This window comes from Amaranthus tricolor, chromosome 7, assembly GCF_026212465.1.
Source record: "Amaranthus tricolor cultivar Red isolate AtriRed21 chromosome 7, ASM2621246v1, whole genome shotgun sequence".
NCBI classification, from domain to species: Eukaryota; Viridiplantae; Streptophyta; class Magnoliopsida; order Caryophyllales; family Amaranthaceae; genus Amaranthus; species Amaranthus tricolor.
Genome location: NC_080053.1, coordinates 31,604,640 through 31,873,698, shown reverse-complemented (window position 1 = coordinate 31,873,698; position 269,059 = coordinate 31,604,640). Strand labels below are relative to the sequence as shown.

Below are 269,059 nucleotides of genomic sequence, written 5' to 3'. Positions count from 1 at the left end.
AAACCCTAAACCCTAAACCCTAAACCCTAAACCCTAAACCCTAAACCCTAAACCCTAAACCCTAAACCCTAAACCCTAAACCCTAAACCCTAAACCCTAAACCCTAAACCCTAAACCCTAAACCCTAAACCCTAAACCCTAAACCCTAAACCCTAAACCCTAAACCCTAAACCCTAAACCCTAAACCCTAAACCCTAAACCCTAAACCCTAAACCCTAAACCCTAAACCCTAAACCCTAAACCCTAAACCCTAAACCCTAAACCCTAAACCCTAAACCCTAAACCCTAAACCCTAAACCCTAAACCCTAAACCCTAAACCCTAAACCCTAAACCCTAAACCCTAAACCCTAAACCCTAAACCCTAAACCCTAAACCCTAAACCCTAAACCCTAAACCCTAAACCCTAAACCCTAAACCCTAAACCCTAAACCCTAAACCCTAAACCCTAAACCCTAAACCCTAAACCCTAAACCCTAAACCCTAAACCCTAAACCCTAAACCCTAAACCCTAAACCCTAAACCCTAAACCCTAAACCCTAAACCCTAAACCCTAAACCCTAAACCCTAAACCCTAAACCCTAAACCCTAAACCCTAAACCCTAAACCCTAAACCCTAAACCCTAAACCCTAAACCCTAAACCCTAAACCCTAAACCCTAAACCCTAAACCCTAAACCCTAAACCCTAAACCCTAAACCCTAAACCCTAAACCCTAAACCCTAAACCCTAAACCCTAAACCCTAAACCCTAAACCCTAAACCCTAAACCCTAAACCCTAAACCCTAAACCCTAAACCCTAAACCCTAAACCCTAAACCCTAAACCCTAAACCCTAAACCCTAAACCCTAAACCCTAAACCCTAAACCCTAAACCCTAAACCCTAAACCCTAAACCCTAAACCCTAAACCCTAAACCCTAAACCCTAAACCCTAAACCCTAAACCCTAAACCCTAAACCCTAAACCCTAAACCCTAAACCCTAAACCCTAAACCCTAAACCCTAAACCCTAAACCCTAAACCCTAAACCCTAAACCCTAAACCCTAAACCCTAAACCCTAAACCCTAAACCCTAAACCCTAAACCCTAAACCCTAAACCCTAAACCCTAAACCCTAAACCCTAAACCCTAAACCCTAAACCCTAAACCCTAAACCCTAAACCCTAAACCCTAAACCCTAAACCCTAAACCCTAAACCCTAAACCCTAAACCCTAAACCCTAAACCCTAAACCCTAAACCCTAAACCCTAAACCCTAAACCCTAAACCCTAAACCCTAAACCCTAAACCCTAAACCCTAAACCCTAAACCCTAAACCCTAAACCCTAAACCCTAAACCCTAAACCCTAAACCCTAAACCCTAAACCCTAAACCCTAAACCCTAAACCCTAAACCCTAAACCCTAAACCCTAAACCCTAAACCCTAAACCCTAAACCCTAAACCCTAAACCCTAAACCCTAAACCCTAAACCCTAAACCCTAAACCCTAAACCCTAAACCCTAAACCCTAAACCCTAAACCCTAAACCCTAAACCCTAAACCCTAAACCCTAAACCCTAAACCCTAAACCCTAAACCCTAAACCCTAAACCCTAAACCCTAAACCCTAAACCCTAAACCCTAAACCCTAAACCCTAAACCCTAAACCCTAAACCCTAAACCCTAAACCCTAAACCCTAAACCCTAAACCCTAAACCCTAAACCCTAAACCCTAAACCCTAAACCCTAAACCCTAAACCCTAAACCCTAAACCCTAAACCCTAAACCCTAAACCCTAAACCCTAAACCCTAAACCCTAAACCCTAAACCCTAAACCCTAAACCCTAAACCCTAAACCCTAAACCCTAAACCCTAAACCCTAAACCCTAAACCCTAAACCCTAAACCCTAAACCCTAAACCCTAAACCCTAAACCCTAAACCCTAAACCCTAAACCCTAAACCCTAAACCCTAAACCCTAAACCCTAAACCCTAAACCCTAAACCCTAAACCCTAAACCCTAAACCCTAAACCCTAAACCCTAAACCCTAAACCCTAAACCCTAAACCCTAAACCCTAAACCCTAAACCCTAAACCCTAAACCCTAAACCCTAAACCCTAAACCCTAAACCCTAAACCCTAAACCCTAAACCCTAAACCCTAAACCCTAAACCCTAAACCCTAAACCCTAAACCCTAAACCCTAAACCCTAAACCCTAAACCCTAAACCCTAAACCCTAAACCCTAAACCCTAAACCCTAAACCCTAAACCCTAAACCCTAAACCCTAAACCCTAAACCCTAAACCCTAAACCCTAAACCCTAAACCCTAAACCCTAAACCCTAAACCCTAAACCCTAAACCCTAAACCCTAAACCCTAAACCCTAAACCCTAAACCCTAAACCCTAAACCCTAAACCCTAAACCCTAAACCCTAAACCCTAAACCCTAAACCCTAAACCCTAAACCCTAAACCCTAAACCCTAAACCCTAAACCCTAAACCCTAAACCCTAAACCCTAAACCCTAAACCCTAAACCCTAAACCCTAAACCCTAAACCCTAAACCCTAAACCCTAAACCCTAAACCCTAAACCCTAAACCCTAAACCCTAAACCCTAAACCCTAAACCCTAAACCCTAAACCCTAAACCCTAAACCCTAAACCCTAAACCCTAAACCCTAAACCCTAAACCCTAAACCCTAAACCCTAAACCCTAAACCCTAAACCCTAAACCCTAAACCCTAAACCCTAAACCCTAAACCCTAAACCCTAAACCCTAAACCCTAAACCCTAAACCCTAAACCCTAAACCCTAAACCCTAAACCCTAAACCCTAAACCCTAAACCCTAAACCCTAAACCCTAAACCCTAAACCCTAAACCCTAAACCCTAAACCCTAAACCCTAAACCCTAAACCCTAAACCCTAAACCCTAAACCCTAAACCCTAAACCCTAAACCCTAAACCCTAAACCCTAAACCCTAAACCCTAAACCCTAAACCCTAAACCCTAAACCCTAAACCCTAAACCCTAAACCCTAAACCCTAAACCCTAAACCCTAAACCCTAAACCCTAAACCCTAAACCCTAAACCCTAAACCCTAAACCCTAAACCCTAAACCCTAAACCCTAAACCCTAAACCCTAAACCCTAAACCCTAAACCCTAAACCCTAAACCCTAAACCCTAAACCCTAAACCCTAAACCCTAAACCCTAAACCCTAAACCCTAAACCCTAAACCCTAAACCCTAAACCCTAAACCCTAAACCCTAAACCCTAAACCCTAAACCCTAAACCCTAAACCCTAAACCCTAAACCCTAAACCCTAAACCCTAAACCCTAAACCCTAAACCCTAAACCCTAAACCCTAAACCCTAAACCCTAAACCCTAAACCCTAAACCCTAAACCCTAAACCCTAAACCCTAAACCCTAAACCCTAAACCCTAAACCCTAAACCCTAAACCCTAAACCCTAAACCCTAAACCCTAAACCCTAAACCCTAAACCCTAAACCCTAAACCCTAAACCCTAAACCCTAAACCCTAAACCCTAAACCCTAAACCCTAAACCCTAAACCCTAAACCCTAAACCCTAAACCCTAAACCCTAAACCCTAAACCCTAAACCCTAAACCCTAAACCCTAAACCCTAAACCCTAAACCCTAAACCCTAAACCCTAAACCCTAAACCCTAAACCCTAAACCCTAAACCCTAAACCCTAAACCCTAAACCCTAAACCCTAAACCCTAAACCCTAAACCCTAAACCCTAAACCCTAAACCCTAAACCCTAAACCCTAAACCCTAAACCCTAAACCCTAAACCCTAAACCCTAAACCCTAAACCCTAAACCCTAAACCCTAAACCCTAAACCCTAAACCCTAAACCCTAAACCCTAAACCCTAAACCCTAAACCCTAAACCCTAAACCCTAAACCCTAAACCCTAAACCCTAAACCCTAAACCCTAAACCCTAAACCCTAAACCCTAAACCCTAAACCCTAAACCCTAAACCCTAAACCCTAAACCCTAAACCCTAAACCCTAAACCCTAAACCCTAAACCCTAAACCCTAAACCCTAAACCCTAAACCCTAAACCCTAAACCCTAAACCCTAAACCCTAAACCCTAAACCCTAAACCCTAAACCCTAAACCCTAAACCCTAAACCCTAAACCCTAAACCCTAAACCCTAAACCCTAAACCCTAAACCCTAAACCCTAAACCCTAAACCCTAAACCCTAAACCCTAAACCCTAAACCCTAAACCCTAAACCCTAAACCCTAAACCCTAAACCCTAAACCCTAAACCCTAAACCCTAAACCCTAAACCCTAAACCCTAAACCCTAAACCCTAAACCCTAAACCCTAAACCCTAAACCCTAAACCCTAAACCCTAAACCCTAAACCCTAAACCCTAAACCCTAAACCCTAAACCCTAAACCCTAAACCCTAAACCCTAAACCCTAAACCCTAAACCCTAAACCCTAAACCCTAAACCCTAAACCCTAAACCCTAAACCCTAAACCCTAAACCCTAAACCCTAAACCCTAAACCCTAAACCCTAAACCCTAAACCCTAAACCCTAAACCCTAAACCCTAAACCCTAAACCCTAAACCCTAAACCCTAAACCCTAAACCCTAAACCCTAAACCCTAAACCCTAAACCCTAAACCCTAAACCCTAAACCCTAAACCCTAAACCCTAAACCCTAAACCCTAAACCCTAAACCCTAAACCCTAAACCCTAAACCCTAAACCCTAAACCCTAAACCCTAAACCCTAAACCCTAAACCCTAAACCCTAAACCCTAAACCCTAAACCCTAAACCCTAAACCCTAAATCTCAAAAATATCCAACTGAAATCTCATTTTCCAAATCACCATTCTAGCATCAAATAGGTGGAAATAGAAATTAATATCATAAATATTTCTCTTCCAATTTAAATCGTATCTAATTTTGTTATATAAATTAAAAAAATATAAATTTTATCAAAATAGTAATTATAAATTCAAGTTTGTCAAAAATAATAGTAAATATAATTTGAGAATATATAAAACTTAGTATCATATAAAATAATGTCATATAAAATCATGCATCCAATTAAACACATTAATTATCACTTAGCACATATTACTAACGGGATAGTCCTAATTAGATGGACATTGAGAATTATCTTGTCACGCGATTCTAGACAACGTACGCTCCTAATAATCTCTGTCTACTAATCCGTTGTCTTTAATATCAAAATCTTGCCTTTTTTGATTAAATTTTAAGCAATTGGAGGACGGAGGAAGTAGTTTGTAGGAGAAAAGAAAGTGTGAGTAATAATGTGAATGAATTAAGGGTGAATGGTTTAATTTATAGTGGGTAACTGAGGTTAGTTATAAGATTTAGAGGGAGAAGTTATTTGTTAATGAGGAGTTATTTTATTTTATTTTATTTTTTTATTTATAAAATTTCTGAAATTTATTTATTTATTTATTATTATTATTATTTAAAAAAAAAAGACGGATGTTACAAAACCCTAAACCCTTACCCTAACCCCTAAACCCTAACCCTTAAACCCTAACCCTAAACCCTAAACCCTAGAATAAAGAGCATTCTTTAGTCTTTTATTGGTTTAAGTCTCTCAGCATTTATTGGTTTAAATTTATCCCAAAATCCCAATACTAATGTACAACTGACAAAATAATAATCTTCTACAAAAATTTACCTCTCTTATTCATTCCATATCACAATAAAAATCAAATATTCGTTGAACATAAAGGATAAATCGATAAACATAAACCTGTAAATGGGTTTGAGTGTGCTGTTTATTTTTATTATAGTTGGTGGAATTCAGGTTAAGTTTTTGTTGAGGTGGTGGTGATGATGGCGATTAAGTCTTTGAAATCCTGACTCGAGGGAATTTGGTGGTGTTGATGTCTTAATGGTGAGAGGCCTAAAAAAACCCCAGTTGAGGAAACATGAAAATAAATGGGAAATAAAACAAAGCCAAAGTCTTAATTCTAAAATATAGGTTGATTACGCAATCCAAAATAAATCAACATGAAAAATCATTGCCAACTATAATTATACTCCATTTCATTTCATTAAATGTACAAGATAAATAAGTCGATAATCCTTTTCCCATTGTTGATTATTATAAAACAAACAACACTTTAAATGTTGTGTTTGGACGAAAGGAAATAGAGAGATTGTATTTTCTTTATTCGGATACTAAAAAGGGAGGAAGGGCCGGTATTTGAAGGGAAAACTTATCACCTTTTAATTAAAACTAATCCTTTCAACATTAGAAAAGATTTGGAAAAAAACACTCACCAACCTTACCTTTCCCCTCACATTCTTGTCTTTAAACCAATACTCAATTTTGACTTGTTTGATTGATTTAATATGACAAATCATAAATCGCCCCTTTTTTGTTTCACCCTTTCCAACTATTAACCAGATTCCAAATCTCTACTATTACATTCATGCCTAACACTTGTAATTCTTCGTTGCCTAATACCACCACCGAAGAAACACATGTAATCTCTCTCCCTTTCTTGCTCTCTTTCTCAATTGCTTCTTTATGATTTCAATTTTCTTTGTTTTGAACCTTCGATATTTTTTATGCGATTAGTAATGCATATTGTTAATTTTCTGAAATGTAATTTTTAAAAGATTGATTCTATATAGGTTAGAATTGAAAAAAATAGTCATATGCTTATAATTACGTGCTAAGTTGCGATTTTAAGGGTTTTTAAGCATTTTTTGCACTTTCGCGCATAAATAAGTTGCGATTTTAAAGGTTTTTAAGCGTTTTTGGCACTAACATCTATTTTCTCTTAGTGCTTTCGACGTGGTAATAGCGTTGATTGCGATTACTACACTCTCAAATATATGGATGATCTCTTACAAGCCGTGAAAAACGTTGGAGTTAAAAATATTAATGCCGTAAGTATTTGTTACGTTTATATATTTACTATTGGTAAAGTCTAATGTTTATGTGTATCATATACGACACTCCAAGGAAAACACGCACTTTGAGAGATGAAAAAATGCGCGAATCAAAAGACAAGATTGCCGTGTATCTAATGTTTATGCGCGAATTATATATGTATTTGTTTATTGTTACGTATTATATATACAACTGAGAGTGTATCTATATATATATATACATATATATATATTAGTTGGTGATTATATATATATATATATATTTGCAATATTGTTTATTACATTATATATTAATCATTGGACTATTTATAAAATGAAAAAAATAAAATAAAAAATCTATGCTATATGCTGCGGTTCTCCCAAAACCGCGTGATTTAAGAATAAAAGACTATATGCTGCGGTTTTGGGAGAACCGCAACATATAGTCTTTTTTTTAAAATAAAAAATACACTATATGCCGTGGTTCCCCAAAAACCGCAGCATATAGTGCACTTTTGTGCTGCAGTTTTAAACCACAGCATTTAAAATAGACCATCTACTGCTATCACTAATGCTCGGGGTCAAAACCGCAGCATATTATGCTAAAAAAACTGCAGCAAATAATGTTTTCTTTCAGTAGTATATTTTCCAGTAGAGTCTAAAATGACACGTGTGACCTGCCCCTAATGTATTTAATTTAATTTTTCGGATTAGAGTCTAAGATGACACGTGTGACGTGCCCCCTAATGTATTTAATTTAAATTTTAAAATAAAAAAATTAAAGTCAGATTTGTCTCCTCTCTTCTCTCTCATCTCATCAGTTATGTTTTTGAGATTCAGAAACCAAAATCTTAAAACCCAATTACCCAGCCAGAAACGATCGACCCGCACCCGGCACTCATCGTCAGCATCGCTCGCCACTCCTCGCCGGCGTTTCTCACCAATCACCATCACTGTCTTCTCTCTCAATCTAGTTGTATACTTGGAGACTGGAGTTCCCGTGCCCAACTTCCGCTAGTGAACCCCCTTGTCGGTCGTCGCAAGGAGTGTTATTGGCCACTGCAGTGCTGCCGTGAAGTCAAGGCCACCACCGGCCACCGTAAACACTACCAGACCACCCCACCTTCAATTTAATTTCAGGTATTATTTTGAATTATGAAATCCCAAAAGTTAGGGTTTTTTATTTCAAAATTCAATTTTATTTCTTCAATTGTTAATTTTTATCACTTATACTTATTAGTCTTGGGAATTTCGAATGATTATTTTGGATGATGCATAATAGTATTAATGGATTGTTTACGAATGTGCTTAATTAAATAGTATAGATCTAGCGCAAGGAAAGGTTTACAACTAATTAAGGAGTGGAGAATGTAGTGATATGGATTGAAGAGAATCACAAAGGAAGTAGCTAGCTAGCGAGCCTAGAAAAAAGGTAATAAAGAAATACGAGTAGCTAGTAGTAGCCAGTAGGAGTACAATTCAAATTAAAGGGATTGAATTGTTTTTCATTCAAAAAAATAAATTAAAGGTATTAAGAGAAGTTTCTGATAACAGAGATTTTGGGTTTTAGTAGTGAATTGGAAGAAAACAGGGTGAGGCTGCTGCTGTAGCTTGTAGAATGTGATATGTGGAGTTGGTCATTAGTGGACTCAACAAATTAAGATCCCTTTTTGGACGACAATTTGAAGATTGAAGATTAATATTATCTTTAGGGGATTGTCGAAAATGTGATCTTTTGTATTTTTAGCCATTACTAATTTATGATGTATAGTATGAAGAGTGAAAATATAACAAAAGTTACTATAGCCTAATGGATTGAGTAATACATTTATATCATAAGGTCTAGAGATCAAATCCTAATTTAAAGTATTCTTTTTTTAATCAACTAATAAATTTATACTCCTTTTTATTTTTCATTATGTTACATTTATCCTTTTTCGTATGCATGTATATATTTTTGCTATCTTAATTTTAATAGTGTTTTTTTTGGAGACTTACTATGGGAATAATAGAGTAAAAAAACATTTGGGTTTTTTCAAAAGTGATGGTGATTGGTGAGAAACGCCGGTGAGGAGTGGGTAGAGATGCTGGCGATGAGTGCTGGGTGTGGGTCGATCATTTCTGGCTGGGTAATTGGGTTTTAATATTTTGGTTTTTGAATCTCAAAAACATAACTGATGAGATGAGAGAGAACAGAGGAGGGAAATCTGACTTAATTTTTTTTTATTTTTAAATGATAATAGAGATTTTGGGTTTTAGTAGTGAATTGGAAGAAAACAGGGTGAGGATGCAAAAGTAAATGGAGTATAAACCAAAGGCACTAGCTATAGCTTGTAGAATGTAATATGTGGAGTTGGTCATTAGTGGACTCAACAAATTAAGATCCCTTTTTGGACGACAATTTGAAGATTGATGATTAATATTATCTATATCTTGCCACTTTAAGATTGTTTTTGATATTGACATATTGTGAAAGATAGTGTTATTATCAATAATAATCTCAAACGGATAGTTTCTTAACAATTGGCGTGCTTTATAGACAAGGAAGAACAATAGCCAACGGACAATGGTCTTCTCCTCCTTGTTTTGTCCTGCAAGTTTATACTAGTAGTAACTGGTGAAGTATTTGTGATATACTCCCTTTATTCCATTATACATGTTATATTTTACTTTTTACTCAATCTAATGTGATATTTTTTGATGCTCTAGAGACTCTGAACCCTGGATAATGGTTAATTTATTGTTTGATCTACTCCTTGCAGTTGGAGATCTCAACTCTCAAGTATTGTTTTTGTATTTTTTTCGTTTCATGGCTTCCACGGAGGGTTTGGTTCCCATAACTAGGGCTTATTTGTCTACTTACTACGACAAATATCCCTTTGTTCCGCTCTCCGATGATGTAACTAACCTCTCTGCCAAGATTCGCTCCATCATCACTGACTTGCAGACGTATAGCTCGCTTACTGAAGGTTTGAATATTTTCATTGACTTTTCTAGTAGTAATTTTTACGTCTTTGAATTGATGCGGATAACAATTCAGTGGAACAGATCGCAAATAGTGTTTCTAGTGTCACGTTACCTAAAGTCTATATTTACATTGCTTATAATGTTATTCTTTGCAATATGCCATCTCGTTTTTTGATGAGAATCCAGAAGAGTGTGTATACAGTGTGGTAGTGGTGGATATGAGATATATTTCCCGATGAGAAGGATATGAGATTGATTTTAGTACTTTTTGATCTTTTGAATTGAATTAATCAATCTTTCAATGTGGGCAGAATTTAGAAGTAGAATGCTGCCCCCACCCGTTGCATTCACTATATAGTTTGAATTAATAATCAATCAAACTCTTTACAAGTAAGAACATTTGAAGGGAAGTTGCAAAATCATTTTCCCTCCACTTTGATTGCTTTTCTACTACATTGTTTTTCATTCCTTGTTATTCTTGGTCGTAATCTATCCCTTTATTTTTCTACTGAACAAGTCTGTTGTGATCAACATTGAACTTAAATGATGTTAAACTTTCACTTCATTTTCTACTTAACATGATTTTCCATTGTACGTTGAATTTGATGGTTTTTTAGGTGAAAGTTTTGTGATGGAAGAAGTGGATCGAGAACCTCCTCATAAAATTGATGAAAATATGTGGAAGAATCGTGAGCATATAGAAGAGATCATCTTTTTGCTTGACAGACCTCATTGGCCAATAACGGTATTGACTAAGTTATGTGCTATTTGGTTAGCTATTTCTTATAGGTTTTTGAAATATTTGTGGGACTTTAAACTTTGATGCACTTGTCTATATTTGTGGGATAAGCCTTTTTTAGCGTCAAGGCATTAAAGTTGTGAATTGGCCTTTTGTGTGCATACAGCTTCAACAACACTCTAGGTTGGAAGATGTGGAACTTGCTCCCATCTTCGAGCAAATGAAGATTAAATTTGAGAACACCTTAAAGACATTGGAGTATTTTCAATCAAAAAATGCTGATTCGATTTTTAATACAGGTTGGATTTGTTTTTTTTCCTATGCGTGAAACTGCATATTTGTAAAACCATGTGTAACTTGTTTGTATTTATTAAGATTAATGTCTTCTTTTTTTTTTTCTCCTGCCTTTTGTTTCTAGTACTGAATGTGTTTATATGAGACATTACTCAAATTTTTCTTTAAAAAACACATTAGGATGAAAAAACATGTATTTGGGTTGTTTCCAAAGTAGTGGTTGCTCACTTCTACTCTAGTAGCATCTAGATACCTCGAGGGTGATTTTGTTGTCCTTAGCATACTATCTTTCACAAACATCGTGTTCTATTGTGATCCTACATAACTTATCAATTCCGCACAACATATATGTGCCATTTTATTAACATTGCTTGTTGAATTTGTGGTGTGCATGAAACTGATTGGGATCCTTTTTGTTCCATGAATATTTGATTTTTGTTTTGATATGGAATGAATGAAGGACGTGAATTTTTGTAGATGAACATTATTTTATTAGCTGTACATTAGTATTAGGTATTATAATTATCAAATATGGTCGAATATTCTTTATTAGCGACATTTTCCCTTACTAATTTGTTTTGGTTCATGTGACCAACCTTATATTGTTGGGATTAAGGGTTTACATTGTTATGTGTTGTGTTTTTTTGTTGAAATGTTTCAAGTTATCCATGTTCTAGATTCACGTTAGTATATTTTACGAATGAGCCTTTGGATTTTTGATGTGGAAGGATTTGTATATCTTATGCTTAGTTTTAAGAGGCGCGAGGTGTACTAATGCACAAAAGGTCTTTTTTCCGAGGTAAGGGCGCAAGCAAAGGCGTGAGAATTTTATATTCGAGGCGCACAATTTTACTAAAAAGCTCCATAATCAATTTTAGAACATTTTTAATAGTTAAAGCAACATGAAATCCATATTATTATACTCCCTCAGTCCCTCTTATTTTGCACCACTTTCCATTATAATTTGTCCCACTGATTTTGCACTCTTTTCTTTTTTGGCAGTGGTCTCACTCTCTTTCTTTTAATCTCATCCACAAGATTATACTCTCTCTATCTCCACTACTTATTTTTGTCCTCTACTTAATTTTTGTGTAATTCTCCAACCTAATTTTTCCTTTTCACTAAATTTCACCTATTTTACTCTAGATGCAAAATAAAAGGGATAGAGAAAGTAACATAAGTAAGATATACACTAATTTAGCACATAAAATTATACGATAACTCTGTATAAGTCGATAATATAGTCTAGAGTTATTAAAAAAATAAAACTAAAACATAGAAAAGGTAAAGAAAGCAAACATTGGTTCTTGATCATTGCAATGTTTTGTACAGACTTAAATAAATCACAATCATCTTCCTCATAGGCATCTTCACCATCTCCAGTAAAGTTCTCATCATCTCTAATATCCTCTTCAAACTCCTCCTTATCAACTTAAATTACATCAGGAATATCATCCTCATAAGCAATCCATTTTCCTTTATCTTTTCTCTAGAGGAAGTATGATCTCTTATCCTTGAAGCTCTAGTAACATAACTCGAATCATTTGCACCAGAAGCTCTAGCAACTTACTCGCGTGTCAAATCATCATTACCAAAGACATACTCTACTTCATCACCAAAATTATCATCTTCCATCCTTCTAAGCAACCACTTGTTGCTTTCATCTACATCTTGTAGAATAATTGGATCCATGGTATCATTTTTGATGAACCGACGTAAAGACACCCCAATCAATCTCTCTTCTTTGTATGAAGTTCGAAAAAAAATATTGTAAGGTGTAAATAAAGTAAGTTTTTTTCGAATATATGAAATAAATCATATAGGAAGAATAATGCTTACATGTTGAAAGACACCCCAATTCCTTTCACAACCACGGGTACTACAAGTGAGACTAAGAATCCTTATAACAAACTTTTGGAGATTAGGAGTTGAAGCTCTAAAAATTGACCACAACTCGACTATTGAAATACGAAGCATTGTCATTTTCATGTTAGTTAAAACAAATGCAATTAAGATTATCTACTATTTTAGTTTTTTATACTTAGGGGACTTGTTTTCTTTGTCTAATGGCCATTTGTATTTCAAATAGACCTAACACATTTTTTATTTTTGCAACTCGATTGAAATCTTTAGTATCTGCATCTTCAATCAACCTTGAAATGCATGCAATCAAATCGTCCTTTACTTCTTTACAACCTGTCGCCTCTGGGTTATCATAATAGATGGCCGAGTTTAGAAAATACCAGTCCCCTGCAAAGGGCGAGAACGATAAAGTTGACAATTCCATCTATTATCTATGTACCCTAAGACCTCCTTGTAATGCTCCTCCTTCATTTGAGAACTCATAGAAACCCCCTCCTTAGCTCTATCCATGACTTTATAAATATACCACTTATACGAAACCAAAACCACAAAAGACGAAATGAAATTTGGGTGTTACATTAAAATAGAGTAAATAGAATAATAATAATAATAATTAACTTTCAAGATGTGAGTTGAAATTTCGACAACATTTCTACTTAAAAATCGAAGAGGTGAAGAGATAAAAAGCACAATATAATGATAAACTAATCTAAGGCCTCATTCAAAGTTGACCACAACAACATGGGAATATGTCAAGTAGCACTTCCACCAATAGCTCACAACAACAATAACCAGAAATTACTTCAACAATATCAATATCATCACTAACTATACTTACGAGAACAATGACAATTTCTATAGCACAATAGCTAGCAATCAATAAACAATAATCACAATTATCAAGCTTAACAAAGTTAACTCCACTAATAACAACATCAACCACAATGTCAACAATAATGGCCTAAAATAACTCCAACCGAACAATGACAAAGCTGTCCTAGTAACATAATACCATCAAAATATTCCGATTTAACATCCTAAACTTTCACTCCCAATCAAACTTTAACCAACTTATGTTCAGTTCACACCAATTCTTACCCATAAAAAGGTCATAGTAAAAACATCTCAAAGTAATAATAGGATTGACAAAATTGACAAGAAAATAACAACGAACCAAGAAATTTACATGAATAGAGTAGCTCACAATAGGGGATGAACAAGAAAGGAAGTTGGCGGTGGAGGATGTTGTGGCTGGTGGTTGCACATGTGGGGGTGCTCGTGTAATCAGGGAGGCAGGCGCCTAGAGGGCTGGGTGGTGTGCATGTAGCAGTAGAGGCTCGCTGTGATGATGATGGTGGTGTGGTATGCGATGAGTAGGAAGATGTGGAGAGGAGTTGAGATGATAAGGGAGGCTAAGAGGAAATGAGAGTTGGGTTTTTCTTTAGTCTCCCCTTTTTTTCCCAATCATCAAAACCCTAACCCATCTAATATAAGTCAAATATTTACTTACAAGCCCAAAATATGTAAGAGACTTTGTTATTCTTGCAAATTCTAATATCACAATTATAAGTTTAATTAAAATCATTATTTTGGTAATTGAAAAACATAATTTATATAAATGAAAAGCATTAAGATACATAAAATAGATAATCGATAAACTGATTCAAAATTGTTTTATTAAATTATATAAAAGAAGTTTCGTCCCAGAAATCAGAGTAGCAAGGATCGTGACTTCATTAACATTACGCACAACAAATTTTCGAATAAAGCTTAATCACTGTTAAAACTCAGGGATTGTGACTTCATAGTTCATTTACATTATTAAACAACAAAAGGATACTTAATCGATCAAAATAGTCACACATATTTCATTCAAGTATTTATAATCACACAATTTGACTTAAACAATCAATCAAAAGCATGTAGACCTAGCATCCTTTGGCTACTTGGATTGTTTTCACTCTTTTGAAACAACCATCTTCCTCAAATTTCCCTTTTGCTTTTGCCATTGTGAAAGGGTGATGAAAGAAGTTGCAATTCTAGCCTATGAGAATTTCTTTGATGCATGAACTTTCTCATTTCACTAGTGGAATATGGTTATATATATAACCATTCATGTAAATATAATTCTTAAGTTCATTCTTTACTTAGGGAATTCTCCAATATCCTCCAACATGAGATCAACGCAATGTGCCGCACAAGGAGTCCAATAAAGATGGGGTCTTTGGGACTCAAGCATTTTTCCTACTTTCTCCGTTCCTCAAAGTTGTTCCCATTTGCCATTTTGGGTTGTTCCATTAGTTGTTCCCACAAAGAATCTTTCTATGTATATTACAAATTTTGGACAAAATTAACCTTATTCATCCTCCTTTTAATATTTTAATAATGCTTATGGTCCCCACGTTTCTTCCACTAACTTCATAATAACATTTTATATTGCATGGTAGGTGGTTTCAGTCTTGAGCCATATTGTCCAATGGCTTCACACATATCTCCAAAGCTAGGATAAATGGCTGCTTTAAAAGGAATGTCATCATCATATAAAAAGCCTAACTATTGTGTTACGAAGCCTGTACTTATCATTGAACTTTCTTTTTATAGTATTTTATTTTCTTTGGGATTTCATTTGTTCTTTTTTTTTCCCATTTGTGATTATCTTTCAGTTATGACCTATATGCCTCAAGACTTCCGCGGTACCTTGATTAGACAACAAAGGGAGCGTTCAGAGAGGAATAAGCAAGCTGAAATTGATTTTTTGGTAAAGGCTGGAGGCAGTATTCGTGATCGATATGCTTTGCTGTGGAAGCAACAAATGGAAAGGTGGATTGTCTTAGATTTTGTGACCCGATTCTTATCATTTCCAACATAACAGGATTATGATACATGTATTTAAACAAAGAGTTGCACTTTTAGGAGGAGACAATTGGCTCAACTTGGATCTGCTACAGGTGTCTTTAAAACGCTTGTGAAGTACCTAGTTGGTGTACCACAGGTTTGTATCATTCTTTCAGTATTTGTTTTTCCTTAAGTGCAGGAGCAATTTTCGGAGGTTTGAGTTGGGGTAAGCGAGCTATTGCTTGTTGTGTTTGCAGGATAGGGTAAACAATTGTCTTTTTGTTAGGATAGAAGATAATATATTCAGAAATAAATGTCAATAGCAAGCAGTTGCTTGAAGGTTGGAGGATTTAGATTTTCTTTTTACAAGATTATAACGTCAAAAGGTGCCTAGAGTTTGGGTTCTTGTCTAATTTTAGTGTGAGGTCCTCAAGTATGGGTTGGTATCTTTTTGTTTTCTCCTTCTAGTTTCACCCTTCCACCAACTTATGCCTGTCATTTGTTCCCTAATTTTGCATTATTTGTTTTTGGTTAATATGGTTTTGTTTTTTCGAATAATCTTGGAAACACTTTCGTAAGTGTGAATTTAATATGAAATTAAATTCTTTTGTCTTAATTAATGATTTTCGGGAGCCAAGGGTTTATAAAGTGGACGTGGAAAAAGCAAACTGGAGGTGAAAGAAGATTTGAAGAAAATGAAACAAGAGAAAGCTAATGGTATTCCTATTGAGGTGTGAAAATGTTTAGGATATATAAGATTAAATTGGTCAACTAGTTTCTTTAACAAGGTATTTATAACAAATAGGATGCCAAATATTAGAGGATAAGCACTATAGTATATACTATATAGTACCTATCTACAAAAATAAAAGGGATGCCAAGAATGTTCAAACTATATGCTTATGGGTCACACCATGAATTATGTGAGAGACTAATATAACACCGCTTTTACGTGATATTATGTGATTGAGGTGTGTCCCAAAGCTAAAGGACAAGTTTTATGGGTCTACCATTAGATCAACGGTTTTATATTAGTCAATATGTTAGGGCTTTTAGAAAAAATCATTGTAAGATGAAGGGAGTAGCGACGAACAAATATATTTTGAGGGATATAATTCAAAATGAATACATAAGAAAAAGGTTTACGAGTCCCAAATATTGGAAAGAAGATGAAATGTTTTTTTTAAGATGGTTTAGATATGTGCAACGACGAGATGTTGGTAAATAAGTTAGTAAGTTGGATTTTTGGAACTAAAGAATTTATAAAGAGGGCGAGAAAGTTGAAGATTACTTGGATGGCAATAATGGATGATGATATGAAAGATTTAAATTACATGTTGAATGGTTGAAAACCAAAATGAATGGTGAAAAAGAATTCGTGTGGACGAACACTGAAACTCAATTGGTTTATGATCGAGCCTAGTCTTTTTGGATTAAGGTTTCAACATTTTTGCTGTAATAGAACGATATTTCCGAAGATGCGCAAGAACCAATTTGGGTTTATGCTAAAGACAATTTACGAAGTTATTCATCTTATTTGACAACAAATAAGTACACATGGTACAAAAAAAAGATGATTTTATTTAATGTAGAGAAGACGTATGACAAAGTATTAAGGGAAGTACTTAGGTGACTTATGGAGAAAACGCATGGCACATACATATATAATTATGACCTAGAAAGCGCATGATTTGTTTTGGTTTAAGTGACTATGGTGGTTAAATGACTTAGAAAGCGCATGATTTGGAGCTTTCATGTTCGAATTTGAGCATATAAATCCAGTCATGGGCTATTTTTGGATAACGTTGTCTCCCTTCTCTTTCCTTAGGTCGGGTGGGCTTTAGAGTGCTCTATGGTAGTTGGTGGAAGCTAGGTTGTTGAGTAGTTGTCGAGGTGGTGTTGATAGTGGTGATTTCGAGGGAATTGGTGGTGTTGATGTCTTAATGGTGAGAGACTCAAAAGCCCCACTTAAAGAGATTGCATTTCCTCTATTTGGATACCAAAAGGGGAGGAAGGGGAGGGATATGGAGGGGAAAACTTCATCACCTTTTAAACAAAACTAATCCTTTCAACATAAGAAAAGATTTGGAAAATACGCACACCAACCTTACCCCTCCCCTCCCATCTCCTTCCTTCCATCGTCTCCCTTCCCCCTCTTCCCCTTCCTTTCCTTTTCTTCCTAAATTGTTATTCAAGCATAGTGATAGTATTCTTTTCCTCGCAATCCCTCTGCTTTCCAATGAAATGCCACTTAGGTTCTTGTACCAAACATGGGAAATTGTTTACTTTCTTTCCATGTCCTTTATGATCCAATGATCCCTCGAAACTCTTCTTACGAAATGCGTTGCAAGAACTAAACTATTAGTTATTGCTCCAAGATAATGGCATTTCATACATCCTTGTGGAGATTGCCTCCTAATGTAAATTCTGTTGTGATGACTATTGACAAGGCATATTTTGGTTAAATCTGACCTAGACACTACTTAGAGATATTATACTAATAAAATTCATATACTAGTTTGCTGCTGTTGATAAACCGGAATCTATTTTGGAAAAAATTTCTGACTGATCACAGGTTTTTTTTTATAAAATGCACAATAGAACTCAATTAATTCTTGAGGGAATAGGGTTTTGAATGTCATAACATGCTATGTTTTCTAAGTTGCCTTCTTGCTCTCTTGATCACTCCCCCTCCCTTTGAAATCTCATTGCAATTTATAAAGAAAGATATGTTCAGCGATAGCTTGAATCTGACGAGGAACTCAAAAGTGCATTTTGGAGTCATGAAAATGAATTTGATGGTTGAAAAACACTAGCTGGGTAAAATGTCTTGGCGTATCAAAGGTTCAAGCTAAACTCATATTTCCACCTCCAGTTGCAATTAATTTTGTTCAGGACCCTATGTGACACGTTGGAAGAACAACTCAAGATTAGAGGCAAAGTTGACCTTAACTCTGTATTCCATATATAATCATATTTTCCTTTATTTTTGGGCAGGGGGTTATGTGCTGCGTAAGACTCTAGGTTAAAAAAAGGTCCAAAGCCCCTCTCTCAATTGATGAAGAGGAAATAGTTACAAAAAAAGTTAATGAAGAGGAAAGTGTAACCTCAAATTTGGACGTGGTTGCAAAACTTCAGAAGTTGTACTTGTAGATTGGAACTTCAAAAGACACACCTAGAGAGATTGCTAGTCCTATAAGAGTTTGGTGATCTATACACATGCCATGCTTCGGGTAATAATTTCTTTCTGATGTCTCTGGATGTAGGTTCTGCTGGATTTTATTCGACAGATAAATGATGACGATGGGTATGTACTTCATTGAAATTGTTGTTCGTTTCACTTCATCTTTCTTATTTTATTCTATGTGAATGTTTCGTATGTGGATATATTCAATATTTTAAATTGTTCACCTTTTTAATGTTCATTCATAGATCTTTGGGGTTGGGAATGATGTGTCCTTTTGGAGCATCTTTTTCTACTAGTTTTTGCTGTCGATGGTTAATGCTACCGTGGTCCCTGATGTTAACAGTGCTATAGCAGGATCAATCCTGGCTGGTAGTTAACGATTTATGAGCTTTCGTAATGATTAGTGGAAGTTAGCTATTTCCAGAAATCATATTAGATTGTACTCAGACTTGGACCTAGTTTATCAATTAGTTGTTACTCTTTTTTAAGTAATATAGGATATGACCGTATCAGTCAGTTGGAACTGACCTTGGGTGTGCTGATATTAGTTAAATGGCAGACCGTTAAGTAATCACCTGCTTAAAGCTACACTTGGTAGTTGCTAGTCATCATCTCCTCCTTCCCTTTTCAGTTCTATCAACATGAATAATCCTTTCCGTAATTTCATATTGTGTTTGATGTTAACCAATACAGGCCCATGGAAGAGCAAAGACAGCGGTATGGACCACCATTGTACAGACTTACAAAGATGGTGCTCGCTATACGACTTTTCTTATTACTTATGTGGTCACGTTTTGATGGCAGAAAATTGTGAGATATTCTTTGATCTTTTTTTCTATTGTTCAGTATGAGTCTTGTAACTTGTTTGATGAATCTTTGATCATAGAACAATGCCAAATCCTTGATTCCAAAATATGAGTTCGGTTACATGAACCAAAACAATTTAATGTGAGATTTGTTGCCAATAGAGATTATGAGTCTTATCTAATGCTAATGTAATATAACACGAGTCTTCGATTATATTGCTGCAAAATTTAATAATAGTGCTTCTTCTGGCTATCTGGGTCAAATCTTTTAAGACCTGATTCGTTGCCTAAATTTTTACTTGAACCAAGGGTCTAAAACTGTTGGACCCTAACCAGACACGTTTGGATCGTCTAAGGTCCAAATATTGTGTCCAAACTTTTTGCTTAACATATGTAGTAAATTTTTATCTTTTATTTTTTATACTTAACTTTATACAATGTCTATTTAGAGAGCCAATATTGAGCATGTGAATATGATAAATGATCTAATCACACAATACTATACATTCTAAATCAACAGTTCTAAATTATCATATTAATTTAACATATGAATATCTCAACAAGTAAACATTACTAAAAAAACAAATTAATACAATAATAGTTATGGCTTAGATATTGTAACAAATGATGATAGAAGTTTGTAGGGTTTTAATATTAAATCAATAATAAGATATTTACTTATGATTAGAGCCTAGGGATAAATTTAAGTTTGAAAATTTACACCTGGAGTCTGGACCCAGACTTTATCTTTACCGCCTAGACTCACATTCGGAGTCATTGTTAGACCCGGATTCTTAAATCAGTTTGGGGTCCCCAATAGAGTTTGGGTAGCGTCATGAATCCATGGCCCATGCCCATCTCTGAAATTTGCTTGACCATTCTTCCCGTTGCACCGTTGTCGTACTTAGGAGCTTAACCGTTGATAGTTGTTTTCTTGATATACAGAACAACAGATGAATTAGCCATTTTGGAACAGGCTGTTAATGTTTATACTAATGAGTTTGAGAGGTTCATCACCTTTATGGGGTAAACACACCATTCTTAAGTTAGTTATTTTTCTTTCTGGAATTCTTGGTACTTCAATTAATTAATTTGCCTTCCATTGTTAGTGAGGTTTTTGCGAATTCGCCTTTCTTCATTTCTGCCGATGAAGTTGGTGCCGCTGATTCAAGGTCAGTACATTCACTGTTTTCTTATTATGGAGGGGTTAGATAAGCCTAATTAAAATAGTTAGGGTTGCTTTTTTGTAATGTCTTTAAATTTTATTTGAAGTGTTGAATAATAGTTTTTTGGGGGTTGGCAGAAATGATGATTACAAAGAGATAAGCATTCCTGCCGGGAAAACTCATGAGGTTTGTTGCAATAACTCCTTTTAGATATCTTCACATTTAAAGATGGCATTTTGTATGTGGTATGGATTATGGATTCCTTTTGGTTGGCCTTCACTTTGTAGCTGAATAGTTTACCCATTTGGTATCTGGCAGACTGACACTCAGATTGAAGAGTGTTAAGAGTGATACTTATGGCATATGATGTGTGCTTTGTGGAATCAAAATTAAGGGAAACTCATGTGCACTATATGCAATCTCTATAGAACCCTCTGTCCCAGGAGCCACCACCACCCTCATGGTCTCACCATGACACAACTATTATCAGTTATCACCACAAAAGCCCTTGATATCTCAGTCAGCAGCATGCTCACAGTAACCCTGCTGACACTTAAACCAGCACTGTTCCACAAACAATGCCCCAACACATAGTAACCCCACTGTCCCACTCAATGTCACACGATTCGCGATTCAGTTTGATTCGTTGTACGGATTCGCGATTCGCTAGTCGGCATATTTGTTCGTTCGCTTAGGTTGTTTGGTTCGATTTTCAGGTATTGTTTAATTGTAAAAAATATAAGGAGTCTTGACATTAATTTAAATTAATTGTATTATTTTATAAATAAAATAAAAAAATAATGTGATTGTGAGAAAAAAATAACGACATTAAATAATAGAAAAAGAAAAGTTAAAATGGGCCTTACCCACTAAGGCAAGGAAAAAGAAAGAAGAAAAATAAAGAAAAGATAAAATAATAGTTAGATGATTAGATTGCTTTTAAATGGGCCTAGCCCACTGATCAAATGGAGGGATTTTAAAAAAAAATCTGCATTATTATAAGGTCAGAGTAAAATAAAGGGACAAGACCGAACCTTTTAATAAAAAAAACCCTAGAGTGGCGGTTGAAACTCAGCCTTCAAAGCTTCTGTCCTTCTATCTTCTTCTGTGTTTTCTGTCCTTCATGTAAGAAAACCCTAGAGATGGCGGCTGAAAACCCATGATGCATCTTTGTTTTTCTGTCCTTCTATCGTCTTCTCTTTAATTTCTTCTATATCTTTGCTCTTTTCTTAGTGTCCATTTTCATAGTTTGAGAAAGCTTCAACCTTCGCAAATGAGAACGTTGCCGCCGCCGATTTGATTCGTGCTTCAAGGCGATTCAGTCGGCGAAAGAACCCCGGTTCGGATCAATCGAACCAAATCGTGATTCGGGGGTAAAACCACCGAATCATGTGACACTGGTCCCACTTCCACTCAATGACGAGAAAAAGGTAAAAACCATCCATCAACCTTGAACCCACCACATAGCTACCATCACGCAATCCACCACTTTGGCCTTCCCCATAGAATAAAAATCATGCCTTGTACTTCCAACACCATTCCGCTTTGAATGTATCCCTTTTTATGCAACCGCAAACCAAGAACCTCCACTTTGACTAGTAGCAATGACAAAATTCCATTATTCCAATGTTATTCAGTCGCTACAGGGGTGTTCAAACCCAACCCATTGACCTGACCCGTTGACCCATTGACCCAAAGCCACAATGGCGACTCAATTGAAATATGGAAAATTTTTATTTTTTAGTTTTTTAAGATGTAGAAAACCTATTATCACATTTCAACTTGTTTTTATAAGCTGTGTAAAAAACCTATTTTTTAGTTTTATAAGTTGTAAAAATCTCCATTGCAGCAGAAAATCAATGAACTAATTTTTTTTTACCTTATAATACTATCTCTTGAACTCATCAGCTGGACATTTAATTTTAATATGCTCCCCAAAAGCTGCATTGCTAGTTACTCCATTTTCATGCTCATCTTACAGATAATGAATGACCCTTATCCTTGTACACAACCTTATCCTCGTGGAAACAAAAAGGTCTGGTGGTTGGATGTACGCAACCTTGCCCTTGTAAAAACAAAAAGGTTGGTTCTAATTGGCCCTTGATGACAAACCTCATATGCAACTTCACGCAAATTTGAAGAGTGAGGAAGAGGATAAAAAGAATGTTACAAGGAGAAGCACAGGGATGGAAAAAAACCAAAGAACTTATGTAAGTTGATCATATAATGGTTGAGTTCGGCCACAAAGGATCTTTGGCCAAATTAAACCATTGTGTATTCAAATTTTATCACCATGAGAACAGTGTTGGTGACCACGTGACTGTGGTTACATAATTGAAGTGGAAATTATGGTAGTGGTGGAGGAAGATGATGGAAGAGATGGTGCTTTGTTAGCATATAGAGAAAAGAGGAGCTAGTGAAGGTGTACTCAGTGAGAAAGATAAGAAGTGGCAAAGCTGGTAGTGATGGGGATGGTTTGAGAGAATGCAAGAGTGAAGAATTGGGAAATGAAATATTGGAAAAGCCAAGGGAGGAATCAATGTTATGTGGAGGGGTGGGATAGGCTTATGTAGTGTGGGTATCTTCACTTGTTCAGCCCCTTATAGTTTATTCTTGTTCTAGGAGCTGCTTTTAGGTTTCAAGAGAATCAAAATGGTTGATTCTTTGATTTCGTTTTTATCAATTGTTTATATCCAAAATAGTTTGATCTTGAAAGGGTAAGAGCAAGTAATCAAGTATGTGGTGGGATCTTGAATTGAGAGCATGAGGCTATTAGACCTCTGTATATTGATTATGGATTTGAATAATGATCTCTTGCTCCTTTTAGTTGAGTTGGTAAGATTGGTAAAGTGCTTGCAACCCACGCTGAAAAATTGAAACATTTTGTCTTGGATTTAGCCTGGTGGTATTGGTATCAAACTTGTTGCTCAAATGCCACTATCAGTTAATTACTGGTTTGTTGGCCTAATAGCAGCTCTTGTATTTTATACGTAATCTTTCATTCTTCCCATGAATTTCGTCTTCGCATATCTGTTCTCTATTCAGCAGCACCAATAACTGATGACTAGGATGATCAATGATTTTGGGGGGGGGGGGGGGGGGGGGGTTATAAAGAATTACACTGGGAATAAGCATCCACTTTTACATAAATTTGTGCTGGACAAAGTCACCTATTCATTCATTGTATATGATCAATGTCGTGTACCAAAACAATAATATTATTTCCAAGTTATTCTATTCATGTACTGTTTATATAATTATATGAACCAAACTTTTTTTAGATTTCAGTGATATTTGTGGTGCTAATCTCACAAATTTCAATTTTAGGTGGTGTTGTCTGTGGATTCAATAAACTCCTATATTGCTTGGGATTTCTCTTTGGAGCAAAGCAAAATGAAATTGGTAAGCCCTGGTACCTCTCTATTTAGTATGTACTTGTGTGTTTTCAGTAATTGTTATGCAAGATAATTATTATTAGCTGACCTCATATTGCTGGGAACTTAAGGTTAAGGCTTTGGCGTTGTTGTAATATGTTAGGTAGTGCATGAAGTTGACTGTTGGGCTTTTGGAGATCATGGTTAGGACAGTGTGCTGGTGTTTGGGTACAGTTTTCAGTGGCTGTTGGTGTAGGTGGTGGAAAGTTAGGATGGTGAGTAAAACTGAGGTCAAAACTTAAAAATGATCAAGGAGGAGAGGAGTTGGGAGTTTTTTTCTGAACCCTTTGTTGGTGAGAATGAGAGTTGAGAAAAGGGTAAATGAAAACCCCATGAAACTAAGCATCAACCAAACACGGTCCAAGTAAATTAAGGTCTTTAATATGTGGGGCTGAACCTTAAAGGTTCCCTTTTTGTTAAGAGTACTCAATTCGTTGAAGTTTTTCAATAGATCTAACTCTTCAAAAAACTGAGTCTGAGTATATGAATGGGAGATGACGGCTGGAAATTTTTCTCTCTCTTTATAACTAGTATTGTATACATTAGCTAATGGAAATTTTTTAGTGTGCCAATGTAAACTGTATTGGACATCTGAAACTCGTCAATTTACATGGGTCTTTGCATGCAAATGTAGGCATTGATTGAGCAATGATTCCTATAAAGGTTTTAGTACTGCTCCATGCTCCTTGTCAACTATGAAGCTATCAGCTTTATGAGCGTCTCTTGCACCATTATCTTTTCTGATTCTTGAAAACAGAATTTCAGACACTTGTGAAGTGCATTATCTTCTTTCCTTTGAAGTAAGAAGCCAACTTGTTCAAAAATGAAAGGTGCAGTTATCAACTGAAAATTTGATTACTTTGAGCTGCTTTATGCGGTTTTTTTACACCATTACAACGCGGAATTTATCGATTCGTTTATTTTGAAAACCTTTACAATGTGGCCGATGTGATGCAATGCAGCCTTGCTTTTACACTATGAGCTTTACTGGGCTGATTTTAATCTACTTGACCCTAGTCCACCCGTCAGATTTGGCTTCCAGCAAACTTTTTTTCTGATGCCCACTTCACTGTTGTGGGATTTTGTTAAATTTCTTTGCAACATTTTGTTCCTGCACACAATTCTCATACAACTGGAAAACCTAGACAAGGCATTCTCAAGATTCGGCATGCAAGAGCTAAATTAGCATGGCTTGAAGGTGTAGAAAACATAAAATTAATGTAGATAGGTCAATGCTAATTCTGAGCCATTGAGGTAGCAAGGTGGCATGACAAAACTCACTTCTTATCAACATTATTTCATTATTGCAATATCATTAAGTGGCTCCTACCTAGGCTTCCTCCTAGTATGGGTTTGTGTTGGATGTATACAACCTTAACTTTGTACAAAAACAAAAGAATAAAAAGGCTATTTTGGGTTGACCCTTTATAGCAAACAACCTCATATGGGGCTTCTATTCTCTCCTGCTTATCACATAGAGATTATTATATCATTTTTTCTTTGTTACACTGCTTCTCATGGGTATGATTGAGATTTGAGCCTCGTATTGCTGTATGCAGGATATTGGATTCAGTGTGGAATATACCAGCTCTTCTGGTGAAAAAGTTGTAAGTTATCAATTAAGCGGATTTTTTTCTGTAAACTCTTTATCTATAATGCATATGAAGCATCAACAAGACAACATTTTTTAATTTGTGACTCAAGTGTTATTTAATATTCATGTTACAGCTTATCTTGCCCTATCGTCGTTGTGACTCTGATCAAGTAAGTAATTCTGCTGACTATTTTTTTTCTTACCAATGCTCTTTTCAATTACAAGGGGAAGGCAGCCTAGGCAGGAGCCACTCAATGGCTTTGAGTAATGGAAATTTGTTGCTGTTGTAATCTTCTTGATGTTGCTAAAGTGGCTCTCGCCTAGAGTGGGGTTTGGGAGGGTCGGATGTATGCAGCCTACCCTTGTTAATGATAAAACTAAGAAAGAGGATGTTTCCGATTAAATCTTGGTAGCAAATGTCATGTGCAATTTCACATAAACAAGAAGTGGTCATGATTTGATGCTGCTGTGTATTCAAATGAATTGATGAATTTCAGGGCAACTTTTGCACATGTATGGCTGGGACTTACAAGCTAATATGGGACAACTCATATTCAACCTTTTTTAGAAAGGTACAGGTGCTTTACTTTAAGTAGTTTTTCTTAATGAATGTCCCTCCCTTTCAGAAAATAATCTCTGTTTTGCAGTATGTTTACGATTGATGTTTACTTTTTCTCTCTTCCTCTTATAGTAAAGTGTTTCTTTCACACTCTTCTACCTTTTGATCTTTCTTTTCCTTTCTCTCTCGACATTTTTTTGTATCCTTTGGAAATGGAAATAGTAATTTGTGGCTAATGAGTGCATATATCTTTAATTGCATGTGCCATTGATTGGTGTGTCTAGTTATGGACTCTTTGTCTAGAAAGGATCATGGATTGGTGGGGTAAACTGATCAGTGCAATGAGATAGGGAGAGCCTTGATTTATGATGTCTTGAAAAGTTGAAGTGTAATCCTCAGGTGAGGGTTTTGAGAAAGCCATTGAGAAAGGCAAGTAGATGAGGATTTTAAGAAAGTTGCTACTAAGGGTTTTAGTAGTGGTATGTTTTGGACCTCTTCATAAAACAAATTGTTGCTTTTGAGTTGTCACTGGTTTTATGGGTTCTATGTTGTTGTTTAAGGTTGTAGCTAGCGCAAAGAAATCACATCTTGTATTTATTGTTCGTAGATTTATTCTGCAATTATTGAGTGATACCATGCTGCTCTTGTTGCATCTAAACTGGTTGTTGCTTCTATGTCTACAATGAATTGATAACAGCTGCTTTCTCTACTTTGTAACAGGCTTTGTTTTACAAGGTAGATTGTATACCCCCTGTTGTAGAACCAACACAACAGTGATTCAGAAATCGGATGGTGAATTTCCTAGACGTTGGGATGGACTAGGACTCTCAACCCATTGTTCTTAGATACAATTATGTTGTATATTATGATTGACATCTCATTTGCGGCACGATGTTGAGCTATGGCAAAAAGGTGTATGGATGAAGTTTGGTTCAGTTGTATCTTGCATGGACTGAGTTCAGATCAGGTGATGTTCTTGTGGTAGGTATGCTTTGGGGCCAGGTCAAATGATGTGGCATAGGCAAGTCTACGTCAATTAGTTTATCCTAGAAGTCTGTTGACAGATTTGGTCACTTTGACTTTCTGATTTTATTATTTTGATTCAAGCCAAAATTTAGCTTACCTAATGCTTGGTACGAAGTGGTTCATGTAATGCTATCTCAGGATGGGAAAGGCACAGTTTGATGCCAGGTGAAAACTCCAGATTACTAAGTCTGAAGGTGTGTCCTGTTAAAGTCAGAATTGGGAGATCCACCTTGGTTCCCAGCTCAAGAACAAACTATCAAGTACCAGCCAAGGGCCTGCGACCTTGGGTTGGGAAGATAGTCTGCCTATCGCTGAGCAGAATGTGTATGGATTATTGATGGCCATTGGTGTTAATATATCGACAATCTACTTCCTGTCAACTTTCTGACGATTACTAAAATACAATAACCGTTTGAGAAAATAATTAAGTGAATAAGTATACAAAATTATCAATTTTTAAATACAAAATAAGCTGTAAATTTGAACATGCAATAACTAGGGAATGGCACTTACATCATAAAACTTGCAGTATCGGCAACAAACTTGATCTTAGGCGGACACGAAAATACTTATTTTTGGGAATTAAAATCTTCCAAAACTTATCTTGGAAATTTTTTTAATAGAACAGCTTCCCCTGCTCCTTAATCAATTGCACTTTTTTTTGTTTCACTGTATGTTCACGCCCACCAACTTTCATCACATTTTCTGCCAACATTTTTTTTTGGTTTATTTCTTACATTGCAACATTTTTATTTTGGATAATCTATCCAAACCCACCACTTGCTTAATTCTTATATATATATCTTTTATTTTCTCATTTTTCATCTTATCTACATAATTCCATATAGTTCCATACAATAATATGTTGTTGCAAACTCTTAGGAGCTAAGACATAAATTCTACCCAAGATAAAAAGCTCTAGATGGCACGGAATACTGGAATTGAATTTAGTTGGAAGACAAAAGCAAGAAATCCCAAAAATCATCTTCAGTGGATTTTAAATTTTCATATTATAAGTAATACAAAAGTAACATGAATAGAAGATTTTAGTACGAATTGATCTAGCAATCGAAGGCTTTTGCTCAGGAATTCAATGATCATTCTCCATTTCTCCCTCATCCTATAGTCAGAATTCTCCTCACCCTAAATCAAAAAAAATAAAATAAAATTAGTGAGAAGAATATCTCATATTATATAATTGTTACATTAGAATGGACCGATGGCCGACCTTCATCCAAACTTAACTCCACCACTGCTTCGAAAGAGATGAGATGATCTTATCGAGTATGCAGTATGCACAGCAAATTATTTATCAAGACATGTATGAACTACACAAAACAGCTTCTCCCAAATCATTTGGAAGAATACTTTAGGTAAAATAAGGTTTAGAACCTAAATGTTTCTCACTAGTACACCCACAGTCAACAGCTATGTACACGAACACAACCCTTGCCCCCTCCCCCCTGTTTTCTATTACCACAACCGAACTTTGAATTATGACTATGCAAGGAACATGTATAACAATCCTCAAGTTTATAGTTCCATATGGCGCTGTACAGCCTCAAATAACTATAGCTTCTGCTTGTCAAGTTCAGAACTTGACCATTTTGATCCATTTCATCCAAATAAAATTCAATTATGACCTTAACAAGCAAAAGTTCATCCGGCATAGAGAGCCGTCTATTTTTAGAAGAGAATGTGGATGTATAGCACAATCCATCCAGCCATTGAAATAATTGCAAAAATATGAACCCAAAACAGTATTGCAGCAGATTCCTTTCCACATCCTCTTAAGTTTGCAACAGCACCTACATAGAATACAAATTCATTACTTAATCAATTTCAATCATTAAAAAGGGCAACAGGAAGCTTTAGCGTCACTAGATTGAAAATCTGCAACAATCAGATGAGTCAGAAGCTTGAACTCAAGCACTCAAGTACACAACATTAACAACATTAAGACCTTCCAGGGAAAGAATCCATCATAAAGTACCTGAAAGCACAGATGTGGGCATTGAGTACTGGAGCAGCAGCACAAATTTGAACATTTTGTCACCAGCAGGAAGGAATCCTAGCTTATCAGCCAGAGTCACAATGCCAAGCCCCGATGGTGGTACTAAAACCAACCGCCCAAAAATAATTGCAGCAGTTGTTTTAAGCCCTAATTTTGAGCTACCAGGCCCTGCAATTATTATAAAGTTTCAGTTCTGATTGACCAATTCCTCAGCAACATACAACACCTTCAACAAGTAAACTTACCATCCACAAGATTTCCTCCCAATGCCAACAAAATACAAGGTATCATAGCCTCCCTGACATACAAAATTATACATCAGAACTTAGAGAGAAGTGTAGCATAGCCTTGAATACTTCATTTGCAGCAACATTTTAAGTTATCAGATGGACTTATTACAATATTAATTTACTTGACACCTTTATAGTGGTCAATGTATTTTTCCATGTTATGTCCTTCCATTCCATACACGGTACCAAATAAAGTACAAGTTCAAGCCATGACATTTTGATAAGAGAAATAAAGAGAAGGAAAACAAATTATGAACGAACTTAATCCAAAATGATATGTTGACATTTATTAAATTATTTAATGCCCTTCAAATATAAGAGATAAAAAAACGAAGTTTACCCAAGAATCATGCAGCTGTCCGTGAAAAAATATAGTGGAGCATCACTTGTAAAGATTAAACGCTTCAAGAATGGAACACATCCAAATATCATTGCCAGTACCTGCAGAAAAAAAATTCAAAATTCAATATCATGATGGAAGGAATAAACTAAGTAAATTATTATGAAAAGAAATGTAAAAATCCTTAATTAGAAAGGTATGGAACCATAGGATAAAAATACAATAAGGGTCGTGTTCGCGGTAATGAAAGCGTGATGCGATATAGGGAGTGATGCGGTTCTCGTAACACAAATATCAATCAAATCATAAGATATCCCTTGATACGGCTCAATACGCGGCTTTTTACACCTTTACAACACGGTAAATATCCATTCATTTGTTTTGAAAAGCTTTACAATGCGGTCAATGCAATACAACCTTATTTTTACACTATGAATTGGAAAGTATTGTATTAGTCTGTACAATGGAAAAGCAAAAAGGATAATGATATTTTTTCATTCAAAAGCAAGAGTTTGCAATTATATCCATTCTCAATGGAGCAAAAGAGTTAACGTTCTTTGATTTTGAATAATAATGTCCTATAGTATTATGACTCAGAAAATCATGCGTACTCATTATTTATGTGAATTTGTAAATAATGCTTGCAAAAAGACAATCAAATGAAACCTTCTTGCGATTATTACAAGGGTAATGTTGTGTACATCTGACCCTCATATTTTGCCTAAGCAAGAGCCACTTGGTATTCAGGTAATGGTTTTTCTATAGCAAATAGTAAGACTTTTCAATTATCATCAATGTAAGCTCCACTTAGTTGCACAATGTTGGACCTATCAAATTTTCATTTGGCCTAAAATTATAGGTTAGAACTCGAAAATGACCAAACCTTAAAAACTAGGTCAAACCCGACCGTACGTATTTTTGATTGCAGTGGCATGCACTCTATTTTTAGTTGATTTTTGTATTTTTAGGTTATGTTTATTTGTTCAAGCCTATATATTAATCCTTTTTTATAAATGTTTTATAATAACCAAAAAAGCATATTATTTTATTATAGGAGTAGTTTTTAGTAATAAAAATGTATTTCTTATGAAAATTTTTTAAAGAAAGATTTGTTTTAGATGTTAAATTAAATACAATTGTATGTCGATTTCAAAATATGAGAACTTGACGAGAACATTCCACTTTCCACAACAACATTCCACTATCCCAATGTTTATTAATTGGCTCCCACCTAGGGTGGGGTATAAGGGTCGAATGAATGTACACAACTTTACCCTTATTAGTGATAACACTAATGAGGTTATTTCCGATTGACTATTGGTAGCAAACACCGCGTGAAACTTCACATAAAAAAGAAGCACATATGATATAAATAAGAAATGAAAACTGACAAGAACGATTAAAATAATTTATTTTATATTTTTATATTAAAACTTCTATAATAATGCGTTAATATTTGAGTTTTTTTATACTATAAGTAATATTTCCCCTACCTCTCCACCAAATCAAATGGCAACCATTACTCAAAGGAGTTGAAGACATGATTAATATTGCAGTTTATTAATATCTATTCATGAGATTAATGAAGAATAAACTCTAATAATTCCCAACTTTAATAGCTCCTACCTCACCAGTTTCTTTATATTAATTAATATTATGATTCTTTTCTTCCCCATTCCCTTTCGTACTCTAATTCACGCTAAATCTAAGGTTGGTGCTGATTTTGATGATCCTATATGTGATCTAACCTTTCAAATCTATTATACTTGACCTTTACACAACCCTTTATGTATGAAGGCAAATTTTCTTATTCATGGAAGCTCCCAACGATTGTTGTAAATAATGGTGTAGAACTTTACAGTGTAATATTTTAGTTATTGCAAGACATAGAAAAGAAAATATAAACATAAATTTGAGAAGTATAAAGTTAAAATGACACAAGATCTACGAGATTTAGTCAACTGTGACCTACATCGACAAAGGCACAGCGATAGATTGCTCAATATCATTCAAAGAAGAGACAAAAGAAATTGAAAAACAAGAGAAGATAAATAAAGAGCCCTCAGATTTCGAGTATTGTAGGGTTTCTAAAACTATTGTTGAGGATTTGTGGCCTAGCTGCCTACTGCATGAGTTACACTCCCATGGCTCCAATTCATCATGCTAAACTAGGCTTTGTAATAATGTGAGTGTTGTGCACTCCTCAATCCACCAATGCACTAAACATGACGAGATAGATATACATTTAGTAAACAAAGGCCTCTCCTTTGTTCTTGGAATTTAGCTACATTTTTAACATTCTTTGTCTTCTCGTTTCAATTGCGGGGTGTAAAGATAAAAAATATGTTAAAAATTAGTTTCTATAGTTTCATAATTGAGTAGTCTAGGATTTCATAAATATTATGGTGTACCCAATAATAGCCCCTCTCTCTCTATATATATATATGAAGAAGTTTAAGTGAGAACCATCCTTATATGAGAACCGTGAGAATCAATCTGTCTGACAAAAAAGTGTTACTTTCTTACTAAAAAAATGTTACTTTTAGGCAAAAAAATATTACTTTTTTCTAAAAACGAAGATGATACTTTTAGACAAAAAAGTGTTATTTTAAGAAAAAAAACTCACAATAAAGTGTTACTTTTAACATAAAAAGGTGTTACTTTTCGAAAATAATGTGTTACTTTGTATATACGTATTTTTTTAAAGTAACACTTTTTTAGCTAAAAAGTACCAGATTTTTTTTAAAACAAAAGTAACATTTTTTTGTCCAAAAGTAACACCTTTTCTGTGAAAAAGTAACACATTTTTATCCGAGAGATTGGTTCTCACGGTTCTCATATAAGCTTGGTTGTCACTGGAACTTGATCCTATATATATATATATATATATATATATATATATATATATATATATATATATATATATATATATGGTCAAGTTCCAGTGACAACCAAGCTTATATGAGAACCGTGAGAACCAATCTCTCCGAAAAACTTTTTCACAGAAAAGGTGTTACTTTTGGACAAAAAAAGTTACTTTTGTTTTTAAAAAAATCTGGTACTTTTTAGCCGAAAAAGTGTATTTTTCTCGAAAAGTAACACCTTTTTATGTAAAAAGTAACACCTTATTGTGAGTTCTTTTTCAAAAATTTTTTCTTAAAGTAACATTTTTTTGCTTAAAGTAACACTTTTTTAGTAAAAAAATAACACTTTTTTGTTAAGCAGATTGGTTCTCACGGTTCTCATATAAGGATGGTTCTCACTAGAACTTCTTCATATATATATATATATATATATATATATATATATATATATATATATATATATATATATATATATATATAAACTAAAACTGAGCCTCCTTTGAGGTACTTTCACAATCTAGCTCAAACATAAATAACCTTGTCAGAGAACTAAATTTGCAAGTTTCAAACAAGTTTTTTGGCTGAAGGAGGCATTCAAATGTGCATTGATAAACGTACACGTATGCATTTGTAAATTGTAAATAACACATAACTTTTTTTGTCCATTCTATCACAAAAACAATTCTTTAATTATTGCTCCAGAACTAGCCAAGTTCTAAGCTTCCACTGAACTATATCTCTTTAACAACAAAACACATTTTCATGTTGATTTGGAACATTCTGGAGCATAAACATGACAATGTTCGATAATCAAGCCATGCTCTTTTCTTCATTTTTTTTCTTATGTTGCTGTAGCAGGTGGTATATAATATGAAAGTGCAGCAGTTCCAGTTTAAAAATGCACCAGTTTTAATTCGCAAATTAGCTGTACGTGCAAAAGCACATGCTATTATTTTTGCTGAACCATAGAATGCAATATACTTTAACATTTAACATATGAGACGAAAAGGCAGTAGCAGCCTGCCAACCACTTCAGCCTCAGCTATCTAATATTAATGCACTAGAAAGACTACACAATTGCAAGTTGCAAACCGAAAAGTTAATATTAGCCAGTAAATAAGAAAAAACTTACAGAAGCTATGATAGGAGGTTGAATGAGTTGTTTCAGCTTAAGCTTGTCATATACGAACATCAAGAATTCCTTGATCTACAATACAGCACAACTTAAAGCTTAGTATAATAGAGGTACGACAGCTTAAAAACAATATTCTTAAGCATATGCACCTCTAGACAAGTTGACATGTAATAGAATGAACCTAGTGTATGAGACTATGAGCAGTAAGATAATACTGTATCATCATGGGACCACACCACAGAGTCCAAGTTGAAGAGACATGAAACTTGTTATACTTTTCTTGTGACTGTATTCTGAAAGATGGGACTACAAATCATTCGGATATGATTGACCATACAGTGAACCCTCACAAGATTTGAAGCCAACTTCTAGTTAGCCATACGACAAAAAAGCAGTATTCTGATAAGTATAACAACATATGACCCGTGGAATACGATCAGCGAAGTATAGGTGAAGCAAAGACTTTGTAAATGAGGAAATTGTAAAGACTTCGCTTCTTCGTCAAGAACAGTCACCAAGTTTAATTCAACAGAAAATGAGCTATAAATTAGTAACTATTAGAAAAGAACAAAGAGTCTTGCCTTTCCTTTATTCGACACATTTGATATGTTCGACCCTGGATCTTGAGATAGTAAAGGAACTTGTTCCGGAGCTGTAGTTCTATTGTGTGATTGATTTTTGATAGGAAGAGGTCCGCCTTCAACATCAAAGGTACCTTCAGGAGGGGGTGCTAGCATTTGGAATACAAATGTATACAGAACAATTGCACCTACCTGGCAGACAAAAAGGACAGGCTCAAACTTATGAGCTAAAAATCATGTTGAAACGAAATAAGTCGTACTCGGAAGCAATACCACATCATAACTTCACTATGATGAAGAGCGAGATAAGTAAAGCTGAAGGGAGCATGGATGGTTAGCATGTAACACAAGCAAGACTAGTGACCATTATTTATATCAAACCATTAATATTAGTGAAGGCTTCTAACACTTGTTTGTTTTGTCCAACTTTTATATCATATTAAATACAAGCTATAACAATTATACAAGAAAAGATGCATATATACTCTTTGTCAAACAAAATCAATATGGTTTGTATTATAGAACTCACTAAATGATTCTCTTTTCTTAAATCATGTGCTAGCATCCAACAAATCGTACGAAAGTGCAAAATTCAAAATGGATTCTTTTTGTACGTTTCTAGTAACATTAACAAAACCTCCATGGACGATTTCGTAGACACTGCGACTTACTCCTAAGTGTCCATTTAAATCACCTTAAATATACAACTTCTCGATCATACAGAGACATGTTCCTTTATAAAGTGATCATGTTAGGTCTGTGATCAAGCAAATACGTAGGGAACCCTTATTATCTTGTCTTGGCCGACATAGGCATACGTATTTACGACGACTGATGATATTATTGATTGATAATTGTGGTGGATATTGTGTACCCTTACTTGATCATTTTGGTTCGACGCTTTCTATTGTTTTGTTTTAGGTGACATGTATCAACACACGTGGCGGAATTTTGTTAGCAACGATTTTAAAACATCTATATTGTTGATTCATTAGTCCTTTGGACAAGTATGATTTGTTGGAAATCTTTAGAGTTTGATTACCTAGACACGTCGGACCGCTGAAAAAGACATGTGGCAGCCTATGTCTATGCATACATTATTATGACATCTTGAGTTACTCCCTCCTATCCACTATTATGGTCCCATTTGATTTTTAAACGTTTGCAAATGAACATATTTAATCGTAAATATCTCAAATTGTGTTTAATTAAAATTTGTTAAATATTGAAGTAAAAGTTACATCGAAATGAATCAAACAAAATCTCATTTAACTATGTTTTGACTTATAGATTAAGAATAAAATACAAATTAAGAGTGATCAATGAATAGTATCAAAAATATCAAATAGAACAATAATAGTGAATAGGAGAGGGTATTATTTTATTTAGTTTGCTTTATTAAATTATCAAAAATAATAGATTGGTAGAAACCCAGAGTGTAACCACAGGAACTTGATCATTGAAAAACATGGCAGTTCAAGCATTAGTTGGGCAAAAAAGGAAAAACATACCCATTGACCAAATGAAATATATGCGGTTCCATCTCGGCTGCACTTGTCTGAATCCCCAAAAGGATTAGATTGATCTCTACACAAAGCAGCAATCAAGACAAGAGGTACATTGCCAATGTTTCCTGCAGAAAAGCAAAGAGTTAATCACAAATCACAACTGACGACATAAAGAGGCAGAGATGTATTTTAGGCACCAGCATATAAATACGCTGAGTTACATAGGACTCATTAATCATTATACTTGCTACATTATAGTTATTCCACTCTTTATCGTTCAAGCTTATTTTATATATTGCAATTAATATGTAAGAACAAATATAGTCAAGTGGCATTTTAAATCATCTAATTGCGTATTTTAATAATAACTAGGTGATCACCCGTGCTAAAGCATGAGACATAATTTAGAAATTATTATGCATGAATAATATAATCGTTACAAATAGATAAAAGTTAAGGAAGAAAACTACGGATAATAATTTTTAAAAAATCACAACAATAAAAATTGAATAATAAATAACAATATTTACACATCATTGGAACATAATTGTCGATTACTCATCCTAAGCATGAGCTATTTAATAATCACTATATGTAAGATGTATGTATGTAATAATAGTTGATTACCCGTGTTAAACACGATATACAAAAATTCATTTTATCAAAAATTGAATAGATTATAAATACTCCAACGTATGTAATGGAGTAGATACACAAGATACATGCTTATTTTGCTTTGTAGACCAAACAACTTATACAAATGAATATAAAGAATACTTGTAAGATAAGGAAAATATATTCTTGAACAACCCAAAACACAAAGCTTCTCTCTCCTTTCGACGTTCGAACATAAATTCAATTTCTTATCAATTTTCAACTTATCTTTTAATCAAATCTTTCCTTGAGATACCTTAAACTCCTATACCATATTTAGTTTTTAACAATTCTAATTCTTCAAATTCAACTATACTTATAACATACTCCCTTCATTTACCCAATTTAGTTTTTAGCATTATTTATAACACTCATAATTTAAATCATTTCAAATATATAAATTACATCAAAGTCAATTGTGATCTTAATTGATTCATTACAATGCAATTTATTAATATCAACTTTTCATAATTTTTAATTATGCACAATAAAATGCATTAGGACATCAATTAATATATTTGAAAATGGGCACAAACCAAGTGAGACAAAGATAGTAAAGTCAACATATCATATCATACAATATACTAAAGAAAGATCTCTTAATTTTAAATGACACTTTTTCAATCACTGAGTGATTGGCGAAATATAATTAACTTAAGTTGTTGATATATTTAATGAATTTCCACATAGTAATATTTTTGTAAAGAATTTCAAACGTAGCAAAATTATCAAATTACAATTTTATCTCATTTGCCTTCCTCTTTACTAGGAGGACTTTTCTTTTGAATGTGACATTTATTTTCAGGTGCTGATAAATAGAAATGGTGTATGAAATTCATAATCTTGCAAATGACAACATTTATACACCTTCACTTTGCTACCCACCTTATTTGAATAGCTTTAAGCCTTTGAGTTATCCATTTCTTATTTATTTTTGTTTGACCTCTTTTATCTTTGCTTCGCAATAGAAGAAAACTATTTTTGCAATAAGCCACTTACTCGATAAGTTATTTATCAACCTCATTTAGTAAACCATTTAGTATATAGAATGATGACTAATTTATTTTAATTGATTCATTACAATACAATTTATTAATATCGATTTTTATAATTTTTAATTATGCACAATAAATTGCATTAGACATCGATTAATATATTTGAAAATGTGCACAAACCAAGTGAGACAAAGATAGTAAAGTCATCATATCATATCATACAATATACTAAAGAAAGATCCCTTAATTTTAAATGACACTTTTTCAATCACTGAGTACCAGGCGAAATATAATTAACTTAAGTTGTTGATATATTAAAATGAATTTCCACATAGCAATATTAATAAATGTAAAGAAGAATTTCAAATGTAGCATAATTATCAAATTACAATTTTATCTCCTTTGCCTTTCTCTTTTCTAGGACTTTTCTTTTAAACGCAACATTTATTTCCAAGTGCTGATAAATAGGAATGGTGTATGAAATTCATAATCTTGCAAATGACGAGATTTTATACACCTTCACTTTGCTGCTCACCTTATTTAAGCCTTTGAGTTACCCATTTCATTTTTATAATAATGTTTATTTATTTTTCTTTGACCTCTTTTGTCTTTGCTTCGCAATACAAGACAACTATTTTTGCAATTAGCCACTTACTCGATAAAGTTATTCATAAACCTCATTTAGTAAACATAATACTCCCTCCGAACCAATTTAGTTGTCCCATTTCCTTATTTGGCAAAGTCCTTTTAGTTGTCCCATTTCTATTTTTGTCAATCTTTTTTTACCTAAATATCCTTAGTTCACACAAGTAATTACAAATATACCCCCATGTACCTTACTTACCCAACTACCCTTCATTACTTACCCTTTTCTACTTACCCTTTACTACTTAACCTTTTTAATGGACCCCACACAATCCTTAATAACCGTGCCCAAGCAAATGGGACATCTAAATTGATTCGGAGAGAGTATTATATAGAATGATGACTAATAATATAATATACAGTATAAATAAAGAGACATACTCAATTTAGAGCTAGAAAATGTCACACTAATTTGTAGCAATATATAGATGATAAATATTAAATAGAAAATTTATTTTCAATCTTACTGAAATCACATATAAGATTCCAATGCATATAAAGGGAAAAAAAACTTATTTTCAATCTTACTAAAATCACATATAATATTCCAACGCATATAAAGATATAAATCTCCTTAATCTTAAATAGTCAAAATTATTGCAATTGTATGCATTAATGTATAGTAATTTTGTCATGAAAGCTACAATAAAGTTATAAGAACGTGTATGTGAGAAGCTAATTTGAGGGGGAAAAATTTTTACCAGAGGATAACACATGTCATTAGGTGGTCTTTGCTTTAATATATAGAATGATATCCTTTTATAATATTTGGTTATGCATAATTCAATATATAAATGATCAAAATAAGTATTGAGTTGCGCAAAAGTCTAAATGTAGCATAATGGACCAAGAAGTATATAATTAATAGATGTACATCAACAAACGAGCAGGAAAAGAAACAGTCCAGGGGTCAGAAATAAGATTTTTCTTCTAAAAATGAGAAGTAATACCAATTCCAATATGTATAATAGTGAACTTAAAGAATGGGTATGGAGGGCGCACAATAGTTGCAACGATTAGGCCAATGAGTGATCCTGAAATCGTGGCTAGAACAACGTTGAAGGGGATGAACCACCTGCAAAAACAAATCACTTTCGATTAATAATTGTACTAGGTGATTTTATTTGTAAATTTTGAAGTTATCCGAATGAAGTACTATTAAGTATTAAGAATGGAATGTAACCAACCATTCAAGCATTTTCTGGAGAGTAATAGCTTGCCCTAATTGGGAGAAAATCAAACAGGGGAGAAGCAGAGTAAAAACCAGCTGCAATTTCAAAAATCAAACCCGGTAAATAGTAAGATTGAGTTTTTTTTTTTGGGTAATAAAAAAATAATTAAAAAAGCAGAAAATGAAACGGACCCCATTGAGCAATTTGCGGCCGTTGGCAGGGAGGATGTTGACATACTTAGAGGCCATAAGAAAGCCGAGGAAGCACATGGTAAAGACCTTAGCAATGGGGAGGATCGCGATTTTGATGGTGGAAAAGAGTGACTGACCACCTCCTTCCGTCCCCATCAAGACTTGTGCCAACATTCTCAACATGGAATATTTGCAATTTCAGAAAGAAAATGAATTAACCTGGTGACTGGACTGATTGGGTTTGGAGACAAATTTAGTTATAATAATTCTCGGTAAATAAGTACTCCGGTCCTAATCCATAGAAAAAATAAAAAATAATTAAAAAAATTATAAATAAACATAAATAAAATAAAATAAGTAGAGCGGAGAAAGAATCGAACAAGCAGCTACCTACCTGTTTGAAAGAACGAGAGGAATTAGGAGAGATCTGTAGAGAGATAGAAAGAGAAAGTCGATCGGAGAAAAGGAGGAAGAAGATGAAGATTCAGGAGAATCAGAATCCTCCGTTTCTCTTTTTCCCTTCTCACTTGTCTGTTTTGTGCTGTGTAGTTTCAATTCTTAAATAAGATCGGTGAGACTAAATCTATTAGAATTGGAACATATACATTTAGTCTATTAATATAATTACATAATTTTAATTTTATAGTAATTCGTTTTAGATGAGATCGTCTTATTATTAATTGGACTCATATATTTAATATATATTTTTAATTAATTACTATAAAATTATAAATAATTATTTTAATACTCCTATATTAAATATATGTATATAATATATATAAATTAATCAAATAAAAATAGTATCAAAAAGTCGTCTCATTTCAAAAGTGTGTAGTTACTTAGTGTAAATTATAAATGGCTCTTCATTTGAATAGAAAACAACTCTTACTAATTCATCAGAAAAAAAAAAGACAAAATTGATGAAAGAGACCTTACAGATAGAGACAAAGTTGATTTATTAGCCAGGTTGATCCTGCTGCTTCCTTAAGCCTCACTGCCTCAGCCTGGAAATGTCTCAAAATGTTGAATTATGTGGAGGTGGCCTTGTGTATTATTCAAGAGTCGAGTAAACTCGTACTTCCTCCGAAATATTTGCACTCTACTAAAATATTATTATCAATAGTATTTATAGTGGAATCATACATTATACTAAAAAGCATGAAAAATTTCAATATAACTAAAGTATTTGTCAAATAGAATTCATTTATTGGCTAAAGAAAAATGATATGACCTTTGATCTTAACCAATTATTAAAGTATCTTTAACTAGCATTTATTTATAGTTAAATTGAGTAATTAGAGAATATAATATATTGCATAAAATATTGTTGAAAATTTTTTAAATTATGGAGATAATTTATACATATACTTGTCAAAATTGAGTGTTTCTATAGCCTAATATTTCTAGTTTTATTTTTTTAACATCATATGTTTATATATAAAGATGCTAAAAAATCGTGCATTGCACGGGTTTCTACACTAGTGAAGTATATTTCTTTTGCATGGTACACACAGATTTTAATTTTTATCGACCCTGGAGATAGACAAGGATCCAAGATCCCACTCCGACCCTATCAACCCTATTAAACTCTATCATTTTATAAGGATAAGGGTCTATTTTTTTGGACCCTATGGGTCTGCATTCAAAAAAATATTTTTAAGGCTTCGGGTTCAGATAGACTTAAACCCAACCTTTTGACCCATTTTTTATACTTTTAGGGGGTGTTTGGTATGGAAAGAGAAAATGTAAGGGAAAGAGAATTAATAAAGAGGGGTAAAAGTAAAAATAATGGTTATGGTTATATGTTGTTTGGTATAACAATGTAGGGGAAACACTTGTTTACGTTTCCCTTACTTATTTTTTGGTTTGTCACATAAGTTGAATCTTTTCCCATAATATTGCTCAAAAAAAATAATTCCCACTTTGCATTATGTGGGAAAGTATTTCCCACAATACCGTCCACGTGGAATTTTTTTTTTTTTTTTTTTTTCAGACAAAACCGCCACTTGAGATGGCGGTTTGCCTTAAGCACTAAACCGCCACATGAAGTAGCGGTTTGTTTACTATTTTTTTTTTAAAAATAAATTAATATGACCTGCTGTTTTGTACTGCTACAAAACCGCTACTTGAAGTGGCGGTTTGCTTACTATTTTTTTATTTTTTATTTAAAAAAAAAAAATTAATATGACCTGTTGTTTTGTACTGCTACAAAATCGCCACTTGAAGTGGCGGTTTGCTTATTATTTTTTTTTTTAAAAAAAAAATTAATATGACCTGCTATTTTGTACTACTACAAAACCGCCATTTCAAGTGGCGGTTTCCTTACTATTTTAAAAAAAAAAAAAATTAATATATATAAAACCGCCATTTAATCTAGCGGTTTACTTAGTTTCCTAAACATAACCGCCATTTCAGGTAGCGGTTCTATTAAAAAAAAAAGAAAAAAAAATTTTCTCACATCTATCCTACGTGGACGGTAATGTGGGAAATAGTTTTCCATTTCAAGCAAAGTCGGAATTTATTTTTTTTGGGCAATATTATGGGAAAACATTCCACTTAAGTTTTCACAATGAAATTTTTTTAATTTCTCAAACAATAAAAATTACTAACGGGTTGGATGATTAGCTTTTGATGTGGAGGCCTGGTTTGTGTGGAGCATAATCAGTAGCCAAGAATGAGATTCGGATTTTAAGAGCAATGAGAAAAAAATTTTAGAAATAAGAGTGAGATGAAAGAATACATGAGGATTGAGGGAGAAAGATCCGGAAATGTAAAGTGTTTCTCCAACATTTTGAGAGGTAACAAATTAGGGGTATGTATTACCTCTGAGTAACGGTAATTGTTACCCATCTTCTTAAACAAACACTAAATAAACGGTATCAAGTAATTGAATTCGTTACTTGCCCCCTAAAATATCAAACCAAACAACCCCTTAGATTTTTGGATTAGAGGACATATTTATTATTTAGAGTTTCTAATCAGATTTTCTAACTCCTGTACAACAATCTGAAACTGTTGAGCAACGGCTTGACAATTGTCAGAGGTTCAACCTACAGCTGAAGAAAGTAAAGTGCATGTTGAAAAGAACGTTTAGAAAGTTGTTAAAGAAGTTACTTGAGTCTGACAAAGAACAAGAAGTTTTATCTAGCCTTAGTGGGAAGGTGAAATACTTGGAAAAGAAGTTGCCCAATAGAAATACAAAATTCGCAAAGCATCCAATAATATGTTTTATGAGAAATATCTTGGCAATACAATGCTAAAATATTATGTGCTTTTCATGGGCCTATTATCTTTTAACATAACTGTAAAAGTAACACATGTAAATAGTTGTAACTGTCGAGTTTGTTAGAGAATTTTGTAATAAACAAAATTTGTTAGAGATAAGTAGGCATAGAAGAATGGAGTTATAGTATAAGTCTAAAAAGCTTGTAATTCCTTCATTTCTTAATAAGAATATATATTCAATTTCTATCGTTGTTCTTTCTTTCTCTCCTCTAGTCCTCTTCTTTGCGGTACTTCATTGAAGATTCTTTCTCTCTAACTTTCAATTTTATCTTTAATTTACCATTATTTTCAGATGCAGAAAAATTCTGGAATATATCATTTAAAAAGACTTTGCAACTTGTATAGTCATCAAAATAGCTCACTGGTCACCCATAGTTTATCAAGTTCTTGTTATAAATGCAAAAACACAGGTATAAAATTTATAGTTACTTACATTTAGTTATTTTTTTGGTAATTAAATCAGGTGTTTGTAGACTTATACTTTTGCTTGGTTAAAATGAATGCTATGTATACAGCTAGAAATCAAAGGAATTTGATTTTCCGGCGTGCACAACTAATTTATTTGTGTGATATCTCAACCTGAAGGCATAAGGCATCGGTTGAAGTCTGAAAAGATTTCTCATCATCTTTTTCCTATTCAGCTAATTAATACAGCTAATTTAGAAGATCCTCCACGAAGATTTATTTATTTATTTATTTTTTTGGTTCTTGAAGAAGCAAACTTTAGCGAGGTGAAAAAAAAATATCATTGTTTGCCAATGCTATGGTTTCCTTCCAGTAGCTGGTAAGTGATATTTTCTTATCATGGATCATTGGTGTTGGTATTGATCTAGCGAGTTCATTTAAATGCTTTAGGCTTTCAGATTTTGTGGATGAGTTTCCTTTTAAGTATAATCGAATACACATGTGAAGGTACTAAGACTTTGCTTGATTGGGGGGCTTGGCCTTTCCTTAACCATCATATTAAAACTACAATAGGATACATGTTTACATTGGGGGGGGCTTGCCCTCTCCTAACACATTTTCTCACAAATTTATTTTGGTTTAGTAACACCCATATTCTTAGTAACACATTTTCTCACGAATTCTTCAATTAAATCCAGGCACTTTGACTTTTGAGATCCGTCGAGCATGATTTTTTACGGTTTTTCGATCTCACGACATGGGAGAAACCTTGTATTTTCGACCGACCGTCATTTCTTGCTCTATTTATGAAATTGAGCATGTAATATATCGTTGGGAAGCTTTTGAAGTTTAATTTTCATCCCAATTGGTCTTGCATCAATATGGTTTCTGTAAAAAAATTATGATCAAAGAGTGAACATATGTTAAAATTGCAATCCAAAAGGCATTGCTATCGAACACTTTTTAGCCTTTTACTTCTCTTCTTTTTCGAACTTCTTCAACCCAACAAAAATTGTTTTTCAAATTCTTTTTGTTTCTCTTTTTTATCTTAGTATCTTTGAACTCCCTATTTAATTTAATTTTATATTTCTTTCCTTAAATATATTATAGTTTTTTTTAATCCAATTTTACTATGAAAATCATCAAATAATCAATAAATCAAATCTAAGGCATAGAAAGAGTCAATCATGACCATAATTCACCAAAATACATTAGATAACCATAGAAAAATACAGTAAATTACACCAAATGTTGCTAAAATTTTTCTAAAGAGATTTTTTTTGCTAGGCTATCTGTTTTTAGTAAAAGAAAATAAAAATAAGTAATCTTATTTTACTCCTACAATCATTTTGATTACACAAAATTATAATCTTAACAACCTCACTATTTTAACATTTTTTATTTAAAGTAAAAGATGTTGAAATCATTATCAATTTATCTTATTAATAAAATTATTATCAATTTATCTTATTAATAAAATTAATATATGTGCACTTTGATCCAAAACTTTATTACTAGAATGTGTTGCTACAACAAATGTAACAACTATTTTAGATGGAAGTGGTGTAGATATAGGTACAAAGAGTTAGAAAAACCAATATAAAAGTTAATATCTATGATACTTCGCTCTAATTATGAGCGATACAAAGATTAAAAAATCAAAATATAGTAAGTTAAAATAATGTAAATATTTAAAAAACAAAAAAAAAAAAAAAAGAAATTCCACATGATAGCATCCAGTTTTCATGAAATGTCAATGATAGCACTTTTTAAAGAAAATTCCACTGGCATCCAGTTTATGCACAAACTAATTGCCGTAGCATTTTCTGTTAAGTTCTTGTTAAATTCCGTTTAATTCCTCATTTTGTAAGTTTTTTCCACATGGTAGCATCCAGTTTTTGTTTAATTCACAATTTTAACGTTTAATTCACCAATTTATTAATTTACTGTTTAATTTATTAACGCCAATAAATGCTGTAATAATTTTGTTTTCATTTAAATTGTTGGCATTATAAAGTTCAAAAGGTAAGTAGCTAAGCACTAATACTAATACATATTTTTACTTCAAGCAAAATTAGAGATAATTCTAATAATAATAAAATGATGCACAAGTGGATACAACAAACGGCTAAAATTTTGTTAGAGGTTATGACGTTAATCCTACTTGCCATCTTCCTTTTTGTTAATGACGTTAATCATTAACTTTTTGTAATATTGATTTATACCATTTTTTTTCATAAATGGTAAAGAAAAAGATAAATAAATAAGTAACTTTTTTGTAGCAAATCTTTTTTATTAGCAGGAAAATACTTGCTTTTATTATTAGAATTATCTTTAATTTTGCTTGAAGTAGATATGTATTAGTATTAGTGCTTGAGTCTTGACTACTTACCTTTTTAACTTTATAATGTCAACAATTTGAATGAAAACAAAATTATTACAACATTTATGAGCGTTAATGAATTAAACATTAAATTGGTGAATTAAATGTTAAAATTGTGAATTAAACAAAAACTGGATGCTACCATGTCAAAAAAAAATTACAAAATGATGAATTAAACGGAATTTAACAAGAACTTAACGGAAAATACTACGACAATTAATTTGTGCATAAACTAGATGCTACCATGTAGAGTTTTCTTAAAAGAATGTTCCATTGACATTTCAAGAAAATTAGATGCTACCAAATAGAATTTCTAAAAAAAGCCAATCCAAAAAATAATAGCGGAATGTTGTTTGAAAAAAAAAAAAGTAAAATAGAACAAGGGTCTCCCATCTCAAAAAATAAAAAATAGAACAAAATAAAAGAGTAGGAGGAAGGAACCGAGGAAGTATTGAGGGAGAGGGGGGTAATTGGTAAATAAAGTGTTGGTAAAAATGTGTTGGTGAATGTAAGTGACGCTGACGGCAGAGACCACTGAAAGTGAATTTGGAGGGGTTTGTGTGTACTGACTTTTGAGTATCGAGAATTGAGAATTGAGAATTGAGAATTGAGAATTGAGAATTGATTGTTTTTCAACTGAACTCAAATCAACTCTCAAAGTTGAATATCACTGATTCTAGTTTCTACAACTAATCAACATATGAGAATTGAGATCATCCATCCCTCACCATTTTTATTTTGGACTGATTACTTTTCTCTTCTTATTCTTTAGGGATTTGATTCTCCTCTTCTGATCATCTTAGGGTTTTTTTTCCTCCGTTCTACTGTTCAATCAGGTTTGTCATTTTTCTTTGTTATTCTTATCTCATATCTGACTGCTTTTATTTTATTGCTTATTTTATCTAATTTTGCTTTTTTTTCTTGATTCATGCAATCTGATTTTTTGGATTGGAATTTGGATGTATGTTCTGATATCTTGTGCAACCACAATAACTGTTGATTGCTGAGCTCATCTACTGATCCTAGTTGCTGTTTGTATCACTCGCAATTTTAAGCTGTATCTTTTTTTTTTTTTAACCTTTATTGCCTATTTTCGGGGACTTTTTTGACGAATTTCTTTGCAAATTTCGGAAAGAGTTTTCGTTTCACATTTCTAAACTTGATTTCTTTAAGTCAAATAATGGAACAAATTACTATGTTTTTAGGTTGGTTTCTAATTTTAAATTTGACTTGATTTGGGTGAAAATGCATTTGTGGGTTTGGGCTTGTTGATTCTGTTTTATAATTCTGATTTATGCTTGCCAATGCAAAAAATTCTGGTTTTGGAGGATAGTAAACACAGTCACACTGCTTATCTTGCTTGAATAGGATATGCAGCATGCAAATTTTAGAGAAATAAACCGGTGCTTGTTACTTGAGCTTGAGCTTGAAAATTATCTGTATCTGTCAGTTATGCAGTTCTACGCCAGGGCCTTTAAATTATAGTGGTAATGGATGTATCGGAAACATCACATAAACCAGCAAATCAATTTGAAGAGGCTCTTTGGTCCAGGAAGCATTACTTAGATACTGCTAGGGGACACTATTTAAGCGCACTTGCGGTGCTGAGTGGTAAACAAGAGCAAACAAAAGTTTCACATACCAGTAATTCAGCTTTACTTCTAGAACCTAATGCCTTTTACCCATCCACAGAAGTAGAGAAAACTTCCACTTCGGGACAACAAACCTTTGCCGAATTTGATGTACGAATTCAAATGCCTAATGGTGTCCTCAAGTCATCCGAGAAAGACTTCCAAGCTATAAAGCTACAATCAAATAATACTCTTGCTAGAAATACCAAATCTCAAATCACCAATTTTTTTTGTAAACTTGGGAGTACTTTTAGCAATGAAATGAACATAGATGATGCTGCAGATCTTAAAGCCATGATCTCTTCAGATTCCGATGAGGCCACAGAGTCACTGCCAAAAACGGTGGTAGAGAATAGCTCCCTCCACAGAATGGTAGAGTCTCTTAAAGCTGAGCTTGAACATTTGAAGAAAGAACATGCAGATATAAAAGGCATTGATGCAGGAGTAGAATTTTCTGCTAAGAATGTGCATTTTAGACTCCTAAAAACCAATCTGGAGGATCAAGGCTGGCTTTCAGAGAGAGATAAAACTCTAGAGACTTCTCAAGAAGTATCTCAGGATAAAGATGAGATAAATGACTGCACTAAAGGTCTGAAAAGGGAACATGAAGCTGCAGAATTTTCTACTCAAGTCGAGAAGAGGCTAAGAACTGTTCTTGATGTTGATAAAGCAAAACAAGGTTCTGTGAGACCATTCGATCAGGCTCAGAGCTTTCCTGAGGGAATTTATCCTGCATGTGTATCGTCTGAGTCTAGTGCTAGGATCATGATTTCTGAAGATGAGCTTGAGTCGTCAAGTCAGCAAGCAGGGAAGGCATCTAAGTTAGGAAGGGGATTTTTCACTGCAGCAATGGGAGGAGTTGAGGTGGGAAAATGTGATCACTCCTCTGACTTCTCTATACGGTGAGGATTTTGTACATTTTTGAATTTCTTCACTAAAACAAAATCAGGAACTTAAGTGCTATTCTATTGTTTTCTTTATATGTCCCTCTTGAGCCGACTTGGGATTAAGCCTTTTGTATTATTGTGTTCCCTTGTAATGCATGTTTTTGCTTGAATGGTTGTTCATCTTTCTGCAAATGCTGCATTTTAATTTCCTTATTTTTGTTTTTGGTTTATTACGAAAATAAATATTTTCCTTACTTCAAACTCAAATAAGCGTGCTTTGCCCTGCCCCTCCTTCCCGCCTCCAAAAGCTCTCTTTTCTAAGAGAGAAGAGAAGCAGGTTTCCAGATGTCAATTTATATGTTGATGAAGAATGTTTCCCATAAAAATTCTAAATTCAATCCAGAATTCCTTTATTTATTGAAAGTATATATGAGATTTTATAACTTTAAACACTATCTTACTGCGTAAACAACGACAATCACTCACGTTGATTTTTTTGGTTGATGTAGCTGTCCCCTTGTTGTTGGGACTAAGGGTTTGACATTGTTGTTGTGAAATACTACTTAGATATTAAGGAATTGATCTAATATCTTGATATAATTATTATTCTGAAATTTACTTATCTGAGAAAAACACCCCTAAAATTATATACCCAAAATGAAGATATTCCAAACAATTATGCAGTACTTTAGAACCAGTAAATAGGTCATATAATTCCTGATTTTTGTCCTTTCTTGCCACCATCTGCATCACTTTCCTTTTCTATTGCGGCTGTCTTTTCCAATTATCCTTTTTTTTTATTACTGTCCATTCTTGGTACGAATTAAGCCCTTTCTTTGGTATTCTTTAACTTTAATTGGAGAATATATGGTTTGTATCTGCAGAGACTTTGTCTTTGCTGCTCGGAACAAAGATATCAGTCTGAATTGGCCCTTTTCACAGAAAAATTTACAACTTTGTCTGAAGCATGGTGTGAAGGATGTATTGCCTCCTTTTCAGCCTATTGATTGTCTGAGAGATAGTCCCACGGAAAGGTGTTTGGCTGAGAAAATTTTGCACAGTGAAGAGAGTAATCATGATGAGAAGCCGTCTTTGGTAAAAAAGAATAATGGACCTGGTACAATGTTGGAAGTTGATCATTCTTGTAACCAGGAGCTTGGGCTTGGTGAAGATTACAGAGATTCAGATTCATTTCCTAATGAAAGGGATAGAAATTTGGGGTTCAAGAGTGTTGTTTTCACTAATTCTCAATCCGAAGTAGAATCCGTTTCCACGAGCAACCTTCCGATGTCAGAAGTCTCAGATGAGCGAGAAGCTGCAGCTTCAGCTACTGCTGCTAACGATAAGACAAAGAGTTCAGCTTCACAACCATGCAATAAGAAGTGCCGATTGGCGGTGAAGATACGCGTTAACGGTAAACGCAACACACCTGAAGATATTTCTTCTGCTTGTACTGCCCCCCCTGAAGCAATTTCTTCGAAATTATGCCCTGTTTGTGAAAATTTCTCATCATCTTCAAATACTACGTTGAATGCGCATATTGATCAATGTCTCTCCTCGCAGTCTCCACCAACCTGGATGAAGAGTTCTAAGGTAATCAAACCTAGAATAAAGCCAAGAAAGATGAGACTAATGACTGATATATGCGCAACTGCTCCTTGCTGCACACTGGAAGATTTAGATAGAAGAAATGGTACTAACTGGGCCACAAATGTAGACGTCTCATTGGAGGATGCTGACATGCCTTCTGGACGCACACATCCTGGAGTATTGTCCAGGCATATTATAAATAATGTAGACGATGATTCTGTGTATATTGATTCAAGTGGTAGGAAAATCCGTATCATCTCGAAGTTTAGTGATATGTCTCCATCATCATGTTCAAAGGCTAGTGAGGCTGTAAGGTCTAAGAAGCAATCAAGAAAGGGCAATCTAAGCAAGTTTTTTTCACCAAATAGAAAAAAACGTCTTGCTAAACATTTGAAGTATCTTAAAGTCACCCGCCAAAGGAAACAATATTCCTCATTGAAGGTCAAAGGTCACCGGACTGAAGTATGAACAATTTGTTTCCTGTTCTTAATTCTGGTTGCACAACTGACTGTCTTGGTTCCTTTCTTTCACCTTTTTTTTGTACTTAATGTAAATACATCAATACTTTTGTGATTTGTGAGTCTGGATAAGGGAGGAGGGCATGAAAAAACAACAGAAATAATCTAGGAGTAAATATACAAATTCCTTTGTGTCATTGCTGTAGGAAAAAATTATCATGCTGTTGGGTTTGATGAACTCCTATAAACTTGATTTCTTCTAGTGCGCCTTCTGTGGTTAATCTGTGCAAGACTGCGTGTGCGTCTCCTGATATTCTCAATGAAACTTTTGATTAATCATCTTGTTGAACTTGCTGTGTTCTCCTTTTCCAGATGTGCAGGACTGAAGAATCTATGCATATAGTGGGAGACTGGCATATAAAGCAGCAACAACCAGCTTCATTTGGCAAGGGACACAAAGCTCAAAAGCAGAATCATCCTGGTTTTGACACTAGTCAACAGTCTGATGTTATCATTGACCACCTTAAAAACAGCAGATTTAGTGACTCTTTTGGCACAGGTAGCTTAGTCCTTATGAGGCAAAAGCAAACATTGGATCACAATGTGGACACGTGTAAAGATTCCCACAGAAATGATGTTGCTGATGACACTTGTGGTAATGATGGTTCCATTAAAGATCTTCATAATGTTGGGGATTTGATTGATCCTGTTTCATCCTCCTGCTTGGCTATTGAAGTCAATGAGATAAGTATGAGGACGACTGTGGATCCTGAGCTTGCAACTGTTGCTGATGTGTCTCTGCTACAATGTTCAGACAAATTTCAGGGTCTTTTATGCAGGGTTGGAGCTACGGGTAATTTAAGTCCACCTGGTCAGAGTGATGAACGGGAAATGTTTTATGGAAATATAGCTGATACTGAAAGTTTGGAGCTGAAAACAGGCGATTACATTCTGAATTTTGGGCTAGCAAGTTCCTTTCCTGAAGTTGATCCTATACCCATTCCAGGACCACCAGGATCAGATTTGCCTAGCTTCAGCGATATGGACTCTGAAGATCTTAATAGTTCACCAAGTAGAAGCTTGGCACAACCATCTGGGGATGGTGATCATTTGGATGATGAAACTCTATCAGAGTCCCCATTATTTGCCTCATCAACTGTCTCAAACTTGGGAAAAATAGATAATTTTACTTCGAACGAACAAGAGTCCCTGAGTGCTTCTTTTTCAGTCCGCAATGATGTTTATGCAGGATGGTTTGGTGCCAGCTCTGGAAAATTGTCGGGGAATAAAGCATTATGTTCACCTTTTACTGCTGCTCAAAGTGAAAGGGTTACTATTTTTGGAGGTAGTTCAGAAAGAGGGATGATTGATCTAGGTGAAGGCTCTGCCATGCTTAATCGTGATAACCAGCAATGCTGTTGTTCCTGTGAAGAAGGACTTACTTGGATGAATTCTCTGAAATCGCAAGTCCAATGGGAGAGACCAACATCTTCAAAGAGCTTACGTGGAGGAGAGTGTACAAATTTCATCTTGGATGGACAGTCAAATGATCTGAACAAAGAAATAAGGGTGTTTTCTTCCAGCGGCTACCATAGGAAAGAGTCTTCTCTGGAAACCTCTGCAGAAGCAGTTGATCCGTTTTCGAGGGCTAGTGATTATGATTCTGCATGTCCTTCGGCCCCCATTCTCCGGTTGATGGGTAAAGATCTGATGGTGAATAATAGGGTGGACTCTGATAACTCAAGGTCTCCAAGTGTTGTAAATGCGGGTATGAATAGACTGGGCGTCCTGACACAGAAATTTCTTCCCAGATAAGAAGTCAGGGAATGCCTTGTTTGAACATTAATTAGTGAGTGGCTCTACGGTGACGTTGTTTCGGAATTTGCCTTAAAAGTATAACCACAATTGTCTTGATGCATATTACAAGAGATGATCAAAGAGAACGTTTAGAGACTTTAGTTTTAATGTATAAACTTGTTTACATTGTTTTGGTGTTTGATTTGTTCTACTTAAAAGTTCATTTTGGATCAAAAGGCTTTTCAAGGTTCCTCACCTATATATTCTATATCAGTATTTGTATTATTTTCACTTGCAAATAGTATCTCGTTAATTTGGTTTCAAAAATACTCTTAACTTAATCACTTGAAAAAAAGAAAATTAACATAGTACGTGAATCCAGTCATGTTTTAGTTGGAGTAATTACTACTTTTTTTGGAGAAGATTATGGGTTTGATTTTTGCTTAGTCTTCTCCTTCTCTTAGCCTACCCTCTAACCCAAAAAAATTACACAAGTTAATGCCACAATCATCTAATAAAAAGGTCGTGGAATATTGTTAATAATAAACAAATTTTTACTTGATCCGTTAGATAAACTCATTTATTTTTTATTGTTAAATAAACTCACTTATTGGTATAATTGTTTGACTAACAAAAAAATTTGAAAAAATAACGTGCTATCATTGACTTCATTAGGTATGGAAAATTTGAAATAGATAAGATTAATTATTAAAAAAAAAGCATCGAATAAGAGCAAAATCAACTTATTTTCAAATGTAAGCGCCTAATTCTCAAACCTGAGGTATGGGTTTGCTCGCACTTACTAACTGCGAACAAAAGGTTTTATTCGAAAAAAGCCAAGGGAGTTGTTCGCACTTACTAACTGCAAACAGAGTTGTTGACTTTTTTTGACCAGATACCATGTTCGCAGATAGTAACTGTGAACAACATCGTACTAAATACATCAGCTTCTTTCTTCCTTCCCCATTTCAGTAAAAATTTAAAACCCTAAGTCCTAAAAGTCAACTTCCCCCTTTCAAAAACCACTCTTAAACAACCTTCAATCCATCAATTCTTACATTTCTCTTCCAAATTTAGCTCTTCCAATTTAGTCTGGGATAACCTAGCTTGCACAAAGGTAGACTTTTATGCGTTTTTTTGAGTTTTTATTTCATTTTTTAGGGTTTTAATGAAATTTGCTTATATACTCAAATGTAGGTCACTAGTTCTAAAATCAACACTCTTCTAAGTCATCCACAATTGATCAAGGTATTGTTTAATTATTTTAATAGCTTTATTTTGTTGTTTTTGAAGTATTGTTGATGAGCAATAGAATTTTATGTACATTATATGTTATTAAAAATTTTGATGTTCTTATTAGAATTATTATTTATGAACTTATTAATTGATTTATTAGTTGAATTTTATCTACATTATATATTATTAGAAATTTTAAAGTTGTTATTTATTAATTGATTTAGTTACATTATATGTTAGAAATACTATTTATTGTTTATTACTATTTTAATATTATACATGAGGCTATAGATGCTATGTGGGAGCATTGAAAGTCTACCTGAATTTCCTCTTTGGAGTTATATGTAGAAGAAGTACCCTTAGGGAATGTAATTGCTTATAATCCTACTCTTATGCCTATGCCTATTATCAACTTAAGAAACTCAAAATACTTTTGTTCCTTCCCCATCTTGTACTCCTTCTCAACCCCCTCCGAATCAAGTTCCAATTGATTCAATGGTTAACTTAGGAGAAATTAATAAGATGGGACCATGTGATGATGATAATGAGAGCAATGAGCTTGTTGACGATCCTTCTGAAGATGATGTGGATGTGGATGTGGATGAGGATGCCCTAGCAAATGACATGACCCTAGGCAACATTCCTACAATCGTTGCTCCTACACCTTATACCCTATGTCCACCTTTAGATGAGTACATGGAGGACAAATCTTGGAGGACCTGGGCTTGTGATACCACTTACACTGAAGAAGGGGAGTAGGAGAAGGGTATAATGTTTGATAGTTAGGAAGCATTATTGGAAGCTATTAGAGTGTATCATATTCGTAGAAATGTGGAGTATAGAACGGAGACTTCAAACCAAACCGTCCTTACCTTGAAGTGTAAGCGGGGTTGTTCATGGAGACTTAGGGCTAGGCTTGATGCATATTCATCTTCATGGCATATTGTTACATATAAGCATGGGTCTTGTGTTTTGGGTAGTGACACTGTCTCGGCTGGACACATTCACTTGACATCTTTTGTTATTAACAATGTGATTAGAAACTGTGTTGCCAAAGACCCATCAATTAAGGTATCTGTCGTTCGGTAGACGGTTAAAGATCGTTTTGATATAGAAGTGAATTATAAGCGAACGTGGTGTGCTAAGCAACAAGCTTTGTTGTCCATATATGGAACTTGGGAAGGTTCTTACTCTCTCCTTCTACGCTTTTTAAAAGCTTTGCAACATTCTAATGCAGGCCTAGTAGTTGAGTGGTTTTTTAAGGTAGATAATGATGCGGGTGTATATGTGCGACCTAATATTAGAACCTTCCAACGTGTCTTTTGGGCTTTTAAACCTTGCATTGAGGGCTTCAATCATTATAAACCTCTTATCGCCATTGATGACATATATTTGTATGGTAAGTATCGTCATAAGGGAATCTTTCCATTAGCGTTTGCCTCGGTTGAGAAGAAGTGTATAGGTGCATGGTCATGGTTCATGGCTTGTATTCGTAAGCATGTCACACAGAGGATGAGTTTATGCGTTGTTTCTGATAGACACGCGGGAAATATAGCAACCATGGAAGAGCTGGGGTGGCAACCACCTTATGCCCATCATAGGTTTTGGTTACGTCACTTGCTTAGCAACTTTAAACGTGTTATGGGTAATGTTCAACGGAAGAAGTTGTTTGGTAGAACTGCTGAGCAAAGATAACAAGCTAAGTTAATGAATGGCTTGAAGGCAATCGGGACTGCAAAACGAGAGGCAATTTTCTGGATTGATGACGTAGGTGAGATGTCTTAGTGGTCGTTGTGTCATTATGGAAGTCATAGGTATGGCGTTACTAACACGAACTTAGCTAAAGTTTTCAACTATGTGATGAAGGGTGTACGTATCTTACCTTTGACAAAACTAGTTGAATTCACCTTCTATCGGGTAAATGATTATTTTGTTCAAGGACGTGAAGGTGCTAGTGTAACATTCGGGAATTTAAAATAAATAAAATCATATTGGGCTTTAAACCAATTAGAAAATCTACCATAAATCAAGTGAGTTAAATAAGTTTTAATAATATATATAAATACCACCGATGTGCACGTCTCATTTCCTCCTCATGACGTTTATTTGGAGGAGATGAACTTGTCATACCCCAGTGACATTGCGGGGACCCCGCAGGCTGGGCCATCTCAGCCATCACAGTACCAGTTTCTCTCCTCTACTAGAGCGACACACGAACGCCTCCTAGGAGGTGTAGGAGACCAACTCAGTTTGATAGGGTAGATGAGCGTTAGGTTTTGATTGACTATGTATATATATGTTTATTCAGTTGTACATGTTAAACATTTTACATTTGTATATATATATATATATATATATATATATATATATATATATATATATATATATATATATATATATATATATATATATATATATATATATATATATATATATATATATATATATATATATATATATATATGTTTATTTAGTTTATCATAATCTCCAAACTTTGACAAAATTACCTTAACTTAGGATGATAAATTTGTGAATATGAATGAATGAATTGAGTTATAAGGTTTTAGTATTTATAGAAAATTGGTTTAACGGCTAGTTTGACAATATAACGTAGGGGTGTTCAAAAATATCCGTATCCGAAAACCCGCTTTCCGATTTTTAAAAGCGGATAAATTACCCGGTTTCCAAAATTCGGATAAACTGGGTCGGGTACCCGGTTTTAAAACCGGGTATTCGGGTCGGATATGGATCACGAATTTTGGAAAACCGGGTACCCGGTATCCGGTTTTTTTTTTTTTTTTTTTTTTTAATATAAATTTGAATAGTTTATGGAATTGTGGTTGTATTTTAATTAACTAATGCTTGTATTTTAATAGTTTATGACTAAGTTAGTTAAGTATTTTAATATTATTTGAATTATATGTTTAAAAAATTGTTAAAAGAATTAAGAAAAAATAAAAAAATAAAAAAAAAAGCAAAACCGGGTACCCGGTTTTTGACCCGGTTTAAACCGGGTCGGATCCGGAATACAATTTTAGCTATCCGGAAAACCGGGTACCCGGTTTTTCGGAACCGGGTCGACCCGGTATCCGGTTTTGAACACCCCTAATATAACGGTTAGTTTGAACAAGTCAAAAATTAATCAAACAGGTTCTTCCCAATTACTTAGTGCGAACAGAGGAGCCTGATCAAACAGGGTCAACTCCCTGTTCGCAATTACTAACTGCGACAGGGAGTTGACCCTGTTTGACCAGGTTTTCCTCTGTTCGCAATTAGTAAGTGGGAACAGTTTGATTGACTTTTTTTGACTAGTTTGCCAGCACTGAACCTAAGCTCTGGGGCTGGAGGCGCTTACATTTGGAAATAAGTTGATTTTGCTCTTATTCTATGCTTTTTTTTTAATAATTAGTCTTATCCATTTCAAATTTTCATTGGAAATGTATGGCACTTCATTTGGTTGTTTGCCCAAACTATTTGGGTATGCTATCAAATGAGAATTGAAAACTTTTGTAATAAGTGAGCTAGTTTTAATAAATAAAAAAAAGCTTTAATTGATACTTCAAAGTAACTGTCAAGAAAAATGGCTGTGGAGACGGTGACAATGGGTTGAGGAATGAGAACCCGAGAGGTTAAGGTCAAAAGTTGTTGCCCTTAAACAATGTCAAGGAAAGTGTTTTTCTTCCCTAGTTAAGCGTCTAGGAAAGTGCTACCATATAATTAGGAAATACGTGGTACATATACTTCATAAGTCAAGGAGATGTCATCCAAAATCATATAACAATGGGGAAAAGCTCCATCGGCTTATAAAGTGTGCACAACATCTTTAATTCATAATCACCCCAACATTTTGTTAGATATTTAGAGTATAATAAGCATAAAGTTGAATACCATGTATCATGAAAATAGGGGGACAAATAAGTGTTAAAACTTAAGTCCAAAAGAAAAGGCAAACAAAGCAACGAAATGCACAAATCAAAAGATCAGCAATGACTTTTCGATCATACTCTGGAAAGCGAGATCACAGTTCAAAACATAAGCGACGAGTCGTGGCTTAAAAGTAGTGACTCGCCGCTCTTCCTCTGATTCTTGATGGACACATTTCTTTCCGTTTTGTTGGTTATTTTTCTTATGGAAGCTTGTGTGCTTTCGTGAAATCTGATCAAATGATCAATTATAATCTAGAATATGTGGTATTAAAAGCATGCATACATCATTATATGTATGGGTTGTTGCATTAAAAATTAAAAAAGAGAAACATAATCATAATTTTTGATTTTTGTGTTCATCTTTTTTTTTTCCCCTTTTTCCCTCTACATAGATAGTAATCAAATCTAGCAAACTCTAATGCTATATCTTTGATTTTACTTCTTAGATAATCTTTTGTTCTTTCACGTTCTTTGATATATAGTGCTTATATTGCAATGTAAAAACTGTCGTATCTCAAAAGCGTATTCTATGTTTAAACCCAAGCACCATGTAAGCGAAATAACGCTTTTAGGAAAACTTTTAAGAGCCTCAATTTAGTATCAAGATTCCGAAGACTTTTTAGTCTAAATGATCTTTGTTAGTGTGATTTTTCTACAAGTGCAAGTATATATAGATTTTTCGGTTTCGTAAGTTTATTTTCTTAGTATTGTAATAGTTTATTCTTTTCTAGTAATATTCATAAGTTTAGTGCTTGTATATTTCTCTTTGAGTGTATACCATATACATAACAATCTAAAAGTATTAAGTAACTATCTAAAAGCGTTATAATCTAAGAAGATGGTAAGTATAAAGGACATGACGACAAACATAGTTAAGTTAGAGGAAATCGTCAGTGTAGATTTCCGAAGATGGCAAAAGAAAATGCTCTTTCTTCTCACTACGTTAAGTGTGGCATACATCATTAGCACTCCGAGGCCGAAAGAACGAGAAGATGAGACAATGGAGGAAGTGCGAAAGCGAGGAAATTGGGACAACAATGACTTCATTTATCGTGGACATATTCTCAATAGTATGATCGATTCTCTCTTTAATGTTTATCTTATCAATACATGTAATCCACTAAGGGTTTATGAGAATTGTTGAAGTACAAGTACTAATTAGTAGTTTAAATCCTCTATATGTAAAGTGTTTGCAAAGAATGGATGCTGTTCATCAAACCCCTGATTAACAGTGAAAACACTGTATGCTTTGCTTTCCACTTTCCTTTTCATCTTCCATTTCCACTTTCTTTCTCATTTCTTTCCCCGTTTTTCTCTCTTCTCCTCGAGCTTCTTCTTCTTCCTCCTTTGACCCACCATCAACTTTGACGATTCTGCATCGCCGGAGAATTTTTTTCAGAATAATTCAATTGCTGATTGTTTTTTTGTTTCATCTGGTTTCGTTTGTTCATTTCTAGATTTGGGTTCGTTTATTCTTGTTTTTCGTTTGTTCTTCAATTGTTTTTTTGTTCATTATATGTAGTGTTTCTAGCATCAGTAATCAACCGTGTTGCTTGTCGTTGCCACTCAAGTTCATGACTCCTACTTTCAATAATTTTGTTTTGTTGTTTATATTTAAGATTTTCACCATTTTTCAGACACTATATCTGCTGGTGTGCTTCGGAATTACATGGATCCCAATAGCCGGGGTTTTGTTTCCTCTTATTATCATGCTTTTAGTTCCTGTAAGACTATACATTCTGCCCAAGTTTTTCAAAGGAACCCATCTCCGGGATTTAGATTCAGTCGAATTTGAAGAGTCGCCCGCTTTACCCTTCAATCTTGCAACGGTACTATATATTCGTGTATACTCGAGTGTCGAGACTACATTTACTGTTTATGTTATTGAAAGTTAGGATTTATACGAGTAGTTGTCTCAAGGTAATTACTTTACTAATTACTTCATTTCAGTTTTTTGCTATTTAAATTTCAACTTAGTTCGCTTTTCTTCACTCTTTTCTTCCTTTTTTTTGCTATCGAGAACTAATGGAGGCTGGAATTATTGATCCTACAAAGGTATAGTGAGTTTCGTTCATCTATAGAACAATCAACAATTTTTATAGATTTCAACCAGCAAAAGTTAGGGTTTATACGAGTCTTGTCTCAAGGTAATCACTAATTACTTTATTTCAGTTTTTTGCTATTTAAATTTCAACTTCTAAAATAGGATTGATGAAGCTTGAAGCAACGAAGGGTGAGCCAAACACTGTTTTACAAGAAAAAAGTTCATATTTTTTGTGTTGTTTTAGTGGTTGATTAATGGTGTGTCTTGAATTTGCATTAGTTGTTTGAGTCTAAAGTTTGTTGTTTATGAAACTTAAATTTGACTTTTTTGTATATTCTTGTGTTCGGGATTTATTAGGATGATGATGATGGTGATAATTGTGGGTAAATTTAAATTTCAACTTGGTTCGTTTTTCTTCGCTCTTTTCTTCTTTTTTTTATTGATCCTACAAAGGTATAGCGAGTTTCGATCATCTATAGAACAATCAACAATGTTTATAGATTTCAACCAGCGAAAATTAGGGTTTATATGAGTCGTTGTCTTAAGGTAATTACTAATTACTTCATTTCAGTGACCAGCATAAGACAACATTACTCATCATAATGCTTATGATTCCTACTAAAACAACCACTAAAACAACACAAAAATCTGAACTTTTTTATTGTAAAACAGTGTATGAATGCAGTCTGAGTAGTGTATTTGCAGTGGATTAGTTGTATGAGTCTAAAGTTTGTGCAATGATTGTTGGTAGCTACTTTAAGTTCTTAGCCAATTGCTAGGGACATCCTCAACTGAGGCTTAGTATCTTTGTGTAAATGCTTTGTATTTATTTCATTGATCGATTAAGTTGAAATTGATTTTAAGTGATTTTGCAAAATTCCAATTTGTTTGTTGAAAACTCTTTGTAGGGTGGGATACGAATATACATCTGTGATCATGAGACAACTCCCCCAGGCATGTATTAGCATTGTGTCATAGCTTGCATGATGCCGTCATAAAGTTAGTTTGTGGAATGTTCCCATATTTCACCTTATTCTCATTAAACTCAGTAAACGTGAAATTAGGTTGTGTTTACAAGTTGTACTAATTTTTTAAAAGAAACAATCCTTTAGAATATAATTAAAAGTTTGAAATAGAATTAATGCTATTACAAATCATTAAAAAAAGGGCATCACAATGTACAATGCATCCCCGCAAAGGTTCCCACCAAGAGGCGTACCGTAGGAAAACCTTTGCATTTTTGCAAGAGGCGAACCGGTGCGCCAAGACTCCCCTTCACTATTATTATCCTATTCCTATATCTTGAACAAAGTAAGATGATGAATTACGATGATGAAATACAAACCTAATCTAGGATCCATTTGTGGTATACATCGTACTTCAACTTTTATATCTCTTCCACTTTAAGTTTTACAAGAATGACATTAGCGATTCAATCAACAAAAAAAAATGAAGATGTCGAAGAGTGTGGAAGTCGTTTAATGTTCATTGTCAACTAAATAACACTACTTGATGGAAAACTTCCTAGCCAAAGAGTGACTAGAAATGAAATAAAGAATCTACATTGATCTTTTCTATTATTTTGAAATATAGAATAAACCATTAATAGGCATACAAGTATTACTTATTAAGCTAGAAAATAGGATAGTGTAAGTAGTTAAAGACCCATTACATGATACTGTTCCTAATAAATCCTAACAAAACTAAATAATAAATTTGCACACTTAATACTACTAATTCTTAAAAGTAATTGCCCTTACAATCTAAATCATTAACAAATATTTTGACAATAATCATCTAACAAAATAATCATGAAATTAAATACAAAAACTCCCCAGTTAAAAAGGAGTTAATCAACACATAATTTAAGAATGATACATAGAGTAACAAAGATGACTAAATGTGGTATCAACATTTTGAGTGACTCAGAGGTGAATTTGTCTAGAAAAAAAAAAGGCATAGATTGCTATTAGAGAAGAAGTGTTCAGGAACATATGAATTTGAAAATTCCTCTCAACATAAAACATTTGCAAGGGAAGAATATTGTTCATCCTAATTTTTATTATGAGATTTCTAAGAAAATTTAATTTAGGTTCAAGATCAAAGACACGATTAAGATCAGATTTAGGGTTTTTTTTGTCATTTTTGTTCTTCATTATTTTTGGGTTTTTATGTTCGAAAACTTTGAATATTGCATTAGGGAGTGAAGCTTTAGGGTACTACTGAATAATTAAGGTCTGATTTTTAGGTGCCCAGCACAAATGGAATCGTGTAATGACTTCTTTAACTTCTTTTGTTTTAGTGGGGATTTTTGCACGTCGTTTACTTTTGAGTTTTTATGATTTTAATGTTTTTTAAGATTGTTTTGATATGTGATTTTTAATCTGAGTTTTTATTTTGGTTTTTTGCCTTAAATTTATTATGAGTTTCAATTAGAATGTTTACAATACATTTGTTGTGTGATTCATGGTAAGATTTGAGTTTTTGTGATTCTCCATATTCAATAAATAGGTAATTTTTGGTTTTTGATTCTCCGATTTCTTCATTTTTCTTTGTCTTGAGTGTAATTGGGTAAATACTATGCTATTGTTGCTGTTGTTGTTTTGTTATTTTGTTGAGGTTGATCTATATCCTTGAGTGTAGACAGACTAATTTCCCACGCAACACAAGGGTACAACCAGCTTCCATGTAGCCTTATTGCTTGACTGCTATTGTGCTGCCCTGTTGTGTTGTCTTCACCCAAAGGTGAAACATCATTGGTTTAAGTGTGTGCAAACCTGTTATGTTGCTGCGTAGGTGTTGGTGTGTTGGTGTGCAACGTGTGCAATTGGTGAGCAGCGTTGGTGTTGGTGTTTGTAGGTGCAATAGCATATGCAAAGTACTGCTTTAGTTATGAAAAATGTATTTGAGCGGTTAATTTACATTTTAGTTGTTTCTCTATGGAGTTCTTTGTTGGTTTAGGTTATCGTTTTGCTTTGCTTTGCTTTGGTTCTTGTGTTATTTACTTTGAGATTACATGATGGTATCTCTAATGATAAACATTATAATGGTTTAGGTTATCCTTTTGCTTTTCTTTTGTTATGAATAATGTACTTGAGATTACTTGACAAAGCGTATTGATTTTATAGAATTGGAAAGAAGCTGAGTTTCAATCTCTTTTTATGCTTGATGAAAGGTGACCTTGGCTCTCTTTATTTTTTTCCACCATCAGAACTACTTGCTAGATCTTGATTAGATTTGATTTGTTTTGATTTGATTTGTTGATGTAGATTGTTAAAATGCTCTGCAGCTAATATAATATATACTCCATTTTATATTGGTGTATGGCTGTTTTCCTCTGTTAAAATCTATGAGTATTCAGAACATTTTATCTATTGCTTTATTTGATAAGTTCGCATATTGTGTATGCAATTTCGTTTGAAACTTTTGAAAAAAAGTATGCTTGAAATTTGAGTTTGAAAAGGATATTCAAAAAAATTTGGGTGTGTTCATCGCTTTGTTTTTTATTCCTTTTCAAAAATGTAGTTACGTTAATCTATAAATAAACGCTTCGTCGTCTTTAGAAATAATCATAAAGGGAAGAAAGGAACAAACACTAATGCACTCCACGTAGCCAATTAGCGCTAAATCTAATATTACAAGATATGGTTGGAGAGGTCTACTTACATTGTACTTTTATAATTATTAACACTTCAAATTCAAGGTTAAAATTTTGAATTGTTTCTCTCACTCATTCTTCCGACAACAAGATTGATAACATATGGACCTATTTTTTCTGAGCATAAGGCTTTGTGCAGCTATGTACAGCAGGTGATGGATGTGGGCACAGAAGGACTAAATGGGGTGCACGAGGGCGCCAGACAGAGAGTGTTGGACGCTTACTGGCAAGGTAATGGTGATTTTTCAAGAAGCTTTATCTACTAAATCTATTGTAATGAGTTTAAGTTTGGTTACACTATTTTTGTCAAAGCAGCCTAAGATTTGTCTTTGATTTGAGTGTCGTTTGTTCGAAATGTTTAGTTAATTTTGATTGTAAATGATTGCCATTGTCTTGCATAATCAAGTAAGGTTCACGTGCTGATCATTTGACAGCAACGGAATAACAACAATAAAGAGCAGTAACAACTCAGCAGAAAGTCTCTCATAACCAAAATAAGCATCTTTATCAAACCCCCAAAGTCCTTTATGTTTTAAAGCCTTGCAGACAAACACTTATAAGCATGACTTCATCGAAATCCCTTTTTTCTACAATCACGATTTCATCTCAACTTTTTTTCTCACCACTCCGAAAGTCTCACATTGGCTTCTAGGCATGCCAAATTCCCCACATTTTGATCTTTTTCGCTTTGTTATTGAAATTTTAAATTTCTTATGTTGATATGTTGATGAAGTTTAAATTTGACATTTCTATACTGTATAAATGATGAAGTTTGCATCTTTCATTGTTAATTTAATGGATAAATGCTATATTGATGATTATCGTTTGGATCTTGAGTCTTTATATATTGGGTAAGTTTCTTTTTTGATGACCACAACTGATAAAGTTTGCAACTTCTATTGTACGGTTTACTGGATATATTCTGTTTTGATGATTATTAGTTTTAATCTTGACTTATCATATATTGATTATGTGTGATATTTATAAATGATAAAGTTTGTATTTAACGGTGTGATTAATTGTGAGATATATCATGTAATGTTTCAGTTTGAATTTAGTTCTTATGGAATAGGCGTCTGCTGATTATGTGCAGACTGGGAGTGCTGAATGTGACCTCATTTTAGTTACTTTGTGTAACCGGATTGATGCCGTGGTGTTCTTGTCTGTACTCTGTTCAAGCTTGTTGGGTCAAAGTTGCTGCTCTGTCTTGGTGTAAATGTCAGGATTCCATGGGTCTTTGAAAAGGCAGCAAAGATTTAGAATAAGTTGGGGACACTCTTTGTTGTGCTGTATGCAGTCTGTCCTATTGATGGTCATTAGGTATTGTGGGACATAATTAGTTTACTAATTTCTCAATGGGACTGTTGTTATTGGGCTGGTGCCAGTGTTGCCTTTGTAAAGAACAAGGCCCGAGAGACTAATTTGTGCACTAATATATGTTTAGCAATTGAAGGTGACTGCATTGCTGCTGGTTGCCCCTTGAGGATCTAATCAGTTACCCACACTATTGGCAGTTGAAAAGGTAAAAGAGCAGCTGATTCACCTGTGGTAGAATACATTTGATAACTTTTGTCTTGTATCATAGCATCGAATAGTTGCAAGTGAACCAGAGCCGAAGTTGTATAGTAAACTGCTGGCAAGCCTCAAAACCATTCGGATATGAATGGGGTACCATGACCTGTGTTTACTAGACACACATGAATGAGATCCGAAACTGGCTTGTATATGATTTCCTTGACCACGTAACCATTACTCACGGTATCCCAAAAGTTGACTCCAATGTACAAATCAAATTTGGAGGTACATTAAGTTATAACCTTTGCTCTAATTAAAATACTTGCTTTCTATCCCATTTTTAGCTTTTATTGAGTAACAGTTTCTCTTACCATCTGGAAAGCTTCTTAGTGTTTTTAATGGTTCTCCATCCAAATTATCGTATCTTTCAGTGTATCAATATCTCCTCGTTTGTTCCAGTGTATATGTATTCTGAATATGACTTTATCATCTTTTTATTAGGTTGGCTATTGCCGCAGTCGATACTCGATACTGATATAACTGGTACTTATGCCAGCCAAAAATAATGGAACTTAAGAACTTAAATGTTTCGTAATCCAACTAGCGAAAGTATTATTTTTCCTATGCATTATTTTAGGTTAAGGGTTATCGGGTTTATTCTAAGAAAATACCCTTTAAAATTGAGATTATTTATATTAAAGGTGGATTATTATAGGAAAATCATAAAAAGGTTGGATTATTCTAGATAATTTTCATTTATAAATGTTAAACTCAATTAGATCAAAGGTATATTTACATTTACATTTGAATTGGTTGATTTTTATCACAATCTAGCTATGCTTTATTGTTGAATATATAAAGCATTTGATACTTTCCATCTACTTTAATGTTGTTGCCCACTACTCTATACATCTCCGGTCCTTATATCATTCTTACATTTACAACATATTGACATTTTAATATTTCAATTTGTATTATTATTAATAGAAGTGAATAAAATAACAATATAAAATTTATACCCATGCGGCCCCAACTAATTATAAAATTGTGGACTCAAGATCTATCATTGACCAATTTAATGAGATCCAAAGCATACATTTTAACCTCAAGCATCATGAAATTAAAATGGGCGAAGTGGATAAACTACCATATTCATAAATAGATGTCAAGAAAAATCTTAAAAACGTAAGGAAGTGGATATGAATCTTAACCAATTTGATACGCATACTAGTAGAAAAAGTCTCATTCGTATCTCTTTATTTGTATCTTTTATTGAAATAAAAGATACAAATAAAACGATTTGTTTCCTTTATTTCTAACAAAAGATTAAAAAAAGCAAAAAAACTTATTTGTATTGCTTAATTAAACAAAGAATACAAGTAAAGCATTATTTGTATCGTTGTTGAAACAAAGATACAAATAAGCTTTATATGTATCTTAAACAAATGATACAAATAATACTTCCCCCATTTAAAATTAGACCTGACTGTTACAAACTACAGTACTGCTCCATTTCAAGCGACATTTCATCTGCTTCCTCCATCCTCGTTCATCTGCTGCTGAATTACACAACAATTGAAAAATAAAAACGAGCAATAGACTTCTGATGTTAGAACTTGCCCTTTTCCCCCGCTCCCTAAATTCAGATTTGAAAAGGGATGTTCTAATCAAGAAAATGCAATCAATTACTTTATTAGAAAGCTAAAAATAGAGTATGTAGAGTACTTGTTTAAGACCTCTGTACAAAAGGAAAAACATCATCCTCAATACTATTTGTCTGATAAAACCAAAATCAATCAATAAATAAACAAACCGAGATCAAAACTTAGGTATCATCAACTTGAGAATGGAACACAAAGCTCGGAAATGTGATTGTAATTTCCCTGTCAATAAAAGCAGACACGACAAATCAGAAAATTAAACATCATCATTCTAGTTTTTGTGATGGAATGCAAATGTCAATTGCATGGACTTACTGCAAATATTGTAGGGTCATATTTTTTAGCAGTGATGGATGTCTGTACACAAGGTTTCTCCATTCTTCCTTGTCAATCTTACCGTCTTGTTTAGTATCTGTTTCAGCAAAGGTCTGCACAAAGTATTGGAAATTAATTTGAAGATGAACTTGATAAAAGCTAAAGGATTGTTCACAAAAACTTCAGTGTGAAGGTAATAGTGTTTTAAATAGGCAGTTGGTATAGCTCAAGCTCTAACAAGCAAGCTTCACTACAAGGGTGTAACAATCTAGCACATAAATACTATGGGCCTTTTTATGTACGACAAGTTTGACAAGGTGGCTTACAAGCTCTTTCTTCCCTCTCATGTCAAAATACACCTAGTTTTCCATGTGTATCAGCTCAAACACCATGGTTTAACTAAGCTACTACCTCTATTGACCAATCCAGCCAAAAAAAGAAGCAATCTTACATAAATCATGTTGAAACTGAGTATTAGGATAATACTTCTACTGAAATGGTACGTGGGTCAATGCTAAGCATAGTGCAAAGATAAAGTCGCATCGTATCCTATCGTTCGTATCATAAAGATTTTCAAATTACAGAATTGGTATTACCCGCATCGAAAAGGTGTAAAAAATCGCATTAAGGTCGTTCCAAGCGATAGTTCATGATTTAGGCTGATATTTGGCGGTAATTCAACCGCATTATCCGTGTTCGGTTGTTGCATCACTATGTTCGTCACCACATTTTTGCACTATGATGCTATGGCCTTTTAAGATAACTTTCCTGATAATCTATCATCCTAAATTGCAAACTTGGGGACAAGTTTAATTTTAAAAGGGTAACAATATTATGGGATATTATATAAATGGAGGGAAAGAAGTTTAGGGAATAAAAATTGTTAAATATCAAAATTCCTGAAGAAATATATTTCTATTAATCTGTGGTTTGTATATGGAAATCATGAATGGAAATATCTTTTTATCTCTCTATTTCTCTTTCCCTTATTTCTCTAATTTCCATGTCCATTCTTCCCCATATATTGATGTAGTGTACTTGTTGTAATGGAATTTTGTGCATTTTCTATTCATATTCTTACAGTCCAATATAAGGAATGAATTATCTTAACAAAGGAAAATACGGAGATTCCTTGAAAATGACAGTCACTGAATTTCTCAATATTTATGCTACTAGTTGCACTTTAAACATTAGTGTTCACACCCATTCTCATTAGCTTGTATCGCCCTTCGCACCCATCTGATTACTTTGTGTTGCCATACACACTCACCCTCATTAGTTTTTGCTCCACTTAGCACCAATAAGGCCATTAGTTTGTGCTGCCAATTGCATCCAGGTCTATTTTCTTGTAGTTGGTGCTCTTGTGCCCAATTTTACCAATTTTCTCTCTATTCCTCACCTTCCACCTCTTACCTGCCTCTACAATTAATGTTAAGAAACTAGTCATAAGAGGTTTCAAATTTTCTCTCCATTCCCTGCCTTCCACCTCTTACTTCCCTCTATAGATAATTTTAAGCAACCAATCATAGAAGGTAACAAGAATCACATCAAATTGTGTCTGATTGAAGCAGACTCACCCTTAACAAGCAAGGATACAAGGTTTTTAGGGTATCAACATAGTGCAAAACAAAGGGGCATTGTATTGTATCGGTTGTATTGTAAAGGTTTTCAATTCATTCTTGAAGAGGATAAAAGCTGCTACAACGACAACATAGTGCATGTTTATTCTCAATGGGGCCAAATATCTTAGTTCTTTGATCTCAAATTAAATAAAACAACATTTGAATGGCCCAACAAATTATGTGTGTTTCTTACGTGAAACAACATCTTTAATATCACTAACAAGAGTAAGTTGGCATACATTAGAGTTCGACCGCCCAACTCCGCCGAGGTGGGAGCCATTCAATTTCAATGGCAATGGGGTACATAATGAATGATTACAAGAGCATAGTGCTTTAAAAAAAATATTAAATCATGAAATTAGTCAAGGGAAGATTGATGTAGCACCTTGGTAATAATTTCTTCGATGACATGGTCTGCTAGATTCATACCAGTTTCAGCCAATGTAGCCACAACCATTTGTTTCACCTGAAAAACGAGTTATTAAAATCTCCAACTCAATACAGACAACTGAAGGTAAACCTAAAGATAAACAGAAGCTCAGGAGGGGGACAAGTCATCATCCCCCCTCCCCCCCCACTTGGGACAATATATACAAACTTCAAAGTCTATGATTTCAAATCTAATGTTGCCACACAAGAGACATGGAGATGGTTCATGGCCAAGCATACTATTTATCCATCATGATATACATCAGAGCATCTGTCCCACTACAGAAGCATGCTATGAACCAAATATGTACTGCCATAACGTGCATATGCACTTCAGCATTAGTTTTAACTTCAACAGACCAGTTTCCAAAATTATTTTAGTTTGATAAATCTTTTTCAAAATTGATCAGTAAGTTATGTCTATTGATGTTGTACACTATACAGGTGCCTCGGACTTCCCAACATAGTATCAGGATCCTCCTTGACAATTTGGAAAGGCTCGTTTTACCTTATGCTAGATTGGCAAAAAGACACAATCTTTGTCATTTGAACCTAGAGAAAAACTACCAAAATTGATACAAATTTACAACTGTATTACTAGCTTTAGTTATATGTCCATTCTACAAGCATATGATGTCAGAGCCTCATAATTTATTCCCTCTATGTAAAGTCAAAATAATATAGACCTGCAGTCACCTCTAAAGAGCAGCAACACTTCCAACTTGAAACATATCGCGCGACATGAAATTTTATCTACATTGTTTATAGCAGCAGGGGCCTCCTTTTTCTTATCTAGTCACTACAAAAATATAACTCTATCTCATTCACTCTACCAAAAACAATAAATCATGGGCAACCTTCTCAATGAAAAAGATGTCTAACCCCAGGGGTGGATCTAGGACTTTTTAGTAGCATAACATATGCACCACATAATTCATTTATGTTCCATAACTTATATGGCTCCTATACCCTAGAAGCCACCTAACCAATTTCCTTAAGCGACATCTTCATTTTGGTTATTATACTCTAATTTCTATATGGCAAGAAAAGAAAATGATTGCGCACACACACAAAAGTAGTCTTTTGGTCAAGATGTAATCTTGAATGTGTAATGTGATTTTAATTTCAAATAAACATTATGGAAATGGGGCAAGTCAACAGAGAGAGATCAAAAATCAATGAGGGAAGTCAACTGAGAGATAATAACATCAAAGGAAACAAAAAGCTTCTGGAGTTGGGTGATTAACACAAGATGAAGAAATCATATAAAAGGAAAAAGGAAAAAATATAATGGTACTGTGACAACGGGAAAAAGAAGGAATTAAAGGAATTAAGGAAACATAACAAGTCAAAATATAAACAATAATACACAATAATGCCAAAGCCTTAATCCCAAAAAATTGGTTCGACTACACAAAAAAAAGTGCAAGCCGCAGCAAACGGAACACAAGTGCATACACGAGATCAAATCTATGAGACTCTTTTAACACTTCTCTTTCATCACTGAGCTCAAGTGGCATTGTAAATTCCTACTAGCAATAAATATTTAAAATAGTTTTAAAAGCATGCAAGAATCACAACCTTTGTATTAGCTAAATCTGCCCTTTCTAACCCAGCAGTATTCACTCAAGCCGGTTTAGGCAAGTATATCAGCTTCAAACAACTCAACCGTAGCATGGCTTCATAATCCTAACATAACTAAAGAACAAATGTAAAAGAGAAGAGATAACGAGGAATTTTAGATCATTACTCGTACTTCAGCGTTTAGACACTTTTATATGAAAAGGGTTTTTGAAAATCACATAACCTTATAATTTTCATACACAGCTAAACATGAACTTCCATTATCTATTCAGTCGGTTTTTGCTGTTAAAGGAAAATGCAACTTAAAAAACCCCAGTTTCACAAAATCATTAAAAAAAAAAAAAAAAAAAAAAAAATCAGCAAAACATCTAATGTTCCTCTACTTTTCTCCTTCCTTTACCCATTTAACTGTGACCGCCACCGAAGTGTTGTGAGAGCTGCAGCCACCAAATGCCTTTCTATTCAGAAAATGCACCGGTGAACTTTAGAACTTAGGTTTAAAATAAATCTAGTCACAAAACAAGGAAAAGTTGAATAACAGTGAGATAAAGATTAGGAAACTTTAAATGCTACTCACTATCAATTTACATATACACACAAATCAATTCAGATATGGTAAGCATCATTCAGACTAAAATCATAGAGCGCCATGCTAAAGAGGAATGTCTGTTGTATAGACTATAGGGTTATCATATGAAATCGCAAATGTTGGGTGCATCAGCACAACTGTGCACCAAATACAATTGCCACAAGAACAATTATGCCATATACACTTCCCTGAAGGAAGGACTGAAATTTCATTTTGTGGAAATCACCAATGCTTGACAATGTTCAAAATAATAATTACATGACAGGTTACACAATGACTCACCTGCTCTCTCTCAATATAACCTTGTTGCTTGAGATCATACAGCTTAAAGGAAACTGCAAAACCAATATAGGTAACTTTCATTTATTACATTATTCACGCTCAAAAAGTTGTCATATAGAAATACACATGCCAAGAGATTAGCCCCAGATTTCCATACTATTTGTCCTGATTGACGTTTTGGATTTTACTAACACTAAAAAAATTGGCAATGGCAATAAAACAGGAAAGTAGGATAATCAATTTTTTGGAGGGGGTGTATTCTGATACTTTCCTACTACTTTACAAATCCCAATCTTCTCAATTTCAACTGCAGAAAATAGAGAAAACCAAAAACATCAGGACATCATAAAAGTCCAGAGACATACAATCAATTTTTTGTTCAATGGGAGCTTGTGGATGGAAGACAGAGAGTCCACGAGCAAACTCTTCAAAACCTAGAACTCCATTATGCTTTGTGTCAAACAAATCAAAGACCTGCAAACAAAAAGAGACAATAGTTGGAAAATCTGAAATATAGGAGATTAGAAGTTAATAAAGCTCAGAAAAATTAGAACGCCAACAAGTAAAAATTGTTCTCATAGAGAACTACACTGAAAAGGAAACAAAGCAACAAATTTGCATAGAAAATAGCATCAAACAGTCAGTGCAAACTAGAGAAGTGCTTCGATTTCATGCCACTAACAAAAAATATAAAGAAGCTTTCAATATTATACCAAGAGGACTTACCCTATCAGCAAACAAGCTTTCCCTTCTGTTTGTCCTGAACAACGCCAACTGAAATTCTTCCTGCAAAGCATACAAGCCACCGATGTAAACGTTTAAGGTTTATCGGCACAGAACAGTTCTCTCCATGATCCCATCCTCTGTCATGATTCATAGTGAAATGTGGAGATGATATAGATTTAATTTTTCTAGTGACATTTGCACACAATTTTTTGTTATGCCGAGATTAAGGAATTTCTAAATACAGCCCATTATTAGAAATAAAAAATCTTGGGGCATTGTTGGGAAATAGAAAAGAAGTTAGTTGTTTCCTAAATCTTCTATGATATCTTCCATTTAGTTAGAAAATACATTTCCTTAATATAGGAAATTCGTTAGGGCTCTCTACTATAAAAAGAGGTCAATGAATGCAGATCAAACTCACAGAAATACAAGCAATCAAAAATCTTCTCAAAAAATGTTCTCTTTGTCAGTCATGGTATCAAGACCTTGTACACATCTGAGCTTGTGAGATTCAAGAAAGAAAGAGAATATCAAGAAAAAAAATGGAAAAGTGTTTATGAAAACAACAATAGCATCTCGGCCTACAATGAAGAAACAACAGAACCAAAAACAAAAAATAAACCCAAAACCACTCAAAATACGTTACCCCTCCTACCATTTTCCTACTAAAAATAGCCTAAAACCTTTCATCCCAAAACAATCGGAACAATATTTGTAATTATAATTAGCCTAAATTTTCCTTTGAAAACTAAAGTAAGTTATGTATTAACCCAAAATGAAAAAAGAAAAAAAATAGGGTTAGATATCAACCAAATTGGGGTAACTTGTTCTATGTTCAAACATAAATGGAATTTTTTTACTTTGGAGTGTATGACTGATGTGTTTGAAAAAATGACGGTCTCATTCAATCATAAAATCGGTGCTTGGTTAGTTCAAAAAGTGACGTACTTGTAAGGGTACTAAAAATTCATGTATAGCATAGTGAGTTAAGAAATCATGACCTTGGTTAGTTTGAAAAGAATGATGTTCTCATTCAAATTAAAAATACCAATGTTTCGCAGAATTGAAAAGAGTGTAATTCCCGTTCAATTAAAAGATAAATGAAAACAATATGATCTTAGTAAGTTCGGAAATAGTGATGTTCTCACACAAGACAAGGCATTTCATAGAGAGTATCCTAATTAGTTTGCGTGATCAAAATAAGATGATATCCTAACTAAAGGAACCCAAGCATTTATAGATACTCTATGCAAGTAATGTGCTAAAGATCCCACGATCTAACTTAAGGGCGAGCGTCTGAAAATTAAATAGAACTTAGTTGTTTCCTAAATCTTGTATGATATTTCTTAGTTATAAAATATATTTCCTTAAAAATAAGAAATTAGTCAGGAGACTCTAGGTCATTCAATGTAGATCAAAGACACGGGAATACAAGCAACAAAAGAAATCTTTTCGAGAAACTTATTTTATCGTCTATTAGGATTATCATAACTTCAAAAAATATTTGTGAGAAAAAAGAACCAACAAAGAGTGAAAACGGAAGTATAACGGAATGTACCTTTTGGATGAGACCATCATCAATCACAGCACTGCTTATTCTTTTAAATAGCTCATAAAGAGCTTCTATCTCACTAACACTAACTGCATCGCAAAAGAATTAAGAAAATTATTATTAGAGATCCTATATAAGACCACAATATGATGGTCTAGTGGACCGTATAGCGTATACAACCAATAATGACGAAGATTTCTTGCACTTTGTTTTCTTATTTTCCCATAATAATTCAATTTCTTAAGTATCATTCGGAAAAAGTAAGGTTACAATACGACATAATGAACAGTGAAACATCTCAACGATTATATTACTTACAAACAGTCTCTCTCGCTAGACGCTCAGGGTCTTCAAGACCTCGCGGTGGTTTAGTAATTTCAAAGTCGCAACATCGCATAAGGGAGAGAAATAAATGTTGGATTCCATCTATACACTGCACCATGATATTTCTTGAACATCAATAGACTCCATAGCTGTGGAATTTTAAGAAAAGATTATTAAATTCAAGACGTTGGATCACATTGGTATCAAGATTTTATCAGTCTTGTTTAGCTAAAAAAAACTCACTTGTTGACCATTTCCAAATACTGTGGTCGACTCCAGATGTATAGAAGTTTACACTTTCAAAGCTCTCCAACTGATGTTTTCCAACAGTCAAAACAAATTTTTGCATATTAATCAGCCACGATGAGTAACATAGAAAAAAAGGATGCTCAATGGAACTAGTAGTATTCATATTCTTAATGACTTCACTGCAAGTGTAAGCTCTTATTTTACCTTATTTATCACATTATCAGTTCTTCAAAGAACAACTTTACTGATCTCCCACCCCTTTCGTCAGGCTGATTTTTCTCACTCTCGCTTATTATCAATAAAAACATATCTCAAGTCACTAATGATGATCATATGAACACACTATTCATTGAATATTTCATGTTGGAGATGTCACAAAATGATCATCCCAGCGAATGAATGGAAAATAGCTTCCCAAAGTCACTAGTTAAAATTCAAAGTTCTTATTTCACATCCCAATGTAATACATGAGGGGTTAGCCAAATCTAAGGGGGAAACCATATCAATTCATTCTCACACACTTTCGAAAATTATTTATGTTACTAAAATAATTTTATAAGAGCATTTACACACCCCTTGGTATTTACTATCTTTATTGAAGGAAAATGAACAATGGACCTCAGCTTGGATAGGGAAGCAAGTAACTGTAAAACACCATAGAAGTAGGTTTTTTAGTTAAGGGTCATATAGTAAAGAGATGTGACTCCTCTTTTATAGCGCTACTATTGGACGTAGTTCAAGATTGGTTTGGAGAACAGGGCAAACCAAATGTATGGGATTCACGTAAATTTGTATTTAACATTCACCAATTTCCTACGTAATTTTAGTAAGTTCAAAATTGGGATATCTAGCGCATTATATGCCCCAGATAATTATCTCACTCGTATCTTCCATTACATAACCCCTAAGGGCTAAGAGCATCATTCTTCTTTCTCACCAATCTGCAACCTGACGTGCTCTTCCTACCTAATCAAAAGCCCAGCTTATTTCTCCTTTTCATAACTCAGCCTTGATTAGATAAAAAAATTTTCGTACCTCAAGATCAACAATGATAACAACTTTAAAGTACACAATACACACCAACTCAAACAACAATTTAGAAATTTTCATTTCATCATATACGTCAAACAGAGGAAAGAAATTGAATTATCCTACTTCAAATCTTCAAGTTCACATTATAAAATGTACATCAAATCATCCAACCCAGACGCAATCTGCGACAATGGCAAAGCCTCTTTTAATGTACTTATTGCATCTCCTTGTGAATCAAAATACTTATCCTCCAACATAAAGAAAAGAAAACATAACAGGGCACATGTTGTTTCCAAGTACCCTACACTTTAAAGGCGCCAATCAGCATTCACAATCTTATAGCCCGAGTCCATATCTCCTTGAAAAGCATGATCTTCTACAACACTCCATCTGCTCCCCAAATTTCAAATGATTTCTCACAATTATGCTTTTGTGTAAGATTGATTGCAAATTTGCAACATAACATTATCAATGTCCAACTAAATAACAAGCCACTTGATTAAAAGGATAGGATAGACGAAAACCTTAACTCTTCCTTGTCCGCTAAGAAAATGTAGTTGTTGTTGGAATGCGCATTTTATTCAAGAACAACGTACAATAATCTGAATATATAATGAAATGAGTGCTAGATTGTAGCCAAAAGTATAAAACTTTATCTCTAATATCACCAAGAACAAAGGTATGAAGTTGCTTTAATGTACAAATTACTCTAGCGATGAAAATGACAATGTATATAGGAATAAAATGCAATAAAGAACAAGACAAAGATTTACAAGGTTCACCAAACTTGGGCTACGTCATCGGTGGTGTGTAGTTTCCTTGATTTATATTATTACAATGGAGTTCAAAGTACTCTTACAATGGAGGAATTACATATAGAGAAGAAGAGAAGAATAGGTTATGTGTTTAGGCTTAGGGGTTACAATGAGCATATGAGCCTAATGACTAATTACATTAATGAGTTGCATAGGTAAAGCCACAAATAAATGAAGATAATAGCTGCAAAATACCAAAAGTCAAAGATCAGAACAAGGAGCTGCAGGGGTGCTCGTTCGAGCACCACATGAACTCATTTATTGTTTGTTGCAGGCTAAGTTTGTTCAAGTATGCTCGAATGAGCATCTTGAAATTTCATACTATGTTCGCTTCTGATCTTGTGCCTCATCCAAGGCAAGATGCTTCCCTTTGTTGCCTTGTTCGAGCACGTTAGGCAGAATATGAATATAGCACTTCCTCAATAAGAACATTCAACACACCTCTTAATTCACATCATAACACACATGATTAAGGCTCTCCTTCAAAGCTCACCTTCAATGTTAAATTTCAATACTCAACTCTTATGCATCAAGATACATAATTAAGCACACTTAACTTGCTCACCCTTAATGGTGCACTCAAGTCACCATAATTCTAACATAAAACATCTTAATTTCAACAGGTTTAATAGACGAATCATTGCAACGATAAACAATGCTCGATTTTTTGAAAAACAATGGAATTAACAAACAACAAAACCAGAAACCATGAATTTGCTTTGTTACAACAAAACCCTAAATTATTTAGACGTTTTAATGACAACGTCAAGATCTATGTCTTATAAGAGAAATTAAATAGCTGATCAGGTGATTTGAACATTAAATTGAAAAAAACAAAACAATAATTGTGATCTTAAAAAACAAACCCAGAACTTTACAGAAATTTATGATAACATCTGATTGAATTAAATCCAGAAGAAAAGAGAGAAAAAAAATCACCTTGCGATGAAACAGAGAGTTGTTTACAAGGAGGACAGAAAAGAGATAGAGACAATGGACAGCTAAGTAGAGAGATACTCAATACTCCTATTACGGTATTACCTACATCTAAATACTAAATACTAAATACTAAATACTAAATATATCTATGCTTTTGAAGGACATGTTAAAAGAACCCGATTCTTAAACTTCGCCACCTTTTTATAAGGTCACTTTTTTTTAATAAAATTATTAAAATATGTTTAAATTTATTTTTAATTATAAAATCAGCCATATTAATTTATTAATAATAATTAAATTAAAATAAAAATATTAATTTTAAAAGAGAATAATTTTTTGAAATCAGAAAATAAACACGTTTTGTGTTGAAATTTGATACATAATTACTCTTTTGGGCGAAACTTTTGATAGGATAATCACATTACTGCAATATATTAGAACCTAAACTTCAAAATCTTTCCAATGATATATTATATGCTCAATTCTGATAACCGAGCAAGAAATGACGATCGTTTAAAGTTTGTTTGTACTGAAATTTGATACATGTTCAATCTTTTGGCATAATTTTTTATAGAAAAGTTGTATTAATGCAAGGTTTGCGGTATTTGAAACTAGACTTCAAGAGCTTTCCAACGATGTATTATATGCCCAATTCTGACAATAGAGTGAGAAATAACGACCGTTTAAAGTTTGCAGTGATTTCTAACATTCAGTCGCGCTCGACCATACCGCGGTCCGGTCGCACGTTTTATGCGACCATACCGTGGTCTGGTCGCACGCGACTGAATGTTAGAAATCACTGCAAACTTTAAATGATCGTCATTTCTCACTCAATTGTCAGAATTGGGCATATAATACGTCGTTGGAAAGCTGTTGAAGTCTAGATTCAAATGCCGCAAACCTTGCATTAATACAATTTTTCTATAAAAATTTATGCTTAAAAGATTGAACATGTATCAAATTTCAGTACAAACAAACTTTAAACGCTCGTCATTTCTCACTCGGTTATCGGAATTGGGCATATAATATATCATCGGAAAGATCTTGAAGTCTAGGTTCTAATGCCGCAAACATTGCAATTATATGTTTTTTATTTAAAGTTATAGCCAAAAGAGTGAACATGTATCAAATTTTACACAATCATATTGATTCCGCAATCATATTGATTCCGCAATCATATTGATGCTCATTTTCGTTGGCCATTGTAATTCAATTTTTAGTTTTAACTTGTTTTAGTTCAATGAGTGTTCAGAGAGAGTTTTTAGAGAGATGTTAGAGATTGAAGGTTTGAAAGGTAACCAAGGGCAATCTTGGAAGTTCGATATATAAGGGGTAGTGATAAAATAAAAAGGGTGATAAAGTTTAATAATGCCCTGTTAAGAATTGAGTTGAATGGGTACTTACTCCTTTTCAATATTCTTGCTACATTTGACTTTTCACGCAATACAGTGCGTTATTTTTATTATTTATATGTTGAACTATAGACATTTAAAAATTATAAAAAAAATTAAGGGATATTATCATTGTACCCCTGTACTATAGCAAAATATCAATGGTACCCCAGTTAATTTCAATGGTACCCCTAAGTATATGCTAATTACAACCGTGACACTATTAATGATTTTTTCGTTAAATGTCCGTTAAATTTTGAATTTAACCTAACCATGGTTAGTTTCTTCTTCTTCCCTTTTCCCTTTCCTCTTCCTGCTCTCCTTTCATGGCTACTTCATCTCAAGTCCGACAATGATCAACAGAAGGAAATAAAATTAGTCAAACGTGATAGAAGAAATTCTTCAAATTAAAAAAACAAAATAAATTGAACAAGAAATTCTTCAAATTAAAAAAACCCAAATAAATTGAAGAACAAATTCTTCAAACCTGACAAACGAAATGCATCACGGTTCTTCAAAATTAAACAACAACAAAAGGTAATAAAATTAGTCAAACGTGATAGAAGAAATTCTTCAAATTAAAAAAACCAAAATAAAATTGAACAAGAAATTCTTCAAATTAAAAAAACCCAAATAAATTGAAGAACAAATTCTTCAAACCTGACAAACGAAATGCATCACATTTCTTCAAAATTAAACAACAACAAAAGGTAATAAAATTAGTCAAACTTGATAGAAGAATTTCTTCAAATTAGAAAAACCCAAAGCCATTACACAAGAATGTATATTATACAAGTTCCTAACACAATTTACAATCTAAATAAGCCATCATCGAGTCGATTTCTGCACAAGATCTTCGGTTATATCGTGAGTAGGTCAATGGTTTTTGTGGGTCCTACCTTTGGAACATCATTGTGTTTCTCTACTCCTGGTTCAGCCTTTTTTAAGCTTTTATTTCTGTCTAAATTCAATTCATGCCATCAATATGTTTATCAATTCGCTCTTTTCTGCATATTTGGGTTGATCATTGTCGGACTTGAGATGAAGCAGGCTAGGGATGGCAACGGGTCGGATCTGGACCGGGTCCAGGTGGACCCGGATCCAGATCCGTTTTCAAGAACAGGATCCAGATCCGGACCCGGATCCGCGGGTCCAGTTTTGCAAGACCCATATTTGGATCCGTGGATACTGCGGATCCAGTACCGGATCCGAGTCCAAAACGGGTCCAGTTTTTTTTTTTTGTTGTAAAAATATAATGGCACGTACGCAGCATATTTCAAAGATTCAAAACAGGTAATGAAGCAGAATAGAAACAGTAACTCCACCACTAAACTGATCTTTTTTCTTGTCATTTATTTCATTTCATTATCATATTAATTAATATTCAAAGATTCAATCATCTTACATACAAGATCTGATCAGATCATCTCTGTATAGCTATTAGCTACTCAACAATTCAACACAAATCAAAAGTATTGTAGAAAAAAAATTCAAAATTAGGGTTTATTACCCTCAAATCAGCCTGTGAGGAGAGGGGAGGAGTACGCGGTGGCCAGTGGTGTTGCTGTCGAGTGTCACTGTCAAAATTCGAGTAATGGGTGATGCTGATGACTGATGAGTAATGACTGCAGGGGGCAGGGGCTACCGGGCTACTGCTGCGTGAGGGAGAAGAAGTGAGTGAGTCGTGAACTCGTGATGACGGCTGCTTGACTCATGAGGGAGAAGGAGTGAGTCAGTCGTGAACTCGTGATGACGGTTGCTTGATTCGTGAGGGAGAAGGGGTGAGTGAGTCGTGAACTCGTGATGACGGCTGCTTGACTCGTGAGGGAGAAGGAGGCAGTGACTCAGTGAGTAGTGAGGGAAACTGAGGGTTTGAGGCAGATATATAATATATATAAAGTAAAAGAAAAAAGAAAAAAAAAAGGGTCCTCTAGATCCGCGGGTCCGGGTATTTTTCTCAGATCCGGATCCGGACCCGTAAAATTTAAACGGATCCGGATCCGACGGGTCTAATTTTTTAGGACCCAGATCCGTGAAAACGGATACGGATCCACGGATCCGGGTCGGGTCCAATACCCATTGCCATCCCTAGAAGCAGCCATGGAAGGAGAGCAGGAAGAGGAAAGGGAAAAGGGAAGAAGAAGAAACTAACCATGGTTAGGTTAAATTCAAAATTTAACGGACATTTAACGGAAAAATCATTAATAGTGTCACGATTGTAATTAGCATATACTTTGGGGGTACCATTGTAATTAACTGGGGTACCATTGATATTTTGCTATAATACAGGGGTACCAATGATAACATTAATGTTATGAAAGTATGCGATTAGACGACTTAAACAAGATCCCACTTGACTATATTTTTTCTTACATATTAATCGCAATATATAAAGTAAGCTTGAACGATAATTAGCGTCAAAAATCGTTATATACCGAGTATTTTTAGAAAGGAGGAAGTTTATTTTTAGGGAAAATTACATAAGCATTAAGCATTACTTGGGGTGTAAAAAATTTGGTAAAGTTCACGTGGTAATTTTAAGTTTTTGACTTTTTTATATGATAGACAAACTTTTTTCAAATCCACATGATGGCCTGAATTTTCAACTTCTTCATACGATAAATGAAATTTTTTTAAGTTCTTTGTTAAATTAAGTACTCTTTTCGACCATATTTTCGAAAAATCGCTCTTTTCAAGTATTGCCTTGGTATTAATTTAATGGAAATTGACTAAATGTTAATCTAATTCTCACATTTATTTTAAATCTCATTCCCATATACAAACATTAGATATTCACATTTTGAGATTTTTTATTGGTATCTTCAATTCCCTCCTACCAAACACGAGCCTTTTCCCATAATATTGCAAATAAAAAAATTAATTCCCACTTTGCTTGAAATGGGAAATTATTTTCCACATTACCGTCCACGTAGGATAGGTGTGAGAATTTTTTATTTTTATTTTTAATATAACCGCTACATGAAATGGCGGTTTTGTTTAGGAATTTGAAGTAAACCGCTAGATGAAATGACGGTTTTATGAATTTTAATTTTTTTTAAAAAAATTACATCAAGCAAACCGCCACTTCAAGTGGCGGTTTTGTAGCAGTACAAAACAGCAGGCCCTTCGTATGTTGTTCACTTCATCTCATTTTTCCTCCTTGCTGCTACCGGTTCTACTTTAAAAAAAAATTCTTCAGTCCTCATTTATATCATATTCGCAATTCCTTACTTCTGAATTTGTTGCTGATCTTATCGTGGATATGATCAGAGTTGATCCAGCGTTTAAGGTGAAGTCGTTAATTTTGTAAAAAATAAATACGGATTTGTTATAACATATAAAAGAGCTTGGTTGGCAAAAAATAAGGCTATAACAAAAGTATTTGGGGATTGGGATAAGTCCTTTGAGGAGCTTCCAAGGTACCCGCAGGCATTAATGCAATCTAATCCTTGAACAGTGGTGCAATGGGAAGTCCAACCGACAATGGATCCTACCAGACTACTGGCTGTGGCAACAGGATAGCAAGAAAAGGTGGAAAATACTACATGGTTGACCTCACAGCAACATCATGCTCTTGTCAGAAACCAACCATCTTCAAGTTACCGTGCTCACATGTTCTTGCATTATGTCGAGCTCGCAACATTTCGTATGATGCTTTTGTGGACCCTTCGTTTCGCACTACAAAATATGTATCGATATATAAGAAGACTTTCATGCCTGTTCCAGACATGTTCACCTGCGATCCTTCGAATGGTCCTACAGTTGTTCCAGATCCCTCAACGAAGTGTGGAAAGGGTCGTCCGCGATCAACTCGTAAAAGAAACGAAATGGATGCACCGTTGACGCGTCCTCCTAACACGTGTAGCTTTTTGTAGATTTAGTGGTCATAATAAGAAAACATGACGTTTTTTTTAATATTTTTAATATCATGTTGAGTCTGATAATATTTATGTCATTTTTATAACACTTATGTATGTAACAGCGATAATGGCGATGTCGGGCCCAGTTGATCCATCAGTGCTTATGCTTCAGGCGACACACAGGAGCTTAGCTGCGTGGGAGGGCTCCACTGCCCAGTTGGTTACTCGTCAGCACTACAAGGCGAGTATGTTACATTGGGAGGTGGATGACAGGGTATTAGAGATAGTCGAATTAGCTGGTTTCAGATACATTCACAGGTTGTTGGGCGGGGGCTTAGAGCTCGATCGAGCTCTTATCACTGCATTGGTGGAGAGGTGGAGCCGGAGACTCATACCTTCCACCTCACAATCGGCGAGGCAACGATCACGTTGCAAGATGTGACAGTTATAATGGGACTGCCCATTGAAGGACAAGCAGTGATAGGTCATGGAGAGGGAAATTGGCCAACATTAGTTCATGAGCTACTAGGGGTTTGGCCTGAAAACCCTCAAGAGCCCACACAGCCGAAGATCATCATTGGATCGTCATTGAAGCTGACTTGGCTGCGAGAGCATTTTAGCGCGCTAGAGGATGACGCCGATGATGTTACGGTTGATAGACATGCGCGAGCGTACATCTTGTACCTGTTTGGATGCATCTTGTTTCCAGACAAGAGTGGTGACTCGGTGCAGTTGATCTATCTCCCTCTACTAGGAGACTTGGAGTGGGTAGATGAGTACAGTTGGGGAAGTGCTACCCTAGCGTATCTGTATCGTAACTTATGTCGAGCATCTCGTAAGGGTGCCAAGGACATTGATGGCTGCTTGATGTTGTTACAGATATGGTCATGGGAGCATATTCATATAGGGAGGCCCATAATTCGGACGATTCGACCCGATGGGCAACATGATCAGGAAGATGACGCGGAGGATTTTGAACCGGTGTTAGGTTCACAGCATCGTCGTGGGATGGATCCTTTAGCAGTAAGATAGCAACACTCAATTCACTATTTAAATTCATAATTTCACTATTTTATGATACATCAAAATGTTAAACAATGTTCATTTGTTTGCAGCTAGCTTCGCGTATATCTTTCGAGGTCCCACTCCCCACATACTCTCGTCTACTACAGAGACGCACTTGATCGACAACGGGACGAGCAGGTTATTAACATTTACTATTTGTATCAGTTATGAATAAATTGTATATATTACTTAGCATATTGATTTCTATTACAGATGATATGACAGCCTTACACAGCGGCTAGGATGGACGCTCTGCCACACATATGTACATCGGGCCACGAGATTTGGAGATCGCGTTGTCCACTTATTTGCTTTGACATCGTCGAGCTACATCTCCCGGATCGTGTCATGCGTCAATTCGGTTTGGAGCAAGTTATTTCGCATGCTTGTGACACCCAACCTCAACTACATGCGATCGATCGGAGGACTGGGGACAAGAACTACGTCGTATGACATAGATCGCATGTAGATGCGTGGAATGACTGAGCATCTTGATTGATTCGAGGAGATAACTTCACGGGTCATAGCTCTGGTATGTACATGAGTTGGTACAGGCGTATCTCCATATTACGCCTAACGAACACCACATTTGCGCAGCCAGGATCACATTACCATCCGACATCTACGTTACTGGTACGTCTTCTTTCAACACTCATAACATATAGTAATACTTTTATGTGACTCTTTTAACAATATAATGATAACATATAGGCTGAGCGCATCCGATCGGTGCTTATACAATGCAATGACACGATTCAAGGGGCCGCTACATCGCCAGTTGATGTGGGGTATCGCCGTATCGGCTATGTTCTCAGATCCTAGGCTCCATTAACGCGTCATTGACCGATGCATTGTGTCAGGCGGGTTATGAGTACCTCATACCGAATCCACCCATCATTGGCGAGGTAGATGACACATTCCACACTCCTTCTCCACGGAGTTCAGCCCACCGAGGTAGCTCTTCCGGAGGATCCAGTTCTCGGTCCACAAGAGGTCGCCAGCGTTCATCTACTCAAGGTCGGTCTTCCAGATCGCCATCGACCTCCGGTATTATGTCGTCATTCGTTCCTCCAACTTCCATCACCACTCCTCCTCCACATCCATCGCCTCCACAAAGGATCATCATATATCAGCGTGCTAGTCAACGACGAGCTCCTGCTCTTAATGTCATTGCGGAGGTTGACGAGTTCACACCATCATCATCCACCGGTGCGCAAAACAAAAGCGGTTGGGGATTGTAGTTTAACAAACTTTGTATATTCTTATTTGATTTGAATTTCGTGTACGACTTTCCATGATTGTAATATATCTTTGCATTATTTTCATAATTAATTTTTTCAAATCAAGCTGGTTCGTAATTGATTATTATGGAATAAATGGTATTAAACTAGTTTAATGCAGGTTGCGCTAACTATTTAGGGGAAATGAAAGAAAAAAAAGTTGCAGGCCACAAGCAAACCGCCACATGAAGTGGCGGTTTACCGTGGACCAAACCGCCACATGAGATGGCGGTTTGCCTTGACCAAACCGCTACTTCATATGGCGGTTTATTATTTAAGGCAAACCGCCATCTCAAGTGGTGGTTTTGTCTGAAAATTTTTTTTAAAAAATAAATTTTCACGTGGACGGTATTATGGGAAAGTATTTCCCACATAATGCAAAGTGAGAATTATTTTTTTTTGGGGCAATATTATGGGAAAACTTTCACCAAACACATCAGTTACAGCCGAAAGCCCGAAACTTTGTTTCATTGATGACCTTTCTCCAACGTCTTTATTCAAGTTCTTAGTGTTGTTTGCAAAACGGTGGGATGTAAGAAAAAAAAAATGGGTTTAAACGAAGAATTACCAGTCTTCACCGAAACTAATTTGGGTACTCGCATTGCACTTGCTATCTCACCTGATATCACAGCCGCCAAATTTAAAGGTCAAATTTCAATTTCTCATTTCTTCTTCTATTTTTTTTTTTTCTGGGTACTGCGATTTTTAGATGATTTGAAAGGAATCTTTATCCCTGCTCAAATAGTCAAATATAGGGTTTTGCTTTTCAAATTGCTTTTATTTTCATTTTTAAATTGTGTATTTTTTCATTTGCCGGAAAGATTAAAGTTTTACTTTTAGTTGAAGAATAAAATTTGCCTTGTATGATTAAAAACTTACAGCAAAAAATTGTGTTTGTATCACTATTGTTGTATGTAAGCTATAGGAATCAGGAATGAAGGTTATGTATGTTGTATATTGATGAAGAAGTGAACATGTTCATGGGCATAGCAATATAGCATAGTGTCTGCAAAATGTTTGCCTAGAAAAAGCAATGGAGAATGATTATTGTCATTGATAAATGATATTTGATTGTTTGGCTTTAATGGGGGTGAGAATTTGTTTTGTAGGGGAATTTGAAAGAGCCCACATTGGTTGTTTCCCACAGCTAGGATTTCTCTCTGTAAATGCAGTGATGGTAATTGGTATCTCCCAGGCCCATAATATTCATGTATCTTATCTTAATCTGTAAATTTTTCATGTGTTGCTCTCTAGATTGACACAAGTTCCTCCTCCCTCAGGTGAAGCGGGATTCCTGTTTTTACCACTTGCCTGATTCGCTGTCTTTGAAGCACGTTTTCCAGGGTTTTCAAGATACATGGTTTATCTATGTTAATGCCAGTCTATCTGATTTTAATAATTGTACTAGAGTTTCTCAGAATATCACTGACAGCAAGAGCAACAGACAGAAGAAGCTTTGCTCAAAAAGTGTTGCATTAAAGCCAGCATTGGCAGCGACATCCTCTAAACCAAACAAGAGGAAAAGGAAGAGGAAGAGACAAAGTCTTAGTGAGGAAAGCCAAAGCTCGAAAGCTGCTGTGCTGGGACCAGTGCAAGTAGCAACAGCCTACCTATTAAGGAAGAAACACAAAAGAAAAAAAAGACCAATAGTGAAGAAACTTCATCCGGATTCTCTTAAGACAGAAGGAAACATTCTCAACATTTCCAATGTGATTCAGAGAGAAGGTAGTGCTCAGGAAAACGTGCTATCTCTCAGTAAAATATCAGATTCCAGCACTTCAATTGAGACTTCTCTTGAAAGCTTATCTGGAGCAGTATCAGTATCAGGGATCATTAACAAATACTTCACATATTCAATCGACGATGTTCATCACATTAGAAGCACTTTCAACTCTGAATTTACCCCAACAAATGGACAATGTGAAGTGGAGAAATTTTCTACTGGTAAAAAAACTAGGAAGAACCAAAATTCTGAAAAAAGGCACCACAGATTATTGCCCTCTCTTCTGCCTAAAGACTTGAATTCTGTTGCTTTAACAATGAAGGAGTATGAAGCATATGGGGTTGGTAAACGTCTTGTTATGGCTTCAAGTAATCTTGCAGCTTCAAAAAGGTCGGCTTTTTCCAAAGGTAAACAGTTGTGGGATCGAGATGCTGGAACAACTATAAGGCCTTTGGTTTTTGAAATCGACGACAATGACTGATAGCCTAAAGGCATCAGCTGCTGGACTAGCTATTGCAATTTTGTGATCTATACTCGCAATAGCCTAAAGATATTTGCTTAAAGGTAAAGCAATTATTTAGAGAACCAGTTTGCGTTTTCAGACACCCGTGGGTATGCACCAATCTGTAGAGAACTAGTATAACTTATAGTTAATTGTACCAATCCAAGCAAAAAATGTGCTTGTCTTTGTTGTTTTGTGATACCTTGTCAAAGAATGACTTGAGGGCATTTAAGAAGTTCAACATCAGTTGCCTGGAAAGAGTGAAACAAGAGTTGGAGTTTAACATGGTAACTGAGACTTGGGAGAGCTTGTTTTTGAGCCCTTTGACTCAAAGTCTCAAATCCTAAGATTTTCTTTGCATTTGCTTGTTTCTTCTGTATTAGCTAAAATTATGTTCCCTTACATGAGGTTGTTTTACAGTAACAAATTGTGCCCTTCAATGTTGTTCACACTTCACATTAAAATGAGGTTGCAAAGTTAGAAGTTAGGTCTCCGGAAGTTTGGAATTCTTTCATAATGCTACTTTCGAGTGCATACACTTAACTACTAAGAACCTGAAATTGCTATGACTCAAAAGGAAAAAAAAATATTTTTTTGGACACCCATTTGCTCAGAGAAGCTGCTTTGCCAAGAACGACTAATACCGTTCATAAGAGAAGTAAAACTCAGAATGGCACAACAGATTTAACATATACATTAGTTAAACCAGCCTACTGTCTGACATGCCGACTCTCGTTGGGCAATTCAGGGAAATCATGGGGGAGAGGCATGACACAATTTTCTCCGTTGAAATAGATTCTTTTTGGGAAAGCCCAACCTGCATCAAAGGTGAAGGTACCACGTACTTTTCTTAGGAGCATCTCAGTCTGTACATTTCCACTTTCTCCTGATTTTAGCAGCACATCATTGTAGTACTGTATTCCCCAAAATAAACCAGTGTCATCTGAAAATTGAAAAAGTTAGAATAATAGCAAAAGCATAACTGTTGTAAGTTTGCAGTAACTTGTAAAGATTAAGAGAAGGCTAGTTGAGTTGAAATTACTGGTGGGGCGATCTTGAGTAAGGGGCATGTAATTGAAGCTAAAAACCTGCACCAAATCATTAAGGTTTGGATGCTCAACAGCCAAGTTCCAAGTGGTGTAATTCTTACGTATATTAAGATTCATGATCGTGATCTTAACCCTCCAATACGCTCTATAGCTGTGCTTGATGTGCCAATGCACATGTATTGGACACATATGAGTAGTGCAAATTACCAGAGGAGGTGGTACATAATCTGGATCTTTTGATTTTGGCAACGTTTGGGGTATTTCTCCTTTTCTGCAAGGCACACAAGTATAATTAGGACTTAATTCGTTTGAAGGGAAGACATTGGCTGGTAGCTCTATGTTTGATGAGCAACTGATGGAAACAACATATAGGAAATACTTGATGCATGATGAACCAGGTTGGTTTTGACAGCCACAGCTACAGTTGGGACAAAATGTTATTGTGGTGCTATAAAATGCAGACAAGGAAACACAACAAGTTGGGGCAGGTGCTGCTATAAATTGTGAATAAGTACAAATCACTTTGTATGTACCTGTAAACAAATGAAAAAAGCAATATGAAGTTAGAGATAGAATGGAAAGACAATAGTAATTGTAAGGAGAAGAGTGGAAACACTTACTAAGAGCTTGCCTCCATCGTCGACCACCATCCTCAGAGAACTGGGTAGGAGCAACGGCTTCAAGATCACCACAAGTATAACCAGGAGTACTAAATGTGAAATTCTTGGGCATTGTGAAATTTAATTTTGAAGAAGAGGCGGCGAAACCAACACTCATCTGAAAATGTGAAGCATACTTTGTTGAGTCTTGAGCCATAGAAGTTAAAACACCAGCTCTGCAACAGTTAGATGTTTGTTTATTGAACGCGGTTCCTGGTTGAAGGTCAATGATAAGAGGACGCTTCAGCAACAATGAGGAGGTGGTGTACCCAGTGATTTGTTACAAACTCCTTGCATATTCCATATCACTTCATCTCCATCCCATTCCCAGCTTAACCTCCAACCAGGAGGCGATTCGATGTGTCTATATTCTTGAAAATTGTATATCGTTATTTCTGCCTGCATTCAGAAATTTTTGTTTTATTATTCCTAAAATTAACACTCAAACTTAATGTGCGACATATTTCTATCTCAATGAAGGCTTTTGTTATCATTCTTAAAATTAACACTCAAACTTTATGTGTGACATATTTCTATCTTAATGAAGGTTATTATATGATTCTTTTCTGGATTTGTGAGTGTTCTAAGCTGAAGCTTTATTATATCCAAATCCAATATCCAATATCCATGCATGAAACTTTGAAAGCAACACAAAACAGCATTTTGCCTCTTATGGGAAACTCATCAAGCATTCAAATTTAAAGCCTAGCGCATTTGACAATAATAATAATAATAATAACAATAATAACAATAATAATAATAATAATGTCACTTAACACATTGAATTACTCTACTGAATACTGATGTCTGATGAATGATGATGAAGGAAATGGGATTTTGATACATCAACAACCATTGAAGTGGACCCCAAGAATCACTAATCAATCAGTTGACATGAATGAATACTTGGCCTTTCATCTACTTGATGAATATGAAGGAAATGGGATTTTTATTTTATTTTAATTTAATAAGGAAGAACGACAAATTAAATAAATACTCCGTACTCCCATCCTAGCATATACACTCAATTACTTCTTGAAACAGAGGATCGGACTATATTTGCAAATGACTAAAAATAGCAACAATTCAGCAGACACTTGTATATTCACATCTGAAATAATATTCAAGTATATAATATTTTATTATATATATATATATATATATATATATATATATATATATATATATATATATAATAGCACTAAATTAAATTAAACTTAAAAGCTAAACTATATACATCTGTCTATTTGACTTTGGTGGACAAAGGGTCTTATAAACAAACATTAAACTAAGTCTCCGGCCATAATAATTATATAATCATTATTAACTGACGTTGTATGCCGCACTATTCATTTCTGTGATATCCCATTGAATTGTTATGTTTCCCTTAGCATCAAGCGGGTCATAACCATCTGTATGTATTGCATTAGATTAATAAAAATTAAAATCAATCAAATTACATGAACAGAGTTTGTTGATGCACTTACAACTGAGATTATACGTGAGAATGGTAGAGAAGATGAAAAGACTCAACGCTAACATTGTAATTGTACATTGTACTTGTACTTGTATTTGTAATAATTAATTAAGAATTTTATCACATAAATCAAAACAAAAATCTATGAATTAAAAAAATTTGGAATTTTTATAATGGAATATCACAGATGATGATGATGATGATGATGTGATGTTGGAATAAAACAGAGACAGAAATGGGGTTTCCTCCCCACTTCTCTTTCTCTTAATCAATTCTTGTGAATGTCAAATCAGGTTTAATTAATTAAAATCAGGTTTAATTGTACTGTATATGTTAACAAACAGCTAAGCATTTTGTGGTTATATGTAATAAATGGAAATTAATGATTTACATACTATTTTTACATTTTTATTCTCATTACTATAAGTATATTTCCACTTCTTATGAGTATATTTTTTTTTCATAAATACACAGATTAAATTATCTCTTTCTTTTTCAGGAAAAGGAGCAACTCATTCATTCATCCATTTTTTCTAGACAAATTAAAAAGATTGAAAATCTGCTGACAATTTTTTACCAACGAAATAAATTAATATTTATTGTAATTAATATGGAGCCACAAAAATAATATTAAGGCTAATTTCAAAGAAAGAATAGTTAAGAGAATTATAGTTCATGTGAAAGTTTACTACTCTTTTTTTTTTTTTTTTATGTTAAAAAATTTATGTAATTTAAAATTAGGTGCAGTTTTCAAATATTACATACTAAATGATCTTTCTGTAATTGTTGAAATTTTATTTGTTCATGCTTGTGAGATTTATGATGCCAATCGACAACGAGAGATTAACGTAAGTATATCATTTTTAAAGCCACTAACATAAATTGGGTTCATTAAATTAAATTAAATTAAATTAAATTGATCAATATGAATTTGACTATTTAATACTCTTACCATTTCTTAATTGTGTTTCTACGAAAATGTTATTATATTTACGGGAGGTGAAACTTGTATTTCATATGTTTTTTTTCTGGATATTTAAAAGTTAAAGAAATATTTATCGTCATTGTCATCATATCTAGTATATTATGCTTATAGGAATCGTCTGAGAAAATAAGTAATTCAGTAAGTCATACCTATAAAGAAAGACGCGGTCAAAGAATCCCTCGACTTGAGAAAGATCCTCATAAGTGGTTCCTACAAAGAATAGGACTAAGTGAAGTTGAATCCGCAAGCATACATCTTGCCATACAAACTTGGCTCTCAAATCATAAAATTTAAAATAAATGAGATACATATACAAAAATATAATAACTAAGTGAAAAACGAGTAAAAGAATTATATGTAAAAGATAACGAACAAGAATACCAACAGGTAAGCGAGAGAGTGTCAATAGTCTAAGACATAAATAAGGCGCCTTTAATTACTCCAATCTCTGGCCAGGTCCTTAGAAAGACTTAACTCAAGCAAATCGTTTTTCTTTTGTTCCTCCCCCTTCTCCTAGGTCATCCTCAACTTTTGTTAACTTTATTATGATGCTTTTGACCCTCCTTATGGGAGCGTCAAAATTTCTCTGTACATGCTAAACCATTTCAATCTATTTTTCATGCATCTTTGAAGAGATATGGGCAACCCCTAGTTTCTCTCTAAAACTCATGGTTCCTGATTCTATCCATCATTGTGTAACCATACATCTACCTCAACATATGCATTTTTGTAACATTTATCTTATGTTCAAATGTCTTATTTACTACAAGCCAATATTATGTCCCATACAACAAAGCAAGCATGATTACACTCGATAAAATTTACTTTTGAACCTACTTGGAAACTTCCTATCACATAATACATCAGTGGTTGCTTGCCACTTAAGACAACCCGCTTATATTTAATGAGTAATGTATCAATCAATCAATCTCCCCAATTACTCTAAAAAATAGATCCCAAATACTTAAACTTGGTCGTACATGCAATAACTTTTTCATCAATGATACCTCTTATATTTATATGAGATTTTAATAGATTTATTTCGATGTATATTATTTTATTATATACATTTTATAATTATTTATCAAATATATTTATATATTTTGAGTCTTAAACACATATTTTAAAAAACGTTAAAAAAAATGCAAACATTTAATGAAAAATGTAGATATTATATAGGAGTGATATTAGTGTTTAAAATTGTAACACTTAGAATTAGAAATATATATTCAAATTATTCAGTGGACATGATTTTAAGATATTTTAAATTTAGTTGAGTTTAGTTTAGTGGATCAATATAAATAATCATTTAATCAAATAGGTTGAGTTATTCTTAATGGTTCTTACACGTTTTTCTAATTATAAAATCTCATTTAAGAAAATTTTATAATAAAGTAGTGGTATAATAAACTAATTTTGAATTAGGTTAAATAATAAAAACAATATCACATGGAAATTCAAATATTTAAATTTAAAACTAATTATTTATTTATTTTTTTTTTGAATATTTTATTTTTCTTTGATCTCATAATCTCATTATATAAAATTGTCTCACTTCTTCATCGGTCTTCTTCCTTTGATCACTTAAACTTGTAATAAAAAAGAAAATTTTATATGGTAATTTTAAATTTTTCGGCTTTTTCACGTGGTAGACAATTTTTTTTAATCCCCATAGATGACCTTGACCTTTCGACTTTTTTACGTGGTAGACAAAAGCAAAGTTTATTTGCTAACTTTACGTTATTTTTAACCAACGTTAAGATATTATTTTAAAAAACGAACATTGTGATCATTAAATTTGACCACATATTTTGAAAATTAGTCAAAATAAATACTTAATTTAACAAAAAAAACCTAACATTTTATCAATCAGGTGAGAAAATTTAGCACGCAAAATCAAAAAATATTTGTAAAAAAGTGAAATTTCAAAAGAAAAATTATAGTGCGAAAATAAAAATGTAACGGAGGGAATACAAAACGGCGTTAAAATTACAAACCTGTAAAAAGTAAGCACGTTCACATGCCTATTTCTGGCCCCCCGTATTCTCTCTCATCTAAATTCCCAACTCACAAAGACAAAGTTGGTCATCAACTCATCTTCATTTTCCCTCTTTCTCTCTCTTCCATCTCCTGTTACCTCTCTCTCATTTCTCTCTTTTTCCTTTGTTCTTCCCCCTTTTTTATTTCTTGTTTCTTTTCATTTTCTCTTTTTTTCTTCATCCGCTTCTTTTTGTTTTTCTCAACCTTTTTTCTTCCTCCCCTCTCTGTATTCATGACGGTAAGTTTTAATTAAGCACCTTCAATTTTGTTTTTACTATTGTTTTTAGTATTATTTCCTTTTTTTGTTGTATTTAACCCTAGATCTATCTCAATTGTCTTTGTTTTTTAGGGTGTTTGATTTCTTTTTGCTTTGACTTGATCTGGGTGTTTATTTATTTTCTGGCTTTCTTTTTCTTTCCTATGTGGCTTGTTTTTGGCTTGATTTGATTGAAATATCGGGTTTTTTTTATTTACCCCCGGGCTCCGATTGATTGACAGAACTCTTTTTTGTGTGTTGTTGTGATTTTAATGTGAAATTTACCGTTTTGAGCTTTGTGATTCATTTGGGTGATTGTGATTTTCGATTTTAGTTGGACTTTGAAAAAATATTGTGGATTTGCGAGCTTACAAGTAATTGAATTCTATGAGAATCAGAACGACCCTTTTAAGATTAGGTTGTCTTGATGCAATTTGGGGGTGGTTTTGTGGAGTTTGGTATTGTCATGTTATGGAAATTCAATGAGTTTGCTGAAAGTTTCATAATTGGACTACTCAATTAGTTGTCAACATGTATTCTTGAAATATACAAACAAATGGACTCTTTAATATTTCTGATTTATGGCTCCCTTTAGTTTTGATTTTGCTGGGAAATATCATTTTTTTGAAGTGATTTGAAAGATGTTGACTTGAACCATTTGTGAGAGTATTTTGCCAGTGATGAGTTTCAGACAACATTGGCATTGTCTGAAATTGTGGTTTGAAAGCATAGCCATGACCTATGGGTAAGTATTGATGTTTTTTTCGGCCCCTTCGTGTTACAGTTCATTGTCATTTTATATGTTGTACTGTATCTTTTTAGTGTGGAATAGCTTAGAGAATCAGATTGTGATTTCTTTTCAGCTTCTATGGTCTTTTTCTCTAGCACAGAGAGAAACATAATTAGGGCAGTAGGCTCCAAGCTTTATTTTTTTCAATATATATATAGTCAAGTTTCAACCAAACCAGAACCGTGAGAACCATAATCTCAACCGTTAGATAAAAAGTGAAAGGCTAGGATTCGTGCCGCGTAGTGACATTTTTGTGATTTTTTTCTAATTTTTTTTTGGAAAATTGTAAAAAATAAACTAATTTCTGCTCAATATGCTGAAAATAAACCAAATTATTGTTTATTTTTAAATAAACTTACTTATTTGGTATGTTTGCTGAAAATAAACTCAACTATTGTTTATTCCTAATTCTTGACTTATAAAGAGGCTTTGAAGATGATAATAAATAATATGTCAGTTTATTATTAACAAATATACCTAGTAGGTGGGTTTACTAAAAAAATATTGTTGAATTTATTTTCAGCGGATCATTCAAAGAATGGTTTACTATTAACAATTCAACCAATTTGTTTTGGGTAAAACTTTTTTTGTTTGAAAAGTAATACTCTTTTGCCTAAAAATAACATTTTTAAGTAAAAGTAACATTTTTTGTCACTTTGTCAATTTTTTGTTTTTTAATCTCTAGAAAGTAACATTTTATTTCTGAAAAATAACTCCTTTTTATGTAACGTAACAATTTTTTGTTAGTTTTGTTCAGATTTTTTGATCTATCTACTGAAAGTAATAATTTTTTGCCGAAAAGTACCTTTTTTTTTTAAAAGAAAGTAACACTTTTTTTTGCCTAAAATAACACCCTTTTGGTTAAAAGTACTCCATACTTTATTGTCAAGCGGGTTGGTTTTCATGATTCTCATTTAAGAATGGTTCTCAGTAAACCTGAACTTTTTTGGGAAGGTTTATAGCCCATAAAATGTGGTTGACCTTGTGCTATTTTTGGTACCTTATGGTTTTTGGATTCAAAAACAGAGGTGTGGAATTCACTCTCCAGATTTTGAAGTTGAGGATGTCTAAATAGGTTTTCGATGATGTTGTCTTTCTATACGGCAGTTGTCGAGTTGCTTGTTATTTCTGTTGCTTGTTTTTTCTATGCAAAGTTCAGACTAAATTTACCCTAAAATTAATGGGAAATATCTGAAAATGCTCTCAGGCTTAGCATTAAGGATTTGTGTGTTGAAGACTAATTATAATTTAGTTCAGCACCTTTGCATTGTGCATGAAAGAGTGAGCTCAGGTGCCAAGGGAGAGGTTTTGTTAGTTTTTGACTTGAAGTCCGGGTAAAAATTTTAATCTAGAAAATGGCAATTGTTTGTATCTGAAATCAAAGAAGCTCCTGCTTGCTCGACATAGGTGCTTGCCTTCTCCTCTTGACTGTTGAGCAACGTCTGGGGTTCAATATACCTTATCTGAGTGCATTGCACCATATGCCTTTGAAAATGTTGAGTAGGTCAAGATTTTACCGGAAGAATTTACCCCTTGCATACTTGATGCTGATTATCCTTTATGATGTATGGTGATTATTTGACTGTTGACTGTTATATGTTGAATTTGTATGATGAATCAGGAAACACCTTTTCCAATATTCATGGCATGAGATTTGAGAATTGAACATTTAAAAGGAGTAATTCATTAAACAGCTTTGTTGATTTTGTATGAGGTTCAAGTCTCAACGTCTATGACATATACAAATTTTCTCTTGTAGGCTGACACAATCATCACGAGAAACAGCCAGTTGAATTTATTAGTGTTCACTTTTTCCTATTGCAGCAGTTCAAGACTTAATTAATATTTTGGGTCCTATTTGTGTCACGACTCATGCCCTTGTTGCGCTAAAAGATGTTCTCGTTTTTTTCTACCTTCCGTTCTGATATTGTTTCACTGTGCGAAAACGAGATCTTTTTGTTCCATTGGTGACCATGTATAGGTTTTTTGTGTCCATTTGGGCTAGAATTATGGGCATCTGATCATTTCTACTCCCCTTGCTAAACGTACCCTGGTTAAATATAATAGCACCCATTTTGGCTATAAAGAAATTATATTTGCATAACATCATTTGAACCATCTATTTTCAGCTGTTTCTTTGATTTTTTCTCTCGTTCGCCATTTAAAGGGTTGAAGGGCTCTCATGTTAATAAGTTGAGTAGGTTAAGATGATGTGCGGGTGTGTGTTTTTGCAAAGTGGGTTTATTTGTAAATAATGAATGATGTATGCAAATGCTTTTGCTTGGGGAGGGAGACGAAGGTTTGTCAAAACAGGCGTGATGATAATTTATATTTGGTAGATATAGTTGCTTGAAACATTATCCCTAATTGGGAGGACATATTATGCAAGGCCTTGACTTCCCCCTTTTTTGGGCCTTGACAGGACAAGGGAAGGCCACTGCCCAAGTTTGGTGAATGGGATGTCAATGACCCAGCTTCAGCAGAGGGATTCACTGTCATCTTTAATAAGGCCAGGGATGAAAAGAAAACAGGTGGAAAACCTGAGTCCCCTGCAAAGAACCAGCCCACATCTAAGCCCGGAATAGAGTCCACTAAGTCTCAGCCTGTAAGTTGTTTCTCTGGCCTATGTGTATGTGAGCTTTTTCTAGAAACTGCATTTTCTTATCTACCATAGACTGTCCTTTATTACTTTAGAATGATTATTTAGTTTATGTCTGTGTAACTTGGTTTTGTTTGTGAAATTGCAGAAAAAGTGGTTATGCTGTGTGCAAGCTCCTGATGTGCACTCTTAATGAGATATGAGAATTGAAATGAAAGAAGGGGATGATGATTGGCTGAGATCCCACACCAACACCATTTCTGATTTCTCCACTAAGATAAGATGTTAAGAGTTGTGATAGGCTGCATCCCAATCACATTTTTTTCTTTTCTTTCTCTGTTCTATTAGAATCAGACTACTGTGTTGGTGTGGGAAGGAAAATATGAAAGGAAGACGCTTAATATTGTATTTATATCTACTGAATTGTGTGGATCATTATTAAACAAAAAACACCAAAAAAAAAAAAAAAAAAAAACCCCACAAGCTTTTCTTTTGTACTCACCATTTCTTGTGCTTTTGAGTTGTAAAGCTTTTCGTTTGTTGTATCAGTGGAATGGCTTGGTTTTGCTACAACATTTTTGAGTCTTCAAACATTACTTTGTTTTGGCTTTACTTATTTTCTTTGTTATGAGATGGGAGTGTGGGACATTCAACAATACCATGAATTAGTATCTTTAGTTATGAAGCGATTAAACAAAATTACAATTTAACCGAATAAATTGTGGTGGTTAATTTTGATTTTTTTTTACATAAATAAATCTATTTGATTGGGAGTGACGCTAGAGAATTTTTTGCATATAGAAGGAATTAATTTAACTTTTTAGGTGATGAAAATTTGCAATTCAATTTCTTTGGAAATACTTGATAACTTTAGATGTTATGCTTATTCACTTGTTAAACTTTAATCATTTTATTTGTTTTATAAAAATATATTTATTCTAATATATTACCATTTGAATACATGCTATTAAGTGATGACCGAAAATCAATTTTTTTTATAATTAAAGTTTTAACACCATAAAAATAACATTGTAATTGTTGTAATTATTTTAAAAATTTATGCTACAAATAATTTAACACATTTATTTAGAGCATTCTCAATGGTGATTAAAAAAAAATTCTCATTAATCTCTCTACACTTCTCCTTTCTACCACATTAAATTTTGGATGGAAATACTACTAATCTAATTTATTCCATTATGAAAAAACAAAAATATTCCCTTACTATTTTTTCCCTCTTACTTTTTTACTTTACCCCTTCCTTTTATTCTCTTAGCTTTTATTTTAAAATTTAATTTTAATAGCAAAACCCTTTATAATGAAATCCTAAAATTTTTTCTCACTTAAAATTTTTCTAGAAACATTTATAATAATTTTTTTAAGTTTTTACGAATAAAAGTAAAAACCTGTCAAAAAAGTGAAAAACTTTCCACTAAAATAAAATTTTACACTAATGGAAGTGGTCTAAATAGCAATGCCCCGTCCTCAGTCCTCATAGGCTCATAGCCATGCCCATAGGGCACAGGAGTATTTATTACTCTGTTTCAATCCATTATTTCAGAAAAAAAAGGTTGGACAGACTTATTGAAAAATGGAGACATCCATGACCATCACCAGTTTCAATCCACTGTCACCCTCCTTTAAAACATACTCCTATAACTATGCTTCTTACCCCTCAATTCCCCCGAAACCCATTTTCATTAAACGCTCAATTACGACAAATCCACCGATTATCAGCCATGGACATTTGCAAAAGAATCAGTCTTTTTCTTCCTCAAAGCCCAGAACTATAGACACTACTTTTCCTCTCCGCAGAAAAGGTGAACAGATTTGCTTTTTTATTTTTTTGATTTGATGTTCAATTTCCTAATTCCTTTCTTTAAAGGTTGTTTGAACTTTTTTTTTAGGTGTGCTTGATTCTAATGAGAATACCCACAAGCTTAATTCTCAGATTTCATCTCATAGAGCTGGTATTCAACTAAATTGGACTAAATGTTTTGAATTTTTTATTTTTATTTTTTTTTAGCATAATTGAACTATTAGAAGTTCATGATTGTGTTGAACTAAATTAAACTTGTCCGAACTTATCAAGTGGTGGAAATATGAGTGAAAGTGATGGGAAAAATTAATTGAATTGGACTAAACTAATTAAATTATTAGAATTGATAATTAGTTAGACAGAACTTACCCTTAGGGCATCCTTAAAACATGGGTAAATATTTAAGGGGAATAAAAGTCAAATTATACAAATATAGCTACGTAGAGATGAATTTGAAAGGTGATGAAGAATAATGAATATTTTGGTATAAGGAAGATGAAGGAAAAGAAAGATAATTGACCTTATTTTAGGGAGAAGAAGAGAAATTTTCCCAACATTCCACTAGGTTAAATATTTACCCAAAATGAGGGGACTAATGCTTATATATTTTCTTCTCCATCATTTTATAGTTATTTCTTACCTGTGACAATAATATTCTCTTAGTTTTCTACTCCAATAACCTTGTTTTCTTAGTTTGACTTTTATTTTCGATACAAATGTGTTGTGTTTGCATAAGTGGATGGCAGGGCGATCATAATTGCTGTTTTACAACATAGTTTTAAAGCTTGTTAGTTAATGGACATGGATTTAGCCCTAAACAATAGAAATAAATACAAGAGCATGTATGGGCTTACACCCCCTCACGTTGGCGTAGGTCACAATGCCCAACTTGCTTAGAAGATAAAAAAACTGTTGAGTCCCTAAAGCCTTAGTTTGAAATGTTAGCACGTTGCTCTGTTGTAGAGACATGAGGAAAAGCCATAAGCCCATCACATATGGCATCTCGCACATAATAGCTATCAACTTTAATGTGTTTAGTACGTTCATGGAAAATTGGATTTTATGCAATTTTCAATTCAAATTGATTATCACAATAGAAGGACATAGGATGAGAAACTACCGGACCAAGATCAAATAGAGCGACATAAAGCCATTTTAACTCAGCAGTAACAACAATCATAGGCCGATATTCAGCTTTAGCGAAAGTTCGAGACATAGAGTGTTATTTTTTTTGTTTTCCAAGAAATAGGAGAAGAACCAAGGAACACTATCCATTCTGTAAGAGAACGTCGAGTAAGGGGGCACTGACCCAATTAGAATCACACCATCCAGAGAGCAGAGATCAGAATAGAGGAAATGAGGATCCCTTGCCCTAATGTTCCTTTAAGATAACGAACCCCATAAGTGCAACTTTCCAATGTTCAATATGTGGAGTGTGCACTGTGTAAATGATAAATAGATCAGATGGTCGACAAGCTGATGATATTGTTCAAGGTCAGAAAGAATAGCCTTGGAAGCACGTCCAAGTTTGTGATTTAGTATCACAACTGTTAAGCCCAATGGACCTGTCTGATGAAGCGTATCTAGTGTGTATTTGCATTGACACAAGAAGATACCATCAGGTTTCCTTGTAACTTTTACTTCGAGGAGATATTTGAGGACACAATTGCCCAAGTAAGTCTTAAATGCAACACTAGTTAAGGAGAATACTAATAATGAGATCATCCACGTCATAGTGCAAAAACAAGGTCGAATCGTATCGGACATATCGTAAAGGTTTTCAAATTTTTAGAATCAATAATACTCGTATCGTAAAGGTGTGAAAATCGCATTTTAGGCCGTTTCAAGCGCGATATTTCATGGTTTATGTGAAATTTGGCAATACAATAATCGCATCACCCCGTTTCCATAATACCTTGTCCATTACTGCAACCATGACGTTACCATATATTTGCACTATGATCCACGCACACCAAAACAAAAAGATAAGCACCTCCGTGATTATAAGTAAAAAGAGAATAGTCAGAGTGAAATTGCACAAACCCATAACTTAGTGATGAAGATGCAAGTTTAGCGAACCGACATTGAGGTAGGCGACACACCGTGCCTGGCTTGCTAATTGAGAAGCCTGAAGGGGTTTTCATATACACCTCCTTATCAAGATCGCCATTTAGAAAAGCATGCGAACATCCATTTGATGTAATTCATAAATCTCGGTAGTAGCAACAACTAAGAGCATGCAAATAATAGTCATATTTGCTACAAGAGCGAATGTTTCATGATAATCCAACCCTTCGACATGATGATTCCCAAGAATAACTTGACTTGCTTTGAGACATTCAACAAAGCCATATATTTTATCTTATAGACCCATTAGTAGCCAATAATTTTCTTCCTAATAGGCAAAGTAGTCATGTCCCAACTCCCAAGTCCTATTATCTTTGAAAGCCTGAATCTCATTAGACATGGCTTGTCTACAACCAACTAGGATCATTCATGGCCTCCTTAAAGAAGCGAGGTTCATATTAGTCAGAAAAGCACGATGTGTGTTGGTGAATTTATGTAATTAATATGATATGGTATAGGATGCTACATACCTGTGGAATCTTAAGTGAAGGGTGAATCTGGAGAGGGACTCCAAGAGGGATGCAAGGAAATATAATCAGGAAGTAAAACTTACAAATGTTTCACTCGATGACCCGACCCATAACTTCAGGAAACTAAGGAGTAGAAGAAGCAGAAGCAAAGGTAGAAGAATTATAAGGTGTACTCGTGTTGACCTCAGCTGTAGTTTGTGTTGGATATGTAGTAGTATCAAGTATCAACCACGCGTTTAGTCATAGGTTTAGATTAGGGGCGGATCCAAGGTTCAGACTCTCTTGGGACACCAACAAATGGACGAAATTTTAAGAAAATTTTGCGAAAGTTTCGTTTGTAGAATGAACAACTTAAATTTTTTTTATTCTACAAAATAGCATGTAGAAGCACAATAATCCCAAACTAAAGCCAAAATAATATAAAAGCGATCAATTAACATAATCCTCACCTCAAATGGTGGTAAACCAAAAGATTAACGAAGTTCAATAAACGTCATCCTCACATAATGAACTTCAAATTTACAATGAAAACAAAGTCTAACAAAATGAAATACAAAGTAACAAAATAACAAACTACTTACTATTGTTCTAGCCTACTATTCATATTTTAGAATTGTTGTACAATAGCATCAATCCTTACATTGCAAAACAAGTAAAATGACATCCATCATTTATACATCTATAAAATTTAACCCAAAAAATCTTGCAATGTAAAAGCGATAAATCAAAATAAAAATACTAATAAACTCATGGGACAAAGGGAGTAACTTGTTGGTAATAAGACATACTTCAAAAGAGGAAGATTTAATTCCATAAGACACTAACAAATATGACATGCTTATGTATGTATATCTCCCTAAACTCAAAGGACATTGATGCTTCAACAACATTTTAAACACAAGTTATAAATATGAACAAACAATTCATCAAAATAATTACTATATTATTAACAACCTCTTTTAAAATTTGTAACTGGGTAGACTAATCTTTTAGTTTAATTTTTAGCAAAATAAAAAATATAAGGTAGCTCATCAAAACACTGTGTAATCCAAATGAATTGGGAAGCGATCTTCCACCGCGCCGATTGACACAACAATTTTCGTTCACGCTGTTTTCACGATCATGATTCATCATCAGTCATCATGCTTTATAATGTTTTAAATGGTTTATGAAATAATTGTTTGTAAATTTGTTTTTTTTTTATCTCCTAATTAACGTATTATATCAATCATAATTATTAATCATTATAATATATGTAACTATGTTAATATTATAACTATACTAGATAGATTCCCGTGTAAAACATGGATTCTATAAATATTTACTGATATGAATGATAATATTATTTTATAAAATTAATTCATTTACAACATAACTTAATTTTTAAATCGTTATATTTGTTATGATATTATCATCATCAAAGTGAATAAATAAGTTAGACAGTTTTAAGTATATTTAGCTATGACATTTTTTTAAAATTATTTTTCCGTATCCCCGTAACCATACCAATATTAGGACGGTGTCTGCACATCCTAGAATTTTATAATTGTCATGCCAGATCCTACGATCAACACCCGCATCCGATACCCATACTCGAGTATAAGTAACATAGGTTATGTTTTTACTCATGAACAAAATTGTGTGTATTGAATTGTTATACTTCTATATTTTATATTTTTATAATCTCGATAATATTATAATTTCTTACATCCAACTTTAAAAAAATTATTTTGAAGAAATATTTAATATAACTTAAAGATCATTTTATTGGCATTTCGGTGTTCTTTAGTGTTATTAGCAACGTAAGGAACGCAACATTCAATTTAATGAGAAGGAATTAACCTTCTCAATGTGTATTCTTCTTAATTAAAATTGTTATAGTTCCATAAATGAAACCAACTTTGTGCATCCTTTTCACTTTTGACTCTTTCTACTTCTTTGTAGATTAACTCTTTGTAGTTTCAACAGGAGTATGTAAAGTCATAATTCTTTACCAAACACGTAACACTCCGAAAAAATTAAGGAATTAATCAATCAATGATAAAAATCAAAGAAGATATACAAAAATCTAAATATTTTCTATTCAATCTACATTCTACACTCCACAAAAAATCAAAAGAATATAAAATTAACGATGAATATCAATAATAACATTCGATTGAAATTCAAGAGACCCTATAATATTTAAACCTTTATTGCAAGAAATATTCCTTTATGGAGAAACCAACTTTGGGTTAAAGATTCAATCTTTGATGCCTCAATTCAAACTCGTCCATCTTAGTAGTTGCTCTGGTACCACGCTAACCAGTGGCGAATGAATTTTGGGTAAAAGATTGTGATCCTCCTCTTTGCTCTAATCTATATATATGTAGGAATATACAAACCTAATAAAAATACATGGACATGGGCTTAGCCTGGAACTATAAAAATAAATACAAGAGCCCTTATGGGATTAACAAATGAGCTTGCGATGTCAGAAACATGTTAAATGATCAATGCATCAAAAAACATTGAGATACTCTATAAAGTTCAGCTTCTTGTTGCAATTGTTTGGAGGCTTATGTGCTGTTTTTACGATGATGGCTGTTTGGTGTTAAGTTCAACTTAAAATTAACGTAATAATTTGGTAAAAAATAATGTTTGTGCTTCGGTGCATGGTAGCCAAAGTAATAATTTTCACTGCTGCTCATTTCATTGAAAACACTTAGTTATTGTTAATGGCTTGGGTTTTTGGGAACATTGCTTGATTCTGCATTCTCATGGCTTGATTCCTTGTGTGAATTCAGTTGCTGCTGTGAGATTGATGCGGATTGAGTTTGGTGGAGCTTATGCTGATCTTTTAAATGAGAGAGGAAAAGGTTCAGGGAACAACGAGATGGAATATGTTGAAAGGACTCTAGGATTCCGCACCAACGACCTGAATGAAAAAGATCTGAGATTGGTCTTATACTCGCCCTCTTTTTCTTCTCAAAATTCCTTTCATTATTTTATCATAAAATAAGTTGCTGAATATGGATTCTTTAAGCAGATATAGACTCCCATGGTATTGCATATAACTTGGTCCCCTAAGACTAAGAAAATTTTTTGTGTCTTTAGGATGACAATGTGTTGATAATGTTTATGTATTTGAGGGCAAATATAAAGGGTAACAATTAAGTTGAGGGACCTTTGTTGAGACTTAAAAGTCTTATATAGCATATCATTCCTAAAAACGTTCACAAAAGTTGGTTGATAATATGGCTGTCCAATTGTTCATGGGAGTCAAGTGAGTTCCATTTGTGACTTTGTGTAGATGCTTTAACCTCAGGAATTCATGGTTTATACTTGGTTTTCTTACATCTTGAATTTATGCCAGGTAAATAAATCTGAGTGCAAATGCTGACTGTAAAGGATAGCTTTAGTTCTCATACAGTAGAAGGAATGAGTATTTTTCTAAACATACATCTTGGCAATGCAGGTTACAGAAATTGTGAATGGTACGATTCGTTGGCGAAGATATCTTGATTTTCTTATTGTTTGTTTGTGCCATGATGAAAGGTCCTTTAGGAACATAGAACCTCTTCTGTTACAGGTACATCACACAAGAATTTAATTCCTTCTATAGATTGTGGGTCTAGATAAAGATAGTTACCCTTTTTACTGAAAATATGTTGTGACTAACAATTTTGAGACATTCAATTTATCATGTAAGGCAACATTTTCAAAAGTTTGTTTCTTGGTTGTGAAGTTATAGACCGTAGTGTTTCTGTTCATTATTTTTGTGTCGCATGGAGGTGCAGTTTCCTAAAGCTATTTTTGTTTTATATTTATTTCTTCTTGACATAATACCATATAGTGTTTTCTGACTTATTATTATCTCTAGATCCTTAGGGTTGGAGTGTATGAGATTGTAAAACTGGAAAAACCACCATATGCTGTTGTTAACGAGGTTTGTACTCACTCATCCATGCTACTTGAGGTGTGTCATAGTCTATAGTGGTAATGCATTGGCTTATAGTTACTATATCTAATGTTGTAATTGCCTTTCGTTTTGAATGTATGTGCGTGCAGCCTGCGGGTGTGTTGTGCACTGGCATGGATATGTTCTTAAATTATGCTTAGGTGTTATGAGATGGCAATCCATAGCTTGCATACCACCTGTTACGTAACTTGTGCACGAACATAAACTATTACAGAAGATTGCTTCTTTTATTTTCAAAATTTCATGTGATTTTAGTTTGAAGAGCATAATTTATATGTTTTGAGGTTTAGGGACTTGTTCTTACTCTTGGAAAATGTTGCAGAATGTCAAGTTAGCGAAGTTTGCTCTCAGACCAGGTGCAGGAAACATGGTGAATGGAATTCTTCGAAAACTAGTTTTTCTCAAGGTCCAAAACTTCGTTATAAAATATCTTCTGTTTTGTTTTTGGTGAATATATGAGCTTGTATTGGGGTTATGTTCTCTTTTTTGTGGTTTGTTATTTGTATTTAGCAACATATTTTCGTTAATATGGTTCACAACACTAGGCATATTTCTTTACAGGATAAAGATTCTCTTCCTGTACTGAAGATGGATGGTGATGACCGGGCTCAAGCACGAGCCCTTGCCACTACTTATTCTCATCCAGTGGTGAGTTTGTAAATAATACTTTTGTTTAAAGGTTATGAGCTTATGATCATGTTAACTCACTCTCTCCCACCAAAATTATGAATTCACTTGTGTAAGAGGTAGTTGTATCTCATAGCATGTAGATAATTCCATGCTTTTAGGGCATACAACAATTGTCAATGCTGACTCATCTCCTTTTTCATTTTCCCCCTTCCCCAGTGGATGGTAAGACGGTGGACCAAGTATCTTGGACAAGAAGAAGCTATAAAACTAATGATGTGGAATAACACAGATCCAAGCTTCAGCTTGAGGTTAGTGTTGTTTTATTTTTCTTGTGCTCATGAATGAACAAAATACTATTTTGACTTATATGGAAATTTTTTCTTGTTATTGATTTCCTTGATACTAGGGCCAATATTGCAAAAGGATTTAACCGTGAAGACCTTATGATGAAGCTTAACATGTTGAAGGTAGCTGACTCTTCTTAGTCAGTAGTACTATGCTGTGCCTCCTTTACCTGATTCTATGTGTACTTCAATACTCTCTTTAGGTTCCCCACAAACCTTCCTCACATTTGGATGATTTTGTCTGTGTTGAAAGCGGGATGCAGGTGATGTCTTGCCTTAATACCATAATGTTACTTTTGAAATGGTGTGCCCTTCTGGTCAAATTTAGATCAATAATATGTTTTCTCATATTCCAGACTGTGATACAAACTGGATTGTTGAAAGAAGGCTTGTGCTCTGTTCAGGATGAGAGTGCAGGTCAGCACATCTCAGTTTCATTACACGCAACAGCTTTGATGACTACACTTCAAGAACTAACCAAAAATGAGATACTTACTCTGACAAAATCTCACATACCATTCTTCATACTGCCGAGTGCCGACTTTCATGTATTAAAGCCATCCAAACTGATGTCACCTTTGTCACACTGAAGAAAAATCCATACTTTCCTCTTTTCTTTAAGTTATCATCAGTATACCTAGTTTAATTCTCATAGAAACTATGATTAGGGTCTGAATAAGGATGAAAGACGGCAAACCACACCCATAAAGAAAGATGCAGACAAAGAGTCCTTCGGCTCGAGAATAATTGCAATGAAAAACAAAACAATATTAGTCAAGACAAAAAACACGACAAGGCAATGCAAGATAAACATTAAAGCTAATAACATGACCAAAGAAATATAAAAGCAATCATAAGGCCAGAGAATTAAACAAGGCATATGTGACATAGATGTAACCGTGTAGGCGTTGGTAACTATCTAAGGTCTAGAACACAAATACGATGACACGTCTCCAACTAGTTTTATCCATAGTCAACTCTCGTAGAGGTGCAACTCGCTCATGTCATTCCTAATTTGCTCCTCCCACGTTTTCTTAGGCCTACTGCAACTTATCTTTCCCTCAACTGTGATGCTTTCTACCATTCTCACTTTGCACATGTCCAAACCATCTCAATCTACTTTCACACATTTTTGCATAGATGGGTGTCCTTTGTCCTAGTTCCTAATTTTATCTATTCTGGTTTGCCCACATATTCACCATAACATTCGCATTTTTGCTACATCCATCTAACTTGCCAATGCTCTGTCCTATACAAACTAGACAAGTCAAACTGCAAATCTGTAGAATTGCCCTTTAATCTAGACGAGAAACTCGTATATTATAGCACCAGAGGTTGCTCTCCATTTAAGTCATCCATCTTGAACTCTATGCGTTACATCTTTATCAATCTCCCCTTTACTCTGGATTATTAACCCTACATATTTAAACTTGGTTGTTTTTGCAACAACATCTTCTCTCCAACGGTCACTTGAGGTTCTCCTACTTGCTCCCCCCACTAAAATTGCACCGTAAGGATTCCATATTATAGAGACTTATTCACAAACCTTTTCCTTCTAGAGCCCCCCTCTAGTGCTCTAACCTTGCATAAACTTCTTCACTAGTCCTGGCGATAAGCAAAATATCGTAAGCGAATATCATGCACTAAGGAACCAATTGTCTATAAAGGTGAGAGAGTGCTAGTCGTAGCTCCATCGTAAATAGTTTGTATATATTCAACGATATTCCTTTAGCCGCGATGATATCTCATATAATGGTCCTTGGTACACTCTCTTATTTATTCTCTAGATCAATGGACACCTTATGCAAATTCTTCTCTTTTTTCATGACGTGAATATCTTTAGTAGTGGATCATCCTGACATGAACCCAAATTGATTCTCTTTGATTATTGTTTCTCGTCTAAGCCTCTTCTCTATTACTCTTTCCCACATCTTCATCGTGTGACAAAGAATTTTGATCCCTCGATAATTTTCACATAATTGAGCATTACACTTGTTTTATATAGTGGAATAAGTGTGCTTTCCTTTCATTCCTTTGGCATCCTAGTTGGCTTCAAATTAATGTTAAAAAGTTTTGTTAACACAAAATACCATTTTCACCCATGAAACACCACACCTCAATAGGAATATTATTTGGGTCGACTGCCTTTGCGTTTCCTATTCTCCTAAGGGCCTCTTTTACCTCTTCTTTTGTTATCTTCTTGCGAAAACCATACTCTTAGGAGCTTTGTAAATTTGTAGTCTCCCTTCTTACCTCTTATGGGCCTCTTACTCCATCAAACAGTTGTGAAACATATTCCATCCACCTCTACCTAATGTTCTTATGCTTGAACAAAACCCTTCCATCCTCATCCTTTATGTACTTGGCTGTCTCTATGTCCCGGCTCTTTGTAGACCTATCCTTTGCAACCTTATAAGTACATTTTTTTCCCTCTTGTGTCCAATATCTTATAAAAGCCCTCATATACTAAACATTTTGCCTCCGTCATTGCTATCTTTGCCGGATGTCAGCTTCTTTATATCTTTCTCTCTTAATGACCTTGAGCTCCTTAAATCTTTAATGTTTATCTTAATTTTCACTTTTGCATTCCACCACCATGATTCCTTGTTCTCATTTATCTTGCCCATCAAACCATTAGAATCTTTTTTGCAATGTGTCTTATGTTTTCCAACTCCGCTTTCCCACATTTTATTAGCATCTTCCACCTGCCTTGGAAACCCAACGAATTGATTAGCAGTACTATGGTTGCTTCCCCTTTTAGGTTTCCCCTTAGAATCTTTTGCCTATGCTCCTTCCCTTCACCTACTTAATACCTTGGATAGTGGTAAACTGATAATGAGTCTAATTTTCTTGCAAGCTAGACAGGTTTTGAAGCTTGAGTCAAGAGACTAGTGTGAGGCTCCTCATTTTATGATTTCATCACAAAAACCCTTGTTGGTTCCTCCACACCCTACGTGGATATAGGCACTTGATTCCTCGATTTGATTTTGCCTAATTTGACACTAGGCTTATTGGACTCCAAAGAACACAAATTTAACGTTATACTTCCTCCGTCACATAATACTTTGAACATTTAATTTACACGGTATCTAAATTAATATATTAATCCAATTCTTAGAGGTTGTTTGTTTAGCATAGGAAGTAAATTCCCATAGAAAGTTTTAATTCGTAGGAATTTATTTCCTTTGGTTAAATCTCTAGGAATTTGGGATTAAGGCACTGCTATTGGTGTTGTCGTTAAATTTGTAGGAATTTTAAAAACTGTTTGTTTACAATCAAGTAATTTTAATTTCCTAGGAATTTCTAATTACCTAGGGGTTGGTATGGCCGTTTGGTTATTGAAGAGTGAACACTATGCAAGTGTTGAATGTAAAAATACAGAGGACGTATTGTATAATTTTTGAGTTGAAATAGTACATGTGTTTTCTCAATTTAAAATTTTGAGGTTTTTTAAATGTTGGCAAAATAGTAATAAGGATGATACAATCTAAAAGCATATTTACATAGCCAGAATTTCTGAAATCAAGTTTTGAGGTTTAGGCTTGTTGAATTTGAAATTTTGTGGGTAAAAACTTGATACTGGACATGAAGTCCAATTGAAGTCTTACAAGCTGACACTCTTAACACAATATTGATTCATTCTGCAGGTCTAGCTGTTTCTGTTCTTGATCCACAGCCTGGTGATCACATTATTGATTGTTGTGCTGCTCCTGGAGGAAAGACACTCTTCATGGCCTCTCGCTTGAATGGTCAAGGTTTGTAGCAAAATCGAACTTATTTTAGTGTCAATGTTTGGCAAGTGATTATACTGGTTCTGGATTCTGAATGCCAAACTTTTCAGGTATGATATCTGCAACTGACATAAATAAAGGTCGTCTACGAATACTTGAAGAAACAGCCAAGTTGCAATGCGTCGATAATGTGATCACTTGCATTCACAGTGATCTTCGGACCTTTGCAGTAAGTTGTTAAATGTGATAGAAATTAAAGTTTTGATGGCTAACTCTTTTAAGTTGAACAGCTGTTCCATTTATTCAGGATAATAGGAATTTGAAATTTGATAAAGTTCTGCTAGACGCTCCATGTTCTGGCCTTGGTGTACTTTCTAAAGTAGGTGGTGTTGCTGTTCATTGCTCTAATGTATTTGAAACTTAAGTTTTATTTTGTTTGGCAATATATAATACTCCCTCTTATTCAGCTTATGTGTCCCATTTCCTTTTATGGTCAAGTCACCTTAATTGTCCCAATTCTATTTTTGGTATGGGTTTTTGACTTTTATGCCCTTAATAGCTTTATCCTATTTTCAATTATACCCTTCATTACCCATATTAATTTTCCTCCCTTACATTAAAAAACCCATAATACCACTCTCTTTCCTACCCTTAGAATCCGTGAAAAGTCAAATGGGATCCTAAGGTGAATAGGAGGGAGTAATATATAATACTTTTATACATATACACATGCATATATTGCTGCCTGATTGGAAGTGGTATCTAAAGCCTAATCTAATGTGGATATTTTCTGAAGAGGCCAGATTTGCGTTGGAATAGGAAGTTGGAAGACATGGAAGAGCTAAAGAATTTGCAGGATGAGCTTTTGGATGCTGCTTGCAAGTAAGTTCAACAGCCATCTGAATTCTTAGATATATAATTGCGCTTAAAGAGATAATACTAGAATTATTGGCTCTATTCTTATGTTGTTGACCTGTTTTACTCAATTAATTCCTTTTTTCCATGTCTATTACAAGTACAGGCTCGTCAAAACAGATGGTGTATTTGTGTATAGTACCTGCTCCATCGATCCTGGAGAAAATGAAGACAGGGTATCTGCTTTTCTTCTTAGACATCCGGTAGGTGCTAATATGACTTAGTTATCATATTAGTTTTTTAACCTCTCATAACCTGTATAATTGTAGTTATTCCGATCATGAACCACTATTATTGTGGGATCTATGACATTTTTTCTGACAACTTAAATATATGCATGTGGTTAATGATTTTTGACAGCGTCTGTAGTTTTTCCATATTATTGCCTTCTCTTTATTTGTCTATGTTTATTTATTTGTTTGTTGGGTTTTAGGAATTCCAAATAGATCCAGTACAAAGATATGTTCCATCAGAGTTTTCAACTGCACATGGGTTTTATCGCTCATGCCCAGTGAAACATGCAATGGACGGAGCTTTTGCTGCACGCCTTGTTCTCCGGCAGTAAGAGTACAAAAGCCATCTGATGTCGTAGCAGCAGCAGCTTTTGAGACTGTCGATAGGAAACACAAGGAAAATCAGCCGATGAGGTAGCATGCAATTTTATAGTCGTTTAGTGCATCTTTTCCCCTTTTTATTAGTACCTGCAACTGAACAAAAGTTAAATTGCTTCCCATGTTACCCTTGTTACTACAGAATGATGTCGATAAGCTTGTTTAGCTGATGAGTAAAACAAGAAGCGTATTCTTAGATAAGATTGTCTATTAATACAACGTGGTCATACTGGGTTTCAATAAATATGCTACATATATTTTGGGGGTCTAATGTCAAATGGGCCAAAAACTAGGACATTGGCACAAAATGCATGAGCTTTATGGGATTGCAACGACAAAGAAAGGGCTTGTTAATTGCAATTGTGGTGATGATAATAGTTTAGAGCCAAGTTTTATACGATACTTGTTCTGAATTCTGATGAAAATTGTGCATTTCCTAGAAAGTGCAAGCTGATTTTTATATATGTCTAAGTTATGAGAATATACAATGCAACACCTATGATTACTTTTAATAGATTAAAGAAGGTACTAATGTATATTTACGACTGTTTAAGCCTCCATCTTCGACAGCACAATGACTAGCAATAAACATGAAGAGCTGAACTACCGTAAGGAAGAAAAAGCAGAGTAATAGAATAATAATCCGAAGACTATGTTACTTCTTACAAATTGATGGTCATTTATTGATTCAAAAAGCTTTCCATGATTGATGATAAGGCTCTAGGGTTGGATGGCTTCAATAACAAGTTCTTCAAAGCCTCTTGGTTAGTACTTGGTCCTAATATTGTCAACGCTATACATGAGTTTTTTGAGAACTGTAAACTTTTGAAGACCTTGAAAATTACTTAACTCCGATTCCAATTTCATGCTATCATGTCTTGTACAAATGCATCTCTTAGTTAATTTGTTTTCAACTTAGAATCGTACTTGGTAGCATAATTGATCAAGCCCAAGGAGCTTTTGCAGCAGATAGAAGCATTCTCCACAACATACTTACTTTGTTAGCTTGTTGTAAACACTACAACATGATAAGCTACGGTCGTTTGAAGATTGACCTAAGATACAATGGTCTGGAACTTCATTAACAAGGTGCTTGTATCCCTGAACTTCCCTGCTCATTTTATTAAAGATGGTAATGGTTTGCCTAGTGTTACAAAATTCGCTAATTTTCTCGCGAATCGTGAATCAAAAAAAGCGAATTATGGTTGGTTTTAGGCTATATTTATTGGTCATTTTGAGTGAATCACGAATTCGAAAAGCAAATTAGCCAACAAATTATGTAACATTGGTTTGCATAGTTGCATATCCTCTGCAAGGTATTCTCTACTGATTAGTGGTAACCCCATGGAAGTCGACTCCGCCAAACAAGGTCTTGGACAACAAGAACTTATAAAGAGAATGTAAAAGGTTTTGGAGAATTTTGAGCCTAGGCGTTGTGTGCCCCATTTTAAAGGTTATAACTCACTTTTTGGGGTGTTTAAACATTTGAATTGCAATTTGAGATTGCAATGAGGAATCCTTATTAGGGTACCCATTTTTCTAGAAAATAAATTATACCAAGAATAGCACATAATGAGCTTGAAGAGTCCATAGAGTATTTATCAAAGGAAGAAATTGGATGTTCTTCAATTCCCTTCCAACATCAAGAAACTTTGTAAGACTCTTACTCGATTCGCGAATGAATGTCTGCCGGTGAACTCCTTAGTGAGATCGGATTAAGAAATGTAGAAGTAAAACATAAATGTATCAGTAAGAAATGCTGGCCACAGTTCAACAGAAATCTTGAACTCACAAAATTAAAATTTGATTTCAAGACTTACAAATTAGATCACACTATGCAGCAATATCATTATCAAACAAAAAAAATAATACAAGAATGAATCTAAAAATGTTCAACAAATTTCTTTCAAATTCTGACTAGACTGAATTGTCATCTGAAACCTATCTTCTGAGCTCTTACTCTCTTCATCATCATCATCATCATCATCATCTGAAACAATGTCTTCTATACTGAGTGGTAAGCTTGTTGAGAAGATTAAAGTTGGCTTTGATTTCGGAACCAATACTGGATCCCCCTCATTCTCAAGTATCTGAAGAACCCTCCTCATATTTGGCCTCTCTAAACAATCAGGATTTGCGCAGCTTAACCCAACAAGCAGAAGTTGCTTCATTTCATCCTCATCAAACTCCCCTTTCAACCTCTGATCAGCAGCTTCAATCAGCCTTCCTTCAGAATGCAAACCCCATACCCAGTCCACCAAATTCACCATCTTCTGATCACCATTCTCTCTCTCTATAGGCTGCTTCCCACAAGCCACTTCAAGCACTACAACACCATAACTGAAAACATCAGTCTTTTCAGTAGCTTTCCCATACTGCAAGTACTCCGGAGCCAAGTATCCCATTGTTCCCGCAGTTAAGGTTGATACCGGGCTTTTATCATGATCCATAATCCTAGCTAATCCGAAATCACCTAGTCGAGGATTGAAATTCCCATCTAACATCACATTGCTAGTCTTGATATCTCTATGTATGACTTGCTGTTCACACTCTTGGTGTAAGTAAGTCAGAACTGAGGCTAAACCAACTGCTACATTGTATCTTTGAGGCCAAGGGAGTGGGTTTGTGTCACTCTTTGAAACAGGATAAAGCACTTTGTCAAGGCTTCCATTAGGCATAAAGTCATAAACCAGTAACAATTCATCTTTTTCTACACACCAACCTTGCAGTTGAACCAAGTTTTTGTGCCTCAAACAAGCTATAATCGACAATTCCGCGAGAAACTCAGTTTTACCTTCATGGCTATGCTTTGATCTCTTCACAGCTGCAACATTTCCTGAAGATATGAAATTTGCTTTATACACTGTCCCAAATGCACCATTCCCCAAAATTCTACTTGAATGGAACCCTTTAGTAGCTAGTTTCAGCTCTTTGTAGCAAAACTGTCTAGGACCAGTTACCATTTCTGCCTTAAAGCTCTTCAATTTCTTGATATTCTTCCATTTCTTGAGATACAAAGCACCAAAAACAATCAAAACAGCACAGCAGAATATGAAACCAGAAATTGCAAGGCCCAAACAAATCCTCTTTCGAAATTTCTTTGAGCTAGATCTAACACCAGGAGGCGGAGGAGGAGATATTATTACAGAACTCTCAGACACATTATGAGTCTTATAATGAGGTCTTCTTGGCGAAAAGCCAAAAGTTTGAAATGCAAAAGTCTCAACAAGATGAACTTCGGTGCTGCCCTCAGTAGAACCTGAAAACCCCACATACACAAACTCTTTTAAGTATTCAGAAAGATCAATTTCAACATCTAAAACAGGGTTCGCAGGCTTGGTATTAGAGTAGCTCATATAAACTTTAACTACTTTTTCCTCATTCTCGTAATCAATCCACACATTAATCAAATCCCCACTCTTTAAATCAAGCCCATTTGACCCCAAATTACTAGTTTGAATTGAAATCAAGCTATCAACATCCAAACCCACATGATTATCATTTGGATCATTGAAATGAGGATCAAGTTTAGTATCAAATTCAATTGCAATAAACCTATTCTTGGTTAACTCAGTAGAATTAACAAGACCCAAATTCCCACCTGAACTACCAATTGTTTGATTATCAGGAGAGAGAAAGAATGCTAATCCATCACCAGATGATGAAGTAGGATTAACATTACTGATAGAAAAAGAGAATTTAGCAGAGAATGAAGCCGTTATATTTGCTTCAATATCAAAAAATGGGATTGGATAATTGTAAATGATTGAACCAGAACTTGTAGTAGGAACAGTAACATCTCTTGTGAGACCAACGACTCCATTTTTCAAATATGAATCACCCAACAAAGTGAAGTTTCTGGGATTAAACGATGAGAAGTGGAAATTAATGGTAGAAGAAGAGATTGAGATTGCAAGAAGAAGAAAGAATAGCAGAAAAAGATGGGTTCTTGAAGATGAAATCATGGTTTTCTAAGCATAATTTGTGAATGGGTATTTGATTTTGTTCAAGAATTAGGAGATTGTGGTTGAATTTGGTGATGATTTCTGGAATTTTTGGAGAGTATGATCATTTCAGAGACTCAAGAACAGGAAAAAAAAAAAAAAAAAAAAGGGTTGTCCCAAAGAATGTGTTTGCTTAGAGGGAAAGAAAATTGGGTTTAGTGGGATTAACGGAGGGAGAAAATGGGGTTTAAACGGTTAGGAAATAGGCGCGTCGAATGTCGGTTAGAATGGAAAAGTAAAAAGGAAAGGAAAAATTAAGAATATTACTTTTAATTTATTTCAATTTTTTTAAAGGCTTTTTTTGAAAGGAATTTGTTTTATATAAATTTCTAAATAAAACGTTTTTATGATGAGATCATTTTTATTGGACAGATTTATGCATTAAATAATCACTAACAATTTTAAAGTGATCAATTAAAAGAATAAGCTAATTATATGGATTCTTTTCGTTGTGAAACGGTTTCATACAAGAGAAGTTGTTTATTTTATGGCTTTATTAGTAAAAAGAAAAAGAGAATTGTGGGTACATTTATAACGGTTTTTTGAAGACCTTTTAGAATAATAAATTGTTCAAAAAGTGTTATTTGCTAAATTGTTGATAAATTGTTTTTATTGCAAAACATGCTCAGGGAATGGAAAGGGTGGGTAAGTGAGACTTGAAAATTAAATTCAGAATTATACCTTAAAAGTGTTATTTGCTATTCAAATAAGATAACATTTAATCCTTAAAAGATTGAAATTGATGATTTTGTTTGATATTGGTAGAAAATTTGTGATGTCAGTGAGATGAAGCCTGCAGGGTACGATAGAAGGATCCAAGATTATGATGCATGGAATTCTGTACAGTAAGATTAATAAATCATAAAATGATTAAAAATGACTATAACTATTTATTTGACCGCTAAATTATTGTTCTACTTATTACTTAGGAGTATTACTTCAATTAGTGAATGATCTTATTCACTTATTCGGAGTAACATATCAAATTTCTCAACACAGTTTAACATGTTTGACTGTACAATATTTTAGAAAATTAGATGTTTTAATAATATGTTACGTAATATATGTTAAGTATTTAAAAATACAAAATTATTATAAATATATTATAGTTTTTAATATTGAACAAATTTTTACTTTACCTCTGTCTAATATATAAAGAAAACGTGATAGCACACAAAATATTCAACATTTTGAATAATTTTGGTCAAATACGATAGTATAACTTACTTAAGTCATAATAGAGTATACAAGATAATTTATTAGTTAGTCCTTTTTAGTGAGTCACTCTTTGTTCATTCTAATTTATTAATCACTAATGAAAATAAATTTAAGAGCAATAAAGTTAATTATTTTGTACATTTCAAAAAAAAGTTAATTATTTTGTAAATAGTAAGTTATTGTTAAAAACATATATATTTTTTCACGTTTGAATATAGATATTTGATATTTTTACTTTATTTCACTTCAGAAATTATTTCTTCCAATCTCTTAATTTTAAATGCTTCCTTATTTGACCTTTCATGTACTTCATTTTTCTTCTCGCTCGCTATACATTTTTATTATATTTATATTTATATTAATTATAAATATTGATAGAAAATAAAATGATCAAATACTGGAATGTGAGAAGAAATATGAATAAACACCAACCTTAATAATACTTGATAAACTATAATTCCATCTATATCAACAAACTAAGAGATATACAAAGAATTTGCACATTTACTAAGAAATTATTGAAAATTAATTAAGTTTAAATAACATCTACATCAATATTGCTACATTAGCATTTTCATGAGTTCGATAGATATTATATTTGGACATTGAAAATAAAACACTTACTTAGAGTAATATCAGCATTTTTACTTATTAACAAAATAATAAATTAAGTCTATAGATTTTATGTAAGAAAAAAAAAAGAAAAGTTTAAATCTTTTTAGTATTCATGAAATATGAAAAGAAAAAGGGTATATTTAGGGACAAAAGTCAGGATTTGGAGAAATGGATTGGGAAGTGGACAAAAATTCAAAAAAATGTAAAGGGGTCATGTGAACAATCCGTATGGTTAGGACTTACTGACTTGGGTTATAGTCCAAATTGAAAAGGCCCACCATTTTTTGTTATAAAATTATATTTTTATAGTACCATAAAAAAAAAGTATGAATAAGCATATGATTCTACAATTCCACACCACAACTCTTGTCTTGAGTCTTGACTAGCCGTTGCAATATGATAATGATAATGATTGTCATTGATAATAAAATTCAACTCATTTCAATGTTGACCATTAAAACAAAAGGCAAAGAAGGATCAAAACTAATGAGACAAATTTAGTTGCAAGAATCAATAGCTTCCTTCTTTAGCTCTTGGGAGCTGAAACTACATGGCTCCAGAACATTGAAGAGTTTGCAACAAATCCAAAACATTCTCTCAATATAATATGCGCATGAAGTTGTCATCCAGGTGACCAGTTGAGATAGTAGTGTTCCTGCTGAACCAAACACAGTTAAAGCCAACTAATAGCAACAGAGGAACTATACCACATACAATAGTCTTTGGTTGAAAGGAAAACCATAATACTACGTTTGGATAACAAGTTAGGAGGAAAAAAAAAAAAAAAAAAAAAAAGGAAGGGAAGGGAAGGAGAGGATTAAAAAAGGAGAATGTATCTTATTTGTTTGAAGAGAAAGAAAAGTAAAAGGAGGAAAATATGTGTTTATCCTTCAAATCTTTTCATTTTAGAGAAGATCGTATTTTTAACAAAATTTGTTGGTATTTTCCCTTCAAGTCCCTCCCCTCCAAATCCATCATCCTCTTTCTTTTTGTTATTCAAACAAAAGATCATCCATCATTTTAAATCTCTCTCCTTTATTTCTTTCTACCCAAATACAATATAAAGTCAAATTCGTCTTCTTTACGACACAATACTAAGAAACAGTGGATAGAAAAAGTGGAGTGGCAACGGAAATGAGGGTGGAGACCGGAAAGGGAGAAAAGGGGAAAGGATGATATGGCATTCTCAACTGTTGTATCAAGTCCCAAATCTCATGGTGTTAGTGATGACTTTAATCATCTTGTTACACTCACTGGCTTGTACACTTGAGAGTGATATGGGTGTGCAATGGGGCATGAGATGCTAAGGTTTGGATCTCTCAATGAAGTGATCAATGTTGATGCTTTGGAGAGTCTTGGGCAAGGAAAGGAATGTCTTGAACAAGGAAAGAGAGTGCACAACACGAGGCATGGCTTGTGCCTTGAATGAGGGAAGACACAAGGAGGAAAATGCTCGAGCGAGGCAGCAACCGACAGAAGTCAGCAGAAGGCTGCACCCAGCCGCTCGTTTGAGCACTTCATTGACTCGTTCGAGCCGGCTCCTACATGCCAAAATATGTGATTTTGATTTTGCATTTTTTGGCTTGGGGAACAAGCCTTGTCCTAGGGTTTCTCTAATGATTTACGGCTCAAAAAGTATTAGAGAATCAATGAGAGAGCCTAATACATAGAGGTAACAAGGATTTAGCCATTAGTGTATTTGTGAGAGATCACCATTAAAGGTGGAAACTTTACCTTGAAAGATTGTTCTCAAGTGTGTGTGAGGTTTATTCATTGATGTTCATTAATGAATGTAAACATCTCTTAAAATTTCTAAAATGTCTATAGAGTGTGAAACTTGTGTGTTTGTTAAGAGTCATAAACATTCATATTTACCGAGCTCATCTGATTCCAACAAACCTTTTGTTCTTATTCATTCGGATGTGTGAGGTCCTGCACCTAAATTTGCAACACATAGTTTTTCTTACTTTTTGTCATTTATTGATGATTGTACTCGAATGAGTTGGATTTATTTCTTAAAACAAAAATCTAAAGTTTGTAATGTATTTGTTAACTTCTATAAAATGATTCAAACTCAATTCAATACACAAATTCATATTCTAAGTTCTAATAATGATGGAGAATATATTGAACTTGACATGAAATATTTCATATTCACAAATGGCCTTATCCAAAAACGGTCGGTTGGCTAATTATGCCACGCTCACCCTTTGATATGGTGGGTGTTCTATGACAATAAAGACATATGGCGGACATAATTTGTGCAAACAAATGGCCTTATCCATCAAACCTTTTGTTCAGGTACTCCACAATAAAATGGAGTAGTTAAACAGAAAAATCATCTTCCTACAAAGAAACGTAAATATAAAACTCCTCTTGACTCTCTTAAATCCTTTATGTCTATTCCAGCCAACACTCTCTTACCACCGTGTGTCTTTGGAAGCACGTTGTAAGTCCATGTGCCAAAAAAATAGAAAGAAATTAGAGCCTAGAGCAGTTAAGTGTGTCATTGTTGGGTATGACACAAATCAAAAAGGATATAGATTTTTGATCCTGTCCTTAAATTAAATGCATACTACTATAAATTGTGATTTCTTTGAAAATTCCTATTATTATCACCACCTTCGATCTCAGGGGGAGAATTCTAGTGATAATCTAAGTTGGTTGACATATTCTGTAGAGTTAGTTCTAGATCCTCCAAAGCAAGTACAAGTGACAACCCCGCAATTATCTCTAATAATGTAATACAATCTTCTTCTCCTAACACCCAATTTCTATACCATCTAATGAGCATCCCAACACGGAGAATAAGGAGGTAGATAAGGTCATATTAATTCAAGAAAATATTGAGGAAGAAGTTATTGAAACTACTAATGAATTTGTGTCACGGGTACAAGAGCAAACTAATAATGAAGCTACTAATGCAACTGTATCACGAGTACAACAGCAAACTGATAAAAATATCCTATGATCCAGAATTTTCTATCAAGGACTTGGGTCGTTCGAGTTAATTTTGGGCATTGCTGTTACTAAAATTTTGGTGGTCTATTCTTATCACAATCTACGTGCTTAAAATTACGTGCTAAGTTGCATTTTTGAGGTTTTTTAGGCGCTTTTGGTACTTTCTCGCATAAAGTGGTTCAAAATTGGTTTGTTTGCCACGAAACTTAGCACACAACACTATTTGGTATATATTATTGTTTTGAAATAGTTATAGTCGAAAACAATAGTCATATGTTTCAAATTACGTGCTAAGTTGCGTTTTTGAGGTTTTTAAAGAGTTTTTCGCACTTTCTTGCATAAAGTGGTTCAAACTTTGTTTGTTTGGCACGAAACTTGGCACACAACACTATTTGGTATATATCATTGTGTTGAAATGGTTAAAATCGAAAACAATAATCATATTCTTGAAATTACGTGATAAGTTGCGTTTTTGAGGTTTTTTAAGCGTTTTTGGCACTTTCTTCCATAAAGTTGTTCAAACTTGGTTTGTTTGGCACGAAACTTGGCACACAAAAATATTTGGTATATAATATTGTGTTGAAATGGTTAGAATCGAAAACAATAGTCATATGCTTGAAATGACGCGCTAAGTTGCGTTTTTGAGGTGTTTTAAGCGTTTTTGGCACTTTCTCGCATAAAGTGGTTCAAACTTGGTTTGTTTCGCACGAAATTTGGCACACAAAACTATTTGGTATATATTATTGTGTTGAAATGGTTAGAATCAAAAACAATAGTCATATGCTTGAAATGACGCGCTAAGTTGCGTTTTTGAGGTGTTTTAAGCGTTTTTGGCACTTTCTCGAATAAAGTGGTTCAAGCTTGGTTTGTTTGCCACGAAATTTGGCACACAACACTATTTGAAATATATTATTGTGTTGAATTGGTTAGAATCGAAAAAAACAGTCATATGCTTGAAATTACGTGCTAAGTTGCGTTTTTGAGGTTTTTTCAGAGTTTTTCGCACTTTCTCGCATAAAGTGGTTCAAACTTGGTTTGTTTGGCACGAAGCTTGGAACACAAAACTATTTGGTATATATTATTGTGTTGAAATGGTTAGAATCGAAAACAATAGTCATATGCTTGAAATTATAAGCTAAGTTGCGTTTTTGAGATTTTTTAAGCGTTTTTGATACTTTCTCGCATAAAGTGGTTCAAACATAGTTTGTTTGGCACGAAACTTGGCACACAACACTATTTGGTATATATTATTTTGTTGAAATGGTTAGAATCGAAAACAATAGTCATATGCTTGAAATTACGTACTAAGTTGCGTTTTTGAGGTGTTTTAAGCGTTTTTGGCACTTTCTCGCATAAAGTGGTTCAAACTTGGTTTGTTTGGCACGAAACTTGGAATACAACACTATTTGGTATGTTATTGTTGTGTAATGGTTAGAATCGAAAACAATAGTCATATGCTTGAAAGTATGTGCTAAGTTGCTTTTTTGAGGTGTTTTAAGCGTTTTTAGCACTTTCTCGCATAAAGTGGTTCAAACTTGGTTTGTTTGTCACGAAACTTGATATAAAATACTATTTGGTATATCATTGTTGTGTAATGGTTAGAATCGAAAACAATAGTCATATGCTTTAAATTACGTGCTAAGTTGTGTTTTTGAGGTTTTTTCAGCGTTTTTGGCACTTTTTCCTATAAAGTGGTTCCAACTAGGTTTGTTTGGCACGAAATTTCGCACACAAAACTATTTAGTATATATTGTTGTGTTGAAATGGTTAGAATCGAAAACATTAGTCATAAGCTTGAAATTATATGATAAGTTGCGTTTTTGAGGTTTTTTAAACGTTTTTGACACTTTCTCGCATAAAGTGATTTAAAATTGGTTTGTTTGGCACGAAACTTGGCACACAAAACTATTTGGTTTATATTATTCTGTTGAAATGGTTAGAATCCAAAACAATAGTCATATGCTTGAAATTACGTGATAAGTTGCGTTTTTGAGGTTTTTGAAGTGTTTTTGACACTTTCTCGCATAAAGTGGTTCAAACTTGCTTTGTTTGGCGCGAAACGTGGCACACAAAAGTATTTGGTATATATTATTGTGTTGAAATTATTAGAATCAAAAAAATAGTCATATGCTTGAAATTGCGTGCTAAATTGCGTTTTTGAGATTTGTTAAGCGTTTTTGGCATTTTCTCGCATAAATTGGTTCAAACTTGGTTTGTTTGCCACGAAACTTTGAAAACTACACTATTTCGTATATATTATTGTGTTGAAGTGGTTATAATCGAAAACAATAGTCATATGCTTGAAATTATGTGATAAGTTGCGTTTTTGAGGTGTTTTAAGTGTTTTTGGCACTTGCTCCCATAAAGTGGTTCAAACATGGTTTGTTTGGCACGAAACTTGGCACACAACACTATTTGGTATATATTATTGTGTTGAAATGGTTAGAATCGAAAACAATAGTCATATGCTTGAAATTACGTGATAAGTTGCGTTTTTGAGGTGTTTTAAGTGTTTTTGGCACTTTCTCCCATAAAGTGGTTCAAACTTGGTTTGTTTGGCACGAAACTTGGCATACAAAACTATTTGGTATATATTATTGTCTTGAAATGGTTAGAATCGAAAACAATAGTTATATGCTTGAAATTATATGCTAGGTTGCATTTTTTAGGTTTTTTTAGCTTTTTTTACACTTTCTTGTATAAAGTGGTTCAAACTTGGTTTGTTTGGCACAAAACTTGGCACACAAAACTATTTGGTATATATTATTGTTTTGAAATCGTTAGAATTGAAAACAAAAGTCATATGCTTGAAATTACGTGCTAAGTTACGTTTTTGAGATTTTTAAGCGTTGTTGGCATTTTCTCATATAAAGTGGTTCAAACTTGGTTTATTTGCCACAAAACTTGGCACACAACCCTATTTGGTATATATTAATGGTTGAAATGGTTACAATCGAAAACAATAGTCATATGCTTGAAATTACGTGCTAAGTTGCTTTTTAGAGATTTTTTAAGCGTTTTTGGCATTTTCTCGTATTGTGGTTCAAACTTGGTTTATTTGCCACGAAACTTGACATACAACACTATTTGGTATACATTAATAGTTGAAATAGTTACAATCGAAAACAATAGTCATATGCTTGAAATTACATGCTAAGTTGCGTTTTTGAGGTGTTTTCAGCGTTTTTGGCACTTTCTCGCATAAAGTGGTTCAAACTTCGTTTGTTTGGCACGAAACTTGGCACACAACACTATTTGGTATATATTATTGTGCTGAAATGGTTAGAATCGAAAACAATAGTTATATGCTTGAAATTACGTGCTAAGTTGCGTTTTTGAGGTTTTTTCAGCGTTTTTGGTACTTTCTCGCATAAAGTGGTTCAAACTTGGTTTGTTTGGCACGAAACTTGGCACACAACACTATTTGGTATATATTATTTTGTTGAAATGGTTAGAATCGAAAACAATAGTCATATGCTTGAAATTACGTGCTAAGTTGTGTTTTTGAGGTTTTTTCAGCGTTTTTGGCACTTTCTCGCATAAAATGGTTCAATCTTGGTTTGTTTGGCACGAAACTTGGCACACAAAACTATTTGGTATATATTATTGTGTGGAAATGGTTAGAATTGAAAACAATAGTCATATGCTTGAAATTATATGCTAAGTTGCGTTTTTAAAGTTGTTCAAGCGTTTTTGACACTTTCTCGCATAAAGTGGTTCAAAATTGGTTTGTTTGGCACGAAACTTGGCACACAAAAATATTTGGTATATATTATTGTGTTTAAATGGTTAGTTACGAAAAGAATAGTCATATGCTTGATATTACGTGCTAAGTTGCGTTTTTGAGGTTTTTGAAGCGTTTTTGACACTTTCTCGCATAAAGTGGTTCAAACTTAGTTTATTTGCCATGAATCTTGGCACACAACACTATTTGGTATATATTGTAGTGTTGAAATGGTTAGAATCAAAAACAATAGTTATATGCTTGAAATTACGTGTTAAGTTGCGTTTTTAAGGTGTTTTAAGTGCTTTTGGCACTTTCTACCATAAAGTGGTTCAAACTTGGTTTGTTTGGCACGAAACTTGGCACACAACACTATTTGGTATATATTATTGTGTTGAAATGGTTAGAATCGAAAACAATAGTCATATGCTTGAAATTACGTGCTAAGTATCGTATTGAGTTGTTTTCAGCGTTTTTGGCACTTTCTCGCATAAAGTGGTTCAAACTTGGTTTGTTTGGCGCGAAACTTGACACAAAAAACTATTTGGTATATATTATTGTGTTGAAATGGTTAGAATTGAAAACAATAGTCATATGCTTTAAATTACGTGCTAAGTTGCGTTTTTGAGATTTTTTAAGCGTTTTTGGCATTTTCTCGCATAAAGTGGTTCAAACTTTGTTTATTTGGCACGAAACTTGGCACACAACACTATTTGGTATATATTATTGTGTTGAAATGGTTAGAATCGAAAACAATAGTCATATGCTTGAAATTACGTGATAAGTTGCGTTTTTGAGGTTTTTTAAGCGTTTTTGAGATTTTTAAAGCGTTTTTGGCGCTAACATCTATTTCTCTTAGTGCTTTTGACAAGATAATGGCATTGATTGTTGTTACTACACTCTCAAATATATGGACGATCTCTTACAAGCGATGAAGAACGTTGGAGTCGAAAATATTGATGCGGTATGTATATGTTACATTCTTAAATTCTAATATTATACATTTAATATTGGTAAAATCTAATATATAAGTATTATATAAACTTTTTCAATTATTTCATATAATATTTAGGTTTTATACGACACTCCAAGGGAAACACGTATTTTTACAGAGGGAGAAATGCGCGAATCGAAAGACAAGGTGGCCATGTATCTCTCATTTATTAATAATACAATGCTAATTCATTTCTAATGTACACAGTTGCAATCAGCAAATAATCACCATAAATTCGTCAATAATATACATTCGATCATTAAAATAAATAAATGTATATATATATATATATATATATATGTGTGTGTGTGTGTGTGGGTACAATGGAAAATGTATATGTACATTAAAATTAAAATAATCACTATATGGGTTCCACCAGAACCGCAGCATATAGTGTGTTGTTGTGTTACGGTTTTAAACCGCAGAATTTAAAAAAGCATATTTGCTGCTATCACCAATGCTTGGGTTCAAAAATGCAGCATATGGTGGCCAAAAAACCGCAGCATTTAAGGTTTTTTCCACTAGTGTACTAATGCAACTGTATCACGAGTACAACAACAAACTGATAAAAATATCATATGATCCGGAATTTTCTATGAAGGACTTAGGTCGTTTGAGTTAATTTTGACATTGTTGTTACTAAAATTTTGGTGGTCTATTCTTATCACAATCTACATATGTTTATGAGATTTTTAAACGTGTTGGTATGTCATCATATAAGCCTTTGTTCGACTCCAGTTACATCCAAACTCAATGCCCACTCCAAACATGTGTACAGAAATCCCTCTCTTTACTTTAATGTGGTCTTGTTGGAGCTTTACAGTATCTCACTTTCAGTAAACCAAATATTTCTTATGCACTTCAGCAAGTATGTCTATTTATGCATAATTCTATAGACTATCACATGCATGCTTTCAAACATATATTGTGATACGTCAAAGGTACTCTTCATCAAGGTCTTCATCTTTATTTCGTACGTTACTTATCTTTTGTAGGATGCAAATTGAGATTATTCTTCAGATTCACTTCGATCCACATTCAAATATCATGTCTTTTTTGTTATAATGTGTTTTTGGCGATAATTTATTTTTCTTGGCAATAGTGTATTGTCTCAGTTTAAAAATCTATTACTTAAACGTTGTCTCCTAATCACAAAAGCTACTCTAGTCTTTTGTGGAAACACGGTTCAACACCAACAGACGTAACACATTGAAAGGGACATTCATTTTGTACACGAAAAAAAGTTGCAAGAGGCCAAGTTAAAGTTCTTCATGTTACCTCCAGGTATCAAGTTGTTGATATTTTTACCAAGGTACTCCCTTTGATTTTTTTCAAGATTTACGTGATAGTCTCAACGTTCATCAACTTCCCTTTGGCTACCGGATGTATAAGATAGTCTAATACTTTCTCTGATTTTTAATAATTGCTACATTTTTGTTTTTCACACTATCCAATGCACAATTTTAATTTTTAGGATTTTTAAATTCATATGATAAACAATTATAAAAAGTTAATTTTATGAAAATATGTATTAAAACGACTAAACAAAGTTATTCTCGTATATTATATAGTTTAGGAATACAATTATCTTGTAATTATTTTAGTTCCCTAAAAACTTAGTTTGTATCCTCTTTATGTAAACGCGATACATCATACCATTAGAGGCAAATATCTTTCACTGAAGTGAACCAGTGAAGCAATAGCGAAAATGAGAAACTAATTGAACAAGCTGTCAGCCTAAAAGTTTTCTAAAAACAGAAATTACAACATGGAAGTTATTAAAATCATACTGAGATTTTATTAAAAATACTAGAAAGTTAATCAATGATTGTTTGCCCTACAAAACGGCAAAATTCGTAACACTTAAACTTCGAAATGGCGAACATAACGAGCAAAAATAGAGAAGGGAGAACAATACCAGTGAAATCGAAGTTGAGACTATCTCATGGCGCGGCGCCACACGGAAGTAGAGGAAGTCTGATCTACTGACACCAAAAGAGTTAACTGTCAATTGGGTCCAACGCCCAATCCGTTCCCTTCCATTTCGCATGGGTCACATGCCCACCTGCCACCGAATCGCTTTTGCCTTAATTATGCCTTTGCTCCACAAATTGCTTACGGTCCCCTTCTACATTTATGCCTATTTTGTTCTTAAACATTTGTTATCACTATTACCCACTTCAAAAAAAAAAAAATTTAAGTATTTTGTATATTATCACTAAAAATTGTACTTCAAATCTCTTATTTTCACACTTGTTCATAAGCTATTTGAATTTTAATTATTTCTAATTATATTTCATTAAAAAATTTTTAAAAAATATAAATCGTTAAGTGACATATAGAAAGTATTTCATTTTATAGGTAATAAAAAACTTACAACTCATAAAAAGCCAAAAGAGCAACTTATGTGATAATATGACAAATTCACATAAAATGTTGAACGATATAACCCAAAGACTCAATTGATTCGATTAATCATTCTAATAGAAGAGGTAATAGCTAATAGTTGATTAATGTTAGTATTTGTATATGTATAACATTAAGTACATGGTCGTCGATTAGCATGTGCAAAATAGTCTACAATACAAAGCCCCGTTATTATAGAGGCTCCAAAATCTTTTTTATGTTTATTTATTTATTATTTTAATTACTGCGAACATTCATATAATATTTTACACGAGAGTAATCAAATAATAAAGACTCAAATATAAATATTTTAATAAATGGAGAAAACAATTAGTTTATTTTTTTTTTTCTTTTTCTAAATTCTAAGAGTTTTTAAGATAAAATGATACTACAAGACAATCCTAATAAAAAGTAGAATAATGAGTTAAATATTGAGGGGCACTTAAAACTCTTTAAAGACGATTTGATTAATAAAGGAGCCAGGAGGTTAAGGGTCCATATGCATTGGGAAGCTATTAAATTAGACAATTGTTGTGGGCCCTTCACTCGTTGCTTTGTCATCTCATATGCTTTTTCACGTGCTATGTCCACCAACTCACCCTAATTCCAGCTCAGCTCCTTTTCGAATTTTACCTTCTATTTTCATGTTTTCACTACAAAAAATTTTTTATTTACTACCTCTATTTCAAAATATTTATACTATTTCACTTTTTACGCAGCTTAATACATTAATTTAATTTTTAATTATATATAATAAAAAATTATAAAAATTGATATTAATAATCTTTGTATTGAGATGAATCAAACAAGATCTCACTTAACTATATTTTAATTTATAGATTAAAAATTAATTACAAATTAAAGTTGATGAATAAATAGTACATTATCTTGAAAATAGTGCAAGTAATTTGGAGTAGAGAAAGTATAATATACAAAAGATAGATGTAACAGAGAAGGGTATGTTGAGGTGGATGTGCGGGCTTATAAATGGACGGGGTTAAGAATCAGAATGTGAAAGAGAAGTTAGGGGTTACCCTATTATCGACAAAGCTGTGTGAAAACAGATTAAGTTGATTAGGACATGTGAAGAGAAAGACTCTCGACACACCTGTTAGAATGGTGAATAGCCTCATTGTAGAGGAAAAGAGAAGTCAGAATAGACCTAAGAAAACATGGAGGAGCAATTAAAAATTAATTTGTGTAAGCTACACCCCTCTGATGACCTGGCGAGGGATATGAGTAGTTTGAGATGTCAAATTCGTATTTTAGACTTTTAATAGTTTTTTTTTTTTACCTCTTTCTGTTCTTTTTAGCATTTATTTACTTTCTTTTTATTTTTACTAACTATTCACTTTACTTTATTTTCTTCTTATGGCACAATCCTAGCCCTGTTTTTTTTTGAAGGTTTTTTTGGTTTACTCATCTCTCTATTTGCAGGGCACTTTTCTTTGAGGTCTAATTGTTTGTGCGCTTTCCTCTTATTCTCTTCATTGAAGAGTACGATTATAGTTTGTCCGCTACTTCATCCCTCTGAACCCTATTTTTATGCGGATGTTGGGCTGATGACCATGACTTACAAATTTATACATAATTTTTTATAGACATCTATAGGTTAAAATATATTCACATACTATTTTATTAGATTAGTTTTGAACCATTAAATTTTACTAATATTTTTTATAATTTTATTATGAAGTACATTGATAAATTTTAAGTTTTATTTTCTGAATTATAGGATAGGTTAAAGAAACGGAAAGACTAGATGAGACTCAATCTTGAAATTTTGTATGAAAAATACAATATTTACTCTAATTAAGACAAAATACAATTATCACTCAAGATAGCTTTAAGTATTGTAATATGAGAGCATCAAAATAAGTTAACAACCAAAGTAATTAATCACCCCTACTTCGTCTCTCGAGATAACTTAACTTTTATAATAACTTCCATGTTACCTCTGCTTCTTAATCACAAGATCAAATCTTTCAACATTATTATAATAAAAATAAGAACGTACATTTAACGGTTAGAATTTTTGTTGATATCAACATGGAATACATAGTTTTAGGTCAATGTTAAATCTTTTAATCGAATCTTGTCTAATATTTTTAGACGTTTTTGTGAAATCAAAGAAAATGAAATGCTTATGAGTTACGATCATATCATATGTTTGAATTAATTTAATTTGGATGACAACTATTTTCCCATTTATTTGATTCATATTCCACCTTGCTTCTCATTTTGGTTGCATTAAGTTTTCATTACATAATTTTTACTTGTTGAAGTTTGTTTCAATTAAAAAACAAATTCACAAGTGAAAAATCCAAGATTCAAAACATACAAAAACCACATAACTATACAAGCATTTTAGAATACTTTGATGTAAACAAACAATCACGTACTTGGCCCTGAGATTTAAGGATTAGGTAAAACTTAAATCATAGGCTCTCACGACATTAATTTTTTCGTTTTATTTTACTTGCAATTTTATGATAAAAAAAATGTCACATTGAGATACAACCTGAAAAACAAATAAAGTATAAAACATAGAAATTAGAATATATCTATAATATTGGATGTACGCACCTATAAATACAAAACTAACGCAAATAAAATTAGTCAAATAAACACATAAGCAAAGTAATGAAGTATAAAAAAGGAACCAAATCGTAAAATATAAAAAAAATTCATATATTTATGAAACTTATAATCGTAGAAAATGAAAACTCACAAAAAAATTAAAACCTACTTCTATTTATTAGGAAAATTAACTAATGTTTAATGACTTAAAGTCCACTTAAATTTCATATATGTTCAATTGTGCGCACTATCATACTATTATCATAATTATACATGTTTAAATTCAATAAACATTATATTTAATATAAGTATTATGACCTGATTTAATGGTTAACAATCCAATCTTTCATACCTTAAATTTGTGTTCAAACCCTTTTAAAAACAAATTACAATTCTTTTAGTGGACCCCTAGGCGTAGGCTCGACTTGTCTTTGCCTAGGGGCGACCCTGGTGTATATACTCCATTCATTTATATATTAATCTATTCTTTTTATTTGAGCTATTTCTTTTATTTAATTCTATTTTTAGAACAACTCGTCTTGTATGAGACCGTCTCACTATGAGACGGGTCCATATAATAGTCCATTTCTTCGAATGATTACTTTAAGATCATAAGTAATCGTTTTCAAGTTATAAGTAATTATTCTAAGACTTTAAAAAGTAATTATATTAAAACTATAAGTCATCACTTTAACATTATAAGTGATCATTTTAAAACAAAAAGTGTATATTGGGCTAGCCCAATAGAGATGGTCTCACCGTGAGATCGTCTCATTTAAGAATTAGTGTTTCAGTTATTCTCCTGTGAGACGGCCTTAGCCGTGCAACTGGCCCAAGCCCAATAATCTTTTTAAAATTTTTTAACATACTTAAAAGGACAATTCCAAGACTTAAAAATTCAATTTTAAGACTTAACAGATCAATTTAAAAGTTTTTAATATCTACTTTAATGTTTGAGTCATCATATTTTAAAGTTGAAATGAGAATTTAATGTCGTGTGTTTGATCTTTTAAGTCTTAAGATTGATTTTTTAAGTATTGAAATTGACCTTTTTAGTCTTAAAACAGTCAAATTCCATGACTTTAAATGTCAATTTCAAATCCTTGAAATTGGTTTTTTAAGTCTTTAAATTGGCCTTTTAAGTCTTGAAATTGGCATTTTAACTTGTGAAATTGGTAAAAAAATATATACAATTGAGCTGACCCAATAAAATACGTCTTACAAGTAAGAGTCTTGCTTTACAAGTAAGAGCTGTTCAAATGTGACCCGACTTGAAAATCCGAACCGAAATCAAAAGTTAACCGACCCGAAAATATGTTTCTTTTTTAGGTTTATCGAACTGACATTATCCGAACCGAAGTTGCGCTCGATCAGATTTACGACCTAAATTCTTAAAATCGAACCCGAACTGCGACCGATTTTTATAATCGATGTATAACCGTTAATCGAGATTATCTGAACCTAATAGTGACCGATCGAGTCATACCCGACCCAAATCATGCTCACAAACGAACTTGATCAGGCTAAAACCGACTTCACCCGAACAAATTTTTAATCGAAATGCTAACCTGAACCAATTTTAATATAGAGGTATGATCGACTCATATTCAATGATCTTATTATTTAATCTAATAAAGTAATAGAAATTTTAATAAATTAAATTTTATACATACATTGTTTCATGTATTTAGAAGTTAATAATCAATGGTCAATGTTTATTTAACTATTTTTAATTAAATTTGATGAAAAATGATAAAATTTTAATTTTAATTTACAGTCAAACAAGTAAAAATAACAATGTAATAATCACAAACTGATTTGCATTTTAACTATTTTGCCTTAACTAAGGGGAATCTTGTCATCAATCAAAAAATGTCTAACAACTTAATCTGATATTGACTCGATCTATAATAATTAGAAATACATAGCCGAATTCTACTGGAAAATAATACCTGAACCCGATCTGTACTCGCTAGAACCGAACCAATTATTAACTGATGACAGTCTGAGACCGATTGATTACTTGACACGAACTTCAACCGACACCGAACCGATGCTAACTTGATAGCTCAAATAACCGATCTTCAACCGAACCGTGACTAACCAACCTGACCCGAGTGTGACCCGTCGTAACACGCATCCAAAAAATAACCAATCTAAAATACAACTGAACCACATGACACCCGTCCGAAACCGACCCGACCGTGTCACCCAAGTTTTTGTGTTAGTGTTTTTAGAATGCTTTATGCGCAAATTTACTCTAATTGATGAGTCTAACTATGTCATAATTGTACTTTTATCAATATAAAAGCTTCAAATAATTTCACTTCTTTTTGTATTTATATCAATATTTTATATATTTTCATTATCTACTCTTATTTTATGTTGCAGCTGTGTAATAAGAAAAAATACGGTCAAATGTGATGTTGTTTAATTCATCTAATAGCATATTATAATATACAAGGATCATAAGGCGAGCTCGAGATTATTTTTATTAGGATTAGTAACCAAAATAGATCTAACAATTTTTTTTAATATTTTTAAGAATTTTACAAAAGAAAAAAATGTAGAATAATAATAGAGTTGCAAAACTATCATGTCTTAAGGTAGGCTTCGCATTGCAAAGACCTCTACTTGTATAAAAAAACATGCAAAAAGAGAGTGAAATATAACTTTCGTTTTATTATATTTGTTACTAATAGTGACATTTTCTTACATAACATGTTACAATTGAATGAAATGTAATGTAAGAACATATGGAACAGAGTATCAATATCTAGAATTGGGGTCCTCTATTATGCATTATTTAACCCTAGGCAATAATTCTAACTCTTTATTAGGCCTTATTTAAAGCTTATTTTTACTTATTTAGAACTTATCTAAACGTATTTTCCTTAAACATGTTATACATAAACAATAAACATAACAAAGCTCTTTTAAGCCATATTGCATCTCAAATTGCATTCCAAAAACAATTATGCTAAAACCTGGCCTGTCATTTAGCAGTACGTATTAAAACAAAGAAAAATTTTAAACATAAACTCAAAAAAAATACATAAAAAATGAACAGAATATCTCATTCACCATAATTATCTTCAATTTGTGTGTCTACAATTTCCCAAAAGCAAAATCAAATACAGCAAAATATAATATTTAAAACAACCACAAAACCTAAACCTCCCCTTGTTTTTTTAAAAAAACCATCACACACAGTGACACAGACAACAAACAAATGTTGTTACACAAATTCTAAAAGAAAAACCCCACATAAGATGACAATAATTTGGGCTCATTCACAATACTTAGTACATCATAAATAAATAATTAAATCCACATCACCACATATGACCATATTACAATTTCCTCATATCTTTTCTTTGTGCCTTCACATTTTTTTTTACCCAAATTAATACTTCAATTTATTTTTCCTTTCACTTCAACCAAACTATGTCGTTTTACCTCATCTACAACAGTGAAGTAAAAACAATCAACCAAAATCCCACCGACACCATCATCTTCTTCTTTATCCCCTGCATTCTCTCTCCTCCGTCATTCTTCTCATCATCAAACGCATCAGACGCCGATGGTCCATACTCCGGCACAGAAGCTGACGAATCAGATGAATCATCACTCGGAGGCGCTGGAGGGGAATGATGCTTCTTTTTCTTTGAAGACTTCGGCGCTTCAGCTTCTGGTGCTGGTGCCGGAGCCGGCGAAATCTCCGACTTCTTGAATATTTCCTTTGGCTTTAAAACCTTATCAACCGTATAAATCGCCACCGGATCTTCATCCAACAAAGTTCCAGTAATCGTAGCAACAACTATCTTAGTCTTCAATGTAACTGACCTTCCTTCGTTTTGTACCTCGAAATCGAACTTCTTCTTTCCATCGGTAGCTAAAGTATTCATTAATCCGTTACTGGATTTGAGCATTGCCATGGAGTAGTAAATCGGTACTGCATGGTAGAGTAGAAGAGAGTTCTTTTCGTCTTTGGTTAAGTTCTTGAATTTAGGTTGAAAACCTTTGAATGCGTCGTCAGTAGGACAGAAAACGGTTAATCCGCCTTCGAGTGAGTTTGTGTAAGTACTTAGTGAGTCAGGGTACTGAATGAGCGTATCAGCGAATGCTTTGCAACCATGAGCTGACATAACGTCAGTAATGTTTTGTACTTCAGGAGCTGGAGCTGGTGCTTCCGCCTCGGGATTTGATAAGACGTGACTGATTTGAATGACGGAGATATTGTAAGGAATTTCCTTGACTGATTTGACAAATGTAGCATCTAATGGTAAATTTCCGCTTTCGTCTGCGTCTTTAGTGGCGGCGAAGCCAACTTTGCCTCCTTTGAGATCGGTGATGTTGACGAAGCCGGTAGTTCCAGGAGCGGAACCGGTGGCTTGGTACATTGTGGCGGCGAGGGCAGTACCGTCCGTGATTTGGTGGAGCTTCTTAGCACCAAAGTAATCGAGAAGGACGTGGAGAGCAAGAACGTTTTTGAGGGCAGAGATAGGGAGGTGTTTGTCAAGAAGAACGTTCATGGCGGCATTGTCAGGGGCGAGAACGGTGATGGTTTCACGGTTGTTGATATCTGGAGCGAGGTGGGTGAGGGTGAGGTAGTGGTTGAAGGTGGAGAATTCAGGGAATTTGGCCAAGATTTTGGTGATGTTATGGGCATTGGTTGGGGTAAAGGAGAGGAAGAGGAGCAATGCTCCAAAGAGAAGGAGAGTTTTTTTCATTGGGGGAGTACTGTTTGGGTGTAATGGTTTTTGTGTGGGGAGTGAAAGGAGAAAGTGAAGGATTGGGGAAATGAAAGTGTTTTGAGGCTTGAAGGATGAGGTATGAGGGGTGAGTCCTGAGGGAGAGAATAAAGTAGAGGAGTGTTGTGGTGAGCTAGACAGACTGATAGAGTATGTGTGAAGTTGGGTGGAAAGTGGGTTTGGAATTGTGCTGGATTTACATGTAAACCCACTATGAGGTTGAGGACATTTTGTGTCAAAATAATTTGTTCTTTTTAGGTTAATTTCACTATTTCTGAAACCTTCCATAATTTGTAGTAGTTGTGACTTGTGAGACTTTTGCATTGTTTAAACAGATACTCCACATTATCATTATCATAAGCTCAATTTATATGTCAAAAGACTTAATCTCAAAAAAATTATAAATTCTAATAATATAATATTGTCCGTTTCTTTTTAAATGTTAATTTTGCTTTTGGGTTACTATTTATTAATTACTCTTAAATTTATATTTTATTTAAATTTATACATTGAAACATAGTAAAATAAGTAAGACCTAATTCGATTCGTCTCGATATAAGGTTTACTAATATTTAGTTTTTATAATTTTTAATTATACACAATTATCGCTATTAAGTATTAAATTAGTGTATTAGCAAATGTGTAAAAAGCAAATGGAACATTTAAAATAAAACAGATGGAGTAGGAAATATAAAGCTTACCGTGGTAAATAAAATAGCTAAGGTGTGTTATTCTCACTTTATACTATTCCTATTAATTAGGAGTGTTTTAGAAGTGTTTGATTGTTTGCAATAATATGTAATTGCTCTTTGATAGATTGCAAAAACATCAATTTCGTTAGCTAGATTAGAAATATAGCCATAAATTATAATCTATTGATGCAAAATTAAGCATATAGTTCATCTACAAATTAATATATGTGAAATTATACAAAGTAAAATGTTGTTAAATTGGTTGGTTGATGAAATCGTTACCAAATGTTTTATTTCTCATTGTGTGTTGTATTTTATAACTAAACATTAGTTAACAGTCATCATGTAATATTCATGTAAAATATTACATACTCTAAAATTAATTTTATTTGAAATAAATTATATTGATTTGGATTAAATAAATTAAGCAGACTATAATTATGAGATAAATAAAACTACTACTATTATATAAGAAAATTGATAATAAATTAGGAAAATTACTTCCAAAGAATGTATTTCAAGTAAAAAGAATAATTAAATAAAAAATAAAAGACACATTGCAAAAGAGATGAAATATAAGAAGAGGACAATTTTGTTGAAGTTAGTTTAAGGACAATATTATACACTACATAGGTGATGGTAGGTTTGAATTATTGTTCCATTTCTTTATTATTATTATAGTGAAGAAAATTGCTTCTTGGGTTTGTGTAGCTTGGAAAAATATGGAGTAATCTTTTAATTCATTAGTGGAGAAAAGCTTGTCAATAATGGATGTATTAATAATTAATTTTTATTAAATATGCAATTAGTTCATTCAATGTGTAAGTAATAAATCTGAAATAATTAGTCAAAATTCATGTACTACATATGATTAAGAAAATTTTTCGAGTGAAGGTGTAGCAATTAGCTTCTTACAATTATCAGAATCTAAAAACTCATATCTAAAATCTCTTAACAATGCATGAGTCATGGCATTTAAACTATTTGCTCTCACCTACATAGAATCTAATCTTAATAAAAAATTATAATAAATTCATAATAAAAAAGTATACATTAATATGAATTTAATGAGATTTCACATAAATATATTTTATTTTTTAAAAGTATTTTAAAAATCTTAATTAAATTTCTCTTTACTTAAAATTAAATATTTCAAACGGAAAAAATATTAGAGAACGAAGGGAGTTGTAGCATCAATTTTTTATCAGTTTGTCAAAGTTGATGTGGATTGCTTCGTTTTCTTAAGATTATTATTGGTAAAAATGGATAAATTTATGTATTTGGTTGATTTATTTATTATACACTTTTTGGTGTTGGAGTAAACAGGACAAGTGTCTTCACCTAGATCTGGGGCCTGGGGGGTGTCTTGTGGACCAATTGTAGCATCTGATCCAATCATGTGGACCAAATTTTCCATAAGTTGCGTTAAATTGAAATGAAAATACATGTGGTTAGCATTTATGTGAGTTAAAATCATTTAATTTCATATTACAAGTATTTGTTAAATCAGCTTTATATATTTATTGATTTAAATAGTTTGAAATTTAAGATTTTGACTTACATTAAATGAACTAGAAAATTTATTTTTACAAAAGTTATTTTATTATTTTTAAATATGAGTGATCTAATTTATAAGTTGATCTAAACATATCAATTTGAAACAATAAATATGCAAGAATGCAGTTAAGCAAAATTGACCCTATTATTTATAACCTCTAAATTTATACTCTAAGCATGAGAACTTTTAAATTAGCAAGACATATGTTTTCAAGGATATGTGCATCTTGAATTAACGTAAGTATTAAAAATAACATACGAAATATAAATTATTTTGAATGAAAATTTATGAGCATAGGCAATATTAATGGGAATGTGGTCTAAAGGACATGAAGGCCCCTCTTTTTATGTCCTAACCTTTTGTTTTATTGTTTGTAGCACCATGTAGTGTTAATTGGAATAACGTAACAACATGTTCAAATTATGAACTACTACTACTACTACTTTTATTGTTTTAACCAATCCTTTGGAATTGGTTCAAACATGCATCCTATTACTATTAGTGTGACGTCATCCAAATCCAATGTACAAGCTGGGTGGGAAATGGTCAAATGGGAATACTGAATACAATACCCTCGTCCCTCTTATACTTAGCACTTAGCAGCATCAACAATAACACATTCATATTTCATACAAAAGGCTATAAGCCCTACTTTCTAGTTTCTGTATTTAGATGACTTTACTCCATGTATCTTCATCTTCCAGCTCTTGCTCACATTCTCCCATCCCCAATTATACTTTTGCATCTCATCACTCATCACTCATCACTCATCAGTATGCTTTTCTTATCAATTATATCAATCATCCATCATCAATCATCAATCATCAATTATCAATCATCAATTATCAATTATCAATTATCAATGGCATTAGGCATACATGTCTAGGATCGGAAATCGGATTATCTTTTCGTAAGATCTCCCTAATCTGGGCCTCAATCTTCAGCAACACCCTTTTGTCTACCATTTAATCACAAACAACAATCACTTTACTAACATCAATAACACCACCAATTTAATCACAATTAAACATCATATATCAATACTTCATTATTTTCACATACAAGTACAACTTACAACATTAGAAGCTCTAATTTCTTGGTTTCTCTAAAATAACAATCCATCCAAACCCTAAATACTACCATCACACTACAGCCTACAGATACTCCTAAAAATTTCAATGGCTTTCTTCATCACCGCTTGGAGGACCATCAGAAACGGCGTGATCGTCATCATCAGGATCACGACCAGGATCAGATTTATCGAGAGCAGCTCGAGCTTTGTCGAGTAAAGGCTTCAAAGCAAGCTCGATGGTTAACCACCCAAAAGCGATCGCACTCAAAACTATCGCCGCTCCTTTCAACGATCCTTCTTTTCTTGCTCTTTTCATCTTCTTCTTCAATTCATCCAAAAGATATTGGACTAATTTAATTTACTTCCGTTTTATGTTTTTGTTATTTTTTGTTTCACTTTTTTATTATAATAAAATAAAATTTTATGGAGTTAGGTCCAATGGGCCAAAAGTTGTAGGATTGGTTTCAATTGTTAGTTTTATATACTCATCTATAGCCTAAGCCCAACTATACAAGCTAACCACAGCCATAATTGTAGCTGTTACTAATTTAACCGTCTAATTTACTTGGTATAATTAATTAATAATATTTTTCGAATATAATTTGCTGTGGAAAATGTTGAGAATATCTTCAAGTATTACTTTTGATTTCAAAAAGTTGTAACACACCCTACTTAAACAACTATTTTACCGAACAGTGATAACTTCTAAACAGTATCACTTTAACTTCATTAAACTACTAACATCTACATAGCCTGAGCCCATCATTGATCATACATCCGCATCTCACTACAAAGACTGTCGCTATGTTATGGTTTAAGAGATGGTGTCAAGAAGCTTATCAGCGCACAGCCATGCCCATGAACCACGTGTAGGCTTGTTAGTTTGTCCGCCCTAGCAACGAGGACAATATCCCATTCATCTGGAACATTCGAATGATATACATGATTTCTGTAATTGATCAGACAAAATAGGCACTTCTCTCACCATCGATGTTCGGTGGAACAATAAATCTTACCATTCCTCCTAGGAAGTCTGTCATGGTTAGAATGGAAGGAAATTAAGCTTGGAAGACTTATTGGTCAGTCTAAAGGACGAAATGATGACTAAAGTTGAACCGAAACAAAGGTTAACACGGACTTGGCTAAAACCAGTGTATAGTAAAGTTAAAAACATGGTTAGATTTTGGCAAACTTAATCTCTGATACTTGGCCAGTGAATGATTGGAGATAGATCGAGAGAAGCCGGGTAATTTTATATGATAATACGTTGGACAATGCAAAAGTTTGCTAAATATGGCTAATGCATGGTCTTGGTTGAAGACTTGTTGGGATGGATTTTGACCGGAGAGTTATCGGGATGTATGGCTAATGTATGGGTCTTACATCGGGTTTTTTGGCTTGAGATATGTTCACTATCTGTTGATGAGATCGTTTGCTAAATACAAGTTCTCGTCAAGGTGGAGGTTGTTAGTATGCCTCGAACTCGGGATCAAGGACGTCGCGGCTCGCAAAGAAGTGCACGGCCCGCGAGTGGAGGACAGAATGTTACTGTTTTGGGAAATAAAACAGTCGCGGCTCGCGACTCTATGCACGGCCTGCGAGCTCCTGGGCATTTTTTGCGTATCTTTTTTTTTTGGGTTTTTTGACGGTTACCTTTATTTGTGGCCGGCTATTTTGTGGATAATTGGAGCCCAAGTTTTCTTTTAAGTAGGTTTTATTATATATACCCTCTCTTATTAGTGATAGGGTTTATTATTCACAAAATTGAGAGAGATCACAAGAGAGCCATTGTTATTTGTGAGTGCGATTCTTCTAGTAAATTCTTTGATCTCGGTGCTGGTGGACGTAGCTATCACATTAATAGTGAACTACGTTAAATCTCTTGCGTCATTTTGTTATTGCTTTGTTTGAAATTATTTATTATTTCATTATTGTTCATCAATCTAGCTTCCGCTGTCGCACAACAGCAAATTTGCAAGTAATTATTTTGGTCGAAACTCAAAATAAATGACGAGTACACCTAAACTGCTCTTTTTACTATTTGCAATCAAAATCGCAATACTTGGCTGAATGACTTCTAACAAATCAAAAGCGTTGAATATATCCCGAACTAATCAGAATATATATTTTGCAATTTAAAATTGAAAGTGAACAACTTGGGATGCTTGGCAAGAAAGAGGGTGATTAATTGATGCTCTGCCCACTTGAGAAAACAATTGTGTAAGCAAAAAAAATAGCAGAAGTTAGTGGCAAGAATGAATTTTGGTGGTATGTAGAGAGAGCTGCACTAGCAGGCTTAAATTCGGACTCTATTACTTAGAATGACAAGCAACCTGAAAGTTTAACCACTAGCCTTGCTAAACAACACAAAATATTCTCACATTGTGATCAATGCAATTATCCAAAACAATAAAAGAAACAAGAAAGATTCAAACAAAACAATATGAAATGAAACCAATAATTAACGTAGTTTACTATCAATGCAATAGCTACGTCCACAGGCACCGAGAACCAAAGTTTCACTATAAAATTGCAAAATTTCAACGATGAATCTTAGAAAACTCTAATGGTGGCTCACTTTTCTCTCTTGTGTTTCTATGTAACCCTAATCCTAATTTAAAGAGAGGTTTATATAGTATGCCTCTCCTTGAAAAGAAATTAGGTTACTAATCAAGAAAACCCAGCCCAAAAACGAAAACCGTCGATACACCCACATAAAGCCAAGTCAATGTTTCCCCCTAACCAAGAAACGCCGACTCGTTGTTTCATTCTGGAAACTGATTGCCGAGAACACCACACAAAGCCAACTCAACCATAGTTACACGGAACATGGAACGTAGCCACGTTCCGCGATTCGGGAACATTCGTCCCCAATCACCACAAAACGCGACTCAAATCGCTCAAGGTGACGTCTTAGTGCAGAAGACCTTTTTTAAGAAGGTATTTTGGCCTTCATTTACAAATTAAAAAAAAAAGGAGAAAAAAAAGATGAAAACTAGAAATCTAAAAAAATTTCCACTTGAAAATAATTTCTTAAAGCAAATAAATCATTTTAGTTTAATTTTGTTTTCAAATATATATTTTGTACATAATGTATTTCGTACCCAATCGTTTCCAAGTCAATATAGGTTGCGTTCTGTGTTCCCGTTCCCGTTCCCCGTTCCAAACCAAATGTCGTTCCAGGTAACAATGGACTCTACTTTTACCCCAAGCCCAGAAAAGTCGACTCGGCTTTGGCTTCCGGAAAATCCTCCTCAGTCTAGAACCTAATGCCGACTCGTCTTCCACTCCTGCCCACCAAAAGCCGACTCGACGTTTGCGACTAAACGCGCCCCGTTTGATTCATCTTCTCCCATGTCTTAGACTCCAGTTTGAGTCACCAAAACACCAACAAGGTCTACAATATGAAGCTTGTGAAGTTTAAGAAAGCCAAATTTATCCGAACACATTTATTGATTTGAACTTTCTCAATTTCTCCTGGCCTAGCGATTTGTTTGAATGGAGGTAATTAGAGGAGAAGAAAGGGGATGGATTTAGGAGGATAGGTTTTCCTTTGTTTAAACTTTTGATACCAAATTTGGAGAGGGAAGGATTTGTAATGATCAACTCCTTCAATCTTGTTAATAACCAAATCTTCCTGGGAAAGATTTGGAAGGTAGTTAGTAAGTTGACCATCATTTCGCCCTTCTCCCTTTCCATCCTAAATAAAAAAAAAGGACCCTCATTATTCCCTTCTACCCCTTCCACTTCCCTTCTTTCCCTTTTCCTCCAAAATTTCATAGGAACAAAGCATAAAAGTAAGTTTATCTCTTGCGCTTACGCAAGAAAATGGATTTGTGATTGAGGATATTTGAAGCTTTATGCCCCAATTTTCCATACCAAAGAACTAAGATTGCATTGCTTCGGTCAAACACCATACAAAAACACACTTGCAAGAGCTGATTGTGAAAGGTCATTCATTTTCATTAGCGTGTAGCGTGCTAGGAGCTACTTAAGTGTATACAGTCTCAAGTCAGAGCTCCGCTATGCTATTCAGGTAAAAAATGCTTATAACAAAACTCACATTTATGAATTTCAAAGGTTAAAATTCAGAAGGTACACCAACAACAAAACTCATCCAACCAGTGATACCTAATTCAATAATCTGTCATGAATTTCAAACTGAAACAAGTGTATACCTAATTAGCATGAATTGCAAACTGTATTCAATTGTCATTCGTTTAATTGGGAATATAAAGGATTCACCAAAAGGACATAAATCCAAAAGCAAATAATTATTTCTATTCATCTATATCAGGAAAATTACAGCAATTTTCTGAAGCACAAAACAGTCTTCAGCTCAATAATTCAAGAGTATACAATTTAATACATTGTGTAACTAAACAAGCATATAAACACATTAAACAAGAATAATCCTGTTGAAAATGGAAACATGTTGTTAAAGAACTTGCCTTTCAGCAGCTTCAGCAACAATAGGCAATCTGGGAATTTGACCAATTGCACAAGAAGAAGTCCCATAAATCAAACTCACCAATAAGAACAAAAAGACAGTACTATCCAAACTCATCATCAAATCCAAACCAATCCCATCTTTTGGGTTAAATGTCCTCTCCAAAAGGTCGGGAAAAATAAGCAGAACATCAAGAACAATAGCTTGCATAGTGTTGAACCTCACATATCTACTAAAATTAGAGTTTCTCACAACAACAAAATAAAGGGCAAAAAATACCAAAACCCCATTTAGAGGAAAGCTTTTAAAGACCCTTATAGCAGGAACCAAAGGTTGAATAAGGAGTTGAAGAGGGGTAAACTGATTAACAACATATTTTCCGTATTGGATACCATCAAAAAAGGGGTAAAAATAGCAAATTGCTGAGATTAATCTATCTGGGACATCAGCAACATCATTGTTTTTCTTGGATTGACAAAGAATCAGTCTTTTTGGTGATGTGGGTGATTTAATTAAGGAGATAAAAGAATGATTTTTGAGAGGAAGAAGAGAAGATGGGTAAAGGGTTGTTGGAATGAACTTGAAAGTTGTAGGCGAAGAGAAAAGATTTGCTGTGGCCATGGCCGAAAATTTGATATTTTTGAAGACTGAAGAAATGTGTTTTGTTGTTTTGCCAATGACCACAGCAAAGAGTGAAGGACTGAGGAGTGAGGACTGAGCGAGCGGATGCTCTTTGTTTTGCACGGATTATCAACTCATTAGAAAGATATTTAATGTGTAATCAAATAAGAATTAAGTTTTTGTTTTTTTTTAGGAAAATAATAATTAAGTTAATAACTTGACCAATTGGACTTGGGAATAGAGTATTTTTTCAAAGTTTATAAGTAATGGCAATTATTTTGGATATAAATTACTTCTATATTTCTAGCTAATATAAGAAATTTTGAAAAGTATTAGCTGTTGGGGATAACCGTTATTGTTAGCCGTCAAAGTAAATATATCATTGGGTAATTGTAGCTATACAAATATAACTATAAAAGTTGCTCTTGAAAACAAAAAAAAATATAAAACGATACGTTTGATATTTGAAAACGTTACAAATTATAATGTCTATACCAACTACCTACATTACTAAATGTCGAACAATAATATTTTATTTTTTAAAATAAAGATTTAACTTCAATAAACCTCTAATAACTATTTAATCTAGTATGTCAAATGCTGTGTTGGGAATAAAAAGTTTATTTCAATTAATAAATTTCAAATATCAAATCATAAATAAAAAATTTGAAAATGACAGGCTATGAGTAGTCATTTTTAATTCTCAAACTTTAATTACATTAAAATAAGAGTGAAATTAATTTAAATTTAAATTTAAATTTTTTTAAAAATTTTAGATACTAAATTTAAATCAATTTTAGAATTTCAAATGAAATATGGTTCTGAACACAAGTGTTGATTTAGATCCATAGTTGAAATGGGTAAAGAAATTATACAAATTCTTGTATGAGACAATCTCATCATGAGACGTGCCTCATACTGGTGAGATTGTCTCATACTTAGGTTAAATAGTCCAATAATAAAAATTTTAGCATGATAAGTCTTTTGTATGGACTCATCTCACAATGAGACGGTTTCATAGCTACAAGTTTAGACTAGTTCATGAGTTGATTTGAGGCCTTGTATTCTTTTTGAGACTGTTTTGCCGGGTATTTTTTTTTTTGGGGGGGGGGGGGGGTGGGTAAAATAAGTCCAGCAAGTCAACTTGGGATCTAAATATGCAGATTCTTGAATTTGGAGTTGATGGGCTAGTCCACTTAGTTTTAATTTTGGGCTTTGGGTGTGTGATTTTGTAGTGACAAACAGGAATTTCCCATTTCAATTGTGACCAAACAATGCCTGTAAAACCTCAAACCTGGGTGTACCCGTTTTAGTTTATATTTAAAACGTTGAGCACCTCTGGCTCTGACTAGTGCAGTGTTACAACCCAAATTGCTACCTTTTGCTCTACTTGTATATTTTAGTGTTTCGCCTGGCCCCCAATCCCCATGATCCCTTTCCTTTGTTTACAAGCTAATTTGTAACCAAGATACTCGGAATTATATTTTCTCGTTTCAAAAATCCTTGTTCTTCTTTCCTTGCTTTTCTCTCACCAATTAAAAGGAAACTGCAATAGTACACATACACCAGTATAGGAGTCCGCAGTCCACAGTCCCCCAAAAAAACTACTTTTAAACGAGTAGGATTCGTAGTTAGTACTACTCCTATAACTGAAGCACTTGTGATAGAGTGCCTATATAATCAAACAACCAGTAACCTTGTCTCCCATTATTCTCATCAGATGGGTATGGGTTAGTGACTTAGTGTTAACAAAACAAATATGGGTTCTTTTTCCTTCTGTTTTTACACAATTTTGTTGTCAAGTACTTCTACTTGTACATGTAAGATGTGAAAGGTAACATCTTTGATGGATATGGTAGAGTTGAATGGCAGAGAGTTTCATCTTTCAGAAGTGTTGCAATTTCAGAAGCAACAAGACCACTATAACGTTATTCAACAATACCCAGGTATTCAGCATCCACAAAAACAATTTCATCATTATTAGTGTTACCAACAAAATTAGGAATTGCCCAACATCCAAAACTGGAACAACGAAAAGAGGACAAGGGTTTGAGTCTGGATCCTCAGAGGAGTCACCATCACAACCTCAACCTCCTCCAAAACCACCAACTTTTTCACCACCAAAATCCCAGAGATGTAGATGAACCACAGAATGAAAGACAACCATTTCCACCACCACAATTGCAAGAACAGCCACCATCATCCTTCAACCATAACCACTTTTTTCTTCAACAATCTCAAGCTGGGCAACAACTTAGAGACCTTTATTCTCAATTAGAACCCCAAAATTTGGTACCCATTTCAGAATCTCAGCGACCCATTAAGAAAAGAGCTTTTTTGCCTTCATCCTCTTCAATTCCAGCAAGCAGACAACATGCTCGGCAAAAGGTCTCAATGGGAATTGGAGATTCTTCTTCACAGCAGCACAAGAAGCAACAATCAGGTTCTAATAGAGGATCTTTGAGAAAATCTGGGATAGGAGAGATAGTAGAAGTTCAAGGCGGTCACATTGTCCGAGCTACGGGATTAAAGGACCGTCATAGCAAGGTCTGTACTGCTAAAGGGCCGAGAGACCGGAGGGTTCGTCTCTCGGCTCATACAGCTATACAATTCTATGATGTTCAGGATCGTCTTGGGTATGACCGTCCTAGTAAGGCTGTAGACTGGTTGATTAAAAAGGCTAAGGCTGCAATAGATGAACTTGAACAGTTGCCTGCTTGGAGTCCAACTAGTATGAATTTTACGACCTCAAACAGTCGAAGACGGAAGAATGATGTTGGAGAATTACTGGAGGGTAAGGGTGATGGAAGTGCTGAGGGGATGTATGGTGATGAGGAGCAACAACAGCCGTATAATAATGCTAATAACTCAGGTTCTAGTTTGTTACCACCTTCATTGGATTCTGATGCCATTGCTGATACAATAAAATCTTTCTTTCCTATGGGTGGGGGTAATGCAGGGCCCACCACTACGAGCTCGGCATCTGATTTCCAAGATTACCCTCAAGGTGGGTTGTTGCAGAGAGGTGGTGGTGGTGATGGTAGGCAGAGCCAAGATTTGAAGCTGTCTTTGCAGTCTTTTCAGGACCCAATTCACATGCAATCACATTCACACCACCATGGTACTAATGCTGTTCATGATGAGCAGCAACATTCACTGTTTCCTGGAGCTGTCCCGATTGGGTTTGAGAATCCGAACACTGGTTGGGGTGATAGCCAGCATCAACCCAATCCGGATTTGGGACGGCTCCACAGACTGGTTGTCGGCTGGAACACCCAACACACTGGCACCGAAACCCACAGTGTTGGTGGAAGTGGTGGTAGTAGTGGTGGAGGCGGTTATGTTTTCAATCAGCCTTCGCCACTATTGCAACCACTGTTTGGTGGTGGCCAACACAACCAGTTTTTTACACAGAGGGGACCCCTTCAGTCCAGTAACACACCCTCTATCCGAGCGTGGATTAGTGACCCTTGCTTTACAATTGCTAGCTCAAATGAACATAATCATAATCAAGCTATTGCAGTCCACCCACAAGGCTTACTAGGCCTTGGTTTCGCTTCTGGTGGATTCTCCGGGTTCCACTTTCCCACTCGGCTTCGGGGCGAGGAGGTAAATGATGGCCATCTTAATAGGCCGTCTTCCGCTCCCTCCTGTTCTCGCCATTGATAGGAGTGATGCAAAAGACTCTCCCTCTACTGGTTTCAGTATCTAAAGGTGATACCATCACCCAACATTGTTTATCTTTCTGCATTATGCTTCCACGTTATAGTTTGAAGTAATTTATATATTTGGTGTGACAGGAATTACTTCACTTGATAGTTTCATAATCCAACAGAGGGATTTTGATGAGGACAAGAATTTCAAAGAACCAATGGAGAGTCTACAGCTCCTTAAAATCAATGGCTTAAAAATGCAGGAAGATCTAATCTGAGAGGAAAATATCTTCAGGTTCTCTTCTCTGCAAAGCGTTAATTTATTATCAGTCAGTTAGTATTTTCTGTAGTAGGTTTTGTTTCTGCAAATGTTTGAGTTCCATTTATGTTTTGATGAGCTTCTTGAGCTCAACTCTGTTGGTGTATTAGCTACTACTGTGCTTTGCTACATTATGATGTAATCTTTTTGTGTACTACTTTACTCTTATCCATCTTTTAATTCATGATATGCTTTTCTATCAAAGTTCTATCTACAATATTAGTATAGCTACTTAGTTCGTTGCTGTTTTCGAATATTTGTGTTATGAGCAACTATAATTCCATTTTCCCAGTGTTATCTAGTGGCTACCTCTTAGGCTTCCGGCTAGTTGGGGTTTTGGGCAGGTTAATGTATGTAAACTTATTCTTGTGATAAACTGATAATGACCCTTATGTTAATAACGAGGTAGTTTCCAATTGAATCTTGATAGCTAACTGCGATATTGTATTTCTAAACAGGGTGTTCTTTGTCTTCGATCTTGTTGGGTACACAATTTGAAAAATTGCTTTCTCGATTTCCATGGATAGAGGCACATAGAATGGTATGGGATTTTGTGAATATACTCTCCACTTTGAAGTTGTCAATTTTTCATGAGATTGAAAGAGATTTACTTTACCATCATCCTTCCTTGCTTTACTGCCCTCATATAGGACTTGTCCTACTTCAAAACCAGCTTCCCCATAAGAAACATAAAAAGAATCGAAAGAGTGATCTGCTGATCTTTTGACATCTGTCTTTGCTTGAATTTTACTTAAATATGGATACCTTAAAAGTTACAAGTCTTTTTCAAATCATGGTAGCATTATTGAGCTAGCTAACTCTATATTTTGTGATTCTACCACTTATTTTTACTGCTAGGAAAAATTTAGCAAATATCTTCTACAGTGGAGATGCTGAAATTGTAGTTACATTTACTCACTTTCCCTTTTTGCTTCTTTACATGAGTGAGATAGTAATAGTAGCATCCATATATTTCATCTTTTCATCCAAACAAAGGCAAGTATAGGGTACTACCTAAAAAATTACTAAAAGCTCCATTAAGTTTACTCAAATGGTTCTTAAGACATCAATTCAGACCCTAGCTTTCATTTTTGACAAAATCATGCCAATTCTTGGCTTAAATTAATTAATGTTTCCTCTAGTTTGAAAGTAACTAAAATCACAAATTTGGGTTCGTTTTCCTAGTCTAGTCCTTTATATCATTGGGATGTCAATATGCTTGCATTAAGCTCGGGTGGGCTGTAGCCTGGGGAGAATCTAGTATAAGATTATATAAATTGATGGGTTAAAAGCATCTAATTAAGCTAAAGAAAAGAGGAAATGGAAACATGAAAGTGTGAATCGTTGTAATAAGATGAACACACCAAAGTTGAATAATTAGAGAACAAACTAGATGGGACACCCAATATTGCATGGTGCTTGGGTCAGCTTCTCATGGTCCCCTGCTATGTGATGTCAATATCTAGTGAAATGTTTTTGTATGTCTAGCTGGAAACTTTTTTGTAGCCTTTTTTTTCTCTCTTTTCATATTATTATCAATTCCTTTCTCATTTTAAATACATTAATAGTAGTGAATTACTTGGCTTGAGCTTCCTATTGGATTGGGTACACACACTTGATGGTTGGTACTTATTTATTGATCCCTGATAGCTACTACTCAGGTAACAGAACAGACTATAAATTTTCTGAGCAATTATTCATATTATTATTTATTATATTATAAATGTATAGTTTTTTTAAAGGAGTTTTTTTTCAAGAAAATAAGTTTTTTGTTTTCTCGTTCACATTTAAATGAAATATCTGAAATTATTTGTGAGTGAGGTAGACAACTGATAAGAACTATCAGAAATTTGGAGTTACAAAAATTATGGAGCATCATATATTTTCATTATCAAGGGCCAAACTTACACATGTATAATTCCCAAGGATATTATTGAAGAAAGTAATGACTTGATAACCTTGTGGGAGGTTCTTGATAGCTCCCTCTGCAAACTAATATTTTCTTGTGGGGTTTACTTTGATTGAAGTTAGATAAGTGCATCAATTGTACAAAAATGAAAGAACATTTGCTGTCATATACCACTTGTTTTTTTCTTCCCTCCACTTTTTGTTTTTTTTAGCTATAATGTCGACTATAATCACCTTTTTTGTTCTTAATGAACCTCAGAGATTGTGAGTAATCAAGGAGATCAATGCTAAGAGTGTGTATATATTGTGTATGATTTTCTTAGATCAGAATCAGATAGGTTCATCCAACAACCCAACACATTCTTGCTCATGATAATACAGAATATTGATTGCTGGTGTATAACGACAAATATTTGGAACTATAAAACATGAATGAGGGCTGTGAGTGACAACTTTGATCAGTTTGTGTTGTGTTTTTATAGTTATTGTTGAATGAATGTCTAATAGATATTTAGGGCTCGCAGTCTGCCTTATTCTGTGTTAGGGGCACGTTGCATTTGGCAGCCAGCAGCTATGGTAGATGCAATATAAAAGTTCCTCAATCGTACATTTAGTCCATGTACCTCAATCAATAGTTTTAGTTAAGTATATAACCATACCAATAGTGGTTCTTTTTGATGCTGTTTGACATCGACATTTTTGGAAAGATATTTAGAACTACGGGACGCTGTTTAAAAAGAAAACAATATCTAGGCTACAGCCTACAAGGCTAGGTTATTTTTTGATCGTATCAGAGTAATGCAGTTTCTGCAGCAATATGGGCAAGCCTGGCGGAACCTGAACCTGCCGAATAAACTTCCGAGGGAGAGCAATGGTATCACAAGCATGAATTGCCAATATGAATAATGGGTGGGATATAGAGGAAATTTGGAAAGGAAACGGATCACTATAAGTTTGTCTCGGATAGAGACTCATGTCAAGTCTACTTATTGGACCAAAGGGACCAAAATCTATCTGGTTCATCCATCCCATAATTGCCTTGTCTGGTCCTACTATAAATCAGGAAACCATCTGAGGTCCACGCAAACCTGCCAAATGAATGCTGAGTTCAAATAGATGTCCAGTAGGACAGTCCTAGCTGCATGAAGCATGACTTTAGATGATACAAATTCCCTTTTCCCCCCTTTTTTGTTTAGGATGGATACATGTGGTCTCATTGTTTAGACAAAATTTTATGGTACTAAAACAGTTGAGTTTTAATTTTGGGTGACCCAGTCACCCTAGTTTGCCTCTTGCCTTTATGTGGTGAACCCACCCATGTAATTGAGGTTTTCTAACGTTCGCCCTATTCTCTCAAACGTATTTTAAGTTAAAATCAGTCGGAAGTTTTGTTATGTCCATCACTCTCACTCTCACGTTGTGCTATTTAATTTAGTTACACACCAATTTTGTATGAATGAAAGAGAAAGGCAAAGAGAAATCTCACGCTAACCCAAAAGGAATAAGAGTGGCAAATATGATTTAATTAGTGCGAGTGTGTAAGATTCATACTTTGATAATATTAATCATTTCAAACCACGTAAAAAGCGACATACGTACTAGTATTTGTTTCGTTTTCTATCCAAGTTTTAAATCCTAAATAGAAGTACTAATATTTATTTCGTCTTCTATCCGAGGTGTATAAACATGTCATTTCACTTTATCTTTCTCTTTGAAATTGTATTTACCAACACCAACCTAACCTCACCCGTTATAAAGCTGTCGCATCAGTGGTGACATGCCTCATTACATTTCAATCTTGAACAGTCTAAGAAAATAGAGTAACTATGTGTGTAAGTTTAGCAAATAAAGTTGGAACCGAGGCTACATTCATGCTTCACCAATCACCCCTATGGGCTATGGGCTATGGGCTATGGGCTATGGGCTTATGCTTAATTATAATGAAGTATTTAGCTTAACATAATACATTTGTTTTTTCCCGTTTCTTTTCCAATTGCACTTTGGAACAAATATTAACCAAATCATACCATAATTGCGTATCTACCATCAAATTTATGATTCTACGATTCTGGTCATACAATTCCACATTATTCAATCATATACCTATTAACTTTGCCGGAGCTCTATACTAATTGAACAGGCTCATGCACAGTTTTTCTACGCAATTTGTGGCCTATCAAGATGAGGCGTCTTCCGGTTTGTTCACAACACGCCACATGATCAGTTTCCGAGGATCACTGAGTTGAACCCACAAAATACATTCAACAATCGACATGGAAGCAATCAACAGGAGTATGCATTAACTGATTTGAATATGATGTCTGGAAACAATCCTTTTTTGTAAAGCTTAAAGATAAATGCTCATCACTGGTACATTTCAATGTTATATTCAAAGGGCCAACATAAAAAAAATTAAAAAAAAAACCTAAAAAATGCTGATATTTTCCTAGTAAAGCATTACAATTGTTACTGTTCTGACTGACAATGGAGGGGGCTATGAGCTATGTACATCTGTAAAGAATGAAGAATACAGAAGTTGATGTGGTCAGTGTGTGCAATGGCCCTCCAATCTCCCTGCCTCACTAAAATTTGAGGGCAGCCAAGGCCATTCTATATAGGACTATTTCTTTAACAACAAAAGATCAAATGATTATATATCATGTCTCGTTCTCACTGTTCTGCATTCATGTTTCTCACAAACGGAACAAAGTTTCTCCAATTTTCGGCCTTAAAAATATTGCCACTTAATCTGAAGTACGTGAACGATTTTACAGTTTCCGCCCCAGGATTATAACAATTGGCTTGTATTTGCTGCAGTCCAGCCTGCAAAGCATATCAATTATCCGAAGTAACAATGAGAAGCAAGAAGATAAAATATTTTAGCAATATCAAATCAAAGATTTGTTATTTTCATCCCCAAAGACAAGTTCCACAGTATGGAGCATCAACTCTATCACACAAAACGTGAAAAAAGCCAAAAATTCCATCCAATCACAATGGGTCAGGGTGCACACCAGGCATTCATTCAGAAGCAAGTTTACCTTATCAAAACGTTCGTTACAATTCCTTCCCGTCAAGCTAATAGTCCTTCTCTTTGAGACAGTTTGAAGCTGCACTCAAAATAATAATATAAGGCCTTTATAACCAAATATACATTCTAAACCGTAAACAGCTTTCTACCACTCAAATTAAAACGGAATCTAAAAGTTCATGTTCTGCTCTATAAAGGGAAGAATGAAGAGATGCTAATTCTGCAAATAAAATAATGAAGAGTATAATTCTGTGATAGAGAAGCACATCATTTGACTTGTATAATGAAGAGCTACAAACAGAACTGGTCATAAAATCCACAAATCAAAGAGCATGAGAAACAAGGGTGTCTTAAAAACGGATGTAAGGTTTCATTGCCTACATATTTGCAAAAGCAATTTTTTTTTAATCAAATAGAAACAGTGATACCAAGGTTATATTGAACTACAGGACACTTGAAGAAGTGTTCGGCATTATCCTACCCAGTACCCACTGCTCCTGAATCGGCAGATACAACTGGTTCTGTACGAGAAAAGTTTCAGGCTTGAATATAATTACGACATAAATAAATTAGGTTTTATCTAGTAAATCTTTTTGCGAAAAAATCACAAGGTACTTTGATTATTCAGTCAAGAAGCCCCTTGGCGAGTTGTGAAGGCAGCGACATAGATTATGTCATTAACTTCATAACCTTACATCTTCCAAATGTAGCATACTTTTCCTCACAACACCAGGCTAGGATGACTTTCTTCCCTTAATTTCATACCCCAAAACATTAAAGTACACATTAAAACAGTAAGAATGTCTTAATTCGAATTTGTTGATTTTCCTGTTCATGGAAATCGGTGCCAACAAACTTTATTTTCTGGACAAGGATGTAATAATAAGCTGAACACAAAAGAATTCATGAAAAAAATATCATGAAATTATAATGCCATTGTATTAGGAAGCAAAATTTTTGTTAATCCATTTGACGCCAGCAGCTCTGTATTCTCACTTTGGAAGAATTGAATAATGGTGATCTTAGGAGAGGTCTGACTCACCAAGGTACTGGTCAAAAACATAACCGACCCCAACAAGATTATTAAAAACCCCAAGGTAGAAGCCGAAAAGGAGGATGAAGATTGGAGCACAAATTATCTGTGTCTATTGGTTTTAAAGCTAGTCGGGTTCATCTAGGCATAACTAGAATACAAAATCATTGCCACAAAGTTATATTTAGACTTTCACACCGGCTGCAGGTCTGCAACCACCTAATGAAATCTTCCAACATATAAATCAGATGTAATGCAGGACTAACATAAGCACACTACAATAAGCTAGGATCTAAAGTAAGAATTTAAAAAACAAACATTAACAAAAGGAAATTTTTTTACGAGAAAGTGTGAAAACCAAAAGATTACCTGCTGTAATAATCCTTCCGGACTGCAAAAATAACCTGAAGGTGTATCATTGTCCACCATTTCTAGACACCTACAGATAAGCTTTCAACAGTAAGCAAGCTTTTATTTAGGAGTATAAAAACTTGGAAATTTTGAAAAACTAATGAGTTTTCCCCCAGAAGTTTTAATTCAAGTAGCACAAATTTGTACAGGTTTTCATCAAAAATTTATGCACCCCAACATTTCTTCCTTGGTCAAAATCTCCACAAGAATCAATATATAACCTCCTGGCTGAGAGGAATGACAAATCAATTCAAATCCTGACGTGACTCGAAGCCATATTAGCTAACCCTAAATGAATAGGAGGGTTAAATGAATAGGAGGGTTAAATGTACTTGAACTCCAACATAGACATTTTGATACGATGAATTGGTGGTAGTTCAGTAGTTTTGTTTGAGAAAAGTCTGATTGAACTTGAGTGGGTTCATGTATGTTATCAAAAATATTTCTTTTCATAAAGCACCTTTATGCCAAGGTTATTAAATTTGTTAGAAAACAGAACTCCATACCATCTGTTTGAAATACTAAAAACATCATGCATAAAAAGTTGAAATTTTTACCATAGTAGGTGAACCAAATTCAAATACACTTAATTTTCTTTAGCTCATGAGCTTGTTGCATTAGATGTTGTAGTGCTTGGTTTTAGTCCATTTAGTCATAAGTCCGAGTTTGTTGCATGTTTAAGTTGGGTTGAAAATTAATTCTACAATCAAGTGCATGGCTGAATCGTATGCAAATGGCTGATTGGTTATATGAGCTATTGGATTTTACTTAAGCTTTACATTTCCTTTTGCTTTAACCACCATTTGCAATAAAACTAAGCTAGCCAAAGAGTCTTGTAATAAGTTTGAAGAGGTTGTTCAGTTATAGTCATTAATCAGCCTAAGTAAATGCTATTAAATTAGGGAGTTAATTAAGAGTCCTTCGGTGCTTCATATGGCTGTCCCTTGATGCTTCATGTGATAGACAACTGCACTTTTTGTTTTCCTACTCTTTTAGCTTCCTTTTGATTTTTTATAGCTCTATATAAAAAGCTCATATGTTTTTTTGAGTAACCATAGTTGATGGAACGAAAATAAAGCTGTGTTTAAAATTGTTTTTCTTAGTGTCCAAAGTCCAAGTAATCCTTTAATACTTCGAGCGTGTCTTGAGTATTGAATTTAGGGAAATTGAGTGAGTCTTATCTTTGATCTATACCCCAAAACTTTGAGTGTGTTCTTGAATTTTGGTTCTATCCCTTGATATTTTGTTCCTGTTCTTGTGTTGACCAAGTATAAATCTATCTTTCTTTATTTAGAAGGGTGTATTTACACTTACATCAGTAGGAGTGTAGGTCTGTATCCTCACCGTTGGATGTCTGAGGATCCATGCCAAAATCAGATTAGGTAGGTTAGAGTTGGAGTCGGCTTGGAAATCCAACATTTGATCAGGTCGGAGATAGGTTACACAGAATCAGATGCAAAATTCAACCCGCAGTCATCCCTATGACCTCCTCTAGGGGGTTTGCAATACCTAGATTCTAGTGTACATGAACATAGGGCCTATTTTTTTTATTTTTCTTATCGCAAAAAAATTTTATTGCAACTAATTATTGGTGTCAAATGAGCTACTTAATGACAACTTGCGTTTTGAAATAGTGGGACCAACACAACTCTGATTTCAAAAACCTATTACAAGATAGCCAGCTTGAACAATAAAGGTAGAAAGGTTCGATAATGTAATTTTCTAACAACAAGGGGTGATTTTATCAGGCGGTAATTTGCAAATTTTCTTTACGGAATCTGATTTTTCAACAAGTACAATAGAAAACTAACAAGTAAAGCATTCAATGCAAGGCACAAGGATCTCAAACAATTATGTCAACGGACTATCATAGATTTTTTCCTTAAATCTTCACTTATTCAGGTATAAAAAGCTCTATTCAGGAAAAGATAGAGAGATTAACAGGTAAAATCTTACGATATGTGAAGAGCTGCCCCATGACGAAACAACATCAAAGCCAATGGATCATAGCCATCTCTCTGAGCAGTGTTATAATAACCAGCCGTAAGTTCTGCTGCATGTGACAATGACTCGTACCACCAATATATTGCACCGATCTTTGCCACTAGTAGCACAGAAGTTTTGTCATTTTGTTGATACTTCTTCAACAGATCTGCTGCTTTCCCAAGAATTACATCTGCATGATGAATCAGCTTACCACTGTACCATTCCTACAAAAATTTGTGATGTCAGATTATCTTGAGAACTAATGTATACAACTTTTTCAATCAGAAACTATTTTCCAGTTTTTATCAGCAAAACCATATACATTTCTAATATTACAGCATTACCTTCATTTTTGTATAAGATGGTTTTGGTATTTGCGAACAGGTAAGGACGATAGAAAGCTGGAGCTCAAAGACTTAGAAAAAGGGCGAGGAAGACCGAAGTTGAGTTGGAGAACAGGATTAGAAATGATATGAATGACCTAGACTTACAAATTAGGATGGTAGAAAATCGGAATGAACGGAGAAGAACGTCAAGAATCCATGTGGACAACCATTGGAACTATATTGGTTCATGTAGCCGAACCCAATCTTTTGGGATTAAGGCTATGTCAATGTTGTTGTGTTACTTGTTACTACCACGTCAGAAGAATGTTTCACTTTCTGATTAAATGAGAACTACCACTTCACTTAATTATTCTAAAAATCCCCCCATCGTAACTTTGTTGATACACAAAGTTAAAGGTCGAAAAGGGAAGATCCATTCGTAACCCAGAAGACGTCTTGCCCTCGTATTGTAAGAATGAAAACTCAACATTATGAGTGCATTTCTACTTCTTACACGTGATAGAGCAAAAGGCGGTGTTTTGATAGTAAAGAGATGTTCCCTTGAGAAACATTAACATACATAAAAAAAAAAACAGGAGATTGTCTTTCAGAAGAAGTACATACAAGGAAGAATTGGCCGTAGTCAGAAAGGAAACTATTTTGACCACCTTCAAAGAAAGGAACTCCTGATGGAGTGCTATTGTAACAACCAGCATCCTCTGGGCCCTTCCCTCCCCACTGAGGGTTTCCTTCGTGGCAAGCAGCCATTCTTAGATCCTCCATCCTGAAATTGCACAGCATAGGTGAAACTTCTGTCCTAGATTACAGAATATGAGTATAAGCAAGTTTATGAAGTACCCTGTACTACAACATAAGCAAGTTTCGTAAGTTGGCCTACATGTACTTGTCATAGCATTGGAATTGACCAATTCCAGGAAATCTCCATCGACCATCTGCATATGGATGAGCAGGATACCTGCACATCACCTCATGTAAGCTATTGAATCAGATAAATGATGTTCATGGATAAGGCACCAAAACTGTTACCTAAGTTCACCTGCAGGACCAAGACCAACACTAATTTCTTCAATAGTATGACCGATTAATAAATCAAATTTGTCAAGGAAATTGAAGATGAAGTCTTCATAACACTGGAGGGCAGTACGACCACAAAATAGAGGAAGCTCATCCACTCCAAGTGTAAGATAATCGTCACAGAAATCCCCATTCCGGTCTCGGTAATAAATGTCTCTGTTGATAGCACCAATCTGAAGGAAAAGAAAAAAAATGAGGTTCACAAATTCCCAAATTTACATATGGGGAAAATAAAAATGAACATCAAAATTGATCACGTTCAATGTGTCTGTGTGTTCTTTGCCACCAAGGAAGAGTGAACTAATATTCCAATACGAAAAAAAAAGAAGTGCCATGTTTCGAAAATTGTCACTTCTCAAAAAGAGGAGCCATCATCACATTAATTTTAGTTGAGGAGATGATTTTACTGAGGCACATATCTGGGACTTGCAATTTTAATTTTTAGCAAATACAAGAAAATCCCCAGGATGAAAAGACAAACGAATTATTTCCAACTAGCTAGACGCAAATAAAGAATTAATCAAGTGATGATTTATTGACAAAGTACAACCACCTTCTGAATCCACATTGGAAGGCTCACAGAACCTTTAAGTCGAGATGATAAGTGTACATTCGAGTGGAAACACAAAGCAATATGCAACTTCAGACCGGCTTCAGAAATCAATTTAAAAAGCTCTTCATAAAGAGACCAGTCATAAGCATAAGGAGAAGTACGTTCCACAATCCCCCACCAGACCTCAACAGCAATCCCATGGACACCTGCCAGCTTGAGTGCTTTAAGGGATACAGACAATGCTTTGATCCTGTAAAAGACAAATAAATGAGCAAAAAACTATACTTATGACTTATGAAATAAATTGATGAACTCCAATCTTACAAAGTGAAGAAAGAAAAAAATCATGCAATGGCAAAACAAGTGTCTAATCATCTTCCAGTCGCAAATATTTGACTTAGAACGGTAATTGAGTAACTTAAAAGAGGTAAAGACTAGAGGAATTTGAAATCTAATTTTACAAAAGGCGCCAAATAATAATTTCTCAATAAGAATAAAAGACATAAAAAGGCTTACGCAAAATACTCACTTTTTTATCCTTGGAGTCCCAAGAGTGTCAATGCCAAAGGAATCAAGAGGCATCATCACGAAAACAGGCACTCTCTTCTGTTTAGATGACTTTAAAATCAAGGATCTTGACTTCTCTCGTGCATCCATGCTAAAAGAGATAGATCACTGGGTACCTTTAGTTTCTCACGCAATCAACGAAAAAAGCAATTCAAACAGTAATCATATACCTATTCATATATACTTATTTCACTCTGCCCCGAAAACACATGCAATACCAAGAAGGGTGCTCCCCATAAAAGCAGTTCAATAGTGGACAGTAGATGTCCAAATGAGAATACTACTCACTCCATCCCTATCATTTTTCAGCTATGTTCTCTTATTGAATATTAATATCCATATTATTTTTAAAGATATGTTTTGTGGTCCTCTATCTATCCAATACGGGTCAACAAGATCAAATAACTCATATAGAACAAGGCCTTTAAAACAGAAATACAACGAACAAATGCAAAAACCAAATAATCTTTAAAAAGGAATCTAGTTAAAAATTCAAGAGTACACGCAAGAGCCACACTTTAACTTTGATTGGTGTCACAAGAGTAAGTACATGGAACCATCATAGTAACCCTAAGTATTCATATCTAGGTTATTTCAAATTAGAGTAACATTAAAAACAAACTATTGCGTCCTTTATATTGACGGGGCCAAAGATTTTAATTCTTTGGTGTCGAATTATAATAGACTTTAGTAAAACGACTCATTAAATCACATGCACTTTCACATGATAGTTTACTACCACGGGTCAATTAGAAACGACCTCTTTATTAGTGTTATCACTAACAAGCATAAGATTGTGTAGATCCGACCCCCTTAAACCTCACCCTAGATGAAAGCCACTTAATGATATTGGGGTAATGGAATATTGTTATTAGCAACTAACTAGCTCATAGAAGTGCCTTTTGAGACTCTAATCAAAACTAACCCTCAAGACGTCGAAAATTTGGAATGTGTATTATAACTACATGGTGTTGCCAATAATGTGGTCATTGTGAGCAAGCGCAACGCATGAGTTGAGGCAATTTTATGGTTTTAAGTTAAAATGTCATAATGTTGGTAAACAAATTTTCCAAGGAGTTGACAATTCATTGATTGACTTTAACAAAGAATAGGCTCAACTCCTAAAAACAAGATTGAAGTTGTATCGAGGATTTGTCGCCTATGTACATGAGTCGTTGGTCTTGGCACAAGGGAAGAGAAGATTGGGTGAATGACCGACAATTTTCTCTTGTGTTACGTGACTCACCGAAGACTGTACCGGCGATGTTTTGCATGCATCTTCAAAATTTCTCGAGCAGTAATGTCTTGAATAAGTCATGCACGTAATGGGGAAAAATTCTCTAAAATGGGAAATTGCTTTCCTTTAAAGCAACTTAGTTGGATATTGTAAACCTACTTGGGAGTTATTTTAAGGGAAAAGCATTAATTATATTGTAATTATGATTGATTATTCTCTAATGTTTTTACACAAAAGTTCAGAAATCCTCTCTAGATTTTTTGAGAACTCAAACACACAAAAGAAATTGAGAAAGATTAGCTTCCTCTATTTGATTTCCATAAGTGAGTCTCATCCTTTGAACTTGCCTATCAAAGGGATTTTGATTTATATCTCTTTTAGTGTAATTCAATACAAAAACATGGCTACTTTTGGGGAATTAGTTCTGAAGTTTCAGTGTCCAACAAGCTTATTAATTTCATCAAGTCACAAGAAAACTTCTTATGTTCGTGATTAATCTATCAAGTTGTTGTCAAGAAAGAATCTCCATTGAACGCCATCCAACAGATCAAGATTGTCATAGTCATCATTGTAGTGCCCGTGTATTGGAAGTAATTGCTATGGTAAGTACTATATTCCAACACAAGACTTTCAACTCATGCTCTTCTGAAATTAATGCTCACATTTTCCATTCCTGATGTTCATATAAAGTTTACACATTCTCCTCCTCCCAAAAACTGCAATCATCCACTGTCTCCATTTAAGTGTTTCTTCCCTCTACCTCCCCCGACTCCCTACTCTACCCCATATTCTATGACAGTAAATACAAACATAAATTTAGATTGTAGTATGTATGTATCGATCAACTATCCTAAGTTCGATTGCATAGCATTCAGCATGAAACTTTACTAATTCACAAAGACCAAGCAGAACATCAGTTATGCCATCTAAAACCAACATTCAGCTCATGCTTCATTGATTAAACTCATATAGTAAAAACAAATAAATAAATTTAAGAAATTGAAAACCCATATATAGTTTCATCGGTTAAATTACATAGCGTCATATTTCCATGTGAATGCAACACCTAATGCACATACTGACAGACAAATTTCCAAGCATCATCCTTGAAACCAATAATAAAAATCCAAGCTTCCAGCATTTGAAATGAACACGTATATGTAAATCCAACCACAAATAATTAATCACTTTTGTTTTATTAAAAAAATAATTTTTTCTATATTTCATCTTAGTAATTGAATGATGGCATGTATATTAAATCACCCAATAATTCCAACAAAAATAGCAATTCTTGACTCAAAAGAACCCGAAATCCCAAAATTTTAAAAATCCCATTTCCATATTTCATCTAGTAATTGAAAAATGGCATGCCCATATCAAATCACCCATCAATCCTTCAAGAAAATCTATCTTTAGCATCAAATAATTAAAAACACAAAAAAATAAAAAGAAAAACTATAATAAATTGAATTTGTAAAATTATAAATTGTGCTAAAGGTTAAACAATCTATACCTGAAGACGCGACTACTTTTACTGAAAAGAGATCTCCATTTCTTGGAAGGAAGAATAAGAGTGGAAACGTTTCGAAAATTTCTGAAAACGTTTCTCCGATTTTTGAATTGGAATAGCAGGTCATTGAAGGAGTAGTAGTTTCGTGTTCCGCTGCATCTACAGAGCAAACCCGCCATTGAAGATAGTAGAGAGAGAAAATGTGTGATTTCTAGATAGAGAAAGTGGGAAGAGTGTGGTTTTCGAGATTACATGGGAAGTTCTGCAAGCAAAGGCTTCTTCAAGAAAGTTGGAAAGAAAGGAAAGAAAATGATTTTTTTAAATAGGAAGTAATTTGTGGATCACTGAATCTTTTTATTATTTTTTTTTTTTAAAAGAATCTTCTTTTCTTTTTTAATGTATAATTCTCTTTGATTTTAGATATGATATGGGAGGATAAAATCATAAAAAAATGAAGGCAAAAATTGTATAGATGATGATATAAAAATAGAAATTAGTTTGTGGGTATGATAATAAATAAAAAATGACTATTATTGAAGTTATAAATACAAGTAATAATTTAAAAGAAATCATATTATGTTCATTTTAATTTGTTCGTTATATTTTAATTGAAAAAACTCCTACAACTTCGATTGAATATATTAATCTGAAATTAGTGAAATCCTCTAAGACACATTCTAAACCAATTATATACTATCCTTTACTTTAATAATGCTCAAATTTTAAAATGGTATCTTTAACGGTCCATTTGATTAGTGGTATTAAATGGCTGTAATGAGAATGATTTATAGTGTAAAATATTATTAAAAGTTCTATATCATTCCCATGGTAATGAAATTTTGATCACAAAAAAGTTTATTTATTTACAAATTTCCATTACCACCTAATACCACCCCTGCTAATGGTAATGCATTGGAATGAATTTTATAAAGAAAATGAGATGATTGAAGTTGGACAAGCATCAAGGTAACCAAGAGATTTTTCAACTAAAATTACACTTGTTTTCATTTCCATTACCGTTTTTTATTACCACTTACTAAACGAGCCATAAAGGGTTTAATAGTCTAGTCTAATCACTAATGAGACGTGTCTAGCAATCTTCGTTGCCCACAGGTACGAGTTCAAAACTCACTCCAAACTTTTCATTGATAACGATTATAGTGTTATCTAAAGATTATCACGTAATTTGAATATTGCACTGAAAGTAAAATAGTTTAGAAATAAATTATTTTATCATTATAATAAATTATTAAAAATTGTTCCTATTCATTGACGTTCCTAGGAAATGTAGTAAGCAATTTTGATAGGTTGAACAATCAATTTGGATCATATTTTGTTAGGCAAAAAGCTTGTTAAGTTGTTCGCCCCACAATCACATTGGGTCATTTCCTAAGTGAGTAGCGTGATTCATGAGTTATAACTTAATACACTTACCTGTTACAGACTTACAGGCCGTAACACATTCAGCAAATAGATACTTCTCAATTACACTCACAACTCACATGCAAAATTTACCATCACTACAGAAATCAGACATCACATATATATATATATATATATATATATATATATATATATATATATATATATATATATATATATATATATATATATATATGTATATATATTTATATATATATTTAGTACTATAATAGAAGAGTAGTGTATTAATATTCATCCACATTTTCATAATTGAATGGAGAAAATTTATTCAAAAGTCTCACCATTGAAGTTCTCCTAATTATATATTCTATTAATTTTTATGTATAATACCAAGAAGAAAGTTTGATTGTGAGCATGTCATTTGTCTTTTTTTCATTGGTTAGTATTAATAGAATTTGACTAATTTACATTTTTTGCACTTACCATATTTACAAATTTATATTTTTGAAAAAACTCATACATTAATAGATGGAATAAATCACAATTATTCCAATTACACAATTGCATATCAATGCACTGTTTAAAAAATTATAATGGGAAACATATAATGTACTATATAGAACATTATATATTGTCTGATAAAATTCTGAAATTATACCGCGTAGAAAATTATACTACAAAATATATTACTTTTATTCCAGTGTAATTGGAATTACACATTTTAGAAAATTATACTGCAAAATTACACTGTGTATAAAATTATATAGCAATTTAGGAAATTACTTAAAGTACATAATAGCCCTTTTTCCATCAATTATTATTTAAAACTAAAATGACATAAAATCCAATTAATTGATCATTAAAAATAATCATTTATATTATTAGACTATCATAATTACAATTTTGAATTTTAGTAAAAATGTGAAGTATGGTCTGCAATCTAAAATTTTGTTAAAATATTAACGTATTTAAAAATTTGTGCATTGCACGAATTTTTATCCTAGTTTCCTATAAAGCAACCAATTAAATTTCTATTAAATTAGCATTTTCTAAGACTATTAATTGGTATCGTAAGTATTAAACTTAAATTTTAAGAAATGTGACATGACAAATAAATAATTAATTTTAAAAGTATAATCTAACTCTATTAGAATTAGGGCATGGGCTTGATGAAAGTCTAGTTCTAGTAAAATTGAAAAAAGACATGTACGCACCTTGCTGGGAGAGGGAGTCTACAAGTAGTTGATCATATTTCATGCATGTAGAAGATGTCATGGAATTGACATCATCAAAGTTGAAGAAGCAACATGGTCGAATCTATACTTATTTAATACTGTCTATAATTGACAGCATGCACTCAAAATATGCATATACTCATACTAATATATCATATATATGCTACTTAAGTTAGTATGAATTTTAATGTTATTGACCCATGTTCAACCTTTATTTAGTACTCCCCCTATTCATCTTAAGAGTTCCATTTGACTTTTTACGGATTTTAAGGAGAGTTAAAAGTGGGACCTTAAGGGTAGGAAAGAAAGTGGTATGATGGGTTTTTAATGTAAGGGAGGAAAATTAGTATGGATAATAAAGGGTATAATTGAAAATATGATAAAGCTATTAAGGACATAAAAGTCAAAAACCCATACCAAAAATAAAAATGAGACAATTAAGATGATTTGACCATAAAAGGAAATGAGACACATAAGCTGAATAGAAGAGAGTATATTTTTTAATATTATTGATATTATTTAATTTTATTCTAAATTCGCAAAAAAAACAACTATTTATATAGTAATTGGGACGGTGTACACTTCACTTCAAACCAACTTGGCAACTATGAAAATTCTACGTGGAAGTAGGTTCTAGCTACTCATACTCATCCAAAAATGATAAGAACACATTCATTCAATAATTTGTCTCCTAAAGAATCAAGCATGGGCATTGCTGACTCAACTTAAATCTTTTTTCTAATTATACTTTAGGTCCTACATTCAAGCTTTTCCCATAATATCAATTTTTTTTTCATAAACATGTATGAGATGCTAGTAATTATTACAAACAAAGATACAATTATTCTTTTCATAAAAAAAATATAATTACTAATACACTATAGAATACATCGCATGCGATCCTAATGAATTTCTGTGAAGATTTGTTTGCAACGCTTAAATTGCTCAGAATTTTTGAAAACTGATTGAATTATGTTTTTAATTGTCCTTTTTCGCAATATTTTCTCCCATAAAGGTATTTTTAAATTATCAAATAGATTTACAATGAAATACAATCAATCCCTTTAAAGTATGAAGTTAGTAATCTAAGTGGATATTTGCTTTTCAAAGATGTAAAAATCATAATCATTATAAGAGTTAAAGTTCTTCATACGATCAAATGTATGTTGAGAGATATATGCATGCAAGAAGAATTCAGAAATTGTAGAGTATGAAAGTATCTTATCATCCTCATGCATTGCACTCTATTTATAGAGTTCATGTTTGATTTCATTTCTTGGTTTCATGCCTGATAACTAATGAAAACATTATTAAAATGAAAGAATACAAAACATAGCAAAACTTTGTGAAAACTCATTGCAAAATCTTATATCACATTTTGTAATAGCATATTTGAACGAGCATTAGAAGTGCTCGAAGGAGCACCCTATAATCACTTTGTTGCTTGAACGAGCACATCTTGTTGGACATATATCGTGTCATTCGTGCTTGTATGTTTTAAGCACTTGGATGCTTAGCTTTTAGTCCTAAGATTAATGTTCTAATATGCTTTTAATTATGCTAAGAGAAATGTTAATGCATTCATTATAATTCTAGAAAAAATGATTGAGTTAATATTATTCCAATCGACTCTATAAAATATGAATGGAATTAATTTATATAGTAGGGAGACACATCACACAATAGACTTTGCATAGAAGCAATAGGCATGGATTGGATTGTAGTGTATCGAATGCATGATTGGCTTTGAGTGGATCAGAGTTGTACCGACTCACAAACACGATTTGCGTTTGGGTTTGGCCCGCACCTTTCCGAAAATCTGAATAAGATAAGATGTTTTAATAATTTAATTTCAAAAATAAGTTTCGTAAAAATTTAATTTCCAAAATAAGCGTTCGTACCTCTAAACCTAGCCTTGGAGTAAGTCGCTGTCACTAACAGCGACTTAAAAATAAATAAATAAATAAATTTTTTTTTTTTAAGTCGCTGTTAGTAACAGCGACTTAATAAATTTTAAGTTTTCAGTTCTCAGTTACTTCCTCATTCCAACCTACGAGATTAAGGAGTTCATCAGTCAACCTTAAAGTCGTTGTTACTAACAGCGACTTAAGGAGTTGTAACATCCCGGAAAAATTCGGATCGTTAAAAGAGAGATTTTTTTATATTTTAAAAGAAAACCAAGCAGGACCCGAGTTAAACCAAGATGCCATAAAGGCACGAGAAAACACTCCCTAAGTCGCTGTTAGTAACAGCGACTTATGACTTTTAATTTTTTTTTTTTGTCTTTCGCTGTTAATAACAGCGACTTACTCTAAGGCTAGGTTTGGATGTACGGACGCTTGTGTTTGGGAATTAAGTTTTCACGAAGCTTATTTTTAAAATTAAGTTGTTAAATAATCTTATTTTATTCACATTTTCCTCCTTTTCTTTATTGAGCTACCACACTCCTCACATTTGGGCTTGTCCCAAGGAATTATAAGAGGATGGCCTTATTCGCTACTCAGGCATTTGTGTTGAGATGGTTGGGTCTACAGAGTAGAGACTAAGCACTAGCAGTGGATCTAGCGTAATGACTAGGTCATTTGATATCACTTAAATTCAAATAAATTAAAAATTATATATAAATATACCTTAAATGAATTGATTAGTGTATTTTCTTCTACATATGTGACCAGAGAACAAAATCCAACAGGCACTTACACCTTTTTATTGGAACTTCAGATGCTGAATGCCTAACAGAAATGCTCAGACAGGGAGAGATTGAGTTGTTTGAGAATGCTATGATCATAGATTCATAGGTAGATGTTTAAGTGGGATGCTAAAACTAAAAATTAACCAAAAGGCTCATAATCAATAATTATTCATGTTTTGCAAAATCAAATGACATGAACTAATTTCATTACTAATTTAGTCATATGCTATCATTAATTCCTAACCAAAGCAACCAAAATAGCAATCTCACTCAAGACTCAAAAGTCAAAACTACTACTCCTCCAACCCTAATTAGTAATTATAATATTATATCTCTGATTTAGACTGATCATCAGCAACCGATATACTCCTCTATAGGTGCAAGTTTTAAGGGAATGTTGTCGGCCAATGACGTTACTAAGAATTCATAGTAAATATTTGACCCAAAGCGAATAACATTTATTAATTACATGTTAATAATGTTAATTACTCCTATTAATATTGGAATGGAATGAACATACGCTAGAAGTCTAGACTCATTGAAACAACTTAGAAATAACGACAATTTTATTTTTAGCAATTTAAAAATTATTAATTTATTGTGTTTTTTTTTAGCAAAATTCAATATTGCTCATATGTTTACAAATATAGTTTTGTACCTTTTTCTTAATAAGATCATAAATTAACCCCATAATTACAAGCTTGGTAATCAAACTTAGGTATAACTTTACAAAATACACAAAATATGAAAATAACATAATTACATATCTTGAATTAAATTAAAATTTGATCGAGTCTTTTGAATATCCTTTAGAAGTCAATACAAAGTTACAATATTACAATGATAGTTGATATATAGTGATGTACACTAAAAGTCCAAAGCTAATACAAGACATGACCAGAATTAATCAACCATATTCTTCTTAGTTCTTAGTAGTCCTTACTACTCCACCATCAGGCATCCACTCTAAATAATATCTCCTCCAGCTTTCAACTCTAATTCCACATACTCTAAAAAAAAAAAAAGCTAAAAAAATATAATTGGGACCCACAATATTAAAAAAAAATTTAAAGGTAAACCCCACCATTACCTCAACAAGGGCCCACCTCTAAATCCCCCTATTACCCCCACTACCACTACCACCACCATATCCATACACGTGTCCACCTTGACCAATCACATGTCCAATTCCAAAAACACCCCCACCATTTCCCCCATTATTATTACTACTACCACCACCCCCACTATTATTCCCTTGAACCGGCATACCAGTCCCGGTTTTTTCACCTTCTAATTCCCTGAACCGATGTAAATAAACCTTTAGCGGATCAACATATTCTTCAAACCCTAGTGTAGTCATCGCCCATAGAAGATCGTCGCCATTGATGGTTTTCCTCTTTTCTCTTTGACATTTATCACTAGCTTCTCCTGTTATGAAACTTATGAACTCCGAAACGCATTCTTGAACAGTTTCTTTTGCGTCTTTTGAGATTTTTGCGTTTGCTGGTAGAGCCTTTTTCATTATGCGACTCACGTTTGCGATTGGTAGAAATCGATCTTGTTCTCGTGGTGATGATGAGGTCAGTGAATTTCCATGGTGGAAACCGTGATCGTTTGATTTTCCTCCTGAATCATTGTCCGAGTCCGCCATTTTTTATCTGAATAACTTATTTGATTCTTCTTTTAAATTTAACAATTTTTTCCTCTGATTACCTACTCTTCTTTACCCAAAGAATCAAACACAGTAAAATGTTTCGATCTGCAAAAATATTTCTCCGACCTGAAATTAATTCTCAGCTGCTTTCGTGATCGATTAATCATCAATTAGATGAAATGCACAAAAATAAACAAAATTTACCTCAAAAAGAAACTTGACCATTGAGTTCACAAAATTTGCAAGAGAAATTGAAAAATTATGTGTAATGAATTCTTACAATAATCCAAGAAAATCGGATAAATAATCGGAAAAGAAATTTGGGAGAAGAATCAGAGAAGAAGGGGGAAGGAGGAGAGAGAAAGAAGCAGGAAAGATTTGGGTTATTGGAGTATTTGTTGTTTATTCATTGGATTAGAAATTCGATGATAGAAGGACTAAATAAAAAAAGGAGAAGAAAAGGTGAAAAAATTTGATGTAAGAAGAAACGTGGAAGATTATAAACCGTTGTTTATCGATAAGAATGAGGGGTTGTAATGAAGGAAGAGATAAGATTCAATGGATTAGATTGGTCGAGGTAAAGGATATGATCTCAACCATCCATGGAGAACATTTGACATGTGGATGCTTTTCAATGGTAGATTGTGTTTGGACCCCACTTTGTTGGACTTAATCTTTGCTTTAAGCTTGGTTTGGCTTTTAGTTTTTGGGAGGTTTTAAGGTTTATTTAGTTTTATAAATCACTTTACATTTGAATATGCAACTCAACACTATGTATTATGTAATATTGTAATTGGATGCAAGTAAAATAAATTTGTTAACTTAACAAGAATTTAGTTCACTTGTCATTTAATGTTTTTAAGTTTACGCTTTTTTATTTTACAAATTTTGTTAATGTAATTGAAGATAGACTTTGAAATTCTTTAATCATGATGGGGCTATAAGATGTTCAAAATATAATAATTCACGGTTAAATGCTTTATTTTTTGTGATTTATTATTTTATAGCTAGTAATCTTTTTTAAGAGGCCTTTTATTTTATTTTTTGATTTGCTTTTCTTTCAACATTAAGACTCACATTTTTTGTTGTAGTACACCATGTCTCTTCGCAAATCTTTCAAAACATCATAATAAATGTATGTTGAAATGAGATTAGTTCAATATAAAATATACTTCTATAAATTTTTCGTTTTCTATTTCTATTACAACAGTAATATAGAAACTAGAGATGTTCATTTCATATTATATATATTTTTTCCTTATAAGTAAGCTATATTTAAGCGTTATTTAAACAAATTGATATAAAATAATAGAAAAATACAACTGATGTAAGCATGTAAAATTGTGAATAAGATGAGAACAAGATAAATTTGTAGATTAGATTATGAGAAAAAGTAAATGAATTTATTGATGTAAGAGATGTTCATAACAAATGAAAAAGAAGTAAAAATGCATAAGCCGGTGAATTATTCCACTAGGCTATAGCTATCTCCTTTCATTATAGGTGTATCTATAAAATCTTGTTTAGTTTCGAAGCTTATGAAGTTAAAAATGTAAAATGGTCCAAAAAGGATCGGGTAGAAAGCGAATAAATTCATGAAAATGATTTAAAAATTGACAGGTACACACCACACTTTGACAATACTCTACTGTTAACCAAAAACATATGATCACCTTTTCCTTCTTTATAGGCTCATACAAAATTTGTAGATCCATTACCCTTTAATGTTCTTTATAATTATAATAGCGCTACATTTCTCTTAAGTGGAATGACTTGTTATTTTCTCAAACATTGAACAACCAAACAACTACGGTGGTCAAGCTTATATCGAATCAGGTGTAGTCGAGGCTGAAACTTATCTCTAAGATCGATCAACATTTAGTTCCAAAATGTCGGTTTGAATCAGAACTCAAAAGAAAAGGATCTAACACAAGTTGAAGAATTGTGTATATTACAATCTGCATCCTGCAGCATAAGGGATCGAGTTCGAGTTCGAGTCGAGTCAAGTCAACTGTTCTACGACTATCTCTAGCAAAAGACTTTGTTTGTTTGCCAGAATATTATAGACATTTATCGATAGATTACAGCTACTTGTACAGACTAAACAAGCACGCAAGGATGGTCAAGGATGGTCAGTATATTACAACACATTGATACTATCTAATTTTCTTTATTACCAGAGCGGAAATAAGGCAATAAGGATGGTCAATCACATACTTTACCAATTCTTCAGCTGCAGAGTTGTAAATCAGGCTTCCACCTCTTTACTACCAGGCTTGGCTTCATTTTTCTCGCCATCTCCATCCTCTTCTCCATCTTCATCATCAGCTTCATCGGCTAATTTTGTGAGCTCATCCTGTATCATAAGCTTGATTGCTGCCTTTCTGGGTGCAAGATCAGTATTGAATTGCTTAGCTGCAGACAAACACATAGTTTGGTTAGTAACAGTAGCTGCATCAAAAAGTTGACAAGACAATCTAGTATTAAGATGAGATTTTTAAAACCTCGTGGTGCTTTAAGATAATAGAGGATAAGTTTTCAGATTTGAAGAAATATAGTGCGGGCATTTTTTGGTTTTATTGAGTTGTGATAAACAATTTCTACAAGCTAAGAAGTCGTAAGATGAAAAACTAAAAAGGATGCCTGTAAATATAAGAGCAGAGAACTAACCAAGTTGCTTTAAAATATCAGTAAAGGTGGCCTGCACACAATACAGATGAAAAATCCATCAGTGATGAGTCAGCTTCAAAGATTTTGCAAAGCCCATCTTATAGATAACTTCCACAAAAACAAAACTGATGGAAGAATGAGTTTCAATAACGAGAATCTGCCGAATGTAGCAATGCACCAGGCCATCAAGAGGCTGAATTAGCTTTCACATCAATAAACACTACTTATGCAAGAATAAATACCAGGTAATGGGTAAGGTTCAAATAAGCATAACACCTGGATCCCACCAAACAGTGAGATCTCCAATGTGGTGCAATGGCAAACATTGTCAGCTAAGTGAGGTTTTGATAATCTAGGTGCAAGGCAGATCAAGTTCAACTAGAACTTACAGACAATCAAACACCAAATGCAAATTGAAGGAACAATGTGAGATCCATAGGCCACAAAAGCTCAGTAGCCTTCTCTAACAACAGACATAAAAGTAATAAACCAATAACAGTATAGATATCTTACCGTGTTGAAGTCGACTTCTTTAAGAAGGTCACATATCGCATTCTTAAGTTCATCATCACTCGGCTTCAACTTATCTTCTTTGCTTTTCTCCTTCCCTTTTACAGCCTTTTTCCCTTCAGGAAAACAAAATAAAACTCTGAACAAACTCTCATAAACAAAATACTAGACCTAAACTTCTTGAGTTAGAAACCTCAAAATGACTTTAATGAAACAAATCGTTGCAAGAAAACCAAGTAACTCGGTTTCCCGCACTTGATGCTATAGCTTGAAAATGATTCTACAAGAATATAGTAATAGGAAGGCAAAAATGAGAGGGAGTAGAGCCGCAGACAAGAATAGGCAATTTTCAAAAGAATTCTTTTTCCCCCTTGCTCTTGATCTTTTTCTTATTTTTAATTTTTGAAGAGAACCAATTCTCAAAAGCAGTTTTGGCCAAATATTTGACATATACGTTGAGAGAACCACAAAAGAAAGAAAAGAAATTCCTTCAAAAACAGGAAAAAATGTAAACTTGAAGCAGCATACGCAAATGAATTATTTCAAGCATAAAAGTATAAATGAATTTTATCAAGACATCCAGAGACCGCAGGTACATAAATATCAACACATACCAGATTTTTCCTTCGTAACGGATTTCTTCGAAGCTAGAGACTTCTCTTGTTTTGGCTCTTCATTCTTTTTCTTCCGCGAAAACACCTTGGGACTTTTGTCTTCTGTCTCAACGGCCTTGGAACGGCTTGATGACGATGATCTCTTGGGTGTTCCTTTTGGCACCGACCTGGCTTTTCTGGGAGTGACGACTATTTTGCTAGCAGCTTTTCCTGAGGATTCTCTGCTTGGAGTCTTTTTCTTGGTTTCTTTTTTGGCCTTTCCAGAGCTTGCTTTCGGTGTATCTTCTTCAGTATCATCCCCAGGAATATCTTTTTTGTCTTCACTCTCAGACTCTTCAGATTTCTCGCTTCCTAATTCTTCTGCAGCCCCATCCTCTTCCTCCCCTTCCTCATTGTCTTTGTCCTCCTGGGACTCATCATCAGACTCTGGAGTAATCTTTTTCCCTTCTTTTTTGGAAGAATCACTGCTCTTCTTACGGGTCTGCTACCATAACCACAACCACCAAAGAAATAATGTAAAAGAATTAGCGGTCGGGTTCAAAACAATGAACATACTGCTCATTTGTCTTAACAACCAGATAGGTGGGCCAGTCAACATCTTATTTGTATTACCGATATAGATGTCTTGAGGACCAAATATACATATTAAGAGTGTCGGAAATGACTATAAGGAAGGCATAAGAACCTTTGCAAAGCCAGCAGATGAGGCTGATTTAGATGTTGCATCTTTTGTAGCAGATCTCTTGCGCTTCCTTCCCTACAAAGAGTCAAACAGCAGTGACAATTGCAGTATATGATATAAACAACTTTGGAATATAGCAATAGCAGATTATCATTGTAAACAAACCGGATCTTTATCTGCAAGTAGTTCTGTAGTAGTAGCATGAGGAGAAATCAAAAATTCAAGCAGCTTCGCAATTATATCCTCCTGTGTAATACTTTCCAAAATTTAGATTTCATAATGCTAACATAGCAAAACCTATCTGCCAAAGAATGTTGCATCCAAGCAATTCTACAGGATAAAATGTTAAAATAAACATTTATTTGCAAAATCATGCTGGAGCGGACACAAGTACATTTGAGATAGGATTTGCTTTCAAAACCGTGCTCTCTGCTATTAGAAATGGACATGGTAGTTTTTCGAATTCAGCACATCAAAAATGCGACTTATGAAAACTTTTTCTGAGAGAAAGATGGAAAAAACCACTTCACTTCATCACACATAAGGATTTAAGAGATACATAAGAGACATGGCTAATGGATATTTAAAAAAAGAACCTACGATATTGTTTGGCGTACCTTTTTAGTGGTAGATTTAGCTATAGATATGTCAAGTACATCACAAAATTCCAGCAACTTTTCTTTAACAAATTTGTCAAATTTTTCCTTAACTTTCATCCTTTGCTTCTCCTGCAATACCATTAAGAAATCTAAGACATGCCTTCCCAAAGTAAGCTAAGTAAGAACCAACAGCACTTGACAAAAAAGTGCAAGCTGAAAAAAATTTAAAACATCCCTTCCCTAAGTAATACACATTTTAAATACAACAATATTTGACAATAGGAGTCAAACGCACACAGCTTTAACAAATTTTTTTTATCAATTTTTTGCATGGACCAAGGTGCACACAAGATGATACGGAAAATGCTATTGCCTTCCTAGCACCGTTTTGCTTCATTCACACAAGTCATATATAGATATGGTAGGTCACTTACACAGACGAGTCTAAGCAACTTGTAGTTTTACCTGATTGATTACAATGGACATACTTCTGTTCCCAAGTGATGCATATGCAATTGAAAAGTGGTCAATATCACATTTTGCAAACATCGCATATAAATTTCATATCGCCAACACACCGCACACGAAGAAAACTGTATAATGTGCTAAAAATAGTGAAGTAACTTACCTCGTTATCATGCCAGACAAAGCCTGAAAACCGAGATATGTTATGCTTAAACTGAGACGCCTGCGAGCGAAGAAACAAGTTAATCAAAGCAATGCCCCCTTCTCCCAACCTCGTTATAAAATAAATATCAACATAGAATTATGTCGAACATTGGAATTTGTAAAAGTGCATCTTAATCTTAATTGAACACTCGCAAGTACTATTGTTACATGTCACGGAAAATTGTAGAGCTAGAAAACATTATATCCTCATCCTTAAATCAAGCAATTTTTTCCAAGCTCGAGTGTTTTCCCTAAAATTCAGAGCTCCAACATCATCACGCTACTAACTCTAAAATGCCTAGAAAAAAATTAATCAAGTTATAAATTTGGAATATAAGTAACATCACGAAAACATCTTCTTGTGATGTTTCCCTTCTCATAGGAAAATCAGGTGCCCTTATAGCCAATATGTTCCATCCATGTTATAGAACCCAAATCAACCCATAATAATTTGTAAGAACAATTAAATTTTTATATAAGACAATAATTACCAATGCCATGAAATTTCACATCTTAAGCAAATCCAATTCAATATAATAAATCAAAACCAAATTGTTGTTTGAAATGTCCTGAATTACAGCTGAAAGCGAATTCATGGGCCATGGTCATCCAAAACTAGACTGATGGTCATTTCAGAATTTCCCGATGCCCTGATTGCCTCAGAACTAGCATTCAAAGATGATGCTAACAGCTGCAAGATGAACTCATGAACCAACCACTTATATTTAGAATGACAATGATGAGCAAACTCCATCCTTTATTTTCTTATTCCTTTTCCCTTTTTCAATTTTCTGGAACCATTTTTGAGATTTACTCAGAAAAAATCAAGGATACTTTATCAAGTCCAACTTCAATGAGAGGCTTTTGGCGAAAATATGGATTGACTGAACTCTTGACCTTCAACTATAGAAGTTATTTTTATTTATATGCGTCACATATGCTCTAGCCACACACCATTCCTGTCTTGCCAAATCACTCATCAAATAAATGTTTTTTTTATTTATATGAAATTGCAATGTTCGCTATTAAGGATCAATCAGAAACAACCTCTTTGTGCAAGTTAAGGTAGCGTCCGATGAACCTCCCGACCCCGCCTTGAGAGCCACTTGATATTATTGGGGTGATGGAATGTTGTATTCAAAAAATAGGTTGCATAATCATAAGCAAACTTCGAATGAATCAAGAACAAAGTACTGATAAAAAAAAGTTGAATAACATTATTAAATAATGCTACAATTTGGATGCAACAAATGTTGTGGACTCATGGTAGGTGAAGAAACTGAGCAAGACTACCAAGACTACCAACTGGAGTTAGAAGCACACACCTTCCCTCTTCTTCCATATAGAATCATATGAAGCAACTTAAATGTCTCCTCGGTCTTTTTCCTGGATAACTTGTATGCAACTGTATTGCAAAGAGAAAAAAACGAACATAGTAAACTAGTTGAGAAATATCATTTAGGCAAGCAGTAATAAGAGAATGATTCTATAATTTTTAAAGCAACCACAAAAAGTATTATTAAAAAACCCCTCAAAATTCTTGTGTCTATGAGGGGAGGCTTGCCGGCTCTAGAAGCAAAATTACATCAGCGCCAATCTGATAGCCCCTCAAAATATATATCTACACTCTTTATACAGCCATACATGCAAATGGTTAAGATAATTATGAGTCATTTCACTAGAACTAACTTCCATCACTATAGAAAGTCAAATGATTCCATAACTATAAAAGAACTCAAACATCACAGCAACGTTCATCAAAGGCTTTTTAAAGGAAAGAAAAAACACTTAGCTACTCAATAAAATCACATCTTTTCATAAAGAACATAGTTTACATTAAACTTCCTTAACACAGCGAGCTTTAATTATGAAACAAAGATCATTTAAAAGGAACAATATGACTAAAATTAATTTTACAAAAAATCAAGTCAATTTTAGAAGTCCAGAAGACGGAGTTGCATACCATTGGGTATGTCTTTCAGCGGAGTTCCTTGACCCTGCAATAACAAGCAATAATGCAAAGATGAGAACTAAACTCCAACAAAATAAGCAGTACAAAAATTCAGTTGGACGTGAGCAAAAAAGGGGGGTACTGCAAACACCACCTTCTCAATATGAAACTCCCTAGAGGTATCTTTCTCAATAGTCGCAACCAATCTTTCTACTGATTTCCTTTCACGTACTGGACGGTCAGCAGCTGGAGTCCTAGGCTCCTGCTCTGTCTGGATAACTTGTTTTTTCTTATCTGCACTCTTATCTTCGGCACTTTTACTCCTACTGAGCTTCTTCAAATGTTTCTCTTCCTTTTCTTCATCCTTTTCCTTTTGTTTCTCTTCCTCTTTTTCACTCTCCTTTGCCTCGTGTTTTTCATCTCCTTTCCCTTCATTTTCTTCTTCACTTTCCATTGCTTCTCCTTTGTCTTTTACCTTCTCAGCCTCTTCCTCCTTTTCCTCCTCTTTTTTCTCTTCTAAATCCTCAACTTTCTCAGCCATTTCTATGTCCTTCAGATTCTCATTTGTGCTCTTATCTTCCTCCATTGCTTCAGTTTTCAGCTCTTCCCTACCTTCCTCCACATTGGTATCCTTATCCACCTTAGTCTCCTCAACATCATCGGTTTTCTGCTCTATAACCGTTTTATCCTTATCATCTCCACCATTTTCCTCTTTCACATCTTCCTCCATTTCCTGGAATCCATTTTCCTTATTTTCCTCTACAGTTTCAACCTCCTTTTCTGGAGACTTGCTCCCATTTGTTACCGGCTCCTCAATTTCCGACTTCGTATTCTCCTCTCCCATAATCAAACTATAACTTAATCCTTTCAGAAAAATCAAACTCTCCAAAATCTGAATTCAAAAGGTTCCAAATAAAATCAAAACTAGCATTCATATACTTGATCCCAAATTATGCAATATAATACATAATTAATTACAAAAGATCATAAATTTTGAAGTTTCTACATCAAAGTATTCAACTCAGATCAACTCACACCAGAACAAGGCACATATTCCACATCAATACCCGATAACTAACTATATGCTTTTCAAAACAAAATAAAATAATTCAAAATCAAACTTGCATACATTTTTACAAATGACACACTTAAATCCCAAAATGATAATAAACCCAATCACAATTCCACTTAAAGCACACTGTAACCACCTATGACATGCCCAACAGCCCAATGAATGAAATTCAAAACAAAAAAAATGATAAGACCCAATTAAGATCAAAACTCGCAAACAGTTAATCATAAAAACACATTTCCATTCCCAAATTTAACCATATAATTCACATTCAACCCCCGAAAATAAGGAATTCACAAATTTCAACACGAAATTACTCAGCTCAGATCCACGCACACCTCAAGAAAACAACAAACATACTTCAAAAGGCTTAATGCACAAATTCAAAGCAAACAAGACACTACAAACATTCAAAATTGATAGTCAAAATGAAACCCTAGGCTGATGAAACGCATCATTAAACAACGAAATTAACCGAAAATGACACAAAATTGAAGAAAAAACAGGATAGGAAATCAATTACTTAAACGAAAAGAATAAGAAAATTTGAATCTTACAGTGAAATGAGTAGAAAGCTTGGGTGATTCGAAGCTCCGAAGAGACCAACTTCACTCAAACTTAAAACTCTCGCTCTTTCTTACAACGAAGTATTCTAATTTGTAAGTGAGAAATGAGGAGAGAGAAAAAGAAGAGGGAAGAATAGAAAGGGGCAGTTCTATTGATTCTTTGTTCAGTGAGGGTATTTTTGGAACAATATATAATTTTCTTTTTTGTTGGATTTATCCATCAGCGGATTTGAAACCCGGATTTAGTTAGCATTTGAATTATGCGTGCGTGTATAATGAAATGATGGACTCTGTGGTTATAGGGAAGAAAGGAGAAAAGAAAGTTGGAGATCCGAAAGATTACGTGAAAATTAAATTTATTATTTTAGATGTTCACATGGCAACAACTCTTATTTTATGTGTCTGTTGATAATATAAAAAAGGGAAATTATCAATGGTGCCCTTGTACTATTGAAAAATTACAATGGTACCGAACTGCATTTCAGTGGTACCCCCCAATTATATGGTAATTACAACCGTGACCTTAATGATGAATTTTCCGTTAAATGTCCGTTAAATTTGGAATTTAACCTAACCATGGTTAGTTTCTTTATCTTCTTCCCTTTTCTCTTTCATGGCTGCTCTTCTTCCATGGCTGCTCTTCTTCCATGGTTAGTATGGAATTACAAATTGCAGGAGCAATAAAATCTTTTTCATCCCAAAAAACAGCATTTTAAACCTAAAAATAAAATTAAATTAAATCTGTGATCCAAATTTAAACAAAAACCCAGAAATAATGAAAGCAATTAAAGAAAAAGGAACACCCAAGTGTCGAAGTCCAACGAATCTTGAGCAATTAGTTCACTGAGTACTGATGCAGCTAAAGTGAAGTGGGGATTAGATTGTGTTAATGGTAATTACTCTAAAAGTTAGGGTTTCTCCTCACATTTTGATATGATCTTTGGATTTATTCTTCAATTTGTGGTTGCATCCAATATAGGGTTTCCGATTTATATTCTCAGAAATTAACTTCTCGGTTCCTTTTTTTTTTCTTCTTCTAAATATTGTGAAGTATGAATTAAGTCGTTGTATTCTTTGATTTTCTAAATATTACCAAAAATTGCGTGGATAATGTACCTCATCCAATAATTAAGGTATCAAAATTCATTTTTCCTGCTTTGAATCATTTTGATGGTTTCTATGTATATTTTTGATTGATTTTTATGGTTTTGATTTGAGAACCTTTTGTTAATTGCGTGGAAAAATGCAGAGTTTAATGTTCCAACTCTGACCCTCAAGATTGCTGATCTCGGCCTTGCTCGAGCATTTGTGATACCCATCAAGAAATACACTCAATGTGCAATCAGATTTAATTTTGATTTCTGGGTTTTTGATTTGATTTAATTTTATTTGGGAAATACCAACTTCAATGGAATTAACGTTAGGGCTTCCATGTCGTCTTTTGATATTACCCGAATACACCTTACCGCACACTGATGAGATCCTTGAGGAAGCAGCCATGGAAGCAGAGAAGGAAGAGGAGATGGAAAAGAGAAGAAGAAGGTCGTGTGTTTGAATGGATGCTGGGTATTTAAACAATTACAAACTAATCATGGTTAAGTTAATTTCAAAAGTTAACGGACATTTAACGGAAATAACATCATTAATGTCACGGTTGTAATTACCATACAATTGGGGGTACCACTGAAATGCAGTTGGGTACCATTGTAATTTTTCAATACTACAAGGGCACCATTGATAATAACCCTATAAAAAACTATGAAAAAAATATATTATTATCAATTTATTTATATAAATAAAGATAACACTTTTGTACGTATTTTAATGTGTTTGTATGTACAAAAGCATTTCCAAAAATCTAATCAAAGATCAAGAGTGGTTTTTTCAATGAGTTACATTTAGTAATTTTAAAATTACAAATGTGTGCTTGATGAGAGTGTTAAAAGAAAGAGACTATAGAATATGAAGATTTGCGTGTTTAAGATAACAATCAACTATTTAAGAAAGTTGTTATTTATGGAAATTTCATAAAAAAGGTTTTAATTATAATGACAGTTATAATTATGGTTCGCGCTTTAACTATTCGTATTGAAGATTCGTGCTTTATTTGTTTCTCTTACCTAAAATTCTCGCTCTAATTGCTTGTTTTATATAAAGTTTGCGCTCTAATTATTTCTCTTATTTAAAACTCGAACTTTAACTATTTCTCTTATTTAAAATTCGCGCTTCAACTATTTCTCTTATCTAAAATATGTGTTGTAATTTTTTCTCTTATCTAAAACTCGCATTGTAATTATTCTTCTTATATCTTTTATATCTTTTCTAAAATACATGTTCTAATTGTTTCACTTACTTCAAATTTCCACTTTATATTGTTTCTTAAGATTTATATCAAATTGTTTTATTACTACTTGCATTTGGAATGTATGTTTTGTAGGTTTCCTCTAAACCAAGTTATGTAAAATTGGCACGTTGACCTAGAAAAAGACCAATGGAATTTTATAATGATTAACTAAGTATCAAATACATCACAACTAAAACAATAAAAGAAGAAAACACGTAAATTTTGAACAATTGAAAAATGTGCCGCTTTTTCTATATAAAATATATATAATGGAATTAAAATTTGCATTTAGTCGGCTATAATAGGGATAATTAGGCCTTTTTTAAATAGATGTGAGTTCACAAAATATGGGATAATCTCCATGCTAAAAGTACGCTGAGTTATATTAAGGTAATACGAGATTTATACAACGAAGTCGCAATTTGCATTCACTCACCTATAAAAATAATAAGCCTTTTTAAATAAAAAAGAGTTTACATCAAGGATTAACACTAATCAAACAGTTATTTTGGCTACCTGCAAATAATTGGGCCTTAGTTAGTTTAGTGCAACAATATAATCTTCTTTTTGCCGGTTACTCTTATGTGAAATGGTTTTAGCCGTATAACTGGCTCAGATTCAATAATTTTTTAAAAATATTCTAATATACTAGTTTTAAGATTTAAAATGACAATTTTAAGACTTAAAAGGTCAATTTTAAAGTTTTTAATATCAACTTTAATATTTGAATTATCCTATTTTAAGTTGAAATGAGAATTTAATGTCCTCCAATTGGTCTTTTTAGTCTTAAAATTGGTTTTTTAAGTATAGAAATTGACTTTTTAAGTCTTAAAACTGTCAAATTTCATGATTTGAATGTCAATTTCAAATTTTTGAAATTGGTCTTTTAACTCTTGAAATTGACATTTTAATTTGTAAAATTGGTAAAAAAAATATAAATAATTGGTGTCACCCAAGTTTGTGTGAAAATTTGAAATGATTAAAACAAATTATCAACAAAATGAACCAAATAAGATAAGTTTCAACTTATTTCCAAAAGTAAGCGTGAAATTACCAAACCTGTGATTTGGGGCTGTTCGCAATTAGTACTGCGAATAGGTCAAAAAAAACACAATAGATGTTCGCAATTACTAACTGCAAACAACTTTGACTTTTTTTATTTACCTGTTCACAATTTGACCTGTTCACGGTGGAAGCTGTTGTGCGCATTTGTGGAGCTCGCAGTTCGCAGTTACCAACTGTGAACAGATCAAAAGAAAAGTCAAAGCTGTACTAACTGCGAACAGCTATTGTATTTTTTGACATGTTATTACTTACTAACTGCGAACAACCCCAAACCACAAATTTGAAAATTTCGCGCTTACTTTTGAAAATAAGTTGAAACTTATCTTATTTGGTTCATTTTGTTGATAATTTATCTTAATCATTTCAAATTTTCAGTTTTAGTGTCTTTTTAGTTTTAGAGTAAATTAACAACATAAGGCCCACAAAACAAAACAAAACAAATTAATGTGAAAAATTTTGGGAGAATTATGGAGTAATACTTTATTTGTCTTGTTTAGATTATTTTTTATGAGTTACGATTTATAATGCATATATACTATATGGTAAGACCATGTACTACCATTTATTATATTATTTAAAATAATATTAAATTAAATTTTTGCATGGATTATATAAGAAATGTTTTACAGAAATATTTATATTTTTAACTCATTATATAAAGAATTTAGGGTTATGAATATCATTTTTTATATAATTTGAGAAATAAAATAAATATTCAATAATAAGTAGGATGAATTTTATCTATACATTATTTTTTTGGGCAGATGATTTATCAATGGTTTGGGACTTTGTTTTCTATGTTTCATAACTAAAATCTCTAGGGTGACAAATTATAGAAAGTCGATTTATATTCTATCAATCCAAATTCGTACATGAAATCAAGAAGCATTTATTCATCTATAAAGGATTGCTCTACCTTTTCGATATAAAAAGATATTCAATTATCCATTAAACTACTGAATACTGATTAAGTTGCCCAATTGGTTGCATTTGTTCCTAAAGAAAAGATATAGAGTATGAACCAATAATGACCAATAAATAATATTTATCAAATATCTTAATAAAAATTAGTTTAAATACCTAGCTTAAATATATGACTTTTTAGCCAATATTCCAACTAGTTAAATCAGCTAATAATTTCAAGTTACAATTATTTGTCAAACAAACCAAAAAGCTACTATCATTAAATACACTTAAAATCTTACCCCACTAGGGCATATTGCAAATGTTACATAACAAAGTAGACTAATTAATTAGTCATAGTCCACCTCAAGTGATGGTTAGAATTGAATACTCAATTGTTGTAGTACTACCCAATGGGCAATGGCTACTAGAGTTATGTGATGTGTGTGCAATGTGCACCTCGCCGCACGGGCTCACGATAACAAAATCATACTCTTTACATTTGAATGATAGATTGACAAGTACAGGAAAATGAAATCTACCCAAACATAAACATAGTATTACACTATTACTACTACTACTACTCTCCAATCTCCACATCCATTATCTTTTACAATTTACATCATCATTTTTCTTACTCTAATACTTTTCTTTCTAATTTATATGAATATACTAATACAACATTTTTTTCTTAATTAACGACCCATTTGAATATTGATATTAAATTGAGGTTTTATAAAATTTTATTTGATTTGAACTAGTGGTCCATTTGATTATTTATACTAATCATAATTTATAGGTAATGGGAATAATTTGTAATATAATTTTCACATATGTACCACGTCATTCTTATAGTAATGCAAATTTTTTTGTTTGTCAATTTTCATTAACAACTAATACTGCATTTTCATCAGAATTTTGTAAAGAAAAATAAAAGATTGTTGAAAGAAATTAGACACAACTATTAAATTTGTCAAAATAATTCAACTAAAATTACTATTTCCATCATTTAATAATGACCGTTATTATTTAGTAGTTCGATTATCATCCAATCTGCCTTTAAAAAACAATTTATTCCCTCAAATCCCACCACTCCTTATACTACATACTTCTATATTTTATTAAACATCATGATAATAATTATTAGGAAATCTAATGCCTTGAAGTTAAAATTAAATATTTTATTGATGAAAAATTTATTAAAAAACTAAAAAACATTGATTACAACATAAAGTGATACATTTCAAAATTTTATGTTATTTTAGATCATCATCATACCAATTACCAATATATTCCGGTCAATAAAAGCAGATCAAGGAAAATGTAATTAAATTTTATATTAAGTTCTAAGTTCTAATATAGCATTATTCTTTTTTTATTAGTCTCTCTAAATTTTTACATAATATTTTCATAAACAAAAATAAAAGTGAAAAACACAGAGACAAAATAGCGGGCAGGAAAGAATAATCTAGATGAAAAAAAGGAAATTTTACATTATATTTTTCTGAACTGCTGGCTCAATCAGTCATGAGTGTAAGTTTCAGTAACAACTTCAGTTTGTCCGGCGACATAATCTAAGAGACCTTCAGCAGCTTTATCACCGGGACCATCGGTAGCCGGTGGTGATACACGGCTGAACACAAGTACCACCATTAAAAATAAAGCCGTTGAAGCTAAAAGCGGCCAAAAATAGACTATTAGATCGATAAATCTTGGAGCAATTCTTAAAATGGTGAAAAATGAGGCTGATAAAAGTACCCCAAATATTATATGGAATTTGAATTTCATGAAGTGCTGTTGAATCTCCATTTTCTGGGTTGATTGAAATCTGAAAAAATGGGGATTTAGGAGAGAGAATATGAATCTAAGAGAATGGAAAGAAAGATTTAAGAGAGAGAAGTCAGTGATTTGTGAATAGTGAGTGATTGTTTCACTTTGCAGAGATTCTCTGAAAGAAATGTTGGGAGGTGTAAAATTTGTAATTTTAGTGAAAAATTAATTAGGTTTTTTTTTGTTAGGGTATTCTTGAGATTGAATTTTTGTTACTCCTAATTGTGGGTGGGGATTTAATGGTGCTGGATGGTGGTATAGTATTGTCTGTCCAGTACACTCCTTTGTTTGTATCTATAAAATGGGTTTCAAAATCATAAAAAAAAAAAATAGTATAGTATTTTCATTGGTGTAAATCAGAATAAAAGAAAATAACACATAATCTTTTTCAAAAAAATGAATTTTGAGATAAAGTAAAGTGGACATATAAAAGTACCTTTGTACATTTAAAATGTTGTTGATAGAAATATTTCTGTTCACCATATATCATTATGAGTAATAATCTCACTTAGTTATTTTCTTTCATAAATTCACCATGTAATAAAAAAAGTAATGATATAGATTTTGATAAAAAGAGTAAAATAATTTTATAGATGAGATTAATAAAATAATGTGCATTGTGCAGCAATCTTTAATTACTTCTTGAGTAAAGTAAATTATTTACTTTCATTCGACTAATTCACACTTTCTAACTCTATCTCTTTAAGTACACTATTAATTTATAGATTAATGACCGTTAATTGCTCCACAAAGCAATCCTCCGGCCAATACTAATATTAGTTATTCATGAATACTAATTTACCTAACGGAAATTGAAGAAGGGCCAACAATCACATCTAGATTCACATAGTCAACAAGTACTATAATTGATTCCAAAACAAGTGACTTTGTCAACAACATGATCCAAATTTTCAACCAACCACTTTACAAATAAACCAAGCCAAACCATTTTGTATTTTCTTCAAAGTTATGTTAAATCAACCAAAATTCTAGACTAATTTTTAGTATTAGAATTGTTGACAATGTTAGCGATTTTACTTTAAATAAGGGCTACTAAAATTTTAAATTATTGTACCTACTCGAATTTTGTAGTTTCATTTTGATTTATATGGACTATTGCATAGAAATTAAAGGATTTTGACCTAGAATATAGACTTTGATTAATTTGAGCTTTATTTATAACATCAATTGGAGAAATTTACCTCTATGAAAAATATTGCGGGAAAAAGCAATAAAATTTTCAATGTATTTTTCATACAGAGTGGGTTGTCGGTTGATTATTCAAGTGACAAGTTTAATTTTTGTCATGTTTTGAGAAAAATGTGATTTAACATGACATGTTAAATGAGTTTCATGTATAATTCTGATAGTGATTTGCATTTTTCACACATAATACTCCCTCTCTAATTAAGAAATTATTAACTCAATAATTAACATAAACATCAGGGATTATTAAATTTTTTATGTAGGATTAAAAGTGAAAGACAATAAGTGGATATATATGAATAAAAATTAAAGAAAATAATTGTATATGTAAACTATTATTCAAAGGCAATTATGACAGAAAATTATCTAAAAGGATTAATTTAATACTAATCTGGGAGGAATTAGTAAGTTTAGAATTAGTAAGTTTAGAGGGTAATCTGGCAACATTCATCTGGGAGGATAGAATAAACATTGAACGTATATTAGCAAAATATTAGTGCATGGGAAGGCTACATGAGGTTGGAAGACACTTGTCAGCTATAGAAGGTCATTATAAGCTAGTGGGACATATGTTAATAGAAGAAGCAAAGAGCGCCATGAAAAATAAAGGAAAAGTCACCAAAATAAAGAGGAACTTGACATGTCCAAAACAAGCACAGTGGCATGCAAGGGAATTTTGGAGATTGATGAAATAACAGAATAATGTTCTACATGTACAATGATAAGACTATAAATACACATCAAGGAGCACATAAATGAGGTAATTGAAATTAATTTTGAACAAATAACTACTACAAAGAAAGATACAAAGAACTCTAAGTAATTTATTGCGAATGAGTTATTACATCTGATTTTCAAGGACCCACGTTGATTTTCAAAAAAGCATTATATTGCATAATCATATATCTAAGAAAGTAATTACTATTGTCATAAAATTATCTTCAGAAGTACATTTTCCAGATATTAATTACAAAAGACCTCACGTCAAAATAAGTCCTAAGTAGTAATCCACCTTGTAGCCACAGTGCTCTTGGAAGGACCTATTAGGCAATTTGTTTTAGACTGTTACTGACATGGGCGTCGGAGTGGGTCCTCGAAAAAACATTCCGGGCCCTGCTAATCCCTTGTTACATTTTATAGGAACTGTCATCTTCTCAAAATACCTTATTGCATAGCTTGGCAAGATAGCAAAGACACGCTTCCACCAGCACTTGATTTCTGATTAATCACAAATCAGGGGATTAAGTTCTTAATTCATTGTCCTACAAAATCACACAGAAACAATTTGGCGTTAGAGGAGGGCCAGCTTTTCTTTCTTAGCCAGAAGTTATTTTAAGAATTTTCAATCAAAGAAGATGCCAAACAATTCGCAGAATCAAAGTCAGAACACCACTCAATCCAGAAGAAGTAGATCACAGAGAAGGAGATCTGCTGGAACTGATAATGTTGTACAAAGAATAGTTGATCAAAGGCGGTCTCTGAGACAGTCACAACGCTCTCAAAGAGAGCAACCAATTGTGTCAACCTCCCAGACACTTGATAAAACACCGGTAACACAGCAAGTTGGGGTAGTACAACCTCAATTCACTTTAACTTGAGTTGCATTAGTTCAACTGGCAACTGTGTTGGCTAATGCTATTAAGACGAGACGGAGGAAGCTAAACCATCTCAGGGACAACAGATTTCCATAGAGAAAAAACCAGAAGAGGAGGATGAGTCATACGTCCCTCTTTTCAAAGACAGAAAGCAAGAGAGTCAGTCCAACTGGGCTCTCAGAGAAACAAATGTGTTCGTATTGAGGATGATATTGAGTCAAATCCAGGGAAGAAATATGCATGGTACAGGACTCCATCAAATCCTGGAACTTCGTCCCAACAAAGGACTCACATACAGAAAGTTTGGACTGAAAATCGTCTATCCACAAACTGATTTCCAGGCAACAACAAGGGAATCAGGAAAGGCAGAAAAGTCAAAAAGAATTTCTTTGTTTAAATTTGAACTTTGTTCACATAGTCAAGAAATGTGATCCCTTCTTTGATAAGCCCTAATTTTTGGCTTTGTCTCGATTAGATGTCATAGCATTATCAAAGTTACACTTGACTATCAATACTTTATACAAGCCACTTGTCAATCACACTAGATTGTTATGTGCACAACTTTGGCTTTAAACATCACAAAGATGAGTATTTTTAAACTATACCGTTTATATATTTGTCTAAATCATGACAAATAACATTAATATCATAGTGGAATAAGTTAAAACTTTGTTTGTTCTTGGGTGATTAAAACTTGGTATACCTCCCCCACAAACACATATATATTTTGATCAACATAGAGTATAGTCAATTCACTAAAGATCAAACTCATTCTTGCATACCTCTTCAAATTTGAAGAACTTCCACTATAAGATTAACTGAATCTATGGTACAACATAAGCATTTTGGAATATTCAAGTAATTTCCCTATAAAGGAACTTTAAGTTGTAAGTAAAACTTTACTTGACAACTATAAAACAATTTGAATATTGTATAAGTCAAGATTACATCCAATTTATATAATCATTTCAAATGTTTAGGAAATAGTTTCAACTGGAAGACATGAGGGTAAATTTTGGACGTTACCTTAAGTATATATAAAATACTTATCTCTTAGTCCTTAAACTTTTATGTTAAAATTCATTTAGCATTTACCTCCCCCCATTCACTTCATAGAAGGAATATGACAAAATACTTTGTCAACTTTACTTATACAATTCCAAAATAAACATATCATAATTTACAAAAATATATGATACAACATACCATATAAAAATACAAACAATTATTTAATCATTGTATTTTCTATAAACTTATTGAAATAAATTCAATAATCAATTATCATATTAAGTATAATATCACTTAATATATCTTGAACCTTATTACATGTTTATCAATCTTCATATATAATATGAAAATCTATAAATAACATATTGTTATACTTATTTGGAGATCAAGTTACTAAAATTCAAACATTATTCCCTTGATGAACACATCAATACTTACTTTTTTTTAGAAAGCTTAAACTTATATGATACTAAGTATCAAAATAAATAATCATGGGTAAACCTTCATATTAGTAATATGAATACAATATTAAGAACTTTTACTTAGAAACCTTTAACAAATACAAACTTCGTTAAAAACTTTTTCCTTAGTAAAATAAACTTATATTTTTCTATTTTAGAAATACAAGCTTTAGCAAAAAAATTAGCAAATCAATCTAAAAAAGATCAAAATATCATAACCATTTGTACAAACTTGTAGGTATTTAAACCTATCTATCATTGAAAATAAATTTTCAAATAAAAATTGCATCACTTAGTATTATAATCAAATATCATTGATATATAATATCCCTTGTTCTAATAAATAGAACTCATAGTAGATGTTATAAATAACATAATCTATATAGATGCATCCTTATTTTGCACCTTGAGATAATTCAAAACAAATTTTCTTTGTACCAAAATAATTAGGACTTTTCTACAAAAACAAATACTTTAAACCAAGGAAAACATTTAATATCAGCTTTAACTTGAATAGTTAAATTCTTTCTTATTGTCATTGTCACACCAAATTTATTTGGCGTTTATCCGACAATATAAAATACCTTAACCTATCCATTAATCGGAATAAAACTTATTTAGTACTTTCCTCCAAAATAAATTTTAGTATAAAACTTTATATATACTCATCATGCAAATAATGCATATCTTGAAAATCAAAATAATAACATATTATGAAATTTTAATTACCATAATAAAATTATAAAGTGATGACTTATACTCTAGACCAAGAGTAACATATGAATTTTAATTAATACATTAATCAATGTAGTAATAAATGAATTTATATCTTGCTTTACTTAGCAAATCAACATTTATACCATATATATAAGATTACACCATCATATATATCAAAATAAAACTTGACAAATCAACATTGAAATTGGTCAAAAGATAACCAATCATAAGTAACACATAATGCGTAACTTGCATAACAAACTTATCTTGTCATACCAAACATGCAAAGACCCAAAATATTTAACATATTACCATTAATGAACTATTAATGCAATTATAATGAACTTGATAATAAAACTTATTATCTTTCTATAATAAAACAAAACATGATACAAAATAATACTACATGATAAACATGTTAAAACAACAATGAACTTTTATCATCGTATCATGCATTAAATAATACTTGTTAAAACAACATAAAGCATAATCTATCCATCTTTGATAATAAAATTAATTATCATAAAATCATAGTAAGTTACTTATACTTCCAACCATCAAAATTCTTTGATAAATAAAATTTAGTATCATCATTTACACAAAATGATAAGCATGACCAAATAGCCATGATCACTTACTTTATCAATTTTCATGGATATAAAAACTTACTTAAACATGTAACATACTATACTTCTATCATAAGATTAATAAACATATGAAATTAACATAGAGAACTTAATAAATTTTACTTAATGTAAATAGTAGTAAAGATCTTACTTGACTTGTAGATTTTATTAATACTTACATAAATGAGAAATATCATCTCTACCATGTAATTTTGTCCATCTTTCTTACATAACTTGATCAAAACAAGAAACAACGCAACCCTCCATGAACCAACACATCTTTTCATAAACTAACGTGTCCTTTTATCGAACCAACGCATTCTTTTATCGAAGCAATGCACCCTTTCAAAATTCTCTACGATTATCTCATCACCCAATCATGGTGTAATTTTCATATAAGCAAACTTTTGAAACTTTCCCAACAAAATTGTCGATTTTGACAAAATTTGTGGTTAAAACTTTAAGACTTGCCATACTTATTTTATAAATATGATGTTTTAGATTGTTGTAAATGTGACATTAATTTTATTAATCAAACATATAAAATAAAGTTACATAAACTTAGTAGGTTATAAAACATATGGCAAGTTCAAACCTTTGCTTTACATACACCAAATGTGAACTTCATCATCGGGAACACCATATATCGAACATAGTAACAAGAAGATTTTGTATGTAAACTTGATATTAATTCTAGGCGAGATGCTCTTTCCTAAAACATCATTTTCTCCCTACTACGGTGCTTGAGAATATAAACCGGAAATATGTTATGAGATACAAATAATTACACTAAATTCCTAGCACAAGGAACTTAGAACGACATGAGATAACTTAAGTGGAAGAAGAAACGAAAATTTACAATCGAGGATTGCAAGTTCTCTATGTAAAGTACTAGAGAAAAAAAGAAAAATCAGAAATTACATGTATATTCCATGTACATCTCATATAAGAAATAACTTACACATGCCTTCTATATTTATAGAAAAGCATACAATTATACATAAAGTAATATGTCACTTCATGAACCGCAACATCGATTCACGAGTCAATGTCGATATTAAATCAATTCATCCCAATAATTCAGTTAATATAAGTATATAACCATATTAATCGTAGGTAGTTATTGCATAACTAACAAAACCGAATAAAATGAACATTACAAAAAACCAGCGCGAAAGTCGCAGGCCGCGACAAAAGTCACGAGTCGCGACCAGGCCAATTCGCGAGTAGCGAGTAAAGTCGCGAGCTGCGACCTGTGCTTATACCAAAACATATATTTTTTGTAATCTTAGGATATTTTCAATTAATATCAATTTAATTAATTTATTTGATTTAATTAATTATAATTTTCGATGACCATTATATGCTCTAAATGACTACAATTATTCATTCAAAAAGTCTCATTTTTATATTTGGTTTAGGAATATTTTTTGTATTGATGCCCTTTTAACATTCAACTATTTATATAACTTTTTTCGTTACTTTTTCATTTACTTAAATCCCATGGCGGTTGTGACTCCCTTTTTATTTTTCTTAAAAGTTATTGTCAAATCAAATAAAATATTTAATTGAAATAAGAGTGAATATGTTTGAAATACCATACGACCTCAACTTTTTTTCTTATTTAACGTTGTACTATAAGTAGAAGTACCCATGAGATAACTTGGCTTGTTAGATGAAGAAAGCCCATTTACAATATAGTAGTAGTTTATTAAGAATAATATCCCTGATCCGCAAGTTCCAGAACACAGGAAAAAGTTCCAATAATTTGATTCAATTAACTATTTTTTTTGAAGTTAGTGAAAATAAAGTTATTTTTAAATTATATGGTTAAAATTTAAAAGAGTAGAAGGTGTAATAACGGAGTATTTAGAAGCTAATGTTTGATTGTTTGGTGGAACCTATTATATAACTTATCATAAAGCATCTCGTTTTATCTGAACGTTAATTAGTACATGTGAATGTCTAATAAAATATAAATTTAAATAGCGTTAAATGATACACGTCGTTATTTTTAAAAATCATAATATTAAAAATTATAGCATTTTAAAATCAAAAGTAATAATTTATAATTTTTTTCATTTATTCTTAATAAATTATATTTCAAGAATTACCATAAAATCAACCTATAATGAATTTGTCTTTTGCTTTAAGTCACCTCATCGTCTCATGCAAGATGGACTAATTTTTACATGGCCTAAACCCAAATTTTGGATGTCTAGTTAGCGGCGTAACATTTTTAGGCGGTCTAAACTCTAAAGTCTAAACAAGGCGTGCAATGAAAAATGGTCAGTGATTGTAGAGGAAGTTCAACCCACCAAGCCATCCATGGCGCCTATGAACTGCAACAATGGAGCCACCGCTACGGTGGGTTGTGTAACCGTTCTTTCTATCTCTTTTGCTGCTCTTTCTTACTTTCTTTTCAATCAACAACGAACTTCCGAACGCCGCAAATCTAAAAAAAATAAACCCATTTGCAGTCAAAGACATGGAAATGGAGTTGTTGCTGCCATTGGAAATACACCTTTAATTAGAATTAATAGCCTGTCTGAAGCCACTGGTTGTGAGGTACTCTCTGTTTATAATTCCTTTGACCTAATTTTGTTTATTAGGGTCTTCTAATGATTGATGTTTTATCCTGGTTTGATTTCAATTAGTGAACTTTATTAATCCTATGTAAAGCTGATTTTTTTAGAACTTTAGAAGTTATTAGGAGTAAGTAAAATTGTTTTAGGTTACCCATGAAAATAAAAGAACGAATATTTATTGGGCTTTTGAATTTATGCAGTATGTTTCTGGGGAAATTCAGTTTTAATTCAGATGTCTAATGTGACAATTCTGAATTTCATACTTATATCGGCTCATTTGTTATCGTTTTATATAGTGTGAATGATGATAGCTATATATGTAATTTTGGGAGGAATATATCTTGACAAGTTTAGTGATCATGTTTGTTCTTCCTCAATTATATCATTTTCTTTACAAAATTCATTCCAACACTACCAAATGGAGAGGTGATACCAGGAGTGATAGAAATTTGAGAAAAAAAAAAAAACATTTTTACGATCTCAAAGTTTAATTACCATGACATTGACATGGTACACATGAAAATTTAAACTACTAATGATTCTCATTACCACTATTTAATACCAATAAGTCAATAACCAAATGAGTAATTAGTGCAATGAATGGAAATCCCCTTCTGTTGAAAGTGAGTTTTTGCAATTTGTTTCATCAGGAAAATAGTTTTTTTTTTCCTTCATTGATCCTTTTTATTATGAATATTTCATCGTAATATTACATGGAGTAGCAATGGATCACCCTCATCTCAATTTTGTTCGGGCAGATTCTAGGTAAAGCCGAGTTTTTGAATCCAGGAGGAAGTGTAAAGGATAGGATTGCTGTCAAAATCATACAAGAGGTACTCAGACCTAAAATTTTATATTGTTTTTCTTATTGAATACTTGTAGGTGATTTATACTGTTTGAACTGTGCATTATAGTGTTATTTGTAATTTTTAGAATTTGGTTCCATTTCTCCGTAATTTGTAGTTTCAGATCATTGCTTATGCATCATTTTATAGAGGTATAAACACGTAAGTAAAATTATAAATAATGGTGCACCATCTATGCTTTAGTTTTCATTGTGTGTTCTGTATGGACATATCTATTCATACTGATTTGCATTCCTAAAACATTGTTCTTATCAACCTGGAAGCTTGAATCTTGCCAAAACTGATAATTATCTCGTCAATTAAGTAGGGATTGCTTGTTTGCTTTTGATTGGATAAGGTTGTTTGTATGTGGCCTTCTTCTGCATCCTGATCCAAGCAGGAGCTTCTTTAAGCATCTTAATAATGTTTTGAGTTTAGATTCTGTTGACCTTTGAACACATACCTTTGTCTGATGTATGGGCACTAATTCTAGTAATGTTGGGTGTTTACAATTGTTGAACTTAACCAAACCCACCAAGTTATGGGAAATGGGAGTAGAGGCTACAACCCTGAACTAGTAAAGATGGTTGAACACAGAAATCAAATATGAATTGTATATTTAATGTATAGCAAGCTGGAGTGTGATATGTTAGATTGGGTTAGTAAGAATTAGCTCGCGAATGAGAATTTCGAAGGTGTTGTAGTTTATTTTACAATTGTAGTTTATGAAGGATGCCCTGTGTAAAATGCAATTTAACGTAGCAATCCAGGACTTGGTAACAGTAGAAAATTAGCTTCCATTGATTAACCCCTTGCACAATCTTCCCCTTTGAGCCATCTCATGTTTTCAGTTTCGTCTCGTTGCTAATGGCTTTGTTTCAAAGTTAACATTTAGGTACAAGGGTAGCTTCGCCTATCCTTGGTAAATTTCTTTCTTTTTTTAGGATTAATGTTGTAACACTTCTGAGCTATTGAAAGTACATATGTCTCACAAGAGGTATAAAATGAGTTCACTTGTATTCTACCGAGCTTTTTACTTACTATACTAATTCTTGGTATTATTTATGATTGTACTTTTATGAATTAAGCCTTTCAAAGGGTACACACAAGGCTTTTGTGTGACCTATATGTTGGTATCAGTTTCTTGATGTAGTGTTCTTTAGGAAGAAATGATTTTTCAATTGGTGCCTGCTTGATTATTCTCGCTTCTTTAGCATCTAATGCGCGGCATATTTTCAGGCGTTTTCTTCTGGGCAACTAGCTCCAGGTGGAGTTGTTACTGAAGGTAGTGCAGGAAGTACTGCTATAAGTCTTGCTACCGTTGCTCCCGCTTATGGATGCAAATGTCATGTTGTGATTCCAGATGATGTTGCTATTGAGAAGGTATGATTTGGTCTTCTCTATGTATGAGACATATTTTTAATCTCTCGAATTCCTATGCAATATACTAATTTCTCATTTACCACGTCTTATGGCAAAACCATAAACTTTCAGTCTCAGATTCTTGAAGCTCTTGGTGCTACTGTTGAGCGGGTGAGGCCAGTATCAATTACTCACAGAGACCATTTTGTTAACGTTGCTAGAAGACGAGCATCCGAAGCTAATGAACGAGCAGCAAAACTTAAAACTAATATTCAAACATGTGAAACATCTACCATACACCAACAACAATGTAATGGTGAAATATTTGGGGACCAGAAGAAAAATCACATATTTTCAAGCGACTGTACTGGAGGTTTCTTTGCAGACCAATTTGAAAATTTGGCCAACTTTCGGGCCCACTATGAAGGTACAGGACCCGAAATCTGGGAGCAAGCTGAAGGAAAGCTTCATGCTTTTGTAGCTGCTGCTGGAACAGGGGGCACAATAGCTGGTGTTACTCAGTTTCTCAAGGTGAGATCTTTATTCTAGTTGGTTAGTTTATTTTTAATTTTCTGAAGAAGCTAATTGTTTTGTTTTGACTTGATAGGAGAAAAATTCAGATATCAAGTGCTTCCTCATCGACCCTCCAGGTTCTGGCTTGTTCAATAGAGTAACGAGAGGAGTTATGTACACTAAGGAGGAGGCTGAAGGCAAGAGACTGAGAAACCCCTTTGACACTATAACTGAGGGCATTGGAATCAACAGGTTGACGCAGAATTTCATGATGGCGAAGCTGGATGGCGCTTTTCGTGGCACAGACAAGGAAGCTGTTGAGATGTCTAGGTTAGCAATGACGTCATGTTTTGAACTGTGTATATTATGGAACAATTCATCCCTCTTCATTGGTTGAGTTTTATATTTTCTGCTAGTGAAAAGTCATGTTAAGTTCCTTTTCAGTGTTTCTGTCCATAACTCTAAGAAAGTAAGGCGACACATCACTTTTGGATTACCTACAGCCTACCTTTAGGGGTTGTTTCGCAAATGGGAATGAGAAATGTGAGACTTTCAATAGGGACTTGACATGAGACAATGGGGCTAAAAAAAGTCAGATCCCTTGTTTGTTAATTAGATTTTTGTTGAAACTTCGAGGTTTAAATCTGTCCTAAACATTTATCTTGAGCACTTAGATCAGATTTAATTAAGTCCCTGATTCTCCTACCTTCAAATCCCTATTTGGGCATGAGAAGGAGGATGGGTGGGGCTGCGGGGGTGGTGGTGGTTAAGGGAAGTGGTGGAGGAATTGTACCCTTCCATGGAGGGTTATGGCCCCCCCGGTTCATTTACATCTATGTTTTTGAGATGAAGATTCCCATCTCGCTTTTAACTGGTTGCCCAAAATGAAGGCAATGATTCCACGCATGGCCAAATCCACATCCACTTCAACCGCTACCATTGTACCATCTTTCTGTCTCATAGCTTCCGGAGCAAAGCAACATTTTTGTTGCTGTTTTCCTGAAGTGTTGTAACGTGTATTTGATGACGTGCTTTATTTCTGAGTTCTGTTCATTCACATTTAGCCGTTTTGTAACTTTTTTAGGTGGTCTTCTGTTGATTCTTTCCCCTTTCCTTTTCCATTAATGTAGCATATCTTTAAACATTTCAACTCTTGCAGGTACCTTTTGAAAAACGATGGCCTTTTCTTAGGTAGCTCTTCAGCCATGAACTGTGTTGGAGCTGTTAAGGCAGCACAGGCCCTGGGTCCTGGCCATACCATTGTTACAATTCTATGTGACAGCGGGATGAGGCATCTGAGTCGGTTTTACAAGACTGAGTACCTCTCTGAGCTGGGTTTGACTCCGTCTGCTACTGGTTTAGAATTTCTCGGCCTTCCGTTGGAGGAGAGATAGTCATCATTTATCAACCACTTCCACCGGAGGAACCGAGGAAGTATTGAAGTAACATAATTTTAGGCCCCAAAGGCCTTGATTTTTTTGTACTCGTAGGGGAAGACAAGATTGAACAAACTTTCTATGTTGTTGATTACGAATGTTGATTCATGAAAGCCAACTTGTGTTTCATTTGCAAAATTTAGCCAATTTTTCCGAGTGTATTATCTACTAATTGATATCTATTTTCTACCCATGATAATCAAGATGTACATTTTAATCGTGCTGGAATTACTAAAATTACGCAGGGAACTCATATGTTATAATTTGTATTAGTTAGACAATTATACTTATACATAGTGCGGTTTTACGATAAGACCGTCTCATATAAACTCTGGAACTGAGTAACTGAGGTTTGATTGGGTCGGCTAAGGACCGAACCATTTGATTATTAGGCGGACATGAATATATAGATTAACACAAAAACTTGTATGCAACCGCCTCACGCGTGCACCAAATTTTTTTTATATTTGTCGAATTCAAGCCTTAAAATACCCATTTTAAGACTTAAAAAGTCAAATTTAACACTTAAAACCCCTACTTTAAGCCTCAATCTTCCTTTTCTAGAGGCTTAATTTAAGTTTTTAGTTATCGACTTCAACCCTTAAAATACCCATTACACCACTTAAAAGCCAATTCTAACTCTTGAAACCTCTATTCTAACCCTTAATTTTAATATTTTACTTACGTACTCCAATTGTAAAATATACATTTCAAGACTTAGAATGTCTATTAAATGGTTTAAAGTTTGTCAAATTCAAAACTTAAAATGCCTAATTTAAGGTCTATCATCATCATCATCATCATATCCAATGTATCTTGCTCATAGAAAACTATGGTCAGGGTTTGGGGAGGGGAAAAAGACAACTCATACCCCTAGAGGAGAGTGTGGTTAAAGAGTCCCTCGACTCGAGAAAGGTCTTCAAAGAGAGAGAATGTGGCCGTATGTGGTTGGATATATAAGTTGTCGCACGTATGCGGCCGTCTCACAGGAGATTTGCTGATAGTGTTATTAAACACAAATTCTTAGTAAAAACGGTCTCTAAAAGAGACGTCCAACAATGGGCCGACTCATATTGATTTTCAAATTTAAAAAAAAAAATTAAAACAAAATCAAATTAAAACTGAATAAAAAAATAAAAGCGCGCGTTAGAACTCATACCAAAATTGCTTCTTTCAGTTTCCATGTTTTACATTCCTTGTGGCAGTTTCCATAATCTTCATTTCGAATCATCTCTTCCGCAGAACCTCCATTCATCTATTCCGAACAAATCCTCCATTAACGTGGTTCTTCGGGGGTGGCAGTGGGGGAGGGGTTTGGGATTTTTTTAAGTTTTACTCCTATTAATTAACATTTTAGTTTTTCTAATTTTAATTAAGTTTAACTTTTTTTTAATCGGTCATTATGGTATTTTCTTGGCATATAACCCTTTATGTTCAGATTATTCATAATTAATTAGTAATTAAATTATTGCTGAAAAATCGAGTAAATTTTAAATTATTCTGAATATTTTTTTCGAAGTTTTAACAATTTAAAAGATTTTTTATATTATTTCCGTATTTTTAATCGGACCCAAAGAACCCGTTTTGTAGACTTAGGAAGGTGAATAAAGAAAAACATAGGAGGGCAGAAGAGATTCACGCGTTCAGTTTACACTCCTACTGGTTTGAGCAAAGCATGCTCTTAACAATTAATCAAAGGATGTGTAAGCTGTCCATATTATTTAATTCCCATTAATCATCATCATGTACAGTTTGACTACCTTGACAATTCAAATATCTTTGTATCATGGATAATTATATGTTTTTACAGCTGGTTTTTGACAATTATTATTATTATACTATAATATATATTTTGAATTTTGATGATGGCATACGATTGCAAGTTTCCTGTGTGGTTTGCTATGAAAATTGAGTCCGTGTATGACTAATACTAATACTCCTATTAGCGAGCAATCATTTGTATTTTTATGAGCTCATCACTAATTTTAATGATACACTTTTACTTTATCCAAGCTCGTAGCATTACATTAACCTTAGCAACTACTATTACACTTTTCAAGTATCACAAAACTTTTTGTAACCGCGTTTCGTCTTTGTGTCGCTTTAAACTTTAAAGTGTTATATAGATTTGTTTTTACTTATAGTTTTGCGTAAGCAGATTCCTTTTAGAACTTAATTGGAATTTGTTGTTTGTTGATTTTCTCTAAACTCGTTGTATTTGAACTTATACAAAGCAGACGATTTTTTACATAGTGGCCCTGAATTATATTGAGAGTCTTTGATAATAGTTGGTTGGAGCTGTTAATATGCTTGACCGGTTTAGAGTATTGGGCCCTTGACTAATTTACTAGCCTATTGAAGCCAACTTTTATAAATATGTTTGCTAAAAATTAATTGTTGACTATTTATTAGACAAAATATGAGTTAACAAACCAATATTCGACATAATATTTACTGAACGCTTTTGGCTCTTTGACCAAGGGAAAAAGATTTATTTGCCCAACACACCGTAAACGTAGCTTTCTAGAATTTATTTTCCAAAAGTCAAATCCATTTTTAATATTGAATTTTTAAAGATTATTCTTATATTAATTCTGAAGAGGAGATTCAGGAAAGACTGAACAAATCAGCATTCTAAGTCTTTATCTCTTAATTAGTACTATATTCACAAGAGTAACTAGAGGAAACCACCTAAATAGACGATCTTTCTTTAAAAACATAGCCTATCATTCGTTCTTGATTTAAATTCTTGCTAATTTGACATTCATTCCCAATCAAATTTTTATTCAACTTATATCTACTTTTCGAGCTGCTATCTTGATGGTATACTGATAGGTTATTTAACAAAGTGATTAGAGTTCTTTTAGATGCATGAAGTTAGGAATTTGTCTACTTGGTTGGTAGATTTTGTAAGAGGGTCATCGGATTACATCGTAAAGATTTTTAAAAAACGAACCCATATTTCCAACGTTGTAAATACATAAAAAAAAAAAACTGCATTTTAGGCCATGCTTTCGATTGGTATGAGGCATTACGATAAGATGGCGACCTTACGATAAGATGGCAACCCTTACGCATTGTTGCACTAAGCTATGGACCCTGGTAGAAAGGAATGGAAATTTGATCAAAGTCATATCAGTGGAGAATTTTGAGGATGTCAATACAAAATTTTATCTGGATTGTTGGGAACGAATGAAATTTAATTATGTAATGTTGGATTAGTTGAGTGATTGAGCCCTATGATTCAGATACTGGGAAAAAGATAGTTAGACCCGAAATAGGATTTGGGAAACAAGTGGGACATGAGTTGAGTTACTTAAGCTGGAGCATTTTGTAGTTGTGGATGGCTTTATTCTTTATTCTTTTGGGCATATCTTGCTTTGACCTTTTCCTAAGTTACTTCAATTGAGTGACTTTTTCGTTGCCTTAGCTTTTGTATGTTATTATACCTTAGTAGGTGTGGAAACTTGAAACTTACTGATTTTTGGCAGATATGACAAGATATTCAATTACAAAAATAGGAAAATATGTGTCTATAAGTAACTAAGTGTTCTGTATTTCTCAAAAAAAATATTTCTACAAGGAAAATGCTTACTTATCTACAAGGAATGCGTCATTGAGCTGATGTCCGGAAAAAAAGGTGAATGAGAAATGAACTAAAAACATCTATTATCTATATGCCTTTGTTATATGGAAAAAAGAAAGAAAATGGGATTGTGTTATCAATAGCCTTTATCCCTCTCTTGGGTTTCAAACCACTATCATTTGCTGCTGAGCTTCAATTCTGAGCTCTTCTTTCATCTTTCTTATGAAATCATCAAATTTTCTGTTTAATTCTTCTGTACTCATCTTAGAAATTGCTTCTTCTTCCTCTTGTTCCTCCTCCTCGTCTTCTCTTTCGTCCTCATGAAACCAATTGTCTGATTTTTTCTCAATGTACTCAGCATCTTCATCATTGTTAATCACATCTTCTTCCTTTACTACTCCATTTGTGATCTGATACACAACATACTTCTCTTCTATTGTATCCTCTGCTATGACCGCATTTGCTTGTACTCTGTTTTCATACTTATTCTTGGTGGCTACCTCGTCCGCCACAACAGTCTTCTCTGTCGATGATTGCATACTTTTCTGATATGCTTTGATGCTTAAGTCATCATCAGGACTAGTCTCTGGTAGAAGTGGTAGACGAGTATCAATCGTGTGGCTTGAGTACTTTGCGATTAAAACTAGAATCCCATTGCATAGCAAAAATATGTAGTTTTTGTCAGTTGCAAGTGAGATAAGTTGGGATGAAAATGTAGAGAAGTAGGAGATGGAAGTGTGGAAGAGATGAAGCCAAGATGGGTGCAAAAATAAGAAACACAACATAGAGAAAGAGATCACAAATTGGAGGAGCCTTTTAAGAAACTGGTGTAAGCGGGAAGGTTGGTGCATGTTTTTTAAGCTTTTGTTCTTGTTGATGCGTTTTTTCTGTATCTGTCTATATTTGGTGTCATTTAAGGAGGAGATTTTCAGGAGGCTTATTATGTACTTAAAACATTGGTAGTAAACCCTGGAAGTTTGGTTCTCTCTTATATAGGGGTTTAAAAAACCTGGGATATGCTTGAAATGACATGATTGCCCTTGTATATTTCATCATTTGGAGCTTCCTTTAAAACACCTTAGTACTTTAATGAATCTATGTGATGTAAGACTTGTATCATTGTATGTCATGATGTGGGGCATTTTACATGTACTATAAAATGTTATACTTTTATGTTGGTTAGACTCAAGTTATCTTAAGTGTGTGTTTGATTCTCGACACTCGGACACCTCACTCATACTTAAACTCATACTCGTATTGGACATGAATTCTAGAAACACAGATGCATAGTTGTCATTAGGCTTGTGGTAAACAGCTACCTTCATGCTTACTACCCTTAAGGTGGAGTTGCTTTCAGGGTACAGGATTGAAGTTGGACATTTATTTTGGACCAAGATTTATGACAGAGAGATCCTGTGAGGAGAAATTCATGCCCTTCTTTTGGGCCTTTTTGATATTAAGTTATTTTGATTTATGATCTTTCTCTCTCTCTCTCTCTCTCTAATTATACCCTCTCTTCATGTCAACTTACTAGGCTTTGCCAACATCTAAAAGACAAGGGATATTTAGCTGCCTTTCAGGAAAAGATACGCGTAGATGCTATTCTTTGATGAATTAATTTCCCTTTTTTAAATTTCACTTAGAAATTAGGAGCTAATTTCCAAGTAATACTTTTAACGTATTTTTTATATTTTTGCATAGTTAATATTGTAGTGCAAAAATAAGGCTGCATTATATTACATCGATCGGTTTTTCATATTTACTATATTGATATAAACCGCATCGTAATTAAAGATGTAAAAAAAATCATGTCAGTTACTGTTACTGTAACCATGTCCTTTCGACATTTTTGGACTATGGTTAATACCTTATACTTATGAATTGAATTATTGAGATTTACATAAGGTTATGATAATAGATAAGAAATGAGGGAAGCGAATACATGTGGAAGATTATTGGAACGTTAAGTTGCAAATTAGTACTAGATTGAACCAAACAAAACACAATCTTTGTTACCAACAGTCTCTTATGTTGATTTGTGTTGGTTCATATAATCAATCACATATGTTGAGATTAAAATTTTAGTATTGTTAGTGTTTGACTAGATATATTAGTTGTTTTTTTTTTCTTTTTTTCTTTTTTGACATCTATAAATCATGTTTTGAGTTTGTGGCTCTTTAAACAAATATAAACTTCACCAAGCCAGTAAAAGATTTGTGGAGTTGGTAGGAAAAAGGAAGCTTCAAATTTCAATTCAGGAAGGGGAAGAATATAATGATTACCTCATATGAATGCCAGTTTGCTATAGTTGGACATAATGGATAGTTAATAGCAGTAATCCTTTATGTATTATTTGAGTAAACGTCCAAATATTTTGCCAAAATACTCGTAATTTGTAACATATTCACTTATTTCCTGGCAACTTGTTGTATTAGTTATCATGCATAAACATCTTGATGTAATGCATTTCTAAGGAATTGTTTTGCAAACATATATACTTACTAATTGTAAAACACAGCAAATTTACAACACCTAATCAATTTGTCTTCATTTGGTTACAATGTGCATATTTGTTGTAGTGTTGATTACTGGCCGTTGGGTCCACAACATATCTCAAAAAATCACTTGGCATACTTTAAAGCCGTTACGTAAAAAAGTATATATAAATATGATTTTAACATTTTAATGTTATTAAATGTCACTTATTTAAGCGTTAATGTATATAAATTTATATTCTTGAAAATGTAAAAAAATTGATTCTGAATGATTTTTATTAGCAAACACCATATACATTTGACATAAATTTGATTTCTTTAATATAGTCCATTATAATTTACTATCCAAACCTAAAAAGCTACAAGTCTTGTAAGTCTATCAAAAGCTATGGTAAATTATAATCCATGACATCAAATTTATTTGCATGAAGACTTTTTATGCTTGATGTGATCAGGTTTAGGATTTAAATTCAGTTACAATTACCCTGCAATTAGGTAAACTATTCTTGCTAAGCTTTGGTTGATCGCACCTATAATTGTGTATCCTCCCCAAATAATACCAAGTTGATTGAGATTAAGCTTTACTACATCTCCTTTTCTTATGTAATGATAATATTTTTTAAAAAAATATGAAAGTTGTCAGTGTTATAAGCTATCACTACCTTGCAAAAGTGTTATTAAAAACCATGAATGACCATTAGCAGTAGTATTCTCTACTTTTAATTATGCCGTGTAATTCTGGGGTGGAAAATTGAAATTTTAGTCTATATATTCATTGGTGCACAGTTTTAGGAAGATTTTATTTGCAATTGATTGTCTAAATAGATTTTTATTATAGAATATATCTGTGAACTCTGTAAGAAGTAAATTGGTTGGCTAACATAGATTATTAATTTATGAATACTACTCTATCATAGTGAATTTATTATATTATAATTTCATAAGATAATGATGAAGTCAACAAAATTTTACACTGAAAAGTCAACGTGATAGTATTAAAACAGATATAGAAGGATTTATTTGCTCAGCAGTCACCATGCTTCAACAAGTATATGGCACGAATCTGGATCTAGCACCAAAAAGCAGGAATAGTGGAATAACCCAAGTGCCCAATCAGTGTAAGGAACCAGTCATTTTGATTCTTTATTTACTTTTGTTGAGAATATACTGCTTTAATCTTCATTTTTTAAAGCACACCACTGTGTTATTGGGTTATTTTTGTTTTTATTTTGGGTTGAATTGAGAGGATAAGAAACTAAACAAGTGGAGCATCAAATGCTTTTAGACTTGTGGAGTTTGAAATTTGGCAGAATGTTTGAGCCCACACAAGAATTTCCCTTTTGTAGTTTTCCCTTCCTCACCATTGATCACTAAGCCTATCATTTTAACTCCATGTGATAATTTCTGCTGTCCATTCTCCGCCTACTGTAACTACCACAAAAGCACTCACATTGACTGCAAAAGTGATTTCACGACTTTTACCACAACCCTGACCATGTCCGAGATTTTGCACTATACTCCTTAATGTATTACTTTCAGTAGAATGTCCAATAACATCATCAAATTAGAAAAAACCTAAAAGGGAAACTGCTTTACTTAAAAATCCTTTAACTTCGCTTTTTGTTAGGCTATTAAACATAGTACTCACTACTGGTACAGCATTCCTTGTTCTTATTAATCACCCATGTGGAAATATTATCACAATTCACATGTGCTACTTTAATTAATAATGTTTGGGATCTTTGTTAAAATTATTAGTTTTATCATTATATTGTGATTTGGGTCTTGGGAGTATGAGTAGTCTAAAGTATTATTGAGGGGTCTTTGTATAACTTGTGGCATATATGACGCATCTTTTGGATGACTATTTGTTTAACTTTATTTGAGTTTTATAAAGATTATCCAGCATGAGGCTTGGCCATGGACTTTATAATAATTGGTTTTTTTTCATCTGCTTGTTGTGAAGAGGGGAAGGGGATGGGACGAGGTTGGGAATGTGAATATGTGATTGTTGTTTCGATCAAATAAGCAGATCCTATTGCAATTGAGTGTGCAGATAGCATATAAAGCTACTGATATTACTATTTACTATGAAGTATTTAGCACACTACAATGAAATATTTGATGTTCTATTTAATATAGGCAAAGAGAAGAGCTGGACTCAAGCCTTTTGTACTAGCTAAAACATACTGAACTCTCCCTCCTTGTTTCACCAACTTCACTTACCAAGACCAAGTGTGTGAATAAGTATTCCTTATGATAGTATTAAGGTAAAGAAAATTTGACATTCCTCAACATAAGCATCTCTTGTATTATTATAGTGCCAATGATCTACGCGATTTATGCTTATTTTATAGGCCAATTTTAATTAACTCAGAACTGGGCAGGCCACAGGAACGCACCCATAGCAAACTTCCTCTTCTCGTCAAGGCTACCCTTGACATGATGATCGAGTCCATACTGCTTCAGCAGATTATCCACTTTCCATTCCTCCATTTCCTCATAATCCGTCTTCTTGTATAGAGGGTAGTGAAGAGGCATGCGGAAGCTGTTAGAACCATTCTTTTTAGCCTGAAAATCAAGTTTCTGTGTAGTTTCAGTTTTCTGATCAGATGAGTGTACAAGTGTGAGACTGAAAGCTGAATTGAAGATCCATTTCAAGGCCATTTGAGATAAGAAAAAGGAACTTAAGGGGCAGTAGAGATAGTATTAGAAAGACTCTTTCAGAGCTTAAATCTAGTACTAGTATAGGGAATTAAGTGAAGTAATATCCCATATTTATAATGGGCTAAGGTTGATTACTTATACGCATCAATAATCAATCAATCAATGCTAATGTTGTCTTTAATATGAAAATGGGAGAAAACGGTTTCATGATTTTAATGCTTAAGTTGAGTTTTAAGAGATATAATAAATAGAATGTGTATTAATTAAAATTTAAAGGGTGCCAGGAAGATAGATGATTGCATTATTAGGAACTGCTTCTTGGGGTTATTATTGACAATTATGAATTATAATTGTTGTTTGATTGAATTAAGTTCAGAGCAGCGAAAATCATTTGAGTTTTCAAGTTCCCCTAAATATATTTTAGTGTGGCCTTTGATATTGATGTTGGATGTATACCATTGTTAGCTATAGTCATACATTGTTAATAAAATTCTTAATTTGACACCATTTCAGTAGTACTATATAGCTTATAGGTGTTTTTGCCATTAATTAATTCTTATATATGTACCCGCTATAAGAAATTTACTCGTAATAAACAAAAAAAAATTGCAAATTGGTAGTGCTATTGTTGAGTGGATTCTTTAATTAGGGTGGAATTGTACCAGAAATTAAAGTTGAACACATTGCTAATTCGCACTGTCAAATTGCAATTTATGGGTGTAGTGTTAGGTTGCGTATATTTGATAATCATATCTTGGCCCTATATATATATTTGGTACTTGCTAAATGGAGCATGCTTGTAAGTTGCATGGTTATGATATTCTTTATAAACAAACTACGCAAATGTGCCATTATTCATTGATGTTATGTGCAATCAAGGGCATTGTTATTGTTACTATTTTGTCTAATGCTTTTGATATGAACCAATCATTTGCTAATTGCTTGTATCAAAGATATTCATGGTTTTGTGTAGATATTATGCCACTATCATCAAAATACACGACTTTGAAGTATAACTAACTACCTCTGTGCGTGATTCTGAGTATTTATAAGTTTTCTAACTATATAAAATTTCTAAATTAATAATAAACATTATGTTCTCTAATGGAAGGTCCAGGAAATTTAACATGGGCACCATTACCATATTCAATAGGATGAAAATTGAAACATCAAACCCCTGTTTTGTCAACCAAAAATGAGCTTCCATACTTGTATTCTGATTAGGAACACACCATTGCATACCTCTAACTTCATTTTCTTTCCTTTTTCCTGTAAAAGATTCATCTGGGAATGATAAAAATTCAAGTTCACAATCAAAGGGGAATAATAATTACTAATTACTAATTACTAATTACATTGAAAGACATTACTAAATAAAAAAATTAAACACCTAAGCACTAATATTGGGTTTGGGTACAAAAAGGGGAGTCTGGAAATGGTTTCAGATAGTGCCTGCTTGCTACTCTCCAACAAATCTCACATCAGTTTTTCCCTCGTAAATTCACAAGAACCAAATACAAGTAATCTTTTTAACAAAAATATATAGATTATTTACCAAATGTCTAATTGATTTATCCTTAATTTAACTATAATAAGATACAAAGTACAACTACGTACTAAATTACAACTTAAGAACATACGGAATCTAAATTATGTTCATCTAAATACATTTTTAATTTATTTATTGCTTATAAAATGATCAAACAAAATTTAGATGTACCAACTCGAATACAAGCAATAATTTGCACAATCAAAAAATAAAAATTAAAGTTGATCGGGCCACAAAAAGGCTCCCATAGCATACTTCCGTTTCTCATCGAGACTACCCTTGACATGAACATCAAGCCCATATTGCCTTAGTAAGTTATCCAACATCCATTCCTCCATCTGGGCATAATCTTCCTTCCTATACCTGGGATAATGCAAAGGCACACGAAAATCTTCCATTCTCTTATCATTCTCAACTTTAGGCTTTTGGGTATTAAGATGGTTTGCGTTATGTGTTATGAGGTGAGGCAAAGCAATATGAATATTGGTAAACCAAGTCTTTGCTATTGCCATTTTTTCCGAGGTAACAAGTTACAACACTAGGAGACTTTTTAAGGTATGTTTTAAACCAAGTAAAGGCAATAGGAGATCCTATTATTTATAAATACAAATAAGTCGGTTTACTACAATTATTGTATGAATTTTTATCAAGCACACATTTTTTTTGATGAAAATAAATATAATAAAATAATAGTTGCTTGACTCTAAAGAAAATTTATGAAGGAGAAAATGGTTGGTTATAGAGTTTAGATTAGGTTAGGTGACAGAGAGCACATTATGGAAGGGAAGATAGGAGTTACATATTTTGCTAGAAACTTCTGTACACGGTTTTGTGTTTCCCACTATTCACCTAAACTATGTGTAACAAATAAACGCCATATATTTGGCCAACTGATTTCATCAAACTTTTTTAGATATTTTCCCAACTGATTTTTATAGCTTTTTTTAGGGTTATCATTATTTATTTATTTTTTTTTTTCTGATTTAAAGATAGCTAGATTAGAAATCCGATCAAGCTAATTTGTGCGCGGTAATGAGTTCACTTTTGACAGTAGTCAGTAGTCACAATATTAATCACTTGGGTGCTTGAGCTTATTTCTCATTGCTTCATTAAATTGTTGCAACACTTTCTGCTTGCTTTCAAAATATTACCATCATTTACAAATGATGAAGAAAATTGGTGAAGTAGCTAAAATTGAATTCTTATTGCAGTTTTCTTACAATATTGTAATTGCAGCCTGCAAGATAATAATCATAATTCTAGCATCATCAACAACTATGTCAGAGCTTTGCTTTAATTCTAAAAGATTCGAATTGGCTGCATATTGATTAGAATTGAAGTACATTCCAACTATGACTTCCTTTCCCCTATTTCATTGCACTAGAAGTTTTTACATTGAATATATGCAAATTATACAGCTTACAGTATTTTTTTGATTTCGGCCAAAAAAAAAAGCTTAACAAAACTAAATCAAATAATGCAATATTCAACACGCAAAACCCGAGCCCTGGAGACTGGTGTTTGAATTGCAGCAGCATCTGCAACCGTTGATATCTGATAACTCTTACAGTTCCTACAAGAAGATAATGTTAGTCCCGTACATGAAGAAAACAGTATATAAGACTGCACAGATTTGAAGCATTTTTCATCTCTAACCAGATTTTGCACAAGTTATGAGCTACACAACAGAAATCACAAACTAATGAAATGATTAACAAGCACGATGCAGAATCAATGATTAACAAAATGCAAATTGAATGATTCTTTAATCTTTCGAAAGACGAGGGTAAAGGTAGGCTTACAATTACATTTGATCCCCCCAAACCCAATTAAGCGGGAGCCACTTAAGGGTATTACTGCATAGGGTTCTAAATGTTGTTGTTAAATTATAATGTAACCATTACAAGAAAATATCTGAATTCAATTATATATGCACCAGAGGATCCAATCAACTACAGTCACTTGGAACAAGAAAAAGGAGGAGCAGATGGTTGTATTCTTTCAAATTGGCTGATGCTAGAACAGTTCTTACCCAAGACCTTCAGAGCTTAACTTCCACATCAACACCAGCAGGGAGATCAAGCTGCATTAATGAATCAATTGTTTGGGCAGTTGGATACAATATGTCAATGAGGCGCTGATGAGTTCGGATCTCGAAATGGAATCGGGCATCCTTGTGAACATGGGGTGACTTGAGTACACAGTAAATCCTCTTCTTTGTTGGCAATGGCACTGGTCCCATAGTTTTAGCATTCGTTGTTCTCGCAGCATCCATTATCTGTTTGCAAGAGTCTTCTATCAAAGGAACCCAATATGACCTCAGCTTGATTCGTATCTTCTGCTTCGGAGCCATCTGAAAGCACAAATAGAAGTAACCAGTAATCAAAAGATACACTAAGGTGATGGTGACTCTTATACAAACATAATGTGAAAGTGATGAACACAAAGCTGTATGCTACCAATAGGCCACATGAGGGAAAGATTTTACATTAAGGCAGTTAAATATTATGAACTAATATTTCTTGGCAATTGCCATCTACAGTCTCTCTCGGGTTCACTGCAAGGCACAAACAGTGATCTAAGTTGAAGTTCTTTGTCACAGTATTAAACCTTAAAGTGAATGCATTTGTGAACAAGATAGTTTGAAGTCTATGATCGTAATTCATACGACTACTGTAGTCTACGGTCTACCACAGCCTTATTCCAATATTTTGCACTATGCAATAGCGTTAGGCTAAGTTCTTTTCAGCAGCAGTTCAATTTTTTTTTCTTCTGTAAAGAGATAAGAGAATATTTGCTTTGTCTTTTTTAGACCTTTCAGAAGTTGAACAGGGAACATGCCATTGATCCGATGCCAAGTAGCTCGGTAACTTCTGCCTAGCAAGGTTTAGGGGGTTGGTAACATTACTCTAGTAATAACCAAGACGTTGATTACAACTGATCATTGATTGCAAACATCATATGCAACTTCACAAAAAACGCACATGATTTTATGAGCTATTTAACTATAGTTCAATATAATCCGAAACCAAAGAATTATAAACAAAAAGGTTGAAAAGGACTCTCCACAAGAGATGCAGCCAATGGAACATGACAAAGTTGCTTACGACAAATCAATTTTCACCCCATGATGAGATAATTCTTATCACAAAACTCCAATAGCACTAAGGTTCAACAGGGAAAGACACTTCAAAGTCATCTTCAAAAAGATATGTATTAGTTACTATGTACTCGAACTCATCATTTCACCTCAAGTAAATGTATCAGAATCCACCAAGCGGCCATCAAGGTACTTCTAATGCACAAAATATCATTAAATCTCGAAATTCTTCCCTAGTGTCCTCCTAGGGGAAGTGACAAGGCAATGAATTTTAAGGACAACTTGATTTATAAGACAATTAATGTTTCTATTCATCTAACATGTGAAAATTTGCCTTAAATTTCACCAAACTTACCAGTTATCACACATAAAGCAATCTACAAGTTATTTACCTAGAAAGTTGGAGCCAATTTAACCCTATAGCATCAAGGAAAGAAGGCTCAATACCTGATCAGCAGCAATGCTAAGTGATGAAGTCTCAGAACCATTCTACACAAGAACAAAGAGTAACCATAAGGAAAGAACAAACATCACCACCTATGAAACTAAGACATAAACATCTTACAATTCTACATTGTGACTTTAAGAGGAATACCAATTATATTATACATTAAGCACATTTGAAACCCTATTCCTCTTCTGATATTTCCACCTAAAACAAACCACACATCAAATCTTTCTTTTCAAATCTATCCATTTCATCTTATACTAGAACAATGATAATAATGCCAAAGCCTTAATCCCAAAAGAAGGGATGGGCTATATGAACCAAAACAAATCAATCACTGGTCCATTGGTATCTAGAAATTAAGCATGATTTACTCTAAATAAGCTCATAAACAGCTGTAAAAAGAGATATAAACTTCAGCTGTAAACCAAAATCAACAAGTTCATTTCTTTCATAATCCAAAACCCGAGATTTTCACACACCCATTTCATTAAAAAGATAAAACCCCAAAATTGATAATTTCCAACCTCAAATTAAGCTTCGATTTGTCGATTACAAGTATGCCCAACCCAAAAACAGAAATCCTATTTTCCCACAGAATAACAAAAGAATTGTTCAAAAATTAAAGCAAAAAACAGAAAAATGACCTGAAATGATTCAGGAACAGTCTCCAAAGCTTCAGGAGCAGCAAAAGTTGTGAAGTTTGAGTTGTTCCAAAGGGTATGGGAGGGACTTAGGGTTCTTCTGAGATTTACAAGAGAAGGGGCTGAGAATTCATGTTTGGTAGGAATGGAAGATGCATTGCTAAGAGTAAGAGGAGATAATAATGCAGCAGATAATGAACAAGTAGCCATAGTTTTTGGCTCAAGCTCACACTCACCCTCTATCTATCTCTTCCCTGGTTCTTTTTACAGGGTTATGTTATCCAAATGCTATTTTCTTTTTCTTTAACACTAAGTCACTAAAGTTTTTCAAACTAGAATTTTTGGGAAAAATTAAATAGATAAGATAATTTATAAAAAAAAAGTATAAAATAAGATAAAAATTAACTTATTTAAAAAAAATAAGCGTTTAAGTTCAAACATTAGGTTTGGTGTTGTTTGCAGTTACTAACTGGCTACTGCCAACAGGCCTGTTAATTTGTTTGACTCTGTTCGCAGTTAGTAACTAACTGCGAACACTATCAACAGTTGCAGATCTCTTCTTCCCTATTTTTCTCAAATTTAAAACTATAACTTATTAAAACTCGACATTTCCCTTTCAAAAACCACTTTTGGACTACCTAAGTATTTATAATCGTTGTTAATGAATTTATGTTGAATTTTTGGCGTCATTCTCCCTAATTATTGAGTTGTTTTTTTGTGATGTATTTGCAATAGAGACATCACCATAAGTTTTTACAAGTCAATATATGTTCCAGGCGGGATGAATTATTGCTAAAAATCCGCGCAATAATAAGTCAAAGCTTGGAGATTATGATAAACTAAATAAACATATATATACAACTAAATATATATAAATGTTTGAAATATAAAACTAAATAAACATATATATACATAGTCAATCAAAAATACACAAAAGCCTAACGCTAACGAACATCACCCTCATCTACCCTTTCCAGCTGAGTTAGTCTCCTACGCCTCCTAAGGTAATAAGAGGCATTCGTGTGTCGCTCTGGTAGGGGAGGGGACTGGTACTTTGATGGCTGGGGGCCCAGCCTGCAAGGTCCCCGCAACGTCACCGAGGTACGACAAGTCCATCTCCTCCAAATGAACGTCATAAGGAGGAGATGAGACGTGCACATCGGCGGCACCGGTTATGACTCCGCAGCGACTTCCGGTATGAAGTACTGGAACTGCATGCCGAGGAGCATGCCTTGCGCAATCTCCCTCACCGGCTCCTCATGGCTAGACCGGATCACGGCTGCCACACCTTGAGCCTGCAATTAATAGTTAGTGGAAGGAGAGAGTGTGCCATCACTAATGGAAAGATTCCCTTATCACCATCTTAGGCAATGGCAGTCAATAAGGTATGACGATACTTACCATACAAGTGTGTGCCGTCAATGGCGATAATAGGTTTACAATGATTGAAGCCCTCAATGCAAGGTTTAAAAGCCCAAAAGACACGTTGGAAGGTCCTAATATTAGGTCGCACATATACACATGCGTCATTGTTTTCCTTAAAAAATCACTCAACTACTAAGCCCGGGTTAGAATGTTGCAAAGCTTTTAAAAAGCGTGGAAGAAGATAGTAAGAATCTTCTCAAGTTCCATATATGGACAACAAGGTTTGTTGCTTAGCACACCACGCTCGCTTATAATTCACTTCTATACCAAAACGATCTTTAACCATTTGCCTAACGACAGATACCTTAATTGATGTGTCTTTGGCGACACAGTTTCTAATCACATTGTTAATAACAAAAGATGTCAAGTGAACGTGTCCAGCAGAGACAGTGTCACTACCCAAAACACAAGACCCATGCTTACCATCGTACGTAAAAATACGCCATGAAGATGAATATGAATCGAGCGTAGTCCTAAAGTCTCCACGAACAACCCCACTTACACTTCAAGGTAAGGACGGTTTGGTTTGAAGTCTCCGTTCTAACTCCACATTTCTACGAATATGATACACTCTTATAGCTTCCAACAAAGCTTCCTTACTATCGAACATCATACCCTTCTCCAACTTCCCTTCTTTGGTGTAAGTGGTATCAGAAGCCCAAGTCCTCCAGAAGTTGTCCTCCTTATACTCGTCCAGGGGTGGACATAGGGCATAGGATGTAGGAGCAACAATTGTAAGAATGTTGCCTAAGGTCATATCATTTGCTAGGGCATCCTCATCGACATCTACATCATCCTCAGAATGATCATTAACGAGCTCATTACTCCCATTACCATCATCCCAAGGTCCCATCTCATCACTTTTTCCAAACTTAACCACTGCACTTGAAACTTGATTCGGAGGGGGTTGGGAAGGAGTACAAGATGGGAAAGGAACAAAGAGATTTTGAGTTTCTTGAGTTAATAGGGGCATAGGTGTAGGATAAGGATTAGAAGCACCTACATTCCCTAAGGGTACTTCTTCTACGTATAACTCCAAAGAAGGTATTTGGGTAGACTTTGAATGCTCCCACATAGCATCTATAGCCTCATCATCCTCAACCGGAAAGGCTAGTAATTCTCTACTCATGTCATATTTAAAGCTTATATTTACGGTAATTCTAGCGGGGTCCAATCCAATCTTAAAACATATAAAACGTTTAAAGTGATTCAAATCCATGTTCGAGTTGCATGCAAACAACCTACGTCTACCCCCTACATGATGAACTTTGTCACTACTTTCTCGAATAGAACCATTCCAAAAATATACTATAGTGACACAAAATGATGCCATTTCTACATGCATACAAACAAAAACAACATCATCATCAACTTCATGCCAATACAAGTACATTATATTCATTTGATTATAATCTTTTTGATTTATAAAGTAATAAAGTACATAATGTAACTAAGTTCATACATATATAATGTACGTAAAATTCAACTAATAAATCAATTAATAAGTTCATAAATAATATTTCTAATAATAACATCAAAATTTCTAATAATATATAATGTACATAATATTCAACTAATTCAATATCCTCATCAACAACAATACTTCAAAAAACAACAAAATAAAGCTATTAAAACAACTAAACATTATCTTGATCAATTGTGGATGAATAAAAAAAAGTGTAGATTTTAGAACTAGTAACCTACATTTGAGTAAATAACCAAACTTCATTAAAACCCTAAAAAACAATATACACACACACACACACACACACACACACACACACACACACACACACACACACACACACACACACACACACACACACACACACACACACACACACACAAATATATATATATACATATATACATATATATATATATATACATATATACATATATATATATACATATATATATATATATATACATATATATATATATATATATATATATATATATATATATATATATATATATATATATATACATATATATATACATATATATATACATATATACATATATATATACATATATACATATATATATATATGTATATATATACATATATACATATATATATATATATATATATATATATATATATATATATATATATATATATATGTATATATATATATATATGTATATATATATATATATGTATATATATATATATGTATATATATATATATATATATATATATATATATATATGTATATATATATATATGTATATATATATATATATGTATATATATATATATGTATATATATATATATGTATATATATATATGTATATATATATATATATGTATATATATATATATATATATGTATATATATATATATATATATGTATATATATATATATATATGTATATATGTATATATATATATATATATGTATATATATATATGTATATATATATATGTATATATATATATATATATATATGTATATATATATATGTATATATATATATATATATATATATATGTATATATATATATATATGTATATATATATATATATATATATATATATATATATATATATATGTATATATATATATATGTATATATATATATATATATATATATATATATATATATATATATATATATATATATATATATATATATGTATATATAGTCAAAAAAACGCATAAAAGTTTACCTATGCGCAAGCTAGAGTATCCCAACTAAATTTGAAGTGCCAAATTGAAAGAGGAATGTAAGAATGATGGATTGAAGGTGGTCCAAGAGTGGTTTTTTAAAGGGGAATGTCGAGCTCTCCAAAGTTAGGGTTTTGAATTTGGAGAAAATGGGGAAGAAGAGAGCTACAGCTGGTATTATGCTCGATTTTGTACGCAGTTATTAACTGCGAACAAAGAACAGGTCTGTTCGCAGTGAACAGATTTTTAAAAAGTTAAGCACTTGTTCGCAGTTAGTAACTGCGAACAGAACCAAACTTCAGGTTTGGAAATTAGACGCTTATTTTTGGAAATAAATTGATTTTCGTCTTATTTCGTACTTTTTCTTAATAAATTAGCTTATCCATTTCAAATTTTCAATTTTTGGATCGACTATTTCGAGAATGGGCCACATGTTGGTGTCCAATTTTGAGAAGGCCTTCGCACGGTCTGATGTTAAGACTGTTTCTATTAGACTGGTTCATGTACATTTAATTTATTAAAGTGAAGTACTTGTTATTTTAATGTGATCAGTTAGAAAAATAGGCGAATTATATGGACTTGTTTAATGGTGAACCGAATCCACAAAACGAGCTATTCTTTCTGTTGTTTCAATCCATTTTTTATGTTGAAATAAGAATAAGTAATAGAAAATTTTATATAAATTGAAGAAAGTAAATACTTATCTTTTGTTAATTATTAATCTAATCGTTATCCTATAATTGTTTTCAAATGAACATAAAACCGCTTAAAAGTGCACGTTTGCTAAAATTTAAAATGTAGTGTCGTGCTCATTTAACAATACTAAGTAAAGGGTTGAGATGGATAAATGTAACAAGATGAATAAATATAACTCTTTATAATTTATAGATTATTTCTTTACAGACCTGATGCCGTTAATATTTCTTATATCTATTTAAATGCAAATATATCGTTGATAAACTACATATTGCCTATGATATTGCCTTTTGTTTTCTTTTACTTTTGTTTTTCATTATGATACAACTTTTTCTTTGTCAAATTAAAATCTCATGTGGTATTTATCCAATTGAAAATCTATAAGTAGAAAAAATTGATAAAAATTTCCAACTCAGAAAATTCATAATATGTATATTCAAATACTAAATCCAAAATCTAATAGTTACCGAGCTCTTCTTGAGTATATTCATCATTTGGTGTAATAACTTATATTTTTCCTTATTGTATTTTATCCATATGAAAAAAACCTTATTACACATTCGTTTTTATAAATTTGCTACTGAAAATAACATGTTTTAAGAGAAAATATTTTAATAGCAACTCAAAAATACAAATGAAATATAAATGAAATATAATTGATGAGGAAAAGAGACACTCATGTCTAAGAATCTATCTAGGTTGTAAATGCCACAAAGGTGTGGTTTTATAGTAACATTGATTGATTTTAGGATACCAAAATAACCCCATGTAAGAGGGCAAGTCCAACGGCATAATTCTTTCTCAAATAAAATTTTTCATATTTCCCATGACTCTTTGTCCACCTAATTATAGTAAAGGCTCTTGTCATATGACTATATAATAAAATTATTAGTATTACACAAATCTATAATCCTAATTCTTAAACACCTTTAAGCTTCATTAACTACGCTAATACTTCTATAAATGAAGCATTATGTATAGCAAGCAAAAAGATTCACTCACTTTGATAATAAACATTAATAACAAATTAATTTACCATTAATCAAAAATTAAAACTTAAACCGTTTTCTTGGCTCTCAAGTCTCACTTCCTCACTTTCTTAACTACTCATCTTTTTTCCTAAATTTATAACTTCCCTCTCCCTGCATTATTAACCCAAAATTCTCAACTCCTCCATTATTCATTACAATTATCACCCCTAAATAATTTTGGATTTCATTTAAATTATCACCCTTTTATTTTAGGGTTAGACGGGAGAAAGAAAAGGGCCGATTAAAAATCAAACTCGATAACATCTACGAGGAAAATAATATGACTCAATTCTCATTTCTTTTTTCACTTTTAACACACTTCTTGTGACACCCATTTTCATTCATATATACAACAATTCAGCCCACAAAATAAATCTCAAAACCCTACAAAAAAAGAAGTAATATAAACAAATTATGAAAAATTAACCAATTTTTTTCACATAAAATCCACCAAAATTAGTATTAATTTACCACTCAAGTGTCACATAAGTTGACGCTCCAAGTATTTATTCCTCTCACCTCTTTCACATTCTCATCAAAACCATCAATACCCACTTCATAATTCATCTAATCCTCCATTTTTACCAATTACCCACAGAAATTTAGCTACCCATAATCCCAAATTGAGCTATGTTGCTAAGAAATATACAGATGCTCTGTTTTTTGAGTGTTTTAGTAGAGTTGGGATTTTGTCAAAATTATACAAAGAATTACAATTACATAACATGGGATGATATTAAAATAGATGATTTTAGAGATTTAGAGTCCAAAAATGAGATTCGAGGGAAGGGAAGTTGGAATTATAGTGGAATAATTGTGGTTGATAAAACTGGAAAAACAGGGGATTCTGTAACAGTTCAAGGTGCAGTTGACATGGTGCCTTATGGTAACTCTCGGAGAATCAAAATTGTTATTCTTCCAGGAATTTACAGGTATTTATTTTAATTTGTTCTTGGACAGTAAGTTTTCTGGGGTTTTTTCATTGAATTATTTTGTGCAGCTCTGAATTTCTGTAAATTTTCTGCGTTTACTGAGTTGCAATTCTGGTGGTTCGAGTCGTGATTTTGGAGCTACGTGGGTTTGCAGTTTTTACCATTTTACAGTTACCTTGAATTTTTTAGATTTTCTTTTTAGTGGTTAGTTTTTCCCGCCTTTTTTTGTTTGTTTGGATTTGGCACACTTGTATCTCCCATGAAATATGCGCCGTTTAATTATTGGTATATAAAATGATGAGAACCATACTGAAAATTTAAGCTAATTTAGCTAAAAAAAATTACTTGACTTGATATGTGATTATTTTTATTGTAAATATATATTTATATATTAGGTTGTAATGAAAAATTATGAATAAAAATATATGTTTTGAGGATCAGAGTAAATCACCATTTAAATAACAATATATTTCATGAAAAATACCACTTTAATTTATTCTCATTACTATTAAAATCCAACAACTAAACAGACCTTATAGGTAATAACTTTACAAATAAGAAGAAAAAATAGTAGCACCTACTATGTGATTGATCATACAAAAGATTTTATTCGTTCTCGGTGAAATTAAAATGTTTTAGTTTTATGATTTCGAATTATCATACACTAATAAAATTACTAATTACTTATGTGTATTTTTATTTATATGAAGTTATAATCATGTTTGTTCTCAATGGTAAATAATTCGATAAATTCTTTGTATAATAATAGGAGTATCGTTTGAGTTTTGAGTATGGGTTTTGTTCAATGTGCAGGGAAAGGGTAGTTGTACCAAGCTCCAAGCCATACATTTCCTTCATTGGGGCCAAAAACCAGACATCAAATACAGTAATTACTTGGAATAGTAAAGCTTCTGATAGAAATAGCAATGGTGCTGAACTTGGGACATTTGGTTCAGCTACTATCAGCATTTACTCTAACTATTTTTGTGCATCTGAGATTACTTTTGAGGTACTTTCACAATGCCTATTTCCTTCATCCCCCAGGCCATAATCTAATGAACAAACATTATAGTTATTGATTGGTAAATTTTCGGTCCGCTTGTTTGGTTCCGGTTTATCTTTTGACCAACCAAACAATCAAACAGTTCATTTGTCCAATGTTAAAAAGTTTTCCTGTCATCTTTTTTTTTACTTTTGTCTTGTTAATCTAAATTTTCATTAATAAGTGGCCAATACCCATGTAATTTTATCAATCATCTCCGTAACAATTGTTGGTTTATATATCAACAAAAATGTTAGGTTGTCAAAACACTCTTATTTTTTCGGCGCGTCTTGTATGCGACCATCTCACCAAGAGACGGATTCATAGAAGCAGTCCAATTAATATCTTTTTCAAAAAAAAATTAATTAAGTAAATAAAAAGCTATTTTTTCAGTTTTTTGTCGTTCCACGATAAAAGAGTCTTAACAAAGATTTTGTCGATTTTTTATTTTTGAGAACGATTTTATTAATTTGCAGAATACAGTAGTGGCAATACCAGGTGGATTTGGAATGCAAGCAGTAGCACTGAGAGTATCAACAGAAAGAGCAGTTTTTTACAAAGTAAACATACTTGGTTCCCAAGATACTCTCTTGGATGAATCAGGATCACACTATTTTTACCAATGCTTAATTCAAGGATCAGTTGATTTCATTTTTGGCAATGCAAGATCATTATATCAGGTTACCTCATAAATTAACTTTTCATTTTCCACCCCTATATTGGCCAATTCTTATACTGAAATATCTCACTACAGAATTCAGTTCTTCATTCGATTGCCAACCGATCTGGAGCAATTGCAGCACACCATCGGAATTCACCTGAAGAAAATACAGGGTTTTCGTTCTTAAATTGTACAATCAACGGGAGTGGCACGATCTATCTCGGGAGAGCTTGGGGGCCCTACTCGAGAGCTATATATTCATACTGTGATATTGAAGATATTATAGCCCCAGAAGGATGGAGTGACTGGGGTGACCCAGTAAAGCAAAAGTATGTATAAATTTCATGAAAATATATAAATATATCATCAAAAACTATTGATGAGCAACAAGATTGGTTTACGGGTTGTGTTTCAGGACTGCAGTGTTCGGTGAATTCCAGTGCAAAGGAGATGGAGCAAACACAACGAGGCGAGTGCCATGGGCGAAGTCTTTCAATGTCGAGGACGCCAGACCATTTCTTGATATGGAGTTCATAGATGGCAATAAATGGCTGCGGTTATAACTTCAAAAACTAGATTAAACTCTAGGATTAGTCACTTTCTTTTGGTTGATCAAAATGTAAACATGTACTTCAATACAAAGCATATAGAAAAAAATATTTAGGCTTTCACACGTAAACTTTGCACAACAATGTCAAAGCCGTAATGTAGTGAAAATTGTCGAATGTAAAGAAAAACAAGGCTCTTTTATAGCGAAACTTACAATATTCTAGTACAAATGCTACTGTTTTCCCAAATAACTCATCTGTTTCTATAAAACTTCAAAGACATTGTTGTACAAATAGTTTCTAAAAGAACTATCACATTCTAGAGTAATCGACGAAGTACAAGCACAATGCGGCAGGTGTAACTCGTTCACCGCGGATTCTGAGATCAGGAAGTACAAAAGTTCACATGGATGTTACAACAGGAAATATAAGCAAGATCTAATTCTCTTAAAATAAATTCTAACCACCGGACTTTGATCACAGGCATTTCCTAGACATTTACCTAGGAAAACCAATTTGGAAGACTCGCCTAATTGCTGTACATCTAAGGCGTGATCTTCATTTCGGGATCAAATGCCACTCAACATCACATCACTCTCTTTACGGTACATCTACACTAGTTTGTACAATAGCGGGTTTAGACAGGGACCGTGATTAGAATGGTTACTATGCATCAACGAGTTCCACAGCTTCAACAGCCTGTGCAGCAGTTTCCACTAATTTGAGACTATTTGATTCACTCTCCTTAAACTCTTTATCTTTATCATTGCCAACATTATGATCATCACCATTACAACCCTTATCCTCAACATTAACATCGGTACTTTTGTCATTCACATGATGATCATCGTCTTGATTGGCTTTGTCAGAAGAGTAAACTTGTTCCGGATGGCCAATAGAAGGGGTTGGAGCAGGCAAATTAACGGTTTTATCCTCGTTTTCATTGAGTTCAATTTTGGGGGCGGAACCATCGGTGGCATCATTCTTCCTGGGCGTTGAGAGTAAAGGCTGTTTATTGTCTGTTTTGTTGATAGCCAAAAGTACATTAGGGTTTGCCTTAACCTTCACCCATTTTCCATCCAACCAATCACGAGAAACTCGTAAATCTTTTCTAGGTACATCTAAGAACTTGTTCTCTCCTGATATAAAGAATATCTAATTAGAGGAAAACTTTCAAAAACATATAGAAGTATAAGAATATCTACGAAGCTTCTAGTCTTAAAGACGTGAAAGAGTCAGTGAGTACCTGGAACATAAACTTGTAGATTATCATCTCCAAGGCATTTTACTGAAGTAACAACACCTTCCCACCAACCATCGCTCCACCATGCATCCACAGGAGCTCCAACCTCAAATTCAATCTCCACTGAATCATTGACAATAGGGCATGGCCTGATTGTAGGTCTTCCAGGACATCTCATGCCGAGCTTATCTGGAGCAGCCAATCTAAATGCTTGAACCCATTCCTGGAATTTATCAAGTATATCAGCAACGGATGTATCCTTACACGACACAATAAACCAAAAGTACACATTACACAGAGATTGCACTTGGACGGAATTGGAAAGGATCAGCATTTGTCTCTAGCAAAGTTAATATCTCAGTAAGCAGAAAGTAAACAGACAACACAGGAGCAAATTCGCAACTTGAAACATTTGATTCTCAAAAGTCATAAGATATTAGCTAAGATTTCCAATTAATAAGAAAATCCATACAAAACTTTGGCCCAAAACAGCAAATATTTTCAGCACAGTATTACATTTTTACCAAATAATGAAACTTTTTAGATGACTATCATAATAGCTCTGGCATAGTAACTAAGCAGCAAATCATGTATTAAATGAAAATATATTAACTCAGTACCTCAAGGTTTCCTTGACCATCTTGATCCTCCAGATCTCTATATTGAAGTTTCATCTGTTTTCGGGATATTTCCAAGACAGTACATCTAAACCAACAGCCTCGGATGCCACTGTCCTGACACAGGAGCTCTATCTTGTCACCTACCTTAAAATGTTGGATGTGTGACCGATGGGATTCCGCATTTCTGAAAGAAAATAGCTTGTTATCGCAGTTATCAGAGTTCCCACTCTTAGAAAATGGTGCCCAACCAAATTTCTTCCTCTCGTTGCCTTCCACGCCATTATAATAAGTCGAAAAGCTTTCTTTGTTTCCATAATTCCTTTTTCTCTTAGTCCCGTTTGCTGCACTATCATCTGACCCAGACATCTTAACTCTATTCCCAATCACCCCTCGGAAAACAGAGTCAGAATTCAGAAAAGTATCAGACTCTAAACAAGATATAACAGGCTGGTTACAATAACCCCGCAATTTCCTTAAATCAAATGGTTTAATTTTATTACTCCTGAACTGACGACAACAAAGAAGTAGCTTTCCCAACAAACCATCAGGAAAACCTTCTAAGCATTTCTCAAAATGTTCACGGGTTAACACTATAGCTGGACCATCCACACATTCGACACTTATCACCTGTGTGTAAGGTGTAATATAAACTTCCTTTGGATGAGCATTCCGCAAACGAACTACACCCTTCACTTCCTGACTGTGATGAAACCATCTTACTTTTACTTTCTTCATCCCCTTTTTGTCTTCATACATATCCTCTAGATAAGCAACATACCTGTTTCCTTCTTTAGCCATCACAAACACAAATGATTGAACCTGAAGAGCAACAAGGAAGCATCAAATGATTATTCAACGAACAATTCAGCATTCTCATTCACGAACCTAATCCGTATGATGTACTAAAGCCATTAAGATGCCAAAAGTACAATCTTCATATCAACTTATCATCACACGAAACTAATTAAGAATTTCCTCCTGTTTGTCAACTAATGTAGTAAGGTAATCCTGAGTAATAAGTTGTGAATATATGCGGTAAGGTAATCCTGAGTAATAAGTTGTGAATATATGCTTATTCTTCGAATAAACGTACGTTAGAATTTTAGACCATTACTTTTCTGTTAATGACAGTGTGCTTCTTTTTAAGGTATATCAAAAGTATCACTCAGTGTTGCACTCAAGGCTCAAAATGTGAGTATTGCGTGAAGAGTACATTGGCATGAATAAAATGTGTTGATGGGTAATTGGGTACAAGAATAGTGTAAAAATGCGGTAACGGTCACGATTGTGGTAGCGTAATGGTGATGAGGTAACGGAAGTAATGCGTACAAGAGCTATACCCTTCTGCTTCATAACCCTTAACAAAATGGATGTTGGTATAGCTAATCCTCAAGAAGAATCTTTCAATGTGAGTTTCCAGATTTTAAGTCAATGGAATTTTCTTTGAGGAGCAAATTACCTTTTAAGAATTTAAATATCATGATAAATTTAATACTATTTACAGCTGAAGTTAAGTACTTACTGCTATTGTGGTACCATTCCTACAAAATGCTGGGAAGTGCTTTAGCTGCTTTCCACAATTCCATGCAGCACCTAACCACACAATATCTGAGCAGGACTGCTTCAAATTTCTCACCTGATGATTCTGACATAATTCAAAATACATGAAACACCTTGATAAGTACATAAATCAAGACACATGACAAGTTTGGGTCAGTAAATGGGTGTTTATAAGCCAGAATTGATGGGCCTTAAAACTTACCATTTTATCAACAGAAAAGTATTGATTGCTTAACTCAGCAGATCCTAAAGATTGGGTTGAATCACCGCTTGGAGAATCTGTCATGATCAACAATACAAGAATGTAAGCATGTGTTCCATATCCATTGTCGAAGATAATAGAAGGTCAAAATTGAGGATATCACGGAGTAGCTAAGAAAAACATTATATAATGATTAATAAGTGCATCATGGCCATGTAACATAATGAATTGAAGAACTACACTCACGAGTCACACCTAAAAAAGACCATGCCATACATTAATGTCACGGATAGACAGATAAATTCTTCCATGTTCAACTTATCTGTGGCTGGAGATACTATGTTCAGATCACAGAACACTAAAATCAGCCTCTTAAATAGCTAAATGCAGCTTCAAACGATAACTATCTATAGTCCTGTTCTGCTATTCCTAACTAACGAGTTAAAGAAATGTAATGGAAATACAGGTCAACTTCATCCTTTTTAACTCAGAGAAAGATAAGATTCTTTAATATCCTCATACGCTCATAATATAAGATAGTAATACATGAATCATCCAAGTGCAAACTTCAGCTATTTATAAATCAAGTCACCAAAAATTTGAAAGATAGGTAAAAACGATCACCTCACAGATTAAAACTAAAAGTTTGCAAAGCATTATTAACAGAAGTAAAATGTTGCATTTGACAACAAACATATAATAGGAAAATGAGAATCTAACAAACAAACGACCATGACCTAAAGAGAAATAGGAAAAAAAACATCAAGATACAACATAGTCAAATCTCTAATACACCACTAGAGTATATAAGAAATGCCATGAATCACATTCACATTGAAAGAACAGTAATAATTTAGACATTGCCCATTATCTCTCACCCTAAATATGATCAACTCACATCAAGTTTGGAAACATTACTACAAAACCTTCTAATCGTCAAACTCTAATCGACATACACAAGTTACATTTCATCAACCCAATACCATTGAGTGGCTCCTAATTACACGGAGTTTGGAAAGGTGGATGCACGCAACCTTATCTTGTAAGGAATAACAAAGAGATTGTTTTCGATTGAACTTGGTAACAAATAATCCACAACTGACATCAACAAGTTGTACTTCTAACTTTCAAACATAAATTTGCATCAACAAGTTGTACTTCTAATTTCTTAACATTAACTGACATCAACAAATTGTACTAGAAATTACTGAAGCAATAAAAAACATATACCAGTACATCAAAAACACAAGTTAAAGACACTAGCACTAGTGGATCACCTGCTTGTTGCTGCTTAGCCAGCAACGACGTAAGCCAATCAACAACCTCCCTTCTTGATCTCCATTTAAACCCGGCTTGGATGGGATTATCAGAGTCGGAACAGTTCAAAAATTCTTCAGCAACAACATAAACCATGTGCCTAAGACTCCTTTCAGTGCCAACTACAGCAAGTATAGAATTCCCACAAGAATCCTTCAAAATATAATGAACTATTCGCTTGCCTCGTTCCCGAGACACAAATTCTTCCTTCCATTCCACAAATGATGCACTATTTTCCCCCATTTTTCCAAATAAATCACAATAAGAATCAGATTTCCTAAAAACCACTAATTTCAATACCAAGTCCTTTCAACAGAACCTCTATAAGGGCAGAAAATTACAACATTCTACCTTATTCCCAATTCAATTAATCTTCCAGTAAGCTAAGATAATACAACAAGATGTAACAAATGGGGGAAAACCCTCAAATAATACAAGAACCTATGCTGCTAAACCCTAAAAACCATGATAAAATCCCAGCTGAAAACAAATAAATACTAAAATTAAAACAAGGGTAATTGCTCTCAAATTCTTAAAGGTTCTACAAAAGGTAAGAGATCAAGAGTATTACAACCAGATCAGAAGAATTTGAGGTGGGCACAAAGTGAAAATCCCCTCCAAATGTTAAAGACTTGATTTTGACATCACTTCTACTACAAATCATCAAACCAAAGAAATGGGCACTCTTACTTTCAGAAATTATGATGGAAAAATTGAAACATTAGAAGTTCTAAATGGTGCAATCAAAGTTGTAAAGTGTCAAGGGAAAAAAAGGGACAAAAGGAGTTTAAAATGTAATTTTTTTGTTGTAAATCATAATTTGGAAGTTGATGAGTAAGAGAGAAGGAAAATAGAGGGGAAAAGAGCACAAAAAAGGTAAATGGAGGAAAAATTTATGGGGTTTAGGTAAGCCATGAAAATGGTGAAGTGATGTAAGTTACAGAAAGGGAGGATTTTTTTCTCATGTAGGTGCAGTTCAGCTGAGGAGAGAGAAAGATATGGAAGGGCATAATCATAAAATGGGAATTTCATTTGTTTGATTGTCTTTTTTTTTTTTTTCTATGTAGATAGAAAGTAAATAAGATAATACCATAATGGTAATAGTTCTATTTTTTTGGTTCATCTTTATATGATCCTTCCTAATCTAGGAAATTTCCAAGTTCGAATTTTTTATAAAATTTTTCTTCAGAAAAATATCAAAGATGAATTAAATTTTTAGGATTATTTTCAAATTCAATTAAATTTCATTTCTCACAATATCATTAACATAGGATAGTTTTTTTTATGATTATATATAACATTTAAAAAGGTCACCCCTTTCAATTTTTTCGGACCTAGACCTATTCGGTCTCAAAAATTATGCTCAAACCCCAATACTATCGGGATGATACAATACAAACAATCCCGATTTGCAACTTTGACTTTTTCATTTTTTTTTTTTTGTAAAAAATATAGAGATTGCAATCATTTGATACTAATTGCTATAATTTAATTACTTTCATAAATTTTATCAAATAATTAAGAGAAAAGAACAAAAATAAAACCGATAAAAAGAAGTGTGTTGTTGCCTTGTTGGAATATAGAGAGAAATAGTGAACAAGTTACACTTACTAAAACAAGCAAAATAAATATTAATAAATAATATAGCAAATGAATGAGTTGAAGAAATTTTTTAATACAAAGTAAGTGATTGTATGTGTTCTCAAAATCTCAAGTCAAGTCTAATACCACAAAGTAATAACTCTGATTTTAAAACATTCAATTAAAATAATTTTAATTATTCGAGAACAAACCACGTAAAATGGTACCAAGACTAATGGAATATAAGTCTACCTAAGCTTAAAATTCAAGACACTTCATTAGACTTACCAATAACCAAGTTTGAAGCTCCAACAAAAGGTTTCAACAAGTATCACCTATCCAATGACCCTTTTTTGACCACAACAAGCACAATAACCCTTTATTTAGATGCCCTTGCCTTGCACCATTAGCACAATTGCACCAACAAAAGAAACCTCTTCCAAATTAGGCTTACTTTAGAGTATCTTAAAACCTAAAAAATTATTATTATTATTATTATTATTATTATTATTATTATTATTATTAAGAGGAGTGACAAAATCACAATGAGCCTACTACTACTTTACTCCAATTTCTTAACTTCATCCCAAAAAAACTTAAAATCTTGTAAAGTTTTTGGCTATATATATAGCCATAATAACCATTTCCACCCTTCACTCTCAATATACCCACCTCAATGCATTGACTCATTTTACAAATATCACGTCTCTCATTCAATCTCTTCCTCAAATAATAACAAGAATAACCCAAGTCATAAAAAACCTATCTTTTGTTCATTTTTCTCAAAAATGGCAACTTGTGTTCATACACCCACCAAAAATTGTGAATCAGAAACATCTAAATCTGATCACCATCATTTTGGATACTTAGACTATTACAGACCCACCTTTTCTGATCTTGTTTCTAGTGCAACAATTTGCCCAAATCATGAAAAACTAAATGAATGTGTCCAAGATGTTGAACCAAAAAAAGAGGATGATTTATGGTCAAAAATAGTGGAAGAAGCAAAAAGTGATGTTGAGCAAGAACCCATTTTGTCAAACTATTATTACAATTCAATCCTTTCTCATAAATGTTTGGAAACTGCTTTAGCTAATCATTTATCAGCCAAATTATGCTTTCCAAGTCTAAATTCAAACACCCTTTTTGATATATTTCTTGGTGTTCTTATTGAAAACAGAGAAATTATAAAAGATGTCATGGAAGATTTAAGGGCAGTCAGAGAAAGAGACCCAGCTTGTATTAGTTATGTTCACTGTTTTTTGAATTTTAAAGGGTTTTTAGCATGTCAATCTCATAGAATTGCCCATAAATTATGGTCACAAGGAAGAAAGATTCTAGCTTTAATGGTTCAAAATAGGGTTTCTGAGGTATTTTCTGCTGATATTCATCCAGGTGCAAAAATTGGAAGTGGGATATTGTTTGATCATGCTACTGGGATTGTGATTGGAGAAACTGCTGTGATTGGTAATAATGTTTCAATTTTGCATAATGTAACATTGGGTGGTACTGGAAAAACTTGTGGGGATAGGCACCCAAAAATTGGTGATGGGGTACTAATTGGTGCAGGAACTTGTGTATTAGGGAATGTTAAAATAGGTGATGGTGCAAAAATTGGTTCTGGTTCTGTGGTTTTGAAAGAGGTCCCACCAAGAACTACTGCTGTAGGGAACCCTGCAAGACTTATTGGAGGTAAAGAAAACCCAATTAGACATGATAAGATACCTAGTTTTACTATGGATCATACTTCTCATATAACTGAGGGGTCTGATTATGTAATTTAGAGAAGATTAGAGATGTTTTAGTAATTTGTTTAATTATATGATGGGAAATGTTTTAAGGATAAATCATAAATTGTTGGTTTGTTTATGTGGGGTCTTTCTTTAACAAATTGATGATTAACAAACAATAACCAACATTAGAGGAGATTATAGAAGCTGATATATGTATACTATTTGTAGACTTGTAGCTCCCTTTGTAGTGCTTGTGGTAATAAGATTATTAGTTGATGTATTAGTCCAAGTATACTAGTGTTTAGAGAATCTCCATTCTGTCTTGTGAAAGGATTTGAGGTTTGATTTTCAAACACTTATATTAATTAATCTGGCCTTATTATGCTTTTTAGAATTTGTGTACCTTGCATTTTTCTCATGCAAATCATTTTGTTTAGTGCTTTATTTGATATGTTCTTTTCTCAATTTGTTGGGCATATAATATCCCTTGAAGTGCCTTGTTGACAAAACTTATTTTGAAGAAGGGCAAATTCATCAAATACTTTTGTTTAGCCAAGAGAAATGTGCAATGTTTTATATAATTCATCCATTTGATACTTTCAACATTCCTATAGATTTAACATTAGAAACATTGAGACCAACAAATAGCAAAGGAATTATGTTGAGGTAGAATTCTTTTTTCTAATCTTTCAGATGTATTCAAGCATTTACCACCCTTGATGCCTTGAGCAATCATTGATTATATAAGTAGAATCTATGACATATGGGATGTGGTCATAGGCTCAAAAGTGAGCTAAATAGCATAAATGTAAAGAATGGTTGGATTTTGTTGGGCAATGTTCTTTGGATATGAATTTATGATAGTCAAGATGGTTGGGATATGCAAGGTGTCTGATCGTACAAGATCATCAAGATTAAATCATTTCTAACATTTAGTCAACATCACTTTTGATTTAGATTATTTAAAGTGATTTAGATTATTTACTTGTTTTTAGGGCGTTGAATCATGAAAGGCCGTAAAAATGAATATGGTCTAATAAACTTCACAAATTTTTATATGAGACGGTCTCACCGTGAGACTTGTCTTGTACTTGGGTTAAATAGCCTAATAATAGAAATTTTTAGCTTATGGATTTTTTGTTTTAAGGTAGACTCACCGTAAGACGATCTCATACAAGACGAGCTATAAAATATCGTATGTTTTTGAACTGTTTCGATTCTTGATAACCATGTTGTTCTGGTGGGGTTTGAAGCATATTCCTTAGTTGAAAACTACTCTATGTCTCTAAATGGACTTGATGCCTTTAAGGTTTGGAATGAATGGCAGATAGTGAACTACAAAAAGGGGGAAAGCTTTCCATTATTAAGATTTAATAGCACAAGAAATGTGGAGTGGAGAATTGGGATTCTTAATCTTTGCTTTTTTTTCACAAAGTGGTATATGTTGTGCAATTGAACTTGGTTTGAGATGCAACTGTGTATTGTCTAGAGTATATATCTTATTCCGATAACTCGTATCAGATTTATTTAGACTATGTTTGAATAAGAGCAAAAGATAAGGAGATTATATTTTTTTTATTAGATAAAGATAGAAAGAGAAGGAAATAAAAAGACGAGAATTAAATGTCCAAAAATAAAAAAATTATATTTATTTCATTTAAAAGGACAAAAACAAAATACTTTGATAAGACATGAATTTGCTCAACAGTCCACATACTTAAAAAAGTATTTCAAGACTTTTGGTGGATGCAAATAAGCTACATAGTGCAACATTACAATCTTTTTAAACAATTAATTAATTTAATAAGCTAATAGCGACATAACCCAAGAAAAATGGAACAATGTGACGATCCAATATAATATATATTGTACTTGGAAAAAAATAAAAATCTCAATTTACTCATAATAAAATTATGATTTCGGTATCTGGATTACATTTTGATGTGAATACAATTTCAATACTAAGAAGCTAGCATCAACTAACCTATAAATAAAATCATAATAGAATATTTTAAGGAGTACTACTTAATCCCATTTTTTAGGCTCCATCAAATTAATTAAGGACTGGTTAAATGATTATGATGGAAACTTTATTTTAATATAATTGATAATTGATTGTGAATTATATTATTAGCCACTTTGATCATAAAAAATGTAATTAGATAGCACCTTGTTTAGTCCATAAACAAACTTTGGGATATTGAGACTAATAATTGCATTTATTTAAAGAATTTTAACTCTTAATTATTGTAGAAAAATAAATCTAAAGGAATTTCAATGATTTCATTTTTAAGTTAAGCAATTAATCTTATGAAATTTATCATAATTTTACTACTATATATGTCACTAGTGGAAAAAAACCTTATATATTGCGCAATATATGCTGCAGTTTTATAAAAACGCAGCATAAAAGTAGTAGAAAAATTAGGCAAAAAAAAAAAAAAGGATATATGCTACGGGTTAGCAGCATATACGTTTTTTTGATAAAATCCCACCTTTATTCATACAGCAGATTCAAAACTCACGAAAATATATTATTTGATTTCAAAACCCACCTTACTTCGACATTTGCTCATTCCTCTTCATCTTCTTCAACCTTCTTCAACCCATGAAAATTTGTTGTTCTTCCTCTTCTTCTTCTTCTTCAACCTTTAACTTCTTCAAAACCCACAAAAATTGTTGTTCTTGTTCTTCTTTAAAACCCACGCAATTGTTTTAGGACTTTGTTTTTTAAGGTAAAATTTCTTCTTCAAAACCCACGAAAATTGTTGTTTGTGAATCTCACTTAGGTTTTTTTGATGGTAATGGTATTTATTGTTGTCTTCTTTTTAAGGTATGTATTGTTGTCTTCGTTTTTTGATGCAAGTTATGTGAATCTCAATCATGTTTTGATAAATTGGTGTTTGGAGATTGGTCTGTGAAGCTATTCCTATAAGCATAAAATATATGAGGGCTTTTTGAACAATCTAAGGTATAATTTCTTCAACCTTTTAGTTTTTCAAGCTTTATGGTATTTTAGGGTTTATTAAAGTTTCAATCTTTGAACATATGTTGTGTATGAGTTTGTTTTTGTGTTTAATTATGAATTTTAAAGTATAAGTTTATAACTTGAATGTTAGGTATATCTTGAAATGTTGTGTATAAGTTTATTTTTGTGTAATATATGTATGAATTTTAACGTAAAAGTTTGTTTTTGTGTAATATATTATATAGATGTAGGATCAAATAAGAAGGATTTTAAAATGAGAAGGGCGAGAAGCATTTTTATTTGATTTTGTTTGGATACTATATATACAAAAAAGGATACTATGTTATAAATTAAGAACATTTTAAAATTATTTCAGTTACCTTTCTGTGCAACATAGTTACTTTTATAATTATGAGTTTTTGGCTCAATCGTGACCATAATTTTTTTTATTTTAGTGAAATCAAGGGTTTAGAGTCCTTCTTACCCTTTTCATTTTCAACCCCTTCTCAATGGATCCCTCTCCTATATATATATATATATATATATATATATATATATATATATATATATATATATATATATATATATATATATATATATATATATATATATATATATATATATATATATATATATATATATATATATATATATATATATATATATACATATATATATATATATATATATATATATATATATATATATATATACATACATATATATACATATATATATATATATATATATATATATATATATATATATATATACATATATATATATATACATATATATACATATATATATATACATATATATATATACATATATATACATATATATATATACATATATATATATATATATACATATATATATATATATACATATATATATATATATATATATATATATATATATATATATATATAACCGCAGCATATAACGAAGATAAAACCGCAGCATATAAAATTTTTTTCACTAGTGTGCAGAGAATTTTTTTACTAAGTAAATGCATCAATTATGATCAGTTTAATTTTTATATTTATAAACCTTCTATGTCATTGTAAATTTATAAAGTGCAATATGCGGCAAACAAATATATATACTTGCGCATATCTACTAGCTTAGTTAGTAAAGCGTGAAAATAAAACTCGTTAACTTCAATAAATCACGTCTACATCACTTTATCCCTACAATTTATGATTATACACTCAAAAATATCATTTTTAAAAATAAGTCACTTTATAAGATGAAAGTGTTAACAAATTAAATTGTGTCGAATCAACTATCACATTAAGTTCCAATTTCTTTTAAACAATTGTAATTACAAAATATAATAACATTAAATTTTCAATAAGATTCACCTTTAATGGTAATAATAATAATTATAATATTACTTGTGATATTAAATTCATAAAAATTTAAAATTTAAACACCCAAAATTTATTATACAAATAATCCTTAAAGTTAAAACTTAAAACACCCTTGAAGATAATGTCAAAGAGTATTGCCTAAAAGAAAAAATTGTCCTAAATTGTAAATGAGATGAAATTAGATCGAGTAAACGACAAATCCTTTCATATTAAACGCAGCGTATTGCCTCACAACTGACAACCCAAAACTTTTGTTTTTTTGGCAAAATTGCAACTTGCTGAAAGCACACAAATTTTCCCAAACAGTAATTGCACAGAATCATTCAGGGACACCCAAATTCCTCCTCAAAATTCCCAATTTTGTCTGCACTTTCATCTTCTCAGATAGTATTGTTTTACATTCTGGATCTAATTCTATCGATTTGGGTTTTTTTTCCTCGATAAATCCCTATCATTTAGATGGAATAATTAGGGAAAGATATTCCAATTCTATTCAATACTACCAATTACATTTGGTAACGGTTTTGGCGAAGGAAATGCGATTTTAGGGTTTTTGAGGGATTGTGTTCAATTGTATTTCTACAATTTTAGCTTATGACTTTAATTTGTTTGATTTTTTCTGGGGAAATTTCATTCTATGGAACTCTTAATTGATTCTACAGCAGCCTTAAGTTGTTTTAGAGCTGTTAATAATCGTAATAGCCTAAAATCATTTGGATTTAGTAATAATATTGGGGTTTCAATTTCCCCAAGAAAAGTTCTGTGTAAAACCACCCTTTTTGCAATTTCTAATGGTAGTAATGATAGATGTATCAAGTGTTTGAGTTATAGAAATAATGATGAGAATTTGACTGGTAAAGATAAATCAATTGTGGAAGGTAGGGGAAGAGAGAATTTTGATTTTGTGAAAGTATTGCTGAAGAATGGGGTGTTTTTGGCTACTATTATTTGTGGGGTTTTCATCGTTTTCGAGTGTAGAAGAGTAATGGCAGCTGAAGGGGTGGTTAATGCTGGGTATGGAGTTATTGGGCAAAGTATATTGTTGTTGAGGAATGCTTGGCCTAAGACATTGCAGGTTCTTATGGTTTTGAAAGAACAAGGTTTGATACTTGCTGCACTTTTGGGTCTTTCGGCTTTTTTCTCTATGGCGGAGACCTCTATCACCACACTTTGGCCTTGGAAGGTGATTTTTTTTGCTTTATTTGTTATTGATGATGTTGTATACAAATATGTGATTGTTTTTTCTTTGTTTCAAGCTTCGATGATTCATCATGATGTTCTTGTATATTATTTGTGCTTGTCAATTCTAAATTGCTGGGTGTAATATCCAGAAATGCTTAATGATTCAACTACTAGTTACAAGAAATGCTTGATGACTTTGTTTTCAAATTTGGTTTTCAATTTATAGTCTTTTATTGCCACTTAATGCTTGAAATATTTAATGCGGTAGCAGAGGAGTTGGGAAGTCTTAAACCTTTCCCTTCACTTCACAAAAAAGGATGCAATAATGAGAGGCAGAGAGAGAGAGAGAGAATTAGTTCCTGGTCTATTGCAGTTGAGATAGTGGCCAATGGGCATTGGTTCTGTGAATACCAGGAATGGAAACTAGTTATATGCAATGCGTTAGAGAATCTAGAAAAGACGTAGAGATGTCCCCTTGCTTATAGAGTTTTTTGAGTTGGGTTTTGGAGAGTTGAACTTGTAGCTCTCTATGAGTATAGGTGGTTTGCATTCCTGATAAATATTAGGAACTTGCTAACACTAACACCCGTTTGTTGGTTGTGTTTTGTTTCAAAGAGGATTTGGTATGGTTGAGTTTTTTTTTTTCCAAAGTTAAATTGTATCATTCTCTCTAAATTTCTTGTTGCTGACTTGTTTAATTCAAGGCTACTCACTAGTTTTTTTTTTCTCGTCAAGCTTTAAAATGGTTTTGTTGAGAAGCCATGTCTTGTTTAATTTAAGGCTATAGAAAATTTGTTAATTATTGAAAGAACACTGAGGGGACAATCTTGTATGACCAAGAGGTCCAGAGTTAAAAAATGCCATGCCCCCACTGTCACATGATTCACTAAACTTTTTGCGAATCGTGAATCAAAAAAACGAATTATGGTCGGTTTTGGGATATTTTAGGGTCATTTTACGTGAATTGCGAATTCAAAAAGCGAATTAACTGGCGAATCATGTTACACTGCATGCCCCTAAGTCACTTGCTTGACGTTTAATCTACAAAGTATCTTTAGACATATTCATCAGCCTAAATCTAGAGTCTTGCTTGACCTTATCTGTGAAAGTAAGGGATGAACAGTCAGAAGGATACGCAATGTATAAATAGACTGGAGGATAAGCAACGGAAGAAGAGATATGAGGTTAGGTAATGCTAGTTCGGTGGAGGATAAGCAACGAAAGAACAGATATGAGGTTAGGTAATGCTAGTTACGATACACCGAAACACTTGACTCCAACTTTACTAGTCGCTGGATAAACAAAATATGGTAGATCCTTGGAGACTTGGACTGATTAGGTTTTCTCCTCGTCCTCTTTTTCCATGTACACCACAAAAGCTTTGTTTTTTTTCCCTTCAAATTTGTATGTCCTAATTGGTAGTGTTCTAGACTTATTTTAAGCTATACATTGAACTTGGGAAATTGTTATCTGCACTTATTGAACCTTGTTCGTACTAATTTGAACATTTTTTTTTCTTGTTTGTGCTTATTGGTCATTAACTGAACGTTTTATTTCTGAAAATGATTTTGTGAGGTAAAAATAGCAAAGGCTAAATAACCTAAGGAACTTTATCTTTCAAGTGACCTACTTCTCTTTGAACTTCATTTGCTAATATCCATTTATATATATTTCTGGGCGAACCTAATAAATGCTAAATATAGATAAACTCTAGTGTCATAACTCATGACAAAGCAAACAAGCATAAAAGGGAAGTGGTCAACTCACTTTTCATAATGTATGTTTAGATATATCTTCCGGAAAGACAAACTATTCCTCTCTTCAAGTTAGTTTTTTAAGGGATCATTGGGATTGTGCCTTTCTAGGCCAAAATAACAAATCTACAAGGAGCCTTGGTCATTTTAATAGATGTAGACAGTGGCCAGAGTATCAGATCCTTGATTTTGTTTTTTTGGGTAAAAGACAGACCTCCACCATACAGCCAGCACCATAGTTATATCTATTTTTACACTTAAGTTTCTTGTAGTTGTAATATCCCCGGTGTTTTATAGTTGAAAATTTCGGACTTCATTTCTCTATGCTTCTTTATAATAATGTTTAGTCTTCATTTTATGTGAAAATTTCTGTATTTGCTGTACCTGAGATCATATATAGTTCAGTTTAGACTCTTTTTTATACTTTTTAGTGTTCTTTTACTTCAGGTGCGTGAATTAGCTGAAAAGGAACCTGATAATGGTGTCTTCAGAATACTTCGGAGTGATGTTACTCGATTTCTCACAACTATTCTTATTGGAACAACGTATATTTCTTTCATTTTATTTATATATTACTCTATAGTTTCCTGTTAAACTTTAGTTCCCATATCTTATTATTGGAGATTCTTTTACAGAGTTGTCAATATTGCGGCAACCGCATTAGTTACTGAGGCTGCAACAGCAATATTTGGTGAAGCTGGGATCAGTGCAGCAACTGGAGTGATGACTGTATGTCATTTGGCTTTACTATACATTTTCCTTTTTCCCTTTTTGTACTTTTTAATTGTCTCACTTCTCTGTTTGGTTTCAGGTAGCCATTTTGCTTCTTACTGAGATTACTCCGAAGAGCATAGCTGTACATAATGCCACCGAGGTTGCTAGATTTGTGGTGAGTTGTCTTGCATCCATAGTTTTGTATCTATGACTTGGTAATCAGGCTAGTTTATTTAATTTGAGGCTTATGAGCAGCAGGTTAAGTTGAGGTATGGAGTTTTCTTGGACGTCTTATTTGTTTTTTAATTTTGAATTTGTTTTCTTTAGGTCAGACCAGTGGCTTGGCTTTCCTTGGTGTTATATCCTGTGGGAAGAGTCGTCACTTTCTTGTCGATGGGAATACTAAAAATGCTTGGATTAAAAGGAAGAAGGTTTGCTTCAATGCCTTTAAAACCTTTTTTTAATAAGAGACTGCTTCATATGCAATGTAGTTTGTTTGCTTCCATGATAGCGAGAATTGATAGTTTAAATGTAGCAGTTATTGGATACTAATGTTCAGTTTTAGCAAGTTGTCCCCCGCCTTTCCAGTAAGAAAGGCTGTTACAAAATAATTTTTTTGAAAATGGTTCTATTAACCTTTAAGAATCCTTTTTGGGTAACCATTCATTTTTTGGGGAAAATACATGGTTTTTTTTTTATTTTTAATAAAAAGACATTAATATGTCTTTATTCATTTTATATAACCCTTTCCAATGCACAACTTTGATTACTAATATCTTTAATTGTTCATTCGTAAAAATTAATTAATATTGATGTTTGTAAATTATAAATTGAGATGAATCCAATGGATTCCCTTAATAACATTTGTTTCTGAGTAAAAATAAGGTCAAAGTTAAAACTTCTATACTAATAATGTAAAAAATCAAACACATTACAACTAAAAACCTACGTAGACCATATAACTTCAAAGTGATTGATTGTTATTGGTTCTTATCAAGACCTTTGGTTCCCAAAGGCCCCAACTTTTTCAAGCCTTTGTTATGTTTTCCTTGTCCCTCGGCAAAGCAATTTGAAGATATATTTCACATTGCTTAGTTTCAGCATAAGATGAGACGATTTGGTATCTGCACTTGAAACGTTGACTTTCCATATGCCCCCATTTTTTGTTTTCTTTACACCAACATGGTTTTTTCTCATTATATTATAGCCACAAAACTCCCAAAAGATTTGTTTTTCCTCTTGAGGCAAAATTTAAGAAACTACTACAACTAAAAATAATTTATCGTCCTATATGTTAATTTTATAATGGTGTATGGATCATCATATCACGCAAATTTGGACAACGGTGGGAGCAAATATGAATTCTTAGGATATCAAGCTCCTTATTTCCTTCGCTTGTCAAAAGCTAGTCCCAATTTTGTTTGGTTAATGTGTGTTAAGTCCCACTTTATTAGACTTTGTTTATTAATTTTGTACAATACTTCAAGGACTTCATACTTTGAGTTTTCGACTAATGTTTACAATCGCTGTTTGTTTTTAGTTGTAGTCTTGGTAAAGAATATAATTTTATTACTAGAAAGTAAGATATTGTGAATCTTTGTGTAAATATATATTGTTGGTCTACAGTTAAATTCTCTCAAAAAGAAGTCAAATGTGGCTTATTTAGAAACTTAAGTTTGTGTTGGCGACTATTAATTTAGCAAATGACCTTTTTCCTTAATGTTGCTCTAGGGTGTCAATCTCAGTGTAACATAATTCGCCACTAATTTCCTTTATGAATTTGCGATTCGTGAGAAGATTAGCAAATCATGTGACACTAGTCAATCTAGTAATTTGGGCAATGTTCTATGACAAACTATTTTTTCTCTGTTTTCTTTAGAGTTCATGCTGATATTGATATTTGTAAGTGCAATCTAGCTTTACCATCACATTTTATCTAGGGTCTGTTAAGTGCTCGAAAGTCAAAATATAAATAACAGTGTATGTGAGTGTGAGTGACTGTAAATAATACTTCAGTATTGAACTCTTTCACAATCCATTTTTTCGGCATGTTAAAAATTCTTTGTACCTTGCAAATTTCTTATGATAGTGAACCCTATGTAACTGAGGATGAGCTGAAGTTGATGTTGCGAGGAGCAGAATTGAGTGGAGCAATAGAAGAGGAAGAACAGGTATAACTATATTGCTATATTACATATTTTTTGTTTAGTTGGCATGTTAATTGCTTGCCGCAAAATGCGCTATAGCCTTCTCTTTAATGTTGTAATCATGGAATAAAAATGAGGTTGTTACGTTACATAACGGTTGCTTCATAACGAATTTTGAGCTTACGGAACCACATAACCCCGTTACATAACCCATGATTTAAAATCATGGAGTAAGAACCATTTTAAGTTGCTAGTATTATTTTATTTAAAAGGTGTATTAGAATAAAAGGTCTATTATGACCTTTATTTTAAATATATGGTCTTAAATAACCTTGATGACTGATAAAATGACATTGTCACGTTAAAATTTACATGAGAATGTCCACAAAACGAGTAGTAACACCGCAAGATGCCGTGTCCACGGCATCACGTTCGTTACCGCAATCGCAGCGATATCCACAATTTTATTCTATGGTGATAATATGCTCCATGGTAGGGACTCATTGTGTGTTAATCGCTGTTAATGACCCACTATAGAAGCTGAAATAGTTAGTCATTCTCCAAGTGGTAGATGTGAATAGTAAACGTATACAACTATAATTTAGTCATAGATTTGAGGTAATATCATGGTATAGGAAAAGGAATGTAAGACATGGAAAAGAGATGTTTACATTTGTGAGTTGCAACTTTCCACTGAAATCTTATCCAACTCTCTTTTGTCTTTGGTCCTACTAAGTATGTCCACTTCTTTGTATGGACATGGTCACATCATTAGTAGACTTTTGCTTTGGGAATGCCGTAATCTTTTGGCGCTATGAGGTTACAGTTGAAGGATCTTGTTGACTTCTAGAAGGCACTGAAACCCATTCTGTAAATATACAGTTGAATTGTGATTTTTTTATGGGAATGATATGCTCTATTTTAAAACTATTTCTGGCTTAATATGGATTACATATGAATTGGTAAAATTATTGGTTGTTGCCAGATGTTTAAATGAACTTGTAATGAAGTTTACAGAAGTGATAAAATTATTTCCATACAGGAATCTATTTTCAAATTTAGTAGTTGAAAACTTTCCTTTGTGGGTTGTTCTTGTTAGTTGAAACATGACTTTATGGTATGTGTTGTCTCTACCGTTTCGTAATGCATGGGCTTAAATTCCTGATTCTTTCACCGCTCGCGCTCTCTTTATCAAATGGGTTTTCTATAATCGTGTGTTTCTTTATATTTCAACTTTAAAAAACACTATGGAGAGTGTTTGGATTCTTAATAAGGAATGCACTGGTAACTGTAGCAACGCGTTCTTTGTTGTCTGCCCCATATTTAGAGTCGTAAATTGACTGTTTGGTGATCCCTAACTAAGATCCCTCATTCAAGTTGCGAGCGTTTCGTTGAGAATTTTAGCGTTTGGAACTAGAGTTGGACATAGCCACATAGGGGGTATCTTCCAATGTTTTCGAAGCATTCTAACTACTTTGCAAGGTCATATATATACATTTCAGGACATGATTGAAAATGTGCTTGAGATCAAAGACACACATGTTAGAGAGGTTATGACACCTCTTGTTGATGTTGTAGCCATTGATGCAAGTGCATCATTGATCGACTTCCATACTTTGTGGTTAACGCATCAATATTCGAGGTTTGTGATACTTTATTTTTCGTAAGTATATCATCTTTATCTTCATATGATGACATTTTTCTATACGGTGATTTCTAGGGTGCCTGTGTTTGAGCAGCGTGTTGATAACATAGTTGGTATTGCATATGCAATGGATATGCTGGATTATGTTCAGAAGGTCTGCTAGATTCTTCTCAGGATAATTTCTTTCTAGAGTGTTGATTCTAAACATCGAGCTCATAGTTTACAGAATAATTATACCATGTTTGATTTTGAAGGGGGAGCTATTGGAAAATTCTACTGTTGGAGACATGGCACACAAGCCAGCTTACTTTGTTCCAGGTACTTGCTGACATGTGACTTGGGAATTTGTATGATGTTTTTGTTCCCCTCGTTTGAGAACTTTCAATATCATCATGTTTTAGTTGTGTATGGATTACAGGTTGCATTAATTCAATGCTCATACCATGTCATAGTTATACCTCGTTGGACTTACGTTGATTTTGTTTGGAGCATCCTGGTTATTTCATGTTTGTGCACTGTTGTCTTAAGTGATTGAAGCATCAATTGGAGGGAGGGCTATACTTCCTTTTTAGTCAAATTAAAATTTATAGTATAAAACAGGGTCGCATAGTATCACATCGACCACGTTGTAAAGGTTTTTAAAACAAATGAATCAGTATTTCCAGCATTGTTAAAGTGTAAAAGGAACCATGTCTAGGACCGTATCAAGGGATATTTAATGATTTGACCGACATTTAGGTGAGACTAAAATCTCATCATTCTCGTTATTGCATTTTTACAATATCCTCAGAATTGAAGTTTTGATAACAATTTGAACAAGCTAGTGCACTAGACTCCTACCAATGGATAGGTCCCCATAGTTGTTTGTAACAGGTCGAAGCCTTACCATGCGGGGGTAGTAGCACTTTTCATGTACAAAATATTTCTTTTGCAGAACTTGATGCTTCATCAAGCCTCTACACTATGGACTTGGAATCCATCTCTGTAAGCCTTGGCTTATTCTTTTCTCAATCTCTTTGGAGTGTCCCCCATCTCCTTATGTTTGGAGCAATTACTAAATAACCGCATGTGTTAAGTTGCATATTTGGATGTCTTTAGCTACCAGAAAATGTTGCAGGTGCATATGGTCTCAATTCACGTGGTTTGATATTTCCTTTCTATTCATATACCCTGGTGGGATGCCAAACCTGCATTGACCCAAAGAATTTTTTTTCTTAAAAATAAATGGAGGACTTCATAGATGAGAAGTGTTTGGGGAATAGAAACGCACTTAATGTATTGGATGACTATGCACTATATATGAGAGCAGTCCTTAATACCCTCTGTGCTGTCAGATTTTTCAACATAGCATCTTTGCTTCCTTCAAACTGAGGCTTGATGAAAGACAAGTAGCTTTGTCTTTAATGTGTTTAGTTCATTCACTTCTATAAGGAATTATATTATATATGTTCATGCATGTGTGCAGTTGTGTATCGCTTGTAATTTTCGTCCTCCTTTTAGTCGATCATGTGTTATACTTGCTGTAAAAAGTGCTATTGGCAATATTGATAGAAAGGGTTCCCCTATCAAAATTTGTTCCACACCCTTTGATCGTAAAAAAGAGGGAATGCTGTTGTGCAATCAAGATTTTGAGGCTATTCTCAATTGCCAATGTCTGTAGGACTGTTGGTACCTTTATCCTCCTCCCGACCCCTTTGTATACTACGGTCTACCTCTGCTTTGCTGTATCCTTTTAGTTAAGTTGCAAGCGAATACTTTCTCTGCAATATCCAAATAATATTCCGATGTCTTTGCTTGCAAGAAGCTTGTGAATAAAACAAGCCAACTTTCTTACGATATGGTAATGGACTAGTCTTGGTTTATGTAACCGATCCCATAGATCAAGGCTTTTGCGTTGTTGTTATTGCTGTTGTCTAAGTCTGGAGCCAGATTCTCTTTGATTTATTTCATTGGGCTTTGAATCAATTATAATCGTATTGTCTTGTTTATGTTATAGATTCAATGTCAGTTTGGAATCTTCTTCGAGAATTTCGAATACGAAAAGTTCACATGGCCATTGTCCTTAACGAATATGGAGGAACTGTCGGGGTAGGTGATCTCATTCTTTTGTATTGTTTATTTTGGAGCTGAATTTGTAATCAGTCTTGAATCTTGATACACTCTATTGAGTATGAAAATTATTTGTGTTTTTCCGCTGTGGTTCCTAGTATTGTTTGCAAAGTGGCAGAAATGTGACTCAAGTGTAATTTACAAAATTCTATTATTTAATCTGCCAGTGCCAGGCTTAAGCTATATTTGATTATTTATCATTGCATTTTCCCTCTTACATTCATTTGTTTTCTTTTCGCTTTCACCCTTTTTATTGATTTAGTTGTCCTATTCTGTTGTGCATGATACAGTTAGTGACTTTGGAAGATGTTGTTGAAGAAATTGTTGGTGAAATCTTTGACGAGAATGATTCGAAGGTTAAATTTCTTTGTTCAAAAATCCTTTTTTACTTTGATATTGTAGTTATGATGAATTCATTTTAGTTTGTCAATCATGGCCTATTAATTTATTTATTCAAGTACAAGTTATAGTAAAGAACACGAGCTTACATGAGAAAAATGTTATGAAGTTTTGGTGCAAACAAACTTCTTTAATATAGGCCTCATGAGTTGTGACTGAGTGCTTATAGCAGTTTAAAATTTGTGGCTTTAGCATTAAATTCTTTTTGATTTTCATCTGAAGTCTTCTCTGCCTTTTGTTGATAATTATTGTAAGCCTCAAACTGGAATTTGAGTTCAAGTTGCAAGTAAAAAGAATCGGAGGAAGTAGTTTCAATCTGCATGTTCACAAGAGACCTTTGCATTGAATTTGTGCATTTTTTTGGCATACATGTACCATCTTTTAGAAATGATAGCTACACTTAAGGACTCATTTTTGAAATCCTGCTTTCACACTTTCCTGTTTTTAAAAATTCACTCCAAAGCTGTCTTTCTTGATTCCCTACCCTTGCCTGTGATATGAATTCATCACTTCCTCTCTGTTTCATAGCCTCTCAACCTACCTGCTTTTGTATAAGAAGGGAAGGGGAGTGAAGAAAGCTTTTGGTGGTGACTGGTGACAGGCTGAAAGAGTTGGAGGTGGTTGTCTCGGTTCTAGTCTCATCAACTTTCTCATTTATAGCTGTGATTTTGTCTTGGTATAGGAAGAAATTCAGAAGAAAACGGGCTACATTGTGATGCGAGCTGACGGGATCTATGATGTGGATGCTAATACAACAATTGATCAGCTTTCTGAAGAGTTAACTATTAAGATGCCTGAGGTACGGTACTTTTCTTTTTTCTTGCACCCACCTCTATTACCCCTTCGTTATTTTGAGCTTTGGTGGACCAAGCTGCTATCTGATTAGAGAGATATTGGTGATGCTTGGCGGAAGAATTATGAAGGACAATTATTTTAGGCATTGCAAGCAATTTTCTGGTTCAAATTTTGGTGAAGTAGTCTTACATGATTATACACTTATTCATGTGAAGTTTCATACTCCCCCCGTCACATATTTCTAGTTATATTCTTGTTCAAATTATGTGTTGTGTAATTCGCTAATTTACACTGGATTAATTGTTTGCAGATTCACTTGTTATGCATGTATAGTGAAAAAGACTGTTCTTTCTCTTCTTGGGACTCTATCTTTGTTATTTTGTTGGATTTCACTCCTCACTTACGATTTTGCTCATCTTTTGTGGCAGGGTCATCAATATGAGACAGTTTCTGGTTTTGTTTGCGAGGCATTTGGATATATTCCAAGAACAGGTGAGAGCATTAAGGTTGTTCTTGAGAAGGATAGTCAAGAAGAGGACAATGAATACAAAGAGACGGATTCTGAACGGCGAGAAACCAAGAAGTCTCAAATTTTCAAGCTTGAGGTATGCTGAGATTATGTCTGCCATTTTGCCTCGTTAAAGTCAACAGTTTCTGGATGACTGTTGCAGTTTGTTAACTGCAAAAGTTCTTTCAGGCAGCTCATACCATTGAAGCGTGTTATTATAACCAGTACCATGTTTTGAACTGTTTATACCAAAACGGTACAAAAACTTGATTCGAAACACTAATTTAACATTTCCCGTTAGTTGGAAAAACTTGTCTTATATTCCTATGCTGTTATGATTATATTATGTTCTATTTTCGTGATATAAAATTGTTTAGCAAGAATCTTTTTTAAAATGATAATCTCTTGGATGCTCTGCAGATACTAGCTGGGAATGCAAGAAAAGTCAGCGCTGTTCGATTTGAAAGGTTGGAACACGACGACACACGACCAGAGGCAAACGAAGTTGCTTTTTTCCCCAAAGTTATGAAGAGGAGTCGTCCTCGAGACAATGATTTCGACAGGCCTTACAATGATGAGGATCACTTACAACCGGCAGGAGAAGAAAATGGCTCGGCCCGGTTTCATGATGATGAGAATATATTTGTAACGGAAAAGGAGGGCAGCGATAATACTGGAATAGTTGAAGATCATGTTGATAGTCGTGATTAGTGGCGACCACTGGCTGGACCATGTTTAGCCTACCTGCAAATCTGTGGGTTTTAGGCTAAACCAACCAGCCTGAAAGTAGGGCTTGCCTGAACCGTCAACGGATCGGTTCAGGGTTTTAAATTGGGCTTAGTCCAATCATGTGCCAGCTTTTTAAGGTTATGGGAGATGATACCGGATTCGAACTGTGACAGGGAACTGCTCGTTGGCCACCTAAATCAGGATGGTTATAGGCATAGTTAATCACATGATCCATATTCTTTTTGTGTTGTGAATTTTGTAACTTTTACCTACAATTATTTGTTTGGGTTTTGATATTTGATACTTTGGGCATTCTATAGAAATTTATTTAGCCCAAATAATCAATTGCTTGTGTCATGTAACATGTTACTGCTATTAACTGGTTAATAATATAAAGCGAGTTCCCTTCTCTTGCTAAACAGCGGTTACAGTTTGGTTGAGTGATTGCTTTAGCTTCGACACATGCGACATCCCTAGGCGTCGTTTTTGGGTCGGTCCTAGGCTTTCTGATACGTTCAACATTCACGTGAGAGACCGTCTCTCAAAGAGGCGACTTCAAAACAATAAGTCAACATTCTTAATTTTCTCTTCAATTTGTATTAATTGGGCTATTTAGTTCATATATCTAATGTGTCTCTCGAATAATTTATGTAAATCCATCCTCTTCATGTTTCTAATGTTCAAAATATGTATTCTAGCTTATAATTTGCAGTAAGGTCATAGAAGAAAACTACATGGTCTACTCCTATGAACTGATATGACATAATAGACTTACCATTGTAGCATATACTCAAAGATATAAACAAAGTGATCAGTTATTATTTTTAACTAAAATTTAAAATAATTACTAAAAAATAAAAAATCATAGATTTGATGTATGGTTTGAGAAAGTTGATATTAATGTGTATCTTATAAATATCAAAAGAAAAAAACAAAAAACTTAAAAAGAGGTCAATTAAACGGTCAATATAAAGCCTAGGTTGGATATTATTATAATTATAGGTTGGAAAAATGGACTGTGTTACATAAAATTGGAGCATGCAATTAACATATTTTCTTAGTTTGCCATGATAACGATTCAGCACATGTTTATTGGACCTACATAATTTTGTCACCCTATTCATAAAACCAAAATAAATAAATAAATAAAATAAAATATTAATTTGGTTGTCTCTATATTAATATATGGATAACATTTGTGGTAGTAACTTTATATGGATAAGGTTTTCATTATTCCAATTTGCTCGGTCCACATGTTTTTTTTTTTTTTTTTTTTTCTCCTGATTATACTTTATTAATAAAATTACCAATTACATTCTAGACTTGTAACACTCCAACAATCTTGGACTTTAAATATCTAAATAGTCAACCATTGGATTAAAAGAAATTGAATTAAATTATGAGTCTGGTCTTGACTTAGTGGATACATATAAAAGTACTATTTTTATTTTGTAAAGTCTTGAATTTGATTTATACTATTTTTCTCTTTAACAAACCATGCATATATTCAAAAAAAAAAATATGTTTATGCTATTTAAGATAAAATTATAAAAACATTAATAAGATGTTATTGACCATGACTTAATTTTAAAATTTCATTGATTTTAATTGTTTTGTAATTCTCTGCAAAAAATTATTTTCCCTTTACCAGTAAAATGATTTTATATTTCAAAGGTATACTTCTTAAAATTTAAAGATTTTTACAAAGAATAATATGTTATGTAGCATTGAGATATATGTAAATTTTAGAATAGATTTCATTATGAATTAATAAATTCAGTTTTACTCATAATATTAATATGAAAAAAAATCATCATCAATATATCAAGTATATTACGCTTATAAAATTTACCAAAAAAATAATAGAGAAAATTGTCATGACACATATTGCAACCTGATTTAGTAGGAGTACTACGACTTAATTTGAAGACTAAACCCAATTAATTAATATATACACATCTAAAAATTAAAATATTGTTCATCAAAAACAATTAAAATGTTGATATAAATTATTTAAGTTTGATAAAATATAGTGTGAGAACATATAAATATTAGTTTAAGCTAATATAATAAGTTAAAATAGTACTTGTTGGGTTCCATATAAGTATGACTTTTTGAGAGTAATAAAAATTTTAAAAAGATACAACTCCCTCCAATTCAGTACTAACGTCCCATTTACTCTATACACTCTATCCAATGCACTTATTCAATCCTTAATATTTCTAATTGTGCATTATTAAAAATTATGGAAAGTTGATATGAATAATCCTTGCATTGAGACAAATCAAACAAGATCTCACATAACTATGTTTTAACTTGTAGATTAATAATAAAATGCAAATTAAGAGTAAGAGATGAATAGTATCCAAAAAGCAAATGGGACGTTAGTGCTGAATTGGAGGGAGTATTTATGTGGTGTTTCTTTCCATATCTGTTAATTTATTATCATATTAATGTATTACATTATACAATTAGAAATATAACACTTATTTTAGAATTTTGACAAATATATATATATATATATATATATATATATATATATATATATATATATATATATATATATATATATATATATATATATAACATATTAAATGAAAAGGAAGGACTAAAGAGTAGTATATTTTCTATAAACTAAAAGAAGTATAATACTCCTCTATTCTACTCATTTAAGAGAAAAAATTCTAAAATGAGTAGAAGTATTGTAGACTTAATAGTATATAAAGTATATGTACTTAACTAATATTAATTTAATGATTATAGTCCACTTACGGTCCATTTAATTGGTATTAATACGGAGAAGCAGCTTAAATGATTAGGTAAAATCATGGCTGGAAATAAAGCTTTAAATTAAAAAGCTTTGGAAATGATTTGGTAAAAACATGTGGACCAGCTTAAATGTTATTTATTAAAAAAACTTCATTTCACATGCCAAATGAATACCTGCCATTATCATTCTTCATCTCATTTGCCAACCATATTAAAGTAAGGAGTATTTCGTCCGATCCTTTTATTACCTGCATATCTATTCACCTTTTTATCAACTATATCAACATTTAGCTTATCATCCTTAATTCATCATATTTCTATATAATTTAAATTATCACTTGAAATTATTTAATATTTCATCTTTTATTTATTTATTTTTAATATTATTAAGTTGGATGTCATTTTTAGGTTTATTTTGATTCATCATTTTTATTTTTATTGTATATATATCGCTCATAAAAAATTTGATTAAGTTTAGGTAAGGAATAAAAAAACTGAATATCATCCCTCGACTTGAGAAAGATCTGCAAATAAAAATAAGAAGAAAGACAAGACAAATAAAAAGACACAACAAACAATGAAATTAGATTTGAATTAATTATTAGGTTTAAGCTAAGTCAATTTGTTTTTTATTTGACAATTCTTTCCGTCTTCTCTTCTAACTCATACTGTGAAAAATTTAAAATCTAGTCTTATTATTCCAGTCATTTCATTAAAACTATATTAATATTAAATTGTACTTTATAATATAGAACTCTAAAAAATAAAATATGTAAACTTAGCTAAATTATTTTACTTTATATGATTCAGAAGTTAAAGTTTAATATTGATTAGTGAATAGTTTTTTAAAAATGTATAGTCATATCACATAATTTGGTTAGCTAGAGTTATTTCAATATATTCTCACCTATTCACCACAAGTGTTGTATTTATTTTTTGGACACTATTTATTTCTTATTTTTAATTTGTATTTTATTACTAATCTATAAGTTAAAATATAGTCAAGTGAAATCTTATTTGATTCGTCTCAATTTAAGGATTATTTAAATCAATTTTTCATAATTTTTAATTATGCACAATTAGAGATATTAAGAATTAAATATGTGCATAAAGCAAACAGGATACTTGTAATGAATAAAAGAGAGTATATAATTTAAAATAATTTTTTTGAATATGAGCGGTTAAAAAGTGTATTTGAATAAGTGTGAGAAGTAAAATGGAAAGAAGGGAAGTATATGATAAAGTTCAAGTATAAATATGAACCAATTGCCGCCAATTAAGGGCAATGTTGCCTATTAGTTGTTGATTGTAAACAATGAGTAAAACAACACACTCCCTCCCTCCTTTTGGGACATTACTGTATAAACTAATGCTAATCTTAATGATTCAGCCACTAGGCAATACAATATAATGACCAAACTTTTATTAAGTTCTTCTATTACAATTAGATAGGATTTTTTATATTATGGATACATTGAGGGAAGAGCAGAGAAAGTAATAAAATTTAAACTCAATAACATATTTAAAAAAATTTTATATGCTCTAACTAAGACTTTAAGATCTTTTCACAGTTAAAAAGATTAACAATTAAAGATATATAGAATCTACCTTTAATGTTTAGTGTCACAAGTCACAACTCACGACAAATAAAAGGTAAAGGTAAAAGACACTCGTAATATCCCGCACAAAGCAGGGTCCGGGTGAGAGTTTTTCTTTTTCCTAAAAGATGCAGACAAATCATACCCATTCCCCCAAGGAAGGAGTAAAGAGAGATGTGCGCAGTCAAGAAACCCCCTAACTGATACCTGCGCCCAATAGGGATCAAACTCCAAACCTTCTACTCTACATGCAGATACTCTATTCATTGAGCCACAACTCACAACAAATGATTAATTAAAATCATCAATTTATACTAAATTTTTATGTACATTAAGATGATAAGATCTACTCCTTATATTATAGAAGTATTATATTTAATAAAAGATAAACCAAAAATTGAAGTAGGATTTCTAAAATATATGATAGAATACTAAAGCAAAATTATAAACAAAAATCAAGTCAAAATTACAAAATATATCTTCTTCAAAATTCACTTAATTATAAACAAATCCCTTTAGCTTCCCGCTCCCTTGCAGGTAACCTCACTGCCGATAAAGACGACCATAACCACTCCAGCTGCCGACCAAGACACCCAACGCCCTTGATAGTTGTCTTCTTGTGTACTTTTTTGCACTTGTACACCCTAGATTGTGTAAATTTTAGTTAGCTCTTTTTGGTTTGTTCTTGTTGTTTATAGTTCTTTTCTTTCCCTCTTCACGGGTTGCTTTGGGGTTTAGGTTGCCTAGTGTGGAAATAGTCTACTTCGGTTTGAGTTAGTTATTTTTGAGCTAAGTTTTTTTTGGGTCTTGATAGTAAGTAAACCCTTCTCTATAGCTTTTGGTAACTAAGATAGACCAAGACTTGAACTATGATAACCTGAGGTCGAGTCCAAGGAGGAGGGGTTCTAAGGGGAGACTCTTTCAGGACTTTGAGTAAAGAGTGGGGACTTGGAACATAGGCACGTTAGAAGCCAAGTCTTTGGAACTTTCCGATGAGCTTAGTAAATACAATATTTATGTGGCGTGTGTTCAGGAGACTAGGTGGAAGGGTTATGATTCGACCGCGGTAAAAAGGTATAAGTTGTGGTATGTAGAGTTGGATGGCAGACGTAGTGGGGTTGGGATCCTCGTATCCAACAAGCTCTTGGAACAAGTGGTCAATGTGAATAGGTGCAATGATAGGACTATGTTGGTTAGAATAGTACTAGGAGGAGAAATCACGTCTATCATTAGTGCTTATAGGCCACAAGTTGGTTTAGATGAACTGGAGAAACTCTATTTTTGGGACTGCACAAATAACATTATAGGAAATATCCTAAGAGATGAGAAAGTTTTCGTAGGAGGAGATTTCAATGGGCATATGGGCAAGGAAGCAGATAGTTATGAGTCAGTCCATGGCGGTTTCGGCCTAGGTGTGAGGAATGAGAGTGGAGAACAACTACTACATTTTTCTCTAGCCCATGATTTGGTTATAGCAAATTCTATCTTTAAAAAGAAAGAGGAACACTTGATCACATACAAGAGTGTCGTACACACGACCCAAATTGACTATGCCTTAGTGCGTAGAACTGATAAAGTCTCATCTCGAGATTATAAGCTAGTTTTTGGTACAAAGATGCCAACTCAACATCGTTTGTTTGTGTTGGTCTTTCATATTGAGCAAAGCAGTTGTCGACAAGAAGGTAAAGTGTCGACGAAGGATTATGCGGGGTAAACTTAAAGGGGATGTAACCGCCACATTCACGGCCAAGATCAAATCGTTGAGCTACCCAAGAATTTCCGAAGACACAAATCATATGTGGAAATCTATGGCTGAAACTATTCGAGAAGCTGCTAAGGAGAACTTATGAGTGTCGACAGGTTAAGCAAAGGTATATAGGGAGGCGTGGTGGTGAAACAAGGAGGTTCGGAAGAAGATAAATGAAAAAAACAAAAGGTTCAAAGACCTTTTGTCTTGCACGAAAGAGGGAGATCGAGAAATCAAGAAAGAAATTTATAAAGAGGCCAAATAGGTAGCAAAGAGAGCGGTAGCTAAGGCAAAAAGTCGAGTGTACGAAGATTTTTATAAAAAATTAGATACAAAAGAGGGAGAGAAACATATTTTCAAGCTTGCAAAGGCCAAATCCCGTAAGAAGCAAGATGTTGGGATAGTTAGGTGCATTAAAGATGAGAACGGATAAGTTTTGCTGACACAGGAAGACATCAAAACAAGGTGGTATCAGTATTTCTCTCAATTGCTAAATGAATCTAGGGGGCCAGAGGAGGAGGGAGGACAGACTCCTAATGTTCTAAACCAACACGAATATGGGACAATCAAGAACATAACCACATATGAAGTTAGAAAAGCTCTCAAAGATATGGGAGAAGGCAAAGCTATTGGCCTTGACAACATTCCTATCGAGGTATGGAGGTGTTTAGGAGAAGAAGGCATTCGATGGTTGACTAACTTTTTTAATGTTATCTGGAGGTAACACACAATGCCTGAAGAATGGAGGAGGAGTACACATATTCATGTGTATAAAAACAAAGGTGACGCACAAGCTTGTGGGAACTATAGAGGGATTAAGCTTCTCAGCCACACAATGAAATTGTGGGAAAAAGTGATAGAGAAGAGAATCAGACAAGAGGCGATGATTAGGGAACACTAATTTGGTTTTATGCCAGGGAGATCAACCACTGAGGCTATACATGTGCTTAGAAGACTAATGCAAAAATATAGGGAGAAGAAAAAGGATTTGCATATGGTGTTTATAGAACTAGAGAAGGCTTATAATAGCATACCGCGATATATTATCTGGGAGAGCTTGGAGAAAAAGGACATCTCGTAGAGCTATATTGAGGTTATACGAGACATGTATGATGGAACAACAACTAACATACAGACACTCATTGGGATTACAAGGTCCTTTCTAGTTAGAGTAGGTCTGCATCAGGGATCGGTACTAAGCTCTTTCCTTTTTACAGTCATCATAGATGAGCTTTCCAAGTCTATCTGGGAAACTATTCCATGGTGCATGTTATTCGCCGACGATATAGCGTTAGTCGCAGAATCTAGCGAGTAGGCTAATACCAAATTAGATGAGTGGAGGGCGGTATTAGAAAGTAAAGGCCTTCGCATTAGTCGTACAAAAACAGAATATTTGAGATGCAATTTCAGTGGCAAAGAGAAAGATGATAGCCAAGAAGTGACCATTGAAGGAGATGTAGTTACTAAGACGACCAAGTTCAAGTATTTAGGATCTGTTATCTAGAGTAATGGGGAGATTGATGAAGATGTAACACACCGTGTACGAGCGGGGTTAGCTTAAATTGCGAGCAGCCACCGAAGTGTTATGTGATAAGAAGTTCCCGGCTAAACTGAAAGGTAAATTCTACAAAGTTGCCATTAGCCAGCATTGTTGAATAGGTCAGAGTGTTGGCCCATAAAGAAGATCCATGAAAAAAAGTTGGAAGTAGCAGAGATGCGAATGCTGAGGTGGATGTGCGGTAAAGCTATGATGGATAAGATCAAAAATCAGGAGTTCAGAGAGAAGCTAGGGGTTGCTCCACTATCTGCTAAGATGCGTGAAAATAGACTAAGATGGTTTGGGCATGTGCAAAGAAAGCCAATAGAGGCTCCCGTCAGAAGGATAGAAACCATTATAGTGGAGGGTAAAAGGAGTCGAGGAAGACCTAAGAAAACGTGGGTTGAGCAAATTAAGGACGACTTGAGTGAACTGCACCTCTCTGAGGACCTGACTAGGGATAGAAATAGTTGGAGACGCCATATTCACATTCTAGACTAGTAAAAATCTCTTTAGTCGTCTCTCTTGCCCTGATGCCTAGCTGTTTACTTACCTGCCCCTATTCTTTTTGTACCTATCAGGTCTATTATTTTACCCCAGCCTTTGTTCTGGCTATTGTAGTTCTTCTGCAGGTAGTTTTTGATTCTCCAACCAACAGTGCTAATCAATTCCTCTCTATGCAGGATTCTCATCTTCTGAGGGTAAAATTAAATTGACCACTTTCCTCTAATATTCCCTCTTAAGAGAGTACAGGTATGGATTATTCGTCACGTTCTCTCACCCAAACCCTATTTTCGAGCGGAATATTAGATTAATGATGATGATTTAATATCCATACATATATTACATATATGAAAAGCATAAATGTATACTTCTATATAATATAATATAGCTATTTTCTTAACCTTAGTATGATAATAGCATGGATCAATAATTAAAGTATTTTAATCCATTTAGGTGGCTATAGCAAGTAATTAAGTACTATGTAGTAGTTCAATGATTGTGGAGGATCATGTAAGTTTTAGGTGAGATGTCATTCAATTTATCCGATCCCAAGTGTGAATCAACTAAACTTAATTTGATAAAGATTATAATTACTAGTATATATATGTTGCTTTCCCATTTTATATTTGTGTATGACAATATATAACACCTATATATTAATATAATATTCTAGTAAGCTAATCATAGATTGAGTTACTACTATGAATGTCATGTCAGGTTGGTCATAATTCTTTTTAATTTTATTAATTCTTTTATGATAATATTTTCCAAGGAAATTTTATGGATTTTTGCCACTCAAACACCTATAATCTAATTTTTAGGACCATTTTCACCTTAAGTTATGACTTAATCGCGATCTATTTATTAATATTTAATATATATTATATGATATCCTTGAGCAATTAGGGTCCTTTTAATTGCTGTCAGCATCAAAATGATAAACCATTTTATCGAAGCATGACATATAGTCGCCCTTTCATGTTGGGAAAGAACCTTGATTTCCATTTTGGTCCTATTTTTTCATTTATATAAATATAAATATAAATAAAAAGCTAATTGGGATTTGTTTAGAGTATGTTATTCAATATTAGTTGTAAATTTGTAATTATCTAACCTTATATGAGTGATTTTTTAACTTACTAATTATTATTTTAAATGTATTTTTCTAAAACTATTAATCAAATAAGTGAAGTAGAGTTATCTTTTTTTTTTCTTAGTAAAGCTCATTGGATTTTATCTAAAATAATAAAAAAATTGACAAAAACTTCACATTACTTGCTAAATAAACTAATCTTGTAGGAGATAATTAAGGTCAAATTAAATCACTTCAAGTCATTCACTATATTAGTATTTTTGTTGTTAAATGATTAGGTAAACAAGATAAGTGATTAGGGCACTAATTAGTGGATTATGCTCCCACTTTTAAGGGCATATTGTTGTGTAAATTGATTTTCACCCTCAATATTTTAGAGTGAATTATATTAGTCTACACGTCCACCTAACTAATCTAAATTCCTTAGTCTACACTATATATATTGTTTTGTTATTTTAACTTAGTTACTAAAAATAATATAATTATGAATAGAAATTAATATCAGATTCAACATAAAACTCAGATGAAAAGAGAATGTTAGTTTGATAGAGTATTTAAGTAAAAGTCAATTTCATAGCATGTGATGAATATTTCACAATTTCTTGGCTACAAAAAACAATCAATTTTTAAGAGAGAACGGTGGAAAGTGATTGATTTATGCATTATGATTTAACTTAGCTTGGACAAGGCCTTTGACATTTGAGTGTAGGTTAACTAATATTGTACTACTATATTACAAGTATTTTTTATCTTATAGATTAGAAGGAAAGTAAAAAATAAATAAAAAAAAAAAAGATGTTTTTTATAAGTATTTAGAATATAATTTTTCTCAAGATTTATAAGGATGAAAGGTAAAAAAAAATCCTCAAATACTATAAATACTGTCTAATTCTAGTATATTCACCCTATTTATAAGATTTACCTTAGCAATGTGACTTATCTTCAACTAAAAGAAAATATTCTTTTTGCAAGATAATTGTTTATTTTATATATTTTGTCCTATCTTTCCTCTGTTGGTTTAGAACATATATTTTAAAAAGTTAAAAATTGAAAGAAATATAATTATATATTTTGTTACATGTGGATGCAAAAGCACTCCAAAAAATTGGAAAGAAGAAAACAAAATTTTCAGTGAGGTTTGTATAATAGAACTTCTTTTCATTAGATTCTAAAGTCATGTACTTGTACTTGTCTCATTGATTTGAAAAATTATTTGGGATATCCCCATAACTTAAAACAGATTTCTTATTTTAAAGATAATACTTTACCTTTTTAAATCTATTGATTTGAAAATTATTTGGAAGTACATAACATTTTTAATATAATTCATTTCAATCAGTTCCATAAAAATAAATAATTCAATAATTGTAAATTATTTACTAAATTTTAATTTTATTTCAGTTGAAAAGCAAGTATCACTTTTCCATATAATATATTCAATTTAAATTTTACGTAGTCTTTTCTTTCTCCCAAGTCCCAACCTATCATCAAGGCATCAACTATATAATTCAAAAAAATTTTAGTAAGTAAATAAATAAACAATGTGATTAATTAGGAAACTATGCAAAGAGAAAGAACAACAATTATGGGTAGTAGTGGGACAAGATGGCACTATCAATGTTAATTGTTAGAGGTATTGAGAGATGGGTCCTTAGTTACTCCTTCATTCATGTGGTTAGTGAGGGAGTAGTTTTTGCATGGTTTGTGTAATGTTTCCTAATTAAAAAGAGTTCATTAATTAATTAATAATTAATTTAATATGGTTGGATTTTCTTTCCAAAAGATGAACAAACAAGGCAAAGTGATAAAAACTTCAAACTTATAACTCAAGATTTTTTATGTAGCTAAATAAACAATTTTAGGCATACCATCTTGATTAGAAAATTGATTAAAACATGATAGCAAAATAATTAACATTTTAATATTTTGCGTAAAAATACTCTTTATGTTACTTTAAATATGCTACATAACTTTATTTAATTTGTATTGAACTCTTTAAAGTTATGCATTATACTTATTTCCATCATTTTTTTTTATATTCGTCATTTTAAAATACTCCATTTTATTAAATTTCAAAATTTTATAAATAAAATTTTATTATTATTTATATCTTATCTACAATTCAATCATTTTTCTTTTTGTTTAGTTACACATGATCCATTCGTTTGTTTGTATCATCTAATTTTTTTTTGAAGTGCTTGTATCATCTAATATCATTATCCATTAATTTTTAACTAATATTTTTTTATATAAAAAGCACAAATAAAAAATCAATTGACATAAAGAAATTATTAACCAATAATAATATTGATGTACGCACCATTTTATTTACACAAATTTTCAACATAATACAATACAAGACTTTATAAAAGAAATGGATTCTAATTCTAAACATAGTTATTATAATCTCAAATAGATCAATTATTGATTGCGTATTAAAAAAATATAATTAGACTAATTGGATTATTAAACTCAATATGAGACGGCCGCTCTTAAGACCTGCTGAACATTAATAAACAATTGTTAATAAGATTATTTTGTCGTAGGAAGTATTGAATAAGTATACACTCTACAATTTTGCTAAAAAAAAAGAGTAAAAAGTCTTATATGTAATTTATCAAGAAAATTTTAAAAAAATAAAAGATACAGATCAGTTCAATGTGAATTAAGTCTATGTAAAGCTTAATAAAAAATGAAAAAGGCTTTTGCTTGGTCAATATATCCATAATTAAATTTAAACAGTTAACACATTTTCTTATTTATAAACGACTCATCTTGTATAAGACCATCGAGGTCCATCATAAAACAGATCCAAATAATTAACTCATTCTAATAACTAATCATATTAAAATGATAATTAATTACTTATTAACTTTAATAAAAATAATCTCATAATGAAATTGCCTGATCGAGAACAAACAAGTGAGGTGAATTGTGAAGTACAAATACAAAACTGTGGAGAGTGCTCTCATTAGTTTGAAACAGCATCGTATTCATTTGTGTCATTTATACCCTTTTATATACTCCTTTTAAGTCCTATCCTTTGGATTAACATCAAGTCCCTATTGCATACAAGCCATGAGACAGAGAGAGAAAATACACCTTAGTCAGAGAAGTTTCTTAACTTTAGAGAGATAAACAAGCAAACAATTTTAGAGAGAGAAAGTTAGCCGTTTCATCAATGGAGTTGGAGACTGCAAATTGGCTTTTCTGACCAACTTTTTTGTTCTTCATTCTACTTGTGACCAAAAACTATTTGGGTGAGTTTTTTTTTTTTTTTTTTTTTTTTTTTTTTTTTTTTTCCATATCTCTTGTTTTTGAATTGAATTTTGTTTTTTTAAAAAAAGAAATTTTGTGGGTTTTGTTTATTTTTATAGAATTTCTCAAAAGTTTTAATCTTTTCTTAAAGAAGAATTTGGAATATGAAAATTTTGAAGGATTTGAATTCTTGGAAAAGTGGGTTTGTTAGAAAATGGTGAAAGAAGTGTTCTTTTTTACTATCACTCAATTTCTTCTTGATCCTGATTAATAAAATAAAAACCCTTAATTTTTAAAATTTTTGAAAAATATTTTAAATTTGAGACAAGCACAAACACTAGTTGAAATAAATAGGTTTAGATTATCTGGGTGTTTTATGTTCATGCAAATAAACATGTTATCATTTTGTTTTTTTTTTTTTTTGTTTTCTTGAGCCGAATTTCTTAATTAGGTAATATATTCTTGGTCTCTATAAATGGAAAACATTTAATATATTTTCTTTGTTGTTCTTTTACCAATTTGACAGGGAAGATTGCCTATGTATAATGTAATTTCTAGTATAAACATTTTAGAGAAAGACAGGGTATTTATGTGTTCTTGTAATTTGTCTAGGAATTTAATTATTGTGAATGTTTATTGCCTAAAATGACTGATTTTAAAGATTTTTACCATTTTTGGTTATACTGCCTTTTCTGGCTTTTTCCAGCTTTTTCTGAGTTGTTTTTTTTGAATTTCATTTGCCAATTTGTCTGCTTTTTGGCCTTTTTCTTTATTTTTTCTTTATTTTTTTATAGAATAAATCTCAGAATTATTTATAACAAAGGAAGAAAGTCTAAGTGTTTTAGACTTATGAGTTGAAGTTCATCACTTTTATCATACTATTTGTAATCCAATTGTTGATAATAATTATAAAATCAATTTACTTGAGTTTATTTGTGGAACCAACTTCTTATTGCATGTTGTGTGCTTCATTTAGGTAATTTCTTTTGTTAATTGTGGAAACATAATGCTCTTTTTTTTTTTCAAACATTCATAGTTTTTTGGGTTTGAATTACAATGGACTTTAAAATTACTCAATAAATCATGTGTTATTTTTGTTTATGTGAAGTTGAGATGATGTTTGCAACCAAGGGTCGATCAGAAACAACCTGTTACCACTGACAACGGTAACATTGCATGCTCAAAACATACTCGATGATCCAGTATTTACTCGACCTTAGAACCTGACTCGATTTTGAACCCACCCGAAAAACCTGACCTGATATTGACCTAATGACCCGAATGAACACCTCTAGGTTGCATATATCCGACCCCCAAATTTCACCACCCTTAATCTCGCTTAGGTGCGAGCTGCTTAATGGTATTAAGTAATGGAATGTTGTTGTTGTTGATGATGATGTTTTTATTCTGGTATTGAGATTGTTGTATACATTTGAATGTAGGAGACCTTTAACCCTAGATGTGAGATGGATTTACCGGATGCAGCAAAATATCTATTTGACAGGATTCAAAAATTAGAACCAGAAATAGCCACAAAAATCCTAGGTTGTATTCTTATGCAAGAGGATGGTGATTTAGAAGTGATAAGGTTGGCTTATGCCCCTGAAAAGCTCTTAGAAAATTCAGTACAGAAATCTAAGCTACAACTAGGCTATCTCTCGAAACCCTCAGTTTCGACTTCCCTGCAGTGTCCCCCCATTGCCATCGACCCTTCACCGGTTTCAGACGTGTCATTTAATCATACGCCTTTTTCACCCAATGGGTCTAGACTATATTCGTCTCCATCCGCCTTTCCGGTCCCACAGGCAGCGCGCTACTGGGATGTACAGCCTATGGCACCCGATCGACCACTGTCTATGAGTTGTGATTTTCCATCATATAGAGATTTAGTAGCAGAGGAGCTTGGTCTTCAGAGTCAAGCCCAGTTCATGGGTTTTGATGATCAATTAGATCCCGTCAATGTTGGGGCAGGAAACTTTTCTGGGGATCTTTATTATGCTGATGCTGCATTGAGTGGTCTGAGAAATCGTCAATCAATAAACTTGTGTGATTTGCCTATCAAGACATGCCATTATTTCAACAAGGGATTTTGTAAGCACGGGAGTAGCTGCCGGTATTTACATGGACCGGATAGTTTCTCTCCGATTTTTAGCCCAAGTGAAGTTGGGTGTGATGATCATATATTTTCCCCGGGATCCCTTGAAGCTCTTGAGCTCGAGATCAGTGAGCTCTTGAAATTAAAGCGGGGCAATCCTGTTTCTATAGCTTCACTTCCAATGTTGTATTATGAGAAGTATGGGAGAACTCTTCAAGCTGATGGGTACCTTACAGAGAGCCAGAGGCATGGTCGAGCTGGTTATAGCTTGACGAAACTTCTGGCTCGCCTGAAGAGGATTCAGCTCATTGATAGGTATGCATTTATTTTGATTCGTGTAGAGTCGCTTGTGTTTTCGTTGAGTGTCACATACATAATTCGCTAATCTTCTGGTGACTGGTGAATCGCGGATTCAAAAAGCGAATTAGCTTGCCAGTTATGCTACACATTCTATTCAATCCCATGTACTGAGAATGTCTGATTTTAAAATTGTATTTTTGTGCAGACCACACGGGCAGCACGCGGTGATCTTAACTGAAGATGCTTCAAAATACAATGTGGAGAATCGAAGCGAAAGGAATGATCCAGGTCCGATCGTGAGTGGATCACGTCAAATATACTTGACATTTCCTGCAGAGAGTACATTCACCGAAGAAGACGTATCTGCCTATTTCGGGTTCGTAAATTTTCATATTAATGAACAAGTTATTTACAAGCATATGCTCGTAATTGTTATGTATAAGCAATTGCTACCATCCATACTTGTAGAACTTTCGGTACGGTTGAAGATGTCAGAATCCCATGCCAACAAAAGCGGATGTTCGGATTTGTGACTTTCACGAGTGCTAATACTGTTAGGACTGTTTTGGCTAAAGGAAACCCCCATTTTGTTTGTGGGTCTCGTGTTCTCGTCAAACCTTACCGTGAAAAATCGAAGCTGTTCGACAGGTAATTGTCTTATATCGTCAATGAAAACTCTTTTGTGTACTGGTCTCAAATTTTGTCGTGTCATGTATTACAGGAAGTACATGGAGAAGAATGATCACGGTATGTATTATCCTGCAAATTACTTGAAGCTAGAACCTGACCTCCACCCTTGTAAGTTATGTAAATGGATTGACAGCGGCACTTGCTAAAAAGCCGTAATCTGAAATCGACATCTAAAGTTAATCCATGTAATTTGTTCACATGCTATTTAGATTAGCACAATTTATATTACGATATTGCTAACGAAGTTTAACATACAGTGCCTAGATGTGAGGCGCCAAGATTCTTAAGGAGGCAGTTTATGGAAGAACAGGAACACGCTCTTGAAATGGAGAGGAGGCGCCTCTCGGAATTGCAGCTTGGACGAAAGAATATGATTAATCGTCAATTGAATGGCTATGGCATCGAGGACCTAAATACGTTGGAAGGTAAAACATTTAATTTTGGGCAGAATACGGATAATTTTTTAATGTTAAGCCATACAAGCATAAGCATATTGTTTGTCTTTCGCAAATCACTAAATTAGCCTATAGGTTGGTTTAGATTGGTTGGTTTAAAGTTCCGAGGTTAAATTTAGAAGCAGTTTTTTGTACTAGCTTCTTAGGGGGTTTGAAATATACGCTTAACGGGTCTTTGCAATCATCATCATCATCGTCCCAATGAGTCCCACTCAGAGGCAGGGTCTTTGCAATCACCATCATCATCATCATCCAAATGAGTCCTGGTCAGAGGCAGGGTCTTTGCAATGCTTATCTCAAATTTAATTTCTCGGAATTGTCTTAGTCATTACCCTACTTAAAATCAACCTTACAAACCCGACCCAACACAACATTTTTCAGCTCCAACCCAAAAATAGATTAACTATGTGGCTAGTCAGCTTATATTCGTTGAGTATGTTGTGTGGCCTTCGAATTTTCTGATACCTTTTGCATTTTACTGATTTTTTGTAGATCATTCAAACGTTAGTGCAGAAGATTACCACTGTCTGCTGGATGTTTTCAATAATTGCAGTATAAACGATAACAGGTCAAAGCATTTAGGCAATTGTTACCCCAATCATGAAAGGTATGCATCATATATGAATCCCTTACGACATATGTTACTCAATCGATTAGGATTATCAAATTGGTCTTATTTCTTTATCTGTTGGCAGCCCGGGGATCGATCTTCCTGAGAGCCCGTTCGCATCAACAACAGGGAACAGCGTTTCCGCACTCATATAGATCTCCAGCAGCAAAGGAGCAAAATACCTTTATAGAGATAGTAGGATTACCGCGATGCAAAGGTTTGGTGTCTTTGGTTACCGTTATAGAACAGCTTCATTTCTTTTATTGCTCTGCCGTGCCCAAGTCTGTTAGTTTTGAAGTCTTTTAGCGATAAGTATATAACAGAAAAGGCTAAAAGAAGACGATTACAATACAAAAAAGTCGGAATTCTGAAGCATCATCTCCTCCCCGTTGATTTTGGTAGAAGGAGTTTTAATAGAAAAACAAAGGATTATCGATACAGAAAATGAAGATTGCCATTTATGTAAGAAGCTTTGCACAGTTTTTTAGGTTTTTAAGACAGAAGGTGAAAGAAGCGCTTCTCGCAATATCCGTAGAAAATATGTGGTATTTTATAGTGCCTCTGGGTAGTCGAGGGAAAAAAAACGAGTTAATTTTTCTAGGGTTCTATGTTTGAAGTTTGAACATCGTATGTGATCGATGTAAAGTAACATTTTGACCAAGTTATAGAAGAGTTAGTTAGCCCTTCAATTGCATATTCACAAACTGATGAATATTAGCTTTGCTAACTCTACATTATCTCTATTATATATTGTATATGATGCTTAATGACTGCCTCTATTTTCGCCACTCTTTATTTCCCGAAACTGTCTAGATTATCGAGTTAGTTCAAGAAAAACCGGTGTATTTTGTGGCAATTGGATGTGAAGGAAATTCCATTGATACCACGACACACTTTATGATGATCATACAACACTGTTTATTGTTGTACAATACTACTTTTCTGTCCCAGTCAATTTGTTATATTTTTCTTTTGTGGGAGTTTTTCCTTTCATATATAGCAATCTGATTGAGACAGAAGAGCATATAGTTATCTTTGACTCGAGCTCGAAATTGATGAAGCCACATGAAAATGCCAAGCTTGAAGGGAACAAGGGCATTGGTGCCTACAAATTGTTCAAGTTTTCTTTAATCATAGGAGTAAATTTTTATTGATAGTAGCATAAGAAAAGCAGAAAAGTATATGTATATCTCGTTTCCTGGATCATTTGTGTGTAGGAGTACATAACTTTTATTCTATGGTTTGGAGAAGGCTAATTTAAAGAGGATTGTGATTGGTAGGGGCAATTACCAATGTTTTGACTGATTTTTCTCTTTGCTTGGACCATTATGGGCAAAGTGTCTTGTAAGATAGTTTGACTGATTTTATATGGTTTGATCCATCACTTCCCTCGAAGGAGTTTAAATTGCTTTTAAAAATAATTGGATGATACTACTACAAGTTTTTTTTTTTTTTTTTTTTTTTTTTTTTTTTTTTTTTTGAATTCCAAGATAAATGTAAGTGATCATTCTGTGAATTAAAATACTAGGACTTATTTTGCTTAATGATCCTAATAATGTTATGGTAATGATACAAGTCAGAGTTAGAGTTATCGATTCAGTATCCCTCACAATTCAAGATGCGAGGGAAGCAGTTAGCGCACATATTATATTTGTGTTTCCTCCAAGGAGAAGATAAAGAAAAATGCGCGCATTAAATTTAACCCAAAAAGATATGGTACACATGTGAATCCTTAATCCTTAAAATTTGGCATGCCCCATTTTAATTGCAATTATGAATTGTCATGATGAAAGTTAATAAATAGTATAATTCATTAGAAAACAATTAGTGTGATGCACCTTGTATTGTTTGAGGGGATTATGAAAAACAATCATGAAAAAGCCTATATAATTTTCTTACCAATTAAAAAGAACATATTATCCATTTATAGGCCATCTTAATTCCTAGCCACAAATTATCAAATTATCTCTATTAGATCATGTGATAGCCATAAGGATGTGCATGAGCATATAGGTTTTTCCTCTTAAATAGTTAAATTCCAGGTGAGTGGAGCCCACAAACACTTTGCCTTCAAAGGACAAATGAGATTATGTTATATTGATCTTTTGGAATGAATGTTTTACTTCCTGAATTCAAATGGCATGAACCTACACATAAAAATGTTGTTTTGAATATTTAGCATTATTACCCTTTAAATTATTACCATTAAGAAAAGTACAACTGGACAGTGGTGAAGAAGTTTCTTCCATGCAGGACTTATCTGCTAAAACTGCCACGGACAATCGATATATATATATAGCTAGTCTTCTATAAGACCGTTTCACCGTGAGACAAGTCCATATAAAAGATCATTTAGTAAAAACAATCATTAAAAAAAACAATAGAAACTCAATTTTCACTTGTACAAGAAGCATTTTTTTAAAATAGTTTGTGATGACCCAATAGAGAATTGGTGATATATTCAATAATGAAAAGTTTGGACTTCCCTAGCATTGGGCCTAGCCAAAAGGCCTTATTTGGCATTCCCCCTAGTAGGAATCCTTATCAAGTGAGCCAGAGTCCAGAAGTACTTGATCAGTACTTGATCAACTAAGCTTGATATAAGATGAAACTTCCTCGTAACTCATGTTTGTATTTGATGTAAATATTTAAAGGTAATTATACTTAGAATAACGAATATTAAGGCACTTTGAATTAAAAAGAATAGATACTCTGTTGTGAGACGGCCTTAGCTGCACAACTGCAAACCTGTCAAATATTCCAAACGTTGAAATCATAAAGCAGGGCGTGCACGTTTGTTCATGTAATTCGAACTAGTAACTTGAAAAACAAAAGTGAAACTGGTGCTAGACTTTCCGATCAGTGACATTGAAGTTCTGAAACATAGAATGGAAGTATACATCACATGGTTTAACCAAATCAACTATATGCAAAATTGCTTATTGTGTACAACAGTTGGCTGTGAAGTTCAATGATTATGCATAAAAACTAAAAAGCACAAATATTTAAACATTACCATTAATGCCTTATGATACTTCTACAAAATTGGCCATCCACCGCTATTCTTGAGGTGTCATGGGCTTGAAAAAAACATTTGTATGAATGTATGATAGCTATGCATTGATTGTTGCATATCTGTAGTGTATACAATTTATCTCGATTCCATTGTGACCTGCAAGGAAGAGAGTGAAAGAACGACGAATCTTTGTTAATGAGTGTACTGTGTTAATGACCTTCTAAAACCAATTCTACGTGAGATAAAAGACCAAAGCAGGAAGCGAGAGAGGAATTTACTTACCACGAGATCAAATGTTAGTTACGAACTTCATCCAAAATTTGAGTAAATTGTCTCATGAAAGGAGGGCGTGGGTATCGGATTTGTCCTAATCTTGTAAAGGCAACCCAATTTATCCTTGCTTCTCATATTTTTTTGCCAACTCTTTCAGCATCAGGCTCTGCCTGAATGCTAAGTACTTATCAACACTAGTTCCAGCCCACTGCTGACAGAAAGATTCATCTGTTGGAACCAGAGAACTCAGAGGAAACGGTCCCTCAGGTGCTCTGTTCAGGAAAACCAAAAATCTATGCCGAGGACGAATTCTTTGTTCTAGTGACAAGCTCAAATACATGGGATATTTTGTTAAGGATTGCACTTCATTTTGAAGTTCGTTGACTAAATACATGTACTTAGGCTTAAGGTTTGCCTCTAGTGACAGAGACAGTACCTGCACAAAAAGATGGCACGCAACCTACAATATTTAGTATATACATTCCTGACATGCACACAAATATGACAATCAGTCAATCGGATACACAATTAATTGTATAGCATTTGACTAGAAAGTCTAACACCGGTTAGGAAAGACAAGCTGTAATCAATTTAAGGATAGCATGTTTTTATAAAAATTATCAACTTAAGAGAGGAAGAGACCTGTGTGATGCTTGTCAAAACTTTCAAGATTTCAGAATCTTGCATGCCAATGCTCCTTAAAAAATTAATCCGGGGCAATAATCCATCTTCAATACTGTAATGAAGAAGCTGGGGATGTTTTGTAACCATTTTCACAACACTATCTTTAGGAGCTCCTAGCTCTTCTGAAAGGAAATCATAGCGATCATTCCAGGAGACATCGACCCGCTGAACAAGAATTTGAGGGCTCAAAGTGACAACTTTACCCAAATTACTTTTCTTGATCCCAACCTCCTCGATCAAGTATCTAACAGTGGGCTTCAAAGAATTTTTCAAACTATATGAGAAGATAGATGGAGCAGCAGTGATTACTTGTCCTATCTTAGATTCTGGGATGCCCAAATCCAACAAAAATGCAACATGGGATTTCATATTGCTGTCCACAGTATAACCAAGAATTTGAGGTTGCCGTAATAGCATCTTTTTGATATCGTTGTGCTTGACACCAACATCCAACAAGTAATTCAACCTTTCCCGAGCAGAGTAAACATTGATATGAAAGGCATTTGTGTGTCTCCTGTACATCTGAACAAGGTGAGACTCTTTGATGCCAAAAGTGCTCAGATAATCAAGAAGGGGAATCCATCTGGTATCTAGCCGAAATTCTTCAGCTAGCTGAGAGTATTTCCTCCTTGGACCTTTCTTTCCTTCCCACTGCAATCAAAGGCAATAATGGAAGGCTCTTCAGTCCAAACATTAGCAATAGATCCTCACATTGACAATTGATGACATGATCAAAGCCTACCTTCCCTTTGCCATTGGTTTTCCCATTGACACCACTTGTCTTCTTCCGGGTTCCTATAACCAGGATTACATGAGAAATGAACTCAGACTTGAACTTATCATGTAGGATGTCATATCTTACCTGATCTCAGCTTGGTCGCAGCCAACAATTTTGATCTTTGTTGACCCCTATTCAGGTTTGCTGGTTCTGCAAATTCATCTTCCTGCAGTAAATTTATGGAAACAATCAATCCATAGACCACCCCATATTATTGGGATCAAGGCTTTGGTATTGTTGTTGTAATCCATCTATGGACATAAACTTTATAAATCCCATGCCTTCTGTCAACACTAGTTAGCATAGTTTTCACAATTATATGAAGTCAGAAATTTAAAAACTTTGCTAGACCTTTAGCTACTGCACCTTGTCTTTAGAGACCTTAAACAGCATATGTCTTTTGGGTATATCAAACTTCTAAGGATACTCATTCATCATCATCATCCTACCCGGTGTATCCTGCACATAAAAACCATGGACAGGGTCTGGAGAGGGAAGGACGGCGGCAACTCATACTCATAAAGGAGAGCGCAACCAAAAGAGTCCCCCGGCTCAAGAACGATAATAAGACGTAGCTACTCGGAAAAGATAAATTAAAGCATATAACTAAAATATATAAGAAAACCGACTACAAAAGAGAACAAACAGAATACAAAACGAATAATAAAAGAAATGAGAGAAGTAAGATGGCAGGAACACCCAAAGATAACCTAAGAAGACATCAGAAGTCTAAAACATGAATATGACGCCTCCAACTACCCCTATCCCTATTCAGGCCCTCAAAGAGGTTTAAGTCATGTAAGTGAACTCTTATTTGCTCATCCCAAGTTCTCCTGAGTCTTCCTCGACCCTCTTACCCTCTACTGTAATGCTTTCTACCCTCCTCACCGGGGCGGCGAAAGTCTTTCTCTGCACATGTCCAAACCACCTCAATCTATTTTCGCTCATTTTTCAAGAAATAAGGGCTACCCCTAGTTTGTCCCTAAACTCTTGGTTTCTAATTCGATCTATCAATGTATGCCCACACATCCACCTCAACATACGCATTTCTGTGACTTCCATCTTATGTTCAAAAAACTTCTTTACAGGCCAACATTCGGTCCCATATAGCAGAGCAGGTCTGATTGCCGCCCGGTAGAATTTTCCTTTTAACTTGCTTGGGAATTTCCTATCACATAGCACTGTTGGCTGCTTGCCACTTGAGCCAACCCGCTTGTATACGATGATTTACATCGCCATCAATCTCCCCATACCTTTGAATGATCGATCCCATATACTTATATTTGGTCATACTTTTGACAATTGCTTCATCAATGGACACCTCTGGTTCACCTACCGGTGCTGTCCCACTAAAGTCACAGTGCAAATACTTGGTCTTCGTACGACTAATGCGCAACCCTTTACCTTCTACAACTTCCCTCCACTCATCCAATTTGTTACTAACCTCCTCTCTAGTTTCTGCTACCAGCACTATGTCATCCGCGAAAAGCATGTACTACGGTACCGTCTCCCAAACTCATTAACTTGCTCAAATCAAAACCTTCCAATCTCAAGCTATTAAGCCAATACCTTGCACTACACCCATCCCTAAATCATACCCCTAAGCCACAAATTCTATTTTGAACTATTGAATATAAGAAACATTCTAAAATAAGATACCCCTATAATCAAAATACTCATGGGCGGATTAAAAATTGACAAAGTCTTTGAAGGCTCTATGCATTTTCAAAATTATGATATTTTTCTAACAACTTTATATATTTAAACACTTAACATTACATAGTTTAATATTGAGGCCCTCAATTTTTTGGGCCCTGAAGATACTCGATCCCACAATATCCTTATAAAGATAACGAAACACAATTGCATAAGAAGAATCTGTCATGAAATTCAGAGTATAATTAGGTTAGGGCAAGTTCTATGAAGGGTTAAGTAGAAACACAAAGATGTTTTACAACTTGCATACATCCGATCTCCCAAAAAAACCTCCTAGATGAGAGTCGTTAATGGCATTGGGTAACGAAACGGTGTCATAAGAATAGACAAAATTCGTTGCAATGTCTCTTTAGAAACACAATCTGCTAAACAGTGCGCAGATGAAATTGTGTACCGATTGAATATATGACATGGAGTTGGGCAACCAAAATAAGAAAAGTCCAAAGGAGGTTCCTGCTAAAACCAATTGGTGATAATAAGAATTACTCCTCAAATTGAAATTTAATTAAAACCCTTAAAATTCAATCAATTTGACAATTTGTTCATTGTTAAGACACTAATTCACCATACTCATCATCTAGCAAAGAAAAACCTTGATAAAACTGAAAATTAACAACAAATTTAGCACGTATAATCAAACTATTGCATGATCACAAAATCAAAAAAATTGATAAAATTGAAATTCAACAAAAAAAAAAAAAAAGAAAAAAACTCACATCATCATTAAACCAAGGAATACCACCACCATCATCATCATCAAGACAAGAATTTGAATTCGAATCTTCGACAATTTCATCTTCTTCCTCTTCCTCATCATCGTCAAAAGTAGATATTGGATCCCCAAATTGAGAACGACGATTAGGCTTTAAAAGCGTAGGGTTAGAGTGAGCAGAAGGGGGAGAAATTAGGAGGTGAAAATGGGGGCCAGAAAAGAAAGGAGGTTCAACAATGGAGGAAGAAGGAGAGAGAAAATGGAGGTAAGGAGAGATTGAAGGAAGAGGGAAAGGATAGAAAGTAGACATTAATGGAGGAAGGAGAGGACAAAGAATGAATATACGGAAATGAGAATCTAATAATGGGTTTATCATCTTCTTCTCGTTCGTCTTGGTTTTGTTGAATCTTGTGATGCGAGGACTGGGAAAAGGCATGGTGTGGAGTGTGGTGGACCACAGGAAATGGATAAGAGGGTTAACCACCATGGAACTCTTAAAACATACTTGCAACTTACTTACAACGTATAAGTAGGTATGCCACACAACACGGCTCGGCTTGCTAAGCTTATTAGTATTTAGTGTGATAGTAGAGTCGAACACAAGCATAACACGATTAAGTCACGAATCATATGAGACAAGAAGGTATGGTTCATGACTTATTGTGAACAAAAATATTGAATTTGGCACGTCCACACACCCCACATGAGTGACTCATTTCTTCAATTTATAATACGATCCACTAAAATATGACATGATGTGTCAGACATGCAACACAACTTTGACATATATTTTGATATTTTTTAATATTTTCTAATATGTTTATTTTTTTGAATGAAATATGTTTATTTTTCAATATTACTAATAATTATATTTTTTTTATTGGTTAGATGGGAAGAATTAAATCTTTTGGTTATCAATAATCTTAGATTATGGGAATATCATTGAGACATTGACCAAAGGTCTAGTAAAAACACAACTAATACAGTCACCACTAACCTCAAAACGCCAGAAATCCCCAAACTCCAAATACTAATTAGGGCAAGTTTCATAGCAGATCAAAGCAGCTAAAGGAAGGATTTCATTTGAACAAAAATGAATACAGATATTACCGCATCGGCGAAACCAGAATACCCAGTTCTAGATCGCAATCCACCTTTCACCAAAGTCGTCGGCAATTTCAGCACTCTTGATTACCTCCGATTTGCCACAATTACCGGTGTTTCTGTCACTGTCGGCTATTTATCAGGTAGTCCGTTTCAAATTTTCTCATTTTAATAAAAACCCATGTTTCAATTTTCTATAATTTGATCTAATTTTAATGGGTTTTCGTTTTTGCGTTTTAGGTATTAAGCCTGGGATTAAGGGTCCTTCAATGGTGACTGGTGGATTGATTGGAGTAATGGGTGGATTCATGTATGCTTACCAGAACTCTGCTGGAAGATTAATGGGGTTTTTCCCTAATGAAAATGAGGTAGCTAAGTATAAGAAACAGCTTAATCAGTAATTGATGAGAAAGTTATTGAATTAATGGAGCATTTTGGTCAGTATTTTAATGAGCTGTTTGTTTTGATTTTGGAATGAAATTAATCAAGTTATCTCAAGAATTGTTTCGGGGGTTTGGCATTATATCTTGCTGTAGTTTGGATGAAATAATGTTGTACTTTAAACCCTGGTTCATTTTGAAGTTGCTCTAAAGTGGGATTTTTGAATGATAATAATGAGATTTTTTGTTGTCTAATGTTCTTATTTGGAGTAGAACTCTGCCATTTTTATTATTGTTGTGGTTGTCTGATGATGATGATGAGAAAGAATGTTTCTTTTAATTTCTTTATTTGTTTTATGCTTTAATAGAGAATGGCATTTTCCATTGTTGGGAAAGCGATGAATGTGTTTGTTGAGTTGCATGGTGGCGTTGGTTGTATGTTGCCAAAGATGATAAGTAGGTTTAGCCGATACTTGTGCTCTGTAGCTCTATCTTTGGTTCAAATTAGTCTTAGCTCATCAAGGGCCATCATTTGTGTGTATATATTTGAGAGATGCATTGCATGAGTGTTAAAAGTTAGTTAGATTGATACTTTGATATCTTGGTTGTGTGAAC

General features: G+C 33.4%; 28 protein-coding genes, 1 long non-coding RNA gene and 1 pseudogene across 56 annotated transcripts; 16 read left to right on the top strand and 14 right to left on the bottom strand.

The window, feature by feature from the left end:
* Positions 1–7,669: 7,669 nt before the first annotated feature.
* On the top strand, positions 7,670–28,110 carry LOC130818056 (uncharacterized). Of its 2 annotated transcripts, XM_057684082.1 has the most exons (16): positions 7,670–8,023; positions 9,646–9,852; positions 10,468–10,595; positions 10,756–10,888; positions 15,410–15,566; positions 15,660–15,738; positions 18,848–18,888; positions 19,462–19,578; positions 20,520–20,600; positions 20,684–20,746; positions 20,878–20,926; positions 24,068–24,142; positions 25,734–25,781; positions 25,903–25,938; positions 26,266–26,340; positions 27,048–28,110. In XM_057684082.1, the coding sequence occupies exons 2-16, from the start codon at positions 9,693–9,695 to the stop codon at positions 27,102–27,104; spliced, it is 1,299 nt and encodes a 432-aa protein (XP_057540065.1). In that variant the 5' UTR covers positions 7,670–8,023; positions 9,646–9,692; the 3' UTR covers positions 27,105–28,110. The 2 variants fall into 2 exon arrangements, with proteins under 2 accessions (XP_057540065.1, XP_057540066.1); XM_057684083.1 differs by lacking the exons at positions 7,670–8,023; positions 9,646–9,852 and having other exon boundaries at positions 10,468–10,606.
* Positions 28,111–28,258: 148 nt separating this feature from the next.
* On the bottom strand, positions 28,259–40,315 carry LOC130818057 (protein PIN-LIKES 6). Of its 2 annotated transcripts, XR_009043917.1 has the most exons (12): positions 40,137–40,309; positions 39,743–40,033; positions 39,567–39,646; positions 39,330–39,454; positions 36,089–36,210; positions 34,578–34,769; positions 33,994–34,068; positions 29,998–30,098; positions 29,613–29,665; positions 29,347–29,535; positions 28,582–29,161; positions 28,259–28,496 (listed from the first exon to the last, which is right to left on the bottom strand). XR_009043917.1 is itself a non-coding variant. In XM_057684084.1 (11 exons), the coding sequence occupies exons 2-11, from the start codon at positions 39,923–39,925 to the stop codon at positions 29,040–29,042; spliced, it is 1,242 nt and encodes a 413-aa protein (XP_057540067.1). In that variant the 5' UTR covers positions 39,926–40,033; positions 40,137–40,315; the 3' UTR covers positions 28,259–29,039. The 2 variants fall into 2 exon arrangements, 1 of the variants encoding a protein (XP_057540067.1); XM_057684084.1 differs by having other exon boundaries at positions 28,259–29,161; positions 40,137–40,315.
* A 5,923-nt stretch (positions 40,316–46,238) lies between these two features.
* Positions 46,239–52,495, top strand: LOC130817606 (uncharacterized). Of its 2 annotated transcripts, none has more exons than XM_057683411.1 (4): positions 46,239–46,651; positions 47,266–48,348; positions 49,218–50,385; positions 50,754–52,495. In XM_057683411.1, the coding sequence occupies exons 2-4, from the start codon at positions 47,306–47,308 to the stop codon at positions 52,194–52,196; spliced, it is 3,654 nt and encodes a 1,217-aa protein (XP_057539394.1). In that variant the 5' UTR covers positions 46,239–46,651; positions 47,266–47,305; the 3' UTR covers positions 52,197–52,495. The 2 variants fall into 2 exon arrangements, with proteins under 2 accessions (XP_057539394.1, XP_057539393.1); XM_057683410.1 differs by having other exon boundaries at positions 47,184–48,348.
* A 1,441-nt stretch (positions 52,496–53,936) lies between these two features.
* Positions 53,937–55,109, top strand: LOC130818702 (uncharacterized). The gene is made up of 4 exons (XM_057684861.1): positions 53,937–54,048; positions 54,103–54,169; positions 54,242–54,485; positions 54,561–55,109. The coding sequence occupies exons 1-4, from the start codon at positions 53,937–53,939 to the stop codon at positions 55,107–55,109; spliced, it is 972 nt and encodes a 323-aa protein (XP_057540844.1).
* Positions 55,110–58,418: 3,309 nt separating this feature from the next.
* On the top strand, positions 58,419–64,894 carry LOC130818034 (uncharacterized). The gene is made up of 2 exons (XR_009043911.1): positions 58,419–63,273; positions 64,136–64,894. It is a non-coding gene; the product is annotated as an uncharacterized LOC130818034 (long non-coding RNA).
* Positions 64,895–66,221: 1,327 nt separating this feature from the next.
* LOC130818032 (calcineurin B-like protein 2) lies at positions 66,222–76,777 on the bottom strand. Of its 6 annotated transcripts, none has more exons than XM_057684056.1 (12): positions 76,677–76,777; positions 75,447–75,524; positions 74,095–75,312; positions 73,885–73,954; positions 73,636–73,790; positions 73,324–73,406; positions 71,766–71,825; positions 71,405–71,513; positions 71,040–71,092; positions 68,541–68,621; positions 66,534–66,646; positions 66,222–66,440 (listed from the first exon to the last, which is right to left on the bottom strand). In XM_057684056.1, the coding sequence occupies exons 5-12, from the start codon at positions 73,757–73,759 to the stop codon at positions 66,383–66,385; spliced, it is 681 nt and encodes a 226-aa protein (XP_057540039.1). In that variant the 5' UTR covers positions 73,760–73,790; positions 73,885–73,954; positions 74,095–75,312; positions 75,447–75,524; positions 76,677–76,777; the 3' UTR covers positions 66,222–66,382. The 6 variants fall into 6 exon arrangements, with proteins under 6 accessions (XP_057540039.1, XP_057540040.1, XP_057540042.1 ...); XM_057684057.1 differs by having other exon boundaries at positions 75,228–75,312; XM_057684059.1 differs by having other exon boundaries at positions 74,095–74,178.
* A 7,957-nt stretch (positions 76,778–84,734) lies between these two features.
* On the top strand, positions 84,735–88,707 carry LOC130818031 (uncharacterized). 2 transcript variants are annotated; one of them, XM_057684053.1, is made up of 3 exons: positions 84,735–84,918; positions 85,382–85,449; positions 85,553–88,707. In XM_057684053.1, the coding sequence occupies exons 1-3, from the start codon at positions 84,819–84,821 to the stop codon at positions 86,474–86,476; spliced, it is 1,092 nt and encodes a 363-aa protein (XP_057540036.1). In that variant the 5' UTR covers positions 84,735–84,818; the 3' UTR covers positions 86,477–88,707. The 2 variants fall into 2 exon arrangements, 1 of the variants encoding a protein (XP_057540036.1); XR_009043910.1 differs by having other exon boundaries at positions 84,851–84,918; positions 85,382–85,456; positions 85,553–85,688.
* Positions 87,208–88,610, bottom strand: LOC130818701 (COBRA-like protein 6). The gene is given in 5 exon segments (XM_057684860.1): positions 87,208–87,440; positions 87,540–87,817; positions 87,926–88,079; positions 88,167–88,451; positions 88,454–88,610. Coding segments are annotated over 5 exon segments (1,107 nt in total).
* A 4,018-nt stretch (positions 88,708–92,725) lies between the features above and the next one.
* LOC130818152 (protein NOI4) lies at positions 92,726–96,927 on the top strand. Its single transcript, XM_057684212.1, has 3 exons — positions 92,726–92,945; positions 96,176–96,358; positions 96,501–96,927. Exons 1-3 carry the CDS (start codon positions 92,940–92,942, stop codon positions 96,543–96,545), a joined length of 234 nt encoding a protein of 77 aa, XP_057540195.1. The 5' UTR covers positions 92,726–92,939; the 3' UTR covers positions 96,546–96,927.
* Positions 96,928–97,721: 794 nt separating this feature from the next.
* On the top strand, positions 97,722–112,278 carry LOC130818151 (uncharacterized). 8 transcript variants are annotated; one of them, XR_009043925.1, is made up of 19 exons: positions 97,843–98,172; positions 98,260–98,322; positions 103,555–103,709; positions 104,076–104,123; positions 104,226–104,339; positions 104,631–104,696; positions 105,052–105,135; positions 105,291–105,377; positions 105,576–105,667; positions 105,766–105,826; positions 105,907–105,966; positions 106,060–106,120; positions 109,351–109,458; positions 109,545–109,663; positions 109,742–109,813; positions 110,231–110,316; positions 110,456–110,552; positions 110,783–110,996; positions 111,515–112,276. XR_009043925.1 is itself a non-coding variant. In XM_057684207.1 (18 exons), the coding sequence occupies exons 1-18, from the start codon at positions 97,944–97,946 to the stop codon at positions 110,912–110,914; spliced, it is 1,734 nt and encodes a 577-aa protein (XP_057540190.1). In that variant the 5' UTR covers positions 97,844–97,943; the 3' UTR covers positions 110,915–112,277. The 8 variants fall into 8 exon arrangements, 4 of the variants coding, with proteins under 4 accessions (XP_057540192.1, XP_057540193.1, XP_057540190.1 ...); XR_009043926.1 differs by having other exon boundaries at positions 97,844–98,172; positions 111,103–112,277; XR_009043927.1 differs by lacking the exon at positions 104,076–104,123 and having other exon boundaries at positions 97,722–98,172; positions 111,103–112,275.
* A 397-nt stretch (positions 112,279–112,675) lies between these two features.
* On the bottom strand, positions 112,676–115,127 carry LOC130818150 (probable L-type lectin-domain containing receptor kinase S.7). The gene has a single exon (XM_057684206.1). The coding sequence runs from the start codon at positions 114,923–114,925 to the stop codon at positions 112,853–112,855; it is 2,073 nt and encodes a 690-aa protein (XP_057540189.1). The 5' UTR covers positions 114,926–115,127; the 3' UTR covers positions 112,676–112,852.
* A 3,842-nt stretch (positions 115,128–118,969) lies between these two features.
* LOC130819623 (U11 spliceosomal RNA) lies at positions 118,970–119,084 on the top strand (annotated as a pseudogene).
* A 13,434-nt stretch (positions 119,085–132,518) lies between these two features.
* On the bottom strand, positions 132,519–134,573 carry LOC130818103 (fasciclin-like arabinogalactan protein 1). The gene has a single exon (XM_057684142.1). The coding sequence runs from the start codon at positions 134,538–134,540 to the stop codon at positions 132,927–132,929; it is 1,614 nt and encodes a 537-aa protein (XP_057540125.1). The 5' UTR covers positions 134,541–134,573; the 3' UTR covers positions 132,519–132,926.
* Positions 134,574–141,793: 7,220 nt separating this feature from the next.
* LOC130818389 (protein TIC 20-v, chloroplastic-like) lies at positions 141,794–142,840 on the bottom strand. The gene has a single exon (XM_057684554.1). It carries the CDS (start codon positions 142,607–142,609, stop codon positions 141,977–141,979), a length of 633 nt encoding a protein of 210 aa, XP_057540537.1. The 5' UTR covers positions 142,610–142,840; the 3' UTR covers positions 141,794–141,976.
* A 928-nt stretch (positions 142,841–143,768) lies between these two features.
* Positions 143,769–150,645, top strand: LOC130818388 (transcription factor TCP4-like). Of its 2 annotated transcripts, XR_009043954.1 has the most exons (4): positions 144,854–146,323; positions 146,410–146,557; positions 147,040–147,122; positions 150,630–150,645. XR_009043954.1 is itself a non-coding variant. In XM_057684553.1 (2 exons), exon 1 carries the CDS (start codon positions 145,004–145,006, stop codon positions 146,273–146,275), a length of 1,272 nt encoding a protein of 423 aa, XP_057540536.1. In that variant the 5' UTR covers positions 143,769–145,003; the 3' UTR covers positions 146,276–146,323; positions 146,410–146,974. The 2 variants fall into 2 exon arrangements, 1 of the variants encoding a protein (XP_057540536.1); XM_057684553.1 differs by lacking the exons at positions 147,040–147,122; positions 150,630–150,645 and having other exon boundaries at positions 143,769–146,323; positions 146,410–146,974.
* A 114-nt stretch (positions 150,646–150,759) lies between these two features.
* LOC130818386 (inactive beta-amylase 4, chloroplastic) lies at positions 150,760–160,594 on the bottom strand. Of its 2 annotated transcripts, none has more exons than XM_057684551.1 (10): positions 160,242–160,594; positions 157,454–157,582; positions 156,925–157,174; positions 156,324–156,544; positions 156,175–156,252; positions 155,901–156,060; positions 154,921–155,174; positions 152,923–152,992; positions 151,531–151,599; positions 150,760–151,312 (listed from the first exon to the last, which is right to left on the bottom strand). In XM_057684551.1, exons 1-10 carry the CDS (start codon positions 160,415–160,417, stop codon positions 151,160–151,162), a joined length of 1,560 nt encoding a protein of 519 aa, XP_057540534.1. In that variant the 5' UTR covers positions 160,418–160,594; the 3' UTR covers positions 150,760–151,159. The 2 variants fall into 2 exon arrangements, with proteins under 2 accessions (XP_057540534.1, XP_057540535.1); XM_057684552.1 differs by having other exon boundaries at positions 150,808–151,312; positions 157,454–157,607; positions 160,242–160,370.
* Positions 160,595–166,293: 5,699 nt separating this feature from the next.
* On the bottom strand, positions 166,294–168,060 carry LOC130817511 (nuclear transcription factor Y subunit B-3-like). The gene is made up of 2 exons (XM_057683254.1): positions 167,407–168,060; positions 166,294–167,328 (listed from the first exon to the last, which is right to left on the bottom strand). The coding sequence occupies exon 2, from the start codon at positions 167,197–167,199 to the stop codon at positions 166,657–166,659; it is 543 nt and encodes a 180-aa protein (XP_057539237.1). The 5' UTR covers positions 167,200–167,328; positions 167,407–168,060; the 3' UTR covers positions 166,294–166,656.
* A 1,051-nt stretch (positions 168,061–169,111) lies between these two features.
* LOC130817510 (DEK domain-containing chromatin-associated protein 4-like) lies at positions 169,112–176,834 on the bottom strand. The gene is made up of 12 exons (XM_057683252.1): positions 176,527–176,834; positions 175,052–175,789; positions 174,910–174,943; positions 174,272–174,351; positions 172,906–172,965; positions 172,296–172,406; positions 171,844–171,924; positions 171,682–171,753; positions 170,997–171,477; positions 170,386–170,498; positions 169,873–169,903; positions 169,112–169,617 (listed from the first exon to the last, which is right to left on the bottom strand). Exons 2-12 carry the CDS (start codon positions 175,739–175,741, stop codon positions 169,451–169,453), a joined length of 1,920 nt encoding a protein of 639 aa, XP_057539235.1. The 5' UTR covers positions 175,742–175,789; positions 176,527–176,834; the 3' UTR covers positions 169,112–169,450.
* A 13,641-nt stretch (positions 176,835–190,475) lies between these two features.
* On the top strand, positions 190,476–195,510 carry LOC130818083 (cysteine synthase 2). Of its 2 annotated transcripts, XM_057684118.1 has the most exons (7): positions 190,476–190,657; positions 190,771–190,858; positions 191,637–191,711; positions 192,963–193,106; positions 193,218–193,616; positions 193,693–193,928; positions 194,758–195,510. In XM_057684118.1, exons 1-7 carry the CDS (start codon positions 190,641–190,643, stop codon positions 194,990–194,992), a joined length of 1,194 nt encoding a protein of 397 aa, XP_057540101.1. In that variant the 5' UTR covers positions 190,476–190,640; the 3' UTR covers positions 194,993–195,510. The 2 variants fall into 2 exon arrangements, with proteins under 2 accessions (XP_057540101.1, XP_057540100.1); XM_057684117.1 differs by having other exon boundaries at positions 190,476–190,858; positions 194,758–195,506.
* Positions 195,511–203,428: 7,918 nt separating this feature from the next.
* On the bottom strand, positions 203,429–205,191 carry LOC130817647 (uncharacterized). Its single transcript, XM_057683479.1, has 2 exons — positions 204,924–205,191; positions 203,429–203,686 (listed from the first exon to the last, which is right to left on the bottom strand). The coding sequence occupies exons 1-2, from the start codon at positions 205,020–205,022 to the stop codon at positions 203,489–203,491; spliced, it is 297 nt and encodes a 98-aa protein (XP_057539462.1). The 5' UTR covers positions 205,023–205,191; the 3' UTR covers positions 203,429–203,488.
* A 138-nt stretch (positions 205,192–205,329) lies between these two features.
* Positions 205,330–206,011, bottom strand: LOC130817646 (uncharacterized). The gene has a single exon (XM_057683478.1). The coding sequence runs from the start codon at positions 205,841–205,843 to the stop codon at positions 205,547–205,549; it is 297 nt and encodes a 98-aa protein (XP_057539461.1). The 5' UTR covers positions 205,844–206,011; the 3' UTR covers positions 205,330–205,546.
* A 644-nt stretch (positions 206,012–206,655) lies between these two features.
* Positions 206,656–209,837, bottom strand: LOC130817645 (30S ribosomal protein S10 alpha, chloroplastic-like). Of its 3 annotated transcripts, XM_057683474.1 has the most exons (4): positions 209,527–209,827; positions 208,879–208,920; positions 207,364–207,684; positions 206,656–206,904 (listed from the first exon to the last, which is right to left on the bottom strand). In XM_057683474.1, the coding sequence occupies exons 1-3, from the start codon at positions 209,731–209,733 to the stop codon at positions 207,373–207,375; spliced, it is 561 nt and encodes a 186-aa protein (XP_057539457.1). In that variant the 5' UTR covers positions 209,734–209,827; the 3' UTR covers positions 206,656–206,904; positions 207,364–207,372. The 3 variants fall into 3 exon arrangements, with proteins under 3 accessions (XP_057539457.1, XP_057539460.1, XP_057539459.1); XM_057683477.1 differs by lacking the exon at positions 208,879–208,920 and having other exon boundaries at positions 209,527–209,831; XM_057683476.1 differs by lacking the exon at positions 206,656–206,904 and having other exon boundaries at positions 207,073–207,684; positions 209,527–209,837.
* Positions 209,838–215,912: 6,075 nt separating this feature from the next.
* LOC130817668 (pectinesterase QRT1) lies at positions 215,913–218,594 on the top strand. The gene is made up of 5 exons (XM_057683501.1): positions 215,913–216,289; positions 217,103–217,298; positions 217,808–218,011; positions 218,086–218,321; positions 218,408–218,594. Exons 1-5 carry the CDS (start codon positions 215,988–215,990, stop codon positions 218,553–218,555), a joined length of 1,086 nt encoding a protein of 361 aa, XP_057539484.1. The 5' UTR covers positions 215,913–215,987; the 3' UTR covers positions 218,556–218,594.
* A 123-nt stretch (positions 218,595–218,717) lies between these two features.
* Positions 218,718–224,524, bottom strand: LOC130817666 (uncharacterized). The gene is made up of 6 exons (XM_057683500.1): positions 223,443–224,524; positions 222,166–222,242; positions 221,926–222,048; positions 220,404–221,222; positions 219,787–220,006; positions 218,718–219,679 (listed from the first exon to the last, which is right to left on the bottom strand). Exons 1-6 carry the CDS (start codon positions 223,723–223,725, stop codon positions 219,207–219,209), a joined length of 1,995 nt encoding a protein of 664 aa, XP_057539483.1. The 5' UTR covers positions 223,726–224,524; the 3' UTR covers positions 218,718–219,206.
* Positions 224,525–225,466: 942 nt separating this feature from the next.
* Positions 225,467–228,243, top strand: LOC130818139 (serine acetyltransferase 1, chloroplastic). The gene has a single exon (XM_057684189.1). The coding sequence runs from the start codon at positions 225,609–225,611 to the stop codon at positions 226,845–226,847; it is 1,239 nt and encodes a 412-aa protein (XP_057540172.1). The 5' UTR covers positions 225,467–225,608; the 3' UTR covers positions 226,848–228,243.
* Positions 228,244–231,394: 3,151 nt separating this feature from the next.
* On the top strand, positions 231,395–243,544 carry LOC130818377 (putative DUF21 domain-containing protein At3g13070, chloroplastic). The gene is made up of 14 exons (XM_057684539.1): positions 231,395–232,326; positions 234,527–234,624; positions 234,715–234,808; positions 234,891–234,968; positions 235,121–235,224; positions 236,883–236,964; positions 238,443–238,582; positions 238,661–238,739; positions 238,840–238,903; positions 240,582–240,673; positions 240,985–241,050; positions 241,776–241,892; positions 242,317–242,493; positions 242,817–243,544. The coding sequence occupies exons 1-14, from the start codon at positions 231,781–231,783 to the stop codon at positions 243,105–243,107; spliced, it is 2,028 nt and encodes a 675-aa protein (XP_057540522.1). The 5' UTR covers positions 231,395–231,780; the 3' UTR covers positions 243,108–243,544.
* On the top strand, positions 243,273–250,320 carry LOC130818700 (uncharacterized). The gene is made up of 5 exons (XM_057684859.1): positions 243,273–243,330; positions 248,452–249,174; positions 249,569–249,642; positions 249,688–249,919; positions 250,157–250,320. Exons 1-5 carry the CDS (start codon positions 243,273–243,275, stop codon positions 250,318–250,320), a joined length of 1,251 nt encoding a protein of 416 aa, XP_057540842.1.
* A 5,037-nt stretch (positions 250,321–255,357) lies between these two features.
* LOC130818374 (zinc finger CCCH domain-containing protein 18-like) lies at positions 255,358–260,470 on the top strand. Of its 3 annotated transcripts, none has more exons than XM_057684531.1 (8): positions 255,358–255,633; positions 257,074–258,041; positions 258,232–258,402; positions 258,495–258,674; positions 258,748–258,773; positions 258,974–259,141; positions 259,664–259,778; positions 259,867–260,470. In XM_057684531.1, exons 2-8 carry the CDS (start codon positions 257,098–257,100, stop codon positions 259,934–259,936), a joined length of 1,674 nt encoding a protein of 557 aa, XP_057540514.1. In that variant the 5' UTR covers positions 255,358–255,633; positions 257,074–257,097; the 3' UTR covers positions 259,937–260,470. The 3 variants fall into 3 exon arrangements, with proteins under 3 accessions (XP_057540514.1, XP_057540515.1, XP_057540513.1); XM_057684532.1 differs by having other exon boundaries at positions 256,740–258,041; XM_057684530.1 differs by having other exon boundaries at positions 255,410–255,633; positions 258,748–258,824.
* An 894-nt stretch (positions 260,471–261,364) lies between these two features.
* On the bottom strand, positions 261,365–267,478 carry LOC130818375 (transcription termination factor MTERF9, chloroplastic). 5 transcript variants are annotated; one of them, XM_057684535.1, is made up of 7 exons: positions 266,965–267,476; positions 264,617–264,698; positions 264,497–264,549; positions 263,713–264,405; positions 263,080–263,530; positions 262,798–262,953; positions 261,368–262,529 (listed from the first exon to the last, which is right to left on the bottom strand). In XM_057684535.1, the coding sequence occupies exons 1-5, from the start codon at positions 267,445–267,447 to the stop codon at positions 263,189–263,191; spliced, it is 1,653 nt and encodes a 550-aa protein (XP_057540518.1). In that variant the 5' UTR covers positions 267,448–267,476; the 3' UTR covers positions 261,368–262,529; positions 262,798–262,953; positions 263,080–263,188. The 5 variants fall into 5 exon arrangements, with proteins under 5 accessions (XP_057540520.1, XP_057540518.1, XP_057540517.1 ...); XM_057684534.1 differs by lacking the exon at positions 261,368–262,529 and adding an exon at positions 262,623–262,657; XM_057684533.1 differs by lacking the exon at positions 261,368–262,529 and having other exon boundaries at positions 262,623–262,953.
* A 37-nt stretch (positions 267,479–267,515) lies between these two features.
* LOC130818376 (uncharacterized) lies at positions 267,516–268,699 on the top strand. Its single transcript, XM_057684538.1, has 3 exons — positions 267,516–267,603; positions 267,849–268,207; positions 268,305–268,699. Exons 2-3 carry the CDS (start codon positions 268,054–268,056, stop codon positions 268,463–268,465), a joined length of 315 nt encoding a protein of 104 aa, XP_057540521.1. The 5' UTR covers positions 267,516–267,603; positions 267,849–268,053; the 3' UTR covers positions 268,466–268,699.
* The last annotated feature ends 360 nt before the right edge of the window (positions 268,700–269,059 follow it).

Excerpts from the sequence above, each read along its gene's own strand:
- LOC130817606 (XM_057683411.1), top strand. The coding sequence starts at position 47,306 with ATGGATGTATCGGAAACATCACATAAACCAGCAAATCAATTTGAAGAG. Across the intron at positions 48,349-49,217 it reads TCCTCTGACTTCTCTATACG|AGACTTTGTCTTTGCTGCTC; the intron begins GTGAGGATTTTG and ends TTGTATCTGCAG. Across the intron at positions 50,386-50,753 it reads TCAAAGGTCACCGGACTGAA|ATGTGCAGGACTGAAGAATC; the intron begins GTATGAACAATT and ends CTCCTTTTCCAG.
- LOC130817647 (XM_057683479.1), bottom strand. The coding sequence starts at position 205,022 with ATGCAATGGTGTGTTCCTAATCAGAATACAAGTATGGAAGCTCATTTT. Across the intron at positions 203,687-204,923 it reads TTTTCATCCTATTGAATATG|GCTAAAAAGAATGGTTCTAA; the intron begins GTAATGGTGCCC and ends CTTGATTTTCAG.
- LOC130818377 (XM_057684539.1), top strand. The coding sequence starts at position 231,781 with ATGGAACTCTTAATTGATTCTACAGCAGCCTTAAGTTGTTTTAGAGCT. Across the intron at positions 236,965-238,442 it reads CAATAGAAGAGGAAGAACAG|GACATGATTGAAAATGTGCT; the intron begins GTATAACTATAT and ends TATACATTTCAG. Across the intron at positions 240,674-240,984 it reads AATATGGAGGAACTGTCGGG|TTAGTGACTTTGGAAGATGT; the intron begins GTAGGTGATCTC and ends TGCATGATACAG.
- LOC130817511 (XM_057683254.1), bottom strand. The coding sequence starts at position 167,199 with ATGGCGGACTCGGACAATGATTCAGGAGGAAAATCAAACGATCACGGT.
- LOC130818139 (XM_057684189.1), top strand. The coding sequence starts at position 225,609 with ATGAGCCTACTACTACTTTACTCCAATTTCTTAACTTCATCCCAAAAA.
- LOC130818152 (XM_057684212.1), top strand. Across the intron at positions 96,359-96,500 it reads AGTCCACTAAGTCTCAGCCT|AAAAAGTGGTTATGCTGTGT; the intron begins GTAAGTTGTTTC and ends GTGAAATTGCAG.
- LOC130817668 (XM_057683501.1), top strand. The coding sequence starts at position 215,988 with ATGTTGCTAAGAAATATACAGATGCTCTGTTTTTTGAGTGTTTTAGTA. Across the intron at positions 218,012-218,085 it reads ATGCAAGATCATTATATCAG|AATTCAGTTCTTCATTCGAT; the intron begins GTTACCTCATAA and ends ATCTCACTACAG. Across the intron at positions 218,322-218,407 it reads GGTGACCCAGTAAAGCAAAA|GACTGCAGTGTTCGGTGAAT; the intron begins GTATGTATAAAT and ends GTTGTGTTTCAG.
- LOC130818032 (XM_057684058.1), bottom strand. The coding sequence starts at position 73,759 with ATGGTGCAGTGTATAGATGGAATCCAACATTTATTTCTCTCCCTTATG. Across the intron at positions 71,826-73,323 it reads ATGATGGTCTCATCCAAAAG|GAAGAATTTCAGTTGGCGTT; the intron begins GTACATTCCGTT and ends TATGCTTTGCAG. Across the intron at positions 66,441-66,533 it reads ATGACCCTACAATATTTGCA|GGAAATTACAATCACATTTC; the intron begins GTAAGTCCATGC and ends TTTTATTGACAG.
- LOC130818083 (XM_057684117.1), top strand. The coding sequence starts at position 190,619 with ATGGCGCCTATGAACTGCAACAATGGAGCCACCGCTACGGTGGGTTGT. Across the intron at positions 193,107-193,217 it reads ATGATGTTGCTATTGAGAAG|TCTCAGATTCTTGAAGCTCT; the intron begins GTATGATTTGGT and ends ATAAACTTTCAG. Across the intron at positions 193,929-194,757 it reads GAAGCTGTTGAGATGTCTAG|GTACCTTTTGAAAAACGATG; the intron begins GTTAGCAATGAC and ends CAACTCTTGCAG.
- LOC130818389 (XM_057684554.1), bottom strand. The coding sequence starts at position 142,609 with ATGGCCACAGCAAATCTTTTCTCTTCGCCTACAACTTTCAAGTTCATT.
- LOC130818702 (XM_057684861.1), top strand. The coding sequence starts at position 53,937 with ATGGGACCATGTGATGATGATAATGAGAGCAATGAGCTTGTTGACGAT. Across the intron at positions 54,049-54,102 it reads AGCAAATGACATGACCCTAG|ATGAGTACATGGAGGACAAA; the intron begins GCAACATTCCTA and ends GTCCACCTTTAG. Across the intron at positions 54,486-54,560 it reads CCAAAGACCCATCAATTAAG|CAACAAGCTTTGTTGTCCAT; the intron begins GTATCTGTCGTT and ends TGGTGTGCTAAG.
- LOC130818376 (XM_057684538.1), top strand. The coding sequence starts at position 268,054 with ATGAATACAGATATTACCGCATCGGCGAAACCAGAATACCCAGTTCTA. Across the intron at positions 268,208-268,304 it reads CACTGTCGGCTATTTATCAG|GTATTAAGCCTGGGATTAAG; the intron begins GTAGTCCGTTTC and ends TTTGCGTTTTAG.
- LOC130818388 (XM_057684553.1), top strand. The coding sequence starts at position 145,004 with ATGGGAATTGGAGATTCTTCTTCACAGCAGCACAAGAAGCAACAATCA.
- LOC130817666 (XM_057683500.1), bottom strand. The coding sequence starts at position 223,725 with ATGGGGGAAAATAGTGCATCATTTGTGGAATGGAAGGAAGAATTTGTG. Across the intron at positions 221,223-221,925 it reads GGAATGGTACCACAATAGCA|GTTCAATCATTTGTGTTTGT; the intron begins GTAAGTACTTAA and ends GTTGCTCTTCAG. Across the intron at positions 219,680-219,786 it reads TCTACAAGTTTATGTTCCAG|GAGAGAACAAGTTCTTAGAT; the intron begins GTACTCACTGAC and ends TCTTTATATCAG.
- LOC130817646 (XM_057683478.1), bottom strand. The coding sequence starts at position 205,843 with ATGGCAATAGCAAAGACTTGGTTTACCAATATTCATATTGCTTTGCCT.
- LOC130818700 (XM_057684859.1), top strand. The coding sequence starts at position 243,273 with ATGATACCGGATTCGAACTGTGACAGGGAACTGCTCGTTGGCCACCTA. Across the intron at positions 243,331-248,451 it reads TGGCCACCTAAATCAGGATG|GCACGTTAGAAGCCAAGTCT; the intron begins GTTATAGGCATA and ends CTTGGAACATAG. Across the intron at positions 249,643-249,687 it reads AGAAGCAAGATGTTGGGATA|GAAGACATCAAAACAAGGTG; the intron begins GTTAGGTGCATT and ends TTGCTGACACAG.
- LOC130818103 (XM_057684142.1), bottom strand. The coding sequence starts at position 134,540 with ATGCAAAAGTCTCACAAGTCACAACTACTACAAATTATGGAAGGTTTC.
- LOC130818056 (XM_057684082.1), top strand. The coding sequence starts at position 9,693 with ATGGCTTCCACGGAGGGTTTGGTTCCCATAACTAGGGCTTATTTGTCT. Across the intron at positions 15,739-18,847 it reads ACCTAGTTGGTGTACCACAG|GTTCTGCTGGATTTTATTCG; the intron begins GTTTGTATCATT and ends CTCTGGATGTAG. Across the intron at positions 25,782-25,902 it reads GCTCTTCTGGTGAAAAAGTT|CTTATCTTGCCCTATCGTCG; the intron begins GTAAGTTATCAA and ends TTCATGTTACAG.
- LOC130818150 (XM_057684206.1), bottom strand. The coding sequence starts at position 114,925 with ATGATTTCATCTTCAAGAACCCATCTTTTTCTGCTATTCTTTCTTCTT.
- LOC130818386 (XM_057684551.1), bottom strand. The coding sequence starts at position 160,417 with ATGGCGGGTTTGCTCTGTAGATGCAGCGGAACACGAAACTACTACTCC. Across the intron at positions 156,253-156,323 it reads GGTCCTGCAGGTGAACTTAG|GTATCCTGCTCATCCATATG; the intron begins GTAACAGTTTTG and ends GGTGATGTGCAG. Across the intron at positions 152,993-154,920 it reads GGGGCAGCTCTTCACATATC|GTGTCTAGAAATGGTGGACA; the intron begins GTAAGATTTTAC and ends GCTTATCTGTAG.
- LOC130818057 (XM_057684084.1), bottom strand. The coding sequence starts at position 39,925 with ATGTTGAGAATGTTGGCACAAGTCTTGATGGGGACGGAAGGAGGTGGT. Across the intron at positions 39,455-39,566 it reads CTCCAGAAAATGCTTGAATG|GTGGTTCATCCCCTTCAACG; the intron begins GTTGGTTACATT and ends TTGTTTTTGCAG. Across the intron at positions 34,770-36,088 it reads ATATTTCATTTGGTCAATGG|GTAGGTGCAATTGTTCTGTA; the intron begins GTATGTTTTTCC and ends TTTGTCTGCCAG.
- LOC130817645 (XM_057683476.1), bottom strand. The coding sequence starts at position 209,733 with ATGGCTACTTGTTCATTATCTGCTGCATTATTATCTCCTCTTACTCTT. Across the intron at positions 208,921-209,526 it reads CTGTTCCTGAATCATTTCAG|AATGGTTCTGAGACTTCATC; the intron begins GTCATTTTTCTG and ends GTTCTTGTGTAG. Across the intron at positions 207,685-208,878 it reads TTAGCATTGCTGCTGATCAG|ATGGCTCCGAAGCAGAAGAT; the intron begins GTATTGAGCCTT and ends TTGTGCTTTCAG.
- LOC130818375 (XM_057684535.1), bottom strand. The coding sequence starts at position 267,447 with ATGGTGGTTAACCCTCTTATCCATTTCCTGTGGTCCACCACACTCCAC. Across the intron at positions 264,699-266,964 it reads TTCCTTGGTTTAATGATGAT|GAAGATGAATTTGCAGAACC; the intron begins GTGAGTTTTTTT and ends AATTTACTGCAG. Across the intron at positions 263,531-263,712 it reads TTTTGACAAGCATCACACAG|GTTGCGTGCCATCTTTTTGT; the intron begins GTCTCTTCCTCT and ends TAAATATTGTAG.
- LOC130818031 (XM_057684053.1), top strand. The coding sequence starts at position 84,819 with ATGGGTTTAAACGAAGAATTACCAGTCTTCACCGAAACTAATTTGGGT. Across the intron at positions 84,919-85,381 it reads CACAGCCGCCAAATTTAAAG|GGGAATTTGAAAGAGCCCAC; the intron begins GTCAAATTTCAA and ends TTTGTTTTGTAG. Across the intron at positions 85,450-85,552 it reads TCTCTGTAAATGCAGTGATG|GTGAAGCGGGATTCCTGTTT; the intron begins GTAATTGGTATC and ends CTCCTCCCTCAG.
- LOC130817510 (XM_057683252.1), bottom strand. The coding sequence starts at position 175,741 with ATGGGAGAGGAGAATACGAAGTCGGAAATTGAGGAGCCGGTAACAAAT. Across the intron at positions 172,966-174,271 it reads TATATGGAAGAAGAGGGAAG|GCGTCTCAGTTTAAGCATAA; the intron begins GTGTGTGCTTCT and ends CTTCGCTCGCAG. Across the intron at positions 172,407-172,905 it reads TTGTCTGGCATGATAACGAG|GAGAAGCAAAGGATGAAAGT; the intron begins GTAAGTTACTTC and ends ATGGTATTGCAG.
- LOC130818374 (XM_057684530.1), top strand. The coding sequence starts at position 257,098 with ATGGATTTACCGGATGCAGCAAAATATCTATTTGACAGGATTCAAAAA. Across the intron at positions 258,403-258,494 it reads GACGTATCTGCCTATTTCGG|AACTTTCGGTACGGTTGAAG; the intron begins GTTCGTAAATTT and ends CCATACTTGTAG. Across the intron at positions 258,825-258,973 it reads AGAACCTGACCTCCACCCTT|TGCCTAGATGTGAGGCGCCA; the intron begins GTAAGTTATGTA and ends TTTAACATACAG.
- LOC130818151 (XM_057684207.1), top strand. The coding sequence starts at position 97,944 with ATGGAGACATCCATGACCATCACCAGTTTCAATCCACTGTCACCCTCC. Across the intron at positions 105,827-105,906 it reads TGAAGCTTAACATGTTGAAG|GTTCCCCACAAACCTTCCTC; the intron begins GTAGCTGACTCT and ends TACTCTCTTTAG. Across the intron at positions 109,664-109,741 it reads GTGATCTTCGGACCTTTGCA|GATAATAGGAATTTGAAATT; the intron begins GTAAGTTGTTAA and ends CCATTTATTCAG.